The sequence below is a fragment of the Podarcis filfolensis genome, assembly GCF_964270895.1.
Source record: "Podarcis filfolensis genome assembly, chromosome: 7".
Lineage (NCBI taxonomy): Eukaryota > Metazoa > Chordata > Lepidosauria > Squamata > Lacertidae > Podarcis > Podarcis filfolensis.
Window position 1 is genome coordinate 27,199,560 of NC_139603.1, and position 268,257 is coordinate 27,467,816.

The 268,257-nt window shown below is 43.1% G+C and overlaps 6 protein-coding genes and 1 long non-coding RNA gene across 22 annotated transcripts; 3 read left to right on the forward strand and 4 right to left on the reverse strand.

Moving 5' to 3' along the window:
• Window positions 1–54,722: 54,722 nt before the first annotated feature.
• Window positions 54,723–69,002, forward strand: LOC310767275. Its single transcript, XR_014550829.1, has 3 exons — window positions 54,723–54,971; window positions 64,604–64,668; window positions 68,765–69,002. It is a non-coding gene; the product is annotated as an uncharacterized lncRNA (long non-coding RNA).
• An 18,965-nt stretch (window positions 69,003–87,967) lies between these two features.
• On the reverse strand, window positions 87,968–98,760 carry LOC310767119 (uncharacterized protein). Of its 2 annotated transcripts, XM_083624017.1 has the most exons (5): window positions 98,469–98,760; window positions 96,652–96,729; window positions 94,401–94,968; window positions 91,976–92,056; window positions 87,968–91,452 (listed from the first exon to the last, which is right to left on the reverse strand). In XM_083624017.1, exons 2-5 carry the CDS (start codon window positions 96,706–96,708, stop codon window positions 91,007–91,009), a joined length of 1,152 nt encoding a protein of 383 aa, XP_083480143.1. In that variant the 5' UTR covers window positions 96,709–96,729; window positions 98,469–98,760; the 3' UTR covers window positions 87,968–91,006. The 2 variants fall into 2 exon arrangements, with proteins under 2 accessions (XP_083480143.1, XP_083480144.1); XM_083624018.1 differs by lacking the exon at window positions 96,652–96,729 and having other exon boundaries at window positions 98,469–98,733.
• A 1,495-nt stretch (window positions 98,761–100,255) lies between these two features.
• Window positions 100,256–130,170, forward strand: PRP4K (pre-mRNA processing factor kinase PRP4K). Of its 4 annotated transcripts, XM_083623740.1 has the most exons (19): window positions 100,257–100,471; window positions 105,827–107,020; window positions 107,849–108,019; window positions 108,627–108,779; window positions 110,036–110,117; window positions 111,227–111,437; window positions 114,015–114,088; window positions 114,731–114,821; window positions 116,364–116,511; window positions 117,816–117,953; window positions 119,626–119,779; window positions 122,671–122,785; window positions 123,625–123,776; window positions 124,549–124,635; window positions 125,735–125,960; window positions 126,409–126,543; window positions 127,077–127,713; window positions 128,498–128,543; window positions 129,463–130,170. In XM_083623740.1, the coding sequence occupies exons 1-15, from the start codon at window positions 100,356–100,358 to the stop codon at window positions 125,936–125,938; spliced, it is 3,090 nt and encodes a 1,029-aa protein (XP_083479866.1). In that variant the 5' UTR covers window positions 100,257–100,355; the 3' UTR covers window positions 125,939–125,960; window positions 126,409–126,543; window positions 127,077–127,713; window positions 128,498–128,543; window positions 129,463–130,170. The 4 variants fall into 4 exon arrangements, with proteins under 4 accessions (XP_083479863.1, XP_083479866.1, XP_083479864.1 ...); XM_083623738.1 differs by having other exon boundaries at window positions 125,735–126,543; XM_083623739.1 differs by having other exon boundaries at window positions 126,409–127,713.
• A 3,210-nt stretch (window positions 130,171–133,380) lies between these two features.
• On the reverse strand, window positions 133,381–146,635 carry FAM217A (family with sequence similarity 217 member A). Of its 4 annotated transcripts, XM_083623899.1 has the most exons (8): window positions 146,192–146,635; window positions 145,636–145,903; window positions 141,908–142,004; window positions 138,645–138,726; window positions 138,537–138,562; window positions 136,444–136,518; window positions 136,246–136,325; window positions 133,381–134,931 (listed from the first exon to the last, which is right to left on the reverse strand). In XM_083623899.1, the coding sequence occupies exons 1-8, from the start codon at window positions 146,259–146,261 to the stop codon at window positions 133,752–133,754; spliced, it is 1,878 nt and encodes a 625-aa protein (XP_083480025.1). In that variant the 5' UTR covers window positions 146,262–146,635; the 3' UTR covers window positions 133,381–133,751. The 4 variants fall into 4 exon arrangements, with proteins under 4 accessions (XP_083480025.1, XP_083480027.1, XP_083480026.1 ...); XM_083623901.1 differs by lacking the exons at window positions 145,636–145,903; window positions 146,192–146,635 and adding an exon at window positions 144,402–145,610; XM_083623900.1 differs by lacking the exons at window positions 138,537–138,562; window positions 138,645–138,726 and having other exon boundaries at window positions 146,192–146,634.
• Window positions 146,636–154,348: 7,713 nt separating this feature from the next.
• Window positions 154,349–185,164, forward strand: LOC310767144 (testis expressed protein 56-like; the record flags this gene model as incomplete). 3 transcript variants are annotated; one of them, XM_083624084.1, is made up of 4 exons in its annotated part: window positions 154,349–154,714; window positions 160,109–160,292; window positions 165,438–165,491; window positions 185,002–185,164. In XM_083624084.1, exons 1-4 carry the CDS (start codon window positions 154,456–154,458, stop codon window positions 185,147–185,149), a joined length of 645 nt encoding a protein of 214 aa, XP_083480210.1. In that variant the 5' UTR covers window positions 154,349–154,455. The 3 variants fall into 3 exon arrangements, with proteins under 3 accessions (XP_083480210.1, XP_083480211.1, XP_083480209.1); XM_083624085.1 differs by lacking the exon at window positions 185,002–185,164 and adding an exon at window positions 166,788–166,812 and having other exon boundaries at window positions 154,352–154,714; XM_083624083.1 differs by lacking the exons at window positions 165,438–165,491; window positions 185,002–185,164 and adding an exon at window positions 163,989–164,280 and having other exon boundaries at window positions 154,369–154,714.
• On the reverse strand, window positions 163,823–199,208 carry LOC310767099 (enoyl-CoA delta isomerase 2-like). 7 transcript variants are annotated; one of them, XM_083623977.1, is made up of 10 exons: window positions 199,073–199,208; window positions 181,357–181,519; window positions 179,281–179,379; window positions 178,150–178,332; window positions 176,542–176,611; window positions 174,430–174,532; window positions 172,068–172,188; window positions 169,936–170,025; window positions 167,607–167,750; window positions 163,823–164,566 (listed from the first exon to the last, which is right to left on the reverse strand). In XM_083623977.1, the coding sequence occupies exons 2-10, from the start codon at window positions 181,462–181,464 to the stop codon at window positions 164,414–164,416; spliced, it is 1,071 nt and encodes a 356-aa protein (XP_083480103.1). In that variant the 5' UTR covers window positions 181,465–181,519; window positions 199,073–199,208; the 3' UTR covers window positions 163,823–164,413. The 7 variants fall into 7 exon arrangements, with proteins under 7 accessions (XP_083480103.1, XP_083480102.1, XP_083480101.1 ...); XM_083623976.1 differs by having other exon boundaries at window positions 181,357–181,522; window positions 199,073–199,207; XM_083623975.1 differs by having other exon boundaries at window positions 198,942–199,076.
• A 4,265-nt stretch (window positions 199,209–203,473) lies between these two features.
• On the reverse strand, window positions 203,474–237,637 carry LOC310767349 (enoyl-CoA delta isomerase 2-like; the record flags this gene model as incomplete). The annotated part of the gene is given in 11 exon segments (XM_083624216.1): window positions 203,474–204,374; window positions 204,745–205,649; window positions 215,796–215,943; window positions 221,594–221,632; window positions 221,636–221,647; window positions 221,651–221,683; window positions 223,231–223,282; window positions 227,344–227,434; window positions 230,080–230,149; window positions 235,241–235,407; window positions 237,586–237,637. Coding segments are annotated over 10 exon segments (816 nt in total). The 3' UTR covers window positions 203,474–204,374; window positions 204,745–205,497.
• Between the last annotated feature and the right edge of the window lie 30,620 nt (window positions 237,638–268,257).

Consider the following 268,257-nt stretch of genomic DNA (forward strand, 5'->3'; position numbering starts at 1 on the left):
AGAGGCGGTCCTTGAGGTGTTGTGGTCCTGAGCCATTTAAGGATTTATAGGTCAAAACCAGCACTTTGAATTGGCAGAAACTACTGTATTTTTTGTCCCATAGGACGCTCCGTCCCATAGGACGCACCTAGTTTTTTGGGGGGGAAATAAAGGAAAAAAAATTTCCCTTTATTTCCCCCCAAAAAAGCAGGTCGGAGAAACTGAACCAGGTCGAGGAACAGCGGGATGGCGGCGCTGCGCCTCCCTGCTGTCCCCCGAGCTTGTGGGGCTGGCCGATGTCTGCCCAGCGCGAGGGGCGCTCTGATTCAGGGCACCCCGCCCGCCGGGCGGCAGGCTGCTATCCGCAGCATGGGGAGCCCTGCGGGGAACTCCTGCGGGGCTCCCCACGCTGCGGATGTGTTCCCGAAGTGCCGGGCGCCCTGAAAGCAGAGCGCCCGACGCTCCGGGAAGCAGGCTGCTATCCGCAGCCTAGACATCCCTGCGGGACCTCCCACAGGGCTGCCTAGGCTGCGGATAGCTTCCTGAAGCCTGGAGAGCGAGAGGGGTTGGTGCGCACCGACCCCTCTCGCTCTCCAAGCTTCAGCGAAAGCCTGCATTCGCCCCATAGGACGCACCCAGATTTCCCCTTCATTTTTGGAGGGGGAAAAGTGCGTCCTATAGGGCGAAAAATACGGTAATTAGTAGCTAATGCAGTCTGACCAGGATCGGTGTAAAATGCTCAAACCGTTTAGCTCCGGTGAGCAACAAGACCTCTGAATTCTGCACCAGCTGAAGTTTCCGAATGTAGCTGAGCATGTGGCTTAATGAAATGAACACAAACTGCACCATCTTGGCCCATATCAGTTAGGTCAATTGAATACTCCTCTAAATGTCCTTCTAAATTTTCCTCTAAAATGTCTTGGATAGGCCTTGAATTACATTAATGGGTTCACTCATCCTTACCCCTGTTCCTCACTGAGGTACAGCTCCTTGCATGATAGCAGGGGTGCCAACTTGAATACTGTAACGTAATTGAGGCAGCAGGGAAGCCCCGCCCCATATAATTGATCACATGACATGGTGCACACCATTTGAATGACCTTGGCCCCCAGAAGTTGGCTCCTATGCATTACAGAAAACATAGAGAACTTGAGGAGAAACCCACAGGGCTTTCACTAAATATGAAGCTGGCTTGAAGCATCAAAAAATAAAATAAAGACCAGCACCTACCTGCAATTGAAACATGTGAACAGTACAGGTGTGCAGCTCTCAGTACTCAGCAGAGAAGCCTCTACTGCTGTCCGCGGCTGCTGCATGTTCACAGGAGTGCAGCCTTGAGTAGAAATCTGCATGATTTCACAGACAGGCTGAAGAGCGATGATACATTTCCTCCTCCTTGCCTCCCGTTGACCCCCCAAAGACATGATTAATCAAGGGAGTGAAAGCTTCCCCACCTCTGCCTCAGGCAAAGGGGCCTAAGGGAGCTGTCTCATTAAGTGCAGCTGTCTGCCACCCCACCCCACCCCCCTCCGCACATAGTTTCAGATAGAGGCAAAGTAGGAATATTTGTGTTGTGGAAAAAGTGATGTGGGAGGCAATGGCTGCAAAGAGTCACCCTCTCAAGGGAAGGCTGGCTGGATGAGGGCACGGTGAGGACAGTGCTGAAGGAGCAACAGAAAGGTTATATATTGAGAACAGTTATAATACGTCTGAAAAGTGGGAGGAAAAAGAGAAGTGAGACGGTTTCGCCTTGGAAGAGGGTGGGTGGGAAGGAAGTGGTGTGTTTTTGCTGGACGTGAAGCCATACTTAGGCTGTATTCTCACTCCCTGCATTTCCAGAGCTGGTTTTTTAATCTGTGTTCACACTAGGTTATCCAAAATGCATAAGCATCCTGTACAGTGGTACCTCAGGTTAAGTACTTAATTTGTTCCGGAGGTCCGTTCTTAACCTGAAACTGTTCTTAACCTGAAACACCACTTTAGCTAATGGGGCCTCCTGCTGCTGTCACGCCGCTGGAGCACGATTTCTGTTCTTATCCTGAAGCAAAGTTCTTAACCTGAAGCACTATTTCTGGGTTAGTGGAGTCTGTAACCTGAAGCGTATGTAACCTGAAGCGTATGTAACCTGAGGTACCACTGTATGTTGTTATAAAATACTTCTGCATTCAACAAACCTTTGTGCTATCAAAGGGGTTTCCACCTTCTCCTCCCCCCTCCCCCCAATGTGTATGTTGTGCCATTGCCAAATCTGCTCTGGGGGTTTGGGGGGGGGACCCAGAACAGATTTAGAGGGTGCAGCAGGAAGAGGAGGGAGAGAAGTCTCTGTCATGCAAGGAAAAATCCTTGTGCTGGTGGAACCTTAGTCTTGCTGTTACATTGAATACAACCCTCTGTGGTGAAACAATATATTTTGTTGGGTTTCTTGCCTCCACCCTTTTGTCTGAAAGAATGAGGAGTTAAAATTCTCCCAACAAACAAAAAAGCCACCCAATTATAGCGACATCATAGCAGCAATTTACACCCCTCACATTCAAAGGAAGTTTTGCATTTTATTTCAATGGGTGGTGAATTGTGCCCCTTGGTTTTAATTCTAGGTTTGTATAAGCAATCCCTCTGCGCAACCAAATTGTTGCATCTGGATACAATTATATCACTTTTAGCCATAAAACATGCTGCACATCACATCGCCGCTTGGCTTTTTAATGCACTGTGAAGTTACAAAAACACTGGTGTTTCTTTGCAAATTACATAACTCTGAGTAATTATGTCACTACGAAGCAGTTTTCAGACAAACAGAATGAATTTCTGAAGATTGACTGTCGCAAAGCAGATGAGTCAGAAAAAAATCAAATCCCTTTTCACACACTTAAAAAACAAAAGCACTGCAGCTGTTTCTGAATTTATTTGAAGTGCCATGTAATGTTCCAGAATCTAGCAAAGAAAGCCCTCTTGAATCGTGCTTCTAGGAGCAGAAACTCTTTTCTATGGTGCCTCTAAGTCAGTTTGCACTGACTCTGTGCATTGCAAGGAGAGAGCTGTGGACATGTGTGATTGTGGTTTCTGTGTTATACTACACTTGCACAAGCAGTTTCTCTGCAAATGTTGGCCACCACCATTTTGTTGTAAATGACATACATCTGGGTATAAATTCCATGGAATTAATTAGGAATTACCTCTGAATAAGCTTGGATCCAGCTGGATCTCATTGGATCAATTCACGTATGCCAAGTTACCTGCACAGATCACATATTTATTAGAGGGAGGGAACCATGTACACAAAACATCATCACATGAAATGAATTATTCGTGTCTGTTTCACTCTGTGTATACTTGATTATATGCATTCATTGCCCACAACACTTGCCCACGTGGCGTTGCAGAATGGCTAACGGTCTGAGCTGCACAAAGTCCGGCACAAATTCACTGGGTGGGAAATTAGTCTGAAAGGGAGAAAACACCTTGAGGAGTGGGTGTGGATGTGAGAGGGAGAAGAACAGTGTTCTCTTGCTGCTGCTTTCCCGTTTTCATTTATTTCTTCGCTTGAAAACAGATCTCTTGCCATTATAAAGTAGCTAACTGTATAAACAGTTCAGCATGTTTGGACACTCAAATTTAGTTGCTTCGTTGATGTAGAGGTGGCAGCCTCTTTATGAAGACACTGATCCGCCACCATCATGTGTAACTGTGCTCTTAGACAAGCTGCTTTTCCATCCATTCATGCCACTGGAAAAGGAATTTTGGGTTAGAGGTCCAGGCCCTATTCAGCAGAATGAACATGAACCCACCCCAAGGAAGCAGAACTGGCCTGCCAAATTTTGAAATAAGTGCAGTAATACATGTTCCATTCAAAGCAGCGGGGACTGGACTGTTAGGGTGAATGGCCTCACCGCCCCATCGACCTTAGTTGGTCCCCAGCTAGCCTTCCTCTATCTCGCTTCTTATAAGTCCAGAAGGTAGCATTGGCTTTCAGCTTGCTCCTCTTCCTCAGTCTCAGTGTTGCTCTTTTATAAACTCAGTAGGGTGAAGGATGGGGCAAAACTAGAATTAGTTGGCTCTGCCCGTCATTGGCTCTGACTTTATCTACCTTTGACCTCCTTATCTTCTGCCCCACCAACCCTAACGGGCACCAACCATCCCCAGTCCAAACAGTGCAAGGCCATTGCAGCCAAAGTCTAAAGCTATCTAACCACACCACAGATTTCATCAGCCTCATATTCCCCTACTGGTGATAATGCCAGTCTACCATACAGGAATGTTGTAAGGATTGCAGAGATCACGTATATGAAGTTATATTATTTATATCCTGCCCCTCTGGCTGGGTTTCCCCAGCCACTCTGGGCAGCTTCCAACCGAATATTAAAAACACAATACAGCATCAAACATGTTCTTCAAGAGCCAATGTGTTGTAATGGAGTTTCAGACCCGGGTCCTATAGTGAGATCCAATCTGTATCCAGCCAAGAAACTCACTGAGCAATCCACTATTTCTCAACTTACACTATTTCACAGGATTCTTATCATTACCCCAGACTGGGATGACTGTCACCATGAGTGCCCTGGAAGAATCCATCTGTCATAAATAAAATTCATGAAATGTGCTATATAATGTAGTTTTTTTTATTGCTGTCAGGGAAATCAGCATTATGGTGCAACCCTAGTTAAAACCAAGCTATGGTCGGTAGATATAGAAGTAAGCCAAAGTCAACAGCAAATTCAGTTGCCCAAGCTGACATTGGGTCTGTTCAGATGTAATGACAGGCCATAATTATAGAAACATAACCACAGTTAGGTGTTGTGTCCAAATAGGCAAGCCATGAGTTGTGATCAGCTTAGCTACAAGCCAAAATAAGCAACCTTGGTTTGAGGCAGGTTTGCAAGCGATGATTAGTGCTACCTATGGTTTGTGACGACATTCATTCCAACAAACTGAAGTATGTGGCAGAGGCCCACCCACTTCTCAGAGTGGCTTGTGGCAAAGGCTTTCGCACATCCCTGACAGACAAGACTTCTCTTCTGTATGAGTTATTAGCTTTTGGGAATATTCAGTGTATTTCAAGAAGAGGGATTGATGTGACCCTTTGTGGCGTAAGAACAACATAACATGGTTCTTTTTGTTCCAGGGAAGCTTTTGTAATCTCTCTTGTTCCTATACATGGTGGTCCCTCTCGCGCTCTTCAAGGGAGGAAGCAAAACAAAAAGAAGAAAGAACTTTATTTCCGACAAGTTGCTGTGGTAACCCAAAGTGAATGTGCAGTCATAGGTCTCGGCTAGTGTGAATATGTTGATCCTGCTTCTATATAGGGAGACAGCAGAGACTGAAACACCTCATAAGAGGTTAAGTAGAACTAGGTGAGGGGGGGGGAATATTTTCTTAAATGAAAGCTATTTGGACAAAACTAAGGAGTTTAAGTGAGTGTATCAACTCTTAAGCAAATGCCCCGTTAATTTTTGCCCGTAATACTGTTGTGTTAAAGTAAGTAGGATGTCATGAGGCATTTTGCCTCAAAGTAACATGGGTGCCGCTGTGGGTTAAACCACAGAGCCTCGGACTTGCCGATCAGAAGGTCGGCGGTTCGAATCCCCGCGATGGGGTGAGCTCCCGTTGCTCTGTCCCTGCTCCTGCCAACCTAGCAGTTCAAAACACATCAAAGTGCAAGCAGATAAATAGGTACCGCTCCGGCAGGAAGGTAAACGGCATTTCCGTGCGCTGCTCTGGTTCGCCAGAAGCGGCTTAGTCATGCTGGCCACATGACCCGGAAGTTGTATGCCAGCTCCCTCAGCCAATAAAGCAAGATGAGCGCCGCAACCCCAGAGTCGGTCACGACTGGACCTAATGGTCAGGGGTCCCTTTACCTTTACCTTTACCTAACTGTCAGAACATGGCATCCTAGTGACGACTCTACAAGTCTTAGAGCCCCTTACAACTTAGCGTTAGAAAATGTTGAAATAACAGCAAAAACAACAATACCAGAAAAAGGCACACAACTTCTTTTTAAGAGAAACTCAAAAGTATCTTTGACTTAACATCTCCTGAGGCAAATAAGGGCCGAGCTACACATTACACCTCATGTACGAGCATATTTATTGTGTCTGGAGGATTCTTGAGTAGCATCCACTGAGGATAGCATCAGCTGGGGAACAACAGTTCAGGAGTGTTTATCCTTTCCTCACGTACCACAGCCCCAATGAAAAACATTCCACCCAAGCTGCTCTTTGATCTGAATGAGAAGCTGCCATTGACACCATTGACAGCTCCCCTCCTACAGACCAAAGCTTGGTGGGTGATTTCACTGGGACTGAAGTGCAAGGGAAGGATTAGCTGCCCTCCCCACAAAGTCCAGATCACCTCCCACTCCAGGGCTACTTTAAAAAGCCAGACACATTAAATCTGCATATTGAATATAATACGTAAGCCCTGTTCCGTCATGGAAAGAGGGCACTCACATCCTGTGAGCCGACCTGAGACCTGCAGGTATAGGGCGGTATACAAATTTAAACAACAACAACAAGCCACATTCTCACCACTGCATTTTCTGCTGGACCTGCCTCACTCTGTCCACACACTGGGGACTTGTCTGCAGAGAAGAAGCCTTCCAAATGTGTTTGGGCCATCCTCTGTAAGCTATGATTTTCTAAGAACAGTCATACCTTGGATTCCAAAAGCCCTGGAACACAGACGTTTTGGCTCCTGAACACAGCAAACCCGGAAGTGATTGTTCCAGTTTGTGAATGTTCTTTTGGAACTCGAACATCTGACAGGGCTTCAGTGGCTTCTGATTGGCTACAAAACCACTCCCGACCTAAGGAGGGGGGGTGTTGCGGGCTCACGCCCCCGTCTACAATGTTGCGGGGCTGGCTGCAGCCCCGCGGGACTCTGGGATTCCCCGCTCCGATTATTATTCATGACCCACAGCACCAGCCAATCGGCTGGTGGTAGGGGCGGGGTTAACAAAGGGCATTTAAGGTCGGGGCAGCCCTGGCTCGCCCCTTTCTTTCCTTACAGCAGCTGCTTCTTGCAGCCAATCAGAAGCCACGGTTTGGTTTTCGAACATTTTGGAAGTCGAACGGACTTCCTGAACGGATTCCATTTGACTTCCAAGGTACGACTGTATTGTGTAGCAAGCACTAGGGACATGTCTTGGACTGTGACATTGTTACTAACAAGCAACCCCATGCCCCTGATGCTCGCACATTTTGTTTAAGTTACCGTATTTTTCTGTGTATAACATGCCCCCTGTGTATAAGACGCCCCCTCTTTTTTGGGACTCCAAATTGAGAAAATGGGGGGAGATTGCCTGGAGTTGTTGAGCTCTTTTGGGGGGAGATTGCAGGACACCCACAGCCAATCACACACACATCGACAAAGCCACTAATCGTCTTCACGCTCGCCAAAAGCAAGCACCAATCGCCCAACCAATTGCCACAGCAGCCAGTTGCCCAGCAGCCAGCAGACCTTGCCACACCTGCAAAAACACCGCTGACAATCTCCTGCTCATGGCAGCCACCAGTCGCCCGCCCCACCTCTCCACTATCCGTGTACATGACAACCCCTATTTTTTAAATAAAATAACCTTGTCTTATACCCAGAAAAATACGGTAAGTTTTCATTTCTTGTAGTCTTCTCATGTGCTACTGCAGCACTGAAGTGAACATCTCACTATGGTTCTTTTCATCAGTTTAGAAAGCAACACATACACACGACTCTATCCTATCAGGATATTTTGTTTTCCTCAGATGTTTGTTGCACAGACAACACAGTCAGTTTGTTGCACAGACTTGAGTCAGGAAAATGTGCAACTTTCACACTCAAATTAACATAATGCAAAATTTATTTTCGGATGCCTGCTTTTTATTTCTACTGCGTGAGCCTTCAGGTGTCAAGCTTTTTCACACACAGCCACGTTCAAGTAATAGCAAAGATTTTTTTAAAGTAACAAAGCACCCCCTGCAGTTAATAAGGGCATTTATTCACGCTTGCCTGTAAGCCTGGGATATAAAGTTCTTTATGGCATCCTGCATAATTCTAAAACATTATGGCACTTGTACAAGAACTCTCTGCTGAAAATCCACATATCATTAGAAGTTCTTTTTTGTACTTATTACTAAGGCTTTTTGCTATAATTGGGGGGGGGGCGGCAATCAATCTCAGGTGTGCTTCAGCTTAATTGTTTTAATCACCTTAAGCATGCTGGATTGTAACCTTACTCTCTGAACAGACACACCTTGATAATTTTGGCAAATCTCTATAAAATTTCAACTGTGAAGATTACGGGGGTAGCCTCTCCCCCTTAATGCATGCTGCCATGCCCAGGTGCACACTTTTTATAAAAGGAAAAAAAAACAAGAAATCACACATACTCCTTCATACATTTTAATTCTGTTCAAGTGCAAAAGGTATCCTAAGTGTAGACAGTCTGTTTTCCCAGAGTCTATTATAGTGAGTCATTTCACCATTGCCAAAGTTTGACAGACACTTTTACTCCATTTGTCCCTTTCAGGTAGACTTGTTTTCTTCCAATACTTTGCAATTAAAAGAGGGGCTGAGATGGACAAATGATTCACAAAGTACTGGATTTTCTTTTTCTTTTTCTTCTTTTTTAAACAGATTGTCCAAATAGACCCAGCAACAAGGTTTCAGGTTTTGGGAGTAGAAACTTGCCTATACAGTGGTACCTCGGGTTAAGAACTTAATTCGTTCCGGAGGTCCGTTCTTAACCTGAAACTGTTCTTAACCTGAAGCACCACTTTAGCTAATGGGGGCTTCTGCTGCCGCTGCACCGCCGGAGCACGATTTCTGTTCTCATCCTGAAGCAAAGTTCTTAACCCGATGTACTATTTCTGGGTTAGCGGAGTCTGTAACCTGAAGCGTATGTAACCTGATGTACCACTGTAATTTATTTGCTAGCTCAAGCACTCAGTTTTAAAATTGAGAAAGGAAATATTTGTGTGTGTGTGTGTGTGTCTGTCTGTCTGTCTAAGCAGAATCTACCCATCAGGGAATTAGAAACCACTGGTTCTCCAAACTATGGGAACAATTGTTTTGTGCCCAAAACATATCTATCCAATTGTACACACACACAATTTCAGCATAAGTTGTAGAACTTTGTTTTCGGTTTGTTTGTTTGTTTGTTTGTTTGTTTGTTTGTTTGTTTTTAAAGCAAAGATCCCTGGTGAAATGTTTTTGCTCATGACTATATAATTTTGGCTGAAACGTAATGGTACAACCCAGGACAATTTGCAGCAAAACAATGGCATGCCTAGAAGAAAGATAGGTTTTAAAAATTATCGGTGCTCCTGGGCTGCAAAATATTGAATTTCCACCAGGGCATGAATCTTGGAGCTGAAAAATGTCCAAATCCAGTTCTCCGCTCAACCTCCCCGGTGCTTGCCTATTTGTTTATTTCTGCTATTCATTTTGTACCTCTTCTGGTAGAGGGATGTCATTTATATATTCTGGGCAGCGTCGAGAGAGGAAGGGGAAATACATCTGTTTCTCCACAGGTAATTGGAAATATTCATCCATGTTCCATGGACAGGTTTCTTATTAAAAACATTTATATTTTTATATCCATTTCCTAGCTGGTGCCTCTTTTATGCATATGGGAATAGCATTGCTAACCACTCTTGTGGAATCCAGAGACATTGCTCTTAAAATACTAGTGCCTGAGAGCATATATTTGCCATTCAAATATGTTTATAACACCAGCAGCAATTCCTGAAAGTTATGGGTTGGTTCAACTACTGTATTTTTCGCTCTATAAGATGCACCAGACCATAAGACGCACCTAGTTTTGGGAGGAGGAAAACAAGAAAAAAAATTCTGAATCCCAGAAGCCACAACAGCAAAAGGGATCACTGCACAGCAATCCCTCTTGCTGTTCTGGCTTCTGGGATAGCTGCACAGCCTGTATTCGCTCCATAAGACGCACACACATTTTCCCTTACTTTTTAGGAGGGGAAAAGTGTGTCTTATAGAGCAAAAAATACAGTAAGTGGTACTCGGAATAGACCCATTAACAGAAACGAACTCTAATAATAATAATAATAATAATAATAATAATAATAATAATAATACAGCAATAATATAGCAATAATACAGCAATAATAATAATTTATTTATACCACACCCACCTGGCTGGGTTTCCCCAGTCACTCTGGGCAGCTTCCAACAAAATATTAAAAATACATTTAAACAGTCATTAAAAACTTCCCTAAACAGGGCTGCCTTCAGATGTCTTCTAAAAGTCAGATAGTTGTTTATTTCCTTGACATCTGATGGGAGGGAGTTCCATATAATAAGTCAGTGTGTCTACTCTGAGTATGACTTGGTTGGATACAACTCACTCTGGGTGCACTGATTCTACATTTCCCTGCTCAATGAATTCTGGGCAGTGTAGTTCGCCCTTCACAGAGTTACAGTTTGCAGCAAGCTTTAACAAATTGCAGTGCCCAGGATTCTTTGAGAGACTCGGATGAAGCAATTGAAGCGATGATCATCATATTTGCCCATGACAACAAACTGGAAATGGTAGATAATGCCACTGAAGGTGACTGTCAGATGTGTATTTCACTCTGTGTAGATACACCTGTCAGGAGGTGAGAATCACTGTGATGTAGCAGTCACACTAGGACCACAGACAGCCGTGTTCAAATCCCCACCCCGCTGTGAGTCTGGCTGGGTGATTTGGGGCCAGTCACCATCTCAGAGCCTAGCCTACCTTGCAAGGTTGTTGTGAGAGTAAAATGTGGTATGAGAGAGAGAGACCTATGCGTACTCCCATGAGTGAAGGACAGGCTAAACATGAATGAAATAAGTGTGTGTAGTTTTAACTGATGGGAGTGACTGGACTAGGACTGTGCAGGTTGCAGAAACCTGTTTACCCTGAACATTCGAAACCATATCTTAGCATCCAGCAATTGCTGACACTAGCCCTTTTCAGGCATTCATCGTCCTGATGTATAAACAAACCCCACCCCCTTGGACTCATCAGCTTTGCCAAAGCCCCACCCACTCTGACATATCTTCTCTACCCAGTTTGGAGCCCTTCGTAAGTCTGAGGGTGGTGTGCACTTAGAACTTAGGGGTCTAAATCAACGAGAAGAGGCTTCCTGCTTCAGGTCTTCATTCTTAAATTCACAGAGGCCTTACCATATTTTTTGCTCTATAAGACGCACTTTCCCCCTCCTAAAAAGTAAGGGGATGTGTGTGTGCATCTTATGGAGTGAATGAGGCTGCGCAGCTATCGCTGAAGCCAGGAGAGTAAGAGGGATCGGTGCGCACTGATCCCTCTTGCTCTTCTGGCTTCAGCGATAGCAACGCAAAGCCTCTTGAGCACAGCGGGAGCGCTCCTGCCTCTTCGCTCAAGAGACTTTCATTGCTTTCTTGTTCTTGTTTTCCTCCTCTAAAAACTAGGTGCGTCTTATGGTCGGGTGCATCTTATAGAGCAAAAAATACGGTAGTTAGTGAGCTGATCATCCAGTGGAGTGCTGCTCATTGTCCCCCATGTTACAGGGGTCTGATTCATATCCACAAAGAGTCAAGCATTTACTGTGGCCGGTCTCATGCTGCCTGTTCTTCCAGCAGAGATTCAACAGCTATCTTCACTTTTGACCTGCTGGTGTAAGACCTTTCTATGCCAGCAGGCAGAGCCAGGCCACTGATGGGGTGGGATAAAGCACCTGCCTCAGGTGGCAGCAGCGTAAGAGATGGCATTCTGCTCACACCACCACTAGAACAGTCCCTCACCTTGCCATTGAGAGGGAGGCATTCTGGCACGCAACATTGCTGCCCATCTTCCCTGCAGAAAAGATGCACAGCCACACCTTGTGAAATGCCCTGGCTCTTACTGAGTCCAGTGAGAAGAGGGTGTTTTTAATGATGTATTTGTTGCATACATATTGTCGTGTATGCAGCCACCCTAATATTTTATATGATTGTACATAAATACTTCTGTAAATAAAAGAAAGGTGTCACAGCAAAGGACGTGGGGCTTAGCAGCACACCCTGATTTCCCCCTTGCAAGTTTGTTTGCACATGAGGAGGGCAAACAGCCAAATAGGGCTACTCTTTTCATCTTTTCATTTACCCACAATCACAAGTTGGCGCACACAACTAACCTTTGGTGCCACGATTCTGCGCACCATCTGACAACAATACATTTTTGTAGTATTGCTGACCAAAACAGTCACTGATAGTTTTTTTTTAAAAAATCAAGGCCGTGACATAAATGTCTTATACGTACTCTCAGTCCATTCTAACTTGTCTATGCAGTGATAGATTTTCTTGGAATGTGCAGTTTTATCGGAGAATGAATTCTTCATCCTGCCCTCCACAGAATCCTTTCTTCCACTGCATCCCTCTCATTCTTGAACAAAATCTTCCCTGGAATCTGCACTTGCAAGGAAGCTATAGATTCAGGGGCTAGTGGCTGTGAAAGTCCTTTCGGGGAGTTAAAGGATGGTGTGTCTGAATGGGAGCTGAATGCAGAGAAGCAGCTATATTTGCTGTGTTCCTCTACATTCATTCACGTAAAATGGAGAGCCTCAGGCTATCTATTCCTACTATCAGAGTGCGGGAGAAACAGACCCTTGGTGCTTTGCAAGGCAAGACAGTTCACACCATAATTGTGTGTGTGTGTGTGTGTGTGTGTGTGTGTGTGTGTGTGTGTGTATTTGTGGTCTCTTTTCAGTCCTCAGGTTCTTTTTCTGCATAAAAGTAATTTGAAAGACCTCCACCTCTCTTCTGTTTCAGATAATAGAAGAGAATGAGATGCATACAATTTAAAGGTTTATCATAAATGCTCAAGGAAGTGTACATAACGTAAAAAGCCAGGTTGCATCCGAATGAGCGCTGTTCCTCACAGAAATAATGCTATCCTGCTTTAAACCTCGGGGGAGGGGGAAAATAGCAATATTCTGATGGATTTTACTACCAGATGTTTGTGAATCATTGTGAACTGACTTAAGGCTTCTCCCCAAACCAGCTTCACCCTAAATTGATTCTCTGTGTACTTCTGTTTTATTATATCCGTCCCATGATTCCCTTAATTTCAGATATGCAAGTTGGAAGGATTGCTGCTTGTGTGGCCGAAACAGCACTACCCATGCAATAATAATAATAATAATAATAATAATAATAATAATAATAATAATAATAATAATAATTATTTATTATTTATACCCCGCCCATCTGGCTGGGCTTCCCCAGCCACTCTGGGCGGCTTCCAAAAAAATATTAAAATACTGTAATACATCAAACATTAAAAGCTTCCCTAAACAGGGCTGCCTTCAGATGTCTTCTAAAAGTCTGGTAGTTGTTGTTCTCTTTGACATCTGGTGGGAGGGCGTTCCACAGGGAGGGCGCCACTACCAAGAAGGCCCTCTGCCTGGTTCCCTGTAACCTCACTTCTCGCAGCAAGGGAATCGCCAGAAGGCCCTTGGTGCTAGACCTCAGTGTCTGGGTAGAACGATGGGGGTGGAGACGCTCCTTCAGATATACTGGACAGAGGCCGTTTAGGGCTTTAAAGGTCAGCACCAACACTTTGAATTGTGCTCGGAAAGAGAGATATCTGGAAGAAGAAGAAGAAGAAGAAGAAGAAGAAGAAGAAGAAGAAGAAGAAGAAGAGGAGCACAGAAATCTTTACAAAAACTTTATAAATCCTTTCCCCCACCAAAAAAATTAAAAATCCCACTGAAGACTGAGTGTGTGTTATGTCAACAGAATGGTAATTAGCTGTTGAGGGAAAACTCTGGAAAAAAGAGTAGGAAGAGAATGAGATTGCTGATCCCAGATATCTGTATCCAAATACAAAGCTCTTTCTCTCAAGCAATCAAGGCAGCATCAATGGATTCCCCCCCCCCCCACGGACACACACTTTATCTTATTTATATTTTTATTTATATTATTTATATTTATATTTATATTTATATTTATATTTATATTTATATTTATATTTATATTTATATTCCCTTGCAAGGAATCCAGGGTGTCCTATATTTTTGGGGCAGCTCTGCAAAGTAGGTTAGGCTTAGCAGCAGTGACTGAGTAGTCCAAGGTCACTGAGTAAGATTCGTGACGGAGTAGTTTCGCCTTAATTCCTACCTTTTGAGACAGGATTGGAATTCCCTGGATCAAGACCAGTACGTACTCCATCCACTGCCCCACACAGCCTCTGTATGACAAACATTAAAGCCAAGGCTGTGAGGGGGACATACAGAAAACCTAAGATCAAGGGTTTGCTGTCCTTTCGGTGAAGAGAAATAGCCACAATGAAACCCGTCCATCCCCAGGAATGAATGAGTAATATGTGGACCTCCTCTGTTTACCATTTTGAATGCTTCATGTCAAAACAAGCGTAAATGATTGGATGTGTCTGCATAGCATAATTAGGGATGTAAGCAGACTTCCAATGCAGAAACTGGAGCAATAAACAAAGTAATTACAAGAATTATTTCAGTCTAGTTGCAGTATACATCATTACTATAATTACAAAACTTAAACATGAGCCCATCGTACCTTTTGTTGTTCAGCTTGTGCAGAACAAACCTACTCACTGATTTAAAAAGAATTTTTTTTAAAAATGCACCTCACTTTGCCACTTGGGTGGACAAATATTCTCTTACATTTCTTTGGCTATCTAGTTTTGTCAGAACTTTAAGCAAGAGGAGAATTTCAGGCTAGCCTTTGTTCTAAAGGTGTCTGAAAACCTGGAGAGTCTAAATGTTCTATTGCCCATCATTCCAAACCCTTCTGTCCAGACGAACCACTTTTTAAAATAAAGTAAAAAAAAAACTTATTTTCATAAGATTTATAAAAATGTATATGTCACTTGGTTGTTAAAAAAACAACCTCAAAGCAGTTTACAAAGAGAAAGTACCTTGCAATTTTTGCTTCTGGCATGCTTTCAGGTTCAAAACTGTTTTTGGATTGTTTGTGAGACAATATGAGATATGGATGGAGCATAAGAAACATTGCCTAATTGTTTTCCTTCTTTAAGGCAGCTCCTCTGTTATTTATCCCTTTCCTGAATCATGAAGAAAGCAATCTTTTTCCTTCCACTTTCAAGTCCTTTGTAGGTTGTGACTTTGGGTCATCTAAGTCCTGTTGAATTCATTGGGGATTACCACCAGGTAAGTGAGTTGATGATTGTAAACTAAGATGAACTTGGAATAGACCCATGGAAATCAATGGATTAAAGTTCATCTAGTTGTCTTGCCTGACACTGTATCTCTATGCTTGTATCAGCTTTATATATCAAGGCATTATAATTTTAAATACATTCATTCCATTCTTATCATGCAATTTCTTGTCTGTCCACAAACCACTGGTTGAGAGAGAGGATAATGAAATGTCATCAAAGGTCTTGAATTAGGAAGTCTAGCTGTGGGGCTTACTTTCAGGCATGCTTCAGCACCACCACCATGGATGGCCAAAGGTGGTATTGCAGGTGCCAGCTCAGCAGGGGTCAGGTGATACAGTGGAACAATTGGCTTCCTCTTAAACCTATAGATGCTGCAGGTAGCTTCAGTCTTGCCACTCCATCTGAGTTCTCAAACTATCTGTCCATACCCTTGTCTCTGCTTGGGCTGGCCCTGATGAAGATTTTCACACATGAGGCCTTAAATCCACTTTAAGCCTCTCAATTAGATGCATTCATGTGCTCCTAGCTAATGCTGAAGAGAAAAGAGAAGAGAGACATTTGTAATTTGGGAGTATGTACCTTCTGGTCTATGGGACGTGGGTGGTGCTGTGGTCTAAACCACTGAGCCTTTGGGCTTGCCGATCAGAAGGTCGACGGTTCGAATCCCTGCAACGGGGTGAGCTCCCGTTGCTCGGTCCCAGCTCCTGCCAGCCTAGCAGTTCGAAAGCATGCCAAAGTGCAAGTAGATAAATAGGTACCGCTCCAGTGGGAAGGTAAACAGTGTTTCCGTGTGCTGCTCTTGTTTGCCAGAAGTGGCTTACTCATGCTGGCCACATGACCCGGAAGCTGTACACCGGCTCCCTCAGCCAGTAAAGCAAGATGAGCGCTGCAACCCCAGAATCGTCTGTGACTGGACCTAATGGTCATGGGTCCCTTTACCTTTACCTTCTGGTCGATTTATGTTTACATTTGCATTTCAATCTAATTTAGTCAAATATCCTTTTAAGGCTCAGGTAGCTAAGCTCTGAAAATTTCCACATAGATTGAGAGTTCTATATAAACTTAGGTTTGTATCATTCTGCCAGTCTATCTGTCTGTTGATACGTCCATGCACACTGGCGGATAATATGGTGTATTGATTCATGTATTCTCGTGGTGGAATAGGAGATTTTTTTATGGAACACTTATTAGGTTCTTCTGTTCAGAGCAGAACAATACATGATGCCAAATGCAAACTGGTTAAAAATAGCAACTCCATAACTAATCCCGTCTCCTCACTACATTAGATGCCACCCCCATAACATAACATCACAGCACATGTTTCCTCCACCCTCTCTAGCAGCAACCTGTAATGGAGGTGACATGATGACCTCACAGAGCTGAGAAACAAAGCTGTAGACAGGCAGAAGAGAAGGAAGTGGGTGGTGGCCATCTGGGGTGGCAAACCTGTATTTCTGACATCTCTGGTGGTCACACCTTCAGCTATAATAACCACTATTAATCCTAATCTGACTGAGACTGCAGTCCTATGCCCATTTACTTTGGAATAAGGCCAATTAACTGAGTGGGGTTTATATCTGAGTACACATGGTTTGTGACAAACCAGGATATCAAACCATAGTTTGAAGCTGGCCTGCAAGCCACACTTTAAGCCAACTGTGGTTTGCCATTACACCTGAATTAACAAACCACTGACAAAGCAGGGTTATTATGGCCACGGGTCCACCTTCAGAGGGAGATGAGAATGAACTTATTGGACTTTTGAAGCTCAATGCTAGACAGATGAAAAAACAAGAGCAGCCAAGCAGCTCTAAACTATGGTTGACTGTGGTATGTTTGAAAGCTCAAAGCCATGGTGCAGGTTTGCAACTATGGTTAGCACAAACCATGGGCTGGTATGATGCCTGACTCATAAAGTCTGGTTGACATACCTAAATCTTTAACCATCCATGAATGCACATCTGGGAGCTCTTGTCAAGTCCTGGGATGTTCATGAGGAACATTAAATAAACTACACTTTGGTTCCACACTACCATAGACACTCTGTTGCCTCTTTGCAATTCAGAATATCTATAGCTATAGCTGGGACGCGGGTGGCGCTGTGGGTTAAACCACAGAGCCTAGGACTTGCCGATCAGAAGGTCAGCGGTTCGAATACCCGTGACGGGGTGAGCTCCCATTGCTTGGTCCCTGCTCCTGCCAACCTAGCAGTTCGAAAGCACGTCACAGTGCAAGTAGATAAATAGGTACCGCTCCGGCAGAAAGGTAAACGGTGTTTCCATGCGCTGCTCTGGTTCGCCAGAAGCGGCTTAAGTCATGCTGGCCACATGACCCGGAAGCTGTACGCCGGCTCCCTCAGCCAATAAAGTGAGATGAGCGCCACAACCCTAGAGTCGGTCACGACTGGACCTAATGGTCAGGGGTCCCTTTACCTTTACCTATAGCTATAGCTAGGGAAATTGTTTGGAATGATTTTTAAAGGGGTTTTTAAAATCACTGCGGAAACCAATCTGCTCAAGGAGCAGCAAATAAATGTTGCAAAAGAGCACTGGCACAAATGCGTGGCCAAATTCTTCAGGACAGGATGTGCAAGTACAAGAGTAATGGACTACTGCTTCTGAAACCAAAGGTATGAAAGCATTCGCTGGAGAACAAATACTAATCACTTACCATAAGATATGCTCTTTACCAGTCTTCTTATCTTAATAGACTGCTATCATATGTTTATTTTTAATTTGGAACTGGGTAATCAAGAACTCTGTGCAACGAGTCTTTCAATAAAGAGATATGCCCCCTCCCAGCTTAGCTTATAGAAATATTGTGTCACTGCTGTGTCAGATCTAGGTCGTATTGTTTATGTTAAATGAATGCAACAGGATAATCTTGATCAGGCATTTTATTACATTCAGTGCACGCCCAGCAGCATCCAGGAAGGACATTCTCTCTTCGCTAAGTCAGCTGGTTACGTTCTTAGCATTCATTGTTCTGCTTTGAAATAGTGTTTTGATTCAGCCTGTCACTTGCCATTCTAGTTGGATCAGGTGGATTGCCTTTCAGGTATTGTCAAAGGGACCTGCCCATGACATGGTAGTATTACTTTCAGATGTGTCATCTAGGGGGTGGATTGATAAAGTGGACTTCATCAGGTGTGACGGCTCTCAGCTTGGGTTCCTGACTCACGTTTCCATCCATGAAAGTTAAATTTAAAAGCCTGAACCCTAGATTAAGAGTTACCCACAATGGTGGGTGAAGGTTCCTGCTCTGACGGTGAGGTGAACAGAGTTATATTCAAAACTGGATCCACCTGCCACCAAGTTTAAAAATTAAGATGCTCAACACAAGACCATCCTAGCTCAATTCTGCAAAATTTCATTTTGCCTGGCTAGATCTAATAATTTGGGGAGACCTACTGACGCGGGTGGCGCTGTGGGTTAAACCACAGAGCCTAGGACTTGCCGATCAGAAAGTCAGTGGTTCAAATCCCCGTGGCAGGGTGAGCTCCCATTGTTCGGTCCCTGCTCCTGCCAACCTAGCAGTTCGAAAGCACGAAGTGCAAGTAGATAAATAAGTACCGCTCCTGCGGGAAGGTAAACGGCATTTCCGTGTGCTGCTCTGGTTCTCCAGAAGCGGCTTGGTCATGCTGGCCACATGACCCGGAAGCTGTACGCCTGCTCCCTCGGCTAATAAAGCGAGATGAGCGCCGCAACCCCAGAGTCGGCCACGACTGGACCTAATGGTCAGGGGTCCCTTTACCCTTTTATTGCAAGTCTTAACTTGCAGATGTTAGGCAGGAATTCAATATGTGTGGCTCTCCTTGTTAAAGTTCAAAACTGCAAGGAAATCAGCCTGATCGCTAAAAAAACCTTTCAAGTCAAGTTTGACTTCTTGCTTGACCAGTGTTAGGAGATTTGCTCTTTCTTGATACTGTCTACCTTTGCCTTTGGGATGTTATACTTTCCAGGTCTCCAGTGGTGCCATCATTCATAAGAACATAAGAAGAGCCAATGGCCCATCTAGTCCAGCATCCTATTCTCAGACTGGTCAAATGTGGATGAAGACATCCAAGTTGCAGTGGGAGCCGAGTTCAAATGCTGTGGCCTTTGTATGAACTCCTGTCACATGGAAGGCCTGTAACATCACCATCATTATTTACCGGTACATCTGTTAGTCATTTTATTTAAATAAAAAATCTCAAAGTGACTAATAAGATACAAACAGATAAAATAAATGAAAAGCCAACGTTTTTGAAAAATGTACAAGGCAAAATTCTGAAAACACTCATCAAACGACACAATAAGAACACGCCATAGCACATCCTGCTAAAAGATGACTATCACAGCAGAGTCTTCCAATGGCCGAAGTAAATAATACTTGAACCATACTTCATTTGGGTTGAAAAATGAATGTTTGGAATTGCAACCTGCCTCAGGCCAGGAGCTGTTCTTAAGAGAGACCCTGTTTGTATAGCCTGGTGCCTTATTGTGGAGGCCATTCAGATAAAAATGATTTGTGTCATCACAATGACTCAGAAAGAGGGTCGCTACAGCCTTCAAATCAGAGCAGCTGCATGGGTTGGGCAGCCACGACATTGCAGGGCTGTTACATATGCCCAGCACCCTTGCCTGAGTGCCTTCTGACTATGAGCTCAGCAGTCTCCACATTTTCCCAGCACCAATCATGCAGTGACCACAGACTTACAATCTGGCCTCATCTCTAATTAAGACTGGGATAAGATAACCCCATCATTTCTCATAGTGATTGACTGGTTGTGTTAAGACGGCTCATATTTCTTATTTGCGCCAGTCCTTCTCCATCCTATAACACAGCCACTCAGAAGAACAGTGAGGAAGTAGCTGGTAAAAACAAAAGCCTCTTATGCTGTGTTTACAGCTATCCCACAGAGTCATAGATGGAGAAATTGTTTAGCATGAATCACAGGCTTATACACAAGGCACATAAATGAGAACCCCGCAGTTCTGTACAAGAAGCAGAGCTATACGAATAACTCATCTGGCCTTTCGAGAGGGATTGGTTTTCGGTAACATGGCAAAAACAAATTCTCGTTATTATAAAGCCATGTAAAAGAACAGTATTGCTGGGCTACTTAGTGCCTGCATACAGGGGCGACTTTCATCAGGGTTTCTGTGATGAGTCTGTACTGTGATGAGGATATGCACATTATTCTGGGAATGGCACAGAGATGCTGCTGTGGTCCGGAGGCAAACTGGATGTGCCAATTCAAGAGAAGCACAAGAACAAAGGGATAGGCCTGTTGGATGGACCACCTAGCCTGCCATCCTGTTCTCACAGTGGCCAACCAGATGCCCAAAGGAAGGCCAGTAGCAGGATCTGAGCACAACAAGAGCACGCTCTCCTTCCATGTTTTGCAGCAAGTGGTATTCCCTGTAATAGGGAAGTTTTTGATGTTTGGTGTTTATTATGTTTCTGTATGTGCTGGAAGGTACCCAGAGTAGCTGGGGCAACCCAGTCAGATGGGTGGGCTACAAATAAGAAAATAATAATATTAGCACCTATTATTATTATTATTAGGGAGTGGATGGCGCAGTAGTCTAAACCACTGAGTCTCTTGGACTTGCTGTTCAGAAGGTCAGCGGTTCGAATCCCTGTGATGGGGTGAGCTCCTGCTGCTCTTTCACATTTCCTGCCAACCTAGCAATTCGAAAGCACACCAGTGCAAATAGATAAATAGGTACCGCTGTGGAGGGAAGGTAAATGGTGTTTCCGTACGCTCTGGCTTCTGTCACAGTCCTCCATGTGCCAGTAGCGGTTTAGTCATGCTGGCCACATGACCTGGAAAGCTGTTTATGGACAAATACCAGCTCCATTATTATTATTATTATTATTATTATTATTATTATTATTATTCAGAAACACACTGCCTCTGACGGTCCATGGAGGCAGAGCATAATAGTCACCATCACAACCAGTAGCCAAGTTGCTTAGACTGAAGATTCACAAATTAAATTTTTACCCAATGAAAGATTATTGCTATGCTCGCTCCAATTCTCTGAGTGGTGAAGTTTTAGGAGACACAGCATGCACCCTGGGTTGGATTTCCTTCAAATTAGACCACTGAAGACTTCAAGGTGTTTTGTGATATGGCATTTACTTATGAGGTGTACCGAACACTGCTGCTCTGCTCATGCAACAAACTTCCATGCATGTTTCAGAGCATCCTCTTCCTCTACTATCTCTTCCAGGTCACCACATAGCCTCAAAATCAGTTCCAGAGGGTTGGTGGAGGGAAGAGAGGAAATGGAAACTCCCATTTCCATTCACATGGCATGATTAAGTTATTGTGTGAGTGAAAACTACTTTTGCTTGTGCAATGGAACTTCCCCTCTCACTCCGCCAACTGCACTTCCCACCCCCACCCCAAAAAATGACTCTGGGATTGGGGAACAGTGCAGGGGACATGTGAGGAGAGGAAAGGGAAGAGGAACCCTTTTGCATAAAAGGAAGCTATTGCACTCACACAATGACTTGGTTGGATTCAACCCATGCATTCTCTTAAGAACCCTGCGGCTTTGTTGTATGTTGTATGTTTCGCCACCAAAAGAGGTGGAAATGACAGAGCTTTTTCTGTGTAAACACCCAAGTTAAGAAACCCCCTCCCTAGGGAGGTTAGACATGCATTTTGTATGTTATTTTCACAAATATGTTGACATCTATGCATCCTTTTTTTTTTTATAATATTTTTATTTTTCCATATAAACACAATGCAACAAACATAAACATACAAAAACAAAAACAAAACAAAAAACATGTATCATTTCATATCCTAATTTCATATCCTATCTTCCCCGACTTCCTCATGCCTCCCCTTTCTGTATTCCAAATTCTTATCGATTGTTCAGCAAATCTTCCCTTATTTTAATTTAAATTTAGACTATTCTTCCTTATTCTCCTTGTCTTAACCATTACTAATAGTAACCATTTACTTTCCAGTCCAACATCATTCTAACTTTCATTAACTTTGTAATATTTCTTTAAATAGTCCTTGAATTTTTTCCATTCTTCTTGCGCTGCTTCTCTTCCCTGGTTTCGGATTCTGCTCGTCATTTCTGCCAAGCCCATATAGTCTATCACCTTCATCTGCCATTCTTCCAGTGTGGGTAGTTCTTGCGTCTTCCAGTACTTCGCAATGAGTATTCTAGCTGCTGTTGTAGCATACATAAAGAAAGTTATATCCGTCTTTAACACCCCTTGGCCGACAATACCCAAGAGAAAGGCCTCTGGTTTCTTGGGGAAAGTATATTTAAATACCTTTTTAAGTTCATTATAGATCATTTCCCAGAATGCCTTAATCTTCGGGCAAGTCCACCAAAGATGAAAAAATGTACCTTCAGTTTCTTTACATTTCCAACATTTATTGTCAGGCAAATGGTAAATCTTTGCAAGCTTGACTGGGGTTATGTACCACCTATATATCATTTTCATAATGTTTTCTCTTAAGGCATTACATGCCGTAAATTTCATCCCGGTGGTCCACAACTTTTCCCAATCAGCAAACAAAATATTATGACCAATGTCCTGAGCCCATTTAATCATAACCGATTTAACCGTTTCATCTTGTGTATTCCATTTCAGCAGCAAATTGTACATTTTGGACAAATTCTTAGTACTGGGTTCTAACAGTTCTGTCTCCAATTTTGATTTTTCCACCTGGAAGCCAATTTTACTGTCCAGTTTAAACACTTCATTTATTTGATGATAGTGCAACCAGTCTCTCACCTTCCCTTTTAATTTCTCAAAACTCTGCAATCTCAATTTGTCCCCTTCCTTTTCCAAAATTTCCCCGTATCTTGGCCACTTGGACTCCATATTTAACTTTTTAACTGCCTTAGCTTCCATTGGCGACAGCCACCTTGGAGTTTTATTTTCCAGCAAGTCTTTATATCTGACCCAGACATTTAATAGTGCTTTTCTGACAATATGATTTTTGAAACTTTTATGTGCTTTAACCTTGTCATACCACAAATATGCATGCCACCCAAAAATGTTATTAAAACCTTCCAAATCCAAAATGTCTGTGTTTTCAAGAAGTAGCCATTCTTTCAGCCAGCAGAAAGCTGCCGCTTCATAGTAAAGTTTAAAGTCTGGCAGGGCAAACCCCCCTCTTTCCTTTGAATCCGTTAATATCTTAAATTTAATTCTGGGCTTTTTGCCCTGCCAGACAAATTTAGATATGTCTTTTTGCCACCTCTTGAAACAATCCATTTTATCAATTATTTGCAATGCTTGGAACAAAAACAACATTCTTGGCAATACATTCATTTTTATAGCTGCAATACGGCCTAACAAGGAAAGCTTTAAGTTGGACCAAATCTCCAAATCTTTTTTCACTTCTCTCCAAGTTTTTTCATAATTATCTTTAAACAAATTCACATTTTTAGCTGTCATATTTATACCCAAATATTTCACTTTTTTAACCACAGTTAACCCTGTCTCGTTCTGAAACCTTGAATGGAGTAGTTTCAACAAATATGGACAAGGCACAAAGACAGGTAATAACAAAAGATGGAAGACTACCAAAGACTTTTTTTGAAATGACTGACAATATGGACTTGATTGATATTTGGAGAACAAAACACCCATTAGAAAGAGAGGGAACCTTCTTTTCTGAAGCCAAAATGACATGGACAAGGATTGACCAAATCTGGGTGACTAGCAGTATGGCTCCGAACATAAAAAAAGTAGAAATCTGCCCAAAAACTTTCTCCGACCATAATGCTGTAAAGATGGTGATGAGGCAAACAACAACTGGTTCCTTCAGATGGAGAATGAATGACACCTTATTCAGAGATGAGGAGATCTGCAAGAAGGCCCAAAAAACCTTGAAAGACTATTTTGAAATCAACTTAAGGTCTGAAGTAGAAAAAAGAATAGTATGGGACGCAAGCAAAGCCGTGATGAGAGGGTTTTTGATTCAGCAAAATACTTTAAAGAAGAGAAAGCAAAATGAGAAAAAGGAGAGAATTTTGGAAAAGATAAAAGAAGGGGAAAAACAATTAAGATCGAAGCCAAAATCCCAAGAGATTTTAAGAGAAATCAAATTTCATCAAACACAATATATGGAACTGATGAATCAAGAATTAGAGTGGAAAATTAAACAAATGAGACAAAAGACCTTTGAATCTGCTGATAAATGTGGCAAGTTACTGGCTTGGCAAATAAAGAAGAGACAAAAACTCAACACGGTAACAAATATAGAAGTGGAAGGAAAAAACATAAGCAACCCAGCGGAAATTAGGAATTGTTTTCAGAACTACTTTAGACAACTTTACACACAAGGGCCGCAGAAAGAAATGGACATACAACAGTTCCTCGAGGAAAATGGGCTGAAAAAGGTTTCGCAAGAAAGTAAGACAATATTGAACCAGGAGATATCAGCACAAGAAATAGAAGATGCCATTCAAGGCATGACGCTGGGCAAATCCCCCGGACCGGATGGACTGACTTCCAAATATTACAAAGTTTTGAAGGAAGGGTTGATACAACCTCTGAAGGAAGTCTGCAATGAGATTATGGAGGGGAAAAGGGCACCCGATACGTGGAGAGAGGCCTACATTACACTTATACCAAAGACAGAGACTGAAAAGACCCAACTTAAAAACTACCGACCCATCTCGTTATTGAATGTGGATTACAAAATCTTTGCTGACATTTTAGCAAAGAGACTGAAAAGAGTTTTGATGGAGGAGATTCACGGGGACCAAGCGGGCTTTCTCCCAAAAAGGCATTTGTCGAACAATGTAAGGAATATAATTGACATTTTGGAAAAGCTGGAAGTGAACATAAACACTAAAGCTGTTTTGATATTTGTGGATGCCGAGAAAGCCTTTGACAACATTTCTTGGAGTTTTATGTTGAAGAACCTCCGGGGGATGGGGGTAGGCCAAGGGTTTGAGAATGGTATAGGTGCAATATACTCTGAACAGAAAGCCAAACTAATTGTAAATAATGTGGTTACAGAAGAGTTCAAGAATGAAAAAGGGACACGTCAGGGGTGCCCTATCTCCCCATTACTTTTTATATCGGTCCTGGAGGTTTTGCTTAATATGATTAGGAGGGACCAGTTGGTTAAAGGGATTCAGGTCGGAGCTAAACAATATAAACTGAGAGCATTTGCAGATGACTTAGTACTTACATTACAAGAGCCAGAAGCTAGCACGAAAAGAGTTTTGGAAATAATTTAAGAGTTTGGTCAAATGGCAGGATTTAAATTGAATAAGTCTAAGACAAAGGTTTTGGAGAAAAATTTGACACAGATAGACATCTATGCATCCTTTCCCCTAATATATGCATTGTGGTAAACATCGTTTAGTTTGAAAACTGAGTCGCAAAATTCGGCTAAGTACGAATTTTGAATGGTGGCTATGTTTTTGCTCCCATCTGGTTTCAGAAAGTCCAAATTTGATAATTCAGCTTTATTTTTTATTTTATTTTTTCAGTTTGTATTTTTTTTGCTTTATTAACAATCTCTTATATCATATGACACATTTCATATATCATATCTCGTATAACATACACATATATTGTACATCTTCTTGAGTCAACATATATATAATCCGTGTAAGCAAAAACCATATACAATTAGTATTCTGTTTACTTACATAAACTAAACTGATTCGTATTTTTACTATCTTTTGTTGTCTTATCTATTTATTAACATGAGTTAAAGAAAGAAAAAACCAGGAAAAAATAAAAAGGTATAGTTGAACTACCTATCATTTCCTGGTGTACAGCCTTATTCTAGTAATGAATATACCTATCACTATTGAGTTATTCTTTATATTCCTTTGAATACATTCTTTCAACAGTTAGTACCTGTCAGGGAACTGTCATCTGAGACGAAGGAGGTGAAAGGGCTCATGGAGGCTGAGAGAGACCACTCAGCGGAGGAGGGGACCAGCAGGGGGAGAAGTGGAGTTCCAAGGGAAAGTGAGTCGGAGGGAGAGCTCAGAGATACTTCTAGCGAGAACAGTGGGGGGGTTTCAGGACCTCCCGTAGGAACACCCACTCCTCGGCGGAAACTGTCACGCCGAGAGTCCAGAAGACGTGTTTCCGTTAAGGAGCTTTTATGCTGGAAGAAGTTCCGTAAACGCCCACTGTCCGATTCAACGAGCAATTGATGGAGCCACGCTTAAGGAGCTCCATCACAGACAGAGGTTTGGGAACTTAGCCAAACTCTGAGGGATCAGGATTTTACGCACAAGCAGCTCATCATCCCATCACAGCAATCGGACAGTCCCTGAAAGCAGCTTGTGCAGAGAGGCATCATGAGTGACCCAGCCGGAGCCGGAGGAGCAGGAGGAGCTGGAGAAGGTCCAACTCTGGAAGAAAGGTACAGAATGTTGGAACTCCAGCTAGCAATGCAAACGGCGAGGCTAGAAGAAAGGAGGGCGCAGGATGCAGAAAAGGCAAAAGGCGCTACACTAGCAAGAAAGATGCCAGGAATGGTGCAGAAGTTTGGGGGGGACCCCAGGAACTACCAAGCCTTTAGGACAGAGATGCAGTATGCTCTTGAACTGCAGTTTAATGACTTTCCCGATGAGGCATCGCGAGTGGCGTTTGTGATTGGCCATCTCGAAGGAGGGGCGAGAGACTGGGTCAGGCCCCTGATGGCAGGGAATAGTGACATGCTGAAGGACGCGAGGAAGTTTTTTCGCGCCATGGATTTGATGTTTTCCAGCGAGATTGAACAGGGACTGGTACGCAGACAATTGATGGCTTGCAAACAGGGGAGCCGATCGGTTCGTGAGTACTGGACTGAGTTTACAATGTTGATACATAGATTGGGGTGGGACCTATCGGCGGAACCCATTCAAATGCTATTTGAAGAGGGGCTTTCTTCGGCGGTGAAAGACGAACTTTCCCGGGCGCCCAGGGCGGAGTCTATGGACCAGCTGACCAAATCAGCGCTGACCATTGGAGCGCGCCAGGAGGCAAGAGCCTTGGAGAAGCGGGAGGGGAAAGGAGAGCGTTGGAGGGATTTCCGCATTCCAGAGATTCCAGAGCCAAGTTTCCCGCCCGGAGAGCCGATGGAAGTTGGAACAGCGCGCGCGCGCGCAGTTTCAAATCCCAGTGAAGGGAGGAAGAAGGAGGGAAAGAGCGCCAAGAAATGTTACCTCTGCCAGCAGCCAGGTCACTTTGCCAGAGTCTGCCCGCAAAGAAAGGAATGGCAAGGGATGGCGGGGGCTGTTGGGGGAAAGGAGGAGGAAGTCCAGGAGCCAGTAAAAGCCAACGCCTGTCTGCCTCTGTCAGGGCACTGCAGACAGGCCAAGGAGCAGTAAAAGTGCCCACTCCGGAACCTCCAAGACCAGCCCTAGTAATAGAGGTGTTGCTAGAGCTGGCAAACGGATACCCACTAAAGACCAAGGCGCTGTTAGACTCAGGCAGCTCCTGTAATTTTATGAGCAAGGAGTTTGCAGCGGAACACCAGATACAGACACTCCCTTTAAGCAACCCCCTGCAGGTCACCACGATCGATGGGAGGGAGCTGTTGGGGGGAGAAGTTAGCCTACAGACCGTCCCAATGGTTATGAGGGTGGCAAGGCACACCGAAAGGATAGCGTTCAATGTAGCCACCCTGGGAGGGGCGCCAGTCATTTTGGGAATGAGCTGGCTAGCGTTGCATGACCCGCTAGTGGGCTGGCATCAGAGAGTGGTGTCCTTTGGGTCAGGACATTGCCTGGAACACTGCAAAGAGGGAAAGGTGCCAGAAGGGGCAAAAGCCTCCATAGCAGGGACGGAAGTGGCGAACAAAGGGAAGGTGCCCAAACAATACGCTGACCTGAGCAAGGTCTTCAGCGAAAGGGAAGCAGATAAACTACCACCGCATAGAGACTTTGACTGCCAGATTAACCTGGTCCCTGGGGCCCAGCTACCCGTGGGCAAGCTGTACGCCATGTCAGACAGGGAAATGCAGGAGTTGAGGGAGTTTATTGACAAAAACCTGAAGAGAGGTTTCATCAGAGAGTCCAGAGCGGTGGGGGGCAGTCCAGTGTTTTTTGTGGACAAAAAAAACACGGATAAACCGAGATTGGTCGTGGACTACCGGGCCCTGAATGCCGTGTCAGAACCAGTGACTTTCCCCATGCCCAGGATTGATGACATTTTGACCAGGGTGAGGAAGGGAAAGATATTCACGAAACTGGACTTGAGAGGAGCGTACAACCTGATACGAATAAAGAAGGGGGATGAATGGAAGACAACGATGTTCACCCCCCTAGGGGCTTTCGAATATCTCGTTATGCCATTCGGATTGCAATCAGGCTCCGCCTGTTTTCAATCGCTCATGAACCATGTACTGGGACCTTTGCTCTACAAGAATTGCGTGGCATTCCTCGATGACGTGCTGATATATTCGGAGAATGAGGAGCAGCATGTGAAGGATGTCAGGGAAGTGCTGAGCCAGCTGCAAGCAAACCAGTTGTGGGTGAAATTGGAGAAGTGTCAGTTCCACACCAAGGAGGTGGAATTCCTGGGGTACCGCTTATCAGACAAGGGATTAGCCATGGATCCAGGCAAGGTCCAGGCGGTGCTGGAATGGAAGACACCGAAAACCAAAAAAGATGTGCAAAGGTTCTTAGGGTTTGGGAACTTTTACCGTAAATTCATCAAGAACTTTGCCCACTTAACGGCTCCCATCACGGACTGTCTAAGCAGCAAGAAGAAATTCGTTTGGACGGCAGAGGCGGAGCACGCTTTTGAGGAATTGAAAAAGGCATTCGCTTCGGAAGAACAGCTCCTGCATGTGGATTTACAAAAACCCATGAGAGTGGAAACTGATGCCTCAGACCGGGCGGTGGGGGCAGTGCTGCTTCAGCCAGGGAGCAATAAGTCGGAATGGAGACCGTGTGCCTTCTTTTCGCGTAAGCTGAACAAATCCGAGAGGAACTACACGGTATATGACCGAGAACTACTCGCCATTCACGAAGCGTTCCGGAGATGGAGACACTTACTAATTGGCGCACAGCATAAGGTGCAAGTGTGTACGGACCACAAGAATTTGGAGTATTGGAGAACAGCATGAGTGCTCAACCAACGACAAGTGAGATGGGCCCAGGAGTTCTCCAAATTCCATTTTGAAATCTGCTACGTGCCAGGTCCAGAAAACATCAGAGCGGACGCTCTCTCTCGCAAACCTGAATATTTGGAGGGGGAGGGAGCGCCAGAAGAGAGACATATTATCCCAGAGGACCACTGGGTGTGTGGTGCGGCCTGGGTGGGGCAAAGAGAACTGGTAGAGGGGACGGTCAATGATGAGTACGCCCAGGATAAGCTCAGAGGTTTAAGGAGAGAGGGAGAAGACCCCGGAGGTTTTGAAGAAAGAAACGGGGCATTGTATTACAAAGGGGCACTATATATACCCGAAGGGGAATTGAGGGGGAGAGTACTCAAACAGTTGCACGACAATCCCACAGCGGGGCATTTTGGGCAACACAAGACCATGTGGTTGGTGACCAGGGAGTTTTGGTGGCCCAAGGTGAGGGAGGATGTACGGGAGTATGTGAGAAGGTGTGACCAATGCCAGAGAGCCAAAGGAGAAAGGCGGGCACCAGCGGGTTTATTAGAACCGTTACCCACACCAGAACGACCGTGGGAGGCGGTGTCGATAGATTTTATGACTGATCTGCCCAAATCCCAGGGGAAAACCGCCATACTAGTCGTAGTAGACCAGTTAACTAAGATGGGTCACTTTGTAGCTTGCTCACATGCAGTCACGGCGGAAGAGACAGCGAAATTGTTTGTAGAACATATTTTTAGGCTGCATGGCGCCCCCTTGAGGCTGGTGTCCGACAGAGGGAAACAGTTCACGTCCAGATTCTGGAGGAAGCTTATGAGCTTGTTGCACGTAGAGGTCAACTTTTCGACTGCCAGGCACCCTGAGACCAATGGGCAGGCGGAGAGGGCAAACGGTATCCTTCAACAATACCTGAGGTGCTATGTCAATGACAGAGAAAACGATTGGGTCGAAAAGTTGGCACTAGCGGAATTTGCTTACAATAATGCAGAGAATGTGTCCACCGGGATGAGCCCCTTTTTGGCTAATTATGGGTGCCACCCCAGGGCGTTTCCAGGGGAAGGAGGAGAGAGATGGAGTGTTCCGGCCGCGGAACTTTTTGTAGAAGAAATGGAAGCGATCCATCGTCAACTCCAACACAACTTAGAAAGGGCCAAAGAAGAATATAAGAGGCAGGCAGACAAGAGCAGAAGGGAAGGTGAAACAATTAGGGTGGGGAGTCGGGTCTGGCTATCAACCCAAGGGTTGCCGTACAAGGGGGGTTGCAAGAAATTGAGACCCAAAAGATTGGGACCATTTGAGGTCATCCAACAGATCAACCCAGTGGCTTTCAGACTCCGGTTACCGAACCACATGAAACTGCACCCAGTATTCCACAGGTCATTACTGTCACCATACCGGGGGGAAGGTGAAGGGGTATCCACACGGGGGCCAGCCATAGAAGAAAGGGAAAGCCGCAACTATGTGGCGGAAATCATCGACTCCAGGTGGAAGGGGAATCAGGTGGAGTATTTGGTCGCGTGGGAAGGGGAACCGGAGTCAGAAAACACCTGGGTGAAGGCAGAGGAGGTCCATGACGAGGTCTTGATCGAAACGTTCCACCAAAGGTTCCCCAGGAAACCTCAGCCAGTAGCGAGGTTCCGAAGGGAGTACTTTGGCACCACCGACGATGAGGAGGAACTGGAGGGATTCAGGGAATCGGAGTTGGAAGGAGGTACCGACTCAGAGGAGGAGGAGTACTTGGAAACCGGGAACAGCAAAAGGTGGAGGGAAGTGTTCGAAACTTCGGAAGATGAGGGAGGTTCCTTCAGGGGTTTTGCTCCCTCGCCTCCCGCAGAGGAGGGGAGGGAAGGGGGTGAAGGGGGCCCTGGAGGGGAGGTGGATGTCAGGGAACTGTCATCTGAGACGAAGGAGGTGAAAGGGCTCATGGAGGGTGAGAGAGACCACTCAGCGGAGGAGGGGACCAGCAGGGGGAGAAGTGGAGTTCCAAGGGAAAGTGAGTCGGAGGGAGAGCTCAGAGATACTTCTAGCGAGAACAGTGGGGGGGTTTCAGGACCTCCCGTAGGAACACCCACTCCTCGGCGGAAACTGTCACGCCGAGAGTCCAGAAGACGTGTTTCCGTTAAGGAGCTTTTATGCTGGAAGAAGTTCCGTAAACGCCCACTGTCCGATTCAACGAGCGATTGATGGAGCCACGCTTAAGGAGCTCCATCACAGACAGAGGTTTGGGAACTTAGCCAAACTCTGAGGGATCAGGATTTTACGCACAAGCAGCTCATCATCCCATCACAGTACCTTTTTGACTTATTTCTCATATGTTTCACAGAATGGACTGTGGCTACAAGGAAGTGAGAGAACTTGAATTACAAAACAAAATAAGGAAACAACACAGAGAAAAGTGAACACATATTGAGTAATGGCTTGCAGAGCAAAGCAAACAATAATGCTTCTGGCCCTTTTCCTGTTACTGCTTTAACAGCATGAAAAAGTGACTATAAGTGCGATGATCTACCTCCTCAGCTCACTCATGTACTGAGCCATTATTCCATTTAGGAATACTTCTTAGTCATTCACAACATTAATAATCCATTTATTCAAGGTCCATGTTTTTCTATAGAGCTCTTTGTGTCCACTACACTGTTATTTTTCGGCTTTTGCAAATCTTCTACAAAGCGAAAATTAGCTTGTCTTTTAGAGGCAAAAGATTGCTGCAATTGTGTGCATAATTTACTGGATAAATAAGCCAAAAATAATGTGTGTATATATATATATATATATATATATATATATATATATATATATCACAAATGAATCTGCTTCTTCTTATTGTGAACCTAATATAACAGGAATACTATTGCGCTGTTTCAAGTGAAGACAGAACCACCTTTTGGCTTCTGTCTAGTTAAAAGCAAAAGATGCTGTAGTGATGAAATTGTGATTGTGTATAACCACCCTGCTAGCATCATGAACACAAACTGTCATGAATAAAAAGAATGTCTGGAGGAACCCCAGCTCTGTCTGTGTGTTTGCAGGTTTTTCCATGCACAACTTGTAAGCTTTTAAATAAACAGACAGAAATGACATGAGCATGCACAGAATTTGCCTGCCTCACCAATGAGGAACCTCAGATTGTATTTACTAAGGTGATTCCAGGTATCCTTTGTAGTACATCTTATACTACAAAGAGCCTGCTAGCTCAGGCTAAAGGTTCATCGAGTCCACAGTAGCCAACCAAATGCGCACACACAAATTTTCCTCCTTCTCTCCTCCCCATCCGCAAGACTAAATGCAAACACTGTAGTTACGGTATTTTTTGCTCTAGAAGACTCACTTTTTCCCTCCTAAAAAGTAAGGGGAAATGTGTGTGCGTCTTATGGAGCGAATGCAGGCTGCACAGCTATCCCAGAAGCCAGAACAGCAAGAGGGGTTGCTGCTTTTACTGCGTAGTGATCCTTCTTGCTGTTCTGGTTTCTGAGATTCAGAATATTTTTTTTCTTGTTTTCCTCCTCCAAAAACTAGGTGCGTCTTGTGGTCTGGTGCGTCTTATAGAGCAAAAAATACGGTAATTTAAAAATGAGATATTATAGAAAAAGAATCCCACACCATAGAACTCTCTTAACAAATATTAGTAAAAAGCAAACTACTCAAAGTAGCAATCACACCCTTCACCTGACTATGTGCAAAAGAAATGTGCTTTGAGCTGTTTGGAGGTGTGGCTTCAATGAAACATCTCTGAGCATGTTCAAAACATAGCTTTTGGCTTCCAGGTAGGCCTGCTAATGTTAGATTCATTCTAAGATTGCTATCATGACAGCCAGAGGGAGAGAAATTGCCCAACCAGGGCTAAGAGCCTGGAGCTCTATCATCACAAAGTTTTTCTGCCTGGAGACAGTTGGGTGGGACCTTCTAGCCATATAAGAATTTTGGATTGAGATTGGCTGAGTGGCGCAGAGAGATGATTAGCCAGAGAATGGGAGATTGGGAGAAATGTCTCCAGGAGAAGGAGCCTCTCTAAATTCAGAAGGGTGTATTGAAAAGGAAAGAATGTGGTTTTGATATTTTTGGAGGGATTTTTTAAAATAATAATAATAATAATAATAATAATAATAATAATAATAATAATTGCCTGGCATTTCATCTTATATGGCTAAGCCCTGCTTGCCCTAACAGACCAGCTTCCACTTCCCCTAGCTATAATAAAAATGCAAAACAACAACACACGAAAACAAAATAAGGCACCAAAAAAGAAAGAAAAAATAGAGTGTGACAGAAGTTCATTTTTTATTATTTAACAAGTACTTCCTTAGCCTTTTTCAGTGCTAATGCACTAATTATTAAAGAAAATCTGTCTTTTGTGTAAAATCAGAGGTGATACTAAGCATTTGACAAATCTATCTAAGTCAGGCATGGCCAAACGTGGCCCTTCAGCTGTTTTAGGACTACAATTCCCATCATCCCTGACCACTGGTCCTGTTAGCTAGGGATGATGGGAGTTGTAGTCCCAAAACAGCTGGAGGGCCAAGTTTGGCCATGCCTGATCTAAGTTAACAAGAAAAAAAGGAATATGTCTTTTATGAAATCACACCTCTTATTTGTTTAAATTTGCAGCTCTAAGCTGGGGAAGTGTGTCCAATGTGCCTAAATGTGTGTTATGTCCAATATGCAGGAGCTTATTAAATGCCTCAAAATTGGGTTTAAAGTTGAGGCCCCATTTGAACTGAGACCCTATGCCTCCTAGCCCACACCCTGATTGGGTAGAAGGTAGTGTTGTCAATACAATAGCCAGCCGGTACTTGCAACACATGAGCAACAACCACAGCTGTGATTGATATAGTAACTAGGGAAATAGTAGCATTTTCCCAAGCAGAAAAACAAGGCATGTTCATTCCTGGGAAACAGCGCAACATTCCTTCAACTGAAGTTGCAGTCTGGGCTCAGCATAATACACGCACAACAAATGGATAACAAATGGATTTAATGCACCAAACACTGAAAGATGTTTAATTGTAGGTTGTGGGCTGTGCCCACAAGCATATTCAGAATAAAGAGACCCAGGAAGCAGATGATGCATTAATTTCCTAAATCTGGAAAGGCTCTTGAGACAATGAACAAATAAGACATTTGGCTGCAATCCGGCTCTAGTCTTCTCCAAATGATGTCAGTGGGAGTTCAGCCAAATACTTCTAATGGAAGCATGATTGAGCCATTTGACCTCCTTTTTTTTGCAGCTATCCAAATTAAGTGAACTGGGTAATGTAGGAATGTAGAGTAACAAAGTGGATTGCCTTTCTAGTCTTCTGCTGGACAGACATTTCCATGGGACTGTAGCGGGGTTTGTGGATGATGCTGTGTTGACTAGGGGTGGGTTGGTGGAGAGTTTATGGAGTAACTGTATTATGTCCCACACAATTACTACTAGCTGCTATTCTCATGAGTCAAAGTCTTCTAGTGAATCTGGAATTCCTCAGTTGCAAGGAACCTGTAGGCCATTGGCAAAGTTGTGCTGGATGGCGCTGACTGAGGTTATAGCCCCAAAACATCTGGAACACATCACATTGAGGAAGGCTGCCTAGTGTAAAGTTTGGGCCTCAGTGTTCGCATGCTGGGTTTCCGAGAGCAAGGGCATTCAGCAAAAGAAATAGTTGTGTCACTTTTCGTGATGCATGTTTGATGAGTTTCCTTGCACATAAATGCTTTTATCATGTCAGAAATCCATATCGTCCGAAAAGTCTGGTGAATAATGTAGAAACTGTTCCCTTGCTGAGTACCTTCTGCCAGGTTACTTAAAAGGGAAGAAAAGCACTCATTCCCTCTGATTTTATCTTTGATGATTCAAGAACATCAATAGATTCCTAAATTCAGTATGAAGTGGTTACTGCTTTGAGGTTTGGGCTTTTTTTACAATAAAGCAGTATTATTATTATTATTTTGTTAAGTAAAAAACATCATCAAACTCATTCTAGATGGACATTCAAGAGTTCTTTCATTGTGTTTCAACGCAACACTCAGTTTGATCAGTGCCAGACCAATAGGGGAAGATTGATTCATGCCCTCACATATTCACTGAGAGTTTCCTGCATTGCTTCCTTTTTCTTGTCCAGTACATCTTTCCAAGCATTACATAATTTTGTAATTAGCATCATCTTTGAAGCTCTAGGCAACGGCTTGATGTGGAATGTTATACCGATATAAAGGCAGGCATGGCCTTGGGAAGAAGAGTTAGCCAAGTTTAGCTGGCAAGCAACCCTGGCCAGCGCTATATTACCTACCATGTCCAGGAATTCTCTAGCTCCCCTTTTTCCAGTTGGCAGGAATGAGATGCTCTATAAATAAATCCCAGATGAAGGAAGCCTAGAAACGTACAGGATTTCCCACCTTTGTTCACAGATGCAGTTTCACAAGTTTGCCCCAGTTGAACAATGACTTTCAGACTTTCTCCATTCAATGCTTGTTTGTTGAGGAACCCTTAAATGCCTGATGAGGAACTCCTGGGCTGTATCAGACAAAACCATTCCATTCATGCGAGGACTTCCACAACAAACCTTTTCCTTCCTTTTTCTCTCCACAGTGAGACATCTCCCAAATATGCTCCAGAGAGTTGAGGGAAATCACCTTACCAGTAAAGATTTGGAGCCACACAGGTGGATGAGGGAGGGGGACATTCCATTGCAGCAGTGGAAGCAGTGGCGTAGCGTGGGGGGTGCAGGGGGGCCGGCCGCACCGGGCGCAACATCTGGGGTTAGGGCAAATCCATGGGTTAGGGGGCGCAAATCCACGGGTTAGGGGGCGCAAATTACTTGCCTTGCCCCGGGTGCTGACAACCCACGCTACGCCACTGAGTGGAAGTCCTTCATGAATGGGATGTCCTTGTTAGATGCAGCTGTCTCTCTGTTGCAGAAGTATCTAAATCAACTCTAAGGGATCTTTTAGGAGCACAGGAAGCCGATTTATTCTGTCAATTTAATACTATTCTTTCAATTTAGTCCGGTAGTCTCTATTTGGACTGGGTGTTGCCCACGGTCTCAGGCTGAGGTCCTTCATTTCACCTGATCCTCGAGCCTCTTTGATAGAGATGAGCCAAAATTTCTCAGAAGGAATAATTTTGTGAAAATTTATGGCTTTCCTATTGCCTATTTGCTACGCATTCAGACACCTTTTAAGATATGACTAACAATTTCACATGATAGCTCCTGAGATCAAAGAGCCATTTTTTGCCTGTGTTTGGATACAATTGGATGCCGTATTGAATCAAGATGATGGACTGACCCTTTCAAAACTGAACTAATTTGGGGGTTTCTTAAAATATCCCAATCTCCACCAGGTATGTGGCTGCTAGTGTTAAAAAAATAGGAACATATAATAATATAGGGACATAAGAGCCCTGCTGGATCTGAGCAAAGACCCATCTACTCCCGCATCCTGGTCTCACCGCGGCCAATCAGATCCCTAATGGAAAGCCTACAAACAGGACATGAGTGCATTTTTCTTTTCATTTCAGGGGCTTCCCTAGAACATGATTAGGAAGCCATGACTTTCTCAAGTCTATTGGCTTTGAGGCCAAAAAGGGAAACGAACTTGGCTTTCTTCTCTCTCCTATCAAAACTCAGAGGGTCCAATGGCTATTAATTGAGTATTGTTTTAAAAGCTAAAACCTAGCATCTCATAAGGAGGAAGCATATATGACTGGTCTGCCCAATTTATGTTCCCCCAAACTGAAAGAAGTCCAGCAACTATTACTGTGGCCTGCCAGGTGCTTTTAATGGAGGGAATCACACGTCTTCTATTTCTCAAATATTCAACTGCAAACATTCCTGAATCTTTTGCACTGATATGAAGCCTTCCTGCCCACATGAAGCTTAGAAGTAAAGCCTCCAAAAGCCAAGAGATATTCTAGTTCCATAACATCACCCTTTTTTAAGAGCACTTGTTAAAAATTTTTTTTATTCTGCCAGATCTTCAGGCTTTAAGCTGTTGAGATAATGTACGCTGAGCTGGAGCCAGGCTTAGTCATGCTTAGAGTGGACTCCTCAATATAAATGGGTCAAGTTCATACCGATCAGTGCTTGAAGTAAACAAGTTTGGTTTAGCAAAGTTCACTGAACTAGTCCAAAAATCTCTGAATTACAACTGAAAGTAGTTTCCATAATTGCCAGTTGAATTGAACATGAACTAAGTGTTGGAAGTGTCACGTGCAACTCTGCTTGCTCTGTAGGCTCTTATACTTCCAAGCTTCCTAGACTGTCCTTCTTGTGCTGATTTATTTATCTTCCTTCAGTGTTAGACTGAAACTCTTAGGGTTACTGACCTTCCTTCCTCTTTCTTCTCTATGCCTCCCTCATGGAAGGAAACGTTTTTGAGGTTTTCTCCACCTGAGATGCATGAGCAAGCATGCAAGCATCTCCTCCATAGTTAGATAAAACTAGGGATCTTTCCTATCAAATGTTTATGTCCTGTAATAAACATAGCTTTCTGTTTTTCAAAATTCATAGTCTCGGTGTGATTATATTTAAGGTAAAGGGTGCTCCTCCAGCAGGGATTTTGTATTCGGTTCAGCATCTACTGAACGTAGCTATCATTATGTTCAATATAGGGTAGAACATGGAATGATTTCTATCTCATCTTCAAGTTCATTCTCTTACTTGTGGGTTGTTGTCATCGTTTACAGTTTATATTCTTTGCACCTGTCATAATTGTTGGTTAAAATAAACTGAGCAATTCACACCATGTCTGTGTTTGGATGTTGTTTTTTACCTTCTTAAGTACATTTTATACTTAAGCACAACAGTTTGTAACATTCTGAATGCTGAAAACATTTTTGCTTTGGATAATTTGGATGAACTTGAATTGAACCATGAACTGAACCAGAATTATTTCCTTTTGGGTCATGTTAATGAACTAGAGCTTCTTCCTTTTAAAAATGAACTCCCTGAGCTCTGTTTATGAAATGCCACTAATTTCCATGGGTCCATTCTATGTATGTCTAAGTTTGCATTCAACCCATTCATTGTCTGCTACTAATGAAGGGTTGTTTCTGATGTTTTTCAGATTGCCCCTTTCTGGAGAGAGATTATTTGTATGATATTATTTATGTTATCACCTGCCTCAAGATGTTTTATCTATTTATTTTGGTGAAAAATAAATTTAACATATCTAAATGAACAGACAAATATAAATGCAGGCATAGCATGAACTATTGCTTGCAAATCCTGACAAGTCCTCTGTACCTTCTACCTATGATATACTGCCCTTTACAGAGGACAGGATATATTTCAACTCCCCTTCCCTGCCGTATTAGACATTTACGCTCTACTGGGGGGGGTCTACAAAAATCACAGGGTACCCCACTGCACTGCTAGAACAAAATGAAACTATTAATAGTCAGAAAGAAAACAGTAAATATAAAAATGAATGCAATTTGGGTGGGAGGGAATTAACTATCGTGCAAATTGTCCCTAATATTTAGACAACTGAATTCTGGACCATCCACCACACAGTTGCTTGGCTATTTTAATGTTAATTAATGTGTTGAACCGGGAGGGATTTTTCCTCCCTGGCACTGCTAATTAAAAGTAGCAGTGCACTTGCGGGGACATTGGTAATTGGCTCTGTGCAGCAACTTTATATTCTGTTCACGATTAAAACCGATCTCTTGCCGCAACCGTTTTCAGCTTCACAAAATGTATTTGCTCAGTTATCAGGAAGGAAGTTGGGAATATAAGTTTCGTTTCTCTCCCACCCCACACATTCCATCTCCAGCATTATATAGGTAACCACCTCCATAGGTGTGAGGTACTTTTGTATCCAGTCACAGGAAATCAAATACTGTAACCCTTAATGTTAAATCAAGATATGGTTATTTTGGGTGGTGGAGCAGCTTGTGTCAAATGTATCTCCTTTGATTTCAGTAGGCATTTTTTTTATTTCCATTGCCACAATTAGCATTAGCTTCCAAACTGGAAACAGAATAGTTATTGCTATGCAAAATGAAAATGCAGGTCACTAATTTGCATAATTTTGTAAGCTCTGCTTCTGTTCAGTGCAGTGGTTCAGTTAAGTTCAGTTTTAGACTTTGGACTTAATAGAGTTACCTCGATGCAGGGAAAGAAGGGTGTTCTTTAGATAGTATTGTGAATTATCAGCCTCATAGCCGGTAATTGCTTGGAACATTCTCAGAAATAAAAGAAACAGTGCTGTTTGGTAATCAGTGCAGATTTGAAAGGTTTGGTCTGCCATCTTGATTCAAAATGACACCCGGCTGTACCCAAACATAGACAAAAAGCGGCTCCTTGATCTCAGGAACCATCATGGAAAATTTAGTTACAGTATCTTAAGATAGCAAAGAAACAAGCAACCTTCCAAAATATATAGTTGATTACTTCACTTAACTTTGAAATGCGACTACAGAGTATACTCATTTGGTTTCTGCAATGGATTCTAAAAGCACCGTTGGGAAAAATGGATGACCGAACTCAATGTTATGTTATCCGAGTTAGACTGAATAAAATGAGTGGTTTACAACCAAGTTTTACCTCGAGTAGACCTGTAGAAATTAACAGCTACATTAATTTCATTGGATCTACTGTAAAACTTAGTTGAATTCCACCTAATATATCTAAGAATTAGCTGCACATGCTGGAAGCCCCTAATGCCAATATATTTTGGGTAATTTAGGCCTGCCCCATTATCACAACTTTTTGGGAATTAGTAGTGATAAAATACAGAAGTCTTGTGGGTTACAACTCCCAAGAGATCCAGGCAAGATATTGATGGCTTACCCTGAAGTTATTGTCATGAAGGAAGACCTAGACATGACAGTTTACCTCTTGACCTCTCAACTGCACCAAGAATAGTGATCTGTAAAAACTAGAAAAATCAAACACCACCCTCTATTGACTCCTGGCTATCTAAATTTTGGGAGCTGATATTTGTGGTTAAATTGGCAAATTTGATAAGTGCCAGAGAAAGCAAACAACAAGGCAACAACTTAATTGATAACAATGCCTGAAATTATTGAAATATCAAAGTGCAAGATCTAATAAATCAATATTCAATACTGTGCGTGAATAAAACAATAAGACTAGGGGACATACAGAGCTTATTGGTGACTGGGAGCAGCTGGTGAGACCACATAACATCAGTCCTGAAAAACCTACATGGGCTCCCAGTATGTTTCTGAGCACAATTCAAAGTGTTAGTGCTGACCTTTAAAGCCCTAACGGCCTCGGTCCATTATACCTGAAGGAGCATCCCCACCCCCATCATTCAGCCCAGACACTGAGGTCCAGCTCCGAGGGCCTTCTGGTGGTTCCCTCACTACAAGAAGTGAGGTTACAAGGAACCAGGCAGAGGGCCTTCTCGGTACAGTGGTACCTCGGGTTAATTACTTAATTCGTTCCGGAGGTCCGTTCTTAACCTGAAACTGTTCTTAACTTGAAGCACCACTTTAGCTAATGGGGCCTTCTGCTGCCGCCGCGCCGCCGCTGCACTATTTCTGTTCTCATCCTGAAGCAAGGTTCTTAACCTGAAGCACTATTTCTGGGTTAGCAGAGTCTGTAACCTGAAGTATATGTAACCTGAAGCGTATGTAACCTGAGGTACCACTGTAGTGGCGCCTGCCCTGTGGAATGCCCTCCCATCCGATGTCAAGGAAATAAACAACTATCTGACGTTTAGAAGACATCTGAAGGCAGCCCTGTTTAGGGAAGTTTTTAATGTTTGATGTTTTATTGTGTTTTTAGTATTCTGCTGGGAGCCTCCCAGAATGGCTGGGGGAACTCAGCCAGCTGGGCAGGGTATAAATAATAAATTATTGTTGTTATTATTATTATTAACATGTATTAGAATGCTATATATTTGAACTATAAAGGAGTGTGTGTGTGTGTGTGTGTGAGAGAGAGAGAGAGAGAGAGAGAGAGAAATTTAACACACCAGAATTACCATATTTTTTGCTCTATAAGACTCACTTTTCCCCTCCTAAAAAGTAAGGGGAAATGTGTGTGCGTCTTATGGAGCGAATGCAGGCTGCACAGCTATCCCAGAAGCCAGAACAGCAAGAGGGATCGCTGCTTTCACTGCGCAGCGATCCCTCTTGCTGTTCTGGCTTCTGAGATTCAGAATTTTTTTCTTCTTGTTTTCCTGCTCCAAAAACTAGGTGCGTCTTGTGGTCTGGTGCGTCTTATAGAGCGAAAAATACGGTATATCATATTCCCCAAGCAATGGATTAATTTTATTTTAAAAATGTATTTGCAAATATTGAATTGTGGGGAAATGAAATAAAAAGATAAGAAAAAGAAAGAAAACATAAGAAACAAAGAGAAAAGATAAATGAAGTAAAAAGATTATGGGCATCGTTCAGTTAGGAGACCTAGAAAGAGGAGGAAGGGAGGCTGCAGTGGATAATAATCAGCCAGCGATGGCCAAAGTACACCTAGTGTTCCACATACACACAGGAGAGAGCAAGCAGAAAGGCACAGAGCCATGTGCCGTCATCATAATAGGAGCAAAGTGCTGTGGAAACAACAGCAATCCATTTCAGGTCAAGAAAATGACAAGGCACTGTACTAATGGAACAAAACGAAATGTAAAGAACAGTACAAGACAGTCACTGAAAATACTGGTGTCCCAGAAATATGTAGGGCTGCTAGCCATAAGATAATGACTAGCAATGGGGCAGAGTTCTGTCGGCATGGCGACTGCCGTGTGCAGCACATTACTCATCTCAGCGCCACACTGGAAAGTGTAACATATGGCGCTCTCTCTCCTCCCCTTTTCCCTGCAAGTTGAATGTCTAGCCTCCATTTACTGGCATGTCACTCATATTAATTGGATCTCTTCGATGGCCTCTGTGCTGCCATATCCCCTCTGGCAATGCTGGGCCACAGAGCTCTGCTCATCACCACAAAAAGCCAGAGGAGGCTACTTTGCAGGATGCAGTGTCTTCGCCTCTTGCAATGCACAGAGGGGGAGGAAGCTGCAAAACAGGCGGCTTCTTCAAGAATCCAGGCTTTGGTTTAAGGGTCAGGCTCTGTACTGGATATTTCTTTCCTAGGAAGAGTGGCTTTTGGAAAGCCGTGTTTTGAACCAAATAGTCTTAAGTCCTCCTGGGCTAAATTAACCCCGCAGTTCTCAAGATATATCTAACCTTGGTGCAGGCGAATTGGCGCTCCAGATCCAGTTGTCAGCTCTTGAGAGTTTCACGCTAAGAAAATTGGTCCTTGAAATACAATTAGGAAAGGTTGGTTCTGCAAAAGTATTTGAATGTTGCCAGGTAACAGAACATTTAGTCAACAAGTTTTGCCATGCAGACAGGTTTCTATAAGCACCATCAAACACTGAAAGTGTGCATTTAGCTTCAAATAGGCATTGTTGGGGTTATTTTGTAACTGAAAAGTTTGGGATTTTAAAAACTTGCCTCCTTTCCAACATGGTTTATAATCCTGATACACTGTGGGCAGTTTCTTAAGCTTCTTTCAAGCTACCAGCAAATATATCCACTGCAAATGGTTTTCGGCTCCTCCTTATGAAACATCAGAGATGTCTTGGAGATAGCATGCAAGCGCGAGAGAGATCATCTTTGGTAGATGATTGGGAAAGTATTCCCTCACTGTGGCTATTTTGACCGATTTGGGTTTGTGTTCAGTAAATAATGTCTGAAACATCATTTTTTTCATATTGTCACCCCAAAGTTTTCTTTAAACAGCTTGTTGTTGTAGGCAATCAAGACTCAATGTTACAGTGGTACCTCGGGTTAAGAACTTAATTCATTCTGGAGGTCCGTTCTTAACCTGAAACTGTTCTCAACCTGAAGCACCACTTTAGCTAATGGGGCCTCCCGCTGCTGCTGTGCCGCCGGAGCACAATTTCTGTTCTCATCCTGAAGCAAAGTTCTTAACCTGAAGCACTATTTCTGGGTTAGCGGAGTCTGTAACCTGAAGCGTCTGTAACCTGAAGCGTATGTAACCCAAGGTACCACTGTATTTACAACAATGAGCAACTTAGATTTGTGCTTAACACTTAATTTTATTTAGAGGGTTTCCAACCTGCTCTTCACTAAAATAATCCCAGAGTGAAGTACAATAAAGAACATTTAAACATCAGCAACTATCAGACAAGGACCTAGCAGTATTCTTGCATTTATAAATTCAGGTGATCAATGGCTAAGCCTATCTGAGGTAGAACTGCATTCTGAACTGGATTGCCTGGTGCTCAAGATTTGTTATATTGTGAATAATGATGAGGAGGATGATCATTTATTTTACATATTTATATAACACACAGAGTGCTTCATAATCCTTTGTAATTTTTGTTTGTGCTGCAACTCATGGCTCTTTGCCCAGGCTTGGCTGTTGCAAATGGACACTTCAAAAGCAATTAAGCCACTCTTTGTCCAAAGCCCCTTTGGAATGTACTACAACCACAACCACCTGCAGAACAAGAGGAGGCCAAAGTATCTTCCTCAGTCTGGAAAGACTATGTGAAAGGGGCACTTAAAAAGCAAACATTTTCAATTTTGAGAGCTGCTATGAAATCTGGTTCTGCAAGTGTCGTTGCCTCTGCATCCCCCGAATGCCCACTCAGCCTGGACATTGGTAAATAGATTATTGCAAAGGCAACACAAATCTCTAGCCTCTCCTCCAAATTAAACTGCCCCCCCCAAATTCCACCCTAAACTTCCCTTTAACTGAGAAAAAATAAGCATGAGAGTACTGGTTAAAATTTAGATGCAAGGGCCTGTTCACCACTGCCATTCAGCTCCTAATGTGGCCTTCAGTCTAAAAAAGGTTCCCCACTCCTGACGTAATGGACTCTTCTTTGTAGGACACAAGGCCATCCTATTACATCTGCAGTGATATGGATTTAGCAGGGTGCTCAGTAATAAGAAATGTTCACTCCCCAACATTTATTGAGGGCAAAGGCAGTATCAGAGAAGAAGTAGAAAAGGAAGAAGACTAAGACGACTGAAATATACTCAGAGCCACAAAGTGATTTCATGCTCTTTATTCAGCTCATAGTGGTGAGGAGGAATGAATGAAAGTCCCCTCAAAGTATCTGCTTTATATACATTATTTACACAATGGGCTGCACATGATTGGCTAATTCCAGAATTCTACTGTAAGCCAATCAGGTTGTGGATTCACTTCTATCTGGAGCATGATTGGGTGGTTCCTGCCAAACAATCATACTGCTGCATTGTTCTAGGACCAATCAGACTGCTGCATTCTGAATCCTATTGTTCTAGGACCAATCAGACTGCTGCCTTTTGGATCCTATTGTTCTAGGACCAATCAGACTGCTGCAGTTTGGATCCTATTCAACTCAGTACATAACAAAGACTATGGACTCAGCTAAAGGTAAAGGTACCCCTGACCATTAGGTCCAGTCGCGGCCGACTCTGGGGTTGTGGCGCTTCAGGATGAGAACAGAGCAGCAGCAGTGGGAGGCCCCATTCGCTAAAGTGGTGCTTCAGGTTAAGAACAGTTTCAGGTTAAGAACAGACCTCCAGAACGAATTAAGTTCATAACCCGAGGTACCACTGTATATATATTTAAAATCCTTTTAATAGCAGCCATATACTGGCTTCTCTCTTGGCAAGATGGGAAGCAGAAAAAGAAACAGGCCAGCATTCATTCCAAGATTTTTGTTTTGCTTTGTTGTGAGTGCGCTTCGCTCCCACCTACTTCCAAATATTTATGGAACAAGCTGTGGGTCACATGATTGCGCTGGAATGATTCCAGAGAAGGAACGGGAGAAGGAGTGCTTGTTTAAGGCAGTAATTACATCATCACTTTGGCATCTGGTCCCAGGCCTGGAAAGAATGCAGGGTTCTCTGATGTGAAGCAGCGGGGAGATAAAACAGAAACCACATCATACATGACGATGTTCTTACATGGAGAAAATGGGTGAGGGTGGGAAGGATAGTACCACATATGTGGAAAGACATGCAGGTACCCACTTTTGTAATGATTATTGGTTCGGGAGCTGCACTTTGCAATGTGTGGTGGTTAGCATACTTAAGAAATGTCATGTGTGAAGTGATAATGAGAGGGTGTTTCTGCATCGCCTCGCTGTAGTTCTGGGCTTCTATGATTTAACCATAATAACTACTCTTGTGGCATAGGAGATGATGCATGCTAAAAGTGCAGCCAAGAAGAAAACTTCTTCCAAATGGAAAATGATGATAAAGAGATGGTTAAAGAGGAGATAGGTGGAATCTACACACAGATGTAAAATGCTGTCAAAATGCTTTTTCAAAAAACGTTTTGAAAAGTACATTGAATTTGACATAGCTCACTGTCGCCACCTAGCATCACATTTGTATATAGCACTTTACAACACATTTAAAACATTTTATTTGCCACTGTGTGTGTAGCTGAGTCCATGGGGATGAGGGTGGCGCTGTGGGTTAAACCACAGAGCCAAGGACTTGCCGATCAGAAGGTCGGCGGTTCGAATCCCCATGACAGGGTGAGCTCCCGTTGCTCAGTCCCTGCTCCTGCCAACCTAGGAGTTCAAAAGCACGTCAAAGTGCAGGTAAATAAATAGGTACCGCAGGAAGGTAAATGGCGTTTCCGTGCACTGCTCTGGTTCGCCAGAAGCGGCTTAGTCATGCTGGCCACATGACCCGGAAGCTGTATGCCGGCTCCCTTGGCCAATAAAGCGAGATGAGCCCCGCAACCCCAGAGTCGGCCACAACTGGACTTAATGGTCAGGGTCCCTTTATCTTTTTATGTATTGATGTATACAAGTCTCTATCATCATTTTATTTATTTTTCTCTTCCTTGCATTCTTTCCTTTTTATATATTGTTCTCTATTAGTTTTGTTCTAGACCTGTTTGCTTCTTATTGTGTAATATGCTGAAAACCTTTAATAAAATCGATTTTAAAAGAAGACGTTGTCCTTTGAGGTCTTATGATATTCTCACTTGAAGCTAAAAAGTTGCTAAGAATTGCATATACGTAGTTGCGTATTTCAAGGGAGGCATTTGGACATTTGATTATGTTCAGCATTAACTGTTCGAAAATGCCCAAGACTGGACTCTGCACCTCTGCTTTGCACTATCTAAAGGAATCCATGACATCATCAATGTTGGATCGCTATTAAGAAACATTCCCTTGCAGGGTGCAGTGGGGGGAGCCTGCTGTGTTTGCTTTTGATAGCTCAGTCTGTTTTGCAGATGTCGAGTATGCATGGGGTCTGGTTCATCATTAACACCCCAACCAACCAAGCCACACACATGGATTCAAAAATTAAATCTCCATTTTCTCACAGCAGAGAAAATCATGGCGAAGAAGGGAGGATGCCCTGTTAATTGGCTATTTGTTCATCAAACTGTGGCATTGCAACAACCCACAGCCAAGGCCTGTACTATGACCGCAGCATTCTAAATGCAGCACATCTGTGGCAACAGCACAATATTGTGTAATTAGGGCATGACTCACAGGAATGCTAAAGGTGCCCGGTTTCCTGGCTCTGTGCTCATGATCTTGTGACATCGGTGTGACAAGGATCAATCCTTTTACTCATTAGGAAAAACAACAACACTGAAGCCACAAAGTACGTATTTCTAGGAGTGTGTGAGTATGACCCAAGATTCGCCTTTGTCCTGGCTCTCAGTTGTTCAAGAACAAGAAATCAAAGGACTCTTTCCAAAGGCTTTAATGTTTAGATTTGGTGCAACACATATGCACATTGCTGGCAATACACATAGTTAACCCAAGCCACAGATACACAAAGGCAGGCGATGTACTTACTCAAAGCTTAAGTGTTGACCCAGCACTGATGTTCAGTCTTGATGTCACGTGACATCACGTCGGGCCCATCAATCCTCTGGAGAAGGTGGTGCCTCTGCCCTTGCTATCCTATATAAAGGAATAGGATGGGCTCAACTCAGTGCAGCAAACTGTTCTGTTCCTTATTTTTCTTCATTCATCTATTATTAAATATGTATACCACCCTTCATCTGTCAATCTCAGGGCAGTTCACAACATAAAAAATACAAGAGAAAAAACACAAAATGCAGAACAAAAACCAGAACAAAAAAAGTGCAATAATTTCTCTCCCACCACCCCCTCCCACAATATATTTATAAGGGTATTGGATGTTAAACAGCCCAAGGCCTGGTTGAAGAAGAACATTTTCGCCTCACCCCTATGGCATAGGTAAAAGGAAAAGGACCCCTGGATGGTTAAGTCCAGTCAAAGGTGACTATGGGGTTGTGGCGTTCATCTCGCTTTCAGGCAGAGGGAGCCAGCGTTTGTCCACAGACAGCTTTCCGGATCATGTGGCCAGCATGACTAAACCACTACTGGAACATGGAAACTGTGACAGAAGCCAGAGCACATAGAAACACCATTTACCTTCCCGCCGCAGCGGTATCTATTTATCTACTTGCACTGGCATGCTTTTGAACTGCTAGGTTGACAGGAGCTGGAACAGAGCAGCAGGAGCTTACTCCGTCACGGGGATCTGAACTGCCGACCTTCTGGTCTGCAAGCCCAAGAGACTCAGTGGTTTAGACCACAATGCCACAGGCATATAATGAAGGCGCCAGACAAACCTCCGTGGAGAGAGCATTCCACAAACGGGGAGTGACTGCAGAGAAGGCCCATTCTCATGTTGCTGTCCTCCGGACCTCTCGTGGAGGAGGAGCACAAAGATGGGTTACTAGAGCCAGCAACATAGAAACCAACTCCTTGGGGCTGAGGTCCCTTCACACACCTCCAATAAAATATTTGACAAGGCTGGCCCACCCCAAAGTTGCTGGGTGCATGTGTGATTGATTATGTTGGGTGGGGCTTACCTGTCCCCCCCATATTTTATTCAAGTTGGCACCCCAGCAAGCAACCTAGGACCTTGCCTTGAAGGTGGGAACTGCTCCATCTTTTCACACCTCCTTTGGAGCCTTCAGGACCCAGGTGATGGAGGGAGTCTCTTTTCCCTCTCTGGAGAGGCAGGGCTCAACCCAGCATTTGATGACTCCAGGGTGGGTAGTACGAGAGGCACCTCAGTGTCAGAGGTAGGCTCTGAGAGCTGTGGAGAGGAAAGTGCAGCTGAAGAGGGAGATGCCAGGAGGTGAGGTGAGAGACCTCAAGTCTGGCAGAGACCTTCCCATCCCTCTGGAACCCTCCCCCGGGCCCCTTGAATTGTTTTGGGCCTTGAGGCAACTCGTACAGGATGACACTGTTAGATTATTTTGTTATCTACAGGGAAAGATTAAGAATGCACATACTGCTGTTCATGTATATATTGTGCATTTTGAGAGCTTTTGAACAAGCTCTGCATAACTCACTCTGCATTCAAGACAGGAAGTTCCAGCTGACTCGTGCTTTTCCAAACTGCTAAAAACATTAGTTGAGGTCAACCACAAGCTTTTTCGCTTGAACTGAGAGAACACTGGAGTGTGACACACTCAGGAGTGCTGTAACTATCTATATGTGTTATCCACCAGTCAGTATAGATGGGTTTCAGATTAACCTCACATACATTTAAGGAATAGGTGAGGATGTGGATGTTCTGCCCTTGCTGCCAATCGGCCCAGCACCAACACAAACACACACTATCTCCACATCTGGCGAGTATAAGAGGAGGGAAGTACATGAATAGTATCTCATGCAAGAGAGTATCCCAATCGTCTCACAGCTGACAATTTCACCAAGCCCTTACCAAGAGAACCTTCAAGTCAAGTTGGGGCTTGTGCATGCCATTGTAAGATTTGCCTGAGAAGGGATTTGCGGGATAAATCAGCCTCATATAACCAACATGCTTAGCTTTAATTAGTGCATGTAAGGGTTAAGACCATAGAGTAAGATGTCCTGCCAAGCTTAGCTAGGTCACACACCCTCACTTTGGGAGGAAGTAGTCCCTTCCAGTTCCACAGTTCTATGATCTATGACTTTGAAGAGTTTAAGAAATAAGGTAATCAGTCATGCTAAAAACAACAGCAATGGTTTTATAGTCTATTTGGTTTTTGTGGTCCTCAGAAAATGCAGGTTTCTTCAGGAAAGCATGAACATTTCAACCATATATTCATTTTACTGGTACGGGCATATTATAAGCCAAATCTGCAAAGTACTCAATCTTGCCATGACAACATGCAAGGGAATTTGGCAAGAGATGAATCCTTGGAAAGGATGAATTAAAAACTACTTCTAACACTTGAAAGAGAAGATTATCATTAAATGTTGCTCTAGGTTTGCCTTGTATAAAAACATTTTGGAAAATCAGCAGCCTGCTTCTGAGAGGTAGTGTTTAGCCGCAGGCTATTCCTGAAGTCATAGGTTGAAACACCAACAGGAGCAGTTATCTTTGTTCTTCTGAAATAAACAGGAGCTCATAAAATTTTGGTAGGCAGCTTGCTTTAGTAATATGATGTTTTCCAAAGCTGAGCCAATGTCTGGGGGCTACTGTGTTCTCACCACCATGGAAATTCCACATGGAAAAGCACTCCACATGGTGGCTGCTGCAGTGTGGTGAGGTGATGACTGTGAAGACTATTATTCCACCTTTCCTCCATGGAGCTCAAGGTAATGCGCAAGATTCCTTTCCTCCCATTTTATCCTCACAACATCCCTGTGAGGTAGGTTAAGCTAAGAGGCAGCAGCTGCCCCGAGATCACCCAGTAAGCTTTGTGGCTGAGTAGGGAGTTGAATACTGGCCCAAAACACGGACCACTCCACCATGCCATCTCTCTAGAATTATGTGCAGGAGATCCCCATGGCCAATGTTCAGGGATGATGAGAACTGTAGACCAACAACATCTGGAGGGTCACATGTTCCCCACCCTTGCAATAAGGCTTTGGTAACCTAGAGGAATAGGGATGCGGGTAGCGCTGTGGTCTAAACCACTGAGCCTAGAGCTTCCCAATTAGAAGGTCGGCGGTTTGAAACCCTGCGACGGGGTGAGCTCCCGTTGCTCGGTCCCAGCTCCTGCCAACCTAGCAGTTTGAAAGCACGCCAAAAGTGCAAGTAGATAAATAGGTACCTCTTCGGCGGGAAAGTAAATGGCGTTTCCGTGCGCTGCTCTGGTTCGCCAGAAGCGGCTTAGTCATGCTGGCCACATGACCTGGAAAAACTGTCTGCAGACAAACGTCGGCTCCCTCGGCCAGTAAAGCGAGATGAGCGCTGCAACCCCAGAGTCGTTCGCGACTTAACTGTCAGGGGTCCTTTTCCTTTACCTTTAACCTAGAGGAGTAATCAGATATTTCTACAACTCCCTGTATGCTGAGCAAATACTAGTTTTACTGGAGAGGGCAAATTTTGTGGAAGTGGTGGTGAGTGACAGGCCAGGTCCTCATCACTGCTGTCCACAGTAGATTGTTGGCAAGTCCTAATCAATGTCACACAGTGACCACTCCCGCTATTCAACCTTCTCGACTATTGTTTGGTGGCCATTGAGGATACTTCTCAAGTGGGGAAGGGAGATTTGGTGTGAGGGACACCAGTTGCTTCTCTCTATAGCGGAAGAACAGTGTGACAAAACACTGTGAGATGCTGTGTTTGTGGCATCAGAGCAATGAAGGACTTGCCTCAATCTTTGTTTGATGGTCTCATCTGTATAATGACATAAGGAGACAACTACCGTACCCTGTAATGGTGAGTGAGAGCAGTTCATTGGTCTATCTGTAAATGCTTTAAAATAAAATGCTTCTCCCAGCCACAGAAATCAGGTATCTTTGGGAATATAAATATGACACTATTCTTTGTGTTGCTCTAGCCGAAGTCTGACAAGAATTTATAAACAAGAACATGGTTTGCTGCCAGCATGATATAATATTGCCAGGTCTTTTGAGGGGCTTTGCTGTCTTTTATTTATTTTTTATTTTTCCATGTTGGAAGCTCTGATGGATTTTTAGAATTGCAATGACTGTTTGGCTTCAGACAATTAATATTGATTGGCTGCACCAGCATGATTTATCTGTAAGCACCTCAAAGTCTCGCAGTAAGCAGATTTTCTTCCCCTTTGATTTAGATCCCTTAATTGCAAAGTTGCTGTCACCCCTACTTGAGATGTGGCAAATCCACAGGTTCTGCCATTGCTATCTCTGAAGCTTTCAGTGCTGTGTACCTGTCAAATTCCTGCCGGTGAAAGAAGGAACCAAAGGCTCTGAGCAACACAGCTTTCCTAACAAATATCTATCATTTTTAGAAGATCGGGTTCCAATTCTGGGAGAAACCATAAGTGCAGCCAATGTGGTCCAAGAAATAAAAATGAGGCTTTCTTTTTTTATCTGGTGTTAACTACCTTGGAATACAGTGGTACCTCTGGTTAAGAACTTAATTCGTTCCGGAGGTCCGTTCTTAACCTGAAACTGTTCTTAACCTGAGGTTTCACTTTAGCTAATGGGGCCTCCCACTGCTGCCATGCAGCCGCACAATTTCTGTTCTCATCCTGAGGTAAAGTTCTTAACCTGAGGTACTACTTCCGGGTTAGCAGAGTCTGTAACCTGAAGCATCTGAGGTTACCACTGTAAACTGAATGGGGAAAGGTATACTGCAGTGGTGTCCAAACTTTTTTCAAAGAGGGCCAGATTTGATGAAGTGAAGGGCCGTGAGGGCCTACCAAAGGGCCAACCAAAGTTGTGGACCTTTTTTAGGATTGAAGTTATTGGCCTTTTTTTAGGATTTTACCCCAAAGTTGTTGACCTTCTTTTAGGATTGAAGTTGTTGAGGTTTTCTTAAAATTTTACCCCTGGAAATAAACTGCCACAGGGGGCCAAATTAAACCGACCAGCGGACCAGAATAGGCCCCCAAAACGGACTTTTGACATTGCTAGTATACTGGAATAACACAACCATTGGAAACATGCTGTGCAGATATTTTCCTGCTCTGATCACCATCTCCCTCTTGGCCATCTCATCAGTGTACACAATAGTACCATGATTTAGTCCTTTACATTGTGTGCACAAAGGGAGACAAAACACACACAGCAGATGCGCAGCTGAGATCTGTGCACCACGATATTCCCCATCCCCTCCTGTTGTTCTGCTGAAGCATACAAGCCCGACTTCTGCTGGCAAGCCTAAAAGGGTACAGCTTGTTTTATAGAGTGAGAGGTTTGTGTTGGTCAACCTGGTCTTTTGTGTTTTGCAAAGCCATGGCAAAAGCTGCTTGGGCTGAAGACAGATGTTCTTTGTTTTGTGACAGATGTATCCTTCCTTTGTCCACACTTAATTTTATTCCCCTCACCACCCCCCACACTTGCAGAACTGTGATGGCATCCTGTATTGAGGAAGAGGAGCCTGACATCTGCTGTAGCAACAAAGAAGACATCACCAAAGATTTAAAGGAGCTCAAATTAGGAGCAGCCGCACTGTTATGGAACTGTATCCAGGAATCACCTACAGGGCTATGTTGGTGGTGGTTGTAGTAATAATGGGGTGGTATTCAACTAAGTAGACCCATTGAAATAAAGGCACCTAACTTAGTAATGTTCATTCATTTCAGACAGTCTACTCTGAGTAAAACCTAGGGTACGTACACATTACTGTTTACTCTGGCTTCATTGCATATTCATCCCTGTTCTTTAAATCTATGTAGACAATAGCAGAAATTCTGTTTGATGCCTGTAATAATTGCCGAAAGAGTAAAATGTTACCAAAAATGGTGGGGTGAGGCGCTATCAAAACAGATGAAAATCTGAAATCCCAACGGGTTTCAAACCCACCAGGAGATATGAAGACCAGTGGAGGAAGAAAATTAGTCACCTCAAAACTCAGGTTTCCATGGCAAGTAGTCTGATCAGGTTATTATAGATGTGCTTGACGTATTAAGAACATTTTAATGCAGTTATCTGGTAGCAAAAAAATGAAAATTTGTCTCCTCGCCACACTCTTTGCCTGCTGATTCAAGGAAATATTTTATTCTGCTAAAAAAAGTGCAAAAATGTTTGGTGTTCTAATGGAGGAGAAAGGATGTTGCACAGCAACCTAAAGCTCCTGGAGTAAAAAGCCATTTAAAATAAATGTAATCACAGAGGCAATAAAAAGGTAAATCAGATACTTTTAAGGGGGGAGGGTTATATGTGAATGTGTGGAAGAAAGTTCCAACAGTGACTTCTTTATATGAAAGGCACCTTCCAGAGGCTGTGGTTGTAAATGAGGGAGTGGTGAGTGGGAGGGTTTGTTTTAACCCTTGCTTTGGTAGACATTTCCTGCTGAAATTTGCCTCTTTCCATCTTTCAGGGTTCCAGGTGCATTTTTATCCTTGCAAACATGTGCTTGAACCTTCGCAGGAGGCACCGGGGCAGGGAATACTGTGGGAGTTTTTTAATCAAAGGCAAAGGATTAAGCACCTCCTCCCCTTCTTTCTTTTACAACACCCCTCCATCAGGATTGCTCCCTCCCCCGACTACTTTTCATTTTAAAGCTGCCATTTGGGCCTCCTTCTTTGCCTCTTATGGAAGAGATCACTCCCACTAATCAACAATGCGCCAATCACCGCATGGTAGTAAACAGTAAGGGAGTGGCAATGTGCCTGTGGCTGAACTCTTCAGAGGTGAGCATGGGTACAGACACCATACATACCTTCATAGATGTGTTGAACTGGAATTCAGGTGCAAAAAAGGTAAAGGACCTCTGACAGTCCAGTTGCAGACGACTCTGGGGTTGCGGCGCTCATCTCACTTTGCAGGCCGAGGAAGCCAACTGTCCGCAGACAGTTTTTCCGGGTCATGTGGCCAGCATGACTAAGCTGCTTCTGGTGAAACCAGAGCAGCGCATGGAAACGCCGTTTACCTTCCCGCCGGAGCAGTACCTATTTATCTACTTGCACTTTTTTGCATGCTTTTGAACTGCTAGGTTGGCAGGAGCTGGGACCGAGCAACGGGAGCTCACCCCGTTGCAGGGATTCAAACTGCTGACCTTCTGATCGACAAGCCCAAGGGTCTCAGTGGTTTAGACCACAGCGCCACCCGCATGTAATATCAAAGCAAACTTCTTTACTTGCAGTCAATGCACCAGGGTAACACTTTGGGGTATGTGTAATAACACAAGGGACTTGCAGTTAGAGAGAAATTCAATTCACTTCTCATTTGCACTTGAATTTACCTAATTTGCACATTCCAAAATTGTACAAGAACCAAAACACACAGCCATAGTTCGAAATTTGCACTTCTCTGAATTTTGCGGTGCAGTTCTCCAGCCCAGTAGCGTTCACAAAACTGCATATACCAGTGCAAAGTGTGCATTAAAATGCATTTATTTGGGAAAAATAGCAAACACAAATTCATCATATGAGGGAGACTTGTTTTGGGAAAATATGTATATTAGGCAAAATCACATGCAAAAATGTGTATATCGGGAGAATATGGATGAATTTTCACAGGGTCTTTAAAAAAATGAAAACTGATATAGAAATGTTGAGAACTGAATTTAAGAATGGGGGGAAATGAGAAATTGCATATCCCTCCTTGCAACCCACCTGTGTGGATAGTGTCATAATATGGTTTAGTCACATGGTGGCGCTAGACTTAGCTGGAGTCAGGAGTTTGTTTGGCTGTTCTCACTGGAAAGAGACAATAACGTTCTTGCATAGGTTTCTGATTGGTGTGCTTCCTTAGTCTTCCATGGAACCGCCATTTGAGAGTGGAAGGAAGACACTTCTGTAACATTCTGATGCAGAACTCTCTCTTGTTTTTCCAGCTTACCTCAACCTATTTACAGCTGATGTCAACACATGCACGGGATATGGTTCTCTGCCACAGCCAGAAGCATAGCAGGAAATTAAACATCAAAGATTCCACTTCAAAGCTTCACAAGTTGGGTGGATCAGTTCTTCCTTGGCAGGTTTGACATGAGCTCTGAGGGTAAGTTTATGAAATCACCTCCAGGAATAAAGCTTTCCAATTGTTTTGACTTGCAAACAAAACCTGTTCTAAAAAAGCAGGCTTCTTCAATAGAAGGCCTTAAAGTGAAAAAGATGGGATCTGGATTCATGCAACAGAAGCGTGTATACATGTCACATGGCTACAGGGATGCAGTTTATTGCCTACTGAAGGACCACCTTTCCCCATATAAACCACTCTGGATTCTGCATGCATCATCTGAGACCCTTTTGTGTGTGCCTCCTCCATATGAGGTCCAGAGGATGGCAACATGAGAATGGACGTTTTCTGTAGTTCCCCATATGGGGCATGCTCTCCCCAGGGAGGCTTGCCTGGCAACTTCCTTAAATATCTTTAGGCACCAGGTGAAAAGTTCCTCTTCAACCAGGCCTTTGGCTGATTAATATTCTACAGCCTTTTAAATGTGTCTGTGGGACGGGTGTGTGTGTTGCTTTTTTGCTTCATTTATTGTCATGTTTTATTTTACTCTGTAAATCTTATGATTACCCTGAGATCTTATGATGAAGGTTGGTATATAAATCTAATTAACAACAACAACAATACTTCCTCCCTGTCTCCAACTATTGATCTAAACCTGTTCACAAAGCCGCCACATCTGCACTGCCGCTGACACAAATATATTTTTAGTTGTGGGCACCATTTTGACTGTATCATTTTGTGTTTGTTAAGATTGTGACAGTTTTAGTACATATACACTTTGACAAAGCTCTGTGGAGTACTGTATTCCGAGAGGATACAGTGGTACCTCGGGTTAAGAACTTAATTCGTTCTGGAGGTCCGTTCTTAACCTGAAACTGTTCTTAACCTGAGGTACCACTTTAGCTAATGGGGCCTCCTGCTGCCACTGCATGATTTCTGTTCTCATCCTGAGGTAAAGTTCTTAACCCAAGGTACTATTTCTGGGTTAGCGGAGTCTGTAACCTGAAGCGTCTGTGACCTGAAGCATCTGTAACTTGAGGTACCACTGTATTCTGTATGCAGTTGTTTTATCTTTGTTTTAAATAATTTAAACACACACACACACAATGTACATGCATAGGTTCTATCTTCACTAGAATGCAGAGTTCAGATCATGCAGAGGAACCTAATGTGTGCATAGCTTTTTATGGAGAAACATAGGAAGATGACTTTTGATCCCAGGTCAGGCTACTTGGTAGCTGCCCCTTGGGGTATATGTGTGCTTTCTGAGTGCAAAGACATTCACAATCACCCACCCTGGGAAGCATAAAATCTGAAATGGTTACCACTTGACCACTTGATTTTGCTGATTGTATAAACTATTCCTAAGCTTTTTTCACATTCTGCCTGCACAGTGCAGTCTCATAGGTATGGCAGCAATCAAGTAGGCTCTTTGACTGTGTACATTAAACACAAGGACAACTTTTGAGCAAGAAACGAGAAAAGAAACAAGCCTGCTTCTGTAGTCAATCTATGTAAACAACTCATGGGGAATAAAGATAGAACTGAAAGTAGATCTTTGTTCCATTGAGAATGTCTACAGCTGTGCATTCCAAGCCAGGGCTGCTCTCGGTAGTCACAGTTAGCTCATCGCACAAATTAAAGCACCACTGCTTATTTGCCCTGTGGTGCTATGGCGACACCATCTGTTGAGCCACAGCAATGGCCTGAAGTGTTGTGTGTGCTTTTGATTGTGTGGCAAAAATGGGATTTGTGATTTTGCGGAAGATGGGGAGAGATGGTACACATCTGCACTCCACTGGGACTAATTAATGGGTGCAATTAACATACATATTTTTTTTGAATATAATTAACAAAGGAGGGGGTGCCTGGAAAGCCCCAGAACTGTAGGGAATGGGATCGAAAGGGGAAGGTTAGTTCTTTCTCTCCCTGCTAAGGTGCTCAGAAATACTGGTGGACAACAAAAGAGGTTTAAAGACACTCTCAAGGCAAATCTTTAAAAATGCAGTATGAGCACAGATAATTGGGAAACACTGGACTGTGAGTGCTCCAACTGGAGAATAGTCTTTACCAAAGATACCAATGACTTTAAAGGAACACAAACTCGGGACGAAAGGGAGAAATGAGCTAAGAGGAAGGCACATTTGGTAGATCCTCACCCAGAAACCTATGTCCCCACTGAGGAAGGATGTGTGGATCCGGAATTGGCCTCCACATTCACTTATGGACACACCATTAAGTCCGTGTCCATGGAAGACAATCTTACTTGGCTATGAGTGATTGCCAAAGAAGAAGAAGAAGAAGAAGAAGAAGAAGAAGAAGAAGAAGAAGAAGAAGAGAAGAAGAGGAAGAAGAAGAAGCAGAAGCTCAGAAATATCTTCATTCTAAAGGGACTATTTGTAATTTAAGCCTCCATGGGCACCAATGGGAGCTTCCCTTGACATGCAAATAGCAATGATGAAAAGCCTGGGAGACAAAGCATGAAACATCCTGTTTTCTCACACACCTCAATCCCTAGGCTGCTTTGACTTCTTCACATCTGCTGCTTACGTAACAAACAAACAAACAAAATGTACACATGTTTTAGCCTTGCATCTAGGTAAAGGTAAAGGGACCCCTGACCATTAGGTCCAGTCGTGTCCGACTCTGGGGTTGCGGCGCTCATCACGCTTTATTGGCCGAGGGAGCCGGCATACAGCTTCTGGGTCATGTGGCCAGCATGACTAAGCCGCTTCTGGCGAACCAGAGCAGCACACGGAAATGCCATTTACCTTCCCGCTGGAGGGTACCTATTTATCTACTTGCACTTTGACGTGCTTTTGAACTGCTAGGTTGGCAGGAGCAGGGACCAAGCAACGGGAGCTCACCCCGTCGCAGGGATTCGAACCACCGACCTTCTGATCGGCAAGTCCTAGGCTCTGTGGTTTAACCCACAGCGCCACCCACACCCCAGCCTTGCATCTAGCTTGGCTCTTAAGGCAAAGTCACACACGCATTTGGCCGCTTGGAGGCCAGCCTGTGCTAAGCAGGTGATGTGCATCCACTGCCACCTGTAGGATTGAACTTTTGAGCATAGGGTGGAGATTCTAGAGAAATTGCACTTTCCCACATGTGCTGAAAGTGAATTGCTTGGGACCTGCACACAACAGCGTCCATAAATTGATGACAATACAAGATGCAGGCTTCCCAATTTCCCTGTGGCTACATTGTTTCTGATGGCCACATAGCTGGACTTTTTGTGTGAAATGGGAAGTGACAATAAAGCAATACGTGCACATGGGTGATTTTTGTGAGTGAGTGTTGCAGCTGTGAAGTGCAGGTTTAAACTATAAATGGACTAAGTGCATACTTAAATTGAATATCATAACATGTATGTACCTTACATATATTTATTTATGGAAGATGTAAATATAACCAAGTTTTAATGTGCTTGGAGCAATTGGCATTGTGCTAACTCTGCTCAAGACAGTAACAATCTCTCTTCCAAACCTCTCTCTACAACATTTACAGCCAAACTCTAAACCAGAACGACAAAAAGCCTCAAACACACTTGGAATATTAAAGCTGTTCTAGTTGGCAGAGAGGGTTGCCAGATCAGAAGGATACCAGAATCAGAGATTTCAGGGTCCAAACCTGAGACCCGGTAGGGAGACTGGTGAGAAGGATGGGCACTCATTGCCATATAACCTTCCCACAAACAAATCTGAACAAATGCTCAATAAAGGTTTGTAAGCTTTGTTCAAGAAAATCAGGATGCAAGCTCAATAAAATAGGTGGTTGGTGGAGAAATTGTTCCCAGATCTGACTTGCTAATTCCTGCTTTGGGGGAGACTCTGTTTCGCACTCTTAGTTTGAATCAATAAGGGTAAGGCAGGAATTCAAAACTCAACTGCATTCTTAACAACACCTGAACTGTTTTTCATCACACCCCAGATGGAAATCTCACTTGGTATAGGGTTATTTTCCAGACAATGGTTCTGCTATCTTTGGTCATCACCTTCCACAGAATGAGTTCCTTATCTTGCCAGGTCAGATTTCTGTTTCCTAGATTACTGCAAAAGGAAGTGGCTTTTTTTCTCTGAGGAATTCTCTCACAAAGTGAGCTTCACCTCCCAGTAGTGACCTGGGGCTGTTGAGGGACCTTTGTAAGGCACAGGAAAAGGAGTTGGCATTTATAACACACAGCTGGGAAGTTGCCAGCAGAAGGGAGGTTAAAAAGGGGCTATGCTATGAGCCAGCGGCATGTTTGTACACTATGAAATCATTGCCGTACCAAATGGTATCTTGCTGGATCGAACACAGTGGAGCCACGCTATGATTTCAAGGACAATATGATTTCATGAACATTGTTTGTCTTTGGAAGTCCCAGTACTTAACACGATGGCATGCCACCAAAACATCCCATCCTCTATATAGCATTATACCATCTCAGTATATGATGGGAGTTTTGCAGGAAATGCCGCTCGTGTGGCCATTGATAATACTTCCAATGCAATCCAGGGGCCATAAATCTTGTCATTTTGGCTTCATTTTATCCCTTGCTTAAAATACCTTCTTTAAAAGTCCTTTTGCATTCAATATGTTGATTTGTGAATGTCTCGTTCAATCATCCCTCTAATTATACCACAGACGTTTCCACAACAACATCAGTTCTTGTTGCACGTCTCATTTATGAGACAGGTGAAGCTTGGTGTCTGACCTTCGCTAGTGTCTACCCACATTATATGAGCTTGATGTAAGCTATTAAAGATAAGATAGCATTGCCTTTTGTGAAATCACATATGCTATCAACAAATGTGACTTACTGAAAGATCAGTAAATGTCTTACTTAACTGCTTGGTAATAAGCTTGGAAAGATAAATGAGGGGGTGGAGATCACTCAATTTCAGAATCTGGAGCTCGGCTGAGTCATTTTGATCCCTCAATTTTCTTCTTTTTACATGTCTGGCTTTTTAAAATAGCTTAAATATCAAGAACACATAGTATAACTTTTAATTCCCCATAGACCTCAAATAATGCAGTGACTCTGAACCAAATAATTCCAGTAGCTCTGAACCATTATTATAATGGTATTTGAAGATCTCTTTGGATTCAGCCTTGGTGTAATGTTGAAACTTCATCAATTTTCCTTATGCTCAAATATGAATATTGCCCAAAAAATAGTACCCAGGTTTATTTTGGGCCATAAAGCTAGTTTGAGAACTGTATTTGAGATCACAGCCATTTTCACTTCAAGAAGTTAAGCAGCAGCCAAATACATTTTACTGTGTGAATCAAAAATCAAAATAGTGCACCCACCCAGACCCCATTCTTCAAACAGAAGTTGACTTGACTGGCAGCAGTTGAATTGTACTTCAGCACTGACAGCAAGACAGCACACACACCCCACTGCATCTGGGGTAAGGAGACTAGCTTAGGGGGTCATGGACTGGCTGGATGCAGAGGAGTGATAGAAAGCAACAGCTGGGGAACCCCCAAGGGAAGTAGGCTCAGAGCCAGGGAATTGGTGGTGGGAAAACAATGAGTGGTCTGAGGAAGAAGAGGAAGAAGTTTGGGAGGAGGAGGTGTCAGAAGCTGCAGGGTTCAGTGAACAGGAAGGAGGCCAAGAGACAGAGATGAGTCAGGTGAAGAAGCCAGGATATCTCCCCCTCCTGCCATGACCAGCTGGTGTCCCAGACCAGGAAAGGTATGAAGAGGGAGGAGCAATGGCAGGCATGGCGATAGAGTCTCAGATTGCTTGGGAAGCATCAGAAGGAGGAGGAGACTTAGGAAACTGGGAAGGTGGAAGCCTTAAGTTCCCACAACTGCCTCATAGGGGCAAGATCTACTGGAGCAAGTTGCTCACTAGGCCTGGCCTCCTGAGCAGACCTGACCTTGTTTCCTTGAATAAAGAGTTAACTTCACTGATACTGTGTGATTTATTACTGACCTGCTCCTGACAATAGGGGGTGTTATATAGTGCACAGAGCTCTGTCCCTAGAAGCAATCAGATCCCAAACATGGGACTGAGGTCACCTGTATTCCTCACTTCTCTTGTCCTACAACAACTTGATAGGAAATGACAAGCCAAGATTCTGTTCTCATTTACAATTCCAGTCTTCAGCTTTGTCATCCAGACTTAGTTGCACAGATGCCATATTTGACCAGATGCAAAAATATGTGTACACCAAATACACTGTGGTTTGTTGTGCAGAAGAGAGACTATAAAAACAAAGAATGCTTATGATGATGTAAAGCTACTGTATACCTAATTAATTAGAAATCCTACGGCTGGCGTATCAAATTAACGGAAGCAGCAAGACAGAACATGCTTCATAATAATGCATGCTATTCCATTTATTACCAGCATTTCTGCAGTAATAAGTAGGCAATCATTCATCATGTCATTTCCCATTAGGGCCAGGCATGTACGTGCTAAGAGCATCCAGGTCATGTTTATGCCAGTTTAACATGAAATGGAACAAAATGCATCACTCATATAATTGTCTAATAACTTAAGACTTTTGTTGCGAACCGTTACACAGCTAGGCTCCTGAAAAAACATCGTATTCAACTGGGTTTACCTTGTACAAATATGTGCAGGATCACAGTCTCTGTGTCCAGATTCAAGAGCATTACATTCACTACACAAATAAGAAACAGTATTGCTCTTAAATGTATTGTCTTCTAAGTGCTTTCAGCCTGAAGCCCAGATTTTAGGTATAAAAAATCTGTAAAAGAACTACAGTCAATTCTCAGTTGTCGAACGTAATCCGTTTCGGAATCCTGTTCAGTTTCTGAAATGTTCGACAACCGAGGTGCGGCTTCCGATGGCCCCAGGAATCTCCCTAACCCCCGCTACCCCCGCCATCTTGAGGGCTTGTGGTTGAAGTAGTTCCTAATCCTCAATAAGCTCATAGTTGAAACCTCCATGGACCCATTGAAATCACTTGAATCACATTTAGCAGCTGAATAACTAAAGCATGTATGTGTCTTGTCTCATTTATACTACCATGGAACAAAGGAAGCCTCATATTCTTATATTCTTTTGAATTCCAAACGATTCAATCTTCTAATAATAAACATAGATTTCTGTCTCTCTCACTATATTGCCTCTGGATTTCAACCTACATTTTAATATTTGATGCTACACGCGACTGGTAACTGGGTTTTGTTTTTTCATGTCAGGCAGAAGTGCAAATATTAGTTACTGAGGTTTAATTTCATGCCTGCTTGGAACAGTGGCAACACTAACTATCAGTTTTGTGTTGTTTTGTTATATATTATCAAAGGAACTATGGGACGCGGGTGGCGCTGTGGGTAAAACCTCAGTGCCTAGGACTTGCCGATCGTATGGTCGGCGGTTCGAATCCCCGCGGCGGGGTGAGCTCCCGTCTTTCGGTCCCAGCTCCTGCCCACCTAGCAGTTCGAAAGCACCCCTAAGTGCAAGTAGATAAATAAGTACCGCTTTATAGCGGGAAGGAAAACGGCGTTTCCGTGTGCTGCGCTGGTGCAGGCTCACCAGAGCAGCTTCGTCATGCTGGCCATGTGACCCGGAAGTGTCTGTGGACAGCGCTGGCTCCCGGCCTCTTAAGTGAGATGGGCGCACAACCCTAGAGTTGGACACGACTGGCCCATACGGGCAGGGGTACCTTTACCTTTATCAAAGGAACTGGCTGAGAATGAATCATAGAAACAGAATTGTAGAGTTTGGAAGGAACCTCAAGGGTTTTCTAGTCCAACCTCCTGCAATGCAGAAATCTCGACTAGACTGTCCATGACAGATGACCATCCAACCTCTGCTTAAAAACCTCCAAGGAAGAAAAGTCCACAACCTCCCAAGGGAATCCATTCCACCATCAAACAGCTCTTACTGTCAGAAAGTTCTCCCTTATGTTTAGTTGGAATCTCCTTTCTTCCATGTGACAGCCCTAAAGATATTTGAAGATAGCTATCATATCTCCTCTCAGTCTCCTCTTTACCAGGCTAAACATACCCAACTCCCTCAGCCGTTCCTCATAAGGCTTGGTTTCCAGACCCTTGATAATTTTAGTTGCCCTCCTGGCTTCCCAACCAGGGGATCTTAGCATTTCAACAACAACGACAAATCTGCTATGTAAAATGTAAAACAGGTTTGCAGTGTGCGAGTGATGGAAGTCGTAGTCCAAAACTTCTAAAGGGCACCAGGCTGACGAAAGTCGCAAGAGTATATTTCCTGCACCATTAATGAAGCTATCAAGGAGATGGCTAGTGAACATGTACAGATTGCCTTTCATTACCACCCTGCTCTTAACAAATTAAGCCCCCAGTCTTTTAGCTCTGCCTTCTATTATTTCTACATCTCACAGTGAGATAACTGATTTGAGTAGAAAGACTGAACCATCAGCTAAAAACAGCCAAAGCTCTATACATTAGCAGTCTTCAAGATGTAAACAAACCCTTTAATTAGCAGACACATGGGTTGTTAGGGTGCCCTCAAGAACAGCTAGATTGTCTCAGCAGCCTCTTCGTCCCTTCTGCCTTTGCTCTCGGCTTGGGGCTACTCTTCTGGCTGGCTGGTTCCTTTTCATAGGCTTGAAATAATGGTTTGAAGTAAAAATGGAATGAGCAGAGATGTTCTGAGCAGAAAGGGAGGGGGGAGTGAAGCTCTACTGCATGCAGAAATAAATGGCAGCTCCATGCTTCCTTGCTTGGTGCTGACTCCCATGGAATCCCACAATGCATAGCATTGCATTGGGCTTAACCGTGAAGCTTGGCAGGTAATCTTCTGCAGTCAGTCACACTTTACCTCACAGAGATATTGTTTTGAGGGTGAAACAAAAAAAGCAACCCCTTTGGATTCTGGGCTGTCGCTTTTCTTTGTGGGGTTGCAAGTATATCCTCACAGGCATAAAGCTTTGTTTGTTTCCTTCGATGAATGCTGAGCTGTGGTGGAACTGTGACATCAACACAATACCATTGGCTGTAAGCCCCAATTCAAGTGTTAAGGAGGCCGAAGACTAAGAAACTGTACAGCTCATCTTCCTCTCCACACCAAAGTGAAAAATAAAAGCCTCTCCCCATTGAAATAGAGGCTACAGTGGTACCTTGGGTTACAAACGCTTCAGGTTACATACACTTCAGGTTACAGACTCCGCTAACACAGAAATATTACCTCAGGTTAAGAACTTTGCTTCAGGATGAGAACAGAAATCGTGCTCCAGTGGCGCGGCGGCAGCGGGAGGCCCCATTAGCTAAAGTGGTGCTTCAGGTTAAGAACAGTTTCAGGTTAAGAACAGACCTCCAGAACGAATTAAGTTCTTAACCCGAGGTACCACTATATTTGCAAACTGCCACCTCGGCAGACTTTTTCTTGTCCCCTCCTGCCCCACCCCCACCAACTACTTTCCAATCCAGCTGCGGTGAGCGGGTGGGGAGCAGCCTGGGAATTTGGTTTGGCTTCACATTAGACTGCCTGAACATTATATATGGGCTTGATTTGTATGCATTAGATAGCTCTATAGAAACTGTACTTTGACATAATGCTTTCCAGATGACTCACCGTCTCATTTTTTGAAGGGCTGTGTAGCTTAGCATTTCTGTCCAGTTCGGATTAAATCCAGAGCTTCCTTGAAATTCTTCTCTTCTACTATGTTCTCTGTACATTCTCTGTACATTTGCAACAAAACAATAACGTGATGTGCTTTCAAATGCAGCCTGTGATAAACTATGAGAATGCTTCTCCAGAGGGCAGGAAGAGGAAAGCATGAATGAAGCTACAGTGAGAACCCTCAAAGATGTTCCCGCACCATTGTCAACTTGTGTTTTAGTTCTTCTTTATTCATATAGGACTCGGGTGGCACTGTGGGTTAAACCACAGAACCTAGGACTTGCTGATCAGAAGGTGGGCGGTTCGAATCCCCGCGATGGGCTGAGCTTCCGTTGCTCGGTCCCTGCTTCTGCCAACCTAGGAGTTCAAAAGCACGTCCAAGTGCAAGTAGATAAATAGGTACCGCTCTGGCGGGAAGGTAAACAGAGCTTCCGTGCACTGCTCTGGTTCACCAGAAGCGGCTTAGTCATGCTGGCCACATGACCCGGAAGATGTACGCCGGCTCCCTCGGCCAATAAAGCGAGATGAGCACCGCAACCCCAGAGTTGGCCACGACTGGACCTAATGGTCAGGGGTCCCTTTACCTTTTTATTAATATCAAGCAAAAACCAAAATGCTTATTTGTTAATAAACATTAGCAAATTGAACATGGTACACAACCGAGGTCTCTAGAACAATAGACACAATTTCTCTTTTTTCTGCTAGGTCTACAAGCGACATGCCAATAAATGAGAAACACTCCCCCAGTCATTGACAAACAGGAATATTTGTCAAAGAGATAGGAATAAAACCGATGCTACTGAAACAATTCATATCAAAACGCCTCCCAATTTGTCACAATTTGATCAGGCATAGGCAAACTCGGCCCTCCAGATGTTTTGGGGACTATAACTCCCATCATCCCTAGCTAACAGGACCAGTGGTCAGGGATGATGGGAGCTGTAGTCCCAAAACATCTGGAGGGTCGAGTTTGCCTATGCCTGGTGCAGATGGCTGCTTAGTGAAGGCTTCTCAAGATGTATAATTTAAAAAGGAGTCGCAAATCATATAAAATGAATCTGGGGTCTCCAGACCCTCACATAGTTTCAGTTGGTGTTTTATCTTCCCTAATATGGCAATATTCCAGAGGGACTGATATCATACTCAAGTGTCAAGTTCTGCACACTTTCCCAGTGATGTGGTGAGGCAGACTACTGAGATGTTTAGTAAGATACCCATGTTGTCCTCCTCATCAAAGATATTTGAAAACATTGATTGTGGCCTCAATGATGCATTTTCTTGCAGCATATTTCATACTTCTGGGTGTAAATTTGCCCAGAAATGAGCAATGAAGTTGCACTCCCACCAGAGGTGGATGTAAGTGCCTCTTCTGCACCCACAACCCCTCCAGCATGTTAGGCCAACCTTCTCAAACATGTTATATGACTGTACAGGCATACAATACCATCTGTGCATACTATTCAAGGAATTATCCTCAGTATATGCTGAAAGTGATCTAAACGCTCTCGAGTTCCAGACGCTGCTTCTGTGATTTGCTTGTATATCTAATCCAGGGGTAGGCAACCTAAGGCCTGGGGGCCGGATGTGGCCCAATCGCCTTCTCAATCTGACCCGCAGACGGTCCGGGAATCAGCATGTTTTTACATGAATAGAATGTGTCCTTTTATTTAAAATGCATCTCTGGGTTATTTGTGGGGTCTGCCTGGTGTTTTTACATGCGTAGAAGGTGTACTTTTATTTAAAATGCATCCCTGGGTTATTTGTGGGGCACAGGAATTCATTCATGGTTTTTTTTCAAAATATAGTCCAGCCCACCACATGGTCTGAGGGATGGTGGACTGGCCCACAGCTGAAAAAGGTTGCTGACCCCTGTTCTAATCTAATACTTCCTACTTCCCAGATTGCTGTAAGAATAGTTGCAGGGTCCATGGATGCATCAATTAAAATTGTATAAATTGCAACTTAGCATCCCCTCTCCTCGCAGCTGATGGAATCTGTGGGTGGGGGTCCCCGAACCTTACGATGAATCAGTAGGTTGCAGATGCCCACTTTCTGCTCCTTTGTGGCTCTCTGTTTGTTGCACAACAGAAGATCCTGGCAGAAGTGGTGTTTTTGTTCTCTCTCTTAAGGGAGTACATATTGCAATAAACTCTCTCTCTCTCTCTTTCTTTCACACACACACACACACACACACACACACAATATTGACACTTTTGGAGCAGAACAAGGCTAAACGTTCCAGGGACATTCCAAGTTATTGCTGAGAATTCTAGGTTTACTGCTCAGATAGTCAGTGTGTCCCTCCCAATAGCTCCCGGTTGGGAATGCAGGCCAGCTTTGAAGCTCTTCTAAAGCAGTATTCCAGAGGGGAAGGAAAGTGTAAATGATTGATGCTGCTAGCCTAGGAAACAAGGGGAACGGGGCTTATTAATGCTCTTTTATGATAGCAACAAACCTCTTGCTCCAAAGCAGTTCCAGTACTGGTCAAATCCACACTGAAAGCACTCTCACAACACTTTAACTGTCATGGCTTTCCCCAAAGAACCGTGGGAGCTGTAGTTTTTTAAGAGTGCTGGGACCTCAGTGAGGGATCTCCCAACAGCTCTGAGCACCTGCAACAAGCTACAATTCCCAAGATTCTTGGAAGGGGGAAGTCACGGCTGTTAAAATGTTATGAAAGTGCTTTACATTTCATGCAACAAGTCCTTCTTCTTAAACCTTGAATAATAATAATAATAATAATAATAATTATTATTATTATTATTATTATTATTATTATTATTATTATTATTATGCCACCCATCTAACTGAGTTGTGCCAGCCACTCTGAGTGACTTCCAACAAATTAAAGCATCAAACACAGTAAAACATCAAACATTAAAAACTTCCCTATATGTTATGTACTGAAGTTCTCACCCTGGGCCAGCAGGGGGATACTGTAGATAGTTATGCAAATGAAGGATCGAAAGTGACGTTCAGTGATTGGATACTTTTAGAAAGTTGTTACAGTAACGTTGTACTGGAGCTCTATATAAGCAGGCTGACTGAACTCTTCAGTTCAGTTCTGTTCTGGCCTGTGAATAAACAAGAGCTGTTTGAAGAATCGCTGTGTCGTCTGATATGTTCACCCACAACTTAACACTATATATATTGCCAGAATTGCTTCTTAGCAGTTTACAGGAATAAAATCAATTGCAACACATACACACACACTAGAACAATTCCATCAAAATATCACAACATCCGTAATTAAAATGTGCAACAATGCAAGCCCATTAAGATGGAACAACAGTTAAAACACCAATTAAAAGCACAGTAGTCCAGTTCTCTTTTGCATCTGGCAACCCCCGACATCATTCCAATGGTTCTTATTAGGGTAGGGCTTTAGGGCAGAACTCCAGAACCCCGAAATGAGTAAGGAGGAGAGGACGTTAGCAGGCCTGACTGACCACATTTTGAACTACATGAAGTAATATACATTACCATCTGAAGTGGGGGGCGGGAGGTGGTAGTGTCATCATAAAACTATTAAGCCCAGAATCTAAGATTACTGCATTTCACCTCTGCCTCCCTCCCCATCTCCCACCCCAAGTTGTTCTTGGGGATGCACTGCTAATCTGATTTCTGTCGGGCGCTAAATCATGCTGAATTGTTGGGCTTTTCAAAACTATGGTTGAAATAGCAGAGCTTATTAAAGGGAAGCCCAGAGGAAGAATGACGAAACGACTGCATGTCAGGGCTTGGACATGTTTTTCAGCAACGGGTTCTCAAAAATGACTGGTTCTGGTTTTGGTTATTAGTCCCTCTGAGCAGAAACCATTACAAATGCCTTGAAGTCTGTCAAAATAAAAGTCCTTCTTGGGTGAGTGGGTGGGGGACATTTTTGATGCAGAAGTACCTCTTACTTTGGTTTTCTGAGTCTCTTCCATTCATCCTCTCGGTTTTTCTAAGTTAAGATTTCTGCATAATCACAAGCTGAGGATGTCATGCAGCTACCCCTCACATTTTTCTTCCTGGTTTTCCTGAGGGCTACTTTCAGTTTCCAGATGAATGGTTACTTTGCCTCCTTTTCTAACTAATGGCTTTTTAAATAAAAGCTCTAAGAGATCCACTTTGGCTCTCAGTGTTGCGGTGCTCAAAACTAGCCTCCCCTAGCCTTCTACCTCAATCCCTATCGTTTGTTTGGCTGTGTTGGAAATCGCTCAGCTTCTTGCATACTTTTGCAACGCTTTGCATTTGTTTACATGCTTATTTATTTGTTTGACAGGAATGGTGCTTCCAGATAGTTGCCATTTTTGAGGGGATGCCAGTCATGTACCAGAAAATTCAGGTTGCACAGGTAGTGTCTTGCACAACAAATCCTCTTCCCTAAAGGAGCAGACTTTTTGCAAGAAGGAAAGTGACAGGAAAATGCACTTGAAAGTGTGGGATAGCACTTGCTTTGCCACGGAAAGGAAACTGTGAGAATGATCAGGAACATACCAGAGAGGAAATCCTATTGAACTCAGTGGGACTTTGTTCTGAGTAAAAATGCTTGGGATTATAGTATAAGGCTGCAAGTCTTTACCCAGTTACATGGAAGTAAGCTCCATTGAATACAGTGGGACTTATTTCTGAGTAGACAGTGAAAGGCTCCATTTACAATAAAGGAATCAACACTCTGCTTGTTTCCTTTAAAAATTGCTGGCTGCTGAAGCATTGCAATTAAAGAATTTAGTCTTTGGTGACATTTTCCTTCAAAATTGTAGGATGAGAAGAAGAGGAGGAGGAGGAGGAGGAGGAGGAGGAGTTTGGATTTGATATTCCGCTTTATCACTACCCTAAGGAGTCTCAAAGCGGCTAACAATCTCCTTTTCCCTTCCTCCCCCATAACAAACACTCTGTGAGGTGAGTGAGGCTGAGAGACTTCAAAGAAATGTGACTAGCCCAAGGTCACCCAGCAGCTGCATGTGGAGGAGCAGGGAAGCGAACCCGGTTCACCAGATTATGAGTCCACCACTCTTAACCACTACACCAAACTGGATGGGCTTTGTATACCAGCTTCACCATTTCCTCAGTTTGGTGCAGGAATTTTATTTTCACTATGAACAGAACTTGGCTTTTGCACCTACACAAAAACACACCACTTTTAATTGTTTTCTGAAATGTGGAGGGGAGGAAAAAGGAAAACGGAGACATTCCGGGATTAAATAAAAAACCGGGACGGCTTCTGTCATTGCAGGACTGTTCCTGGAAAATAGGGACACTTGGAGGGTATGCGATTTTTCTGTATGTAAAATAAAAATAATAAAAAAATCAACAAAAACATTCAAAATTGAATAAAAAATTAAACTTCCACAGTAAACCTTTCAAGTGTGGACTAACTGTAGCCTCGTTGCCTCACTCAGGAGCAGGAGAGTGGTTGGCGATATTGTAGGATGCTATTTGCAATCCAGCCCAGAAGCACTGCCCATTCTCTTTTTCTTATTATTCATGTTATAGTGATAGATCTAGGCCTGTTCAGAGGTGAGTGCGCATCATCTAGTCCCCCAAGCGATTGCATGTCATCTCATTCCCACAAAGGTAGCCCTTTGGAAAGAGAAGGGAGCTGTCTTCAGTGCCTCCCTATCCCTTCCTGCCACCATTATTTTGAAGAAAGAGAAACAACAGGAGAGATGGAAGCGACAAAGTTTCCTCGCGACTGCAGCAGTGAGTCTGGAGAAGCCTGATTTACAGAGACAGCCTTTGTCAGCTGCATCAGACTTTTGAGGACTCGCTGGGGAGAGGAGGGTGGGTTTGCATGTGTGAAACAGACAGAAGATCAAACACCACAAAAAGTGCCTAGATTCAGACATTGCTGCCTCTGGCAGCACAACTCGGGACCAGGTTACCTAAGGGATCGCCTCGCTCCATATATCCCTAAGCAAGGTGGGGCTCTGCTAAGATGTCTGTATGTTTAGAGAGTGGGCTTTTGGTGCTGCAGCTCCAGCCTTCTGGAATGAGTTACCAAATGAAATTAGACACGTGCTAAGCTAAGCTTCCTGGGCTTTAGAATTCAGCGATCTACCTGACCAAACAATGGTCAGCTATAATGTCACAATACAGTGGTACCTCGGTTTTGGAATGTAATCCGTTCTGGAAGACCATTCGAGTTCTGAAACCCAAAAATTCAAAACAGAAGCCTCGAAATGGAAGCCTCAATATGGAAAACTCAAAACGTGGCATGTTTGACTTCCAAAATGTGTTCAAAAACCGAAGCATTTATTTCCAGGTTTTTGGTGTTCAAAAACTAAAACGTTCATCAACGGAGACATTTGAAAACCAAGGTACCACTGTATCTTCTAAATAAGGGTTGTTGTAGAAAATCCTGTTGTGAAAGAATACTGTTGTGTAGCATGATTGGTCATGTTCTATCTAATAAAAGCTAAACAGAATGAGCTCCTTCTAAAGGTATGGTAACTGAATTTCTATTAGCAGCCTTAAAACGTAGTATTGCCTTTTTTTTTTACTTTTTTAAGAAAAAGCTTTTTCCTTATTTTTGGAGCTTACCATTGGTTAGCTTCACCAGTGTCCCACAAAAATGTTGCTTGTCCGGTTGCGGGATTTATAGTCATCCTGAGTATCTCTGGATTGTTGTCTGCCAGAGAAAACAATTTATTGGCAAATTCATTCCGCTTCAATAAGAAGACTTCACAAAATATTTCTCTCTCTCACTTCCCTAGTGTGGCTGTTCTTTCTTTCTATTTTTTAAGGTATGCTTTGGTCAAGATGCCCGACTCTTTTTATTTAAAGAAATGAATTCAATAATTCATACTGAGGCTTTTCTGTAAAAGTGGTGGCTGAGAGTTGTGAAGAGGGAATTAAATTTAATGCCCACTATTTCACCTGCCTTTGCCGGGAGGAGGAATGAGCAGCAATGAAGAACTTCACACTTTTTGCTGACATTGGGAAACAAGTGAGGACCTGCTAGTCTAGGTTATCTGAGCACCTCTTGAAAGGTGACACACATGATGAGTTGGAGGATGGATGGCGGCTAACAGATTGAGATTGAATCCTGACAAGACAGAAGTACTGTTTTGCGGGGACAAGGGATGGACTCCCTGGTCCAGAATGGGGTAACTGTGCCTCTGAAGGACCAGGTGCGCAGCCTGGGAGTCATTTTGGACTCACAGCTGTACATGGAGGTCAGGTCAATTCTGTGTCCAGAGCAGCTGTCTACCAGCTCCATCTAGTACACAGGCTGAGACCCTACCTGCCTGTGGACTGTCTCACCAGAGTGGTTCATGTTCTGGTTATCTCCCGCTTGGACTACTGCAATGCGCTCTACGTGGGGCTACCTTTGAAGGTGACCTGGAAACTACAACTAATCCAGAATGCGGCCGCTAGACTAGTGACTGGGAGCAGCCACCAAGACCACATAACACTGGTCCTGAAAGACCTACATTGGCTCCCAGTACATTTCCAAGCACAATTCAAAGTGTTGGTGCTCACCTTGAAAGCCCTCGGCCCAATATACCTGAAGAAGCGTCTCCACCCCCATTGTTCTGCCCGGACACTGAAGTCCAGCGTCAAGGGCCTTTTGGCAGTTCCCTGACTGCAAAAAGTGAAGTTACAGGGAACTAGGCAGAGGGCCTTCTCGGTAGTAGCACCCACCCCGTGGAACACCCTCCCATCAGATGTCAAAGAAATAAACAACTATCTGACTTTTAGAAGACATCTGAAGACAGCCCTGTTTAAGGAAGCTTTTAATATTTGATAAATTATTGAATTTTAATATTTTGCTGGAAGCCCCCCAGAGTGGCTGGGAAAACCCAGCCAGATGGACGAGGTAAAATAATTATGATTGCGATTAGTGAATCAAAGAGGCGAGGAGTTCCATCACACAGGATATGACACTTGGGGAGTAGAGAGACATAACAGAGGATTCCTTTCCCTCTGTTGTGCAACGTCACTCAGGATCTGTTGCCGCATGATGTGGTGACCACTGCAAAACATTTCCATTTGCTCAGATTATGTTATGGTCCAGATCTAACAATAGCTAAGAACACTTCCAGAACCAGCTGTGGTCCTGCAAAGAATAGCCTTTTTCTTCTTTTCTATGTGCATTTCCAGGAAAAGACAGCATTGCCGCTGCTTCAAGCATGCCACGCAGCACAGACTGAAATCTTTGGCATCTCACTCTGGCTTCCACTGTGAGTCTCTCTCTGCCTCAGACGCTCCCTCAGCCGAAAGCCAGCTGCTTATTAACTCTTGGATCAGAGCTGAATAGCACTGCCTGTGGACAGGGTCTCCCCTATCGCAAAACATTTCAAGTTCACCAAGGAGATCTGGTTCCTTTGCAAACAACAGATACTGGACTTCCTTTTTTTCTGATGTGTGCAAAGTTTCCCTGGCTAGAATGGGGGTCTTTGCATCATGCAATTCATCTGCCTGCAATCGGATGCAGTATAGTCCCAGGAGTTTTGAACCATGTGAATCTTCTGTGGTGTTCTTAGGGGACAGACCTTTCACACACACAAATAAAATCACCAAATGCAGCATTCTGCTTTAGGAAGTCTTGCTGCTGTTCTTAATAATGATGAGTTTAACCCTTATCCTCTGAATGCATGTACAATGTGAATTTGCATGTACAATGTGTCCTGAAGCATTTAGCACTTAATGTACAAAGCAGACTTATTTATAAAAGTTAGGTAAAAGTAAAGGGACCCCTGACCATTAGGTCCAGTCGTGACCGACTCTGGGGTTGCGGCGCTCATCTTGCTTTATTGGCCGAGGAAGCCGGCGTACAGCTTCCAGGTCATGTGGCCAGCATGACTAAGCCGCTTCTGGCGAAACAGAGCAGTGCACGGAAATGCTGTTTATCTTCCCGCCGGAGTGGTACCTATTCATCTACTTACACTTTGACGTGCTTTCGAACTGCTAGGTTGGCAGGAGCAGGGACCGAGCAACGGGAGCTCACCCCGTTGCGGGGATTTGAACCGCCAACCTTTTGATTGGCAAGTCCTAGGCTCTGTGGTTTAACCCACAGCGCCACCCGCGTCCCTGTATAAAAGTTACATAAGTACTAATACACTTTACATAATTGGTTTTAGCCATAAAAATACACAATTGTCTTGAAGGTATTGATCACCCCAAGAGAAATAAGCTTATTTTTTCAGCTTGTGGAAACAACTGTAGTGAATGTCTGTGTAGATATAAACGCGCACACATTTTTAAAAATCAAGAGCTCTCAGAAGCCATTTAAGGAAAGAGGAACACAGATATTTATAAAGGAAAATATTGAACTTTTTAATAAAAATAAATAAATCTGTGTTGCCCTGGTTGTAAAGTATAGAATCCAAATGCTGACCCACTGTTAAAGTTTTGATATCAAAACAGGAATGTTTTAGGTCATTGACGTTCAATGCTCTCTTTCAAACCTTTAAAAAAAATTAAAAAATGACCAGAGACTCTGTAAGGTGAACTAATAAACAAAAATGAGCTCCCTCCTGCTTTGAGTAGGCAGGGTGATTAGTTTAATTTAGGGGTTTTCAACCAGTGTGCCGTGGCACCCTAGGGTGCCTTGAATGATGGTCAGGGGTGCCACAAGCAACACTGGCCTCTGTCCCTCTTTCTTTCTTTCTTTCTTTCTTTCTTTCTTTCTTTCTTTCTTTCTCTCTCTCTTTCTCTCTTTCTCTCTTTCTCTCTTTCTCTCTTTCTCTCTTTCTCTCTCTCTTTCTCTCTTTCTCTCTTTCTCTCTTTCTCTCCTTCCTCTGATGCCCTCTCACATCCCTTTCCCCTGTTTTATATAATGTGTCCTTTATAGCCAGACCCTTTGGGGGGGAATTAAGTCCTACTCTAAGAGTTAAAAAAGAATGCAGTTCATTGCAATTTCATAAAAGTACAATTCTTTATTTAGCAGGCATTTGGGGAAAGTGCATTCCAGTCGTCTTGCCAGGGCTGGCAAAACAGTCACAATCCAAACTCGTGTGATGAAAAGAAAAAGTTGTCAAATGAGGCCTTATTTTAGCTGCATGTCAAAACACTAAGGCTGAGTGTAGCTTTTGGTCTGTCCTTTGCCTGTATACAAATATAGATATAATGCTAAGTTATCATGTCATCATTCAACATGGCATAGCATTTCCCCAGCCTGGTTTATATCACCTATAACATTAAGAACTGCCAGTCTACTCCTTAAGCTGGAAGCCACTGAAAGACAGGCTGCCACATATCCGATGAGTCAGCAGCCGAAGGATGAGAACAAATCCATTCCTACTGTGGGCAAGAGCTCTCGCTAAGATCTGGTTGGCTCAGTATACCAACACTTATATTTGCTTCCCCATCCCTGGTATCCAAGCTCTACCCAAACTCTACAAAAGGTAAAGGGACCCCTGACCATTAGGTCCGGTCGTGACCGACTCTGGGGTTGCGGCGCTCATCTCGCTTTATTGGCCGAGGGAGCTGGCGTACAGCTTCCGGGTCATGTATCCAGCATGACTCAGCCGCTTCTGGCGAACCAGAGCAGCGCACGGAAACACTGTTTACCTTCCCGCCGGAGCGGTAGCTATTTATCTACTTGCACTTTAACGTGCTTTCAAACTGCTAGGTTGGCAGGAGCAGGGACTGAGCAATGGTGGCCACCCGCGCCACCCGCGTCCAAACTCTAGACAAATGTAAAAGAAAGCAGGGACAGCATGGTCCACTCTGTCCTATGGGCCATGATGACTAGCTTCAGGATGCCATCCACAAAATGCTGAGCTGACAGCTACCATGAATTTAACGGATGCTTCACAACTATTCGTGCAGTAAAATGATCATAGAGAAGAGATGCCCCCCCCAAAAGTCTGCAAGACATAGGAGATGAACAAAAGGCAACACAATCTTCTTCATCTCTTGCAGCAGCCCAGAAGCTGTGGTTTCTTAAGGGCGGCGAGAATTGTTTGGAGATTCCTATTCCACTCACAGAGCTATAATTTTCAGAGTGGTTTAACAGTCAAAACATTTTCCCATAGAACTTTGGGGATTGTCACTCTGTGAGGGGAATAAGGGCTGGAGGGTATAGTAGGATGTCCTATTTTCATCAGAGAAATGTTGGAGGGTATGGAATAGGATGTCCCTATTTTCATTGAAGAAATGTTGGAGGGTATGGAATATGATGTCCTTATTTTCATCAGAGAAACGTTGGAGGGTATGGAATAGGATGTCTCTATTTTCATCGGAGAAATGTTGGAGGATATGGAATAGGATGTCCCTGTTTAATTGGATAAATGTTGGAGGGGAAATCTCTATTTTCATTGGAGAAATGTTGGAGGGTATGGACTAGGATGTCCTTATTTTCATCAGAGAAACGTTGGAGGGTATGGAATAGGACATCTCTATTTTCATCGGAGAAATGTTGGAGGGTGTGTTATTCATCTTCCATGGTTTTAATTATGATGATAATATTATCTTCTCCCCTTCTTGCTGATAGGTTTTGCATTTGCTGTAAAGCAGTTTGTTCGTTTTAAAAACACACACACACACACAAAATGTGGTATAAAATGTTTAATAAATCAATCAAACAAATGGGATGAGAATGGAAAATATAGGGACTAGTTTTATATTGAACATCCAATCCACAAGTGAATGGTGTTTATTTTTAGATTTCATAAGCCACAGGAAATATATGCTTGAGAAAGGTCCACTGAGCAAATGCATCCCAATTGCGTGTGTGTGCCTGTAGTCCTGTTGCTTCAGGCTTTTCTGGATAGCTTGGCTCTTGGGAGCGCTCTGCAGATCTAATTCAACTGCAGTGAAAAGCGCTTTGAGCCACAATCCTCCATGTTCTTACTTGGAGGTAATTCCATTGAAAGGAGGACATAATTTCAAGATCACATGTATAGGGAATCTACTTCCTCACTCTCCCATCCTCCCCACTTTCATCTAAGAGACATACAATAGAAGTAAACTACGTATGTATCTACACTTAAATAGATAAGTTAAGCTTGCATAAGTAGAAATGTACTATTTGGTAAGTTTGCCAGGAATAGCGTGTATTTCAAATATATTGCATAATAGGGCTTCCCAACCTTTCTAATCCAGTTTGTAATTTTGAGAAAGTGCTGTGGGCAGCAGTCACAAAATGGCTGCCATGGGGGCATGATGCAATGCATAATGGCCACTGCATCAAATACAAATACCTTTATTGGCATTACGAGTTAAAACATTTCAAAACACTAGGATAAATTTTAAAGGGACAAGAGTGAGGCTGTCGAGGATCAATCGATTATTCTGCTTCTCCCTGTCTATTCCCTAGAGGGATGATTCATTAAGAACCCTTTCGGGTAAGATGGAGATTAAAAAGGAAGCCATTGGAGCACAGGATCACAACTTGCATTGGTAGACCCCCATATCGGATCCTCAGTTAGAGTTGTCATGTTCCCTCCAGTGAAAATCCAGGCAAAGTTGTTGACCTATCTTCCCCCCCCCCCCAACAACGTCTGGAGGGCTACAGGTCACTGGTCAGCGCTGGGTATGACTCTTATTGGTTATTGGTTTTTACCCAATACTTACTGGTATTTATTGTTTAGGACGGATTGCTTTCTTGTTAGCTGTTAGTATGGCTTGTATACTCCCCACTGTCTGAAATTTTGTAAGTATATTCTCTCTATAAAGGAATACAAGCTATATTACATTTCTTGATGTTCACCATTTTGGTATTCTCTTTTTATGATTCAGTATATAAATTTGAACAAACAAATGTGTTGTGTTACATGTGTTTAAAAATATAAGCAACTGCAGACTTTTCCCCTCAAGCAATCTGAGGCTGTGCCTACGTGTCTGTCTCTGCTCCTCCCGTTTCACGCCTCTTCTGGTTCTGGGAGACCAAGGAGGAGGGGAGCTTGTTGCAGTAGGAGAGGGAGACACCTGTGTCTCTTCTGCAGCCTGCCTCCACTCTGCCTCTGAGTTGGGGCTTCTCTCTGCCACAGACTCTCCCTGCTCACTAAACCTTGTTGCCTCTTCAATTTCCGACACCTCCTCCTCCCAGTCTCCTCCCTCTTCTCTCTCTGACCACTCATCGTCATTCCACCACCACTCCCCAGGCTCTGAGTCTTCTTCCCTTGTGGGTTCACCAGCTGGTGAATTCCCACCATTCCTCTTTGTCCAACCAGTCCCTGACACTGAGATATGAAAAGGAAGCCAGCTTTTCTCAGTCCTGTCCTCAGCTGAATGCTCTCTAAGCATCTCTGCGTGGATCTAAACTTATGTGCTTTGTAATGACTCACGGCACTTACACCACAAAAGGAACAAAAGAGTGGCAACGCCTTCCTGATGTGAGGTGCTGGAGAATACAGTAAGTAATGTGAAAGCTTTGCCAATGACATTACCGGCTGCCCAGCCAACATAAGCAATTAAGGCAAAGGATAAAACAAAACTGCATCTAGCCAACATTGCCGATTGAAAGAATGAAGGAGCATGACCATAAACCCAGCTTATCATGACATGCAGAAAAGCACATATCGAAATAGAGAATGAGAGAGAGAGAAATGCAAAAATATGGGCTTTTATATATACAGTGGTACCTCAGATTAAGTACTTAATTCGTTCTGGAAGTCCGTACTTAACCTGAAACTGTTCTTAACCTGAAGCACCACTTTAGCTAATGGGGCCTCCTGCTGCTGCTGCTGTGCCACTGGAGCACGATTTCTGTTCTCATCCTGAAGCAAAGTTCTTAACCCAAGGTAATATTTCTGGGTTAGAGGAGTCTGTAACCTGAAGCGTATGTAACCTGAAGCATATGTAACCCGAGGTACCACTGTATTTTTTTTTTGATACAGTCGTACCTTGAATCCCGAACGCCTTGCAAGACGAACATTTTGGCTCCCAAACACCACAAACCCAGAAGTGATTTTTCTGGTTTGCGAATGTTCTTTGGAACTCGAACATCCATCGCGGCTTCCGATTGGCTGCAGGAGCTTCCTGCAGCCAATCAGAAGCTGCGCCTTGGTTCCAGAATATTTTGGAAGTTGAAGAGACTTCTGGAACGGATTCCGTTCGACTTCCGAGGTACGACTGTTCATAGATGAGATGAATACAAAACTCTATGCATGCTCTGCTTGTTATATTTTGGTTAAGTACAAAATATTGACCAGTCTTCCCCTCTTTTTTTTATCAGTATGTCCCGTCTATCTACACCAAACTGCATATCTGTATCACAGAGCATCTCCCTATCTCCACTTACCTGGGAGTAAGTCCCACTGAACTTATTTACCATACAGTGGTACCTCTGGTTACATACTTAATTTGTTCAAGAGGTCTGTTCTTAACCTGAAACTGTTCTTAACCTGAAGCACCACTTTAGCTAATGGGGCCTCCTGCTGCCGCCGCGCCGCCAGAACACAATTTCTGTTCTCATCCTGAAGCAAAGTTCTTAACCCAAGGTACTATTTCTGGGTTAGCGGAGTCTGTAACCTGAAGCGTCTGTAACCCGAGGTTCCACTGTATTTCTAAATAGATGCACATGTATAGTAGGATAGTGCGGTGGAGTGCCTAGACCGCCCTGAGCTATCCTAAATATCTTAAAAACAAAAAACAGCAACTTAACTTTAATAATAATAACAATAATAAAGATGAATTATCCGAAGCAGATAATTGCACAAGCAATTCTGGGTGCAATGCAGTCAATCCACACAATTTGCCTCTAAGCTATAATTTTCAGGGCTCCCCATGTCGTTTCCGTGGTTTCATGTGATGGATGCTAATTAGCTCCCCCACTGTGTCACCATCTCTGTATCACAGCACTGATAACATATGTTTAGGAGGGTGATTAATATAGACGGCGTATTCACCTCATTTTACTTCTACTATTGTTTTCTTTCTAGCTTTAAACATTGCTAGGATTGTGGGTTGGGGTTTTTTTTAAGTATTGAATGTGTGCCTCATAGAACTCACAATGCCAAGATAGACACAAAGACTGTTTGTGTGGAAAGTCAAGGAATCTAACTCAGTTTTATTTATTTTTTATTTTTGGCAGGAAGGGAGGTCTTGCGATAACCATGGCGACGTAACTTCCATGTACACAAATGCTTCTGGCAAACAAAAAAGAGTCTAAGAGCATTAGGAAGAAGAGGGAAGTTGAACCTGCAGTGAGGAATTGAACTTTAATGTGACAGGCACAAAATGAAGACAGTAATCCTTTCCAAAAAAACCAGGGTAGAAATAGGAAATAAACGAAAGCTTTCTACACAGTGTGCAGAACGTACTTTAAATACAGTGTGCTTTATCCCAAGCAGCCATCTTCTATTTTCTCTGTGTGAGGAGGAGGGGAAGTTTGCCAGTTCACATTTTAAGCCCCCTAAATGTGATATAATGGGATGGGGTAGGAAGCTATTTTTATGTACTGAAGTTCTCACCCTGGGCCAGCAGGGGGATACCGTAGATAGTTTTCACTCAGGTCCACATATGCAAATAAGGAATTGAAAGTGATGTTCAGTGATTGGATAGTTACAGAAAGTTGCTACTGTTGCTTTGTAGTTGAGCTCTATATAAGCAGGTTGGCTGAACCCTTCAGTTCAGTTCTGGCCTGTGAATAAACAAGAGCTGTTTGAAGAATCGCTGTGTCGTCTGATATGTTCACCCACAACTTAACAGCTATACTTCAGGGGTGAGGAAGTGGTGGCCCTCCGAATGCTGTTGGACTACAACTCCCATCATCCATTGCCATTGACTAGGCTGGCTTGTGCTGTTGGGATCTGGAATCCATCAACATCCAGAGGACCACTAGCTCCCCATGTTTGCCATCCTTGATACCTAAGGGGAGCTCATGCCCATGGTGTCCTCTCAAAATCTGAAATGTGGCCACCAGCCACCAAAACGTTGACAACCCCTTCTCTAGTAATCTAAAAAAAAAAGCAAAGGATAACTAAACTGTGTAGAACAAGGCGGTCCAACACACGGCCTGAGGGCCACGTGAGGCCTTCAATGCCTTTTGTGGTGGCCCTCAGCAATAATTGACGCCCCCACCACAGCCCTCATGCTGCCTTCCGGGTAAGTCAGGTGCTGTGTTTTGAGTCCTTCTTCCTTCTTCCCAAAGCCCAAGTAGTGGTTTTCCAGCTTTGGGAAGAAGGTGGGAGCTCTAGAACCCTGACAAAACTTTGTGCTTCTTTCTCAGGGGTGCCAACTTGAATAAAATATTGGGGGGGGCAAGTAAGTCCTGCCCCGCATAACCGATCACATAATGCGGTGTACGCACACCATTTTAATGGCAATGGTCACCAACTTTGGGTAGGGGGGCAGTTCAGTCCCCTCAAATATTTTATGGGGGGGCTGAAGCCCCTTCATTACCTAGGAGTTGGCTCCTATGTTCCTTCTCAAAGCCCAGTGCCTTGTTTATCAGCTTTGGGAAGGCAGCATGAAGGCTGGGCGGGGGGGGGGGGGGAGAAGTGCGTCAAATTTTGGCCTCACTCCCCCACCCCCACCGCCATATGCATGCAACCTGTGGGTTCCATGTCAAAGTACTCTTGCAGCCCACTTGGTATGAAAAGTTGGACCACCCCAGTGTAGAATATTTGGAAACTGGAATATAACAATGATTTCATTAAGATCGGGAACTGGAGTAAGAAAAACAATGGATTTAACTTGCAGCAGACTTGAAAGACAACAAGACAAGCTGTGTGATGTTGAACAGTTTAATGCACCTCAATATATAACATAAAATCACAGAATCATAGAACTGAAGTCAGAAGGGACCCTGAGGATCATCTAGTCCAAAGAAGGAATCTGACCTATCCATTCTTCTGTGTTGCTTTATCGTGTCCTCCCTAAAAGAGGGCACGTGTTGCGTTGAGACCTAGAGACTGACCTCCTGTGTTGTGGGTGGGTTTGATTGGTATGCCACAACACCCGATTGGTAGGTCCCTCAATGTTGGGTTCAATCTGACCAATGGGGCAGAGTCCAAACGGATCGAGGGACCTATTTATACCCATGCACATGACCCAGAGCTTCCTCTTTCGACTCGAGCATTCGGAACACCTGCCCACCTCACCCTAATGTTAGGGCTTTGTGTGATTGACCTTGCTATCCTGTCGTGTGTGGTCTGCCGTTGGGACAGGGGCACGGTAGGAATTTCCTCACTTGGCTGATTGGCTGTTGCCATTTGGGTTTCGCCTGACGTGTAGCAAATCGTCACAACTTGTAAGGTTGTGGATAGGCACTGGTTCAGGTGATAGGGATGGGGGAGCGGTCTCGCCATCCCTATGTGAAGGGTATTCCGTTAAAGGAATCCAGGGACTCAACTGGTTTGGTCAACCCGAGAGGGGGTTGTGTCTGTACCTGAGTCCAGGGGGGCATTTGGGTGGTGAACAGAGTCTGTACCTGGCTTTTCACTTTCCTAGATGTTCACCCTTCGCTGCCCTATGCTGGTGCCCTGGGTCAGCACTGCCTGCAAGAGTGCAGGGAGCTAGTCGAACCAGAGCCTATGCAACCACTCACCTTCTGTAATCAATAAATTCTGCCAAAAACCAAAACTAAAATTTGAGTCATTTGTGAATTTATTTAGGGGGGAGGTCTCTGGGTTTGAACACACAAATCAGTAACAAACCTTTCTTTCTACAAACAGGGTGGGGGTCAGGTTGTTCCTGTGTGGTGTAGCCAGTGTGGTGTAGTGGTTAAGAGCGGTAGACTTGTAATCTGGGGAACCGGGTTCGCATCTCCACTCCTCCACATGCAGCTGCTGGGTGACCCTGGGCTAGTCACACTTCTTTGAAGTCTCTCAGCCCCACTCACCTCACAGAGTGTTTGTTGTGGGGGAGGAAGGGAAAGGAGAATGTTAGCCGCTTTGAGACTCCTTTGGGTAGTCATAAAGTGGGATATCAAATCCAAACTCCTCTTCCTCCTCCTCCACCTCTTCTTCTTCTTCTTCAGGCAACTCGGGATGCATGGTTCTCCCCTCTCCCATTTTCATCTCACAACAGCCCTGTGAGGTAGGCTAGGGCAAAAGACAGACATTTTGCCAAGGTCACCCAGTTAGCTCCATGGCCGATGCGAACCTGGGTCTCTCTCATTTATCTCCAGCACACTAACTACTATAATGCACTGCTGTAGATTAACAAATAAAAATAATGGATTCTCGGAGCCGCAGGGGTTTTTAGGGAAGAATACTTACAATGCTGGAAAGAATGCTTAGAGCCGGAAAGAATTGCCGGGAGGAGAAACTGTAGATGATGGCTTCCACAATACCTTTTGCAACTCCTTCAGCAACGCAAGCACAGTAAATGAGCACTTGTTCGCTGAACAGAAAGGAGACCTTGTCACTGCTCTGACTACTGCAATTGCAATCAAAAGTCTACTTTGTGTAGTTAAGGAAATACCAGCTTTGGACGGATGTGTCAAGGAGCCAAGTTTGCTTTACCGCTGAGGGCACCCCATGAAGAAATTTTAGCAGCAAAGTCTAGTATGGTGTGACAGCGGCTCTCGGTGCACGTGCAGAAAACTCCAATCCGCCTACTCAGGCCTCCCTCGTAGCTCAGCCAACCTTGAAACTTGCCTTGGCAGTCTTTAGATCAGAGATCATTACAGCAAGCCCACATCTTTTGCTGGGGTTAGGTGCTGGGAATCTTGCTTGAATCACGTACAGTGGTGCCTCAGGTTAAGTACTTAATTCGTTCCGGAGGTCCGTACTTAACCTGAAACTGTTCTTAACCTGAAGCACCACTTTAGCTAATGGGGCCTCCTCCTGCCGCTGTGCCGCCAGAGCCCAATTTCTGTTCTCATCCTGAAGCAAAGTTCTTAACGTGAAGCACTATTTCTGGGTTAGCGGAGTCTGTAACCTGAAGCGTATGTAACTTGAAGCGTATGTAACCTGAGGTACCACTGTACAGTCAAAACACATTGGGTTCAATGGTGGGTGGGATTGCCAAAGTCATTTTCCCTGGAAACCCTCCCCCTTTTCTCCCCCTTTTCATTTTTTTATTTTTTAAAATTGCCACACGTGTAAAGCTGGATGCACACAAGTTAAACGCACGTAATAGCTCCCACAGAACGAGGCCTTCTGATTCTTAGCTAGACAGTTCCTGTATTGGAGCGTATTATTTAAGAGTGCAGAATAACTGTTTTCCAAATCTCTGCAGCACCAGAAGAGGCTTTAAACTGATTAAAAGAGCTCTCTTAAAAACACTTGAGTAACCTGATGTGTTTAACATGTGCTGAAAATTATGTAGCAACCAGGCATCTTCTTTTATTGCTAGAGGAATCTGGATTAAGAGAGTCCTTGAAAACTACTGGAAGTAGGGACTCTTGTGTGAGTTTCCTTCCTAGTTGCAGGAATACTAATTGAGGTGAAGCTATTGAGGACAGGAAGGGGGGGTTGGGTCCTATATCTCCCTACAGGCCAATGTGTTTTCAATGTCTTCAGTGGGACAGTAATTCAGTTATTTGGAAAGCAGAGATCATTTAGCCTGCACCAGAACAGGTGATAATACTGTACTGTTAGGTGAGGAAAAGGTAATCTCTTGGGCCAAGTGAGGATTTTAGCTTTAATGGTGAGACATTCCCCCCACCTCCCTTATAGCTCTGAGATAGCTACACAAAATTTCAGGGCAAATATCACTGATTTTTCCTGATTACCGCTGCAATATCCAGTTTAAATTGAGTTCTTCTGTAATATGTTTGATGTAAGAGATTATTCCACATAAACTCCTGCAGTTTCTCATGATAGTTGAAGTAATAATAAGTGGTGGTCCCAGACATTTGTGGCCTCCAGGAAAAATACTGAAGTTCTTTAGGACTAAGGATAAGTTTATTTTGGATGTAGATGCTAGTGCTCAGCTTGATTGCTTCCCTCCAAATTGTAAAGATTATGTAAAATTTGTGTTTGTTGCGTCTTACACAGCATTTGTTTTGAACATGACACATAGAAAACTGTCAGGGAACTGACATCGGAGCCAGAGGTGGAGGCAAGGCTCCCAAGCGATGCTGGAGAAGGGCCCAGCAGGGAGAGAGGGAGCTCATCGGCTGGGGAAGGAAATCAGCGTAACACCAGGGATAAAGGGGGGCAGATGGGGGAATCGGCGAGGGGGCTCCAGGACTCCTCGCCGGAGACCAGCGGGGAGAGCACGGGTCCTCCGCTACCCACACCCACCCTGCGCAGAAGACTTCCGCGCAGGGAGAGTAGGCGTAGACTTGGCGTCAAAGAACTTCTTTGCTGGAAGAAGTTCAAGAAACGCCCACTGACGGATTCTGCTAGCGACTGAAACAGCCACAAAGTGAAGGGCTGTCCAGCCAGAAAAAGGTTTAACCAGGCAACCTAGCCAGGAGTGGCAGCAACTTACACACGAGCAACCCCATATAACCATTGCAAAAACTATGCAAACGTTCTTCATTTTGATCTCATTACATCACTCTAAAGTAATCATCATCTTTGCAAGGGAAGGACTGGAGCTCCATGGCAGATCACACAAAGAAGACCCCAAATTTAATCCCCAGCATCTCTAAGCAGAGCTGGGGGGGGGGACCTCTAGGAAAACCTGAACGGTTGCTGCCAGTTTGTGTAGGCAGCTAGACCATGGGTAGGCAAACTAAGGTCCGCGGGCCGGATCAGGCCCAATTGCCTTCTGGATCCAGCCTGCGGACGGTCTGGGAATCACTGCATGGATCGCCAGCGTGCGTGCTTTTCCCCTCTGCCTCCCTCTCCCTCACACAACAGCGGTGGCGCCTCGTCCCTCCCTCCTTCTGGCTTCTCCCTGCCCTGCCTAGAGGTGGAAGGGGGCTGGGCTTTGTTGGTGCCAGCAGCAGCGCTCGAGCTGCCGCCATTTTAAGCAGCCCCTGTCTGGAGCCCTTTCGCACGCCGCTCATCGTCCCTCCGCCACTGCCGCTGCCAGCCCCTGCTGCTCGCAAGACACAGGTAAGCAGCCACCGGGGCTCATGGTGCTCTTGCATCATTTGTTTTTTCAAAATATAGTCCGGCCCCCCACAAGGTCTGAGGGACAGTGGACCGGCCCCGTGCTGAAAAAGTTTGCTGACCCCTGAGCTAGACAGACCATCAGCCAGATTTAGTATAAGGTAGCTCTTTGTGTTCATAATTGAAGTGATAAGTAATGGGGCCCTTTATATGTCCAGCTGTCCTTTGTCAACAACAAATTGTTGCTGTTTTTGTGTTGAATATATGCTATATGGTAATTTATGGACCTAATAGATATCTAAAGCCATTTGCACATAACAAAATATGCATTTTATCAAAGTAATTGATATAGAAATGAGCATACCAGTGATATTTTAGGGAGCAGGCGGGGAGCCTACACAACACAAAACACTGTTGCTATATGTAGGTTTTATTTTATTTGTTTTTTATCTTATATTTTGGAAATGTACATCCAGTTGTTGTTTTTCTTTAAAAAAAATTTGGGGAGCCGCAAGAGAGTGGGGCCCTAAACTATAGCTTGCTTATTTTATATGTAAATCCAGTACTGGGAAGAGGATTAAATAAAGATGAGAGAGGCACTTGCCCTTTGCTGCCCCCTTCTGGAATACGAGGAGAGTGGAAATCCATGAATGTTACCAAAAATTCTTCCAGACTTTAGAGCGGAGGTTTTCAACCTTTTTGAGTCCATGGCTCCCTTGACCAACTACCTTCTCTCTGCGGCACCTCTGTGGGGCTCAGGAGCCCAGTTATGTTACCCCTTGCCTGCCAAGCTGGCAGCCACTCACCCTTTTTTGAACACCCTTGTGGAGTGTTCCCTCAGCCTCCTCTCCTTGAGGAAGCCAGAGATGCGAGAGGGAATAAAAGAAGGGAGGGAAGGAAATAGGAACAGAGGCCACTGTTGCTCACGGCACTCCTGACCATCATTCAAGGCACCCCAGGGTGCCATGGCACACTGGTTGAAAACCTCTGCTTCAGAGAATTACATGCCATTCTGATTTTTTTGTTTGTGGGTCCTTAAAAGCAGCAAAGCACGATCAAAACTGTGTTGGAGTTATCTGAGCGTAAGCATGAAATGTTTCCTTTGCAGAACCTTGAATCTCAAGCTGCTGCTTTGAGGCTAGCGATGGGGCTAAAATGGTTAAGGAAACTGCAAAATAATGTTGACAAGGCGGCTTGAGCAGATATTCCTTCTTTCCTTCTGGAACCTCAGAGGTGCTCAGATGCACTCCCATGCAGTTTTTCATCCACAAAGCTTTTCATCCAGGGGTTGGGCAAAGTGTAACCTTCGACCTTTCGGGCTAGTGGCAAGGGAGGGGGGAAATGGGGGAACAGACTGGAGAGTTAGCAATAGATGGTAGTGGCACAGAAGAGGGGAGGTGACAGAGTGCTCTGCCTATTTTTGCCTCTGGCCCAGCGCACTACTAGCTTGCAGGGACACACACAGAGAGACACCCCCCACCCCCCAAAATGCACCCCACAACAGAACCCCACTTCTGCACTAAGCTAATACTCGCTGCTTAAGTGTCCCAACTGCCTCTGTTTTCTGGTACCTGTCCCTGGTAAATCACACGCCCTTTGGAACACTGGTTAACATGTTGGGTTTAATCAGGCCACAACTTAACGAGTTTCCATGAATTTAGCTACACAGAGGGGAGATGAACCTAGAGGGTCTGACCCCAAGTGTGAGATGACTGACTAACAGGAAAACATATAAACATATAAACAACCTGAAAGCAAATCAGGATGAGTTGTCCTGTCTCTGCAAATGAATGGGGATAAATGCTCGGCGAAGATGGGATATCATCTAACCTTGAAACCTTTGTGCCTTCCCTTCCACCACTACACTTAACTCCCCAGTGCAAATAGTAAATATGACTGAATGTTTCTGAATTGTGTTAACCACCTGAGGTAATAATAATAATAATAATTCATACCCCACCCATCTGACTGGGTTTCCCCAGCCACACTGGGCAGCTCCCAACAGAATATTAAAAACATGATAAAACATCAAACATTAAAAACTTCCCTAAACAGGGCTGCCTTCAGATTTCTTCTAAAAGTCAGATAGCTGTTTATTTCCTTGACATTTGACAGGCGCCACTACCAAGAAGGCCCTCTGCCTGGTTCCCTGCAACCTCACTTCTCGCAGTGAGGGAACTGCCAGAAGGCCCTCAGAGCTGGACCTCAGTGTCCGGGCTGAATGGTGTGGGTGGAGATGCTCCTTCAGGTATACTGGGCCAAGGCCATTTAGGGCTTTACAGGTCAGCACCAACACTTTGAACTGTGCTCGCAAGCATACTGGTCAGGTATGAGACAACAGATTAGTGTCGCTCCGTTTGGCCTCCTCTGGGCAGAGTTCTGTACCCAAGCAGACCCATCACACCAGTGTGGTTGTAGATCCCCTGTGTGCCCCCAACAGCTCTTCAGGCTGTGCTTCCTTCCTTTCTAGCTGCTTGCACCTAAGTTGGGTTGTCTTCCCCACCATTATCCCTCCCTTGATTCGCCTTGCATCCCTTGCCTGAAGCAGGTCAGAGTACTTAACCCTACTTAAACCACATCCAATGCGCATGCAGCCTGCTGAGAACACATCATGCAGAAAGAGAGAGGGAGGCAAATTTGATTTGAAACAAAGTTTTTATGAAGCAGGGTTTATAATACAAGCAAGCAAAGACGTTTGCCATTACAAAAGAAAGCTAAAATACCATTCTATCCTAGGATATCCCTTGTATTTCTCGACGCAACCCTTGCCTGCCATCTTGCTGAAACAAGGGACCTGGCACACCTGTCAAATCCATGGTAAGCACAATTCTCATCATTTGCTTTTTCGTAGACAAAAATAATTTGCTCCCCATTCTCCAAAGGTCTGTGGCATGGCCTCTCCACAACTGCTTAAGCCCACTAATTCATCTGTTAATTCTATCCAACAAGTCAAAACTGGCAACCACTCTCAACTGAGTTGCCACTTTCAAGAAGTTATAGGTATTGCGTGCCTTTATGTATCTGCTGTACTTTCGGCCCACCAGATGTTGCTGAACTACAACTCCCATCAGCCCTAGCAATCATGGACAAAGGCCAGGGACCGTGGGAGTTGGAAGTTCAGAAACATCTGGAGGGCCAAAGTTTCCCCACACCTGCTATCGGGCTTAAGCAGCCCCAAACAGGGCAAAAGTCAGTCCTGCAGGATATCTCCGCTGCCCCATGTGATCCAATAATATTCCCTAGCACAAAGCTTTCCAAACTGTGTGTCGTGACACGTTAGTGTGTTGGCTGCAGTGTGTAGGTGTGTCGCACGAATTCTCCCTGTTCTCTTCCCAGGGTTAGTTTAACCTCTGGTTTGCTAGTAAAACTGAATTACTGTGTCGCGAAATGATGCGCGTCTAAAAAGTATGCCACCAACATGAAAATCTTTGGAAAGCTCTGCCCTAGCACATACCCAATAATCTTCGGTGTCCGCAAATGGCGGCAGAGATGAACAGTGGTGAGGAAGTTATCTTCCGGTAAAAACTGCCCATTGTTTTATTTTTTCTCACTGAAAGATCCCTGGAAGTAAGTTTTGAAGCCACTCATGCACTGTGGCTTCCATGTTCCAACTGTAGTATTTCCTATAGATCCTGAAGATCATTACTTTGGGTATCTATAAGCCTTCTCTGTATGCCACTAAGCCATGCACCTTTGTCTTACATGGTTACTTCCTGCAGCGATTATAGAGCGGCAGGCATGCTCATGCGATGCGCTGAGTGTCAGCAACCAAGAAGGGAGTTGCGCCAATCCCCGTTTATTGCTGCTAGTCCAACAAGCCGGTCGAACTGGCACAGGTTACAAAAACAAAAACGGGGAGGGGGATTAAGAGAGCCACCCCCACTCTCACTAGATGGTACATCTCCTGTGATATACTTTGCTCCCTTACTTTCTTTGCAGTGCTACCACCGAGCACAGATGTTGTGCAGAAGCAACCAAACGGAACTCTCGCTTCCCTTCTTCTGATCACATCACCCTTCCCTTACACTGTTGTACTGAATCCCTCTTATCTCGACAACCAACACTTAGCTTTTAGTTATTACACCACGGGATTTTTTCAGCCGGAAAGTCTCCCACCTCTCAGGTGGGCACCATTGGCATTATAAGAGAAGAAGAGAGACATTCATGGTGAGTTCCGGCACCTAGAAAAATAGACCTGCGTTTAACACTCTCCACCTCCAATTCCCATGTGTCTTGTTTTTATCCTCATTCACCTATGCAAGCTCATCTGAAATCAGCCTGCATGGCATCTTCCGTGTCCTGCTGTTCTCCAGGTCGAATGCACGCCTCGCCCTACCTTCTGCTGATGAAGTCCTTTCACCTTCCACCTTCTCAGCCCCGTTTTTAAATCATCTGTAACTTCTCCTTGCAACACCCATCTCACCTACCCAACACAAACATCGAGGGCTAGGTCTGCACCATGGTTTTCAAAGCCTGTATCTACCAGTGACATCAAGACATGCCTCACCTCCCCACACCACAGATGGACCACGGAGGCCAGACCATAGCTGTGCAGCGGATGTCATGCTTTCAGCCAGGAAGGGAAATGTTCTGACTTCTATGTATTACAAAAGCGATGATTTAGGAGGAAGGGGGATGAAATGGATGTTTTTTCTTCCCACTTCCTATTAAGCAGAAAAGGACCAAGCCTTAGCCATGGGATGTTGATGCACGGAAGTGTCCAAAACCCTATGTTTAAGGACTGCATTACTGTTCTGGTCTATACTTCAACTAGCTTATGGTTAGCATTAAATAAACGTTTGATATTAATTTATATTATGTCCCCACCCTACATGATACACAATTTCATGTATTATGTCCATAGTATATGCCCATCCTCTTTATCCTGTTTGCATAGAAGAAAGCTGGACCCACCTATCAAAAGAGGACAAAGAAACCAAGTAGCACAAGAGGGAAGCACAGAATTGTAGAATTGGAAGGGATCCTGAGGGTCATCAAGTCCAAGCCTCTGCAATGCAAGAATCTCAACACATGGTCCCCCATCCGATTTGAAACCATAACGGACCCTGCTTAGCTTTGCAAATGTGCTAGCAAGCTTTATTGTTGCACCACTGGAAGAACTACTGTTGAGCTCACCCCAACCATTGCATGTTTATGCCTCCTCCCAGACGATAACAGGGTGTTTTTAATTAAAACAGGGGGCAAAGAGTTTAAAACTTAAATGATGTTTCAGGGAATACAAAATTTTAAAAAAGGGAGATGTGGAGGGGGTGGTGGCATTGGCCATCAACACAATTAGGCGAGGACCCATTAAGTTTTTTAGCACCTAAGTGTCTAACCCACAGGGCCAATAAGGAACCAGATAATTAATCTTGGTGTCTTTGGAACGTATGCTACAAAACAGTCTTCTGGAGCATCTAAATCCAAACACTTAAGAGTACAACGCTACGCATAACTACTCTAAGTCCCATTGAGTTCAAGGGGGCTCGTTTTCAGGAGAATGGGTACACGACTGAGGCTTCAGTAGCATATATTATGCCTCATTGTTTATGTCCTATTCTAGCATTAGAAACTCCAGTCGTTAATACAAATGCCTTTGGGTGTAGGCTCTCAATATATTGTTCCAGTAGCACCCAGCAACTTTAACTAGGAAACCCTCTTCCTCAGTAGTACAGTTAAGGGCTGTACTTCTGTGGTCTCCGCCTGTGGTTCACCCGGGGCACCAGTGTCCTCCTGGGGACACCCGAACGGGAGGGGGGAGAAATGGCGGAGCGTGGCCGAGGGTGCCACGAGGGTGCAGGGGACACCGGCGTCTGCTCGACAGACTGCATCTGCACCAGCGATTCCAGCAGTTCTGTCTGGCGATGCATGATGGCAATGATTTGCGCCGTGTCGGCCCGGTCCCTCTCTCGGTCCTGAAGGTCTGCGGTGGCATACCGGTTTAAGGAAGACAGGATTCTGTCAGTTGCGGTCTGTACCCTCCGGTCTGCTATTCGTGACAATTCCATGACCAAGTCGTTCCTGGTTTTTCTTTGGCGCTTTCGGACTCTGGTCAGCCGCCCTTCGGAAGACAGAGTCGGGCAGTTGGGCAGCAGAGCCGACGAAGGGGCCACCGTTGCATCTGGAGATAGACAGGCACACACAAACACACACACACACACACACACACAAAGCCATATATTAAAAAGGAGAGTGCACATTGCAATGTGATACAAAAGGACTCTGGGTAGGTTAAATACCGTACTAACAAAATGAGTTCAGTGATGTATTTACCCATTCTCCACCCCGCAGTTATGTTTTATTAAGTTTCAACATTTTTAACGGATACAATCAAAACACAATTTCATCTTTTCTCTTATTTTTCCATGTTGTTGTTTCTCCCCTTCTGCTGTACCTGATCTTCTATTAAATCATAACCACAATATTATAATCTAATTACCTCTGTTGCTAATAGCTCAAATCTTGCAAGTTCATCATACTATAATATTTCTTTAAATTGTCTGAAAAAGGCATCCATTCTTATGTAAAACACTCATAATTAGATTGTCTTAATTTTGCCAGTTCTGCATAGTCTATTATCTTACTTATCCATTTTTTATCTCGTCATCTTTTTTTATCTCGTCATGTTATCATTTCATATTTACCCATTCTTGAACCTTTGGTTGATGAGCTGCCAGGATTACTGAGGAACATAGAGGAGAGGGATGGAGCCGGATGATCAGCTTCTAGCAGGAACGAAAAAAGATGTGTGAATTAATGTTTTATACATATGAAGAGGCCTGCTGAGTCGGGCTAGGGCTGGGCAATATCTGGTTTTCAATATTGTGATATATCACCAGCTAAACATCGCAATATACCTATACAGTGGTACCTTGGTTTTCAAACGTAATCCGTTCCAGAAGACTGTTCGAGTTCCGAAACGTTCGAAAACCAAAAACTCAAAACAGAAGCCTCAAAACAGAAAACTCAATACGGAAGCCACGTTTCATGTTTGATTTCCGAGGCGTGTTCAAAAACTGAAGCATTTACTTCCGGGTTTATGGCATTAGAAAACCGAAATGTTCGTCAACAGAGATGTTCGAAAACCGAGGTACCACTGTATATCACAATGCCTGAAATCAGGATGGAGCTATGTAGAGCCATTGGCTGGCTTCACAGTTTTCCCCACATTGTGATTTTTGCATAGTACAGTGGTACCGACTCTGCTAACCCAGAAATAGTGCTTCAGGTTAAGAACTTTGCTTCAGGATGAGAACAGAAATCGGGCTCCTGCGGCACGGCGGCAGCAGGAGGCCCCATTAGCTAAAGTGGTACTTCAGGTTAAGAAGAGTTTCAGGTTAAGTACGGACCTCTGGAACGAATTAAGTACTTAACCCGAGGTACCACTGTACACCCACCCACATCATAATTCGCAATATATTGCCAGGTCAAAAATGATGAAACCAATATCATGATATGGACTTCAAACTGGTTTTGGATGGTATTATCAATATATCGCCCAGTCCTAGATCAGACCAAAGACCCATCTGGTCCAGCATTTTGTTCTCATATTAGACAACCAAATACCTATGAGAAGCTTAGAATAGCATAAGTACACAAGCACTGTCCTGAACTAGAAGCAGCAGCATACTCCCAGGGAATGGCCTGAAGGAACAGGCCACATAATAAGTGTTGGAAATGTAAAGAGACTGAAGGTACATTCTTTCACCTTTGGTGGACATGCCCAAGGATCAAGGCTTTCTGGGAAATGATCTATAATGAAATGAAAAAAGTATTTAAATATACCTTCCTGAAGAAACCAGAGGCCTTTCTCCTGGGCATGATCGGCCAATTGGTGTTAAAGAAGGACAGAACATTTTTTATGTATGCAACAACAGCAGCAAGAATACTCATTGCAAAGTATTGGAAGACAGAAGATCTACCCACCGTGGAAGAATGGCAGATGAAGGTTATAGACTATATGGGACTGGCAGAAATGACCGGCAGAATCCAAGACCAGGGAAAAGAGACGGCGGAAGAAGATTGGAAGAAATTTAAGGACTATCTTAGGAAACATTGTAAAATTATTGAAGGTTAGAACGATGTTGATTCAGAAATTAAGTGGTTATAAGCTGTAATGATTATGTGATCAAGAAAAGAAAGGTTAAAAATTATACAGAAATTAGGGGAAGGATTTGCTGAATTGAATTAATTAGAGATTGGAATACAGAAAGGAGAGGTATGAGGAGGTCGGGAAAGTAAGTTTTATGAATATAAGGGATTGAAATTATACTTGTTGTTGTATGTGTTTTGTATGTTTTGTATGTATTTTTACTGTTTTTGTTTTTGTTTTTTATTTTATATAAACTTTTAAAACCTTAATAAATATTTTATATAAAAAAAAAGGAACAGGCCACATAAGAACGGCCTAATATTCAGAAGCATTGCTGCCTCCAACTTTGGAGGTGGACCACAGACATCATGGCTTGGAGCCATAGATGGCCCACTCCTCCACCCCATTGCTGAAACCAAGCTTGTCTGTTCTGTGCTTGGATGAGAGACCATTTGAGCACCACCTGCCCCTTGGGTTCCATGAAGACAGGACGTAAATGTAAGAAAACATAATAAAGAAACACAGCCACAGCGCAGGCAGACCAATGCACAGACTCTCACAAGATGCAACATCTGAAGGCAACATCTCTTCAGGGAAGTTTTTAAGGCTTGATGTTTTACAGTGGTACCTCAGGTTACATACGCTTCAGGTTACACACTCTGCTAACCCAGAAATAGTGCTTCAGGTTAAGAACTTTGCTTCAGGATGAGAACAGAAATTGGGCTCTGGCGGCACGGCGGCAGCAGGAGGCCCTATTAGCTAAAGTGGTGCCTCAGGTTAAGAACAGTTTCAGGTTAAGAACGACCTCCGGAACGAATTAAGTACTTAACCTGAGGTACCACTGTACTGAGTTTTTATTATTTTGTTGGGAGCCGCCCAGAGTGGCTGGGGCAACCCAGTCAGCCTGGGCGACGTACAAAGAATAAAATTATTATCATTACTACAATTTTCTCCCGGGCACAAAGCAGAGATCTTACTTGCTACCGGCCAAGACATGCTTGCAGGCTTCGCGGAGACCGCCCTCGTCATGTAGAACATGGGACTGGGCGTGGCGGAGTCGGAGATCTCCACAGCGATCTGCGTGCATGGGGAAAACTGATCCGGACTCTCGCTATAGTCCTCAGGCACCACGGGCGCAGCTCCTTCCGCCAGGGGACAAGGGGAATTGGTATCCCCTGATGACTCCTCCGGCAGAGCAGCGTGTGGTAGCCTCCTTGGGGGCTGGAAGCCAGAATCGCCGGCCAATATCCTATCGAGCTGCTCATAGAAAGGGCACGTCATGCGCCCGCCCAGCGAGGAGGGGTTGTCCTTGGCCTTTTTGTAATCCCTACGCATTGTTTTAGTCTTGGTCCGGCACTCTTGGGCAGTGCGCTCGTGTCCCCTCTTGGCCATCTCGCTTGCAATGACTTGGAAGGTGTCCATATTTCTGTAGCTGCTCTGGAGCAGCTTCTGGATCTTCTGCTCTCCCCATATATCCAGGAGGTCAATGACCTCGGTGTAGGCCCAGTTGTTTCCACGGCGGCTCATTGTGTTGAAACTAACAACCTATAAAATAATAATAATAATAATAATAATAATAATAATAATAATAATAATAATTTATTTATATCCCGCCCTCCCCAGCCGAAGCCGGGCTCAGGGCGGCTAACAACAATAAAACAGTATAACATTCTAAAATCATTTCATTATAAAATTAATTCAAATCAGATTAATGGCAACAATTGGGCTAGAGTTCTGTGAACATTGCCAAAGGAGGGAGTCCGTCTGCGCCCTGACCAAAGGCCTGGTGGAACAGCTCTGTCTTGCAGGCCCTGCGGAAAGATGTCAAGTCCCTCAGGGCCCTAGTCTCTTGTGACAGAGTGTTCCACCAGATCGGAGCCACAGCCGAAAAAGCCCTGGCTCTGGTTGAGGCCAGCCTAACCTCTCTGTGGCCTGGGACCTTCAAGATGTTTTTGTTTGAAGACTGTAAGTTCCTCTGTGGGACATACCGGGAGAGGTGGTCCCGTAGGTACGAGGGTCCTAGGCCGTATAGGGCTTTAAAGGTTAAAACCAGCACCTTGAACCTGATCCTGTATTCCACCGGGAGCCAGTGCAGCTGGTATAGCACCGGGTGAATGTGAATGTAAATTTACAGAGGGGGGGAAATGGCAGACTGGGTGACGTTGAGTCTCAAGGGGATGCAAGTCACTCCCCCCCCCAAAAAAAACATGCACTCTACCACTGAACTATCCTTCTCACTTGCAGCCAAACTACCATATTCAGTAGTCAAATGGGAATGTTACCCATCCCTTGCTAGTAAAGCATGGTATGCAATACCACAGAGAATTGTAGAGTTGCAAGAGACCATGAGGATCATCAACTCCCTGCAACGCCGGAATATGCAGCAATTGGCATTACAGTGGTACCTCAGGTTACAGACGCTTCAGGTTACAAACTCTTCAGGTTCCAGACTCCGCTAACCCAGAAATATTACCTCAGGTTAGGAACTTTGCTTCAGGATGAGAACAGAAATCGTGCAGCAGCGGCACGGCGGCAGCAGGAGGCCCCATTAGCTAAAGTGGTGCTTCAGGTAAGAACAGTTTCAGGTTAAGAACAGACCTCCAGAACGAATTAAGTTCTTAACCCAAGGTACCACTATATCAGCACCATGCTCTAACCAACTGAGCTATCCACCCCTCTAGAGTAGTGGGGTACTTCCACCCCCCAATCCTTAGTCGATAATATGTCAAAAGCCATTTTTATGCTTTACATTAAATTATTGCTCTTATTATTGCTATTTCTATTCTTAAAATAAATTTGTATGCCGCCCCTTACCCATAGGTCTCAGGGTGGTTCACAACACAACGTTATAATATAAAAGTACAAAATACACAATTAAAACAATTAGCAATGCTAATGTATGCAAACTAATAAAAAGTACATTCCCCAACCAAAGCCCCTAAACAATCTCCAACTCCACAAATACAAAAATCCAAATTAACATATTACATCTTAAAACAATTTAAAACACACACACCCCGATTAAAACCCCGTCCCCCCATTAAATAAACTTACACTGAATTATCCATTACTCTACTGCAGTTTGCAAATTGTGGGTTAAATTTTTTATAGAAAATACAGTATGTTTGAAAGAATATGATGAATGTGTATGATGTTAATAACGTGTCAAGTTAAAATATGAATGGTGAGGAAAGACCCAACGCATTCAAAAATTGAAAGTCTACTTACAAACTGTCTTTCGGTCTTATTAGTTATTGGGTTGTTGTTGTTTTGTTTTTCAATCATTGGTGAATTTGCTCCGGACTCCTGGGAGTTCAAAACAAGCAGATCAATGATCAAAACAGTGGTCAGTACAAAGAAACATGAAAAGAAATTCTACTTTTATTAGAACAGAAGAACAGCCCAATGGGATCAGACCAACAGCTCATCTACTCCAGCCCTCTGTTTTCACAGGGACCATCCACATACCCATGGGAAGCCCACAAGCTGGACGTGAGCACGACAGCGATATTTTGTCCTGCAGTTTCCAGCAACTACAATTCAGAAGCATAATACCTCTGACCATGGAGGCAGAATATAGCCACTGTAGCAAGTAGTCATATTTTATTTTTATTCTGGGTCATTTTTCTTTCCTCCCTCCAACACAACCCTCATCCAAAACCGGTTCGAAGCCCATATTGCGATATCGGTTTCATAATTTTTGACCTGGCAATGTATCACAAGTCATGGTGTGTGTGTGTGTGCACGCGCGCGTGCTATGCAAAAAATAACAATTTGGGGAAAACCGTGAAGCCAGCCAATGCCTCTGCATAGCTCCATCCTGATTTCAAACGCTGTGATACACAGATATATCACGATGTTGCAAAACCGGATATCGCCCATCCCTCCTTGACTTACAAGTCCAAATGTTCCTATGGAGTTAAATTCCAAACAGGATTTCAAAGTTTGGTGCTTAAAGATGCGTTTGTTTAGTCCTGCAGCCCAAGGGTAGTGTGTTCACACAACACACTGTTAAAACAAGGCAGCGGTGGCCATCGACTGGGATGGTTTCAAAAGGTGGTTAAACAAATTCATGGAGGACAAGGCTTTCATTAGCGACCGACCACAATGGCATGTCTCTGAATAGTAGTTGCTGGTGAGCCCAACTGGGGAACAGGTTTTTGCGCTCATGCTGTGATTTGGGCTTTCCAATGGAAGCTGGTTGGCTCCCAGGAGCAATTCCCTGGCCTCCCATCATTGCCATCACTGTGGCTTACCAAGAGGGAGAGAGGCAAGGGAGGGAGGATGTTGGTGTAAGTTGACTTCACTGGGCTGCCTAGGCAGTGCTGGCCTCCCTGCCACTTTGCCACTCAGTGTACATAGCAGTGACACCAATTGTGAGAGGCCATGCAAGAACTGACACCCATGGCCTGCTCCCCTTGGCTACTGGGCAAATAGAGGACACTTGACTAGATGGGCCTTTGGTCTGATCCAGCAAAGCTCTTCCTGTATTAACTGCCTTTTCCTGCAATTTATTGCTTGAAAAATGAGTATTTCCTGTAACGGAAGCGCTAACTTCGGGAAAGACATTAAGCTCAATATAGCACTGGTCTTAAGTGAATGCTCACAAACAAACCCAGCAAAACCACAGCTACAATTACGCTGCATCTTTAACTCCAAACATCAAGTTAACACAAACCTGCACAGGGAGGGACACGGGGATCTCGTACTATTTAGGCCAACCATTTTTTTGCAACGCTTCTGAAAAGCGGTTGGAAAATGCAGAACACATCGAAGATGCTGCACTCATTTAACGTAATACGGATCGGGACTGGGGGAGCAAATCATAGAGTGAAATAAAGCGAGGTAAATATGCATCGACTCCTCTTTACTAGGGGCAGAAGCAACGATTTGAAAACCGAAGAGGGAAGTATGCGCAAAGTACGAGGCTTAACGCGCGCGCAAACTGTATTACGGAGCGGCTCTGCTTTTGTCTTCCAGGAAGAAGCCCAGCAAATCCCCTCCTCCAGTTTTCATGCTCAGGGTCGGCCATCAAAGAAATATACCTTTGTTACCCATGGGTAAAAGTTTTGCGCAGATCCATCAGCGAGAACTTCGGGTCCTTGCGCCCCTGCGAAATCATCCGCCGCCGCCACGCGACAGAAAACCTTGCGCACGCAAGCTTAGGCGAGGGGAGACAGGCTGGACCTCCCCCTCTGCTCCCCTCCGCAGGGGAGCTAAACCAGGATGGCTTCCCTTGGTCCCGATCTGCTTCCGCTCCTCCAAGCCCTTCCCTGCTTGTCTCACCAACTTCCCAAGCCAAGGCTGCCTTGCGGATACCCAAGACCCCTCCTACCAAAAGCGCTAAGGGAGCATGTGCAAATGGCCTCGGAGCAGGACTGCGGGATGGTTTCCTTCATCCCTGTTACACTTGAAAGCTACTACACCTTTCCACTTTTCTTTTCTTTTGCAATAGTTTTTATTGTAAAAAGTTATCACATTACCAAATACATAACCATATGTAGGGATTTCTTTTGTTCAACTGATGGAATATATACCGAAATGGCAAAACTGTCCGGAAAGCTCAGGAACCAAGAAGACAACAACTTCAAGAAAGAATGGGGGAGAAATTTACAATTTATTTAGGAGACCACTGTAAGCAGGTGAAAACATTAGCAGGATTTTAGTAACACTTGTAATGTAACGATTACAACAGATAACATGGAAAGATGTAAAATATGGATTAGGTAATAATAATACGCAGGTGAAAATGTTGACAATGGGAACTATGGTGGGAGGTCGAAGGATTCAAAGAAGCGCCTTTCCACTTTTCGAGTCGGTCTTTTTATGGCTTGAGACCCGGGCACCCGAGAGATTTATTATCTCCATTCGCACTTTACGATTTTATTCCGAGGGGTACCAAGTAGCAGCGCTACCCCCTAGAGAATTGCCCAGACACCTGCACCCTAATGCCGTTTTGGCACCAGGCAATTTTTCCAGCTCTCTTAATCTGTTCTGGTTTAAACTCATTTTTATCAAGATTTTTCACACCGCTTTTAATGTTTTATTACATATCATAAATTCATTTTAATTCTTTGTTGCAGGGTGCCTTGAGAACACGCTTATAGGATGGCATATATATATTGGAAATAAGTGTGCATCTTGCAACGTTCAAGGTTTCCTTGGTCCCGTGCGGGGACTTCATCACATGAGATAACAGCATAGGATCGGGCCCTAATGACCGCATCCCTCTCTGTCCACCCAGAAGTAGTCGTCAACTCATCTGTACTCAGAGTAGATTTACTGAAGTTGATGGCTAACACTGAAATTCAGGGACCTATGCCACTCAGGCGCACACATTTCAAAAAAAATCTATTCTAAATAAGCTAAATGCAATCGATGATAACCTACTCTCAAGTAACTGGCTTAAGGAGCGCAGTCTTCGTTTGCACCCCTGCCTTTTCTCCAGCATCCCTGGGAAGGCCTATATGCATCAACAAATCAAGGGTGTGCTACTCCTGCGCCCGGCGGCTGACTTTTTAGAGACGCTCCCTAAAAGCAGAACATTCCATTCTTCCTCTCCCATCCGCCCACGCTCAGCCTCGAGAACCATAGAAACGGGAAAGAGTTACACCCCTCACTTTCTGTTCCCATTTGGATGCCGCCATATGCGGGGCTGTCCAGCGGAACTGGAAGCCGCTTCGCCCTCCGATAACGCTGCGCTTGGCCGCTTCGCGCATAAGCTACAGGCAAATGGGAACCGGAAGTATGGAGCTACATCTCCCGTGAGCAAAACTCCCTGCTCGTAACAAGCTGCTGGAGGAAGTTACGTTACCAACTTCCGGGCGCGTGACGTTCACCTCATTTCCGGTTTCTGCCGAAGCGACCAGCGAGGTGTGCGGAGTTTTTTTATTATTATTACTATTTCGGCTCGGCTTACGCTGCCGGCACGCATGCGCGACGTCTCAATCGCTTCAGCTTTCGGCGGCGGCGGCGGTGGAAGTCGAGGAGTTCGGAAGTTCAAAATGGCGGCGGCGACGATAGTGGAGTCGGGGCTGCGGGGGCGCGGGTAAGAAGATGAAGAAGAACCATTAGATATAGATATATCTATATCTAATATTAAAGCACGCGGTTTAGTTCCGGTAGCTGTGAGGGAGAAAGTCGGATGGGCGAGGGGAGGGAAGGGGGGAGGGAGAACGCGCTGTTGAGCCGTTATAACGGTCGCGAGGAGGCCCGGGCCTGGCGTCTGAGGCCGGAGCGGGACGAGCTTCTTCGGAGCCCGCCCTTAACCTCGAGCGGGGAGGCACGAAGCCGGCTTTTCCCTCGCCGCCACCCGGCCCTTTCCCAGCGCCTGCTCGGGCCCCGAAGGGCCTACCTTTGGGTCTCGCCGGAGTTGCCGCCCCCACCCGGAAGGGAGTCCCAGCGCCGGACCCTCAAGGCTCAGCCGCCGCGCGAGCTTTCCTTCCCTGCGGGAGGAACCCCCGAAAGGTTTGCTGGAAATTAAATGCCGTTAAGCCTCTCCTGCGGCGGGGGAGAGGGCGGTTGGCAAGTAGCCTCTCGCCTTGCGCTTTCTTTGTTTAAAAAGAAAGATCGTGCGCAAAGGCGAAAGCCGCACCAATTTTTTATTTTAAAAAAGGTAGTTTTCGGGATTTTTTTCTTTTCTCCGCACAAGTTAACGTGCGAGAGTGGGGGGCGGGGAAGATTCCTGCTCATGCTTATTTTGAGAGTTAACTCTGTTCCATTTTGGACTTATCGACGTGGCTGGGGAAATGTCTGACGAGCCTGGGCAAAGTTACTAGCCCTAGTGGGATTGTTGTTGTTGGATTGATGGATTGAATTTGTATGCTGCCCTCCACCCAAAGATATCAGGGTGGTTGCTCATAGACATGCTGCGCTGTTTTTCCTTTGCCATCGGTGCTGCCAAGTACTTCACTAACAGATTTCTTTGGTATTTTACTGGTTTTTAATTTCCACATCACTGACTTTGTTTCTCCAGCGTGCTTCATCTCAAATAGAGGTCTACCCATTTCTTCTGATGAAATCTGAGTGATACGATTGCTTATAAATAAAGTTGTGGCATAGTCTAAATGCCATATGGGTCTATCACACATGCACACTTGGCTTTTTGTGCCTTAGTAACTCCTTACAGGCAAATAAGTGCTAGTGTTTAATTTATAAACCACATGACGTTTACATTGTATTTGTTAAAGCTGCTCCCACTCCAGTGACATTTCTGGATTAACAGCTGTTACAATGCTTGTAGTCTAAAGCTATGGTCAGGAGCCAAGCCAGTTAAAATCAAAAGACTGGTATAAAAATGAATTATTTAAATTATTTTAAAGACGTATTTGTATTTCTGTAATAAAGAACCTTGCACCCCATATTTCATGAGGATGGAATTGCCAGAGTTATGAAAGATTACAATGTATTGTCCTGTTTATGTAATTTTAGGGACATAACAGTATAGATAGTCACATACCAAAGTACAAACTAAAGTAAGAACTCTGGTGGGATATCGGCTTGATCATGCATTTTTTACATAGGTGTGCATGTAGAAATCAGCCTTTACCAAAGCTCTGCCACCTAACTTATTTAGTCTAGCATTTATCAGATGTCTTTGGGGGAAATCTGATGGGCATTTTGTGCTCATCAATTTCAGAGTAAATGTAATCAAACTTGCAGGGACTAATTGATTAGTGAACATGAATAGGATCAGTATGCAAGAAATTTGGGCAATAAGCTCATGTTGTGAGCTGTTGAAAGCACAATTTCTGGCTGTTCACCAGAATACACTTTTTTTTACAGCTATGGTATCCATGGGTTATTAGATTAGTAACTTCCTTTTTATGAGGCAATCCCTAAACAAATCATAAAAGGTACCCCTGCCCGTACGGGCCAGTCTTGACAGACTCTAGGGTTGTGCGCTCATCTCACTCTATAGGCCGGGAGCCAGCGCTGTCCGCAGACACTTCTGGGTCACGTGGCCAGCATGACAAGCTGCATCTGGCGAGCCAGCGCAGCACACGGAACGCCGTTTACCTTCCCGCTGGTAAGCGGTCCCTATTTATCTACTTGCACCCGGGGGTGCTTTCGAACTGCTAGGTTGGCAGGCGCTGGGACCGAACGACGGGAGCGCACCCCGCCGTGGGGATTCGAACCGCCGACCATGCGATCGGCAAGTCCAAGGCGCTGAGGTTTAACCCACAGCGCCACCCGCGTCTCAAATCATACACACACAATAAACTTGTAAAATCATACACACACAATAAACTTGTAAAATCAAATCATACACACACAATAAACTTGTAAAACTCAATTTCCAATCAAGGGTGACTTGCTGGTTAGGTATTAGTTGTAAACATTTTGTGGTTGGATGACCCATGCAGAATTTGAAAACTGTAGTTCCACTTATTAAGCTAACAGGGCAATCCAGATCTGTGCATTTAGATGGGATGGTGTCTGCTGACTTCCAGCAGGAAAGTCCCACCGTCAGGGTGTGCCCACCCAAACAGTGGACTGGTGGAGAGTACTGTCAGTGGCACCCAGCAGCCCACTTCCTCCCTCCAGCAAATGGGACTGGCACAGGATCTGCTGGATCCAGTGTGGACACTGCTGCCATCGCATGATAGAACAGGCTCAATCTGGGCCTCTTTGCTGTGTCAGCTTGGCAGCTAATGCAGTAAAGGGGCATGTTACCCTCTCCCCACTGTTTCTGCTTCAACCAGAACAAGCACTGGGGCGGCTCCTAATCAGTGCAATTTTTGCTAGTTTTCACTACAACTTTCATGCGTCAGAGCTTGCTTCATGCTGCAGATGATTTGGTAAAAATCAACACCAGTTACAGGATGAAACACAAATTCTTTGAGAAGGTTTTAATAAAACTTGTTTTTCTTGCTAGAACTTGTTTTCTTTTTCTTCACTGTTTTCGCAATTGATAAGCATATGGACAAGGTCAGATTGCCCGTTTATGTCAGCAGTCCATGGGAAGGGGACTCTTTATTCACTGTCTACAACTTCAGTTAGGTTGAGGGCATAAATATACCGTATTGAAAGGTAGAGTAGTGAAGATGGTGATGTATTCAACTACCTTTATGCCACAGCACTATGCTGGCTTTCCTCCCAGTTGTCTAAAAATCACTGAAGTAATAGAAGTCGCTAGACTGTTTTCCAAAGTGATCGACACACAATTATTTCCTACATCTTAAAATAAGAAAACTAACAAGGGGAAGACAATACTCTAATTTTCATTTTGTTTAAATACCCTTATTGGCCATAAGGCGCATAATAATTGCACAATCCATAAGTTCACAGAGATATTTTCATCTTTTGTTCCTCGTGAATGGTATGTGGGCAACAGATTCCTGGATCTATGCTTGGTAGCATGCTCAGGGATATTACATTCATGACAGTGTGTTTTACTCACAGTTCTGGCTTTATATTTTGGAGACAATGGATTATATCCAACTAGTCATACTCAGAGTAGACCCACTGAAGTCAGCGGACTTAAGATACTCAAATTAGTTATGACTGGCGTTGGCGATAACCCCACACATATCTCATTTTGTGTTGTGTTCTAAGCAGAGTCAATATGCTAATTTGATTTGTAAAATTCTGAAGCAATTTAGTCTGATACCTAGTTCAACAGCCTTTTTGGATCAATGGCCACATTTCAAATTTTGAGAGAGTGCTGTGGGCGCAGGTCACAAAATGTCTGCCATAGAGAGGGCATAGCATAATGCAACATGGCTGCTGGGAGGGCATGGCACAACACAAAATTAGAGAACAGTTATTGCAGCTCCCCCACCCCAAGAACTTCACTCCTACCATGGGAAATCAGCTATGTCCTGCTGGTCTTGATTGTGGAGTTACAGCTGTTAAAAGGCACAAGAATCCTGCTTTCACCCATTCCAACTGTAAATCAAAGCCTAGGTTGTCATCTTGTACCCGCTTATCTGGGAGTAAACCCCATTAGAAACAAAGAGACGTAGTTTTGAATAGACTTTTACCATTGTACAGTCAGTTAACGTTACAGGAGAATCTTGGTGCCTAGTCTTTATCCTCTGAACACAAGAAGACATGTCTCCCCCTCTTTTGCAAATTTTTAACATTTGCCTTTGGAAGGGAGGGAGAATTCTGTAACACACACCCATACTTATACAGTAGTATTTGCAGGAAATAACTCCCAGATCTCATACAAACCTACCACAGGCAAGATACATCCTGGTTGTGAGACAGAAAGGAAGGGTAAATGACATCTTCCAGGGACAAGAAAAAAATAAAGCGGGAAAATGCATGGAAGGGGAAGGGAAAGCAGGTGCTCTTTAAGACCCCAGGGATTCCTGTAGCCTGGTGTCCAAACAACTACTTAGCAATCATAGGCACACCTCTAATTTTACTCGTTGGCTAAAAACACTTAACAGGTAGAAGCAGCTAGGCTAGCTCATTTAGCAGAAATTGCCTATAAGGGCACCTGTGCATTTTTCTTCCTAGGAGGGCTAGAGATTTGCTTTTTAAAAAATGAAATTGAGCCTGGGGCCCATGCCAGGTGTGCCAATGAAGGCTGTCATGGGCACTGGGTTGGCAAACCATGGTATAATATTTATACACTGGTATTTGAGCATCTTATGTATGAACAGTATGTATGAATTTTAGTGATGCTTGTTATTTAATTATATTTCTTATATTCTTAATTTCATCTAAACTCTTAAGTCTAATCCTTAGTTGTGCAATTGAACATGTTTTGTGCTTGGTCCCTTATGCTCTATTTGTTTGAATAAAAATATTATCTTGATTGATTCATCATAAGTTAGCTTATCAGGAACCATAGAAGAATAGCTATAATAAATGGTCTGTAGCTTATTTTTCTAGTTATTGGGGGGGGGGGAGTCCTTTCTTTAGCAAGGATGATGAACATGGCTGTTTAAACTAATTGTGCCCGAAAGTAAATCTGAAAATAAATGGGGCAATAATGGATCAATGTATAAAAATATACTTTGACTGCCATCTAATTCACAAGTAGAAGTAAAAAATGAACCTGCCTAGGTAGTGTTTTTGCCATTTTATTTTCCTGCACTAGTGTATTTGTGCTGTGTTGTTATTGGGTAATTACAGTTTACTTGTAGGAGGGATCCTTGCTGGTTACCGGCACAGACATACTTCTGATATATTTTGCTTGAATGCAGATTAAGAGTTCTCTAAACAGTTATGGGGCAAATTTCTTGCTCTCTTGTCTGCCTAGCTGCCCCCCTAAATTCTCCCCCTCCAAAGACTTTCCTAAGGATTGGGAGACTGCCCTATGTTGGGTAAGCTGTGCCACAGGACTGAGAGGGAAAGGAAAGATCTCAGAAAATTTGGTCAGATCTCTGGCTGCCAACCATAATATTTCATTTGATCTCTGATTTATTCTATTTAAACATATTTACAGAATTGATGATGCTGATATTTCTGAGAGAAGTGCAAATGAAGAAAATGGGGATATTTCAGAAGGAGAGCAACCACAAATTAAACACAGCCGGCATAAAAAAAAGAAGCACAAACACCGAGGTAAACATAAGAAACATAAACATTCTTCAGAAGAAGATAAAGACAAAAAACATAAACATAGGCACAAACATAAGAAACATAAACGAAAGGAGATTACTGATGCCTCTGACAGAGAAGATGGTCCAGCAAAAAGAACTAAAATTGATTTCTTAGCTCCTTTAGAAGACTTAGAGAAACAAAGAGCATTGCTTAAAGCTGAACTTGAAAATGAGCTAATGGAAGGAAAAGTTCAGTCTGGGATGGGATTAATATTGCAAGGTTATGAGTCAGGTTCTGAAGAGGAGGGAGAAATCAATGATAAGGTGAGAAATGGGACTAGATCTGCAACTAAGTCATCAAACGTTAAAGGGAAACCAGAGATTGTAGACAATAAAACAAGTTCAAAGAAACGGAGTAAGAGCAGATCAAAAGAACGGACTCGGCACAGATCTGATAAAAAGAAAAGCAAGTCAGGAGTTGATGGAATAAAAGAGAAAGCAACAAGAAGTAAATCAAAAGAGAGGAGAAAATCAAAAAGCCCCTCTAAAAAAATAAAGTCTCAAGACCAAGTAGGAAAGTCAAAGTCTCCAACTCTTAGAAGGCGCTCTCAGGAGAAAAATAGGAAGTCAAAGTCTCCAGAAGATAAGACTAAAGCAGAGGATAAGATGAAGTCTAGAGATCATAAAAAATCTCCAGCTGTTAATGAAACTAAAAACAGAGATCGTGGCAAAAAATCAAAATCTCCAGTAGAACAAAGAAGCAAATCCAAAGATAGACGATCAAGGTCTAAAGATCGAAAATCCAGGAGATTGGAAGCTGAAAAAGAGAAGAAGCCCACCAAATCTCCTTCTAAAGATGCATCATCAGGGAAAGAAAACAGGTCTCCTGGTAGAAGACCTGGCCGCAGCCCTAAAGGAAGAAGTTTGTCCCCGAAACTACGAGATAAGCCAAGACGCAGCAGATCACCTCTCCTTAATGATCGCAGATCTAAGCAGAGTAAATCGCCCTCTCGAAATCTGTCTCCTAGGAGAGCAAAGAGTAGATCTGTAGAAAGAAAAAGAAGAGAATCAGAAAGGAGGCGTTTTTCTTCTCCAAGGTAATTTTAATGAAGAAAATTAAGAATCAAGTGGTTTTAATTTTTTTAAAATGTGCCCACCTGTCCATCCCCTAACACATGAGAGGTGCTGAACTGGTGAAACCGAGATGCCAATTTGCAAAGGAAGAAATGGGAGAACACTATAAGTGAGCTCCCGATTCTTCCTTTCCAGCTGTGGCAAATAAACTTGAATGACCTGGTGCCATATGATGTCACATATCTGACAAGTAGGTGGTTCTGCCCACCAGTCAAAGTGGTCCATAGAGGGTGGGCCAATTCTGGGTCTACTCAGCCAGCTGGATCCAATTTCCCCTGGTATGTGTTATAGAAATTTGTGGAAGACCTTTGATTTATTTAACAAAATATCAAAAATAATAGCATAGTAACTTTTGCGGTTTTAAGTGTTTAATAATAAAACAGTATGCTGAGCTAGACTTGTCAGTCACCACTGATATTGTTTCTTTGGAAGTGGAAACATCAAAGCAGACAACACTTTGTAACTTGGAAGAGGTATTTTTCAAGCTACAAATAACTAGCATAGGTATGCTTGGAAAGGCAGACTGTTGCAGGCAATAAAAGCATCACATGAGGATTTGGTGTGAATATGAAACTTGATTTGCTAGCATTTCAGCAGTTTTGCTATAGTATGTCTATATATGCTTTAATTATAGGGGACCTTTTATGTCATTCTTGCTTATATATATTTCTACTCAGTTCAGTCTATGAAATGCTATAAAGACAACTTTACAGTGAGTTTAAAAATGGTTTTTTAAAGGGAATCAGGCCTATTTTTGTATATATTTTTACAATATTTCTTCTAACTTCAAGAACACGAACTAGGGATGATATCCTTTCTAGACGTGAGCGATCAAAAGATGTCAGCCCACCTAGGTGGTCCCCATCCAGAAGAAGATCCAGGTCTCCTATTCGACGAAGATCTCGCTCAGTTCTTCGACGTAGCCGATCTCCAAGAAGGAGGAGTAGATCTCCTCGGAGAAGGTATATATTCTACTATACTGTAAAAATAAGTAGAAATTAATTTTGTACATTAACTGAGAATAGTTCTTTTTTAAAAAAATGCCCTACCACCACCATTATGGGTTGTTATCAACAAAGTTGTTCTGTTAGCACAAGGACTTATGCCTGCTCAATAGTACTTCCTCTGCTTGGGAGAGGTAAGGGAACCCCCAGAACATATTTGAGTGGGGGCTCGAGGGAAGAGGAAGTCTGATTGCAGAGGCAGAAGTCCTTGCACTAATGGGGCAACTCTGCAGGACATAGCCCTATACATTTTGCCAATTCCCTAACACTCCTATGCTTCATCTAGGAACATGCTACTCAAATTGTGGCCACCTTGCTCCCTCTGCCGACCAGAGAGGAAACCAGTGCTGACCTAACTTTGAATTCCAAACCAACATGCATAGTTTATTAATATCTAAACATGAGAGGAAGTGAAGAACAAACCTTGCCTCATCCTAAGTAATTTTATTTTTTTTTTGCTTTTGAATGGAACAGATTAGAACCTTAAAATGCTTCAAGCATGTATATAAATATAAGAGATACTTTGTCACATTGATTCTTTTTTCTTTTAATTCCACATTTTCAGGGATAGGGGTCGACGGAGTCGATCTCGCCTTAGGAGGAGATCTAGGTCACGGGGTGGCCATAGGCGGAGGAGCAGGAGCAAAATAGAAGACAAATTTAAAGGAAGCCTTTCTGAAGGGATGAAGGTTGAGCAAGAATCCTCATCAGATGAAAAGTAGGAACTGAATTTTAATGTTTCATATTGTGATCTTCTACCAGATTTTTCTGTGTGTAGATAGATGAAATGTCTTCTTTTTCTTAAATCAGAAGTATTTTCAACATGGAGGGCAATCTTGAATATTAATAGTGAGTTCAATGCTGTAGCTAGCTGATCGTCTACCTAATGTGCCACATTCTTCTTGTTATTTTAACTTATTGGCTAAATGCTGACCCATGCCTGGTGAACTTGTTACTGTCGTTCTGTTCAGTTTGACAGGGCTCCATTGCCAGATGTTAGGATACCTTGGGAATGATTGCCAGTTGATTAATATTTGATCTCATATTGACTGAGGCTCTGCTACAGGAACCTTTAGTTATAAGCAATCAGGTTTGTAGGTTATATCCAACAGTGCTACCCAGTTGATAATAAGGCCCATTTTCAGCAACTTCTCTCCCCATAGTTCCTTACAGTCTCCCTAAATCTGCACTAGAGCATTTTAGAGTGTTGCCGGGGGGGTTGCAGTGGTGATGGGAAATGAGCCAAAAAAATGTTTCCCTCCCTGTTCTGCTGATGGAGGCCTTGCCAAGTCACACTGTTGGATAGGATCCAATACAAATATGTATTCCTAGTCTCAACCATATAGTTTGTATTTGTTTTTGGCCAGACGATACTTGGGCACAGTGAAGTAAAAATGCACATAATTAATCTCCATGAAAATGAAGATGTAAAAATAAGTATATGTGAATATACGCCTGTCATTATACTTACTTGCCATCCATAATTATAATAAAGGCAAATAGATTGGTTAATCTGTAGCTCATATATGAAAAGGGACTGGTACAATGTTTATGCAATAATCTCAATAGTCAAAATTCCCCAATATCTTAATATTTACGTACATTTATTCTAGGACTGTTAGTACCAATCAGTAGCACCAAATGCAGTCACGTACACTACAAGGAGAACATAAATACAACAGAGAGCAACGTTGGTCAAATTAAAAATACAACCATTAACCATAATAACCCCTCCATAGTGTATTAAATTAGTTTGAATGAATTACAACAGCTAATATCTAATATTTATAAAGCTTATAAATAATGGTCAATTATAATAAAACTTTGGGGTTTTTCCTGTCAGTCTGTAATGTGAAGTTATTTAAATTAACATTTTAGGATCCAAGTTTTTGAGTATTGTTTTCAAGGTATTTGAGTATAAATTCTTGCATCAATAAGTGGCCTGAAGGATATGTCAATCATCATTTTTAATAGCCTTGAAGATTTTGACGTTGAAGAAGAAGATGAGGAAGCTTTGATAGAGCAGAGAAGGTTACAGAGGCAAGCAATTGTTCAGGTATGTGAGAGTGCTGTACTACCACCCCTCCAAACCAGACTGTAATTTTGTGAAAGCTGATCATCCATACTGTTTCCATAGAGTGTGGTCAGGCATTCAAGTAGCCATAGTTACAAGGACTATCCATTCAGCTTTCTGTTATAATTAGCTGCCACAAATTCCCTCATGTCTAGGTACTGCAAAGGGAAAAGAGTGCATTGAACAAAGAGTGCACACAATAAATGCCAAGTCATCACATTCTGCAGCATGCTAAGTGGCATGCTCCAACTGGTGTGTGTGGTAGCACCCTAGTAACCCTGGGCAAACACCCACAGACATATCTATTATGTTTCCTTGGGGTTAGAAATGAAGAGTTGGATCCAGTGTTGCCTTAGTAGATCTGTCTGCCCAAGAAAGCCTTTCCTGCTCTCTTCAAGGACCTTTAGGGAAAAAATCTGAGAGCAAATAATAATATAACTGTGGAGTTGGAAGGGACCACGGGGGTCATCTAGTCCAACCCCCTGCAATGCAGGAATCTTTTGCCAAACATGAGACTTGAACTTATGACCCCGAGATTAAGAGTCTCATTCTCTACCAACTGCGCTATCCATAATGCAGTAGAGGTCTGCAATAAAATGAAGTGTGTGGGAAAGGCCTCTCTTTCAAGTGAACAACTGCTTCCACGGTGCTGGAATAAAGCAAAAATATTTCTTTGGTTTAAAAAGGTAAAGGGACCCCTGACCATTAGGTCCAGTCGTGGCCGACTGGGGTTGTGGCGCTCATCTCGCTTTACTGGCCAAGGGAGCCGGCGTACAGCTTCCAGGTCATGTGGCCAGCATGACTAAGCCACTTCTGGCAAACCAGAGCAGTGCACGGAAATGCCGTTTACCTTCCCGCAGGAGCGGTACCTATTTATCTACTTGCACTTTGACATGCTTTTGAACTTCTAGGTTGGCAGGAGCAGGGACTAAGCAACGGGGGCTCACCCCGTCGCGGGGATTCGAACTGCCGACCTTCTGATCGACAAGTCCTAGGCTCTGTGGTTTAACCCACAGCGCTACCTGTGTTTATATCACCACAAAATGTACATTTTTTCAGTGGCTTAAGTAATGGAAGATTTCTTTTTACAGAAATACAAGTACCTAACTGAAGATAGCAACATGTCTATGCCATCTGAACCAAGCAGTCCTCAGAGCAGCACTCGCAGTCGCTCAAACTCACCTGATGACATTCTAGAGCGGGTAGCTGCTGATGTTAAAGAGTATGAACGGGAAAATGTGGACACTTTTGAAGCCTCGGTGAAGGCTAAGCACAACCTCATGGCTGTTGAGCAAAATAATGGTAAGAATCAAATTCCTGTGAAATGTGTTCTGAAAGAAGATCTGCAACAGCTAAAATCAAAAGAGAGATACATTTGACATGGCAGCCATGAGTAAGAGACTGTCTCATTAATTTTAGAATATCATGAAATATTGTACAAGTTTGCTCACTTGTAGAAAGCTAAGTTAAATTATGCCTGGGGTCGCTTCCGGACTTGGTATGCTGAGTCACCAGAAAACAAGGACATGCCTCTCACTTTATCAGGCTGACTGAACACACAGTCAAAATTCAGAAACGTTTTTGTGCAGTTCTCAGCGCAATGTAATATGGCTTTCTTACACATACCCAGATCCCAATAAAATGTAAGTGGTTGGACCCAGACTTAGACATGCTTAGAGTAAAAGGTAAAGGTACCCCTGACAGTTAGGTCCAGTCGCGGACGACTCTGGGGTTGCGGTGCTCATCTTGCTCTATAGGCCGAGGGAGCCAGCACTTGTCCACAGACAGCTTCTTGGTCATGTGGCCAGCATGACTAAACCGCTTCTGGTGAACCAGAGCAGCGGAAGGAAATGCCATTTACCTTCCTGCCAGAGCGGTACCTATTTATCTACTTGCACTTCATGCTTTCAAACTGCTAGGTTGGCAGGAGCAGGGACCGAGCAATGGGAGCTCACCCCATCAGAGGGATTCGAACCGCCAACCTTCTGATCAGCAAGCCCAAGAGGCTCAGTGGTTTAGACCACAGCGCCACCCATCAAAATGGATAGGACTTTAGTTAGAAGTCATGAAACTGGATCCAACGCAGGGTTTTTGAGATTGCACAATTGTGGGTGGGATTACAGTGGTGCCTCGCAAGACGAAATTAATTCGTTCCGCAAGTTTTTTCTTCTTGCGAGTTTTTCGTCTTGCGAAGCACGGTTTCCCATAGGAATGCATTGAAAATCAATTAATGCGTTCCTATGGAGACCGCTTGACAGGCTGGCGGTGCGGAGAAGGGCTTTTCTCCCCACCGCAAGCCTTCAGGACAGGTACGGGAACAGAGGGGAAGGCGCGCAGCGCTTCTCTGTTCCCGGGGCTTGCGGTGGGAGGAGGGTTTTTCCTCCCCACCGCCAACATTCAGAACAGCATTCTGAATGTTGGCGGTGGGAAGGAAAACCCTCCTCCCACCGCAAGTCTTCAGGACAGCCATCCGAAGGCTGGCGCGGAGAGAAGGTCTCTCCGCCCCACCGCCAGCCTTCGGAGGAGCCTTCCGAAGGCTGCCGGAGGAAGGAGGTCTCTCCGCCCCACCGCCAGCCTTCGGAACAGCCTTCCAAAGGCTGGCGGCGGGAGGAGGTCTCTCCGCCCCACCGCCAGCCTTCGGAGCAGCCTTCCGAAGGCTGCCGGTGGGGCGGAGAGACCTCCTCCCGCCGCCAGCCTTCGGAGCAGCCTTCCGAAGGCTGCCGGTGGGGCGGAGAGACCTCCTCCCGCCGCCAGCCTTCGGAGCAGCCTTCCGAAGGCTGCCGGTGGGGCGGAGAGACCTCCTCCCGCCGCCAGCCTTCGGAGCAGCCTTCTGAAAGCTGCCGGCGGGAGGAGGTCTCTCCGCCCCACCGCCAGCCTTCGGAGGAGGTCCAAGGACAGTGGGGAAGACGCGCTGCGCTTCCCCGCTGTCCTGGAGATTTCCCTATGGGCTTTCGTCTTGCGAAGGAAGCCCATAGGGAAATTCGTCTTGCGAAGCGCATCGAAAAACGGAAAACCCTTTCGTCTAGCGGGTTTTTCGTCTTGCGAGGCGTTCGTCTTGCGGGGCACCACTGTACTGTGACTAGACTACTGACTGGAACGGGGAAAGAACCCTATCTTGTCAATATTGGTGGCTTGGCAACTAGATACTTTAAGGGACCACCTTCTTCTGCAACACCCCGCACCCCCGGTGTATTACGATCTGCTTTAGGTCCTTCTCTGGGTCCTGCTGCCATCAGAGATGAGGCAGGTGGTGATCAGAGACAGAACTTCCTTGTGGTGACACCCTAACTTTGGAAATCTGAAAGTTTATCTGCTGCTAAGTTTTATGTCTTTGTATTACCCAGGTGAAAACCTTATTCCAGATCTTTAGATACATAGAGTTTTACTCTGCTTTTTGCTTGCACTGTAAGTTGTGTAGTTGGGATTGTTTTAATTTAAGGCGGTTGATGATGAACCAAATGAGGTGGGTAGTATCCCTCTTCACGTGACAGAGGCAGGAGAGCAAAGAACCCTCAATTTTAGACAGCTCCCTGTTTACACAGGGGTTATGTTCCGAGGCACCGCACACATTGGTAAAATCGTGTATAATTGAAACCTATTGAGAAAGCCTGCAAATACCCTGCCCCACCCCTGTTCTGCCATTTTAGTGATATTTCAGTGACATCTTTACAATGTTTCCAGGTCATTTCTGCACGTATACCCCGTCACACACACATTAAACACACATAAATGAAGGGCTGCCTGTATTTTAATTGTGTTGCACGTTGCTCTTCAGTCCAGAAGATTCTGAGAGCAGGACATTAATGGAATGATCTGTAGAAATGTTAAGGCTATCTTGTATTCTTTCTCATTGCTTTCATGAATGTGAATTCTTTTAAGGTTCGTCTCAGAAGAAAATTACAGCTCCTGACATGTTCACAGAATCAGATGATATGTTTGCTGCATATTTTGATGTAGGTAATTTTTGTATAAATGCTTTTTGAAGTGCTGCTCTGTTTTGGTAAAGAACATATATAAAAACTTCTAAAAGACCACTGGATTAATTCCCAGGTTTTTTATCCAATGGTGTCTGTGAGCAAGCAGAATGGACTTCCATCTCCGCTACAGAAGTTCATCTTCCTTTCCTCCCCGCTGCAGCCCACTATGTACCTAGAGGTTAATACCCCCAAAGCAGATTTAAGAGGAGGGAGAGGAAGGGAACTCTCACTGTGTGAATAAAGGTCTCCTCATTCAGTGTTGGGTTTCGCCCTGAATCATTTAAACCATTAACTCTAGAAAGTGATTATTTGACCATTTTCATTGTTGCAGTTGCATTAGGGATAGTACCAGAATTACTCAGCAGAATTCAAATAGCCCAAATAGTAAGATAAACACTCATCAGCTTTAATGAGAGATGCCTAGCATTGATGTTTTGTATGTTCTTTGAAGTACAGAGTGTCTTTGCCCTTTGATATTGGGCCTTCTAAAGACTTTTTGTGAGCTGTCTAGGAAACTATGTAATTGGGCAACCAGTAAATAGATAAATTAAAACAGTTCTTGTAGTTTCATAGGCGTTTCATGAAGGAAAAAGCTAAATGAGATTTACTTTATTTTAGAGTGCACGCCTTAGGGCTGCTGGCATTGGAAAAGACTTCAAAGAAAACCCCAATCTCAGGGATAACTGGACAGATGCAGAGGGGTATTATCGTAAGTATGATTGGTACATCTCATATATATTATCATCTGAGCACAACTGCAGATTAAAGGAATCCTGTTTAAAGGCCAGCAGAATGACATTTTAATGTTGCCGGGCTATCTCCCACATTTAGAACATCAAAGAAAACGTGTGAGTGAATATATATATATATATGTGTGTGTCCACAACTCTAGCTTACATTTTCCCAGTTTTTCTCTGGAAGCATCAACATTCGCCATTCAATGGAAACCAGAATAATGGCTCGGAAAATAAGTTCCAGCTTTATTTGCCAAACTGGACTCAGAATGCAAACGCTTCACTGAATCTCCTTCAGGAATATTGCATAAACAACTACAAAAAATCCACAGGAAAATGGGTTCTCTTTTAGTTTTCTCATGTGGGAAAACAAGTTAATATTGTTCAAAATCCCCGAAAATAAATGTCTTGGTACTTGATTTGGGTGAGGCATAGAGAACTTGAGAAGTTGGAACTAATTGGCCAGAAAGCTGGCTTTACTCTGGTGCCAATAGGCACCCTAGCTTGATTTTCACCAGTCACCCCATTTGCATTGCTTGGGGGAAAAGAGGACACATTTGTGTAAAAAGTGTGAACCTTCCAGCTCCTCCCTGCTGTGACAAGGAATTGCTGGCAGTGGTTCACACAGAAGATGGAGACCATTCACACTCTTACTTTTATGTATTTAAAATGCTGTTTGGGTATTTTGCACAAATGTTCTTTAAAGAGCATAAGAAATGCCCTGCTGGATTGAACCGAAGACCCACAAACTTCAGCATCCTGTTCTCACATTGACTGGCCAGATGGCTAATGGGAAACCCACAAGCAGAATTTTAGTGCAACAGCGTTCTCCCCACTTGTGATTTCCTGCAGCTGGTATGCAGTGGCACATTGCTCTTAGACAATTGAGTTCGAACAGGCATGTTGTGGTTTTCAAATTTGCCTGTACATAGTATCTTCCATTGTTCTCCTTTAAAGAGTTACCTTGCTAAATCCTCATGTTCTTTAAACTCTCATGGTACTTCAGGGATTCTGTGTTGACTGCTCATTGAAAATCTCAAAATGGGGTGCATGGTTCTTTGGATCATAAATTGTAACGTGGGTATTTTGGGAGGAAATACTTTGTATCCTTCCTCTTTTCCCAAACATGACATCATTAAACTGAGTGGGAAGAAGTCAGGGAGTAGCATTATGTATTCATAGAAAACCTATTTAGGTGTTACTCTGGTTCTAACTGACTTGAGATCAGGAGTGAGTCTGGGGCTCCACCATCCCTTCACTGTAGAAGGTAAGAAGCAAGCTAGTTATCAACATGTTCTGTCTTATCCAGTTGTGAGGATTTCTCATTCAAACACAATATTTGCATTTCTATCCAGAACAAAGACAGAGGAGTTATGTTAAAGCAGGCAGTGACCCTTAATGGAAATTGCTATTATGGCTACACCCTATATGCATTTCTGTACAGGTAAATCCTCCTTGATTGATTGATAGATTGGCACTGAAAATGCATTTAACAGCATCTTTTTTCTTTTCCTTAGGCGTTAACATAGGTGAAGTTCTAGATAAACGCTACAATGTATATGGGTACACTGGCCAAGGAGTTTTCAGTAATGTGGTGCGGGCCAGAGATATGGCAAGAGCAAACCAAGAAGTGGCTGTCAAAATCATTAGGAACAATGAGCTTATGTAAGTAAAAAATTTTTACATCTCAAGATAAAATGAACTAAAACAGTAGTGGCCCTACAAGTTTTGCAAAGATGCATGAGCAGCAACTCAAGATTTGCACAATATTCAGGAAGACTGTTATGTAGCATGTTTTGTAAATATATAGAATCCTGTTATTTGTAAACTACTAACCTGTAGCTGCTGGTTTCAGTAGTTGAGTGACTAACTGTAAAGAGTTGGTGTTCATCTGCTGGAAGACGGTTTATTAATCTAGTGAAGCCTTCTGTCTGCAGAACAGAAATAGAGGTGATACTTGACAGTCTCCCTCCACTCCTTTCTCCAGCCCCCATGCCACCTCCTCTGTTCTTCGAAAACTACTCCAACCCTCTGGAGCAGATTTGAAGAGACATTTAAGCTGTCCCACTGAATTAACCATAACATTTTGATGTCTGTAAAATTCAAGTGCTGTGTATTTCCCCACCATACCTGTACGTTTGTATGATACCTGAAGAAGCCTCATGGGGACTTCCTAATTCTGAAAGAGTTGGGTAGATGAACAAACTGACCCTTGGAAGCAGAAATGATGCCAGACTCTGATGCATACCAGAGCAACCGTGCTTCCGGTTTTCTGTTACATACTCACTTTCTGGGCTATCAACCGGAGCGCTTGCTTTAAGTTCCATCCTATTCCCTTTCTAGGACTGTGTTCTTCAACATTGGGTCCCCAGATGTTGGACTACAACTCCCATCATCCTTGGCCATTGCCTAAGGTGGCCTGGGGGATGGGTGTTGTAGTCCAACAACGTCTGGGGACCTAGATTGAAGAACAATATTTTAGGGCAGGCATAGGCAAACTCGGCCCCCCAGATGTTTTTTTGGCCTACAACTCCCATGATCCCTAGCTAACAGGACCAGTGGTCAGGAATGATGGGAACTGTAGTCCCAAAACATCTGAAGGGCCGAGTTTGCTTATGCCTGTTCTAGGGATTATAATAGCCTGTATTACCTCCTCCTTCCCTAAAGTTCCCATAACAGGATGCTCTCTATCTTCTTGCCTAATCTTTGCAAGCTTCAGATTTGCATGCATTCAGTCACAGTTGCAAACCAGAGGTTTCTCATATCAGATAAGGTCCTTCTGCTCTTATCCTTATGGCTGCTTTGTCTGCCTAGTCTCCAGAGAGCATTATACGTCTTCTGGTAGTGACCACCCCTAAGTTCAGATTACATTGATCCTTGTAATATTGTTACTGTTACTTCTTTATATATTTCTGCATTTTAAATGGTGTTTGTGTGATGTATATTATAATAAATGGATTTATTTTCAGGCAAAAAACTGGTTTAAAAGAATTGGAATTCTTGAAAAAACTCAATGATGCAGATCCTGATGACAAGTTCCATTGCCTGCGATTGTTCCGGCATTTTTATCACAAGCAGCACCTTTGTTTAGTATTTGAACCACTCAGGTAAGGTTTAAAATAATGCTGTTTAGACTGTTTATCTTATTGCCCTGTTCATCTCTTTAAACTAAACCTTGTTTGAAAGTTTCAGAAGTAGTTCTTCCTCAGCATATAACAGGGTATTCTGGAATAAGATATTTGAAAAAGAAATAAGCAGAATGACCTGACACGTCAAGTTGCGATTCGTTCCATCAGAGACAGTGACTATTAAAGCAGAATAGTGTCAAGAGGAGGAGGTTCCAAAACTATAGAATTATCCTGGCATTAAAATTAGAAAGCCACAGAACAATATTTGTGTCGCCCCAGCTTCTTCTGGGGAGGAAAAAACTTAAACACGTAGCAGAGTTCCCAAAAAATAGACCAGAGGCAATTTATCCAGCAGAGCTTGACTTGCTACTGAAGGCAAATGAGCATAATGGTCACAAATCCAATTCATTCAGGATTGGCACAGTCCATAAAAATCCAGTTGCAGCACTTACAAGAAAATTTAAAAGTATAATAAGACTATAAACCTTAACACTATAGCATGCAGAAACAGAACAAAGAGACAAAAAGAGAAAGTGAGTAACCCAGGCTCCTCCTGGCCTGACTATAATAGTCAGCATGACCTTGACAGAAAGAATAACAGAACCTGTTTAAATTTGCTATATTCAGCTTCCCAGAAGGTATAACCCAAACAACAGAAACCTTTCAAATAGAGAAGCTGCTTGAAACTTCTTGCGCTAAGAAGCAGAACAGGAAAGATCTCTACACATCAGATCAATACTTTCTGTACTAAAAAATGCAAACTGACAATTTATTAATTGAAACATAAGCTAAAAAATTGTTTATACACACACGGATTAATTTTAATTCCATGTGTACATGGAATTAGGAGAGTTAAAAGTAGTGGCAGTGTTTTCTGATGGAAAACGTTAGCGATCTTTTAATTCCGGAGCCAAAACAGAAGCATTCTTTTCATGTAGGGTGGGTCATTTCTGTTCTGGAAATCAAGGTTCTGTCCTGTTACTTCATGTGTGTGTTAGAAAATCAATCTCTGAAGGTGCTAAGAAATAGCTCTATTCAGTTATAAATACATGTAAGTTTTCTCAGTTATTTGCAACTAAATCATTGCATGCCTGGAACAACTTCCACGAGTGCAGTGGAGCACACACACACACACACTTTCCCTTCCTCACAACCCCCAAATCTGCTCTGAAGAGTTGGGGATCCCTGCAGAGCAGATCTGGGGGTGTGCAAGGGGAGAGGAAGGAGAAGTTGGAATTTCCACTGCACACGTTTGAGTTGTTCCATGTGCACAATGATTTATATAGACACAACTCGCAATCTGCCGCCTGATGTTCAGCTAATAGATTTTCTAACAAATGCTGTCGCTAAGTACAGTACACCCTTTTCGGTGGTCCATTACAAGTAAGTTATGGGCTGAAATGGTGGGGTATAAAAAACCTTTCAAGATTTATATTGTTATCTGTGATACATTTATATGATACGGTGTTATAAAAATAGTTTTACAAATAATAAATAAAGTTAATGTTGTTTAAACAATGTTATTACAGATTGACTTCTATAAACTTCCTGTACGTTGAATTACTATGTATTACTATTTTTAATGTGTTTGACATTATGTTTCTTCCACCTTCTACTATCCCCATCTGTTGTGTGTCTCTTTTCAATTTAGTATGAACTTACGAGAGGTGCTGAAGAAGTATGGAAAAGATGTTGGCCTCCATATAAAGGCAGTGCGATCATATAGTCAGCAGCTGTTCCTAGCATTAAAACTTCTTAAAAGATGCAACATCTTGCATGCTGATATCAAACCAGACAATATTTTAGTAAGTAATATTTTGTTACAACCCTGCAGATAGTTTTGGGAAAAGAAAATACAATACCCTGTTTACATTGTGTCAATTTCTATGAGATTTAATTCATATTCTCTCTCCCTCCCTCTCTCTCTCTCTCTCTCTCTCTCTCTCTCTCTCTCTCTCTCTCTCTCATGGATTTTATGCTGAAAAATATCAGTGGCTGGTTGATTTCTCCCCAACTGCCTGATCATGGCTACCTTCCCTGGTGTCCCACAAGTCCTCCCCAAAGGGGAAGAAGCAATTTCTATGAATAAGATCCAACCCAACTTAGTACAGTGGTGCCTCGCAAGACGAAATTAATTCATTCCGCAAGTTTTTTCTTCTTGCGAGTTTTTCGTCTTGCGAAGCACGGTTTCCCATAGGAATGCATTGAAAATCAATTAATGCTTTCCTATGGAGACCGCCTTCAGACCAGGTCTGGGGACAGAATGCTGTTCTGAATGTTGGCGGTGGGGAGGAAAACCTTCCTCCCACCACCTTCTCCTCTGTTCCCGGACCTGTCCTGAAGGCTTGCGGTGGGAGGAGGGCTTTCCTCCCCACCGCCAACATTCAGAATGCTGCGCGCCTTCTCCTCTGTTCCCGGACGTCCCACCGCAAGCCTTCAGGACAGGTCCGGGAACAGAGGAGAAGGCGTGCTGCGCTTCCCCGCTGTACCCGGAGATTTCTCTATGGGCTTTCGTCTTGCGAAGCAAGCCCATAGGGAAATTCGTCTTGCAAAGCCGCTAAAAAATCGGAAAACCCTTTCGTCTTGCGGGTTTTTCGTTTAGCGAGGCATTCGTCTTGCAGGGCACCACTGTATAGTAATATAACAAATAAGAGCAAATTTAATCAAGCTTGCATTCCAAACTAAAGATGTGCCGTAGCTTAGGATTGGTCTTGATGGCAAACCATCCCTGTGGAGTGACCCTCCGTAGGTCAGTTGTCACATACAGAGCTCTCTCACTGTATGGATTGCTCCCATTACACAGAGAGATTCCTTGCTGCTGCCGCAACCACTCTCTCAAACAGCCTTCACATTACTTGTAGAGTGGCTGGGAAAACCTGGCCAAATGGGCGGGGCATAAATAATAATAATATTATTGTTGTTATTGTAGGAGCAGTCTACTTGTCATTTTAAGTTTCAGTAGTTTACTGGCAACATTTGAATTCTAATATTTGGTCAGTGCTAATTGTAATATGCTAGCTAGCATTTTAATGTATAATTTGGAATTATTCTCATAACCTACTTGTGCACCTACATGATAAATTAGCATTCCGCAGAAAATGCATCACTAGCATAACTGCCTTTGTATCAGTAGGCACACTTAACTCCAACCCCCTGACAGTTCCAGCAGTTTTTTTTGCATAAGAAGGAACAGTTTAGTCATGTATACAGTTACAAGGATGCATGGAATAAGTACAGTAACCCACTCTGTGCAAACATTGTACCGAACAGTTTTTGAAAATATTTGGGTATGGGCTGCTGGGAAGTTAGCTATATAGAATCTTTATTGGAATGGATTGCTGTTGACAACCACAAAACATAGATTGGATGCTGGGCAAAATAATTCAAGTGTGAACTCTGTCTTTGAGGTGAAGTACCGTATTTTTCGCACCATAGGGCGCACCGGACCATAGGGCGCACCTAGTTTTGGGAGGCGGAAAACAAGAAAAAATTATTCTGAACCTCAGAAGCCAGAACAGCAAGAGGGATCTGGCTTCTGGGATACCGTGTGGCTGTTCTGGCTTCTGGGGTAACGGCGCCAAGCCTCTTCAGGGCAGCGGGATGAAGGCTCACCCTGCTCAAAGAGGCTGCGCAGGGCTAAAGCAGAAGCCAGGACACACACGTCGCTGAAGGGGCACTGCGCCTTCTCTCTCTGCGCAGCGCCCCTCCTTCACAGGAGAGGCGCTGCGCAGAGAGGGAGAAGGGGCAGCGCCCTTCAGCGAAGCTGGAGAAGGAACAGAAGAAGACCCTTCTGTTCCTCCTTGGGCTTCGCTGGACAGGCGCGTCGCTGCGAAGCGGGAGGAGGAACAGAAGGAGACCCTTCTGTTCCTCCTCCGGCTTCGCTGGACAGGCGCGTTGCTCAAGGGGCGCTGCGCCTTCTCTCTCTCTCTGCGCAGCGCCTCTCCTTCACAGGAGAGGCACTGCGCAGAGAGGGAGAAGGTGCAGCGCCCTTCAGCAAAGCTGGAGAAGGAACAGAAGGAGACCCTTCTGTTCCTCCGGCTTCGCTGGACAAGGAACAGAAGGAGACCCTTCTGTTCCTCCTCCGGCTTCCAGGACAGGTGCGTCGCGGCGAAGCCAAGGAGCCTGCATTTGCTCCGTAGGACGCACACACATTTCCCCTTCATTTTTGGAGGGGAAAAAGTGTGTCCTATAGAGCGAAAAATACGGTACAAATTCATTTCAGATGTTTCTTCTTCATGACTACCAGGTGAATAAATTCCAGTTTTTCTCAACAGATGTCAGTATTAACTTCAGAGTAAATTCCTTTTAAAATATGGCTTCTCTAGAAGTTACACATTCTTTCAGACAGTTGGTTTTTTTAAAAGATATTTTTTAAAAGATGACAAGAACTAAATAAAACTTCTGGATCAGACTATGGGGCTATTTAGTCACGGCATCCTATTGCTTACAACGGCCCCATCAGATGCTGGCAGGAAGCCCATAGCAGAGCATGAAGTCACAGCACTTTCCATTGGTTCCCAGCACACAGTGTTCAGATTCACCTTGCTTTTGAACTCTATCCTGCTTTTAAACAAAATCAGTATTAATACGTGCTAAATACATATGCTGAACTTCTTAAAGGTTGGTGGTTAGTTTGCACAATCAGTGTCATTTGCTACTTTCTCCATTAAGTACAATTCTTGTTGCTTTTTTTAAGGTGAACGAATCTAAAACTATTCTAAAACTTTGCGATTTTGGGTCGGCTTCACATGTTGCGGATAATGACATCACACCGTATCTTGTCAGCCGATTTTATCGTGCTCCTGAAATTAGTAAGTTAATCTACTCTGAGATATTCTTGCTTATATTCGAATTCTGCAGTTAATGTTGATTTTAACTTGCACATTTATAAAGAAGGACCGCAAAAATTGAATTTTATACATGGCAAAATTTCTTGATGCGGTCTTAGATTTTAATAGTTATCAATCAACCAACTAGCATGGGTGTATGGCAGGCTACTGTGAGAAGGAGAACAAACTCCATCTAAAGTTTCCTTGGCTTTTGGTTTATCAAGTTCCCCCTTACTGGGTCCCCTCCTCCCTCCTTCACCAATGTCTTTTGCCACTCCTCCTTTTTCAAGGTTCCCTAGTTGCTTCTTCCCCATTTTCCGTTCACTTGGTTGCTACTATCTCCCCATCTCCTTGCCTAAGCCACTTTGTTCTTTGTTCCTTCCACACTCTTGCCTCTGACATTCTTTTCCCTCTGCATAACAGATGATCAGACTGGGAACGGAAGCTTCTGTAGTATATTGTACTGTATTATCTACTGCTACACCATAAAATCTCTGTTCTACAAACTTTTTCACCCACCTTTTCACCCAATCTCTTTTCACCTCTCACCTGACACTCTTGATCTGAAAGAAATTAAGGCTGGTGTGGAGCATCACTGATGGATGAATTTTGAAGTTTAGAAAAGGATATGATGGCAATGCTGTTTTAATAGTATACCCATTTTTACGAGCTGAGTGGCACGGGAGAAATACCATAGATACTGCAACTCATTTATTCTGTTCTTTTTGTGGCTGGCTGATCCTAGAAAAGTGAGTGACCTTTACTTGAGTGTGTCATTTTGTACGATTAATGGTTTTAATTTTACAACTGTTCTCCTTCAGTTATAGGCAAAATCTATGACTACGGTATAGATATGTGGTCTGTAGGCTGTACATTATATGAACTTTACACAGGAAAAATATTGTTTCCTGGGAAAACCAACAATCATATGTTGAAACTTGCTATGGACCTCAAAGGAAAGATGCCAAACAAGGTAAAGAAATAAATTGCTTTCAAAGATGAATAACATTCTAGAATTTTCCCTGATCTTGTAGGACTCTTGTAACATCCCAACTTGTTCACCCTGCCCCTAAACTATGGTTTACAGCCTGCGGATATTCTTTCTGAAAGGGGCCAATATGCTATTAAAACTTAATTCTAGTGGAACTTCCCAGTAACTAGAGTCTGTGGGTGGAACTCACCATTGCATGAGAGGACTCCTGCTTGCAGAACAGCTTTTCGCCTTTCTTTCCTCCCCGCTGCAGCTCCCTTTATGCCACCCTCTAGAGAAGACTTTGAGGATATGCAGAGGGCTGCAGGTGGGAAGAGAGGAAGATGTAGTCTTCTTGTGTGAGCACAAATGCATTCCACTCACACGCTGAGAGTATGGGATACAACAGTCTATCGTTGATGCAAATGAAAAAGACATCTCATTTTTTATTGTAGATTTTTCTCTCTCTCTGCAGTGATCTGAAGAAATAGAACGTAATGACCCTTGATGTTTTCTGGAAGTAACGTGAGGCTTTTGATGTAGGCTTGTCTTAGTTTTCTGGAGTTAAATGTGTAGAGGCCTATTTTAAGATGCTACCTTTTTATCAGTTGAACATTTCATACGCCCTAAGCTTCTGAGATCAGTGTAAAATAAAGTGCACTTTATTTTTCAGTTTGCCTACATGGTTGAAATAAGCCTTTCTCTTTGAGATTATTGCTTTCATGTTTTATACTTGTGGACTTTTTAAGACTTTCAATTTGCTATCTATTTTCAGATGATCCGAAAAGGAGTCTTCAAAGATCAACACTTCGATCAAAATCTCAACTTTATGTACATAGAGGTAGATAAAGTAACAGAAAGGGTAAGTCTGAACTACACTAAGTAAAATGCGATGTTCTGTTTGGAAATTTCTCATGCCTTTTTTGTAGGTTTAAATTAGAATTTGGTGAATATGGTTGTTATATAAATTTTGCAACTTTTTGTATGAAGGGCTTGTTTTAAAACTTATTGACATACACCAAGCTTGGGAGAGATCAGTAACCATATACAGCATATTCTTCAAATTGTCAGCAAACCTGTTAGCATAGAGAACCACATGAACAAATACATGAAGATTTTATACAATAGCAGCTGGATTGGTTCAGTGGAATATCCAAACTATTCACTACTTGCAGATTTGCAGTGAAGGTTGAAATACTTTCATCCTTATTTAGTTTAGAGAAAACAGTCCACGCAGTACGGAATACACAGAAAGCTCCTATTTGGAGGGTACCTTCCCTTTATTTCCCCAAGGTGAACCCCAATTTTCTAGTCTAAAAGATCTACCTTGTTAAGGTAAGATGGGGGACAACTGTCGTGATTGCAGTGTAACATTGATGTTAAATGGTGAACTGTTGAGTCTGTGCACTGAGTAGCTTTGCTTTCAGCCTCAGTTCTGCAGCGTTGATTTGGCACGAGAGGGGCTTAAGTTAGTGGTGGTCGAGGAAGGTAGGGAGTAGGGAAAGAGAAGCTCAAGTAAGTGCAGCAAATGATGGATGCTCACCCATTTACAGTGCTGTTCACAGGCATAGCTAAGAGGTGTAGCTCTCCTCACCTTGGCTGTGATCACACGGAATAGAGATTGGATGCTGTGAAGGACTTCAGAGAAAAGATTTTCACAGTGCAGTAATAATCAGCTTTTAGCTGGGTGGGAAGGCGGCTGAACTAGGGTGCATGCAAAGATGTTTACTTAGAATCCGATTAAAGTTACTAGTCCTTTCTCCATGAAAATGCTAGCACTTTTCACCTAGCATGATCCAGCCTTCTGCAGTTCGTAAAATAAGAAACTCCATTTAGCTGTTGAATGTAATATGCCCCATTTAAAATAACAAAGTACCACCATAAATTGGAATGTCCATATACTATTTTATGGCTTTATTGTTGCCTCAGATATTAAGTGCTGGATGCCCTTATCTTTGTAGGAAAAAGTAACTGTCATGAGCACCATTAATCCAACAAAGGACCTGCTGGCAGATTTAATTGGGTGCCAACGCCTCCCTGAAGATCAGCGCAAAAAGGTTCACCAGCTGAAGGACTTGTTGGATCAGATCCTCATGTTAGACCCAGCTAAACGGATTAGTATCAACCAGGCTCTACAGCATGCCTTCATCCAGGAGAAAATTTAAATCCAGCGAAGATGTTCAAAGGGTTTGACTAGTTAATATACAAAGACTGATGCAATTTCACAGCAATTTATAAATGTACATATAGCATATAAATAATTACCCTGCAAAGTTGAGGAAGAATGATATATTTGAATTAACACCAAGGCGGATATTTCTTTTAGAAATGTTAGAGTAACTCTGTTTGTCTCTCACGTGAAGATTTTTTCACTGTAGAACTGTTTTATTGCCAAGACTGCACAGAAATACAATGCTAGCGTATATGGCTGCAGTTCCCAAACATATATATATAATATATATATATATATAAACACACATATGCTCCCTCTCTCTCACCCTAACTAAATGCAACAAAGCATCTCTTAAAATATCAGTAAGACTGGGTGGTTGATTTTGGTTTTTAGCAGATTTGGCTTCATTTTGGTCTCTGAAAAATGGCCAGCATAAATGCTGTTTATATTGCGTTTTCCTAGGTGTGTGCGTGCAGGCCACAGCAGCATGCCCTTGGTGTAGTCAGTGCCGAAGGGGGTCTATTCCTTCTTGAGCCTGCCCGCAGGGATGGTCTCCTCTTTTAAAGCAGGTTGCGTACAACTTTCAGTACACTGAAGGTAAGCTAAACCATCAACATCACTGACGTTTAAGATGTTAATTGTACTGGAGCAACTGGCAAATGAGGGTCAATAGCTTTGTAGCAGAATTCCCTGCATGTTTTTATAAATGATCTTGTTTTTTTGTTTTCTGGCATTACAACTGTGGCATAATTCCAACTTCTGTTTGATCATCACATTCAAAGAAAGAAAAAATTGGGGAGTGTGCACTTGATGGAGAGAGCGCCTTCAGTGTACTGTTTATTACTTTCACTTTTAAAAAATCAACTTGCTATATATATAGACTTTATACATTTTGTTAAATGCAGTTCACTATGGCATAGAGCCAATACTTAAGAGAAGTTTTCATTTCCTAACGACAAATGCGGAGCTCCAATTCCAAAAGTCCTTATTTCATGGCCAGATAGAGAACACCATAATAAAGATTTTTTAGCTACTTGTATGTCATTTGAAAGTGTACTGCTTTATGCTAAAGGTGTTTTTCATTTGTTCATTGTTTTCATTATTTGTGATCATGTTGTCTTTCAATACAGGCATAAACCTTCCACTCTTGAACAAAGCAGCTGCTTTTTAAAAGCGGTAATTGCTTCTTTACCTTTTATTTCTTTTGTAAATGAAGCTTTCTTTAAGAAATGTGACTTTAAAGTGTTGTCTCTTGCATAAAACAGTTGACATTCACTTATTGTAAAGTGAAGATTGTTCTGCTGCATGTAAAGTGGACCATGCAGATTTCTGTATGTTTTCAGTATGCATCATTAGATAATAAAGTCTTTTGTGAACAAGGCATTGGTAGCCATTTTTAAAAGATTTTGTCTCCAGTGTTGCCGACTCAGGTAATCGCATCAGAGGAATCTTTCGTTTTTGATAGTCCGTTAATTAAAGCAGTTAATAAAAGATGTGGCCCATTGAAAGAGAGATTAGATTCTTAATTATCCACATTTCAGTTTAGATACTACCCCCTGCACCCTACAGATACTATCTACTTTCATTGTAAATTTATTCCTGTAGGTTGTTGGATTCGAATCAGGTTTTAACTAATGTTTGTGCTGTTTTTCTTACTTTTCCTTTTTGATGGTGCTGAGAGAGACAAGGAAAGCAAGTCACAGGCCACTCAACGCCTACTCCAGGGGGTCTGGTTTGCTGAGACACCAACTTCACCTTCCTAACAAGGTTATTTCTGACAGCATGTGTAGATAAACATTTAGCAACAACTTAAACAATAGCTCCTTGTTCAACATGAAGGTACCAAACTCAGTGGATTAACGTTTACCAATCCTATTCTTGCATTAAAAAACCGATCCACGTATTATCTTATTTGTATGTATTTCATGTATGTTGCACAGGTGTACAAAAACACCCCAAATCATGAAATTCTGTAAATAGGATTTTTGAAAATCCATTTAGGCAGATAATTGCATCCAGTTGTGCGCATTTAGTACAATCAGTCACGCTGCTTGCCAAAGGGGTGATCTATCCCCCCCCCTCCCCATGTTAAAATAGCACACTGCATAGGAGGCAAGTGATGATGTTAACCTGCCTGTATTGACCCTATACCCTTTTTCTTCTCCAGTTAAAGTTACTTTAAAAGTAGCAAATCTGTTTCTCTGTCAGCTTACTTAAAATACTTCTTGTTTGTGCAGGAGACAGAATGCAGCTTTCACTCTCACTGAAATGAAGAAGTAGATTACTTGATAGTTATTTGCACGGAGCAGTGTAGCGCACACTGCTTTCGCGACACCTCCAGGCTATCTTGCACGCCAGGTGGCATTCTGACCCAGATTGTCGTAAAATTCTATTGCCTCCACCATTGTTCCTTGCCCCCCGTTTACAAGTAATGAAAAGAGTTGGTCATGTCAACTCCTGTAGCAGCTACCACCAACCTTATGGCAACAGGATTTGTAAACAGTTCCTAAGAAAAACAAAGTTGCTTGTTTACTTGTTCTTTGTGTTATAGGTGCCGCTCACATGAAGATGATGGAAACCAGAAGACATGAACAAAGGTTTCTGTTCTATAAAAGATACGAAAAACATTCATTTAGTTATGTCTAGTTTTTTTTTTCCTGTTCACAGCACTGAGATATATATAGACTTCATTTACACTTTTGCCATTCTGGCAGTTCTTAGCATAGTTGTGGTGTTTTTATGTAAAATGTGTCTGTTTCATCTTTTGGGTGATGTGATTTTGTTGTGATAAACGAGATAGGCATGGTTAAATAAACATTTTATTATAATACTATAGGCAAGAGTCAAGCACATTTGATGGTAAATTTTATTTATTACATTTTTATTCCACCCTTCCTGCCAAAGGAGCCCTAGTGATAAGCTCACGGACATACTATTTTAATTTTTGCAAGCAGGTATCAGCATACTGCAACATTCATTTATCCCAGGGCATGCATTATATATGCTTTGGCTGCAAAATATCAGTCTTCCTTTGGATGTCTCAAAGTGCTAAGAAGAGGTCAGACCTTTTGCAGAGGATGGCTGTGTGGGTGTATACCTGAAGAGCCAGCAGAGATTCTGGAGTTGTAGGCCAGTTTTTTTTATAACTCAGTTCACATTGTAGTGGGAGATCATAGGACTTAGCTTTGCTTCTCTCAGCAATTCAGTTTAGACTTTTAAGTGGAGTGGCTTTCTGACGGATACTAGACTAAGCTTAAAAAACAAACAGACCGAAAAATGAGGATATACTTAAGCCACAGGTCAGTCAAGTAAGAATTAAATATACTGCTTTTTACAGTATATTTACTGTATCAATTGCATCAGTTTGGAAATGTATTTTAAGAATTTCTTCTAGTTCTATTTATCCTTGTGCTGCAGTGTAGGTTGCTATGACACACAAAGTTATTTTGAAATGACTTTGATATATCTGATACTGATTTCTGCCTTTGCTAACCATGTGTTTCCCTTCCTGTGTAGGGTAAGTGGCAGAAAATTTCTGAGAAACATTTGCATGGATTGAAGTTTGCTCAGGAGGCAGATCAGACTATGAAAATACAGAAGGCTGATATCTTTGTGAGATTGACAAACAGTAATGAACTTGTGCATCAAAAAGTGAAGCAGTGGTTTAAGATAACTATTTTTACCATTCATTTTTGACGTTTGATGAATAACAAGCTTATTAAAGTTTTTGTGTGTTTGCTTATGCCGAGTTCTATTGAATATTAAATAACAGTGCAATGGCGCGTTCCTACGATGTGCATCTAACCATGTAGAAGACAGGTGGGGAACCTGTGGTCTTCCAGATTTGGACTCTCAACTCCCATAAGCTCCAACCAGCATGTTGAGTGGTCAGGATGATGGGAGTTATAGTGCCAGCAACATCTGAAGGACCACAGGTTCCCCAAGCCCAATCTAAGAAAACTCCATGATCCCTGGGCATTGTCAGATTTTTAGATGCATTCATTTCAGTTCAGATTGTGAATAAGCACAGCTTGATCTCTGTGATAATGTGTTTTATCACAAACTAACATTGATGAACATGGTTAACCTAGACGTTATTCTTTCACTTCTCCTTTTCTTTATTGTAACTTGTCAATATTTTGCTGCCATTAAGTAATTCCATCTTGTGAATGCATTTGACACATTAATTTGAAATTACTAATAAAATGAAAACTATCTAAGCTACGGTTCTGAGGGTTGTTGTTTTCTTTACAATCAAGCAGTGTTAAAATTTACGGGCTTTTATCCAGTATTGTGTAAGTACACACAGATGGATATTTTCCTTCCCATTTCTCCCCTAAACCCCCCCAAAGGCTTTCCAGGAGGTCAGGGGTGGGGTGGGGGCTCAAAATCAGGAAGAGGAATCTTGTGCCAGTATGCTATTTTATTTCCTCCCCCCTTTCTATTGCACCTTCATTCAACAGCCCACAATGTTCAGTAGATGCTACCTGACATGGCAAGCTTTTTGGCAGGTACAGGAAAATAGATAGATAGATGGGGGGGGGGAGGTGGAAGAGAAATATCCATTGGGTGATCATGCCTCATGTTCGCACAATAGATACAACCCAGTCAGTTTACATGAAAGGAGAGCACACGTTATAATAATAATAATAATAATAATTAAAAAAAAAAACAAACAACGTTACTGTTTAGAAGGGTTTAGAGAAAATGCTATCTTAAGAACACAACAGTATTGCAAGTTTATCTAAATATACAAAAAAAATAAACCTCTTCAGAGACTGAATTAATAAAAAATGGTTCAAAACTCCCACATTTTCTCCCTAAACCTACTTGTGTATGTGCCAATTGATGATAACACTTAATGCATCTGATAATGGTCTCTCTAGTCCTCAGAAGCCTGTATCACAATAAATCTGTTAAGTTTTTAAAGTGCTAAAAGTCTTGTATTTGAGTGAACATCACACTTCTGGTATTCTTCAATAGAAACATACTATAAGTAGAGGATGAAATAATAACTGCTTTAAAGTTTTTTTCAAACTCGTGTAGTCAGTTTTATATTTAGAGCAACAGCAGCATATGATTGCTTTGTTTTCTGCTTGCCTGTGATTCACTCTCCTAAAAGATGAATGAAACGAACATGCTTTGTATTCAGTATTTGTATTTCTCTTACATGTGATTATGTTTTGCTAAATAAATATCATCCACTACTTGAAGCATACTATGTTGTTCCTTCTCATTTTTAAGCTAAAGTAAGGGTTCCCTTTATTTAATCCTACTCATCTGGTTTGAATTCATTTGCTTGGGAAAGAGTGGATTTGCATGTTCCATTTTAACATGCTTCCCCATGCCCAAATACGAAACCAGAGAATGTCTCGGTTTTAAATGCAACTGCAAGTAATCAGACTGAAATTTAAATATTTCATTATTTTGTACTTGATGAAAATGTGGTTGAATAACTTCAAATATAGCATCACTTTCTTTTACACCAGGAGTGGTGGAGCCTGTGGCTTTTTATATTTTGGACTTCAGCTGCCTGAAGTCCAAAATCAGCTCCTGCCAGCACGCTCAATGGTTGGGAACAATGGGAAGTTGTAATCCAACAACCGTGGGAGAGCTACAGGTTTCCCTGGCTGTAGGTTGCAGTATGTATACTTGTACTAATGAAAGTATTAGCAACCTCTCAGGTCGCATGGGGCTAGTGGGTAGATGACAGGAGACTGGTTTTAGCCTCTCTGAATCTGGCTTGCTTGGTCCAGGAAATTATTTTTGTACGAAAGAGCTTTCAATCACTATAAGCCCAAGCTGCAGCCTGAAGTGGTACAACTGAGGGACAAGTTTACATCTCGCTGGCCACTGAAGAAATGAACCTATGCCTTTTTCATCATAGTGGGACATGGGAGTCTAAAATGAGATCCCACCGCCACTCCTTATATCAAGGACATTGGGAGTCTGTGCTCAGCAGAAAGTCCCATGTAAGTAGGAGCACATCATATACTCCACTCATTTCAATTGCGGTAATGAAACATGCCCCAGGAAATCTTCAGGTAGATTAGATTTTAATAGCTTTCATTTTGAAGCTTTTTTTTTTTTAAGCACTGTTCTGTAATTCAAAGCAACTGATAAAGGGTGCCAAGGGTCTTTTTGTGGCCTTCAGTACTGAGCAACTTTGATTTCTCCAAAATGTACTGTCGGTAATGCAAATTGACCATAGAAGATGTTTGTTGCTCAACACTGGTATAGCTCTGCACTTGAGAGTCTTATATCAAGACTATAAGCCTCATCCATCCTGCATTCTGAACTGAGCCCTTGGTACTGAGACCCTTGTTGGTAGACAGCATAGGCTATTGCATGAACGGATGTCCACAGCCAAATATTTGAGCAATCGCCTGGTGGTGGTGGTGGTTGATGGAAGTGCTTGCCATGTGTGGTTTGCACCAGAAATCAACCCTCAAGAGCAGCTTTTGAGGGAAGGGGGGCTGTAGTGGGGAAGGGGGAGAAATCTAGCAAACACCATTGCACAAGCAGAGTTCCACTTTTACCTTGTTTTGATCCAACTCGAAATCTATTTTCCACCCAAAAAGTCACAATCTAGTAAACAATAATTCCATACTGTGTTTCTGTCACCACAACCACCTTTTGAAAGTCAGGATTTAAAAAGCAGTTTGAACAATTTATAACACAGTGGATTTACCTAGAATAACCTATATGCAGAGCATGCCGACCACAGTGGAGAAGCATCTCTGGCAGAGGAACTGCCATGTCCAAAGCCTGTTGACTTAACACCAGTCAAGGCAAAAGCTGAGGAAGGACGTTTCCCCCATCCTAAACACCAGTGCTCCCCCCACCCCACCCCCTTCAATTTCCCTCTCATTGGAATAATTTTCCTCCTAGTTTGGAAGTATTTCAAGGTAACTTGGGAGCCTGCAGATCGAAGGCCTCCCTCAACCTGCACCAGGACACCCCTTTTGTGCTCCCTTGTGTTGTAGACACATTGACAGCAGAGGGGGATTCTGTGGTCAAAATCAATGGGTCTCCAGTGATGGATCTCCCACTCTGGATCTCCCTCTGCAGGCAAAGGGGAAGAGCTGCTCTGTTCTATCATCAACTAGGAGCCCACAGGACTACCTGTTAAATGTCTAAATTATACTGTTGCAAAAAAATAATAATCTGCAGTGGTTTCCTTTCCATTCTGGCAAATTTCCAAATACGAATTTATTACAAGTACACAAAAAATCCAGACCAGATATCTAGGTCTTTTAATCAAGTATGATATTATGTCTCCAACCAGTAAACCAGATGGCATTAGGATGATTTCAGATGGCTATAACCAAATTATGATGATTTCCCCTTAATATCTGATCAGAAGTGTATTGCCTCTGAGCATGGAAGTTACGGTTTTAGCTTATCAATATAAAACTAGAGTAATCATCTGAAGCCAATTATCAATGCATGTTTAATTCCTCATTTATCTTTTACAGTTTAGAATCACACCAATAGCACAAGGACTGCACTTTATTTGCCTATTCAATTTAAACTTTTTTATATAAAAAAACCATCTTAACATTAATTTTTTAAAAAGATAAAGAATACTGTGATTACAATTATTACTATATGATAGAAAGGTAGGAATCCTTTTTTGCTATCAGTTTCTTTTAAAATCTTACGTGAAAATGTTATCCCGGAAAAAATAAAATCTGATATTTTCATATAACACAGATTAAAAACTGGATACAGCTTTCCAAATCACCATTGCTCATTCCTTTTGCTCAAATACTAATGAATGCCTGATGACTTAGTTCAACAGATCATTGCTGGTCAGCAGGCGAGCATTTTTCTTTTGATATAACAGGTATGGATTTTAGTTTACTCGTTAACGCTCCATTTTTTCTACAAGGTTTTCGTTTTGTCCTTGGCTGCTTCCATTTTGAACTTTCGCTGTCAGGTAAGGAGTAAGCTACAGCTGCACTGGGTAAAAGCAACTTTGTTGAAGTTGTTTTGACAGCGGATCGAATTTTTGGTGAGCTTGCAGAGCAGGACAGAGCTCTCCGTGCGGGTACGTTTCTTGAGTCTAAGATTACTGGAGCTTTGGCGCACTTGTTGCACCTACTGCACGATGCTCGGCAGGGCTTTGTGGACGGCCGTGCAGGGGACGATGCTCCAGAATTCCACTTACTATGACAGCGCTGGCAAGTGCATTTTGGCATGTCCAATTCTTGCATGCAGCAGCCAAAATGGTGAAGATCTCCCTCAAAACCTGCCTGAGGACATGAACTATCGGATTGCTTCAGTTGCTTAAACTGGTGTGCATCTTTTGAAAAACTGGTGCGGTTGTTAACCGCCATAGTGGGAGAAACAGTCTCTCTTGTCCTTTCTTTTAATATCGTCAAGTGTTGTAACTTCTCCATTTCCACAAGACGAGAAATCAGCTTGCAAAGTGATTCCTCGAGAGGTGGATTAAAGGATGATTTCCATTCATCAAATTTTGATGCGGACATTTTCTGTAAATCCCAGGTATTGTAAGGCGGGGGAAGAAAATCAGGGTATGAAAATGTATCACTCTCAGATGAAGAGGAAACCTCTTCCTTGACTTCTATAGGATCCGGTTTTAGGTTAACATTCACGTTTTTTAAATATTTCAGCAACTCCTTATTTCTTTTCTCATTTTCAGATATCTCTTTTTCTATTGAAGGCTTGTCCTCTACACTGCCATTTCCTCTTTTCAAACTCGATCTGATTACAGAAAGCATGTCATCACTACTACCATCTGTAGCAGGATAAGCAGTAGAAGCAATAGCTTCGTTTTTAAAAAAATCCCCATCTCCATTTCTATTGCAGTTCTCCAAAGCTGCTTTCTGGGTTTCAAGATAAGAAACTGTGTGGCATCTCTTTATAAAAGACTGTACCAGAGGATTATTAGTGTGGATGAAGTTTATAGGAACATCACTGGAGCTAGACGGCATTTCCCCCAAACGTCTATGGAAGTCTCTGTGGGGAAAAAGAAAGAATATGGAATGGTATCACATTACCTCTCTAGTGGACAATTTATAGAGCCAATAGCATCACTCATCCTGGATAGAGAAATAAATATATTTGAAGCCAAAGTGCCTTGATATGCACCCTGAAGCAGGCCTTTAATGTTTTCAGCAAATTAACACTCAAAAGCAGACAGACCAAACGAAGGCTCTAGACAAACAATAAGGTACTGCAAGCAGCCCATAACTGTTCTATGCAGTTCCTTGCGAATGGAAGCCGTAGAAGCTACTAGCATAGGATACTTTAAAAAGAGATGAGATAAATCCACAGAGGATTAGTCTATCAATGTCTGTTACCACAGGGGAAATGAAGCCAAATTTTAACTTTTAAGCACCATTTGGGAACAAATTAGGTTTTAGTGCTCCCATTGTTTTTCCCCCAAATAATTTTTATTGGTTTTCATGTAAATACAAGAATGACATATAACCACAGTAGCTTGTCCGGTGGTACATTAAGTTTCATATGCAGTCCACAAGCAATATGCTCCCATTGTATTTTTCAAAAGACGGTGGTGGAGGTCTTCAATTTGGATTAGGGCTCTGTGGGGTAGAGGGAGTGTCTAACCCTCTGCCTCCATTCTGCAGCAAGGCCCCCAATAATAAGCATATGGTATTGCAGCTGATACCTATTTTTAAACTTACTGAACGTGTGGTCTTTTTCTATGCTAAAGGAAGAGGGAAGTTTTGGAACTCACAATGGCATTTTAAAGGTCTAACAGCCTGTATTTCCATGCTTTGCTTTGCTGCATGTTTTGTGATTTTAAATCTCTTCTTGGTGTTCTCTCACCCCAGAGTTCTTGCCCCAAACCTAGATTCTGGCATCCAGGTAATTCTCCTTTTATACCTACTTTTTCCTTGAACCAACAAATACTTTACTATCCTACAGATAGTAACTCAAGTCCTTTATATATGGGAAACACAGATGGGCAGGGTATTATTATTATTATTATTATTCTGCAAATCAGGGTCACTGGCTCTGCTTTCTATGCCAGTATTTAAGGTTTTTTAAAGAAACAAGTCACACATTCCAGGAAAGGGAAGCAGGAAAAGCATTTTCTTCATGCACAGAACAGCAGCATCAAGACACCATACAACAGGAGACAAATCAAAGTAACAAAGAACTGCAACAGAGGAGTTCTGGTGGACAGACACCCCAAAGCTGTTGACAATTCATTTTGATAAATGAAGAAGTGGCTATCTGCTTATGTTGGCCTGTTCTGTTCAGTTTTGTATAAAAGGCTAAGAATCTAAGAATACGTTTCTTTACCTGCTCACTGCCTTGTTGCCTTGATTATGTATATAGCTCCAGGAATGATACGGTGCTTGTCTGCAGCTATTTGGGCTGAGCTGAAATAAGCAGAACATTTAAAAACAAAATGCTATTGGTATGCAATTCAGAACAAACACTGGAAATTCAAAAGTAAGTAAACTGGATTGTTAAAACATTTTGGCAAACTAATACTACCTGTGATGTCCTAGTATTTGTATTTTTGGACAAGCTAAGAGCGGCCAGCTGTTCCATTGCAGCATTATAATGGTCCTGTAAAAGAGCAGAGCCACTTCAATATTTGTAAGGCAGAACATCATTTCTAAAGTATCATGCTTCATGTTTTAATCCTAAAACTAACCTCAGACCCACCTGTTGGACTGTAGAAATCCTAAAGAGGTTTACTGAAGGATTTGTGTGTGATTCTAGAACTGACTAAGACAAGCTGGCTTGGTAGACTTGAGGCACATACGGCCAGAAAGGAGCCATGTACGAGCAGCAAAGAGGAAGGACAGATATCAAGCTATGTTGCTACTGTATACTGCCATGTCCGTCTAATCTTTTACCTCTATTTATGCTACAAATTCAGATAATCTGAAATGTTTTCAACCACCTGAGGCCTTGGATAGACCTTGCTAGAGTCTGAGCCAAATGATCACTTCTAAAATGAAATAAAGCTTAAAGCAATCAGTTGTCCAGGTGTCTCAAAGACGCAGAGCTAATAACTATCAACACTTGCACCAACAGGGGTTTGGTGTTTTGTTTTTAAATGACTGTTAGCAGCATATATGTTTGAATGTTTGCTTTAATTGATTATCTGTGCATACTGAAATTATACAGCTGCCCATCAATAAATATTCCCTGGGTAGCTTCCAAAGAAACAAGCAAAATAATGGTAATAATACAATATACCATTATTAAAATCAACAAGAATCAATAAAAGATGGGGAAATAATTGCAAGAGAGAAGGTATGAAACAGTCTAGATTTAAAACACAATTAAAAGGCTCAGATTAAAATAAAATAGTCAACAACTAGCAATAAAAATATGAAAGCAACACAGTCATGGTTGACTTGCTGAATCATCCTTAGCAACCAGTGAATGCAGTTATTTCATCTTTATACACTACAGCAGAATTCTTCAATCTTGGGTTCCTGCACATTGTTGGACTACAGCTCCCATCAAACCCAAGCAATTTAGCTAATAGTCAGGGATAATGGGAATTGTAATCCAACATCTGTGGACCCAAGCTTGAAGAAGGGTGCACTATATGATTGTATTTCTTATGAACATCATGAGACAGTCATTGCAACAGCGCAATCTACCAGTGAAAAATCCTGAGATCATAACTGCACTGCATTCAAAAAGCTGCCGTATGTATTGTGGTTTTTGCTATATTAAAAGTGCAGCATGAAAACTGGAGAAACAAGGGACAAAGTCGTGTGGGGTTTGGCACAACCGCCGTTGCTGAAATCGCTTGTTGGCTTTTGTTGCTTGTGTGAACAGCTCCAATTCCGCGTTTGCAGTGTGGAGTAGAAGAATGGGCTAGAATTCCATTGTGGCTGTGTTGCTGTGTGTGCTGAAACAACATCATGGGAGAGGTGTCTCCAGCTATCCCATCTCCTGCCTTTGGAAGCCTTGGAAGAAGATGCTGCAGGAGACGGACTGTGAAAAATGTTATGTCTAGTACCAAGGTGAAACTGTCAAGCTCCCTTGTTATTTTTGCTATGGTCAGGAAGTGAAATGTTGTTAATGGAATGCTGCTATAGATATTGCATGAAAATGTTGGTTTTTTTGCTGTTATATCTGCTTGCCTTTTAAAATTATTTTATTATGAAATTGTTCTCTGTGATTGTTGATTTCTGAGATGTTTACCTGTTTTCTTTGTTGAAAGATGCTTCAAGCATGATTTTTTTTAAAATGGCAGCATAAAAAAAATGATGATGATGATGATGATCAACATCCCTGCCATGTTCTCCAAATAGAAGCAGCCTTAGATAAACACGTGAAGTGCAGCATTACTGTATATCTGCCAAGGTATTCACACAACTTCACTAACGATGCAATCCTATGTACAATGTCAAGTAGAAAGTCCCAAAATAAATAGGCACTGATTGAGCTATATGGCAGCTAAAACCTCAATTTTGTTTGTGAAGGAATTGGAAAAATCCTTCAAGGACTCACACCTGAATAATGCATACAAAACTTCCTTTGAAATAAGAATCATGACAAGAAAGCATAGGCTTCTTTAAAAATTATTCTTAAAGGATTGATGTTTATTTTGTTCTTACCTTATAAAACGCACCTGTAAGAACACCTGTAAAACACCAAGAGTTGAGTTTTGCTTACAAAAGTTGTTTTATAATTTCTCAGCTTATAGAATATTTGCACTTGCTCACCTTCTCTAGCAATCTTCTCATCTGATGAATGAAATTTCTTTTCAGCAGAAAAATCAGATTCCAAATTACAGAAGTGTGGTTTCTGTAATGACATTTATCTTATGTTTCACTAACTGCATATATGAAGAAAGTGAAATATATGTTGCATATCAATCTGTGGATGCAAGGCATCCTGAATTCTAGATAGTGCTAGAATTTAATTAAGGCTGGGATGTTAGAACCGGGGAAATAGCCAGACTCATGTGTATTTAAGGTAGACCCAAGTGTGTATTAGGGTGTAGTTTAGGAGGTGGGGTGGACCCACTGATAAGCCTGTAATTAGCATACGTGAGAGCTAATTCAGTCAGACAGATGTTTTAAATTGTGACCCCACTTGAATCCTAGGAATTGACATGAGTTAGGTGCCAATGAAGTCAGACAAGCTTCCTTGAGATCATAGCCTGGGAGTGGGGGGAACAAACAATTATGAAGCATCAAAGGGGCTAAGTGTGAAAAGCACATATTGGCTTCCTCCCTACCTCAGGGGATAAAAGCCAAGGTTTAGAGCAGTGGGTTAATAATAATAATAATAATAATAATAATAATTTTTTATTTATACCCCGCCCAACTGGCTGGGCTTCCCCAGCCACTGTGGGCGGCTTCCAAAAAAATATTAAAATACTGTAATACATATTAAAAGCTTCCCTAAACAGGGCTGCCTTCAGATGTCTTCTAAAAGTCTGGTGGTAGTTGTTCTCTTTGACATCTGGTGGGAGGGCATTCCACAGGGGTGCCACTACCGAGAAGGCCCTCTGCCTGGTTCCCCGTAACTTGGCTTCTCTCAGTGAAGGAACCGCCAGAAGGCCCTCGGTGCTGGACCTCAGTGTCCGGGTAGAACAATGGGGGTGGAGACGCTCCTTCAGATATACTGGACCGAGGCCGTTTAGGGCTTTAAAGGTTAGAGTTTAGAATGGAAGTTAGGAGATAAGCAGTGGGCTGGACAGAGAGTAAAAAAAAAAGCAGGATACTGATGTCTGTTTTGAATCTAATGCTATGACTATGGGAGAAGCCAGAAGTTATTGGATTATAATGCTGGAGATCTCTCCATGGTAGACTTAGGTCGCATATATGTGTAAATAAACCATGTATCATAAAGACACTACAGTCTCCGCTACACCCCATTTTCCCAAGGAAACACAGACCCTGGTGAGTAAAGCATGCCTGGAAGTTTGCACCGCTCATGGAGATTGGGGTGCTCTGTAACTCTATCACAGTTCAAACTTATGTTTTAAATAGAGTGGGAACTGATCGAGAATTGTAGGTAGGATAAAACAAAAAAATCCGTACATTCAAACAACAGTAATAAACATTTGTTACTGTATCTGTTGTTAAAGTGAAATCATATACAGGTTTACACTGATGAAAGCCCCAGTAAGGCTTTTTTTTATGTAGGCTTGCAGAACAGGCAAACAAAATCCTGCTCCTTCTGCTTAAGATATGCATGGATGAACCTAACTGGGTTTTATTACCCGGTAAACTTCAACAAAGTAACACAATGCTGTAAGAATTCTAAGGTCCCAAATACAAAATAAACGTTCATAAATGTACAAGGCAAACACATACGCAAGTATATAAGCCAAGTGTCTGAAATAGTACAGGAGAGCAGTCCTGAAACCACTTTGACTCTCCCAAATTGACCTCAAATATTTCTCTGCAAGGAGGAAGGAAATGGCAAAGCGATCCAAAAGCCGTTCAAAACAATGCAACCATAAACATTGGGGGGAGTGTTACAACAATACACTGTACAGGCAGCCCCGCTTTACATGGGCGTAACGTTCCATGGCACCACACGCGTTGGTGAAATTGTGTATAAATGAAGCCCATTGAAAAAGCCTGCAAACACCCCATTCCGCCCTTTTAGTGGCGTTTCACTGGTGTCTTTATGACATTTCCGGGTCACTTCCGGGTTTGGTGCAATGCACATATACATGGTCAAGCACGTTTTGAACGCACATATACGAGGGGCTGCCTGTATATCATTGGTTTTCACAAAACTCATGATCTAAAGGGCTATGTGTGAGGTTCTGTAAGCACACTGGGATTTTCAATTTTTATGCCCTCGAAACCCAATTATTACAGCCAAAACAACAAGCTGGAAAAGGAAAGCTGATTTTGTCACTCCCCCACTAAGATCAGAACGGAGGTCAAGACTGACCGCAAGGTTTCCAGTCGTGAGATTCAGAGAATTGTAAGGGGGGTGCAGGCTTCTAGAACCTCTTTTCTGGGTGACATCATTTGGATAAAATTGGTATTGCGGGGGCTTGTGGATTTCACTTCACCACCACTATAATTTGTCCACTGCATAAATCTGTCTACGCAGGAAATGTTGTGGGGAAAGGAAAATACCTACTCTCATGCTCAAGAGGCTAGCCTTACACATGCTCAAGAGGCTAGCCTTACAATACACATGTCTAGCTTTGTATCTGGGCTTATCTCTGTAAGCTGGGTGTTCCAAGAAGGACTGGCATGGAATGAGATACCTTGCATATTGCCACCAGGAAGTGTAGCTGCACAGCACCACGCATCTTTTCCACATTTAGAAGACTCGATGTAAGAATGTTGTAATATTCACACACACCCCTTCCCCACACCATCTAATAATTCTTTACGAAAGAACAAATATGTCAAAGCCAGCATATATTCCACTCCAAGAGGTGAGGATGGGGAGCTCTGAGAGCTTTCCACATGTCTGCAGCCACTTTGAACCAACAAGCAAATACATTCATCAAAATTCTAATTATTCTTACAAATGAAAAAAAAAGGTTAGTCAGACTTTCTAATTATCAGTTCTGCATCTTTGAGACACCTGAGACTTGTAATCTGGGCCTCGTTTATTTGGCTCTTGGTTTGGTTTGACTGTTTAGAACCCTTTTTACCATCAGTGCAAGATTCATTTATTTTTTTAAGTTAAGTCTCAAGCTGCCATTCTGAGTTTTTGACCAAGCACAAAAATACTTACAGGACAGCATTTTGTTAGTTACTTCCCATTTTTTTGTTAACTTGTGCATATCCTTGGAACCTATCAAAAGACAGGCTTTTGTTGTTTTTATTCCACATTTGTATGGCTTTTCCTTGTAAATGAACTGAACTACTCACCTTAAATATAGAGATAAGAATGTATTATATTATTAATGTGACAAATTCATACCTACTTGGTCACAAGACTGGATGTGCAGAAGAAACATAGTTTTAAAGCTGTCTCTGTGACTAAAAGTTTAGTGTACCTGGCGAGAGAAGGTGCTGTTCCCATAAATGCCAGGTATAAAGTCTTCTTTTCCCACTAAGCTAGCAGACTTGTTGCTCTTGCTTCCCCTGACCAACCTAGATGCAGATTAGGAATGAAACAAAAAGATAAAGAAATCAAGATGGGCTAGGTAGAAAAGAGGATCTCCCTAATGACAAAGCATGGTGACAAAAGGCACAACCAAGTCATATTCTGTGCTAGGGTTAGGATTGCCAAAGTCAAAATAAAAAAGATCACCATGGAGTTACAGTGTCATGGAAAGAAGAAACATCTATACCCATGCTTGTGGTATAGTTGTGAACTGTCCACCAGGAAACAAGCTAATATTCATCTGGGTAGGCTTATGGGTATAAGAAAACTGGGAATGGCAGAAGGATATACTACAAAGGAGCAGTCAGTGACAGATGACAGAGTAAGGAGGGGTGAAAGGTCATATAGGATCCTGCTTTCTCCCCCCACCCCATGCTCTTAGAGTAAGGTTTGTTCCAACTCCAGCTAACACAGTAACAGGTGAAAGTCATTACTTCTTTTCTTTTTTAACAAATCAAAGTGCTGTGATTCAGGACAGCAGAGGAGAGAGCCCTTCTCCAACAGATTACATTGGTGTGTTGTTGTTTTTTTAAAAAAAATAGGAGCATTCCTTTGGGGAGAGGCAAGGTCTGGCTCACAGTGTTTGCTAATAAAAAAGAAAAGTAAAACATGGGCTGAGCAGTGACTCTCATGGGGCACTGAATGCACACATTTAGGAACTGAAATTAATAAAGCAATAAAATTAAATTAAAATTAGCATTTATTTAACAAAGCCAAAGCATATTGACAGAGCAGGATGACTTTTGCTGTGACTCCTAGCAGTTTCATAGGCACTATCCAATAGGTGACACATGCACAATGACAACCCCATTGTCTGAGGGACTAGAAAAAACAATATTCTTTTATTTGGAAAGAGGTGCTTTAATCTTATGACATCAACGCAAATAGGTTGTCTAGAAGAACCTAGATCCGGAGTAATTTGATATGAAGAGCAGAAGGAAAGAGACATGAAGTGTACAATAGGAATAAAAATCAGAAGAAGCAGAAGTGTTAGGCAAAGAGATGCTGTATATGAGCGGTGGAAAAAGGGACTGAGGCTGTGTACTCATTACTGGCTTAAAGTGCAGCTAAATTGATTTTTTCTCGATTCAGATTAAAGCTGGTTTGAGAGGGAATGTATCAGAATGCAGTACTTCACAAGAAACAATAGGATATATATGCTGGCTAACACTTGTGCGTACACCACTTCCCAAAACTGCATTGGGAGTACATTGGTTGCAGAATAAACTGGGGTGTATACATTGCCTTAATCAGGAAAAGAAGAAGCGTGAAGCCCTAGAGTGCCGTGGAAACAACAGGGGCTCATTAATTTGCAGGTATTACGTAGGCTGGGAAAAGAATGAAAGGGGAAATGAGAAATGAAGAAGTGCTAAACAGCAATGCACATTGCCATTCGTAATGCTTTGGCTGCACCTTGCTATTTGTTACCCATGCAGCCGCGTTTCTAACAATGCGGAAAGTGGGAGGAAGGCAATTTTGCATCAGACATGCACCCTAATCAATGCACTTTTCTTTCCTTTCTTTCCATCACTTGATCCCTTTGCATCAAATGTATGTTCCCCACGTCTCCTGTCACATTTATACACATGGCAGGGAGATGGGATTAGCCACAGTTCCCACCGTGGGCGAGAACAAAATGAAAACCAAGTGACCTGGGAAATGCCAAACTGGTTTTAACCCTCACTTGAGGGCGGGAGAAACGTCCAGAGGTGGGGTTTTTTGAACCCCATTCCAATCTGGAGGGGGAATGCAGACCTTTTCCAAGCATCCCTATTTTCCAGGGACAGTCCCAGATTTACAGAAGCCATCCCCATTTCTGATTTGAGCCGGGAATGTCCCACTTTTCCTTTGGATGTCCCTATTTTCATCGGAGAAATATTGGAGGGTATAGAATAGGACATCCCTATTTTCACTGGAGAAACGTTGGAGGGTATGATGCCCCAATTTTCATTGGAGAAATGTTGGAGGGAATGTCTCTATTTTCACTGGAGAAATGTTGGAGGGTATGGAATAAGACTTCCCTATTTTCATTGTAGAAATGCTGGAGGGTATGGAATAGGATGTCCCTGTTTTCATTGGAGAAATATTAAGAGGGTATGGAATAGGACGTCCCTATTTTTATTGGAGAAATGTTGGAGGGGACATTTCTATTTTCATGGGAGAAATATTGGAGGGTATAGAAATGGAGCTGAGAAAAGCTGGCTCCCTTGCCCTCCTGCAGGACCTACTGGCTGAGGGAGAAGAAGGAGAGGAGAGCAAGACAGGCGAGCGTTTTAAGCGCGAACGTGAGGCCGCAGCATCTCCCCTCGGGGAGGCAAGTGGCGCGCCGCTTCCTTGGCGTCGGGGCCTTCCCGTCCCCGCCATCCTTTTGGTCCCCCCCATACCCAGGCAAGCCCCCGAAACTCCCGCTCGTCTCCGAGGCAGCAGCAGCAGGAGAAGAAGCGGGCTCTCCCCCACCAGCCTCCATAGGGTGGTGCATGGCCTCGAAGCCAGGCAAGGCCTTCGCGCTCCTCCTTCGGGCCCCGGCGCGCGTTACAGGAAAGCAGTCGCCATGGGAACGGGCCGGGGGGGGGGTCCTTCCTCCTCAGGCGCGAGGCGGCGCCTTCCTGGCCCTATTCCGGGCAGCGGCCAACCTCACGCCGCCTCATATCCAGCGTTGCATTTTTTTTGGTGGGAGGGGGGTCTCCTTCAGCCCCCCGAGTTATCCTCTCCTGCCCCTCCTTCTCTGCACCGGCCCCTTTTGCATTTCGGGCATCTCGGCGTCGCCACCCTTCGCGTTTGTTTGGACTGCAGTTTCTGCAAACTCAACCGCGGGGATGCAAGGGCATCCAGAAGAACCAGGCTGCATTCCCTGCCTCTCCGCCTCGCTTTCCCACGCTTTCTATGTGCGCGCAGGCCGCAGTTATTTGCAAAGGGAAATGGTCGTTTCCTTCAGCCTAAATTGTCAGAGGAAAGCATCTTTCCCCGGGGGGGGGCGGGGGTGGAAAAATCTACATCGGGTAAGGCGGGATGGTTGCATTCGTGTTGTGTGTTTTTTAAAGCAGCTTTTGCCCGCCTTCTGTTTTACATTAGCAGTTGCTTGCCTGCATGCAGAAGAGGGCACGCGCTTGAGTCGGCAAGAAGTTAGGACCGAGCGACTTGGCGGCTGCAAACCCGCACTCGGATCCCATGCAAAAGTTTGATAGCGGTCTAGCAAATGCAAATGCAGTTGATGCAAATGCAGATGAGGCTGAGGTGCATGGAAAGAGATGGGTGTGTTTGATGCAAATACAGTTGAGGCCCAGGTGCATGGAAGGAGATGAACACTTTCTCTTGACCCCGAGGGATAAATAGCAGCAGATTGTGGGGAGGCGTTAACAGAACTAAGTGATACTGAGGTCAGTAGGGGCTTACTTCCAGGTTAGTTTACGTAGGATTGGAGTCGGAAAGAAAACTGGAAGAGCCAGTCAAAAGATTTACTGCAGCAGGCGCAGCTTAGCCTTAAGCATGGCCAAAACAAGTGTTGTTGCTGTTTTGTTTCCTTTGTTCAATTCAGGAAATAATGCCACAGAAACACTCTACCATATTTTAGTTCTAAAGACCCACACATTAAAGCCTTTTCAGTATATGGGAACTTACATGATAGTATTACCAGAACAGTGCAGATCCTCTTCAATATGAGCTTTACTGTATTGTTTTCTCCGAGAATAAAAACCTGGGTTAAAAACATGTGGCGCGGGTAGTCCGCATTCTATGTTTCTTCTTTGTACACAGCTGAAAACCTTTTCATTGGAGTTCCACTTAATTTTATTACAAGCGGAGTTGCCACTTGGTGAAGGGAATGCAACGTTTGTTTTTGGTAGATAAAGCGTTTGTTGCTTTAATGTCATAGCTAGAACAGCAGTGACTAGGAAAACAGCATTCAAAAACAAAATTATATTTTGAAGTCAGTTTAGCTAGTTATCCTTATGTTTAACTATAGGAAATACTGTCATTAAAAACCCTACGATATGCATGCTCATTTCATACCACATTGTGGTTCATAATTGTAGCGAAGTGTAAAAACGTTCACTTAAAAACAATTCTTTTCTCATAGCTTAGAAATCAGAAGAAGCCAAAGCCGAGACTGTGGAAATATGATAAAACTGAGCATTGCTAGAAAAACTACTTTGCTGTCTCAATTCTGTGAACTCACGGTTTTGATCTAAGTACTTCTCTAAGAGCCCTTTGACAGAGCTTAGCGTTTCGGAATTTTCATGTGTCATCAATTGCAGGGCATTGTGACTCGCACTCAAGCTACATCTTGTTCAGCGTTCTGTTATTCTTTCCTTTCCCCTAACCCATTTCCTTCCAACCCATTTCCCCTTGCAAATTAAAAAAGCAGGCCAAGGAGGATGATCTGAACTGGAAGATAACCATGAGGGTCACATGGCCAGTATGCTGATGTCACAATATTATCACATATCAGATTTGGCTATATGAAGATGTCATGAAACCAATTCAGAGAGAGAAGAATGCTTTCTGTTCTCATCCTGGATGGCTGAACACACTTGCTCCCATCTTCAGCTGCTTCTGCGCTAAATGACATGATGGAACAACTTTTTGGAACTGTTGAAAGCTTTGGTGAAAAGCATTCCCACTTTAGGCTAAACCAGCCTAGTCCTGTGGCAGTTTATGTATTGGTGTCAAATCCTAAAAAAAGCTCAACAACTTTGGTGTAAAATCATAAAAAGGTCGACCCTCATGCATGTTCACTTCATCAAATCTGGCCCTCTTTGAAAAATGTTTGGGCACCCTGGTAAACGTTGCCCAGTATTCCACCAAGCAAAGGCTTGTTTGTATGTTTCATCATCTCCAGGGCTCAAGGGAACTAAAGCAACTTGCAGATGTAATCTTAGAGCCTCTGTCTATGTTCTTTGATAATTCTTGTAGAAAAGGTGAGGTCCCTGTGGACTGGAGGCAAGCAAATGTCCCCATCTTCAAAAGGGAGCGGGGAGAAGACTCGGGTACCTATCAACAAGTCAGCTTGACATTGATACCAGGAAAGGTCCTAGAACAGGTAATTAAACAGTTTGTAAGCACTTACAAAATGATTCTGTGATTACCAAGACCCAGCACTGGTTTCTCAGAAACAGGTCGTGCCAGGTGAATCTCATTTCTTTTTTTGATAGAGTTATAAGCTTGGTGGACCAGGGAAACACTAGGAATGTAGTGTATATTGATTTCAGTAAGGCTTTTGACAAAGTCCCCCATGATATTATTACAGAGAAACTTGTAAAATGTGGGCTCGATGAGGTTACTCTTAAGTGGATTTGTGCGTGGTTGACGGACCAAACCCAAAGAGTGTTTACGAATGGTTCTTCATCATCCTGGGAAACGGCGACAAATGGAATGCCACAGGGTTCTGTCCTGGACCCGTTTTTGTTCGACATCTTTATAAACAACTTGGGTGAAGGAATTGATGCCCATCAGATTTGCAGATGATACCAGAAATTTGCAAAAAATAAGTTTCACTCTGTAAAATGAGACGCCCTATCAAACCAACAGCTTCAAGTTACAAGCAAGGAGATTCCAATTAGACATCAGAAAAAACTTTCTGAATGTAAGATCTGTTCAACAGTGAAACAGACTCCTATGAGAGGTGGCAGACTCTCCTTCCTTGGAGGTTTTCAAGCAGAGGTTGGAAGGCTATGTGTCATGGTTGCTTTAGAGTTGAACTAGATGACCCCCAGGTCCCTTTCAACTCTACAATTCTATGATCTTTAATGAATAGAACCTCCCCACAACGACTTCAATATATAAATGAGGCACCATAGATAATATAGATAATACAGTGGTACCTCGGGTTATAGACGCTTCAGGTTACAGACTCCGCTAACCCAGAAATAGTACCTCAGGTTAAGAACTTTGCTTCAGGATGAGAACAAATTGCACGGTGGCAGCGCGGCAGCAGCTGGAGGCCCCATTAGCTAAAGTGGTACCTCAGCTTAAGAAGAGTTTCAGGTTAAGAACGAACCTCCGGAATGAATTAAGTTCTTAACCCAAGATACCATTATACACTGGACTGAGAGCTTTCACACCTCGCATTAATTCAGGTCACAGTGATCTTCAAGGGAGTCGGTTTTCACATTCACCTGCCAGTTACCTAGTGCTTAATAACCAAGTGGTACAGATGATTTCACCATGGTAATGGTCCTAAGTGGCTATATTCCTGAAAATGATTGTGTTCTACATTGCTTTATGGTGTCCCTGAATGAATAGAACATGGTTGGGTATTACCGTATTTTTTGCACCATAACACTCACTTTTTTCCTCCTAAAAAGTAAGGGGAAATGTCTGTGCATGTTATGGAGGGAATGCCTACGGGTGGCATGCCTACGGATTTCCCTCCTCTAAAAACTACATGCGTGTTATGGTCGGGTGCGTGTTATAGAGCGAAAAATACGGTAATTACAGCAAGCCTCTTTCATATTGGGCTGTTAACATTTTTACTGATCCTACTTCTGCATCTTTAAAAGCAGAAAAGAAGTAGGTGAAGCTCATCACTTCCCATCTTTGTGGCTGGAAAAGCGTTGCCGATTAAACTTTTATGTGCCAGTCTGCAGTTAAATGCACAGGAGCAGAGCCAGTAAAAAGCTGCCAAGTTTAGTTTCTTAAGATCAGAAAAACAAACTTATCCAGGAGATGTATATGCCATATAACCAGTAATATATTTTTAGTGTGATCTAGCATTTCCCCAATCCCCAGTCCCCTTCAATACTCCCGTTAGGCAAAAACATACATGTACAATGTAGGATTGATTTCAGTATTCCCTCTACTCATAAAGCCCATTTATTTCTCTTGCAGCAACTTCTCATAAACTGATGTCAGGATTAGGCTTAAATATATTTATGCAATGGGAGTTACTTGCAAGCAGCCGTGCTATAATCAGTTCTTTGGATGTGAAACAGCATCTACATGTTTCAAAATTATAATAATCCCTAGATTGTTAAAAACTACTTTGTACTTGGATTTTTGAGCTACTTCTACACACAAAAAAGAAGATTGGATGACCTGGAATTGTTCCAAGTAATAAAGGTAATGATTTAAAATGTTAGAGTGTTTTATGAACTGTTAATGGATTTGACCCAAGATATTATACTTTCTGTTACTATTATAGCGATCAGTCCTAATATTACTCATGAAATAAAAGTTACATATGAAAGCCCCATTTTCACATACTTAAAGCTTTGCTCTACTTTATTTTTCCACTGAGGCTGTCCTTCACGATTAATAATCCAAAAAGGATTATGATTTTCCCATTGAAGAAAACCATTGTCTTATACTAGTTTATAAAAGGAAGGAAAAGGAATGTTTGCCCCAGTTTTCAAATTATCTATGTCCTGCAAGTTTTCTATTTTAAGTAAGGAAGTGACACAGGCATCATGTATTGTCACCCATTGCTCTGTTAATCACTCCATTTCCAACTTTCTCACAGAAAAAGATGTGCCTCATCAAACAGACCTTCCTATGAGTGCATTGGACAGAAGTCTGGCTATTTATTGTCTCACCTTCATCTCCATTATCAGATTTCTTTGTGTATAAGTAACCTGCTGGATTTGTGCTATCGCAAAGCCACGTCCATTTAGCTAGACCTACTACTACTTATTTTATATAATACTGAAGCTAAACTTGGTCAGTTCTCCAGGTTCTATCTGAGCTTAAGGTTTCTCCCCAGCTTTCTTTGAGGGGAACGCACATTCACACGGCATCCATTTGTGGGCCAATATAAACCAAAGATTGCAGTTGAAGACAAGGAAGTGTGTATGTATGAATGAGAAACAAATGAAGGCAAGTATTTCTTTCGTTTGTTAATCACCCAACACAGGAGAGTTTCTAGATAAGTTTACAACTGACTGGCTGACCCCTGTGAAATTCCGTGTTGGAACAACCTCCCCCAAGCACCATCTTCCATAGGTGACCATTCAAGCAGGAACAGAAGTACTGAAAAGCAGTGCCTCCAACTCACCCTCTCACCTCCCAAAATGTGGTAGCTGGTGGCATTGAAAGCTGCCGAGTGATTAAGGAGAATCAACAGAAACACAGCATTCCCCCCCCCCCGATGTACAAAGCATCCAAAGCTATTTCTGTGTCCAATCAGTGCCTCAACCCCAAATGTAATGGGTCCAGTATATCAGTTTCATCCAAAAGTGCCTTGGTCACCAGCTACTCAAGGCCATTGCCCATGAAGGAGATATTTGCTACTACTAATTGTTAAGACCTTCTGGGTTAGGGGTAGGTTTCTTTGGGAGTGGTGTTACCACCTCTTGTAAAAGAATTAACCACTAACCAGTAGTCCCTCCTTCCCTGCCAGCTCTTATGAGCCAAAAAGGACTTGGGTCCTTTTCTTCTTCTTTGGCGATCACTCGTAGCCGAGTAAGATTGTCTTCCATAAACACAGTTTTGACAGCGAGTCCCTAAGTGACTGTGGAGGCCGATTCTGGATCCACACATCTTTCCATAGTGGGGACATAGGTTTCCAGATGAGAGTTGATCGTGGTGAGGGTTTGCCAAATATGCCTTCCTCTTAGCACGTTTCTCCCTTTCGTCCTGAGTTCAAGCGTCTTCAAAGTCCATGATATCTTTGGTAAAGGCTGTTCTCCAGTTGGAGCGTTCGCAGGCCAGTGTTTCCCAGTTGTTGGTGTTTATACAGTGGTACCTCAGGTTAAGTACTTAATTCGTTCCAGAGGTCCGTACTTAACCTGAAACTGTTCTTATCCTGAAGCACCACTTTAGCTAATGGGGCCTCCCGCTGCCGCCTTGCCACCAGAGCACAATTTCTGTTCTCATCCTGAAGCAAAGTTCTTAACCTGAAGCACTATTTCTGGGTTAGTGGAGTCTGTAACCTGAAGTGTATGTAACCTGAAGTGTATGTATCCCGAGGTACCACTGTACTACATTTTTAAAGATTTGCCTTGAGAGAGTCTTTAAACCTCTTTTGTTGACCACCAGCATTACACTTTCCATTTTTAAGTTCAAAATAGAGTAGTTGCTTTGGAAGACGATAATCAGGTATGACAATAATAATAATAATGATAATAATAATAATAATGGTAATCAGGTACAACATGACTAGTCCAACGAAGCTGATGTTGAAGAATCATTACTTTGACACTGGTGGTTGCACAGACCTGTCCATATCTTTCAGCCGCATCAGCTGAAACCCATTCAACAAAACTGGATAAGACTGCACTCCGGACACCCAATTTGATTTGTTAAGTTACAGTCATAAGACCAACTGAAAGTGTCTAAAGTGCTAGGTGCCCCGTTGATAAACAGCACTTTTAAATACTTTGGAGTATATGTTACTAGGAACACTAACAAATTGTTTATAACCAACTATGGCCAAGTGTGGGCAAATGGTTTGAAAGACCTGTCATGTTGGAACTGCTTGATTTTCTTCTCCCTGTCTGATAGAATTGCCCTGACAAAAATGATAGTTGCGCCTAAGCAAACCTAACCTTTTAAAAGTTCTTCCCACAGAAATTCCTACCAGTATTTCAAATTCTGGCAAGCTAGACTGGAAACTTTTGTATTTTCCTGTAGAAGGTCATAGACCTCCAAGGTTCTAAGGTATAGAAAACTGAAGGATGGAGATTGGGGAATTCGCTTATTGAAATTATTCTATGAAGATTACCAACTTTGGCATCTGCTATCCTGTATTAATCACTCAAGAGACAGACAATGGGTACAGACAGTGCATTCTTTATTGCAACAATCCAACCCACAACGCAGTCAATTAATCAAAAAAGAAATTGACAGTAGTTTAAAAGTGCAGGACAATACACCAAAAACAATTTTGAAGGCCAGGAAGCATAGAAAGGAAACCTTAATGTTGAGTAATCTCCCTGTTATTCCTGATATATGAACATCACAGTTCTATTCAAAGAACATACCATAACAATAAAAGAAAACCATTTGGACAAGCCTCAAGACTTTTATATAAATGCTAAACCAATTCCCAGGGATGCTGACTGGACTGATGTGGTAGCAAAAGTCAGCAAATTTATCTGACAAAAGCATATTCTTCAACAAGGCACTAGGGATTTCACACCATTTGAAAACGTATGTCTCAATCTAGGTGAACAAGAGAAGGGGTTAACATCTACTTTGCGCAGTCTGTTAGATAAACTGGACACAGGATTTTAAAATACCTTTAAACGGTTGTGGGAATTAGATTGGAAGCCAGCTGGGTATCTCAGATGAATGTTTGGTTCCTATGTGGGGTAAATTGCCTTACAAAACCACTTTGGCTAAAAGAAATGCTTTTGAAAATAATACAAAAATGGCACCTAACACTGGTGAAAATTGCAAGAATGGGTAAGTCTCACCTGCCGGGGGTGAGGCAGGGAAGGTGCAGGATTTAATAGCTCATGGGTGGCGCTGTGGGTTAAACCACAGAGCCTAGGGCTTGACGATCAGAAGGTCGACAGTTCGAATCCCCGCAATGGGGTGAGCTCCCATTGCTCGGTCCCTGCTCCTGCCCACCTAGCAGTTCGAAAACACACAGTGCAAGTAGATAAATAGGTACCGCTCCGGCAGGAAGGTAAACGGCGTTTCCGTGCGCTGCTCTGGTTCGCCAGAAGTGGCTTAGTCATGCTGACCACATGGCCCGGAAGCTGTACGCCGGCTCCCTCGGCCAATAAAGCGAGATGAGCACCGCAACCCCAGAGTCGGCCACGACTGGACCTAATGATCAGGGGTCCCTTTACCTTTTAACACATATGGAATGGGATTGCAATAGGGTGGCAAGATTTTGGACAGAAGTGTTTCAGGATGTTGCTAAAATTCTGGGAAAGCCTGTAAACGCACGCACCCCCCTCCCGAAACAGCTTTGCTAAGTATATTTGATGGAGATAATCAATATTTATTGCATGAACACTTAACTGGCTATTTACTGACAGCATTGGGGATAGTGGCTGCTAGAGATTGGAAGAATGCCATGAGTTCATTTCATCCCTTCTCAAACTAGCTTCTTTACTTCATGCCTTTCATATTAGGTGAATTGTTGTGAGGGGTGGCTATGTTTTGGTTGGGTTTATTGTGAATTCTTGTCTTTCTGTTTATATATGTAAAATTTAATAATAATTTTAAAAAGCATGCGGGGGGGGGGGGGGAAGGACCAGGACAGTGAAAGACAAAAGTGAAATGAAATGAAATATGGCAAGAATATTGGCCCAGAAAACGTGACAGAAGAAAGATCACATTTAAAGTTTATGACCAAAGCTGTCCCAACACAGCCATGCTTCTAGAACAGGAGTAGGGGATCCATCTATTGGCAGATGCACACCATACATTTAAAGCATATTCACTGCACATTTAAACCGCATGACTCGCCACCCCAAATCCTGGGAACCGTAGTTCTCCATTTCGGAACCACAATTCCCAGCGCCCTTAACAAATTATAGTTCTCAGGATTCTTTGGGATGTGCTTTAAATGTGCGTTGAATGTTAAGGCGTGGTTCTGCCACCGCTTAGAGATTTCCTTATAACCAACCATTATATAAATTTTGTTTAACAACAACTGTTCTGTCTAGCTAAAGCAAAATTTGGCTGGCAGCGATTATGGGGTGGGGGGAATGGTAGCTGGTTTTGACCTATAAATCCATAAACGGCTCAGGACTGCAATACCTCAAGGAGCGCCTCTTTCCATATGAACCTACCCGGTCCCTGAGATCATCTTCTGAGGCCCTCCTTCATGTGTCTCCTCCTCGAGAGGTCCGGAGGGTGGCAACATGAGAACAGGCCTTCTCTGCAGTGGCTCCCCTTCTGTAGAATGCTCTCCCCAGGGAAGTTCGCTTGGTGCCTTCATTATACACCTTTAGGCACCAGGCAAAAACGTTCCTTTTTAACCAGGCCTTTGGTTAATTTGATTGACATCCTATGCCCTTTTAAAATGTGAGGGGTTTTTTTGGGGGGGGGAGTGTTATAGGGTTGTTGTTGTTTTTATTTTGATTATGTATTTTGTGGTTATATACCATATTTTTCCGTCTATAAGACGCCCCCAAGAAAACACCCCTCAGCACTACCTGTGTATAAGACAAGCCCCAATTTTAAACCTAATCTTTTGATAAAAAAACAACAAGTCTTATACACGGAAAAATACGGTAGTTTTTATTTTATTCTGTGAACGGCCCTGAGACCTGTGGGTATAGGACGGTATATATATTTAATAATAATAATAATAATAATAATAATAATAGCTACATTGAGCATGTTCCTACAATATAGTTTCTTCCACCCAACTCCTCCCCGTCCTTCTGTTTGTGATGTCACATTGCTCTTGTGATGTCTGGAATTCATAGCAAGGGCTGGAAAAAGCCTCTGGCACAGAAAGAGAAACAAACATGTTTGCTGTGCTCCACTGGGTGGTAGCTACATTCCTAACAAACCTTTTTGAACAAGAAAAGAGGAATAAATATGCCTGTGAAGACCTCTCTTCCGAACTTGCCACCACTCCCCACAAACCCCACAAAGAGAATCTTCGGTTCAGGCACCAGGTGGGTGACAAGATCTAATCTGAACTTGCCACCACTGGTCATTTATCAGAAATTAAGCAGCTGCGATAAGGAGGAAGACATATGTCAGGTGTTCCAAAAGCTTTCCGCACTTTGTGGCAACTTGCAAGACCCTCTGAGAGAGCTTCTTCTTCAGTGTGCTTATGAAGACCAGGAAAAAAGTACGTGCAGACTATATTTGGCATCACTGGAAATAAGAGTTGCTGGTCCTAATGTCTGCACGCCAGGCTGTTTTTAAGGGAAAAGGTTAAGGAGTGGGTTTAAAGAAGAGGAATATGAAAATATTTACTGAAATGAAAACTTGGAGATATATAACTGTCAGTATTACTAAAATGGGAACAGAGATTGACAGTGTTTAAATAGCCTTTGGACAGGAAAGGTACAGCTGTGCTGGTAGGAAGCTTAGAACTAAACAATATTTATTACCTAAATACGAGACCTTTAGGTTGAAGGGGATGCATGCCACAGGCAAATATTATTAAACCACATTTCCACATATTAATATAGCAATTATGTGGCTGGTTCAGAAAATGAACGCCTAGAGTCACAATTTCTTAGTGCCTACAGCCTGAAACGGTGTGTCTGCTCTTTCACAAGGCAGAGGATAATGAAGGCCAGAAATGGCTTTAATACTACTTTGCAGAAGATTAAAGAAGTGTCTGAAGTGGGATAAAAAAAGGATTGTATTTCAATAAAATTAATCCTCCCTAGATAAAGAAAACTTCGACACTGTCCATCTGGAAAAAATCAATTCATTATTTTGGGAGACAGGCATGTTTAATTTGCTGGAGATTTTAAGAGGTAAAATACAGAAGGGGGGGGATGAAAAGAAATTGAAAACGAAATCTCACATATTTCTGGACAGAAAAACAAATAGCAAGAAGCATTCAAGCTGTGCAGCTTTGATTTAAACAATGTTCATGGTAGCTTGATATGATAATTCCTTCCCAATTATGATATTTGTTAAGTTAAAAGATATATTGCCTTCCCATCCCTCCCCAATATAAAATATGCACCACCTCTAAAAGTACTATCACATCATTAGAAGCATTTTGCTACCCTAAGACAATGGTCTCGTCTATTTTTGCTTCTAATCCTATATACACTTCCCTGGGAGTAAGTGCCACTGAAATCAATAAGGCTTATTTTTGGGTAAATTTCCATAAGAGTCAACTGTAAGTCATTTTACCCAATAACAGTGCTAGATGCTTCTTTCACATTTATAATAGGTGGTCTTTAAAATTTAAAGCAGTTTCCGCCACGGCGAAGGTGGAGACCCACTGAAATCACAGGCGGGAGAAGCTTGTGAACCTGGGATTCGGCTGGCACCTTTTGCGCCTCCCCTACTTGCGGGGAAACCCTGATTTGGGGATCCAGAGCGAAGTGGGGTGAGCGGCGTGGTGCTTCAAATTGACTGCTTCTTTCACGGAGTGAAGCCGCATCGCTGTTGCCGGAGAGCGCTGACTTTTTCCTGTGGACAATTTGGCTTTAAACAACTACCCGTGAGTAGAACGGAAAATTGGATCTTTAAATTTATTAATTTGGCATCGAAACGGGAAGGTTTTAAACAGGAAGTCCACCTTCCTCTTTTGTAAATAGATTGAAGCAAAGACGTCGCAAGTTAAAGCCTTGGAAAGTCTTTTGTAAAGGATTAAATCTCCATCGGTTAAAACTATTAAACCCCCCTTGGAAGCAGGAGAAGAGGGGGGAAATTTTGGACCTAGCGAGCCTGCAGGAGAGAGTGAAAAATCAAATTACCACTGCTCTGAACCTGGAAACAGGCTGCCAGTAAGATTGACATCTTGGGAGAGTTCATTGACTGTGAACAGAAATAATGTTGACAGATGGCTAAATAAGAGAAATATATTGTTTCCATTGTCCCCTTCTGCGTTTAAAAAGGAGGAAAAGTAACTGAAAATTGAAACTAACTTTATAGTTTAAATTGTGTTTGAAAGGATTGATACAAGTGGAGACTGTTTCCCTCTAGAGGGAGCTTTTGAAACTGCTACAAGAGTGGAGCTGGGGTTTTTCCAGCTGCAAGATAAGAACTGTGAGAATCAGAGATTGACCTTGGATCTTAAGAATGTCGACAGAAGGAGCCCTAGTGACTGTATTATGTAAGATAAGCTATTCGTTGGAACAGCTCCACAAGAAGACGGATGTTATGAATACTAAACTTGAGAACTTGGGACAAAAAGTGATTAATTTGGGACAAAAAGTGATCACCAATACAGAAACTGTTCAGGATTTGACACAGGAACCTACTTTGACATGACAAACTGGGGAGAAGACGAAGGAGAAAGTTGTTGTTGTTGAACCTAAAGTAATACAAGTGGGAGCCCCGCCTTACAGAGGCAAATCGAGGACTATAAGTGGAGGCCTTTTATGAATGAATATAGAAAAGTCAGAATTTGAAGATTGGAGCCCTGCTTGGACTGGAGAAGGAAGGTTGGATAGACTCTTTCATGCAGGGATTTGCTGACCTTTGGGTTCTGAATCTAGGTCAGGAGGTGATTGGAGTTGTGGAGGCCTTTGGATTTGGAGGAGCTTTGAAACATGATTTGAGATATTGTATGGACTTTGGTTCTAGCTGTGGAGAGTTGGCTGGCCTGTCGAGAGGGAATGGGGGCATGGTTGGGTCGGGGCCCCCCCGAGACCTGCTCTTCAGCATCAAAGAATATGAAGAAAAACTGCAGAAGGGACTTGGAAAAGATTTAAGAGCCTCGGACAGAAGATCTCCAGGTTGATGAACTATATGGAATGGACGGAAATGACTGGCAGAATCCGAGACCAGGGAGAAGAGATGGTGGAAGAAGATTGGGAAAGTTTAAAGTTTATATATAGAAATAATGTAAAATTAATGAGTGTTAGAAAATTGTTGGAATGAAACTTTATGGCTTTAGCAGAAATGTTATAAGGAGTTAAGTATAAATAAGTACTTTAGTATTAATGGAAAATAAGGCTAAAAATATGTTAAGATATTCATAATGATAAAAATAGAGAAAGATGGAAAGGAATTGCTGAAACAAGTAACAGAAGTGGAATACAAAAAGGGAGGTGAGAGGAGGTCGATGAAATAAGGGAATGAAAGATAGAGTAATGGAATGGTATGGTATATGTTTTTAAATTATTGTTGTTTTGTTTTGTTTTGTTTAGTGTGTTAAGGTTGTGTTTTGTATTGTTTATATATTGTATTGTATTGTTTCTTCTTTTTTTCCTTTGTTCTTTTCTGCTCTATTTTGTCTTTTTCTCTTACTTTTTTCTTCTTTTTTCTTTTTTTGTAAGTCTTAAAAGTAATAAAGATTATTTAAAAAATAAAAATAAAATTTAAAGCAGTTTAAAAATACAAAACCATACAATTTAATGACAACTTACAATGAAACAGAATTTCACTGCAAAGCAGTGAGCCTGCACAAACCTACTGCCACAGTTCAGTGCAGTTGTGCAATGGAAGACAAAAGAACTCCATGAATGAGGTGGAAAACAGTTCCATTTGAATTCATCATCTGCTTTGTGGGCCATAAGGAAGGGTCAAATGCAGGCTATCAACTATAGCGTCCAAGTCAGTACAGATCCAATCAATTTTGCAAGCATAAAAAGGTAAAGGTACCCCTGCCCGTACGGGCCAGTCTTGACAGACTCTAGGGTTGTGCGCTCATCTCACTCTAGAGGCCAGGAGCCAGCACTCTCCGCAGACACTGCCAGGTCACATGGCCAGCGTGACAAGCTGCATCTGGCGAGCCAGCGCAGCACACGGAAACGCCGTTTACCTTCCCGCTGGTAAGCGGTCCCTATTTATCTACTTGCACCCGGGGGTGCTTTCGAACTGCTAGGTTGGCAGGCGCTGGGACCGAACGACGGGAGCGCACCCCGCCGCGGGGATTCGAACCGCCGACCATGCGATCGGCAAGTCCTAGGCGCTGAGGATTTACCCACAGCGCCACCCGCGTCCCTTAGTTTGCAAGCATAGTGCTGAGCAAATTGTTCACAGTGGGCAGTTGAGTAGTCTAAATCAGGCTTCCACAACATTGGCCCTCCAGATGTTTTGAGACTACAATTCCCATCATCCCTCACCACTGGTCCTGCTAGCTAGGGATCATGGGAGTTGTAGGCCAAAAACATCTGGAGGGCCAAGGTTGAGGAAGCCTGATCTAAATTCTCCTAATGTGGGCCAAAGTGTAAAAGACTCCTGACCACTTGAAACAGCTCCGCTGGACAGCTCCTTACTTATGCAATGGATGCAGAGAAAGAAGATGTTTTCACTGCCTACACTGCCATGGAATGGGTATTCAAAGAGACTCTGGCCTGTATTCGGCCGGACTCCTTCTAAGTTTTCCACCAACATCACTTTAGTTGTTGTCTCATGTGTTTCATTGTCATCAGTTCCCCACAGAACCAGGAACCACTTCATGAGAGGGGATGCTCAGGAGAGATAGTGTCCATAGTCACAGTCAGGCATAGCCAAACGTGGCCCTCCAGATGTTTTTAGAACTACAATTCCCATCACCCCTGACCACTGGTCCTGTTAGCTAGGGATGATGGGAGTTGTAGTCCCAAAACATCTGAAGGGCCAAGTTTGGCCATGCCTGGCCACAGTCATTTCTCCATTCCGGAGAGCCACTAGGGCTTCAACAGAATCACCTCCCGATGGCAACAGGAAACTCCCCATGAGCAATCAGGAAGCCATCTGGATCCCTCAGTCTCCTGGAGTGGATCATCTTAATCGGTCCCCCACCACTGCAGAGGCTCTGAGTTCTAGCAAGGTAGTGTGATCTGACCATGACAAAAGAACTATAGAAAGTTCCTCCACTCGTAAGACCACCACTGTCCAAGCCAGTGAGGAAAACCAAGTCCAGAGTGTGCCCTGCAGCATGGGTAGGGTCAAAAATTACTTGGGACAGACCCATGGTTGTCATGGCTGACATGAAATTCTGAGCCACTCCTGACAAGGGAGCCCCAGCATGAATGTTAAAGTCCTCCAGCACAGACCTGTGGATAACCGGGGAGTGCCAGGAACATGATGCTCCTGAAGAAATATCTGATTATGGAACGGCTGGCTAGTGCACTGTTGCAACTAATGACAAAGATGGTTGTGCCCGAGTATTTTGGGAGCTAGCCCTATATCCAGTCTGATCTGTAGGAAGCCAAGGATGTATGGGAGACCTTCTTCTGCCTGCACTATAGTTGGAAGGCCACCTCTGTCATTTGATAAATCTTGCATGGGGACAATCTATGGGAAGCCAAAATGATCAAAATGAACTTCTGCAAAGAGGTCCTTCTATTCAATGTCTACATCCACTGTTGCCAGTCAGGAGCTGGATGGAAGATAAACTGCTGGACCAGAAGATCAACCTCTGATATCTCCCAACACCATGTAATCTGCTGGAAGGTCTGGGGGTTCAGAGACCATTCTCCTTGATCAGATGAAGTTAGTTGCTGTTAAAGGTACAGCAGCAGAAGTAAAATAAAATAAAATAAAAATGCAACAAACCCCATTCTAATACTGTATACTTAAAGCAATAAACCATTCTTGTTTTCCACCCCTCCCTCTTCAGGTTACAAGGTCTCCTACTTTGACACGTTCGAAACAGCTAGCGACCTACTGCAAGGAGCATACTGTTCACCAGAGCCAGATCACATGCCCCTAACAAAAAGATTTCTTTCCAACAAGATTGCCAAGGAACATAAAGCATTTGGGGTGTACAGACATGATGCTCCACTGGCAACCATAATTGCAAGGTAGGATATTATACAAAAGTGTTTCTTTTTTCTTTTTGAATGCATCTATTGTATAACTTCTTTTTTGTTTAGGGATACTTGTATGCTCTACTTTCTTTTTGTGGGGGAAATGTTCCCCACCCCAAATCTCTAATAATATAGGTGCACACTCAGTTTCTAGCTAGAAAGCCCATCACATTGCATAAACAGAAAGGTTTCCCTGCCACCAGATCTCCTGATGCCGAGACTGCAATGGAAAAGTGACTGTATCACCACTGCCCGCTTCCTCCTTGGAACAGAACAATGAAGTTATTCCAGGATTATTTTGCTATATGGACACAGTTCATTCTCATTTTGCTTCTTCTCCAGTGACCAAAGGCTATGTTGATACTGGGTTTATAAACACATAACATCTATCAGTATACCAAGAGGTGTTTATGGCTTTAACTGCCTGGAAGACATACGCAACAAGGCGATGGAGTTCCGATTTTTTAATGGCTGGGACATAAAGACAAGGAATTTCTCCAAGCATTTGCATGTCAGTAGGATCACACCTGAAAATGAACACTGTTGCACTAATGCAATGGAAAGCACAAACCCTTTTTAAAAAAGACGAGACTGCTGATCAGCTATTTAGCAAGGAAAGAGTAAGGGAGTCAAATCTAGCCCCATTCCCTTCTTGACCAGCTTCTCTATCTGCAACCTGTTCTCCAGCTAGAAATAAGTAAGAAAAATAAGCTAGGGTTTGTGGTGTGTGGTGCCACAATCATAAACTAGGGTTTGTGGCAGATGGTGTCACATGCTCCAGTGCCATGCCTGAAGGACAGGCCCATAGCAGTAGTTGCCCTGATCCGTTTTTCTCTTGACGTTGCCTCCGGCATATGTGTCACTGAGGGCAAGGGGGGTTGGATTCCTCTGCCGTATGGTGGTTGCCCTGGGAGGAGAAGGAACAGCCAGCGGAATTCCAAATCTCTTGTACAACTTCAGCCTCTCTCTCCTCCTGCTCTCCCAGGCAATTTAACAACTAATAAAGGGTAAAGGGACCCCTGACCATTAGGTCCAGTCGTGGCCGACTCTGGGGTTGCGGCGCTCATCTCGCTTTATTGGCCGAGGGAGCCAGCATACAGCTTCTGGGTCATGTGCCCAGCATGACTAAGCCGCTTCTGGCGAACCAGAGCAGCGCACGGAAACGCTGTTTACCTTCCCGCCGGAGCGGTACCTATTTATCTACTTGCACTTCGTGCTTTCGAACTGCTAGGTGGGCAGGAGCAGGGACCGTGCAACGGGAGCTCACTCTGTTGCGGGGATTCAAACTGCCGACCTTCTGATCGGCAAGCCCAAGGCTCAGTGGTTTAACCCACAGCGCCACCCACGTCCCTTTAACAACTAGTAGCATTGTCCAAACAAGAGAGGGCTTCCAGCCCTTGAGTGTGTCCCAAAACCAATGCGACCCATAAATCCAATTGAGCAGCTTATTCTAAGGAGCACATGCAATAGGGAAAGGAGAAGAAATCGCATGCGTGCAGATCAAAAGGTATTGCACTAGGCAACACATAACAGAACACACCTAACTCTCAATAGTTGCCTCGGGCACTGGCAGCTAGTGGCATCATCGCCAGATGAGGGGCTCAAGAGGGACAACTGTTACAGGGACCCTATTGATATTTAAGGCCTCTTGTGCCCAGGTGGCTTTGAGTGACAGGTTGCTAAATCCAGCCAATCCGATGATGGCCATGTATTTCAGGGAAGGAATGGGAAATTGAGAGATGAAGTTGTGGTCCAAGTGCTTCATCAGCAACCTTTCCCTCTGTGTGTGCTTTGGGATGTTGGCAGGATCAACATGACCTCTCTTACTGAGCCCACAGACAAAAAAATGCCAGAGATTCTTCTTCACTGATACCACTATCTGTTTTGTTCATTTAAAGAAAGCGACAGAGACAGAGAGAAGCACTTACTTATTTTTCTTCTTTTCACATTACAAACCCATTCATTTTTTTGCCCCATATTGGTCTTGTTACTGGTTCTGCTCCTACTAGCACCTTAAACTCACAGAAATTTGACAAGCAGAGCATTTCCAGTTATGAAAATATTTAGGAAAAGTTTCACCTTGTCTCTACACCAGAAAAAGCTTTACTGTACTTGTTCACAAATAAATATATTTGTGTATCAAGCTGCTGTAAAAGGCACATGAACAGGGTCAGTAAAAACTTGACAATCTGCCACAATAATCCTTTCTTACAGAAAAAATGTGTTTTATCCATTGTTTTCACACCACCTTTCAAAGAATCAGGGGAGAATGCTATTAGCATATTTTCCTCTGCTTCCTCCCAACCAAGAAATAAGAATCAGGAACTCAGCTTATTCTGGCTTGCTTCTAATATTTGGGTTATTTCTGTAGTAGATGCTCTTGTTCCTGAAGGGAACTTACTGTCTCTTATGTTCTTCTGCTATAAATTTAGGATTTGGCCCAGTCACAGGGTATGAAAAACTTATACATTCAGCCACTGAAGGTACTTGTCTGGCAGATAGTTAAAATGCCTTTTGATAAAACTCTGAAAAGTATCTCTACCTGTGAAAATTTGAGACTCCAAAATAGTTAAAACAAATGGCCAGGAAAAAATCAGGTCACACTTTCTTATGCAATGTTCTCTCTGGAGCAGAACACCGTGTGCAATTTATACTTGTCAAAACACTGAAAGTTGTGGAACAAAATAATATCCCAACTACCACACTCTAGGGTATTTTTTTTCTCGTTACACAAAAGAACAATTGGTCTCAACTGAAGTGTAGTTTTACGAGTGGGGCGTTGTATCCAATGGAATGGCTAACAGCACATGTGGATCTAAGCATCTGTTCTAAGCCAAGGGGTGGGGGGGGAAGCCTGCTACACTAAGAGATGTGGGTAAACTCCCATCAGCCCCAGGCAGAATAGCAAATGTCAGGGATTATTGGAGCTGTAGTCCAGCAACATCTGGAGCACCACAGGTTCTCCCATCCCAGTTCTAAGCCAATCTAATTGTGCCTTCCACTTGTATCAGGGATTCCCAAACTTGGGTCTCCAGCTGTTTCTGGACTACAACTCCCATCATCCCTAGCTAACAGGACCAGTGGTCAGGGATGATGGGAACTGTTGTCCAAAAACTGCTGGAGAAACGCTGACTTGGATTATTCTCTGTTGTGTCATATGCAGTATGGCAGGTCTGGGAGCAGAAAAATGGTTTTGCTTATCCCTATGCTAGGTCCCCCCCCCCAACTGCAAACTAAAAGCCAATCTTCATCATCTTGGCCCTAATATCTGCTGAGCAAGTTACAACTCCTGCAATGTATACCAGGAGTGTTTACCAAATGAAACTCTTCACCTAAACCTTTTCCCTCTTCCTCTTCTCCTCCGTCTCCCCCCCACACACACACACACTTACACACACACATTTCCCATTGGCTTTCGTTGTTTAAAACAACCAAAGCCTTATTTTCCCAGCTTTTTAGTGAGAGATGTTTCTATTTGTCCTGGAATTAAATTTAAAGACCAAAGATGGGACACAAATGCCTGCTGCGGTTTGCAAAAGGACTGTATTAACCCACGACACTGAGCGAGTGTCACATAACATAGCAAAACGCAGAGAACTGTTATAAAGTTCCAAAGTATTTGTAAGTAAATGTTTTAATTCAAATTTTTCGCTAACACAAATGCTACGTTATCTCCCCGCTTCGCAATAGATGGACACCAAATAGCATGTCGGCCCACTATGACAGACAATCAGTTATTCAAGAGCTTAAAAAGTTTGGGGACATTGAATCAGTGACCCCTTTCGGAAGACAAACAGTCATCGTCGTATTCAAAGAAATCCGCTCCGCATGCAAAGCAGTGAGCGCTTTCCCACCTGAGTGCCCAGAGGGAGGAATACGATGTTTCTGGCACCACAAATTCATGTCCAAATACAAAAGACGGAAATTCCAAAAGATGAGAAGCTTTACAACGTTAGGAGCGAAGGTGCCACCTGCACGTTAAACAGATCACGCTCGTCCCTGTTAAGGCACAACGTGGATATGTATTCAAAGGATTCGTTGAATGAAATTTAGTCTTCTGGTAAGAGGAACGGAACTATTCTACAGACATTTCTTTCTGCGCAGTTGGCAAGAGATCAGAGCTTGGACTTCTGAAAAAAGCTCATTATGGCGTTCATGCACTCATCGGACAGCCATCTTCCTTTGAGACATTCACACTCTTGGGAGTTAACTTCATGGAGCTTCTCCTTTTCCATGCTTCGCATCAACTGCTTGGAGACTGCCAAACTCTGGAGAGAGAAATAAATACATAAAAAATCCATCGTTAAGTGTGGAATGTGCAATTCCAAGTGACATTTCTATAAGGTGTAAAATCCCAAATCTAGCTGGTAATACAAATTTGGGGGTTGGGGGTTAGGATGGGTGCAGGGTACAATGGATTAGTGTGAAGGGGGCTCTTATATTTCTCTCTACCCAACAGCAGCTTTCCCTTAAAGAAGCTAGTGTATACAGTGGTACCTCGGGTTACATACGCTTCAGGTTACAGACTCCGCTAACCCAGAAATATTACCTCGGGTTAAGAACTTTGCTTCAGGATGAGAACAGAAATCGTGCTCTGGCGGCGCGGCGGCAGCAGGAGACCCCATTAGCTAAAGTGGTGCTTTAGGTTAAGAACAGTTTCAGGTTAAGAACAGACCTCCGAAACGAATTAAGTTCTTAACCCGAGGTACCACTGTAAAAAGGGTTGATTGCTTCCCTCCCAGTGCCTCTAAGTTAAGGTCACCCAGCAAACCTGTGTTAGGATCACATCTTTGCTGAGGTTCTAACCTAAGGCTGCAGGCATAATGTAGCAAAAAGGTTGCATGTGAGAATGGAAATGGTTTATTGAATATTTACACATAAACTGTAAACAGATAAGAACATTAGCAGGATTATTGTAATAACCTGCTGTTCAATAAGAGTATATATTTAAATTAGATGAATAAATGAGCAAACTAAGTTAATCTGGATATGCAGAAGGTATTAAAAATAAATTTAAGGAACCGCAGAAATGATTGTAAAATTAGTGAAATGTATAAACCTGAAAAGTATAATTAAAAAAAAGCAGATTATAGTGCAGCACGAAAAAACGGCACAGGAAATTCTCTTCTGTTTAAACAGGACCAAGACTACTGCCACGAGTGTCTTTGTTAGCATATACAAGATGAAAAGCAGGTAAGGTTGATAATGCTGGTCTCGCCATGCTTTTCTGCTTGTAATAATTTCCAGAGCAGTACTGGAAATTTTGCACAGTACAGAAAGCTCACCAGAGTTAAACTGCCAAACGGCATTTAGTGTCAATGGTATACTTAGTAAGAAACCAATACCCTGAATCTACAAACAGATGGAAGAAGAACTTCATAGATGGTACTATTAGTTGGAGTCAAACAGATTTGTCAGTGTCTGATGGTTTCTGGATTGGTTGGAGACAGAGAAATATGCAAACCAGGATAATGTCCAAAATCAGCACTTACATCAATACTTGTTAAAACTGACTCTGCTATAAATGGGCCATTTTGAAGTTGCTGTTACTGTATATATTTTTCTTCTAGAACTCCCAAAGCAGAGAGAAAATAATATGGCTTAAAGGATTTTTTTAAAAAAAGGAAAGTGGGAAATAAGACACGTTCAGGCTATTTTTTCCTGATCCGATTCTTTTATTCTGAGCACGTAATCCCCAGATGAACTAAGCACATGCATTTCACATTGAAGTGCAATATTGTGTAATTCGTACTTTCACATTTTGAGAGGATTTTAACCATATGAATTAGAAAACTAAATCAATAAGGCTATAAAAATTGCCCTCTGTGACAAGAGAAAGATGTTAATGACCACTAAAGTTTCTTAAGTCATGTAGCCAATCAATAGATCATAGAAAAGCAGGTGAAACTGACAGATGAAAGCCAGAGTTTAATAATTACTGTTGTATCTCCGCTGCCTGACAGAAGGCCCACAAAAAAAAACTCACAAAGGATTTGAAAAGGTCAAAGATAGACATGTGTTTGAAAGAACAGCCCCCATCCACCCCCAAAAAATTATCAATGAAAGGCCAAAAGAGAAAGAAAACAACAAACACAAAGCCAAACAGTCAAAACAGCCATGTGAATATAATTTTTTTATATCACTGTAAAACATTAGCAGGCTTTTAGAGATGTTTCAGGATTTTATGGGCAGGTTTTCTCAGAATATACGTTTTTTGTCAAATTTTAAATATGATTATTAATTATTATATTTTAATATTTAGGTCAAAGTTCAAGTGTTAGCTGAAATCCTTTTTTCCTTCTTACTCCCTTAATATGAGTAGATTTATGTTGTTTTTCCCCTGAATAAATATTTCTTTGGAGCAACATAAATCTTTTGCCACATGCATAGCCTTGAGGAGGTCAAGGTCACATTACACTGCAAGTTATTTATAACTTAGTTATTAAAGGATTTATAGCCCACCTTTCATTATTATTTCCTACATTTCAGGACAGAGTAATGTTGGATCTATGAAAGTACTATGTGGTAGGTTGGAAAACAACCTGAATTAAGTATCAAAGCTGTACATCGGCTGGCCTCAAAAAAACTCTTTTGTGCATTTCCAACAGCTGTTTTGCAGATACATGTAAATAAAAAGGCAGAGCAGGGGCAACAGCAGAAAAGCCATTATTTGCTCAGTCTCAATTTCCCTGTTTAAAACAGAAACAATACTAACCTCCAAGCATGATTTGCTCACTACCATGAGCTTAAGAATAGTTTATCTACAAGCAGGACCTGCAACAAAATGTTACAGTGTGGAACGGTTTCCTGTTCAGTCCTCCAACCAGCCATGCTTATTTCAGGATATTCCATTCAAATTCCTCCTTCCCGGATGCCCATCCTTGCTGCAAATAGCCACTCAGCATTCTGAAACTGCTGATGTTTTGGGGTTCCTCCCTTAGGGCTTTTCCCTAAAGCTTTTGTTTCTAATTCCTGCAAATGTTGGGGTTCACCCAAGCACACACCCCATTACCATCCTCTTGTGCACAGATAGCGACATGTTAGCTACACAAGAACTGGCACCTGGAGAACGGAAATCGCTAGTGGAATTATGCAGGCAATACGGCCAGGCGCCAGAAGCAAGCTACGTTGGCATCCATGCAGCCAAAACCATCACGCTAAGAGATGCACAATGGAACTACTTTGGAGCCAAAGGTTCTGGGAATCGTAGCCCTCCTGTGGTTGTGGCATGTGTTAGAAGGAAGATGAGCAAACCCGTAGGTTTACAGCCTGGAAAATAAGCGTTTTAATTTTTTAAAAAAAACTAACATTTTTGGGAAGGCTTGCGTAAGCTTTCAGCCGTGCCCACACTTCCTTCTGGAAAACCTGGTCAGGGAAAACCTCTGTGACAAGCCCTTGCGAACAGGCTTCCGCTGCGGTCAGTTTCTTGTTGAAAAGCAGCATCTCAGTGGCCTGAAAGAAAGGAAAACAAGAAAACGATTACTTGGGCAAAATGCTAGTGGCAAACAGAAGCAATAAATAAAACTGTCAGTCCCAGCTTGTTCTTTCGCTGCTGTCTGTTAACCTTTGTGCTTTGTTAAACACACGGAGGGGGGACAATAGCGCACTGGTAGAGTACATGCAGGGGGACGCGGGTGGCGCTGTGGGTTAAACCACAGAGCCTAGGACTTGCTGATCAGAAGGTCAGCAGTTCGAATCCCTGCAATAGGGTGAGCTCCTGTCGCTCTGTCCCTGCTCCTGCCAACCTAACAGTTCAAAAGCACGTCAAAGTGCAAGTTGATAAATAGGGATCGCTCTGGTGGGAAGGTAAACGGCATTTCTGTGCGCTGCTCTGGTTCGCCAGAAGCGGTTTAGTCATGCTGGCCACATGACCCGGAAGCTGTATGCCAGCTCCCTCAGTCAATAAAGCGAGATGAGCGCCGCAATCCCAGAGTCGGCCACGACTGGACCTAATGGTCAGGGGTCCCTTTACCTTTACCTTTAGAGTACATGCATTGGATCCCTAGCTCAGTCCCTGCCACCTCCAGTAATACAGTCAAACCTCGACTGTTGAATGTAAACCATTCCAGAAGCCCATTCGGCTTCCAAAATGTTTGACAACCGAGGCGTGGCTTCCGATTGGTTGCCGGAGCTTCCTGCACTCAAGCAGAAGCCGTGTCGGATGTTTGGCTTGCGAAAAACATCCGAAAACAGGAGCGTTTACTTCCAGGTTTTTGGCATTCAGGAGCTGAAACGTTCCTAAACGGAGGCGTTCGGGTGATGGGAATAACACATCCTGAAAGGGAAAAAGCTCACCTGAGACTCTCCAGTCAGCTGCTGCCAGTCAATTCTGGGCTAGCATGATCAATGGTCTGTCTGGCACTACTATTATTTTTCATAGAATCATGGAAGGGACCCCAAAGCTCATCTAATCCAACCCTCTGCAGTGCAGGAATCTTATCTAAAGCATCCATGACAGATGGCCATCCAATCTCTGCTTAAAAACCTCCAAGGATAGAGAGTCCCCAACCTGCTGAGGGAGACCGTCGAAAAGCTCCTTTTCAGCTGCTCCAGGAGCAGCTGTGAGTGAAGGAATTGGCTGGGGAGCAACTTGCAAAAAGCATTATTAAAACTAGAGTTAAACAAATCATGGAAAGGCCACAGGGGGGTATGCAATGCCCCTGTCACCTCTATTCCTTTTTTAAAAAAATTATTAACAATTTCAACATAACAAATTATCAAAACAAATCATCATTATTTTCCCTTTTTTCCCCTCCCACCTCCCCAACAAACCCTCCCTCCCTCCCCCGCAAGACTTCCCTCAGCTCCTCTCTCTGATTTCTCAACTCATATTGTTCTCTGCATATTGTAAAATTGTATACATCCTTATATTATCTATCCAATATATTAACCCTCAATAAATGTGTGTATGTTTATTCAAAACCTGCCCAGGAGTCCAGTTCATTTTGTTGTCTTTTTAAATAATTTGTAAAAAGTTCCCATTCTTCTTTAAAGTCACAGTTGTCCTTATCTCGCAATTTGCATGTCAGTTTCGCCAGTTCTGCATACAGTGGTACCTCGGGTTACATACGCTTCAGGTTACAGACTCAGCTAACCCAGAAATAGTACCTCAGGTTAAGAACTTTGCCTCAGGATGAGAATGGAAATCGTGCTCTGGTGGCGCAGCAGCAGCGGGAGGCCCCATTCGCTAAAGTGGTGCTTCAGGTTAAGAACAGTTTCAGGTTAAGAACGGACCTCCGGAACGAATTAAGTACTTAACCCGAGGTACCACTGTGGTTCATCAATTTCTCTTGCCACTGTTCTTTTGTTGGGGTTTCCTCATTCTTCCATCCTTGTGCTATCAAGACTCTTGCCGCTGTTGTGGCATACATACATAAGTTCTGTATTTTCCTTGGCAGGTCTTGTCCTCCGGTCACCTCTATTCCTAACCTTCGTGTGTTCAGTGGGAAGGGGTGCAGGAGGCTCACAAGTGTGCTCTGCCCCAGAGATGAGGCTGGTGGCGACAGCGTGTGTGGCTTTCCAGCCCCCGCGCAAGTTGTTTAACTCCTTGAATAGGGCTCAGTGGCTACCTGAGCGAAGCGCAGAAGGCACTTCTCTCAAAACAACCCTCAAAAAGACAAAAATGTATCTCTCTTACCTTGGATGCGCCCATAATTTTTGGAAACGTGTATGAGGAACATCCTTCCGGACTCTGGCCCAGCTTGCTAAAGGGGGTGTGAAATGTCGCCTGTGAAGGAAAAAGACTCTTGCTTTAGAATGCTGTCACTTTCAAATAGCATACAATATCTAGCTGTCCTTTTAAATCCTGAATTAGAATAACAGAATTGCAGAGTTGGAAGAGGTCCTGAGGGTCATCTAGTCCAACCCCCAGCAATGCAGGAATTTCAAGTAAAGCATCCATGACAGATGGCCATGCGTCCTCTGCTTAAACATCTCCAAGGAAGGAGAGTCCACAACCTCCTATGGGAGTCCATTCCACTGTCAAACAGTTCTTACTGTAGAAAGTTCTTGTTGATGTTTAGTCGGAATCTCCTTTCTTGTAACTTGAAGCCATTGGTTCAGGTCCTAGCCTCCAGAGCAGGAGAAAGCAAGCTTGCTCCCTCTTCCATGTGACAGCCCTTGAGATATTTGATGATGGCTATCATATGAGAGGAGTCTCAGCCTCCTATTTTCCAGGCTAAACATACTCAACTCCCTCATCAAGCTCTGGCTTCCAGACCCTTGGTCATCTTGGTTGCCCTCCTCTGCACACATTCCAGCTTGTCAACATCCCTTTTAAATTGCATGAGGGTTGCTATACGCGGTTAGATAATAATATGTGCAGCCCTAGCTACAAAAGTCAACTTTTCCATGGTTTGCATGCTATGCAGAAGGAACAATGGAGCCTGCCTTCTGAGACACAATTGATCGGCGACCCAATTACAGCTGTCATCCAGAATGAGACCACAAGTGGCTTTGGACATGTGCTTGACACGCTGAAGTTCACAGTTCTTTGTATAAATGACAGGGGACAGACACAGTCAGTGACAATACATGTTTTGGACCTGAATCATTCACGGTAATGATGTTTATAAATTCTTACTTGTACAGAAAGCATTGTATGCTCTCAAACATAACGGAACAGAGAAAAGAATGAGAGAGGGAGATATAATAATAATAATAGTAATAATAATAATAATAATAATAATAATAATAATAATAATAATACACCTCAACCATCTGGCTGGGTTTCCCCAGCCGCTCTGGGCAGCTCCCACCAGAATATTAAAAACACAATAAAACACCAAAGATAAAAAATTTCCCTAAACAGGGCTGCCTTCAGATGTCTTCTAAAAGTCAGATAGTTGTTTATTTCCTTGACATCTGAAGGGAGGGTGTTCCACAGAGCGGGCGCCACTACCGAGAAGGCCCTCTGCCTGATTCCCTGTAACCTTGCAGGGAGGGAACCGCCAGAAGGCCCTTGGAGCTGGACCTCAGTGTCTGGGCAGAATGATGGGGAGACGCTCCTTCAGGTATACTTGGGCCGAGTCCGTTTAGGGCTTTCAAGGTCAGCACCAACACTTTGAATTGTGCTCGGAAACATACTGGGAGCCAATGTAGGTCTTTCAGGACCGGTGTTATATGGTCTCAGCGGCCACTCCCAGTCACCAGTCCAGCTGCCGCATTCTGGATTAGTCGTAGTTTCCAGGTCACCTTCAAAGGTAGCCCCACATAGAATGAATTTGCAGTAGACCAAGCAGGAGATAACTAGACAGAGAGTATATCAGTGCAGAAGCACTATAATTCTGCATTTCTAATAGGACCAACGTAGGAAAACATTGCACACCACATTTTCTACCCGCAGCTCATGTCCCATCTAAAACTGAGATGCCAGGAGAAAATAAGGGCAAAGAGAACCAGGGAAGCTTTGCTCTCTCTGCCAAATTCCAGCTTAGCTACTGACGTTCAGATGAACTCACGGAGGGCAGCAAGTTCTGGAAGCCTCTTTCAGGCAGTATTTCTAAATGGTCACAGCTCATACCAACAGGCAGGAAAGCTGAGCCAACACATTTTTTTACTGATGTAAAGGTGAAAGAATCTTTGTATTTCCCTTTTTTATACTGAGTCATACATTTTATGATGCTGTCAGCTGTCTCAAGTCTCCATTTGGAAGGAAACTCAGTGCACAAACTGAATAAATAATTTTTCACTCTAAATAACTTCAATTTCTATGAGAGCCCAATACTGGATTGGGAGTGGGGGGGTCAGACATTCATGCAGAAAACTTACCCTGTCAGTAGCATACACCACGTCAAACAGCCCAAGGAGAGTTACAGCAATACCCACAGCTGGCCCATTCACCACAGCAATTAATGGCTTAGGAAAATCAATGAAATGGTCGACAAAGTCTCTGGAAAGAGAAAGGAACAGAATAGAATGACTATATAGTGGAATGGGGGGCTCGGGTGGTGCTGTCGGTTAAACCACAGAGCCTAGGACCTGCCGATCAGAAGGTCAGCAGTTCGAATCCCCGTGACGGGGTGAGTTCCCATTGCTCAGTCCCTGCTCCTGCCAACCTAGCAGTTTGAAAGCACGTCAAAGTGCAAGTAGATAAATAGGTACCGCTCCGGTGGGAGGGTAAATGGCGTTTCCGTGCACTGCTCTGATTCGCCAGAAGCGGCTTAGTCATGCTGGCCACATGACCAGCTGTACGCCGGCTCCCTCGGCCAATAAAGCGAGATGAGCGCCACAACCCCAGAGTCGGCCAGGACTGGACCTAATGGTCAGGGGTCCCTTTACCTTTATATAGTGGAACAGTCTTCCACACAGTGTCAGCAATTTCCCCACATCACAACACACATGCCAGCTATTGCCCAACGATACATCTCAGCCATTTTGTGTTTTACTTGCAGCCTAAAGGCAAAACTACTTCTCCTCCCAATTATTGATTTTCATCATGCTGCGATCCCTCACAGCGAATGACGATAATGATGCACCCACTTTCCAGACCCTCCCTAAAGGACCCCAGGAAAGGAGGTTTAATTTCTTCAGGGTTTTTTCCTTTGTTTGACATCATTATTTCCAAGTACAGCAGACACATTGGGCTGTAAAACTGTGAAAAGGTGGTGTGTTAATTGGCACATAAATGAAAGCAGATAATGTCAGTCTCTGGAACTTGAAAGATTCCACAGCATAATGAAGATGCTACTGGTGGTTTGTTTTTGGGTTTTTTTTAAGATAGAGAAGTGGGAAGTATTGTACCCTCTCGGTCAGTGCAAAGCTGGCATCTGTGAACTCAAAACTGACTGCACAAGAGCAATTAAATACTTTAATGGGAGGTTTGCATTCTCCTATACTGCAGCTTTAATGAATGCCAGAGGTTCACAATGCTTTCAGGGTGCTTCTACATATTGGGGTCAATCCCTGATAACAGGGCAAACAGGAAGTACTTCATATAAGAGATACTTCTTGATGTAGGGGGTTCTGCTTGGTTTTAGCTGGCAATCTGAGTCAAAACCTTCCAGAGTTATGCTGATCTTTTAAAGGTCTGTACAGGATGGGTGTGTTTCTCTCAAGTGACAGCAAACAGAGTTTTCATATCCGTTCCAGAGCCCCGTTCGCAACCTGAGCAGAACCCAACCTGCGCCTGCGGGTCACAATTTGCCGCTTCTGCGCATGCGTGTGACGTCATTTTGAGCATCTGCGCATGCGCCGAAACCCGGAAGTAACCCGTTCTATTACTTCTGGGTCGCCGCGGGACGTATCCTGAAAGAACGTAACCTGAACCGAACGTAACAAGAGGTATGACAGTACTAGCCCTGCAAACTAATTGAGGAAGCATCCTTCCATCCATTCACAGCAAGGAAATGGGCCCTCATCAACTAGTTGTAACAAAAGCCTTCAACATAATTTGCTCAGTCTCCCCTACAGAAAGAAGGCATAATTTAGGATCCAGCACTATACCCTGTCACCTGTGATGGTGCTAATCTCTGTGACCAGCTTCCCCAAAATGCAAGATTTGGGAGGCTCTATAGAAACAAAATTCAAGAACACCATCCATGATATTAGCTGAATTCTATAGGATCCTTTGTTTAATTTAGTTGTTCCACTTGAAATTGCCAACTAGTCTTAAAATTTATGTATTTTATTAAATCTATATATTATACATGCATTAATTTTCAAATTGGATATGGAAATAATCATAGGTAAGTAATACAGGGTCAGGATGTTTATAAATGTTTTTACACAGATGTATCAAGTCCTTCTCAACTGCATTGTTATTCATAATCTGTAAGACAAAAACCTTCCACTTGTTAACTTACAAAGGGATTAGATACAAACTCTCCCATAACTTGCGTTTTCTTGGGCTGCACAATTTCTATTCCACACAAAATACACACATCAGTTGAGCTCCTGTGAAAAAAGCCACTGCCTCTAATGCCGAGAATTTATCAAAAGGTGCAATCCTTTGCACGCTTACTTAGGGGCAACCCCACTGAACTCAAGAGGGATTTGCTTCTAAGTAAACAAGATCAGGCTACACATTTCAGTTTTCTCTTTTTTCAAAATGTGTTAAAATGCGGTATCCCTCTCCCACCACACATTCTGCATGTCTGGTATGCATTTCAACACAATGCAAAACAAGTCGTACTTGAGCATTTCTGCAGAATTCTTTGCCATCTCCTCTAATCCATTTGCTGGGAGGTTAGTAAAGTTGTTCAGGTCATTTCCACTACAGTAGTAATCTCCATTACCTGTAAATTAGCACATACATCAGGACTTCTGAGCTGGTGAAATAAACACAAATGGAAAATAGCCAGACGATGTTTACGAATGAACATTCTCTATTTAAGTATTTAGCTTGTTATGGGCACAATAAAACGTAGGATTTTTTTATGCCTCTCTGATTTCAAATGGAAGATAGTGAACGCATGTTTAACTACTCCAGGAAAGTCAATAGAACATTAAAATTCCATCTTCGGCTGAATTGAGCTCTCAGTTACTTCAAACTGGCTCAAAAGCTTAACAAGTATTTAACCAATTAAGAACCTTCCAGTTGCAGTGTTTCTACTTGATTATAGGGTCTGTGAAAATAATGGGGCTTCTGCCCCCTTGGAGGCTTCTGCTGGTAAATGGAGCGGAGCACATTTTCCCAAATTCCCCTCCCCTCCCTTCAGAAAAACTGCTCTGGGGAGCTGGGGAGGGGACACTGGGACCTGTAAGGGGAAGGGGAAATTGATGGTAATCACCTCACTCCCCTTCTGCTGGATCAGAGCTGGGTGTTTTTAGAATTCCCTCCTTGACAACGCTATCATCTGTAGAGCAAATGTGGTTTTATACAGGTACAGAAGAAAGAAAAATCAAATGATGATAGTGCAAGTGTGTGGGCTACTAGAGAGGAGAACCCGGCTGCTTTGCTTCTCCTTGGTGGTTTTGCTGCAGAGTCTCGCTGAGCCCCAAACTCTCTCCAGACTAACAACCTGCAACCAAGTTTAGCCCTATCGTTTCAAAGAATCATAGACTCGAAGGGTTGGAAGGGACCCTGAGGATCATCTAGTCCAAACCCCTGCAGTACAGGGCTATGCAGCTGTCCCAAACGGGGATTGAACCTGCAACCTTGCTGTTATCAGCACCACGCTCTAACCAACTGAGCTATCCAGGCTGCAGTTCAGGGTTTGTCTGGAGGAGCTAATCTTGAGCCTGGGTTCCAAGGACACATGAAGCGAAACCACGGCTTAGCCCAACAGCCACCGAGGAGAAAATTCACCAGGATTTCCTCTCTGGGAGCACACACACTTCAATCAAGCCATATGAAAACCATATCCCCCATCTCAGACATTAATACATCGAAAAGGTCACGAGAATATTGTTGAATGGTCACTTTAAAATGTGAAGGTTCATTATTGTTTCACAAGTTATGTATGTCTTTAAGGGCCAGGGCAAGTAACGAGACCCAGTCTTACAGCTGTGAAACATAGCAGGTGCTGCTAGGTTGTGTTAATTAAGCTGTGTCAGCAATTGGATGTAGTATATAAAGAGCAGCACCTAGCTCTCTCATTACCCTGGGGGATGGGTTATGCTTGTTGATATATTTAGTGTAAAAGGAGTTTTTGTTTTTGTTATTAAAACCTTGTTAAAGTTATTTTTGAGTTCCTTGTATTGTGTGGTCTCCCCAGCAAGCTTTCTGCAATGCAACTAAACTGCAAATAGCCAACAAAGACACGATTTGGGAGGATAGAAACTGGTGTGTGTGTGTGTTTTGCCACATACATTTGGATGAGTTGGGCAAGGGGACCTGAACCGCTTGCTTGTCCTTCCTGCTACTGGGGATTCACTGCTTTGTCTCATTCCTTCTGGGACACTTTGTCACCTTCAGATTTGCACCAGTTTCATGGTGTTCTCTGTCGGCACAGCGCACAAGGAAAAGGACCAGGCAGAGGGCCTTCTCGGTAGTGGCGCCCGCCCTGTGGAACGCCCTTCCATCAGATGTCAAGGAAATAAACAGCTATCTGACTTTTAGAAGGAATCTGAAGGCAGCCCTGTTTAGGGAAGTTTTTTTATGTTTGATGTTTTATCGTGTTTTTAATATTCTGTTGGGAGCTGCCCAGAGTGGCTGGGGAAACCCAGTCAGATGGGCGGGGTATAAATAAATTGTTTTATTATTATAATTATAATTATTATTATTATTATTATTATTATTATTTGCATACTGGGATTTTGAAAGAAAAACAAACTTGATGGAGAATACAGCGAAGGGTAGTACCTGTGAAAACCGTAATTACAGAGTCATCCTTTGCTGCTTCCTCAAGTGCTTCAACAAGTTCATCGTACATCTGCACAGAATGAGAAAGGAAGAACAAGTACCATTTGATGTTACGGGAAGTTTGAGAAATTTGGGGGTAGCTAGCTGGATCTAAGACCAGCCTTTCTCAAGATGATTTAGGCTCCAGCTCCCATCAGCTCCAGCAAGCATGCCCAACGGTCAGGGATGGAAATTGCAGTTAAAAACATTTGGGTGGAGCACCGGGTTTGGGAAGGTTGCCTAAGATTCTACTACATCAGCATAGTCTCGGCTTAATCCAGAGCCTGGACAATACAAGAACTCCCTTTTTTCTCTCATCTTGCAAAAAGAATTGCCCTGGGCATGCAGAGTATTTATAAGTAATAAGAATGGGAAGCCCCTAAGCAGGCAGCCCACTGGATTGTGCTCTTTTTTGTTTTAATCCTGCAAATATATACATGCTTAACATTTTGCTTATATGAAAGGAAGGACCAAGAGATGTGAGCTTGTGGATGAGCAGAGAAGCCATCCAAATGTTTTAAATGCATTTCCCTACCACCATCAGCCAGTGATTTGCATAGAGGTGAGCAAACACACAGTTTATTTTACCCTAAAGGTTAAGGTAAAGGGACTCCTGACCATTAGGTCCAGTCATGACCGACTCTGGGGTTGCGGCGCTCATCTCGCTTTATTGGCCAAGGGAGCCGGTGTACAGTTTCCGGGTCATGTGGCCAGCATGACTAAGCCGCTTCTGGCAAACCAGAGCAGCGCACGGAAACTCCGTTTACCTTCCCGCCGGAGCAGTACCTATTTATCTACTTGCACTTTGACGTGCTTTCGAACTGCTAGGTTGGCAGGAGCAGGGACCGAGCAATAGGAGCTCACCCCGTCGCGGGGATTCGAACCGCCGACCTTCTGATCGGCAAGTCCTAGGCTCTGTGGTTTAACCCACAGCACCACCCGCGTTCCATTTATTTTACCCTAGTATTGCAACTACATTGCAAAATTCAGAGGATGGCTGTGTTTCCGTTCTTGTATCATTTTAGAAATTAGGGAGGTTTGCCTCTAATGTGCCAAAAATAAATTTCTCCCCCATCCCTACCTCCCATATTCCAGCTACTGCCCTTCCCATGGACATTAATTTTGAGGCTTACTGAAGACCCTTTATTTTAGAGAAGCCTTCTCAAGAGGATTGCACATTATTAACGTATACAAACTGCAAAAGTCAATTTGTACGTTGTTTCATTATATTCTGAGGCTTTAAATTCTTATATACTGCCTTAACATGTTCTAAGTATAAAGTAATAATGATTTTTTATATATAATTATAAAGTAATTTATATATATATATATATATATATATATATATGAGAAAGATTACAGAGAGCACCCAGAAAGAAAAAAGTGAGAGCAAAACGTGGAGGGAAGAAAACATAAAATTGATAGTGCAGCAGGTAGTACAAGGGAAGGTAATCTGTCCTCTACTTTTCAGTTCTTAAAAGTTCTGCTGCATCTTTCTCTTTTTTTAAATTTCCATCTCACTTTCTTTGTTAGCCAATGATTTGTGACCTGTACGATGAACCAGCTTACCTTTTTACTGATAGCATTTTTCACCTTGGGGCGGTTTAACACAATCTTTGTGATGTTGTCTTTAGTAGAAACCTCTAGTGTTTCATAGGCAGCCTTGCTGCCAGGAGGAGTCGCTTCAACCTGAGAAGATTCTGCAGACACCAAACTGGATACAAGTTCAATGTATTTCTGTCTTGCGCTGTCCTGGAACGAGAAGCCCACTCCAAGTATAATAAAACAGGTGACGGATTACATATAGCTAGGGTCCAGATACAAAATCGTGAATACAGTGCAAATAGCACCAAGGTAAAGGATTCTAGCTTCAAAGTATTTTTTTTAATGAGATACTTAGTTTCATTTCACTTTTAATTTTTGTACCGCCTTTCTTTATTGCTAAACACAAGGCAGTCTACAAGCAACAAAATATACAATGAGGAACACGCACCTTATAATAATACAGAAAGTCATAATAAAACATAACTTTAAAATATAACAACTTATATCAAGTTAAACATTCAAAAATCTATTAGAACATAATAGCACACAATAAAATTAACTCTCAAAACATCAGCAAATAATAATTACCGGATTTTTCGCTCTATAGGACGCACCCGACCATAGGACGCACCTTGTTTTAGAGGGGGAGAACAAGAGGAAAAAAATCTCCCCCTCTCTGCCCAGCGCCCCTTCAGCGAAGCGGCAGGAGGCGCTGCGCAGAGAGGGGGAGAAATTTTTTTCTTGTTCTTCCCCTCTAAAACAAGGTGCCGTTCAAGGTGCGTTCAGTCGCCTTTAGGCGGCTACCTTGGAAGCCTGGAGACGCTTCACCAGCATGCTCTCCACAGGGAAGGTGCAGGCAAGAAGCAGCACCCCACAGGATTGAACCCTCCTGCTTTCAGATGAGAGGGAGGTAGGAAGGAGACACAGGATCTCATTCTTCTCCCACGAAAATCCCTAATGAAACATTAGCCCCACCCAAAACGGATTCTGCCCGGGATGTTCCCTGGAGTGGGGGAGGTGGGTGGACAGTGCACGACCCTATTTGATATATATTATGTGAACTGCCCTGGGAAGAACTTTTGTTTTTGAAAGATGGTTTACAAATGAAACAAAGGCCGAATAAAATAAATTTGCCCTTCGTAGCATACTACTCACCTGTGGCAAATTGCCAAGTGATTGCCATGCATCCCATTTGGCCTTTTTGACAAAGTCTAGCATTCCTGGTTTGGGAGCTTTGCAGGGGCCCTCAGTAGCCTATGTGAATAGGAAAGAAAGAAAATCTAAGCATTCAAGTAAGTTTACGCTGATTAGCCAAGTAAAAGAATAGAATCACCCACATGGATTCAATGGGTTGGCTCACTCATAATGCTAAATCTAGCCAGACTGAGCATAAGCAAAATGTTGGACTGATGTGCTCCCTTACTCCCATGCAGCCAGGCCAATGATTCTAGCAGTTTCATTTCATTTTTAATAAATCTCAACTTACTGTTGCATACCAACCAGGGGATCCTGGTTCAAAACAATTTTTGATATGTTTTACAGGCTAGCTTCATAACCGATGGTTTGAAGCTGGCTTGTTATGAAACTTTCCAGAGTTTGTTGCTCCCTGGTTTGAATCTAAGATTAAGCAAGGGAATATTTTAAAGTGAAACTGAGCTCTCCCAATGTCCTTTTCTTAGCCACGCAGGAGAAGCAGAAGGGAGAGGGCATGTGAACTTGATGCTTTATTTGGGCTTGGACAGGCCCACACAGTACCACACTATAGTTTAGTGCTACACGCAAATGTGGTCATTATACACTCTGCTAATCAATACTTGAATAGCAAGTATGTTTCAAAATTATTATGAAAAGCAGTCTTCATTTTAAGATGTCCAGGGTGGATAAAAATCAATTATTATTTTTATTTTAAAAATCAGATTTTTTATTTAAATGGATTTTTTTGCCTTACATTGGATTTTTAAAATAAAATGCTTTTGGAGGGAAAATGTTTCTAAAGATAGTTTTCTATTTAAGTTACATTATAGTCCAAAGGCTATTCATCAGGAAATAAGGATTTGTTTTAAGTTTCTCATGTGTGCTAAAACTCAGTCTAAGGTTTTTTTTAAAAAAAGTGTTTAACCACATTAGGTAACAAACATGCATACATGTGCTATAATGTTATTATTTTAGTTAAACAAATTGTTTAAATTGTTACTAATGATTATTTTTTCTTCCAATAAAGTACAGCAGAAAAGCTGTCCAAATATAACCAGCTAACTGATTAAACTTCACAATAATTTCATAATTATCTGTCTATGTATTTCTAATAGTATAACCAAATCAGTAATTACTGATATAACTGCAAAAACTACTCAGAAAATTTATTATTCCAAAATAATAATGAAACCTTCATCTGGTTTTAAATATTAAGATTATATTAGCAAGAAGTCTTTCTGTAAAAAAATATATGATTTAAATCAAGTCTTACTGACTAGTGATTTAAATTGTGATTTAAATCAATTTGATTTAAATCAAATACACCCTATACTAAACATTCTGATGACATCAACAAAAGACATGCAACAAATTCTGGAGTCTTAATTCCACTTGATACACCCACTACTGCAATAAGATTTCTCTGCTCTTCCATGCAGTTTGGAGCACAGCCTCATCAAAGCCTCTTAAAAGTCACCTGAAATATATGCAGGTCTCGCAGTCCTTTGGAAGGCCAAAATGGATATAGTTGTGACTTCCACAGGGAGTTCATAGGGAAAGTACAAGAAAGGGCTCTCTCCCTGGCTGTTGAATTACTCTGCCTCATAACATGAGGTAAGCAGAGAAGGACCAGATCCAAAGATGTCAACAGGGGTTCATGGTAAGAATTCCAGAGACTTCTCCCCCATAACTAAATATATACAACTAACACATTAATATACTATCATTTCCAACATCTGTGGGACTTTTCCTGTGCGAGGAAGCAGCACCAAATGAATGAGTTGTCTTGTTACATATGCTTGTAGAGTCCAGAGGTGGAAACGAGGTTTAAGAAAAACTCAAGAGCAACTAGGAAAAGCTTGCTTCAGCTTGATAAACTAGTAGTTTTTAAAAGAAAAGCACACTTTGTGCAATGGACTGTGCATTTTTAAGCAACCCCTCGGTTGAAACTGCAGACTGGCTTATCCAAACTGTTCCAACAATCATTTCTCCAGTGCATCTATATTCATTTTACAGACTGAAAACGGACAAAGCTACCTGTTTAAACAATGCATAAATATTCAGTTTGACTTGGTTGCCAGGATCCGTCTTCAAAAGCTTCAGCTGCTCTCTGGCCTTTTCAAAGTCTTCCTGGCTAAACTTCATGGTAGATTTAGTAGTGTGTAATTGTAGCACAGGGAAATGAAGGCCATACACTGGACTGCTGGGGGTGGAGGGAGAGAGAAAGGAAATAAAATCAATTCAGTTCTTGCATTCAAATCTTCAGTGCATCGTAAAATCAACACTTAAGTTACTTACTCGTCAAGTGTTCAAAAGCCTTCAAATACAAGACCAGTTAATAAGTACAAAAAAAGCTGCATGGAAAATCATGGCGAAACCTGCGGTCCAATTAACCTTTGGACAAGATTACCTGTATGTAAGCCAATCTTCTGTGTAAACATTAACTCATGGATTTTGTTGGGACGCTAGCAAAAAGGAGCAAAACGTATATGAAAGGGATGTCGTTCAAGTAGGAATTCCATACAGACCCCTCCAAAAAATAAGAAGTCCAGCTGGAGTTTCTGTTTTGCTTTCAGGCCAGTGAATGAAAACGAGAGAGAAGACAAGGGTTCTTCTTCCTCCTACCCTGCCCCACTCACATTTCACACACAAGGAATCTGTGGCCTCCAAGAATTCCCACTATCCATGACCACTGGTCCACGCTGGTTGGGGTTGATGGGAGTTGGAATTTGACATCATCTAGAGCTCTAGGGGTTCCCAATCCTTGACTCGTGTGCCTAGGTTGCTTCTGCGCTGAGCCCTGTCTCGTCAGCAAATTGCAATGGTGTATTTGCTCGTAATTTGGATTAAAACACTGACTGAATCAGGTGAGGGAAGCAGGGGAGACACCATTGCTTTAAGTATTTCTGTTCAGCATTTGGCCTTCTAAATACTACAGCAAGAACACCAAGAATCTCTGTCTCATCAAAATTTTCCCAAAATGAATGCATGGAGAATGTCAGAACTATAGAGGTGCATCGATTAGCAGCAAGTGAAACCTTAAAAAAAAACCCAACCCCACGTTCTAAAAATTGTATTCTTGGCAAGATTAAAAGCATTCCCCTTTTCAACTATATCACAGACACGTGTTCTTTATTATCCTGGCTCTCGGGCCACTTCATTATAATTCTGGGCAGTTAGCCTTATTTACCTCATTAGGCACTCTTGTAATGGCTTTAAAATAATTCGGTTTATCTCCATATAACACAACAAGCTTCTATTTGGCAGTTAATCCCTAATTAATAAATAAAGACATCCTTGGTTTTTAGAAGGCACTTCTACCAGGGACCTAACAGCAGGATGATGACCTCTCCCTGAAGAGAACATTTAACACACAAAAAACCCGCTATCCCCATTCCCCAAGGGGGATATAGTCTTATCAAGAGACTATTGACCTTCCACGATGCCAGGCAGAATCAAAGCAATTTTCTAAAAGGCTACTAAAGGCCTTAATCCAATACAAAGAGCTTTAAAAAAAAACTGCACAGCAGGAGTGATGGCTTAGCTGGGGAAACTGCTGGGAAATTGCAAGAGAGTGTAATTATGTGCATGATAGCGAGTCCCTGCTTACAGAATTTATCACTGACATAGCCCAAGATCCTATACAGCTAGTCATTAAAAAGAAAAAAAGCACTACAAAGGCAAACCTATGCATGGTCACTCAATTTTCAACCAGGCTTACTCCCTGGTAAATGTGTTTTAAGATTGCAGCCTATGCTCTGCAGCAAAGCTGGCTGTTCTCTTAAGCAACTGTGCCAAGTCACACAGGGCAATGTTGAGCAGGTTAAAGGGGACTTTCCAAAAAGTTTTGCACAAGATAGTCAAGCATGGTCTAGCGCAGGAATATCCAAAGTCCGTTTCGGGGGCCTAATTCGGCCCCTGTGGCAGTTTATTTCCTGGGGTAAAATCCTTTAGAAACCTCAATAACTTCAATCCTAAAAAAATCTCAACAACCTCAATCCTAAACAAAGCTCAACAACTTTGGGGTAAAATCATAAAAAATGTCAAAAACCTCAATCCTAAAAAAAGGTCATCAACTTTGGTCGGCCCTCATGGCCCTTCACTTCATCAAATCTGGCCCTCTTTGAAAAAAGTTTGGACACCACTGGTCTAGCGAGGAACAAACTTTCCAAGCTTCCCATGCTGAATCATACAACAGTTTTTGTGAGAGGTGGCTTGAATGGGGTGTAATGGCGGGACATCTCATGGAAGTCTACTCAATATGGAACCAGAGGAGAACTCCAGTGTATAGTTAGCAGAGTAAAATCTTAAAACACGCTGCAGGATTCCCAAAAAATAGACCAGAGGCAATTACCTCGAGCAGAGCTTTACTGAAGGCAAATGAGCATAATGGTCACAAATCCAACACATTCAGGACTGGCACTGTCCATAAGAAATCCAGTTGCAGCAGACTTAACTTAAACTTACAATAGCTTATAATAAAACCTTATTTTATTAGGGTATCCCTTTCCCACCTACACAGCTATGATATGCCCACCAATGTAGACGGAACATCATGGGATGTAAACGTAAACAAATCACTATTACCCGCTGCCCATGAAGTGTGGAAAAATCAATCACAATTCTGCACAGAGCTTACAGCGGAAAAATTATTGGGTAATGCTAGCTGGAAGTGATCCAATCAGGAAAGTTATACTACAAAATCTAAAGGAGTATCGTGGTATGATGGTATGTGCAATGAACAAAACAGGATGCAGCCAGCTATGCTCCCTTTACCCACAATCTCTCTCCAGCAGATGGCTGGAACTAGTGGAGCAGTGTGAAGAGATGTCCTCTGCTCCTGGAAGGAGATGATCTAAGTTCATGCAAGGAGAGCAGAAAGGTCCATAGGTACCTTCACAGAACCTTCTCAAAGCTCTTCCAACAGGGACAGTGAGTTCAGATTACAGCTTTCTGTGCGCCACCCCAAAGTATCAGCTAGGCAACTGGTCCAAGCGGGGGAGATACAAGGCATGTACATATCTTTCTTCCCAAAAAGTGCATTCTTCCATTCTCTCCCGAGGCAGACGGATGACAACCAACAACCCTTCTTCATCTTGCAGGAAATCCTTATGAGACAAAAGTGGGTGTTGCATTGCAATGGACTTGTTGCCTTACAAAGACAGGAAATACCCATCTCTGCACCTAATTTCATTGTGCATGATCAATATTTCAAGCAACAGTTAGAGTTTCCCACTTCTTTTGAAGCTGGTGTTCATGAATGCAAACATATGTAGGAGTGTGAAGAAAAATAAACAAGTGAAAGGTTTGTGTGACCATTCCCTTGGCGTACTTGGCTGAAAAGCATAATTTCAGCAGATCATCTTTTTCAGGAAAGGAAACACTTCTTGTTCTTCTTTTTCCAGGATAAATTCACAGCTAGATCTCATGGTTCATAATCCTATTACGGATAATCCTATCAAATGAATAGCATGCCCGCTAGACAATCTTGTCAATATATTCTGAAGCAGAAAAGCAGATTCTCTTTTATCCTTTTAATGATCTTTCCTCAGGCCTGAGTTCCACAGTGTCAAGCTTTTGTTAGGGAAGGCTTTTATATTAAAAAGATAATACTTTAATAATCAATTAGTTGGTATACTGTCATCTTGTTTTGGCTATTTCTCTCTCTCTCTCTGCAATTAGGAAGCATAGAAATAACGAGTTCTGGCACGTACCTTCTCTTCAGCAGCAGTCCTGCCTTAGGAGAAGAAAAAAGGCAAAGTACAAGATTTCTTATATTTGCTTCCAGAACCTTGGACGCCATCTCCCCTCTCCCCGCATCCTCTTCTAATTACCTTTCTCGTCCACTACATCTGTCTAAACTATTTTAATTTAAGAGGATGCAATGACTACAAAGAGTCTGAGGAATAATTAGTATTTAGTGAGAGTAAGAATGAGAAAGCATAAACCTTTAATCACCCCTAGCTGAAGCCAACTGGTAAATTAAAACAAGGAAAGGCATTTCAGATCCAGGTTCTTTTTTTAACTTCCGAAATCGTTGAAGTTACTTATTTATTACATTTGTATCCCATCTTTGTGAGAACTGGACCATAAAGAAGGCTGATCGCCGAAGAATTGATGCTTTTGAATTATGGTGCTGGAGGAGACTCTTGAGAGTCCCATGGACTGCAAGAAGATCAAATCTATCCATTCTTAAGGAAATCAGCCCTGAGTGCTCACTGGAAGGACAGATCCTGAAGCTGAGGCTCCAGTACTTTGGCCACCTCATGAGAAGAGAAGACTCCCTGGAAAAGACCCTGATGTTGGGAAAGATGGAGGGCACAAGGAGAAGGGGAAGACAGAGGACGAGATGGTTGGACAGTGTTCTTGAAGCTACTAACATGAGTTTGACCAAACTGCGGGAGGCAGTGGAAGACAGGAGTGCCTGGTGTGCTCTGGTCCATGGGGTCACGAAGAGTCAGACACGACTAAACGACTAAACAACAACAACATCCCAACTTTCCTCCTAAAGAACTCAAGGCAGCATATATGGTTCTCCCACTCTCAATATTATCTTAGCAACAACCTTGTGAGGTAGACAGTAAGAACTGTTCAACAGTCTCAAGAGATGGTGGCCTCTCCAGAGGGTTTTAAGCAGCAGATGGCCATCTGTCATGGACGCTTTAGCCAAGATTGCTGCACTGCAGGGGGTTGGACTAGATGACCCCCAGGTCCCTTCCAACTCTACAATTCTAGTATTCTAGGGTTAGGCTGACTGTTGATGACTGGCCCAAGGTCACTCAGTGAATTTCATGCCCATTGGGCATTTGAACTGTGGTCTCTGATGCCTGGCATTCTAGGCACTTCACCACACAGGCTTGAAAATTACAAATTAATTTGCCAACTTCTTATTTTTTTAAAAATACGGTCTCTTTGAAGGGTACAGGAGCCGCCACCAGGACACGAAGGGTTTGTAAAGAACTTGGCAATCTGGGAGTGGAGCCAGGACAGAACTTGGAAGTTTCCTGGTTTTTCACATCCCAAGTACAGTGGTACCTCAAGTTACATAGGCTTCAGGTTACATATGCTTCAGGTTACAGACTCCGCTAACCCAGAAATAGTGCTTCAGGTTAAGAACTTTGCTTCAGGATGAGAACAGAAATCGTGCTCCGGCGGCACGGCGGCGACAGGAGGCCCCATTAGCTAAAGTGGTGCTTCAGGTTAAGAACAGTTTCAGGTTAAGAATGGACCTCCGGAACGAATTAAGTACTTAACCTGAGGTACCACTGTATTGGTTACCTGACAAGACGTGGTTTTATTGTTCTGACTTAGTAAGATAACGGCTGACTGACAACCTTCACTGCGAAGTATGCTAGGAACTGGACAAATAACCCTCCTGCCACAGACACCGTTAACTAAAATGGAGTTAAATAGCTCTTGAATGTAGCCTTGTGTGCATTCTGTGACATTCCCCAGAATCACCTACAGAGACAAAAAGTTCTGAGGCAGAAATGTTCTCGTGCAAAGGGCTCCCTGAGGACAGCAAGTTTGAAAATCATTAGCATAGAAACTACATGGCGTAAGAGTAAATGGTGGTTGTGAACCCTGCATTTTCAAGTGAGGTACATAAGTTTCACTCTTACGGCCCCAAATATTGACAAAACAGATGCTTAGTGCTCTTGAAAGAGCAATTTTGGATTCCCATTGAAAACAAACGGCTCAATTCCCCCAACAAATCTAATCCTTAAGAAACTCTTTCAGCTCTAACAAATGAAGCAGTAAAGACCCCATTTACCTGCTAGTTCTAGTATAACACTACATGGTCCATTAGTTTCCCCCCTAGCAATTGTATTCTCGGATCACCCACTGCTACCGTCTTCAAGATGAGCTCTCGTAAAACTGCCGTCTTCAAGTCACAAGACCCGAAGCAGGCTAACTCAGTTCAATAGAACCATTTGTGAGTTATTTCCTTGAAGACTATACAGCTCCCTGTTTATAGAATAGATCCAAAGTCCCTGAAAGGCACTCAAAACCATTGATTCGCAGTAGGGGTTTGTTTTTTAATAAAAGTTTTTTTTTTTACAATCAAGAGCATGATCGTTCTCAAATCCATTTTAAAAGCAGGTTTCTTCTGCACTCTCCATTAACCCAGGATGGGTGTGGGTGGAGATTTACACGTACTTTCTTCTGTCCCATTCCAAAAGCATGGGAAGGATTTTCAAATTGCAAGGTGGTTTGAGTTCCCCAATCTTACAAATAAGGCAATTTTAAAAATAAAACCTTGTAGAACCAAAGGAACAGGATGTCCACACAGCAGCTCAGAAGGCATTCTTGTACATTTTCACATCTAAAAATCATCACAACTTATGCCAATTACATATTCTACATTTTCCTTCACATCCTTAGGTTTGTAACTTCCATGCAGATAGAAACTTAAAATTGTCATTTCAGGGTCATGGCAGAAAATGGTAACATCCTTTACCTTGTTTCTCAAATACATCTAAATGCCTACTTAAGTTGTTAGATCTTACTAAGACTGCAATTCTACTCACCAGGGTGGGGAAACCTGGGACCCTCCAGATGTTGTCGGACTTTAAAACCCATCAGCCCCAGGCAGCGTTGCCAATGGTTCTTTATTTTATTTTGCAACTATTATATGCCACTTAAAAAACCCCACCATGATGGATGATGTAGTTCAACAACATCTGGAAGGCCCATCCCTGCTATTGTTACCCGAGTGTAAGGATGGAGGTATCTGCCAATTAAGTCTCTCATTCTCATTTTTCCAATCATAAATTAAGCCCACTAATTCGGAATTAAATAACAATTTTCATGAAAAATTGTCAGCATTTAATGCAGGTTTCTCTGTGTACGTAGTCACAAATTGTTGACGGTGGCTCCAGGAGATAAAAAGGGAAGAGGACCCAAAAGGACAGACTCTGAGACATGCACAGACCAACCAACTGAGAGAGGAAGAGGCAAAACAGAAGCAGCACAGCTGTTCATCAGACCCTAGAAAGGGACGGGGAGAACAAGCAAGCAGAGACCTACAGACCTGCACTGAACTCAATTCGACCTCCTGCCTTTTAAATCATTAATCTTCAACCCTGATTGCAGTTTGGGCACTGGAGACTGAATTTAGCTTACTTACAAGTGTATGTCAATCTTCTGCAGAGCTCCTTCACCTTTGTACTAAAGAAGGAATTTCAGCAGGTTTAGCTTGCCGTGCAAGGCTAATGAAATCTGTACCTGATGCAATCACCTCTACAGTGGTACCTCGGGTTAAGAACTTAATTCGTTCTGGAGGTCCATTCTTAACCTGAAACTGTTCTTAACCTGAAGCATCACTTTAGCTTTGAGTTTGACCAAACTGCGGGAGGCAGTGGAAGACAGGAGTGCCTGGCGTGCTCTGGTCCACGGGGTCACAAAGAGTCGGACACGACTAAACAACAACAACAATTCTCTGTCGCACGAGCACCTCAAACAAACTGAGCGCATTGTCACTAGGGTGGCCAGGTGCCCCTGTCACGCAAGTTACACCTGCTGAAATTCCCTCTTCTACATAACTTTTGCATCTGGCTGCTCTCAAAATTCGACTATGAACCTGTATGCGGTCTTATGGGCAGATCCTAATCCTTGCAGCATCACCAATGATGTTCAAAAGACAGAACTTTTTAATTGTTACACAAAAGTATGAAGTAACTATGAAATTACCCTGTAGTGGAATTCTAAGGAGATGTGACTACTACAAACATTTAGGATCTGGGTAGTAGTCTACAGTCCTGAATATTCTCCCATGGAATAAATGACCACCCAAAACCCAGCATTAGAGAGCTCATGAATCATGCAGTACATCTTCTTTGCAAAAAAATCGTTCTTAAAGCATTCCTTCACTTTGCAAAAGATGTTGCATGCCACTTTATCTGTATTCACACTGAGCTCTTAGTGCTACATTTAGCACTGGAAACGTTGTTCCTCCTAGATGGATTGCATGTGCCACATTCTAAATGAGCACTAAACTCATTAGTTCAACCTTCAAGCAGTTCAGTGCAACACGGCTACTACGGTCCCTACAGCAGAACCTTCCAATTAGCTCAGTCAGGGAGGGCAGATATTCATGATTAGATCAATGGGTTTGTGTCTCTCATTGCCATTTTAGAAGGCTAGACAACAGCTTTCGCAATTCTCTACAGTTAGGAAGGTAGGCAGGAGGGGATAGTTACTGGGAACAGGAAAGTATGCGGGAACACCACATACTAGTTAATTTTAGCTCACATTTAAATTTGGAATGGCTTAAGGCCAAACTATCTGTTATATGCAATGGTAGCCTGATGGCTCTTCATTAACAGGAGAAGCTGCCTCAGGAGGAGGTGATTCGAACCAAAGAAGTAACAGGCAAAGGATTCTCTGAAAGTGGCCTTTCCAGTCAAAGGCGTACCTAGGGTTCCTTGCGCCCCCTTGGCGCAAGGAGCTGTATCTGCGCCTCCCCCAGGGGAAAAAATGCTATTCTCCAGTGGGCAGGGGCCAACGCTCCCCACTGTGTGTGCACAAAATCTATAGTTGCTTAAGGGCCAAGGGAAATGCACTCTGCACATGCCCAGAGACTCTGCTACAGTTTTGCATCTCCCAGAGTGCAGACCAGGCACTGAAAACAGTTGAGCCCTGGCCCAAATTCACACTTGCTGCCCCAATTCTCACGTCCCTCATTGTCCGTCAGATCCCTCTTCTTCTCACTCTCTCACAACCAGGCTCCCGCTCCCCGTCTTTGCGTGCCACTGAGCGTACCTGGAAGAGGGGCAAGATGGAGCCATCTGAAGCCACACGCTTCACCCCAAGTCTCCTGAACCAGGGGAGTTCAGACACCTCGCTTCTCCTCCAGGCCGTCCTTCCTCACCTGTCCTGCGGGCCAACCCAGCTGGTGGTTTGGGTGGCGTGGTCGATGTAGACTTTGCCACTGTAGTCGTTAGGTTCCTCCCAGCCCTTGGGCAAGGGCAGCTCCTGCCTGGGCATCTTGCCCACCGCTGGTGGCTGCAGCTGGCAGACAGGTGGGCCAAGCCTGGCAGCGGCCCCATGCGAAAAGCTCAGCAACCCCCCAGCCCAGCCGCTGGCCTGGCAGGCTTGGGCCAGAACACAGGCCTGGCCAAGACAGCTTTCCTTTTATACCTTCTGGGCTTGACGAGGCATGTGACCCTCTCCTGTCCTGAGCCTACTCCACCTGAGGAATGACGCACCTCCTCCCGGAGCTAGCGGGCCCCACCTGGGCTGTGGGTCCTTGCCCGTCTTCCTTCAGAGAACTGACAGCTGTAAGTTCAGGATCCCTGAAAGCGGTTGAAAGATCTCACTCACAAGTGTTGGTGCTGACCTTTAAAGCCCTAAACGGCCTCGGTCCTGTATACCTGAAGGAGCATCTCCACCCCCATTGTTCAGCCCGGACACTGAGATCCAGCGCCGAGGGCCTTCTGGTGGTTCCATCATTGTGAGAAGTGAGGTTACAGGGAACCAGACAGAGGGCCTTCTCGGTAGTGGTACTCGCCCTGTGGAACGCCCTCCCTTTAATTGTGAAGGAAATAAGTAGCTATCTTATCTTTAAAAGACATCTGAAGGCAGCCCTGTTTAGGGAAGTTTTTAATATTTAATGCTGTACAGTGGTACCTCGGGTTACATTCGCTTCAGGTTACATACGCTTCAGGTTACAGACTCCGCTAACCCAGAAATATTACCTCAGGTTAAGAAATTTGCTTCAGGAACAGAACAGAAATCGTGCTCTGGCGGCGCAGCGGCGGTAGCAGGAGGCCCCATTAGCTAAAATGGTGCTTCAAGTTAAGAACAGTTTCAGGTTAAGAACGGACCTCCGGAACGAAGTAAGTACGTAACCAGAGGTACCACTGTACTGTTTTTAACATTTGATTGGAAGCCGCTCAGAGTGGCTGGGGAAACTCAGCCAGATGGGCAAAGTATAAATAAATAATAATAATAATAATAATAATTATTATTATTATTATTATTATCTTATGAGATAATTTTGCTCTCCTTGACATCTTGCAAGACTTTGATGAGATCTTGCAGGAAATCAGCACCTACTTCACGTCACATCAGTGCAGGACGGGGGCTCAACAGCTTTGGCTGCCCCCACCTAACAAAACTCCTGGCTACACCCATGTCTGCCTCTGACCACTCATCGTCATCCCACCATCAGTCCCCTGGCTCTGAGCCTTCTTCTCCTGGGGGATTCCCCAGCTGGTGCCTCCCGCCATCCCTCTGCATCTAGCCACTCCATGACACTAGGCTACCACAGCCATGGCATCTGACCAAGTCTGGAAGGAGAGGGAGAGAGTGGATTCACATGCCCTGGCCAGTGCCTGCATCCTGCGGCTACAGCCATTTGGACTGGGGAAGAGCCTGGCCATCTACTTGCACACATGTGCACACACGCCCTCCACCACCACAGGAAAGCCTTGTAACTGGCCCAGAGGTGCCAAGCAGAGGTGCAACTTTTGCTCACTTACCCTGGGCCTGCACTCTTGCTGGGGGCCAGCTTGACGAACCCCTAAGTATGCCCCTGTTCCCAGTTTAAAGACGAGGGAGGTGGTTATCAGGCTACTGCTCCACGCACCTGTGTAGACTGAAGATTTCCCCCAACCTTCCTTTTACTGTTTGCACTGATACATGTTTGTGAACATGTGACATTAAACGTGCAGTAAATGTGTCAGCTTAAGCAGCTTTTACAGCGGTAGTGCACAAACAGGTTCTTGCTCAATGCCAGCCTCAAGTTCTTGGCAGGGAGAAATGGGTAATTCCAAGGCTGTGTGCTCCATGACCTCAAGTCTATAATTTTTCTTCTTTTCCCTCTTTGTTAAAGCTTAAAAATAAATTATATGCTAAAAACCTGTTTGTGCATTGTGATTTGGAACACTGAACCCTACAATTACTTATTTTTCTGAAACATCTGTAGGTCTCCTTGCCGTAATTAAGCCCTGAATTCGTAGCTTAAAATAACTTTGAAATTAGTTAAAAGACTACAATCACGGAAAATGCATGATGTTACTACAAGGAATCTGTGACTTGGTTTCTAGAAGAAATTGAGGCACTAGAGGGTGATAGGTCAAAGGCTCGGGTTGCCTTAGAAATATGATGCAACCTGTCCAGTTACTAAGATCTACAGAAGAGGCTCTTTTGAGAATGCCGCCACCTGCAGAGGGCTGTTCTCTCCTGTCACTCCAACTGTGAAATAGCGCAGTGGTTCTCAAAGGGTGTGGCGTGCCACACTGGTGTGGCAAGGGAGAATGGCAATTGTGGCGGGAAGATTCAAGGACAATCAAATAAACATTTAAACCAGCTCTTTCTGGACTACAATTCCCATCATCCCTGGCCACTGGTCCTGCTAGGGATGGGAGTTGTAGTCCAAAAACAGCTGGAGACCCAAGGTTGGGAAGCCCTGATTTAAACATTTCAGTGTAGTATAGAATAGTATGGGTTTTTTATTTGTTTGTTTATTTTGCAGATTATTATGGTTGATATTTTTACAAAATGAGAGCAAGAGTCACGTCATCGACCCAACACGCCTCCCTTCCATCTGTAATGGCCATGAGAAGATTGGAAGATTTCACTTCCATTTAAGATCAACAACAGTTTAGCGTGTCATCTGAACACTAAACTGTGTTTAATCTTAACAATGATTAGTGAAAGCTGGTAGTGGATGGTGTGGAGGTGCTTACTAGGAGGGAAGAGGCAGTGGGAAAGGTGGCATGGTGAAAACACAAAGGCAATGGATTGGCTCCAGTGGTGCATTTTCAATGTGCTCACCTTACCGCAGGCTTCCTCAACCTCGGCCCTCCAGATGTTTTGAGACTACAATTCCCATCATCCCTGACTACTGGTCCTGCTAGGGATGGGAGTTGTAGTCCAAAAACAGGTAGGGAAACCCTGATTTAAACATTTCAGTGTAGTATAGAATAGTATAGTATAATTTGTTTATTTATATTTTGCAGAATATGGATAGACATCTTTACAAAATGAGAGCAATAGCATCAAGTGATACGGAGGACAATCCTAGTTGTGATCCAAAATCACCACTCGAACAGAGTGCTGGAGAATAGCATTGGCTATTCTTCTATAGTTCTCCATGGGATTTTCAACTTCAACTAATATGAAAGATCAGAAAAGAGAAATAATTATCTGTGTTGATGAGGAGTTGAGAGTTCGTCTCAAATTAGACATAATATGAGATTACCCGGCAAAAGCAAGCTCACACCTCTCATTGAGTTTGTATACATATTTAAGGTAATTAATGCGAGAGGCTTGTTTGTAATTAAATTTTGGGAGGAATTCATGCTTTTATGTAGCTGCATTATTTTATACTTTCTGGATGTCTCATGATATTATAAAGGAATTGTGTTCTGTGTTATAAATCAAGCACTGCCGGAAGTTGCTTCTTTTTCCCACCAATGTATTTGTCATCAATTAAAAAAAACAGTGTGGCACGAGCAAATTTTTATTCTGAAAGTGCGGCCCAGAGAAAAAGGTTTGAGAACCACTGCATCTATCTCTGCTTTTAGAAAATGTGCCAAGTCACATATTTTCATTTGGCCGTTAAAATTTCCTAATGGTGTTGCTTGTTTAATGTTTTTTTTTATTATGCTTTACTGTTGATTTTAATGTGTTTATGCTGTTTTGTTTTTGATTTGTTGTACACTGCCTTGGTGGGTTACAAAAACACAGTGTAAACCCATTAACAACAAATGATAAAGAAATAGTAGCAGCCCAACACATACCGCTTAATAGTCCTGAAAATGTGTTATATTTAACGCAGACTGAACTGGTGCTAAATTTACATCTGCAGCATCCTTCCCTCTTACATGTTCATACTATCCCATATTACTTTACCACATTCAACAATCTGAACTGCTTACTTGAATCTGATTTTGATTTTTGATTATTATTTTTTGCGCAGTAAAGAAGTCAATCAGAAGTTGAAGTGGGTTTTGCAGGGGAATCATCATTTCCTGACAAGATTCAGCTGCTCATGAATGATTCACCTCTCTTTCATCTCGGAGTAACTAATCACATAAACAGCAGGGTTCTCTGTACTACTTGCTGGGTGAAGTTTACAGCTATGGAAAACAACACAGCAAGTCGTGAAAAACTCAAGCTAATCATGAAAGAAAGTGGGTGTAGCTGAAGCATCCTAAAATTCCTTATTTGCATTGATAAAATAACAATATATTACAATAAGAAATGCTGGAATTACAGCGCCAGAAAAGTGTTGGTCCACCCATGGAAATCAGTTAATACCCTAATGTAGGCTCATCTCCACTGGCTCACATTCCAACAAATGTTCAAGCTACACATGGATGTTCCACTACTAAGGTTAGGGAAGCACATACCATTTAATCCCAGGCTAATCTATTACAGACTCACACTTCTGCTCAGCTGCCATGCAGGTTACTTTTTGAAAAATTAACAGTGGAGTTGTGTTTTTTACCTGCAACACCCACCCCCAAATATCATACCCTGTTGCAGATAGTTTTCTTCAAAGTCAAGTTCCTATATGCAAGTCAATGATGACATGTGAATTTCCAAGATTTTGGAGAATGTCCTGCTCTATTCTTAGGAGTAATGGGTGCTCCTCTGAAACATTACTTGCTATCCCATTCACTTACCAGCTTGCTTGTTGTTGTTGTTTATTAATTAATTAATTCTTATTTATTAATAGCCTTCCAAATATATACCTCAAGGTATATATAACATAATAAAACATCTAAAAAACAGTTACACGGAAACAGAATATGAAATTTAAAAACAATACAAAATGGACACCCATAGACTTATTCAACCAAATTATAATTAGTAGGGTGTGTGTTGTGGGTTTTTTTTTTGCAGTTGCTCTTGCAAAAACCTCTGAGCAATTAGGTAAACCACTTGACAATTGCACATTAAAAACATGGTAAATATATTTTCACTCCATCAGGCTTTTGCCTGCAGCGGTTGCTTTTACTCGTGATCTCTGCAGTTGTTGTTTTTAAAAGGATTTCATGTTGCATATTTGAACTGTTTTATTCTTTGTATTATAATATTTTGTGTGTGATGTTAAATTGATTTAAGCATCAGAAAAAGGAGAGGGCAGACATATTCATTTAAATAGAAATAAAAATAACTATGTGTTGTGCTAAAGTCCTGCAGGAGTTTTTCATTGGCAATGATATCCCATCCACACACCTGACAGCATCAGGTATGGACATAACCATACTGTGATGCTGCCATTCAACTCTTTTTAAATAGGACTAAATAGGACCACTGTCATACAGGAAGCAACAGACATTCTCCAAAGGCTATTTTTAAAAACTGAGGAACATAAAATGAAAATAGTAAGGACATATGGGATAAGGGAGTTGCACTTCACACCACTACTTACATTACAAATAATACTTAATAGGAAGCTATCAAACACACACAGTAAGCCCTGTAGCATTGAGGGGAAGATATCAAGCTGTACATAGCAGTTCCTCAAATTAAAACTTGCTAGGCGAAACGTTTTGCACAGGAGCCAAATCAGAGGCATTCACTTTTTGTAATCGCTGACAACACCTGTAGAATTTTTAATCTGCAAAGTATCCCAGCAACCATCAGACTTCTGAAATTTGATCACTAGGTCGCCCTGACCTGGGCAGGATGCTCAGCAAGCACACAAATCCCATCTCAGCAATTCACAAGAAACCCTGCAAAGTGGAGAGGCCCCTCATGTCGTATAGGGATTTGAAACAAACAGAAGCAGAACAACTCCCCAATTGCTTCTGCTTGCTCTATGGCTCCCAACTTAACACCCGGGAGTTACTTAATGGGGGTGAACCACACTCTGCACTTATTACGTAAGAACATAAGAATAACCTGCTTGATGAGGAAGAGCCGGAGTTATGGGTGTGTGTGTGGCAATTTTTGTTTGGCTTCAGATGAAGCCTCCAGAGGGGCGCCATTGAAGCTCTTAGCCTGTGCGTGTGTCCATAAATGTGCATGGGGTGGGTGGGTGCCAAACTGGGTCTTTGACCAGGGTGAAATAAAGCCTGGTTTTGCCCCTGGATGAGGCCAGCAGCCCATCTAGTCCAGCATTCTGTTCTCACAGCGGCCAACAGGATACCTGTGGGAAACCAGGGAGCACAGCATGAGCAAGAGCACACTGCTGCCTCCAACGCTCCAGGGCATCTGAGGAAATTACCGTATTTTTCGTCCCATAGGACGCTCCGTCCCATAGGACGCACCTAGTTTTTTGGGGGGGAAATAAAGGGGGGAAAATTTTCCTTTATTTCCCCCCCAAAACCAGGTTGGGGAACAGCAGGATGGCGGTGCTGCGCCTCCCTGCTGTCCCCCGAGCTCGTGGGGCTGGCCGATGTCTGCCCGGCGCACTCTGCTTCAGGGTGCCCTGCGCGCCGGGCGGCAGGCTGCTATCCGCAGTGTGGGGAGCCCTGCGGGAACTCCCGCAGGGCTCCCCACGCCGCGGATGTCTGCCCGGCGCGCTGGGCACCCGGAAGCAGAGTGCCCCGCGCGCCGGGCAGACATCCGCAGCGTGGGGAGCCCTGCAGGAACTCCCGCGGGCTCCCCAGGCTTGCTGATAGCTTCCTGAAGCCTGGAGAGCGAGAGGGGTCGGTGCGCACCGACCCCTCTTGCTCTCCAAGCTTCAGCGAAAGCTTGTATTTGCCCCACAGGACGCACACAGATTTCTCCTTCATTTTTGGAGGGGAAAAAGTGCGTCCTATAGGGTGAAAAATACGGTATAATGGACCCAGTAACTTTTTTAAAAAGGAGGGTGCAAGGCAGTTGTGGGCAGTGGGCCCCACTGAGGCCCTACCCATTGCCTCCCCCAGATGCTATGTGTCGCAGGGAGCCCCTCCCCCATCTGGGCTTAAAGCAGGTATTCCACTCTTATAAAACAACTGTCTCCCTGCTTATTTAATTTATATGCAGAATTCATCATGGGAAAGGCTGGGCTGGATGAATCCCAAGCCGGAATTAAGATTGCTGGAAGAAACATCAACAACCTCAGATATGAAGATGACACAACTTTGATGGCAGAAAGTGAGGAGGAATTAAAGAACCTCTAATGAGGGTGAATGAGGAGAGCGCAAAATATGGTTTGAAGCTCAAGATAAAAAAAAAAACTAAGGCCATGGCCACTGGGCTCATCACCTCCTGGCAAATAGAAGGGGAAGAAATGGAGGCAGTGAGAGATTTTACTTTCTTGGGCTCCATGATCACTGCAGATGGTGACAGAAGTCATGAAATTAAAAGACGCCTGCTTCTTGGGAGAAAAGTGATGACAAACCTAGACAGCATCTTAAAAAGCAGAGACATCACCTTGCCAACAAAGGTCCATATAGTTAAAGCGATGGTTTTCCCAGTAGTGATGTATGGAAGTGAGAGCTGGACCGTAAAGAAGGCTGATCGCCGAAGAATTGATGCTTTTGAATTGTGGTGATGAAAGGAGACTCTTGAGAGTCCCATGGACTGCAAGAAGCTCAAACCTATCCATTCTTAAGGAAATCAGCCCTGAGTGCTCACTGGAAGGACAGATCCTGAAGCTGAGGCTCCAATACTTTGGCCACCTCATAAGAAGAGAAGACTCCCTGGAAAAGACCCTGATGTTGGGAAAGATTGAGGGCACAAGGAGAAGGGGACGACAGAGGATGAGATGGTTGGATGGTGTTCTCGAAACTACCAACATGAGTTTGACCAAACTGCGGGAGGCAGTGGAAGACAGGAGTGCCTGGCATGCTCTGGTCCATGGGGTCACGAAGAGTCGGACACAACTAAACAACAAGCAGAGTATATGTTTAAAGTACAGTAGATGAATAAATGAGCAAATTAAATTAATTTTGATATGCAGAAGATATTAAAAATTTAAGGAGCCGCAGAATGAGGGGGAAGGAAGTCAAGTTTTTGAAATGTTAAAATGATTGTAAAATCAGTGCCAAGTATTAACCTGAAAAGCATTAATAATAATAATAATAATAACAATAAAGCAGGTCTTCCACACCACAGGATGTCCCTTATTTCTAGACACACTTGATTCCTGGCATCGCCATGCTTTGGCAGACTTTTTGTTGCATTTCCTTGCGTGCACGAGGTTCTAGGTTCAATCCCCGGCCTCTCCAGCGGACAGCTGCAATGGAGACCCTAGTCTGAATAATAATAATAATAATAATAATAATAATAATAATAATAATAATAAAGCAGGTCGTCCACACCACATGTTGTCCCTTATTTCTAGCTGCGAGGGAGACCCTAGTCTGAATTATTATTATTATTATTATTATTATTATTATTATTATTATTATTACTTCTACCCCGTCCATTCCAGCCATTCTGGGCGGCTTCCAGCGCGCATATAAACATCAGAAAACGTCTGGAGAGCCTCTGCCAGCCAGTGCAGGCAACACGGAGCTAGATGAGGGCCTACTAGGGCAGCTCTCCCTCCGCCCAGCTTGGCCAGCAGGTTGGCGGGATGTCGCAAGGACTCGCAACAAGGGCACGCCTGTGAAAACGCGGCCAGGCGGCGTTTCACCGGGTTGGCCTGGCAGGGAAGGAAGAGTCGGAAACCCAACCAGACACACTCGCGCCCCTCCGCCCCACCGCCCGGGACAAGCCGCTCTCACCTAACCCCGCGGAGCGGGCGGCGAGGGCGAAGCAGCAGGCCCCGCGTCAGGCGCTGGAGGGCGGCAGCGCCGCTGAGCATCGCTCGGGATGAAAAAGTGCCGGGGAGGAGAGGAAGCGAGAGAGCTCCTACCTTGCCCAATGAGAGAGCGCAGAGGGAACTGGTTCTCCCACCCCCCCACCCCACTTCAGGGAGGCTCGCTCGGCCCACGAAGCAGGCCGGGCCGGGCCGGGCCGAGGCGGGGAGGAGGAGCCGCCGCCGCGCAGAGGATCATCCAGGGAGGAGCCGCGCAGGGGGAAGGCGGGCGGAGGAGGCCTGGCCGCGCGGTGGCGCGACTTTCCCCGGAGAGGAGGAAGCGTCGAGGGTTGCAAGGGGAAATGCTGCCAGACCACGCTGGTTTATTAGAAACAAATAAGCAAACAAACAAAAACAAAGTAGTGGGGCAAGTTTCCCACAGGTTCTGTAGCCGGGCTGGTTTTATTTATTATTACATTATTACTATTATTACATTCAGTGGCGTAGCGTGGGTTGTCAGCACCCGGGGCAAGGCAAGTAATTTGCGCCCCCTAACCCGTGGATTTGCGCCCCCTAACCCTAACCCCCAGATGTTGCGCCCGGTGCGGCCGGTCCCCCCTGCACCCCCCACGCTACGCCACTGATTACATTTATATATCCCAAACAGTGCCGGATTTACGTATAAGCTAAATAAGCTATAGCTTAGGGCCCCACTCTCTTGGGGGCCCCCAAAAAATTTTAAGGGCAAAACACTGGATGTACATTTCCAAAATATATGATAAGTCCAACAATTTATTTGATAAAATAAGTATTTTGTTATGTGCAAATGGCTTTAGATACCTATTGGGTCCATAAATTACCATATGGTATATATTGAACACCAAAAACAGCGACAATTTGTTGTTGACAAAGGACAGCTGGACATATAAAGGGCCTCATCAAACCTAACCCTAACCTAAATCCGGCCATGATCCCAAACAGTCATAGGAGGAGCCAACTCCATTCCTTCACCCTCCTCCCCAGTAAAATATTTCAGGGGCGCTTGCCACCCCCTCACCCCCCCCAAAAAAGGCTGCTGGGCATCATCATTCAAATAGTGAGTGTGTGCCACATCATGTGGCCGATTATACAGGGCAGGACTTGCCTGCCCCCCAATAATAATAATGTACTTTTTTTCTTGGGGGACGCAGGAGTACACATACCCCTAAACATTTTGTGAATCTAAGTTTGGCCTCATCGAGGGGCAGTATTTCAATATGAGTAGGAAAATGAGAGTACCCCTAAACATTTTTTTTAGGAAAAAAAAGCACTGATAATAATAGGTAAAAGGTAAAGGACCCTTGGACGGTGAAGTCCAGTCAAAGGCGACTATGGGGTTGCGGCGCTCATCTCGCTTTTCAGGCCGAGGGAGCTGGCGTTTGTCCACAGACAGCTTTCCGGGTCATGTGGCCAGCATGACTAAACCGCTTCTGGTGAAACGGAACACTATAACGGAAACCAGAGAGCACACAAACGCTGTTTAAATCATAATAATTCTACACTCCCATTTGGCTGGGTTTCCCCAGTCACTCCTGGAGGCTTACAGCACATTAAAAAATCGTAAAACATTAGACATTAAAAATTTCCCCATACAGGGTTGCCTTCAGATGTCTTCTCAAAGTCAGGTAGTTGTTTACAGTGGTACCTCGGGTTACATACGCTTCAGGTTACATACGCTTCAGGTTACAGACTCTGCTAACCCAGAAATAGTACCTCAGGTTAAGAACTTTGCTTCAGGATGAGAACAGAAATCGTGCGGCAGCAGCTGGAGGCCTCATTAGCTAAAGTGGTACCTCAGGTTAAGAACGGTTTCAGGTTAAGAACAGACCTCCAGAAACGAATTAAGTTCTTAACCCGAGGTACCACTGTATTTCGTTGACATCTGATAGGAGGGTGTTCTGCAGGGCAGGGAATTTGTTGTGAAAAGTTCCAAAATCCATATTGGAGAAAGGCTGCAGTTCATTTGTAGAGCATCGGCTTTACCTGCAGATGGTCCCAGTTTCAGTCCTCAGCATCTGCTGGTAGGGCTGGGAAAGGACCTTGTCTGAAACCTTGGAGAGCTGCTGCCAGTCAGTGTACTGTAGACAATGCTGAGCACGATGGACCTGACTCAGATGGTCTGACTCAGTAACTAAGGCGGCGTCCTATGTTTGTGTCTACCTCCCCCCCCACAAGAATGTCATTGTACTTATCAAAACTACACCCCCATCAAAAAGCTGGAAAGAAGCACTGAAGGACATCTACATCTGTGGAGTTTGCACTGTTTCGTTCTTCCACTGGACGCTCCAAGCTTAGACCACTGGGCTTTAACATGTCATTCTTTTGTGTTTCTGTACAAATAATTGAGAAACATTGACCATTTTTGGAACCTAAGTTATGCCGCCTGTCTTTTCTTGCTGACCGTTGAAGAGTTTTGTAAGCAAACCATTTTTAACTTAACAAATATGTGGTCTATTTCTATGCTAAGGGAAGAGTGGGGAACTTTAGAAGCAATGTAGAAAAGCAAGTTTTAAAGGTCTAACATGCAGCAAAGTAAAACATGTTTTGTGATTTTAAATCTCTGCTTAAGGTACTCTCTCCAAAGAGTACTTGTCCCACACTTGGATCTATTCTAGGGGCACCCATGGAATTGTCCTTTTCTTTTATCTAGCATTTTATTATTTAACTAAATTACAAAATAGGTTAAGCCGGGGGTCAGCAACCTTTTTCAGCCCTGGGCCGGTCCACCGTCCCTCAGACCATGTGGGGGGGGACTATATTTTTTTGGGGGGGGGATGAATGAATTCCTATGCCCCACAAATAACCCAGAGATGCATTTTAAATAAAAGCACACATTCTACTCATGTAAAAACACGCTGTGGGCCGGATTGAGAAGGCGATTGGGCCACATCCGGCCCCCGGGCCTTAGGTTGCCTGCCCCTGGGTTAAGCCGACACTAATGGCTTCCATTCCGTCAGTGAGGGGAAATTCAGTGCTATTCTCAAAGCAGTAGGGTTTTTTTTTTAAGGAAAACGTACACCTGACCTTAGGCAGCTCAGCCTCTGCTTCAACACAAAAGTAAGGCAGTAAAAATCCCTCCCCAGCCGCTGTCCATCAGAATAATACTTTCTATATGCAACAGCTAGCTAGTTGCATAGTATTCATAGAGCGGTCCTTGGTGTGCTTCTTAAACAGCTAACTTGCCCCTCCTTTGGTTTTCCCTTTTGAATATCTGAATCAGAATTCTATAGCTACATTTCTTAAGCTGGCCTGTATGATTTGTTCTTCTGAGCTTTTAGAATTATGTGCTCCATATCTCTCCACTTCCCATAGAGATAACAAGTTTTTTTTAAAAAAAGAGCATTGCCTTCTTCGCAATTGAAATAGCCTCTCAGGAACAATGATAAATATTTGATGGGTCAGAGTAAACACTACAGGTGCTTTTGTGCTGCATAGAAGTGTAATAATCAATGTTTTTCACCCTCAGATGGAAGAGTTCAAACAGTTAGTTTACTCTCCTGTCTAAAAATATAGGAATGACCTACTTATTAACAACAACAGAGGTGGGGAGGGGGAGCTCTGTATCCCTAGAGGAAAAAACAGCACTTTACATAGATTAAAATCCTAGCCTCACTTGCTTGAATTGCCTGCATGTTGAGAGTAGCACTTCATATGTACTACAACTGCAAAGTGCATTTTCTGTTATTTCTCCAGAAACAGCATATTGCAGAATTCAAAGACACCATCAGATTTCATGTCTAGAATTTTACTTGCCAGTTGTGCATTTACCAATGGCATTGGGTCTTTTATCCTGTTTTATTTCTTTATTTAATTTGTATCCCACTTTCAGCTTTGAACAGATGGCTCCTTAAAAAGAGAACATCACCTCTTTCCCTTAGCATGTAGAACTAGCTTATTAAGGGTGCAATTGTAAATGTACTTTCTAGGGAAGAAACCCCACTGAACACTGGGGGATAAGGGTGCTTGCACTTTTAGTATGGAATACCTGTGCTACTTTTTGGAGCATATCCACACAATGTTGTCATCCAGTTGTGCCTTCCTCTGTTTTCCATCTTTTATACACTGCAAAAACCACATAATTTTCATTTGTGGAGTGCAGGTGATCACACCAGGCGTCAGGGCTGTTGTGAGTTGTAGTTCATCAATGGACTACAATATTCATCATTAAAAGAAAAAAAAACCAAATACACTTTTATGCTGTGCTGCATCTACACACCTTCAAAAACTGGTGGGTTCTACCCCAGTCTCAATGAAAGTCTTTGGTCTTCCCCATCCCATTGCTCCACCTCTCTCTTGCCTCCCAGGACCTGCTCAGGTACCAAAATTCTTTTTGTTTCAGGAGCTACCGATCCTATTTAGTCACCCCAGTTTACGGTGTTGAAAAATCTGTAGCCACATTTACCTGATTTGCCTTGCTCCAAAGTTAAGAAAGGTAAACAATTCATTTGGGGGTTATGGTTTCTGGCACAGATTAGTAAGTTCATTGAACTCAGTGGATTTATTTATGAGTAGGCATGCATTCAATTTAAGGGGTACAGTTTAAAACTAAACTATAGGGAGCCAGGTAACTGGAATTAGCTGGATCAAGTGCTGAAGATGTGGTTGAGTTCTCCCCCCCTCCTTTGTTTGTGATTTTTGTTCTTTCATTTTTGGCAAACTCTCTTGATATCTCCACAAATTTCAGGGTGGTAAGAGAAAGGAATCTAAAACATACGTCGCAAAAATTCAGTGCAACTCTGATGTTAAGCACACTGCAAAGGGCAGAATTTCACAGGAAAACAGTAGCATGACCTCTGTCCTACGGGATGTTTGAAAATATAAAATCACATTAATTGAGCCTTTATAAAACGTTGAGTTGCACAGAAATTTCTCCCACGGCATAGGCTTTGTAATAAAGTAACTTCATTCTGTTGCTAGAGTGCAAACAAGGAAAATCTCTTTGGGGGAGGAAACCATGGAATGAGAGTGTTTTAAACGTATGATGTGCTTGCACTGCGATTCTGTGGATGTATGAAAAGGAAAACACACACCCTTTGTTAAGATCTTCCTTTAGACTTGTCATTTATTTTGTTCTTCCACAAAATGGTTGCCTACATATTTATTTATTACAAAGCTTCAATAGTCTAAAAAGAATAAGTCAGTGGTATACTGTTCACTTTACAATTGCATCCTAAGGAGCACAGCAAGAATAGTTGGGTTTTCACAATGGGGAGTCATTGCACACATTCAAAGTACATTTTCATTATTCTGCATGATGTTGCTTTCCCAGTACTTTTGTTTTTTGTTGTTGTTTTTTACAGGAAATGATTACCAGTGAACACTGACAAGATCATGCTTATATACTCACTAACAAGGCAGTCCCATCCTTGAATTATGCTAGCTGGACAAGGATAAAAAGGTAAAGGTAAAGGGACCCCTGACCATTAGGTCCAGTCGTGGCCGACTCTGGGGTTGCGGCGCTCATCTCGCTTTATTGGCCAAGGGAGTCAGCGTACAACTTCCAGGTCATGTGTCCAGCATGACTAAGCCACTTCTGGCGAACCAGAGCAGCACACGAAAACGCCGTTTACCTTCCCACCAGAGTGGTACCTATTTATCTACTTGCACTTTGACGTTCTTTTGAACTGCTAGGTTGGCAGGAGCAGGGACCGAACAACGGGAGCTCACCCCGTCGCGGGGATTCGAACCACCAGCCTTCTGATCGGCAAGTCCTAGGCTCTGTGGTTTAACCCACAGCGCCACCTGCATACCCGGACAAGGATAAGACTGTCATTAATTTTCCTTCACTGGTGCATCTCCAAATTACCCCATCATAGTGATGAATTGAGGCCATTGTTACTTTATGTCAGGCATCAATACAAATGTGTGCATTTGCAGGCAATTGTGTACACATACAGAGGCATACATAGAGATTGGTGAAACAGACCCCCCCACCCAGGGCACAAAAATCACATCAGACTATGGGGTGTATGTCATATATTGTGTGGCAATGAAGCAACAACGTCGTGGCGAGATCGAACGCAGGCAGCTCCTTGCCAAGGGCACAAGGGACCCTGGGTATGCCTCTGTACACATATGTACATTTAGCATACCCAGAAACAGAAATATTCTGATCGTAAAGCAGCCAAGCAACAAGCCAGCAAGGAGCTGATGCAGTATGGCAATCAATTTTAAGCCTGACATGCATGAACTCAGTGTAGCTAATGCATAATATATACACTGACAGGCTGTATTCATGAGGAATAGCACTTGCCTCTTACAGGGATTCAGCATTGCAGAAGGATCTTGATTGGCACTAGGGGACCAGGGACCAGCCCATCCAAGCAATGAGGCTGCTTGGAGGAGAACTGCATCACCAGGTCATTCTGTCACATGCATTACTCCATACGATACATCACCCGTTACTTAGCGCTGGTGTAAGAGAGACTAAAAATACATACAGAACATAAACGCAAAGGCAAATTCCACGGGGGCAATAAAAATCCTTTCCCCCACGGTCAATATTATAATTTTGACTTCTTCTGGAAGAAGCTTGTTACGGCATTCATGCACTCGTCTGAAAAGCATTTTTCCACAAGCTGGTCACACTCTCGTGAATTGACTGCACGCAGTTTTTCCTTTTCCACACTTCTCATTAATTGCTTGGAGAGGGCCAGTGGCATAGCGTGGGGGGTGCAGGGGGGGCCGGCCACACCGGGCACAACATCTGGGGGTTAGGGTTAGGGGGCGCAAATCCACGGGTTAGGGGGCGCAAATTACTTGCCTTGCCCCGGGTGCTGACAACCCACGCTACGCCACTGGAGAGGGCTAGAGACTGGGGTGGGGATGAAATAGGGGGAAAAAATTAGTCGCTCAAAATGAAGGATGTCTTATTGGTATCTGCACATTTGGGGGCTCTCGTCACATAAGGGCAAACAACCCACTATAAATCCAACTGGGATATTACCCCAAGCAAGCCCTGTTGGAAGAGATGGAACCAGTACAAGATGCTGGTCACACCCAATACAACAATTCTCCCCCCACTTGAAAATTGCTGAGGAGTCTCTGTGCACAACTTAATCAAAACAAACTTGTTCTTCTAATTAAGTCGTATTTTAGTTTTTTAAAAAAAATAAATATCTTTGGGATTGACACCTAATCAAAACCAGTGCCATATCATGGAACCTTGGGTCAAGGTCTTGTTAACCTGTTCAGTAATCCAGTCCTGGTCAAAGTGGCCTCAATCCCCCTCATTAGAATAAAAACAAATCAAGTGCAAAGTACAGCTGTTCTCAACTCTTCTGCAACCTTTCCACGTGCCAGTTGCAGCTCCTCCAAGTTTCCCTATTTACCAGGGACAGTCCTGGATTTACAGAAGCCATCCCGGTTTCTGATTTGATCCTGGAATGCTCTGCTTTTCCTTTGGACGTCCCTTTTTATTGGAGAATTGGGAAGTTTTTCAATGTTTAATGTTTTATTATGTTTTTATATACATTTGAAAATGCCCAGAGTGGTTGGGGGGGGGGCAACTGAGTCAGATGGGTGAGGTAGAAATAGTGAAATTATTATTATTATTATTATTATAGAATAGGATATTCCTATTTTTATTGGAGAAATGTTGGAGGGTATGCCATTGGGTGCCAACTTGAATAAAATATGGGGGTAAGCCCCGCCCCACATAATCAATCACATGATGCAGCGCCCATACACCATTTGAATGACAATGCCTATCAACTTGGAGGGGTGCCCCCTCAAATATTTTATTGGGGGGCAAAGATCCCTCAGCCCCTAGAAGTTGGCTTCTATTATGCCAGTTGTGTGGAGCTCATGGGTCCACAGTTTGAACGCTTCTGCTGCAGGAGGTAGCATCAAAATCAAGAATCTTGTGGAACCTTAAAGAAAAATGCGCCACTGAGATAACATTTCCATCTACCAGAAAATTCCTGCTATTGATCTAAAACCTGCAGTTCTTCAGCAAAGAAAGGCTCCAGTGTGAAATTGCTGAACTAGAATTTATTGGCAAGTTTTCATCTTATTTGTCGAGAGAGACCAAGGCTTTCTCTTCCACCACAGGTGTTAATTAACATGGCAATACTAGGAAGATATTTTTTTGCTGTTCTTCCTAATTGCTGCTCTGGTGCAATTATCGTTGCGCTTATCTTATAAGCTGCGGCACAGAATTACCACAGACTGTGAGGCCTGTTCAGGTCACAAGGTTACACAAGTCACAAAAAACGTGAGCAGGGATAGGTGTGCTAGCTGTGCGTCCGAAGCACAGGATTTGCTTCCACTCATGGAGGTGTTACGAAAAGGAGCAATGCTGGCTGAGTGCTCCAGATGGCTGGAAAGCCAAACAGGATGTTGATGCTTTGGGACTGTACCGTGGGAACAAGGGACAGTCTATTCTGTGCACTGAGCACCGGATGTTAGCTCAGTGTGTCACATGACCCTGTACTGGAAGTACATGGGAGGAGTTATTCTCTCTCTGCTGTTGATGTAAAGAGAGTGCAGACACGTTTTCTCTGTACTGCTGGAAAGACAGAAATAAAGGCATGTAAATACATTTCTGTCTGTCTCTCTCCCCTCCCTGGGGATGGGGGAGGAAAGGTGTGTTCTTCTCACGAAAGGAGGAGGATCGCCGGGATCTCGCCTTGTCTTGCCGGGAGTCGCTGACGGGGGAGGTCAACAAGGAATCCAAGCCGGGCACCTGGAGAGTGGCCAATTCCTCTGATTGAGGCTTGATTCCGACAAATGGTAGCAGACGCCGGTGGTTATCTGATCCATGGGAATCAGCATGAGAGGTGGGAGGTTGATGGATCGTGTGCCATCCTCTGCACCAAGGAAAGAAGATAACGTCTGCATTGCAGCCAGAAGCTGAACAGACGGCTGGACACCGAGAGGGGGTGTTTTCCAAGCAACGGAGCCCCAAAAAAGTATGCTGAATATCGGGCTAAAAGTGTGAATGCAGATTGATCATTCTCTGGTTCACAGGAGCTGCGTTTGGAAAAACAGCTCTGAGAGCAAAGGCTTGCATACCAGGGATTCTTGTGGTAAGATAAGATTTCCTGCCTGAAAGAAAGGTATGCACAGTTGCTAGGCAACGACAGTCAGTACAGTGGAAAGTTACTGACACGTGGGGCTGGCTCAGTGAGAGCCTGGGAACTCAAAAGTTGTTTTGACTTTGAGACAGCTTGCAGATTGCCTGCCTGAGAAAGGCAGTAAACAGCTCAAAAGAGACTTTTGGATTTAATTGGCTCGAGAGTGAGAGCTGAGACTTGGATTCAAAATGGATGCCAAGAAGGGGGGAGGCTTGCCTTACCCGCCTCCCCTGACTAATGACAATTATTCATCTTGGTCTGTAAAGATGAAGGCCCTGCTGCAGAATCAGAGGATTTTTGGGTTGATTGAGAACCCCATCCCTCAAGCACCAACGCGAGGTTGGGAATCACAGAATGTGAAGGCCAGGACGGCCATAATTCTGTGTGTCTTGGATGATCAACTTGTGCATATTCAGGATTTGGAATACGCGCAAGAGATTTGGGAGACGCTGCGTAGAACACATCAGAGGGATGCTGGTTCTTCAGCGTTGCTGTATTTTGAGAAGCTGACCAATCTGAGGCTTGCGCCTGATGGAGATGTTCAAGCGCACCTGACGGAAATGAAATATCTGCACCAACAGATGGTGGAACGCAATTTCCGTCTACAGGAGGAAGTGTTCTGCTTCATGATGATAAACAGCTTAAATCGGACTTACAAAACCGTTGCCAGTCAGCTTGGTTCCCTTCCGGCGCAAGATTTGACCGCGGAGAGGGTGTCTGCCGTTGTTTTGAATGAACACGACAGGCTTGCTGCACTGGAGGTGAAGGACAGGGGGAGGGAGGAACGGAGTTCTAACTCCTCCACTGATGTTGCTACTGGAGAGACTGCTGTAGCTTTGAACGTTGTCCGATGTTACAATTGTGGACAGGCTGGGCATCTTCAGCGGAACTGCAAGAAGCCACGCCAGCCTAAAGAAGCTAAGGGCCGCTCAGCAAAGCCTGAGGCAGCAGGCAAAGGTCATACCAAGTCTTTGGTGAAACCTGCAAAGGCTTTGATGGCGAAAGGAACCACGCCAGATGTTGGACACACTTTTATAATCGATACGGGCTGTTCTGTTCATATGTCCCCACACAAAGCGCTCTTTTCAACGTTTAAGAAGCAAAGCTTCGCTGTGAAACTAGCCAACGGTCAGGAGCTTGAGGCGACCGGGATTGGAACTGTGTATCTTAAGAGTCTGAACCTGACTATACACAATGTTTACTTGGTTCCTGAATTGAAGTTCAATCTGCTGAGTGTTTCGCAGATTGCAAAGAAAGGACTGAAACTGTCCTATGATGATAAGAGCTGCAAGATCTTCAAAGATGGAGAGTTGTATCTTTCTGCCAGAGAGAAAGATGGACTGTATTTGTTGACTTTTGAGCAAAGTGATTACATGGAATGTAATTCTGAGTCTAACTTGATTTCTCTTGCAGGTGTGACCAAAACAAGCGCCAAGAAGATGGCCAGGGTCGACAGAGCGTTTCAGCGGGTGTATGCTGATGTGATTGGTCCTCTAGAACCATCTAGAGGCAAAGCAAGATTTTATCTTGTGTGTGTGGATCATTTCTCTAACTTTGTCTGGATTTATGTGTTACAGAAGCCACAGGAAGCCTTGGAAAGGTTTCAGGAGTTTTGTGACAAGGTTAAAAATATGCATGATGCTAACATTGATTGTCTTTTGACAGATGAAAAGCAGATTTTTCTTTTACAGGATTTTCAGGAGTTCCTGCAGAAGAAAGGGATAAGACACAAGGTTGCTGTTTCAGCGGAAGCGTGGAACAGGGGTGTCTGTGCACGGGTGAACAAAGAATTGCAAAAAGAGATGAATGCGCAATTGCTTAGTTCACATCTGCCACATGAGTTCTGGGCGGAGTCCCTAATGTCGTTTTGTTATGCATGGGTGAGAAAGGTTTCGGAAGAGTTGGGAAGTTCTCCTTTTGAGAAACTGTTCCATAGAAAACCTTCTGTTGCCCATTTCAAGGTTTTTGGGTCTCATGTGAGGACAGAAGCTCCAGGTGGAGTAAAGAATGCCAGAGGCATTTTTGTGGGATATGAAAAGGGTCTCTACAGAGTAATTTTGTCTGAATCTGGTCAGGTGATTCTCACAAAATTTCTAGAGAGTGCTCCTGAACAGGAGAGAGTGATAGTACACACATTTCCCACAGAGGACAATTCAGATGATGATGGTGATTTTACAGATTACAGTGGTACTGAGAGCGACAGTGATAGCTCAGAGAGCTCAGTTGTCACAGTCATTGAGAGGAAATCTCACACAATGGATAGAGCTTCACAGGTGAAGGATGAACCACTGTTTACTATTGGAACTGGTTCTCCTAAGAGTCCTGAGACAGAACCAGTGAGCAGAGAGGATCAGCACCTTTTGCAGAGGTCTGAGAGAGTTACAAAGGGTGAACCACCCAAAAGGTACTCAGAAGAGTTTGCTAACTTAGCTGTTGCATGTGTTGCTGTTGTACACAACCGAGGACAGGTTGGAGCTGTGTCTAAGTCAGAGACAAAGACACAACAGAGAGTTGCTAGCCAAGGTAATGCAAATGCACTCATTCCTTGGAGCCAGACAACCAGAGAGGTACACTGGGGAAACCAGTGGCAGGTAGTTCCAAGGGTGGAACTGAAACAACAGGGGAGTGTTATGTGTATAACAACTGTTTGTTTTCTTCTCTGGATCACGCTTTGCTTGCCGCAACACGCATTGATTCTTTTGGGGGAGGATGTTACGAAAAGGAGCAATGCTGGCTGAGTGCTCCAGATGGCTGGAAAGCCAAACAGGATGTTGATGCTTTGGGACTGTACCGTGGGAACAAGGGACAGTCTATTCTGTGCACTGAGCACCGGATGTTAGCTCAGTGTGTCACATGACCCTGTACTGGAAGTACATGGGAGGAGTTATTCTCTCTCTGCTGTTGATGTAAAGAGAGTGCAGACATGTTTTCTCTGTACTGCTGGAAAGACAGAAATAAATGCATGTAAATACATTTCTGTCTGTCTCTCTCCCCTCCCTGGGGATGGGGGAGGAAAGGTGTGTTCTTCTCACGAAAGGAGGAGGATCGCCGGGATCTCGCCTTGTCTTGCCGGGAGTCGCTGACGGGGGAGGTCAACAAGGAATCCAAGCCGGGCACCTGGAGAGTGGCCAATTCCTCTGATTGAGGCTTGATTCCGACATATGTGATGTAGAGCCCTGGTGTTCCAGGGTCCTTTATTACATGGGGGAACTACTATGGGGTTTTTAAATGCAGTCAAACCAACAATTCATGTTTCATCAGAAGGCGCTGAGGCTCACAGTCTTCCCATAAACTTGCTAGAGAGAGCTCTGTGATAACAACCCACCCCCCTTGTGCCCTAACAGGAAGAGGGTATGGCCATATATATATATATATATATACATACATACACACACACACACACACACACACACACACATACACATACATACACACACACACACACACACTGTGTGTATATATATATGGAGAGAGAGTATATATATATATAGTATACATAGAGAGAAAGTATATATATATATATATATATATATATATATATATATATATATATACACATATATATATATATACATATATATATACACACACACACACACACACAGTATATGTGTATATATATACACACAGTATGTGTATATATATATATATACACACTCTCTCTCTCTCTCTCTCTCTATATATATATATATAAATATTGTGTGTTTGTGTGTATATATAGATGATAGATAGATAGATAGATAGATAGATAGATAGATAGAGATAGATAGATAGATAGATAGATAGATAGATAGATAGATAGATGATAGATAGATGATAGATAGATAGATACACAGTATATATATATATATCCTTCTTCCTGCCAGGGCACTCTTTCCACTTTTCTCCACCATTTTCACCACTGTGAAAACACCTGCATTTTTAAGCTACACTTATGTCTTAGTAACTGAATTACTGTTCTAAGTCTGCCCGAACAAAGCTGCTGTTATCAGTTACTCAACAAGAAGCATACGGAGTGAGCAAATGTTATTTTTACCTTTTACAAGACTGTTTTGTGTGTGAGGAGGGGCAAAAGGGGGCAACGCCATGAAAATCCAGTCTGCCTTAAAGCATCCTGGATTACTTATCAACTAAAAAGGCTAAAACTATCCTATCTAAGCTTCCCTTTTAAGTTGCAAAGGGATGGCACTGTGCTGAACTCACAAACATGAGGAAGGTAGGATGATGTCTAACAAATATATCATCTCCTAGCATCTAATCACATCCCAGCAACTACGAGGGCAGGGGCCTCCTTGCTTCAGACATGCTACACATTTTGGTTAAGCATACTGGATGTAGTGTTCTATTATTATTTTTTTAGGTGACAGTGGTATCATTCAACATGTTCAGGGTGGCTACACTCCCCACCCCCAGGGGACAGATTGATCCTTGGCCAGTCATCCGTGGGCTACTTGTCAGCTGTGGATATGGCCTAAAGTGAGTGTGGTCATTCACACTCTCACATTCACATGCAAACACTAGTAATGTCTGGCAGAGCAGGGCGGACCAATGTTGCTCAGCTGGCTTCCCAACACAGAGGTTGCTGCCAGTAACTGAGAGGGACGAGGTGGCAGGGAGGTCCGCACAGCACAGGCACAGCAGTGGAGCCAATCCAAGGCCCCTGCTGCTGCCCTGGCACTGCGACAGCCTCCCCACTTCCCCACTCCTCTCGGTTACTGGCAGTGACCTCTATGTTGGGAAGCCAGTTGAGCAAAGCCACTCTAGCCCACTGGCTACTACTGGTATGCACTAGAACAGCACTCTATTGCTACTTCCCCAAAGCCCTGATTTGAATGTGTTGATAAATACATTTTCAAGGCAAAGCAGATTGTAAATTGTGAAGGGAAAGGGACAACGTGAGAATGGTGTTGCTTGTATGTGCAGCACCTCAATAAGGTGCCTGAATCTGAAGCACTGAATGCCTGCTGTCAAGTAGTGTGAACGTGCCCTAAAATTCAAATCGGGGCTTTTGCAAAGCAGCAGTAAGATGTTTCAGGGATTATCACCATGTTGGTCCCTGGCTTTCAGAGAACCACAGTGGGTAATTGAGCTTTTAATTAGGTTTAAGATGCTTTTTGTTATAGAAGGATTGTGAGTTTTACAGAGCCACTAATCTGACAGAGAGCTCTGACTTAACAAATGAAGATAAGCGAGGAATGAACAGACATAATTCAGGCCCGCTGTGTGGGGCTGCTTTTGAACATTTTCAGAGGCCACAGAACACAGTGGCTTGTTTTTCGAGGGTCTCATTTGCTGGAGCACAAACTCGAGAGTCTTCTTGGCAAAATTCACACTGCTGGGAAGAGCTTTGCACAGCAGAGGAGGACATAGGGCTGTGTGAGCTTTGTGCATGCACTGGGCACTGAGCCAAGAGGACACTGTCTCAAAGGCGCCAGCCTTTGGGAAGGAGGCCTGAGCCTCTGATAGGGTCCTCGGGTCCTCCCTCCTTCCCAAAGCCTAGTGAAATATACTTGGAGTCGAGTGTGGATTTCATGCTCTTTATTCAGCTCATTGTAGTGAGGAATGAAAGTTTCCCCAAAATATCTGCTTTATATACATTATTTACACAATGGGCCGCACGTGATTGGCTAATTCTGGGATTCTCCTGTAGGCCAATCAGGTTGCGGATTCACTTCCACCTGAAGCTGGATATGGTGGCTCCTGTACACCAATCATACTGCTGCATTGTTCTAGGACCAATCAGACTGCTGCATTCTGAATCCTATTGTTCTAGGACCAATCAGACTGCTGCATTCTGAATCCTATTGTTCTAGGACCAATCAGCCTGCTGCATTCTGAATCCTATTGTTCTAGGACCAATCAGCCTGCTGCATTCTGGACCCTATTGTTCTAGGACCAATCAGCCTGCTGCATTCTGAATCCTATTGTTCTAGGACCAATCAGACTGCTGCCTTTTGGCTCCTATTCAACTCAGTACATAACACCTAGTTAGTGCTTTTCCAACTTTGGGAAGGAGCAGGGAGGGCTCTGGTTTTGGGAAGGCAGTGTGAGGAGCGGGAGTGAGAGTGCCAAATTTTGGGCTCAACACAGGGTGCCATAGGACCAAAATCCACCACTGCAAACAGCCATGTTCCATTGCAGTCCCATCTCCCAAGAGCGCCTTATTCACAAACTGGACTATATAACAAGTTAGACGATCAAGAACAGGTATTTTGGCAACCAAAGTGAAATATTATAATGGTTCACACACACACCCAACTCAACAACAACATATGAGCTCCTGGGCTTAGTGTCTTTAAATTAAGGTTACCCAGACATCCCTGGGGACAGTCCCCGGATGTACAAACCAGTCCCCATACAAAATCCATTGAAGTTGAAAAGTGCCCCCGGATTCATTGAAAAAAATCTGGTAACCTTACTTTAAATGTGACTTCTGTGGTGCCTCAGTGGGCTTTCTTTAAAGGCGGCTCCCATATCCACAGCCACTTCAGGTTGCCCCCTTTCCCCTGCTCTTTTCAGTGAGCCCTGGCTGTGGCTCCTTTTCTACTTAGGGTATTTTCACACAGAAGACTTAAAACAGACTCCTAAGGGGAATCAAAAGCCTTTGATGGCTGCAATGTTCATTAGCATTACAAATGCTTCCTGTCTGCCGATTCTTAATCAGGAATGCCTAGCTACAGGTTATAGTAAATGCATAGCATGCATCATCAGTGGATTTTGAAAAACTAATATGGAGCATGGGGTGGATTTTTGCCAATGAACGGAGAGAAGAGGTTTAACTCTCCACTCTTCAGCTGCAAACCCTCCCCCAGTGTGGCAATTCCCCTTGGCCAGGGAACTCCCAATGACACCAGAGCGCTCTATACTAGAATACAGGTTTACATGCTATTTTCAAAAATATGTGCATTTCCCTGCACTTGCATACTCATTTTTGTACACGATTATTTTGGTAGAGAATTTCACCATAATTCCAGAGAGGTGTGAATTTTGGGGTATAGTCTCAGAAAGTACAAATTAAGTAGGTTTGCATGAGATTGAGGACCAAGCCAAATTCCTCCCCTATTGCCTACACAAAGGAACATAAGAAGCTGCCAACCTGAACCAGAGCATTGGCCTTTCCAGTACAGTATTGGCTCTGACCGGCAGAGGCTCTGTGGGGTTTCAGGCAAAAGACTTTCCCTGGTGTACCGTTAAATTTCAAGGACTGAACCTGGGACTTTCCGCATGCAAACCCTGTGCTTTACGCACTGAGCTATAGTTCTGCCCCTTTTCTTATGACCAGGAGAAGAGCATCTACTAAAATCCTGCTGTCAAAGAAAGTTCTTTTTCAGCAGCTGCTTCTGCCGCAAAAATACTCCCAAGGGTTGCCTAGAGAGTGTGCCTTCATAGTTAGGGATGACTGGGATGCAGCCTGATTTTTGCAGGATACAAAGAAAGAAAATATTGTCATTTGAGATCACACATGAAAATTGATGTGTGAACGGTTCTTTTTTTTTATGCTCTGTCTCATTAGTGAGCCTATGTAATGACATCTTTTTTATGCATTCTAACAAACATTTGTTGGCATTTTGACTGGTATTTGGTTCAGTATTTTAATATGATTAAGGAGGAACTCCTAAATACACGTATTAGGAAGTAAGCTCTCTTCAGCACAATGAGATTTACTCCTGAGTAAACATGTATAAGGTTGCGCTGCTATGAATAGTGTGTGCTGTAGTTATTACGAACATTTCTAGGAAGATTAGCATATGCTTTCAGCCTTGTCCAAACTTCTTGCTGAAAAGTACTGTCAGCAAAAACTTCTGTCACGAGTCCTTGGGTTCGTGTTTCATTGGCAGTGATCCTCTTGTTAAAAAGGAGCATCTCATTTGCCTAAGTGAAAGAAAACAATAATGAAGATTCAATAGCTAAGAAGTGGTGCTTGCTCCATTTATCCATCTTATAGGCCTATGTAATTTTGCCAATATGCAAATGTTTTGATGTGCATGTAGCTACTGTGGTACGATATAATTAGCAAGAAATGGGAAAGCATCCTGTAATACAAGTGCCATATCAATGATGAAAAACGCACAAAGCTTTAATCTAACAGTGAACTGACTTGTCTCGCAGAATCTGGATTGGAGTGTTAAACCAGTTATCTCACAAGTGAGGCTCTTGCCGACTCCTGAAGAACAGAAAAAATAAATGATCTTGGAGTAGGTTGTACAAAGAAGATGGAGGTCTCCTGCCAGTTCTTGGCTGCTGGAGAGACAGAGAGAGATAAAAGAAGCCGCTCTGCCTAAATGCTATTCAGATGGTGCAAAGTTCCGTTATATCTATGGCGAGACCTTCAGCCAGTTATGTTTTAAGAGTGTGGACTCTGTGAATACAAGTGGCATCATTAAATCTGGCATTCTCAGGATAGCCAGAGTTGCTGAGTCAGACTTTATAACAATGCCACCCACCTGTGTGCTGAGATGCAAAAGGTGTTTTATGTGATATGATGTGATGTGATGTTTTATGTTATGTTTCCTGGTGTGGACAGAGCATAGTGGAATGTACTTATAAAAAAGACGCAGTATTCCCTAATTGTGTGGTAGGTTCATTACAATTCTGCTTGCAGCTTTCAACAGAACAACAATGCTTCGGTGGCACTAAAAGCCAACCATCTGGAAGCAGCCCAGATGTAGAAACCTAGAATACGCCTTACTGCAGTATTCGCCATACTATTCTGTACCATGTTCTTGTGACATTCTTTTCTTATTCTAATTTTTATTAATTGTTCCGAGGGGGAAAACAATAACAATGCTGTAATTTGATGGCTTTGGAAAACTAAGGGACGTGTTGCCACGGCAAGCAGATGTCCATGTTTCTTATCCCGAGAAACTCTGAAGACCTGAGACGGGTTGAGCAAAAGGGACTCTGGATCAGCCCATGAAGAGGAGGAAGGCCGCTGGGTACACTTCCCCTGGGCTTAGAGGGTTAAACTGGCTGCGGGACCCTGCCAGGGACTGGCTGCTTTTCTTGTTTGAGTTTATAACTTTATTCTAACAAGACTCATGCCCTGAGCCCCAGACAAGCTTTGCATGGTTGCTAATCTAAAGATTTGGATTCTTCAATAAAACAACTACACACTCTTCTCAGTCTACCAAGATCAGAACCTATTCCTGAAGGACCCTGAATATTAAGACCCAACCACACGTGCTCAGCATATTTTTGCTTATGTACACAGTGTTAAACGTGCCAGTGTGTGAATGCAGCTGGTACCCAAAATTCTAAAACATTATAATTATTTTGCATGAGTATATTAGTTTTCTGGGGCTGATCCCTGGTATCTCCAGGTAGGGTCAAGAAAGAATCCTGTCTGAAATGGTGGAGAACTGATGGCAGTACAGTGCCAACCAGGCTTTGCCAGCTTCTGCTGGCCGGGGTTGATGGAAGTTGTAACCCAAAATACCTGGAAGGAATCAGCTTGGCTGGACTTCAGCCAGAGGGCCACATGTCTTTCTGGGAAACTCTCTGTGGGCCTCCAAGGTGAGCCCTAAGTGGGCAAAGCAACAGATGTGAGTTTCACCTTTATATGGTAGGCTATTTTCTAGACAAACGCATTCCTATCTATCCAGAGAAGCAAGGGATCAGGGATACCTTCCTGGCAGGCAAAATAATTGGAGTGTGAAGCAAAGTAGGCAAAATAATTGGAGTGTGAAGCAAAGTAGGCTGGGGAGAGGTCCGAGGGCCAGATGGAGAATTTGGAGGTCCTCATTTGTCCCCCTGCTCTCCAGGCCTTAGATTCTCCACCCCAGGTAAAGTCAGGCCTGAGCTACACAAATCCAGTGGTTCAATTTGGTATGAGACAGTTACCCATCTTCCTCTTGGGTTTATGTATGTAGCTGTGTTTCAACACTTACGGTAAATGTTAAGTACTGTTCTGGCTCTCACACCTCAAAACCACATTGTTGAGTAGGAGAAAGTGCAGGCAAAGGCAACTTAAATAATCAAGGGAAAACGTGAAGCACCTTCTCTAAGAAGAGAAAAGTTAGTACTTGGGGCTTTTTTTTGTTTAAGGCAACAATTACGAAGGGAAGAGTGGGAGATGCGATAAATGATTGTGAAATTACGACCGGGGAAGAGGAATAAATTATTCTCTGCTCAGACTCTAGAAGCCAAACACTGAAGCTGACTAGCAGTAATTTTCGGATAAACAAAAGGAAATGCTTCTTCATGTGAGGCGTAATTAACTTGTAAGATCCACTGCCACGATGAGGTGCTTGACATTAACTCGGATAGCTTTTTAAAGAGTTAGACAAATTAATGGAGGGCAGGGTCCTTGACAGCTCTTAGCCGTGGACACTAAAATGAGAGCATCCATTCCGAGAGACATACCTGCCCTCTTCAGACATTGGATTGCATATGTTTAGAACCGCAGGAAGGAAGGCGGAGGTATGAACTTGCTGGCTATGCCTCATTGCCCTCTAAACGTTAGACAGCAGAGAAGAGAGTCTCCTGGAGTGTGGATCTTCCAGGGTTCCACTTTGTGGAGGGAGGTTCCACATGGGGTAAAAGGGGGGGGATCACACTCCCTAAATCACACTCCCTGAACCAACACACAAACTGAAATGTCGATACAGTGGTACCTTGGTTCTCAAATGCCTTGGTACTCAAACAGCTTGGAACCCAAACACTGCAAACCTGGAAGTAAGTGTTCCAGTTTGTGAACTTTTTTCGGAAGCCGAACATGCTCCGTTTTGAGTGTTACACTTCCGTGGCACTTCTGTTTCGAGTGCCACACTTCTGGTTTGAGTGTTACACTGAGGTCTGTCTGTTTTTGCTGTTTATTTTGCATTTTAGTTTTTGCGGCTCTTCTTTTTTGTTTTTGTGACTGTGTGGAACCCAGTTCAGCTACTGATTGATTGTGTGACTGCAGCACACTGTCTATTGCTTTCATTTTATGGATCAATGATCTTGTTAGACAGTAAAATCCATGTTAAATTGCTGTTTTAGGGGTTGTTTTTAAAAGTCTGGAATTGATTAATCCATTTTGCATTACTTTCTATGGGAAAGTGCACCTTATTTTTGAAACGCTTTGGTTTTGGAACGGACTTCCGGAACAGATTAAGTTTGAGAACCAAGGTACCACTGTATTGCTCAAAACACACACTTCTACAAATGTTGCAGCACAATTCTCCAGCCAAACAATGCATCCAAAACCACATCTTAGGGGGAAAGTGCACATAAAAACATGTTTATTTGTGAAAATAACTTGCAAAAATGAAATAACTTTTGCAATACTTTTGCAACACCTGCAAAAATGCACACTTTTAAAAATGGCTAAACTAATGCAGAAAGGTGGCAAACTGAAGTTAAAGCTGGAAAAATGAGATGCCGAGAGAAACTAAAACTGCCAGATCCACTTCAGACAGTCAGGAGACACTACTAGTGTACTTATCCCCATTGCTCTTCCTAGTATGTTATTTAACGTGCAATCTGACTGCTGGGAGAGAGCTGGTGGACCTTTAATTATGCGTCTCTCCATCACGCTCCCTTTGTGAGCTTCCTCTGGCTATCATAGGAAGCTAGCTTAATACTGAGTAAGACAATTATCAGTCTTTCTAGCTTTGAATTGTCTACCTTGACTTGGATCTCCAAGGTTTCAGGCAAAGATGTGGAGTTGGTGGGGTTTGAACCTTTGCATACAAGGCAAATGCTCTACAACTGAACCATGGTCCTTCTCTGTTCTGATTCAAAAATCCTTTCTTATGGATTCCTACATTCTCATGTGGCCTACTGCATGGGCACTCAGTTTGGACCAAGCACTCATCTTCTTGCCCTTGCCAGAGCATGCAAATAAAAGGGAGCTCGTGAGCCTCTGAATCATGAATCTGATCTTTCCCAAGTCACAAGCTGTGGGGATTGTTATATGAACCTCAGAGAATTCAATCTGGCAGGCTTGAAAAAGAATAATCAAGATGATGAAAGGGAAACATACTGTTAGGGACAGAGTTCAAATATTTTGCATTGCCAAGCTGAGAGGAGGCTTTCAATTACTTTTCACACATATAATTAGATGTCTTTAATATAGAATTCCCCGTTCCATGCTGCTACTGCAAAATGTGCAAGGAATGTAGAAAATAACCTTAAAATCTGCCGTATAAAAATAGAGCAGTTTTTAGTATGATTTACAGACATAAATATTTAAATTACAGCTAAGTGAGATGGCTGAAATCGAGATTTCTGCCATTGAAGATAGTCTAGGAAGAATAATGTTAACACTTCATAGTTACCCATTGTGACAGCAGAATGCAGACAGGGCAATCCTATGCATGTGCCAGTGAGTTCAAGGAGACTTACTCTCAGGTAAGTGTATGTTGAGCTGCAATCCTTTGCATACTTACCTGAGAGCAAGGATACACAAATCTTTCAATTTTGGTTTTCTCAATTTCTCCTTTTTCCAGTCTTAAATTCAGTTCTCTACATTTCTAGAGCAATCTGCAAATTTTAGTTAAAATAATCCTCATGAAAATTATCAGCATTTTAGTGCAAATATCTCACAATAAACACATTTTTGCATGCAATTCCAATTAATATACACATTTTCACAAGCATTTCCTCCTAAACAATACATTTTGGTAAGATATTCTCACTAATATATGCATTTATATGCACGCTTCACATTAGTATATGGATTTCTGTACACATTACTCAGCTGGAGAACTGCATTGCAAAATTCAGAGAAGTACAAGTATGGCTGTGTCTTGGTTCAGATTTTGTTTTGGAAAATATGAATGAGGTAAGTTCACCTTTAAATGTGAACTGAATTGAATTTCTCCTCCATCCCTACCTGGGAGTAAGGCTTCATCAATACAGCAGCATTTTCCTCTGAGGAAATACACATAGGATCACAATGCAAGGCCCAAACTATACACCAGGGTGGAGAACTATATACACCAGGTCTGGACTACAACTCCCATCGTCTCTGACCATTGACCCTGCTGGCAGGGATTGATGGGAGTTGGAGTCCCAACAGCTTCTGGAAGGCCAGCCCTACTATATCTTGATGATGGCACATTGTGCCTTTAGAAGCAAGGCTGCCCCAATTACATATCAAAGTGGGTTGAGGTGTCCCAGTTAAGAGGTGCATGGGTGAGAGTGTTGAAGCATCTCCCCATCTGCCATGAACTTTTCTCCATTTGGACTCACTTCCAGTACCAGAGATTAGTTGAGGGGAAAGCAACATTGGGAGATATGGGGTGGTAAATTGTGAGGAGGTAAACCTTCCTCTTAGGGAAGTTGCTCAATTGTTTTGGGTGCATTTTTCTGGTGTATACTCAACTGCAAACCAAACTAGCACTGTGGCTACATTTTGTCAAAGGATTTTAGTGTCATAGTGTCTAAGTTGTTCTAAGTCTCAAAACCTATTCCTGATCGACCACAGGAACAAAATGAAATTAATCTTAACGATGAAATGCGGAGAAGGGGGAAGAGGTATAACAACTGGTTGGTACTGGGGTGTGTGTCCCCCCCAGCAATGGGTTAAGCTACTTACCTTTATGGGGCCCATTATCTTAGGAAAGGTGTAAGTTGATCAGCCTTCTGGAGTCTATCCAAGTAGGCTAAAAGGGGTCTGAAACACCACCTGCATTGACATTGAAATAGATATGTATATATAAGAGCAAAAACCAGAGAGTGTTTGAGAAAGCTTCAAACAGCTAAGATCTTTAAGACGTACACTTAATTTATCTACTCTTTTAATTGTATCAGACAAGTTTCAACCATTTAAACCATATTGTACCCCCACCTTGGGATCAGATGATGAAGGATGAGCTAAAAAGACTCTTAATAAATAAACAAATGTGCCCCATTGAACCGAGTGGGGTTCATTTCTTGCTTAGGGTGCACAGGATTTTCCGTAGACTCCTTCCTTAGATTCCTTCCTATTGCAAAGGAGTCAGGAACAATGCAAAGGAACAGCCAGTTGGTTCCAAGAGGAAGTGAGAACGCCACCTATTATTTTGAGCCACTCCTACTTACTGGCCATAAAACCACATTCCCATCCACAGTGACCCACATCGTATATGTGAGAGAGGCTACAGTTCAGTGGCAGCGTATATACTTTTCATGCATAAGGTCTCAACCTCTGACTTCTCCAATTGAAAATGATATTGGGTAGCATGGAGGGGCGAGGTCTTTGCTTGAGTCCCTGGGAAGTAGTCAACAGTGGGAGACGATAACACTGGACCGGATGCACCAGTGGTATAACTCAGGATGAGGCAGCTAGATATGTTGACGTAACTATGAGACTGCACTGGCTACCAATTAGTTTCCAGGCCCAATTCAAAGTGCTGGCTTTGACCTATAAAGCCTTAAACAGCTCAGGACCTCAATACCTCAAGGAGCGCCTCTTCCCATATGAACCTACCTGGCCCCTGAAAACATCACCCTCCTTTGTGTGTCTTCTCCTCAAGAGGTCCAGAGGGTGGCAACACAAGAACGGGCCTTCTCTGCAGTGGCTCCCTGTCTGTGGAATGCTCTCCCCAGGGAAATTCACCTGGCACCTTCCTTTTAACCAGACCTTTGGTTGATCTGATTGACACCCAACACCCTTTTAGAATGTGGCTTTTGGGGGGGCGGTATTGGGTTATTGCTTTAGGTTTGACTATTTTACGTTGTGGTCTTGTTGTGAACTGCCCTGAGTCCTCTGGGCATAGGGGGGTGTATAAGTTGAAATAATAACAACAACAACAACAACAACAACAACAACAACAACAACAACAACAACAACACAGCTGTACAGGACATCTGAAGGGGCCCACGTCTTGCCCAAGCCTATTTCCCCCCTCTCCAAATATTAGCTTCAAAATCCATGGATGATAGATCTGTAGCTCTGTGAGGGACCACATGTTCTGTATGCAAAAGGTCCCAGGTGTGTGTGTGTGATGGGGCAACTTTTATTGATGTCAAAGCTGTCTTTCTAATAATGCACCATAGACCCTCTGCTCTTTTCCAAGCTGCTGGATGTTAAAAATGAACATAATCACCAGAAGACATGGGATGTTATTACCAACCTTCCATCATGTTAATTTTTTTTAAAGGTATCCTTCGGTTACTAATATGAGCAGAAAACAGCAAGTAAGTAGGTCAGCTGGCCATGACGGAGGGCTACTCTAGCATGCAGGGTGGAACAGTTGCGGCAGTTTTAAAGTGCTTTATCTCGCCGTCTCCAGTGATGCTGCTTCTACAGGGGAGAAGGGGAATAAGGCATTCAGAAATATTGCTTGGCTGAAGCAGTTCCTCCAGGCAGTTTCAGATCATTACTGCTGCTTCCCTGAACCAACCTGAAAAGACTTTTTGCTCTCCCTGTTGTCAATTCATTATACTCCTCACGTAAGACTTCTCATATTAGTTGCTTTACCCACATTGCTGTATTAACTCCTTGGCCGCAATCTGGAGATAAGAGTCGGTGTGGTGTAGAGTCAGACGAAGACCAGAGACTAGGACACAGGCTTGGATTCCCTATTTTGCGACCAGGTGACCTTGGGCCAGTCATCATCTCTCAGCCCAACCTACCTCACAGGGCTGTTGTAAGGACAGGGAGGGAGCGGAGAGCCTGTCAGTTTGCATTTCTTAGTGCAGAAAGTATCAATCTGATGTGTAGAGATCTTTCCTATTCTAATTAATTCAAGAGGGTTCTGGAAGCTTCTCTGTGTGAAAGAAACAAGCAGAAAGTTCCTGATGTTTAGGTTATTCCTTCAGAGAAGCTGAGTACAGGTGGTTTAAACTGGTTCTGTTGTCTCTTCTTTCAAGGTCATAAAAGTAAGGTCAAAAGGAGCCTAGGTTTCACTTTCTCATTCTATCTCTTTTCCTTCTGGTGTGGTGTTCTGTACATACATAGGGGTGTAGGAATTTATTCATCCCCCCCCCAAAATATAGTCCAGCCTGGCACAAGGTCTGAGGGACAGTGGCCCGGCGCCCTGCTGAAAAAGTGAGCTGATCCCTGACTTATGGGAATAGCTTTCAGCATGGTACAAACATCTAAAACGCTCAGAGTGCAGCCACTAAGAAAGCTGTTGCGTGTTCCTGCCTTCTCTCCCTAGCTTGCTCCCAATAAAGCTGGCTCACTGAGAGCAAAACACGCAGTTAGTAAATGAATGTAAATGACCCAGTCACAGTTTCATATCAAGTTCACCTGGGACCCAGCTATACTTATCAATTATATTGTTATAACTGCGTTACAAGCATGCGACACCAGATGGCGCTATAGAGCAGTGATCCGTCGCCAACTGGCTTTTCCATTAAGAACTTTTATGATGTGTTTTTGTACAGCGTTTTTTTAAATCTGTAGAGATCTAGCCCTGATCTGGAAAACCAAAAAAAGATCAAAGAGATTCACCGAACATGCAAAGAAGCAGTAGGTGGGGAAGCAGGTTTCCTCTTCCTCCCTTTCCTCCCTTCCCTTTCCTCCATGGCTCACTTATGAGTCAATTCAAATTGTGAAATTATAGTTGACAAAGCCTGGACTTTTAGCGATGAGGAAAGCACTGGGAAAATGCCCTGAGAAGTGTGAGCTAACACTTGCTTTGATGCAACATCACTTGGTATGTTATGTACTGAAGTTCTCACCCTGGGCCAGCAGGGGGATACTGTAGATAGTTTTCACTCAGGTCCACATATGCAAAAAAGGGATTGAAAGTGACGTTCAGTGATTGGATAGTTACAGAAAATGGTTACTATTGCGTTCTAGTGGAGCTCTATATAAGAGGCTGGCTGAACCCTTCAGTTCAGTTCTGTTCTGGCCTGTGAATAAACAAGAGCTGTTTGAAGAATCGCTGTGTCGTCTGATATGTTCACCCACAACTTAACATGGTACTTATGCCAGGCAGGTATATTTGAGATGGCTGTTGCACATGAGCGGAGGAGCACTCATGCACAGATTAGTGCTTCATGAATAGGAGTTCGGAGATGTGGAGGAGGTTGCAGTGGGGAGGAAACCCAAAAGGTTGTTGGGTAATACATCCCCGCCCCCGTCTCTGATGTGCACACATTGTGACCCTAATTGCACTTTAAATTGCTGATGTGTACACACACTTATATGCAATGCCCTCAGGAGTACTAGGAACATGCTGCAGTGAGTTGGCAGATCGTCTAGATCAGGGGTAGGCAACCTAAGGCCCGGGCGCTGGATCCGGCCCAATCGCCTTCTAAATCTGGCCTGCTCGGTCCTGAAATCAGCATGTTTTTACATGAGTAGAATGTGCCCTTTTATTTAAAACGCATCTCTGGGTTATTTGTGGGGCATAGGAATTCGTTCATTCCCCCCCCCCCAAAAAAAATAGTCCGACCCACCACATGGTCTGAGGGACAGTGGACTGGCCCACGGCTGAAAAATGGGGTTGCTGACCCCTGGTCTAGATGTTGCAACACGGTTTCAGGGAGGGGGAAAAATACCCCCCCCAATCCATTCTCTGATTCTCCAAATAAAGTACTGATTTCTGACTTGGGGGAACAGAGAGTGACGGTGGGGGAAAGTATACAAAGGCCACTACTCAGGCATCACATTAAAACTCATCACAGATGGACCCAGATTGTTTTGACAACTTATGCTGTTCTTTGCCCTGAAAGTTCTTTGCAGGTTTTTTCAGCATTTGTCCCCAGGAAGCAATAAAGCATCTCGTGGTTCTTAAAGAGAATAATCTATACAGATGCCTGAAAGGAAACACTAGGCTCACTGTCTGAACCCAAAGTGTAATCACTCAGCCTTGTACCACACAGAAACGGGTCCTTTAAGGGCTATGATTATTGACTGCACTTTCCCAAAACAATGGAGCAGTATGAAATGGGGATTTCTTGCCTTCTATAAATTCTAGCAAATGCATTTTAATGTCCCCACAGCCACTTTTCCCCATTCCCTTGGGATACTGCTTTATTCATTCATAATTTATAACAGGGAGGATAAGGGCATCTCAATCAGGCCAGCTGTCATAAATTAAAACTTGCTTTTTACTCTTTCAATATGCCATAGATAGACTCTTGCCATTATTTGTGTATGGCGTGAGAAAAACAGGTCTCTTGTAAGTCGCAGTCCTTCATTGCACAGAAAAATAAAATGCAATGTACACAGGAGCCACAAACATATCTGAAAATGGATCTTGCACTGAAAGTTTCTCGCATGTCAGTTTACTGTTGAACTGCACCAGCACATGATTTTTGTCTCAGATCGTAATTTCATTAACCAAAATATCAAAATCAATTCCACGCCAGTGGGTCTGATCCAAGTCTCTCTTAATGGCAGATTCCTTTACATGGAGAAGGGATGGACAAAGCTAAGCCCCAAAACCTGAAGCTTCAGGACTCAGCTGAATAAAGACAAGGTGCCCTTTGAGCGTGTGCAAAGTGTACACCTCTCACCACCATATAACCACAACCTTACCCCCACCCCTGCTGCAAAATGCATACTTGGATGAAGGCTTCCCAGGTCAAACAGCCCAAACTCTGTCAGTTATGATTCACTGGGCCAAAGATTTTGGGTATAATATACAGCTGAGCGATTGGGTAAAATTATGGAAAGAATGTTTAAAATTTACTGCATGCAATGCCCTAAAAGAAAATGTGATGAAAATGATGTGTAGATGGTATATTACACCTGTTAAGTTAGCGAAAATGTATAAATTCAGCAATAAATGTTGGAAATGTAAAGAAAATGATCCGATGCACGCAGCAAAAGAGCCGAGTCAGTGCTGCGTGACTTGATTTTATAACTTTTGGTCCATCCCCCTAAATGGCAACACCAAAATTTGCCCAGTAACCCAACCGCCCAATCACTGCGGATGGTCATCCATACTAACCCACCCAGCAACAGAAGGGTGGCCTGTCAGACCCCACCATAACATGTGTTCTCTATGAAGGAGAACACGCTTTCTAAAATCCACAGGGCACATGAGACCATTTGCTTTTACTGCTCAGTTGCTGTTTGGACATGCTCAGTCTCTCCTATATTGAACCCTGCTCCTTTAAACATGCCTACATTTCATTGGATCCCAGGATGGGGCACCCACCAGCCCTTCCATTCTGAACAGCAGAGAGGTGCAAAGATGATGATGTAGTTGTGTTTCTGCCCCCCTTAATGGGGGGCTCTCAAGGGTTAGGGTTAAGTGACTCCCAAGGAGCTCTCTAGATTTGCAGTCGCAGTCCAGAGCTCTTTCGACACCAGTGTGGATAACAGTATATGTAGTAAACATGTGGGTAATAGTCTGAATCAAGCATTTAATGATGAGAACATATTTAAAAGCTCATGGTTACTTCAGCTGTTCTCCACTATTTTTCTGAATATCTTGCAAGTTTTCGGCAAAATTATTAAGATCATTCCCACTACAGTAGTAATCGCCGCATCCTACAAAGATCCAAAAGTAACATTTAAACTGTATGCAGTGGGCTGATTTATCAGGGTGGTAAACATAATAGAAATAACAAAGGCACGAACAAAAACAAAACAAAACAAAAAACATTGCTGAGGTTGCAATCCAAATCTAACTAACCAGGAACCTTTTTTATTATATGACTAGATGACCCTCGTGGTTCCGTCCAACTCTATGATTCTATATCTTAGAAAGAGAGGCTACAAGGTGCAATGCAACTTCATTGTACAGTGGTACGAGTTAAAAACTTAATTTGTTCTGGAGGTCCGTTCTTAACCTGAAACTGTTCTTAACCTGAGGTACCACTTTAGCTAATGGGGCCTCCTGCTGCTGCCGCTGCGCCATCACCGCGCGATTTCTGGTCTCATCCTGAAGCAAAGTTCTTAACCCGAGGTACTATTTCTGGGTTAGCGGAGTCTGTAACCTGAAGCGTCTATAACCTGAAGCGTCTGTAATCCGAGGTACCACTGTATAGTAAGCCCGCAACTTATGTGAAGGTTCAGTTCCCGGGAACTTTGTACAAACACAAAAAAACGTGTAACGCCAGGAAGTCCCTTTAAACAATCTGTAAGAAAACCACAACCCAAAACACAACAGCACGCCGCAGCTCAGAGCACCTCTCCCTCACTGTCAGAATACCTCTGCTTGCTCTTTATGTGCTAGCTAGGCCCTGTGTCACTCTCTGACAACACACAAACTCTGTCTCAGGGTGAGTGCAATGACTGAAGGGATTGTCAGCTGTTGTTTCCTCCTCGCTTGCCTCCTTCTGACAATTTTTCTACCAAGTATTTTTATTCCCGTTCCCCCCATGTTCTTCCAATCTATTTATATCTTCTTCGATCGCCTGGGTAAGGTTGGGATCACATAAGAAAAGTGAGTGTAAGTTGCAGGCTTGCTGTTCTACTGGGCACAATATAGAGAAAATATTAATAAGATATACACCCAGTTCAACATCAGAAAGAAGTGACTAGATGTGTGGCCTGAGCAAAACAATATGTTACAAATGAAATTTGTCCTTTGGTTTCCAATGGCAATTGTTTATCATTTATTCTTGATTTTATTTATATTAACATTTTAAAATGATGATTGCAATAGCTTTGTATCCTTGTATTAACTGCATTCTAGATTTCAAATAAATATATTTTGGAGCAAACGAATGTTCAGGTCCAACTTTTACATCAAGGCACATCTGCTAGTCTACATGTGTTACTTAGAAGCCCATTTCATGCTATTCAATGAGTGTTATTCCCAAGTAGGGAAAGGGGGGGGCAGAATTGCATTTAAAGGCTAACCTACCTGATTTGCACTTTCTGAAATAATACGAGAACCTTTTCTGAATTTTGCAATGCTGTTTGCCATCCAATTGCTTAGTACAAATGCACATGTTTGCATTTTTATGTTGTGAACTGCTCTGAGATCTAGAGTCAATGGGATATTTAATGGAAATGCTCTCTATGTGGCTCTACTCTTGAGGTTGACCCAGATGCTGTAGCTAGTGCGACGTGTGGTGGCTCGACTGCTCACAGAATGTTGCCATCCTATTACACCACTGCTGAAATATCTGCAATGGCTGCCAATTAGCTATCGGTAACAACACCAGTACACTCAAAATGCTGGTCCCTATACAGCTTGGGACCAGGATACCTAAAAGATTGTCTCATTTCCTATATACCTCATCAATCACTGTGTTCTACAAGAGAGGGCATGCTGCAGATAAAATCGTATCAGGAGGGTCATTCCTCACAATGTTGTAAATGAGCCTTCACTGTGGTGGCCCCTAATTCTTTGGAACTCCATCTCATTACACAGCAAACAGGTACCAACTTTATTATCTTTTCAAGTCCTGTTAAAGCATTCCGCTTTCAGTAAGTCTTCCAAGAGGAGATTTCTATTCCAGTCAGTATCTGAATTTATTTGAAATTGTTTTATGTAAGTGTAGTATTTAGATTGCTGGACTAGGACCTGGGAGATCAGAGTTTAAATCTCCACTGGGTGACCTTGGGCCAGTCACTCACTCCCAGCCTAACCTACCTCACAGGGTTATTGTGAGGATAAATTGGAGGGGAGGAGATACAAGTATGCGATCTTGAGCTCCTTGGAGCAAAGGCTGAATATAAATGTAATTTTAAAAATGGTTTTAACTGTTCTTGTATGTGCAATATGTTTTGTATATGATTTTTATTCAGAAATGAATTCTTATCATCATCATCACCATCATTATTCCCTTGTAAACTGTTGTGTGAGGGTAATATACCTTTTAAGGTTGGAAATACATGTCAATAAATAACAGGAAATGGAAGTATTGCCCCTCTTCCACAAAGAAATCGCAATGTCTTGGGAGCTTTTAGCATGCGATACTTACAGGCGTTTCTCCACCGCCATAATAATTGGAAACACATTCTTTGTCAAGCCCAATATTTTACAGAAATTCTGTATTTCTTCCTCCCTCGGTGGATAAATTTCAGGCTCTGTGGACCAATTGAAGCTCAAAAGTTTTCTAGAGGAAGAGGAACCTTTTGTTCTGCCAGACAGATTCTTTCTAACAATTTCCACCCACAGGAGAGAAGGTTTGGCCGCTGCTTTATTAACACCAATCTCAGAACTTCCACGATAAAAATACCTGTTATTACAGTCAGTGTGGAATCATCCTTGGCAGCTTCTTCAAGTGCTCGCATAATTTCACCATACATCTGTGGGAAAAGAGAAGGGGGGAGGAGGAAACTGAGAGTACGGGGAAGACAGCATTTCACTCACGCTATCTAAATATTGTAGAGATAACATGGCAAACCAACTATCAAATCCTGAAGAATCTCTACCGGGACTATTTTACTCCTCTGTTCTCTGTTTTGTGCCTACAGCACGCAGATAAGTTGATTTTGGTTTAATTATTATGAGTTGGCCCCAAAGAATGTAAGCGTGGTATTCATCTAGGTTTCAGTCAGAGCAGAGCCACGAAATGAACATGCAGCAATTGGAGGAAACCACACATAAAGATATGCAGGTTAAGCATACATGTGGTCTAAACCACTGAGCCTCTTGGGCTTGCCGATCAGAAGGTCGGCGGTTCAAATCCCCACGATGGGTTGAGCTCCCATTGCTCTGTTCCAGCTTCTGCCAACCTAGCAGTTCAAAAGCATGCCAGTGCAAGTAGATAAATAGGTACCGCTGCAGGAGGAAGGTAAACAGCGTTTCCGTGCGCTCTGGTTTCCATCACGGTGTTCTGTTGCGCAAGAAGCAGTTTAGTCATGCTGGCCACATGACCCAGAAAGCTCTCTGTGGGCAAACGCCAGCTCCCTTGGCCTAAAAAGCTAAATGAGCGCCGCAACCCTACCGTCGCCTTTGACTGGACTTAACCATCCAGGGGTCCTATACCTTTTTACCTTATCCTTGAAGAAAAGAGATGCTATTGCTGGAATATGTGAGGGAAGGCTCCAGACCACTGCCCTGTGTGCTTTGTGCCAGGTGGCAGGCAATTTCTCACAATGATAGAGTACCTGACATAGTGTTGCTCTGGAGAATGGTAGGAAATTAAAATGGTGGTTGACAGCCACCCGTATCAGGTCTTCAGGGGCATTGTGGGAAATTTAAAACGTTCGCTCATAGCCACCCACCAACTGCTGCCGCCGCCAGGTAAATCCATCCCCACTGATGTAGGTAAAAGTAAAGGGTAAAGGGACCCCTGACCATTAGGTCCAGTCGCGGACGACTCTGGGGTTGTGGTGCTCATCTCGCTTTATTGGCCAAGGGAGCCAGCGTACAGTTTCCGGGTCATGTGGCCAGCATGACTAAGCTACTTCTGGCGAACCAGAGCAGCGCACGAAAATGCCGTTTACCTTCCTGCCGAAGTGGTACCTCTTCATCTACTTGCACTTTGACGTGCTTTCGAACTGCTAGGTTGGCAGGAGCTGGGACCAAGCAACAGGAGCTCACCCCGTCGCGGGGATTCGAACTGCCAACCTTCTGATCGGCAAGTCCTAAGCTCTGTGGTTTAACCCACAGCGCCACCCGCGTCCCTACTGATGTAGGAGGGGCCCCATAAATCGAACCTATCAAAAGAAGGGGCCTTACAGCTACCACTTATGGATTTTTACAGTAGCTGCAGTTATAAACTTCCATGGGGTTAAGACTTCAATCATTTCCATGCTTCATAAGCCAGTCCTTTTGGAATATGGAGCATGACTGAAACACTCTTGACTTGAAGCAGAATAGACTAAATGTGCTAAGAGAGCACAGTTTCAGCGGGTAATTTGCTCATTTTGGGGACTGCTTCTTAGCCAACAAATGAAAACAAGGGCAAGCCTGGAAGCTTGGCATTCCTTTCCTTAATCATTTGTGAATCTGAGCCAACCATGAATTATTACAGAGAGAATCACGAGAGGCCCACTCCTTTAAACATAATTTTAGGAGCCTGGGACGGTACATAAATCACCACTACAACCAATAATTTAGCATAATAAGGCCATTTTAGTTGACATGGAATACACATCAGATTCCAGTTGATGCAGAGTCATCAGAACGTTGGCTGGCAGTGAAGAAAAAAAAGAATTATGTAAAGAATTTATATGAAACTGCTTCGATCTCTAACAAACTCCAACTGCCCAAACATGTGTACCAAAGGACAGTGGCATGACCCATTTGAAGCCCATATATTTGAAATGAAGGACAGGATTTCCTGCATTACAATCTCTGGAATGACTGCATTGAAATTAGCCTATGATCCATCTATTTTACAGGTTATTACTGCCCTTAGTCAGACCCTGTGCAGCCAGTTTTGAAATTAATGTGCCCTTAAGTGCCATTAGAAATGGGTAACTGCCAGCTTGTGTAATACTTATATAAGTGCACTAAGATTTACACACAAGGACTTCTTACAGTCTCTGCAGGAATGGGGTCCCTGAAAGTGGAAGCAACCAGCCTTTTCACAAAAGAATTGTGATACTGTTAAGTTGTGGGTGAACATATCAGACGACACAGCGATTCTTCAAACAGCTCTTCTTTATTCAGATGCCAGAACAGAACTGAACTGAAGAGCTCAGTCAGCCTGCTTATATAGAGCTCCAGAACAAAGTAACTGTTGCAACTTTCTAAAACTATCCAATCACTGAACGTCACTTTCGATCCTACAGTATTCCCTTGCTGGCCCAGGGTGAGAACTTCAGTACATAACAGATACAGTCTTAAATCAGAAGTCAGGGAGGCCATTTTTCTCTGGATCATTGGTTTTCTTCCAGTGACAAAGCTATCCTCTGATTTCTCTTGGTTCGTATGCTTTCTCAGTTCTATAAATGTATTTCCTTTTACCGATGAAGGAGCGCAGCAGTTCTTACTCAGCCCTTTTCACTGAAAAAAATATTTCCCCATTTCCTATTTCTGTATTTCTATCAATGATTCACCTCCTGTGGTCTCTGTTGAGTTGAATATTTTGTGAATCAGTCTTACCCCCAGTAATGTAGACTGACGACTGACCTGCTGGATTTTGGTTTCCACTGATTGTTTTGATATTCCTGTTTGTTTTCCTTGCTTTCTTTCCCCTGAAAATTTCAACAAAGACAATTTTGAAGCAAAACATTTTGCCTTTGATTTGGATTGTGGAGCCTTCTCTGATCCTGCTAGCTCTCCAGTTTGCCGTAGGCAATTTATATAAGAGCAAATGCAATCACAGTAATCCTGATTGGTCAATAATAAGCAAGTGATTAGCTCTCACGTATTCTGGCATGTGAATCAGAAGTGAAATAAAATGAGTCAAAGAGATATTCTCACTGGCTCATACTGATTTAGGGGGGTGAGTTATGCATTGACAAGAAAGAGAGAGAGAGCACAGATTTGCGTAAGATGTGCATATGCTATTTTATATGTATAGTTGCATATTTAAGGGCCCTCCAGATGTCATTTTATGGTACAATCATGGCTATTTTCACTCATGATGGAATCAGGGCTGTTATGTGCCTTTAGGTGCCAAGCGGAAACATTCCTCTTCAACCAGGCATATAAAATAGTTTCCATTTACAGGTTACTGATTTATAAGCAAATTGGTTACCCCCCAAAATCATTCTCCTGTCATTTGGCTTCCATGGTGGAATCTACACACATATTTTAAAATGTGAAAATGCTTTAAAAAAACAAAAACATTTTGATAAATTACATTGAATTTTGCATAGCTCGCTGTTGCCATCTAGTGTCACATTTGTATATCACACTTTACAACACATTTAAAACGTTTTATTTGCAGCTGTGTAGCTGAGTCCCATGTAACACCAGTACTATACAACAGTGCCAATAACCTGAGCCACTCCAATCACAGGGATACTTCCTTACACCACAAAACTATACTTCCCTTGGGACACACACATTGGTGCAGGACAGCTCCTTCCTGCTAAACTGCTGCCCTCCAGCTGCTTAGAACTGCATCGGCTGGCTATCTGTTCCGGCCAGCACTGTGCTGGCTCAGACTGTTGGGAATTGTAGTCCAAAACAGCTAGCGGGCACCATGTTGGTGAAGGCTGGTGCAGAATGCAACTGTGCAGTGATCCAATGTGATCAACATATTCATGGAATGAAATAGATTCTCCAATGGACAGATATCGCTCTTATGTGATTGTAATTGTGGGGCACCGGAATCGTTGCATCACATAATTCTTGACTGTGCTTTTCACTCATCGGCCAGGAGCAAGTTTCTTGCTCAATATCTAAAGGGAATTGCCGATGATACGAATGAAGCCAAACTGAGATATCTATTAAATGATGATGACCCCCTAAGATCACTCATGGTTGCCAGATTCTTGATCAGCGTCCTATCCCTAAAGAAGAGAAACGGACTCCTGTGCGGCTCGGATAATCCCTTTAAACTATGATCTATGTTTTAGGTTGTAATTAGGTGATATCACCATTGATGTCTTCTACTAATTTATGAGCAGAGGGCGATGTTTATGTTACAAATTTATTGTAATGTATGATGTTGGTCTTTTGTTTTGTTTTGCTTTGGTTCTTGTCTGTTGTTTGTAAGTTTTGGCGGTTTTTAAATTTGGAAGTTTAAGTACATTATGTTGGTATGGGAAACTGTCGTGTGATGGGCCAATGGCCGTAATAAAGATCAATGCAATACAATAATATTCATGGAAGTTGGGGAACAATCTGTCAAGTAGCCAAAAAGAACTACTACATTTTTTGGCTATTGAGTTACTGCACTAACCTAAACTGGACCTGCATTATGTGCTCAGAGCTTAAAATGCAGAGCTAGCCTACAACAACCTGCAATGGTTGTTCAGGGACACTTGGCTAAATCATCCAGGGTCTAAATAACAAAAGTTTACTTAGTCATTTATCTTGACATGAAACGGCGATAAACCAAGACCCGTGTCATTTCCCCAGGAGTATTTTCCTTAGGTCTCAGTTGGCTTCAGCCTTTAATTAACCCCTTGATCATATAAAAAATCAGAGGCTGAAACCCTAGAGAATTCTTGTTTCATGATAATAGCTCGTATTATGATGCCTGGAGAGATGCAATTTGCAAGAAAAGGGCCCAAAACAACATTTGCTTTGAAGAACATTTTGATTAAAGGGCCATGAAGTATATCACATCTCGGGGGAGAACATTATCTTCTAGATAAGGGATGCGTTGAGTCTTTATTGACCGCATTTTGTCTGCCTTGGCTAATTTAAACCAGAACAAATAGCCTGTTGTTAATTTCAAATTCTGGAAGGCACACAGTGTTACCACCATTTGACACATAATGTAAATACCACTGGAGCCTGTCATTTAGAAGCTATCTTCGTGTACTCACCACAAGGTTGATAGCATTCACAAAGATTATCTTTGTGATCTTGTCCTCTGTAGTGACCAGAAGGGTTTCGTATTTGCCTTTACTTTGAGCAGAAGATGCCTTTTCCTTACTGGGAGAGTCACAAGTGGCCAGGCTCAACTGAGAATCCACATACGGCCAGCTCCGACCTGTAGTCAGCAAAACATGATCTGATTCAAAAGCTCAATAATACAAAGCAGAATTACCTCCTACAGACACATGGCTGCGTTACATCTATATTCCACTTTTCTCTCTTCAAGAAGGGACACAAAAAAAAATGGAAAGTAATTATTTACTAGCAGATTTTAGCCCCGTTCATGTGTGTAGGGCATTTACATGTATCAACAGAAGGGAGGCTGCACCTCTAGCGCCACCCTTGAAATTGGGTCTCTCAGCTGCCACTGCCCTGACTTTGATGTATTGAGAACCGAGATCTGAAAGGGGAACTACTCAACTGAGCCACTGTTGACACACACTGTTCCCTTTTCCAGCCTCCCTGCTCAATATTCAAAGGTGAGATGAAGTGAAATGAAGGCGGGAAATGGCGCGATGGCATGGGCAAATCTGTCAATTTCAGTTTCTCTTGGTTTTGCATTTTTGCAATCTTAAATACATCTCTCCACATTTCCACATCCATCTGCCATTTCTAAAGAAAGTCCTCATGGCAATTCTGTGGGATAACCAGACTAATGGAGCCAGCATGCTTGAGTTTAATTAATGCATGAAAGGGTTAAAACCATAGAGTAAGCTTTCAAATAAATAATATAGAATGAGGCGATGATATTTAAAACATAATGGATATAGAATGTGCATACAATATATGCACAAGCTCTACTACCTCTTTTTGTCTGATGAATGTTAGGGGCCATAAACAGTGATTTAAAAACAGTGCATCTCTACTGGATTATGTTTACCTGCAAAGAAACCAGAAACGGCTACCTTTTTTTGCCGAAACAGGCTAAAGTATCCTAGAGATTCAAGCAAATATATATAGTTGGCTATATTTAAACTGAGGTATAAAAGTGACGTATCTATTTTTAGTTATTTTAAATATTTCTATGTTGCTTTTTATGTAGGGGAAGAACCATATCCGGGTAGCTTGACACTCCTTCCTAAAAGCGTGTTGCATATTTTATCATTTACAAAGTCAAAATGGGGTCTTCCCAGGGACTGCAGATAGGTTATTCAGAAACGACAAGATCGTCATCCACTTTGAAGAACACACATATACAGGCAGCCCCATTGCACTGCTCAAGGAAAAAATGGCTGCATGTTGCAACAAAGTTAGCTATTATCAGTGTTTACCTCGGCGCTCATCAAAGGCATAATTCCCAGCCGGTTAAGAACATTGCCATCCATTTGCAAAGCTAAGCATCGTCCGGTTTGGTTTAAAATTGGATAGGGGACCTTGGGGTCCCTTCCAACTCTATTATTATTATATTAAGGTTTGATAAAATTGGTTCAACTCCATGGTCATAATAACAAGTATTAAAAACTTTTGTACAGTAAATCATGCTAGAACGTGCTAGGCCGGAATTACACATTTCCAGTGCAATTTACAATCAACTGCCAAAAGACCACTGAACCACCTAAGGGAATCTTTTTTCTTTTTCTTTCTAATTTGGCCAACGAGATAAAATTATATGGGAATTTGGTGTCAATCACTCATGAGTCGTTTTGCAATGTCTGTGGATTGGGGGTAAACATGAGTGGCGGACCTGTATCTTTATACTCGCATAGGCATATACTTTGTTTGTAAATACTGTTGATGTTATGTACTGAAGTTCTCACCCTGGCCCAGCAGGGGGATACTGTAGATAGTTTTCACTCAGGTCCACATATGCAAATAAGGGATTGAAAGTGACGTTCAGTGATTGGATAGTTACAGAAAATGGTTACTGTTGCGTTCTAGTGGAGCTCTATATAAGCAGGCTGGCTGAACCCTTCAGTTCAGTTCTGTTCTGGCCTGTGAATAAACAAGAGCTGTTTGAAGAATCGCTGTGTCGTCTGATATGTTCACCCACAACATAACAGTTGATATCTTGACTGCTGCCCTGCAAGGGATGAGATCATAAATCTCCCACATTGGTTGTATGGAGAAACAGCCGTAGGGTAGTAAGAGGTTATAGGTTCCTAGGCACAGTAGTTTTCACCTTCAAAGTACTATACGATAATTAACTCATCAGTCCCCTCACCTCCACAACTCCCCAATGTAGAAGGTAACTCTAAAATAGTCAGATTCATTTTTGACTTCTTTAATACAGCCGCTTAGGAAAAAGACGTCAAGTTCTTTTCTCCTTTAATTTTCCGGATCTCACCTACCTTACTTCGTGATTTGTTGCACCGTAGCAGCTTAGCTTTTGTTTCCAAGTCCTCCATCTTGTTTTCAGCTTTTGCAAAGCCTTCCCTGAATGACCAAACTGGAGATTCCTGTTTCTAGCATGTGCGCCTCAACCTGCAGTGCTCCATCCAAACATGCATTGTTCAAAAGTGTTATTGGTCATATCCAGACTGTACATTTAAAACATTTTCAGAGTCACAGCTTCCCCCAAAGCATCCTGGGACCTTTAGTCTGTTGAGGGTGCTGAGAATTGTAGCTCTGTCAGGGGTCTCCTAACAACCTCACTCCCACAGTCTTCATCAGATCAAGTCCCTGGAATAGCGTAGTGCTGGTCTGCATTAAAAAAAATAATATTTATATTTATATTTACATACCTTGGTAGTGGCACCCGCCCTGTGGAACACCCTCCCATCAGATGTTAAGGAAATTAACAACTATCTGACTTTTAGAAGGCATCTGAAGGCAGCCCTGTATAGGGAAGTTTTTTCATGTCTGATGTTTTACAATTTTTATATGTGCTGTAAGCCGCCCAGAGTGACTGGGGAAACCCAGCCAGATGGGTGGCATATAAGTAAGAATAAGAATAAGAATTATTCTTATTTGGTCTTGTGGTTGACATAACTTGGCCCAAGCTTTTGATTGATCCCAAGTCTTCACATGCCCCAAGTCCCAACAGGGGTTGATCAAGTCTGTTTACCACATGAATCATGTCTTTGGTTTATTTCCTCTTACTCGGCAAAACCTCCCTGCAATCGCTAGGACTTTTCTGGAAGATCACCTCAGATTTTTCATCAAGTTCCCTGGGAAGAGGGATAGACTGTTAAAATAATCTGGAAATTGTAGATCTGTAAGGAGAATAGTAAAAAAATAAATAGTAAGTGCAAGTAGATATATAGGTACCGCTCCAGCGGGAAGGTAAACGGCGTTTCAGTGCGCTGCTCTGGTTCACCAGAAGCAGCTTGGTAATGCTGGCCACATGACCCGGAAGCTGTACGCCGGCTCCCATGGCCAATAAAGCGAGATGAGCACCGCAACCCCAGATGGTCAGGGGTCCCTTTACCTTTAAGGAGAATAGGGATCCTCTAACAATTGTCAGCACCCTTAACAATCAACAATTCCCAGGATCCTTTGTGGGAAGCCAGGAATGTTTAAAGTGGTATAAAACTCCTTTAAATGTACAGTGCAGATGGGGCCTTAGGTTCTAAGCACACACTCAGCCCAGGAATTGGTTTTCTGTACTGAAGTGTGCTCACAATTGCTATACTGGAAAATCTATTCTAGGTTTTCTTTGAGCAACCTATTTTTGTGTGTGAGAGTGGTGGTGTGCTTTTTGCTGTTGTTAAATCTTTGCGGGGAGGTAAAAAAGTTTTTTTATTTTATATTCTTTATTAAAAGATTTTTAAAATACACAACTACAAGTGCGCAGAGTAAGGTGAGACACAAATAAGAAGAAAAAAAAGAAAAGAAGTCATACCCACGTAGAAAACAAACAGAACACCAACAAAAAATTGAATACATTACCAAAAAAAAGTAAAAAAAAAAGCTACTGTAGTTAACCAGACCTTAATCTAATATGGTATTAATAAAAATGAATTCCAAATATCAGTGACTTTGTCCATGGCAAATCTACGTTTGTATGCAACTTCTTCACGGGTAGTGAGTTTGGACATTGTTTCAATCCAATCGTTGAAGGAAGTTGCTTCTTGGTTATTATTAAATTTAGCTTCTGTCTATTCTAGTTTTATGGTAAATTTATTCAGTGTTTATCAGTGTCTTGGTTTTCAGGTCAGTGAATGCATCCCTCTAGTTGACTCTAATCTTTTTATCGCCACTGGGAATTGGTGGGGATTCTAAACTGGCCAATCTTTAATATCCACTGGTTTTAAGCATAGTCATGCTGGCCACATGACCCAGAAAAATTGTCTGCGGACAAACACCAGCTCCCTCGGCCTGTAAAGCGAGATGAGTGCCGCAACCCCAGAGTCGTCCGTGACTGGACTTAACTGTCAGGGGTCCCTTTACTTTTACCTTTAAGTGTGGGATTTGATGCTGACAAGGGACCAAGATTTAATAAATCATTCAGCACCTAGCACCCACTTACTCTACAAACACAAAGCAGACAGATTTTCTACTCTGTAGGAACAAAGGCCTGTCATAGATCATAGAGATATGTGGGAACTGTTTTGACAGCTGTAGGATTAATTTCCATTTAAACTCTAATGTGTGTTGCGAGGTGGTGGGGAGGTGCGTAGATTAAAATTAGGTATTTGGTGGAAGACCACTTCTGATTAATGTCTTTCTGCATTGGGGAAAATATTATCAGTGGATCTGAACCTAATGCAAACAAGGTCCATCTGGAAGGATTTTCTTTTGATAAGATTATGAGAAATGTAATTTCAGCTGGAATTTATTCCCCTCACGGACATGCATCTCAGTTAGTATGCCTCCTGACTGAATGTCTACCAATGGCTCATTATTGATCAGTTATTGCTACTTCTCCAAACAGCAGATTAGTTTCCCACATCTATAAAATAATATCATGTATAGTGCAATCCTGAGAAGTAAGACCACAGAGTTCAATAGGTCTTACTCTCAGGTAAGAATGACAGCCAATGCTCTTTTTGTGTTTTCTTCAAGTCTCTCCTGAGGTTCAAGAAACTTTATATTTTCTTTTCTATATTATTCTTTTCTTTTGATATATTGCCTTTTGTTACCTTTCTATAAAGGAGTTTGGATTTTACTGATTAAATATGTTAAAAACCTCTAATAAAATTCTATATATAAGAAAGGGAAAATATTTTTATTTTCCCCTATTATTTTACCAGTGTGGCAACCTGGAGTTGATATATTTATTTTATCTGTTTATTTCACAAAATTTATGTGCTGCTTCATTGTTGTTGTTGTTTTTTAAAAAACAAACTGAGGCATCTGATCAAGACCTGTATTTTAAAATGAGCTTAAAGATATATTAAAGACGACTCTACACGTGGACATCACCAGATGGGCAGCATCGAAATCAGATTGATTATATTCTCTGCAGCCAAAGATGGAGAAGCTCAATACAGTCAGCAAAAACAAGACCTGGAGCTGACTGTGGCTCGGATCATCAGCTTCTTATAGCAAAATTCAAGCTTAAACTGAAGAAAGTAGGAAAAACCACTGGGCCGGTAAGATACAATCTAAATCAAATCCCTTATGAATACACAGTGGAAGTGAGGAACAGGTTTAAGGATTTAGATTTGCTAGACAGAGTGCCTGAAGAACTATAGATGGAGGCTCGCAACATTATACAGGAGGCAGCAACGAAAACCATCCCAATGAAAAGGAAATGCAAGAAAGCAAAGTGGCTGTCCAATGAGGCCTTACAAATAGCGGGGGAGAGAAGGCAAGCAAAATGCGAGGGAGATAGAGAAAGATACAGGAAATTGAATGCAGATTTCCAAAAAATAGCAAGGAGAGATAAGAAGGCCTTCTTAAACGAGCAATGCAAAGAAATAGAGGAAAACGGACTTCCGGAGGCGGCGCGACCGGTAATGGCTGCCTTCTCCGAGTAAGGAGAAGGGAGCTCCGCTGTAAACGGGTCGTCCGCTACGGCGAAGCGGAGACCCATTCAGGAAAACCACAGGTGGCAGAAGCCTGTGGTCTCGGGACCCGGCGGGCGCCAGAAGCAGCCCCCAAAACGCTGAAGGGACCCCGTAAGGGGCTCCGGATCGCGGAGGGGGTAGCGGCGCTGTGGGTCGTTGCGCAAACAGCGAAGTGAAGCCGCGTTGCTGTTGCCGGTCAGCGCTGTCCTTTCTTCCTGCAACTTTTCTGAACTTTGGAAACTACAACCCGTGAGTAAATTTGGACATTGAAAACTTTCTGAAACTTTTGTCAACTTTCTGAAACTTTTTGAGAACTTTATGAAACTTTTAAAACTTTTTTAAAAAGTTGAAATCTGGCTGAAAACGGAGTGAGGATAAGCAGGAAGCCCATCTCCCGCTATACTGAACTTTAAGCAAAGAGCAGGAGGAGTGGAGACAAAAAGTTATGTGTTAACTAAATGCTGGCACCCTGTTAAAGCAGTTTTCTGAGTGAAAGACTTTGAGCTATTGACTTTTGCTGGTCATATTCGGGGTGCATTGATATCCTTCTTCTGTGGCACCAGTGGATTATAAAATAAATAAGAATCTCTGGTGCTGGAGCTGCCTGGATGAGCACCAGTTTGCAACTTTGGATACATTGAATTCAGGTTTTGAAACATTCTGAGTTGGAACTGGAAACTTTGAAACTGTTGCAGTCAAGGCACTGTAAGAAACACTGTTTTGCTTTAAGTTTTACTCTGCTAAAAATTATATATGGATGGTGACAACTGGAAATTGCAGAGTTTAGAAAAGATGAGAGACAAAGTGCGAGACTGGTTACACTATGCTCAGATTAAAGAAGTGTTTAAAAATGACAAAAAGCTAGGATTCCAAGTGGAAAAGTCAAAGTTAGAAACTGAACTGTTAGAACCTAAGACTAAGGTACTTTCAAGAATGTATAACTTGCTGCTGAAATGGAACACACATGACGAAATGGTAAAATCAACAATGATAAAATGGGCGCAGGATATTGGGTATAATATTATGTTTGAAGATTGGGAAAGGTTGTGGACCTCTGGGCTGAACTTCACTGCATGTAATGCGTTGAAGGAAAATGTGATGAAAATGATGTATAGATGGTACATGACCCCTGTTAAACTGGCTAAAATATACCATTCGTCTGATAGCAAATGTTGGAAATGTAAGGAAAATGAAGGAACATTTTTTCACCTCTGGTGGACCTGCCCTAGAGTGAAGGCCTTTTGGGAGAAGATATATAATGAATTAAAAAAGGTGTTTAAATACACCTTTACTAAGAAATCAGAGGCCTTTCTCCTGGGTATTGTCGGCCAGAGTGTGTTAAAAAAGGACAGAACATTCTTTTTGTACGCAACAACAGCAGCAAGAATATTAATTGCCAAGAATTGGAAAACTCAGGAGCTACCCACTGTGGAAGAATGGCAGATGCAACTGATGGACTATATGCAATTAGCCGAGATGACCGGCAGAATTCGAGACCAGGGAGAAGAAAGGATGGAAGAAGACTGGAGGAAATTTAAGATTTATTTACAAAAATATTGTAATTTGGCTGAGTGCTGAATTGGATGCCAGTGCAGATAATTGTCTACCATTAAATTAGATTTAAGGCTGAATTATATGTCAAACCAAATTAAGATTATTAATTAAGATGAGTTAAATGATAATTTGTTTGAAATTAATTTAATAATGATGTAAGTGTATGCGGGAGGTGTGGGGGAGTCCCATGTAACAATTGAGAGATGTTAAATGGACAATGATAAGTGGTGCTTATCTAATATATGCTTTATTTGAAAACTTCAATAAATATATTATAAAAAAAAAAAAAGAAATAGAGGAAAACAACAGAATGGGAAGAACCAGAGATCTGTTCAAGAAAATTGGAGATATGAAAGGAACATTTCGTTCAAAGATTGCCATAATAAAGGACAAAAGTGGTAAGGACCTAACAGAAGTAGAAGACATCAAGAAGAGGTGGCAAGAATACACAGAGGAATTATACCAGAAAGAAATGGATGCCTCGTATACCCCAGGTAGTGTGGTTGCTGACCTTGAGCCAGACATCCTGGAGAGTGAAGTCAAATGGGCCTTAGAAAGCACTGCAAATAACAAGGCCAGTGGAAGTGATGGTATTCCAGCTGAACTATTTAAAATTTTAAAAGATGATGCTGTTAAGGTGCTACACTCAATATGCCAGCAAGTTTGGAAAACTCAGCAGTGGCCAGAGGATTGGAGAAGATCAGTCTACATCCCAATCCCAAAGAAGGGCAGTGCCAAAGAATGCTCCAACTACCGCACAATTGCACTCATTTCACACGCTAGCAAGGTTATGCTTAAAATTCTACAAGGAAGGCTCAAGCAGTATGTGGACCGAGAACTCCCAGAAGTGCAAGCTGGATTTAGAAGAGGCAGAGGAACCAGAGACCAAATTGCAAACATGCGCTGGATTATGGAGAAAGCCAGAGAGTTCCAGAAAGACATCTACTTCTGCTTCATTGACTATGCAAAAGCCTTTGACTGTGTCGACCACAGCAAACTATGGCAAGTTCTTAAAGAAATGGGAGTGCCTGATCACCTCATCTGTCTCCTGAGAAATCTCTATGTGGGACAAGAAGCTACAGTTAGAACTGGATATGGAACAACTGATTGGTTCAAAATTGGGAAAGGAGTACGACAAGGCTGTATATTGTCTCCCTGGTTATTTAACTTATATGCAGAATTCATCATGCGAAAGGCTGGGCTGGATGAATCCCTAGCCGGAATTAAGATTGCTGGAAGAAATATCAACAACCTCAGATATGCAGATGACACAACCTTGATGGCAGAAAGTGAGGAGGAATTAAAGAACCTTTTATTGAGGGTAAAAGAGGAGAGCGCAAAATATGGTCTGAAGCTCAACATCAAAAAAACGAAGATCATGGCCACTGGTCCCATCACCTCCTGGCAAATAGAAGGAGAAGAAATGGAGGCAGTGAGAGATTTTACTTTATTGGGCTCCATGATCACTGCAGATGGTGACAGCAGCCACGAAATTAAGAGACGCCTGCTTCTTGGGAGGAAAGCAATGACCAACCTAGACAGCATCTTAAAAAGTAGAGACATCACCTTGCCAACAAAGGTCCGTATAGTAAAAGCTATGGTTTTCCCAGTAGTGATGTATGGAAGTGAGAGCTGGACCATAAAGAAGGCTGATCGTCGAAGAATTGATGCTTTTGAATTATGGTGCTGGAGGAGACTCTTAAGAGTCCCATGGACTGCAAGAAGATCAAACCTATCCATTCTTAAGGAAATCAGCCCTGAGGGCTCACTGGAAGGACAGATCGTGAAGCTGAGGCTCCAATTCTTTGGCCACCTCATGAGAAGAGAAGACTCCCTGGAAAAGACCCTGATGTTGGGAAAGATGGAGGGCACAAGGAGAAGGGGACGACAGAGGACGAGATGGTTGGATAGTGTCTTCGAAGCTACAAACATGAGTCTGACTAAACTGCGGGAGGCAGTGGAAGACAGAAGTGCCTGGCGTGCTCTGGTCCATGGGGTCACGAAGAGTCGGACACGACTAAACGACTAAACAACAACAAAGATATATATTTGCAAATGTTTGTATGTTTCACGCCAGGCAGAAAAGCAGCTGGCTAAGTACTTTGGCAGTTGTTTATCCTCCTGAACAGGGCCCCCCTGATTTATAGCAGGAGACAAATTTCTCAAAGTTGTAAAAGGGAATTACAGGCTGGGAGCAAAGGCTATACTGACCCTACATATTACAGAGTACAATCAAGCTGCAAAAACACTAATTAAGAGTTGGTAAATAGTAAGATTTATTGTTTAACAGAAAATAATACCATGTGCCTCCCATCAGACTCTAGCCATATTTTCCTAAGGTTAAAGGGCAAGAGCTAATGGGGAAAGCAGCTGGCTGGGAAAGGAGGGTGTAAACTGAAGAGGTTTTTTTTAAAAGCTGTTTTCTACTGAGTTCCTTTTTTACTTCTAAAAAGCTATCTATGTTCTATCTACTTCTAAAAAGCTATCTATGTTAATGTATGAGATTTGTTGGCTTAAATGTAATTATGCAAAGGATTTAGAAAGTAAGAAATGTTAGATTCTTATGTTAGATTCTTATTTCATTGATGGTGTGTGAGAATGTGAACCCAAGATCTCTGTTTAGACAGAATTTAATACCATGAGCCATCTGTATTAGCCATTTGTTTTGGAATGGAGGGGGGAAAGGGGCAAAAGGTGATCTGGTAATTAAGGTGCCTTGTCAAGGCAAATGTAAGATATATGGTTACTTGTCTGCCATTTATGGATAGAAGGAAATATAGCTCTTTGTCTCCCATAAAAGGTAATAGGAAATGGGTGTATCTTTTATGATTGGTTCTAGCAAACAGCCAATAGGAATTTCAACCAGACTGATTGGACAGAGGCAGCCAAAGGAGGAGCAAGGGGGCTGGGCTGAGGAAATATAAGTGCTGACCATCAGGGCTGGAGTGGGCAGAGCTTTGGTAACCATATACCACTGTGCCTATCACTTATTTGTCTGACAAATAAATTATTATTTTAATTTCTCTATTGCTGCGTTGAATATTTCATTCCAGCTAAGCGTTAACCACAAGCAGGGTGCTACAAAACCTCTCAAAGTGGTTTACAAAAACATAAAACAATAAAATCAAGGAAAAAGTACAACCATACTTTAAAACGCACAAAAGTTAAAATACTAAAACATTGAAATTACCTCAACTTTCTAAGCAGTATTAAATTTTCCTCAGAGTTCACCATTTACATAGGTATATATACCTGATATTCAGGATAAACTTCATGCATCTCATTAAATCAGTGGTGGCCAAACTTGGCCCTCCAGCTGTTTTTGGACTACAACTCCCATCATCCTTAGCTAACAGGACCAGTGGCCAGGGATGATGGGAATTGTAGTCCCAAAACAGCTGGAGGGCCCAGTTTGGCCACCACTGCATTAAACGACTGTATTCCACCAAAACTTATGACACAATACATTTATTAAGCTTTAAGGTGCCACAAAAGTATACATTTACACAGTGCTTTTTTCTGGGGGGGGGGCGCAGGGGGACGCATACCCCTAAACATTTTGTGAATCTTTGTACTTTTGTCCATTTACTGTATTTATTTTTCCCGATTTGAACTATAAAATGGTGATTTTCTGGAGTCAAAACGAGAGCACCCCTAAACATTTTTTAAAAGAAAAAAAGGCACTGTATTTACAGCACCTTTGAAAAACATTTTTCCCCCCTCATAGAATCCAGGGAGCTGTAGTTTTCCTCTCACACACTTAAAATTCCCAGCAACCCTGAACAAACTACAGTGCCCATAATTCTTTGAGGGGAGGTGTTTTGAACGTGCTTCAAAATTACAGTGTGTGTGTACCCAGCCCTAGAGTTTGCCTTCTAAGATAATTGTGAGTTTGATTTTTTTTTAAAAAAGTTCTCCAACTCAGATTACTTCTAAAATGAAAGAGTCTGGACTTGCCAAATTTACCACTTCAAAGCTATGAGAAATCAGGAATGATGTGAGGAATCAGCTATGAGAGATCAAGAAAGGGTAAAACCGAAACAAAACTGGCATGGGACATTTGCATTTGACAAACAGCCCAGTCAAGTGAGGTCCAGACCAAAGGAAAGTTGGGTAATTGCTTTAAAATCCATTTTTTTCCAGAATGGTTGATGAAACAAAAGTACAGCATGCAGAATTCTACCAGTTTGCTTTTATGGGTGCAGGCTTGATTTATAGATGATTTAATAGATCAAAAATGAATCAAGGAAGGGCTTTTCCATCAGAGTATAAAAACAATACCATTCATCTCCTTGCTGATGATCATAAGTAGCTTTCAAAAGGGCCCTGCTATCATCATTCATTGCCTCATAGGATACTTTTTTATATTTAATTCATGAAATTCATTCATTGCAGGTAAAGGAACCTTTTGATATATGAGGTACCTGTATTTTAAAATTGACAACATTGCTTTAAAAAAATTCAGAACTATATTTTATCCATTCAAGGGTTTATGTGGCTTCAATTTCTCATAAACAGACCAATAACGCAAGACCGTTTAAAACAGTCCTGTTTACCCAGGCATTTGATGACTGAAATATAGTTCCTGGCAATCCTAAATCATTGGCTGGGAGGATGTGATTGTTTCTAACTGTTTTTAGATGTTTTGCCATGGTAATGTTATTGATGGGACACAGGTGGCGCTGTGGGTTAAACCACAGAGCCTAGGACTTGCCGATCAGAAGGTCGGCGGTTCGAATCCCCGCGACAGGGTGAGCTCCCATTGCTCGGTCCCTGCTCCTGCCAACCTAGCAGTTCGAAAGCACGTCAAAGTGCAAGTAGATAAATAGGTACCGCTCCGGCGGGAAGGTAAACAGCGTTTCCATGCACTGCTCTGGTTCACCAGAAGCGGCTTAGTCATGCTGGCCACATGACCCGGAAGCTGTACGCCGGCTCCCTCGGCCAATAAAGTGAGATGAGCGCCGCAACCCCAGAGTCGGTCACGACTGGACCTAATGGTCAGGGGTCCCTTTACCTTTATAATGTTATTGATGCGTTTGCTTCACTGTGTTCCTTTTGGAAGAAAAGTGGGACATGAAATGAAAATAATAATAATAATAATAATAATAATAATAATAATAATATCAAATTATTTCAGGAGATGAACTAACCATGAGATGAACTAACCATGTGCTTTCATTTGCTTGACTTTGTTTACTTCTTTCCACATCTGCAAGGGTTGGGAGTAGCAGAGGGACTTTTTCTGGACGGCTGGAAGCTGGAAGCCACATCCATCTTCGAAGAGGGTTGACAAAGCTGTGTCAAGCAGAAGCAGCTTGCCATCTTGGGGTTGAAACCCATGCTTTTTTCCCCGTTTAAAAATGTTTAGGGGTGCTCTCATTTTGACTCAAGAAAACCACCATTTTATCATTTGAATCGGGGGAAATAAATACTGTAAATGGACAAGAGTACAAAGCACATGCATTGCCTCATATTACACAGCGGACAGCTCACAGAAACTTCCACATTGGCATGAGGTTGTGTGCACTAACATCTTCCCAACCCCTCTGCTTGCTGTTGGTGTCCGCCATCATCTGAAGCCACCATTGGAGGTGGGAACAACAAAACTGACCAATCACTGTGCTAGGTTCCAACTCCTACTTCACACATTAAAGGCCCGCTTCCGACTGAGACTCAGGAAACACTGTGACAGAAAATGAGGCCGCCATCGGGGGTAGCAATGGAACTGACGATTCACTGTGCTAGAGAAGAAACTGATTTTTTAAAAAATTAGTTTCTTCTCCAGTTAGATTTACAAAATGTTTAGGGGTATGCGTACCCCCTGCGTCTACCCAGGAGAAAAAAGCACTCGGTGAAACCACTATGCTGGTTTTCCTCAGCAGGTGGGTCAACTCCCATCATCCCTGATCATTGGCTGGGAGTTGAAGTCCAAAAATACTTGGGGACGCAATGTTGGAGAAAACCGCTCTAGATGAACTCCAAGCTTCTCTTGAACTCTACGATTTTGTTGTTCGATTTGGTTTAGTCTGTGACATTCACAGCATTTTTTAAATTTATTTTTTTTTACATACATGAGGAGGTGGTTATTTGTTATTCAAGTTATATCATTTACAGGGCAATCCTATGAATGTTTACCACTGTGTTCAGTCAGGGCTTACTTCCTCATAAATGTGCTTAGTTAGGGTTGCGGCCCTAATTAATTTCTAAAATTGCTCTGTTCCTATTTTGTGCCTTAGCTATCAACAGCATACATGACGAGAGCAAAGTCACTATGGTCATTTTCAAAAATTATATCAACAGACCTCTGATGGCTTGATATTGCTTGTTCCACATATATCCAAAGACTCTGTTTACCTCAGAAATCTATTATTGGGTTTGTTGGTTACATTTCTGGGTTTCTCAGGAGAGGAGATCCATTCCACCACAGGGCAAAGGCAGTTGTTTAAAAAAGATGGTATTCTCCTGGGTCCTGATCTCTCACATGCATTTTGTATGTTGCAAATGGTTAACTAAATCCGTTTTGATTTTGCTATGTGAGTCTATGCCAGGGACAGGATTATGCACTGAACATCCCATGCAATATGGTGAATTTGGTTCTCTGTCCCAAATCAGGTGCCTCGGTGCTTCCAGACCAGCTGTTTGCAAAAGCACCCCAAGATGCTGTGATATTGCTGGTGATAATGACCTCATTTTTGATGTATCATAAAGATTTAGATTCAGAACAGGAATTAATAGAGATTTAATTTGACAGCATCCTGAAATTGCCCATTAAAAGTGCTGTTATGCTCAGCCTATTCCTGTCTAATTGTTCTTTGCAACTAAAAATCAGAGCTCATACATCTTCATTAATTATTTTTTTCTAAACGCTTACCTCACTATTCCATCAACTTATTTTTGTCATAGATCAATAGGTACTCACTTCCTGAACATTTAATTGTCATCTGTAGCATGTGTGAGAGTATTCACATATCCTGAATGTATTAATATCCTGTGGATCTTCTTCACAACAGCAGTTGCTTGTTCTGTTCATTGAGCATTTTAGTCAGGTCCTCCATTTTGAATACTGAGTCTATTTCATCTGGCTTCCATCCCCTCACATTCCTGCACTGCACTGGCTTTGGCGGCTGAGTCGCTTACCCAAGACTTATTGTAAAACCAGTTGTAAAACCCTCCCAGTTTGCATGATATATCACTTTTAGTGCCATTACAGTGGTACCTCGGGTTAAGAACATAATTCGTTCTGGAGGTCCGTTCTTGACCTGAAACTGTTCTTAACCTGAGGTACCACATTAGCTAATGGGGCCTCCTGCTGCTGCTGCGCTGCCGTCGTGCCATTTCTGTTCTCATCCTGAAGCAAAGTTCTTAACCCGAAGTACTATTTCTGGGTTAGCGGATTCTGTAACCTGAAGTGTATGTAACCCGAGGTACCACTGTATAAGCAGAAGTTTGGAAATAAGTTTGCCATTTTGTTGTTCAACTGCATATCGCCTTTCTCCCTCTTTTCACCACATCCTTTGTAGATCAATGTCTGTGGCTAGCACTTCAATATTTTTAAATTCTCAAAATCTGACATCAGAAAGGGCAGTCTTCAGAAACCAGCAGAAGAACCTTAAAGTGTTCATTCTTGAGCTAACGAACTTCAAGCGTCTGAATGACAACTTATCAAGAACTTCAATTCTATCACTTGTGGCCCAAATCAAGACAATGGCTTCATCTCCTTACATGTGTTAATTAGTTGATCTACACTAAGACATAATTTTTACATTTTGCAATTCATCTCTTTCTGACATCACTGCTATACAATTGCCCCACGGCCACGAATATAAATAATACACCCTGCATCCAATGAAGTGAATGCTGGACTGCCTTTCTTATTCTTTTAATGATTATCATTTTTGTTGGTTTTGAATTATTTGGATATAATTCATTCCTTGATGCTCTGTTTGTATTTATTTGCATAGCAGCATAAGTCACTATCTGAGGTTATTCTACAGGTCAGCAGAGCAGATTCACTGAGTAGTTTAACATCTTACATGGTCTTCAGCTTGCTTTCTTTCAGTTGAGGAGGGTTGCGATTTCAAGGAGCACACCGGGAAAGAAAATGTAAAAATTAGACACTGCTAAAAAAAAGAAAACCCTTAATTTTAATTATTTGCTTTAATTTTAAATATTATTATGACATATAATTGTGAATTAATTCCAAACATTATATGCATCAATAACATTCTCATATATGATATGCAAGTGTTTTTTTAAAACAACAACAACAAATGAATCAAGCGTTACCATTTGACAAAGTTACCATACAAGAAAGAATCTTTGTGTTTTCCAGGTGGCTCCACGTCTGAAATGGATTATAAAACAGGTACCTTATCTACAACCCTCCAAAAGCAGACTTTCACATCCCAACTTGCTTGGCTTAGCATGAGTGTGCAGCCTCCTGGCTACTTTGCTCGTCTTCTGGCCCTGCTACTGTGGGCTAAGCCATGGTTTGGCTCACTGTGTCATCCGCACTTGGACTTGCGGCTTGTCTCTTCTAGATAACTCACAAGTCATACAACAAACCTTGACTAGAGCTTGCGATTCTTCTGGAACAAGTCAAAACACAAGCCTGGATTTGGACAACAGTCCAAGCCAAACCGTGGTTTAGCTCACAGCAGAGCAGCAGTAGCAGGACTAGGGGCAGAACAATGTGGTTAGAATCTCCTCTCTGGGAGCTCACACACTCATGCTAAGCCATGGTTTATGTGAACTGAGTCACCGTCTGTTATAAGAACACTCCTTTCTAAACGGTTACTGAAAATTTCTTCTGCCCCTAGATCAAAATAATGGCTAGAAAACTTATTTCCTTCTGGATGTAATGATCAGCTAGGTGAGATGCGTTCTCCTGTTGCTATTCATTTTTAACAGAGAATGAAAATTTATTAGACTATTTTTAGAAGAGTGCATTTACATTTTAATTGAGAACTTGCAATAGAATTTCACTGCTTTACAAAATGAGAAGTGGTACCAGATATCTAATGGTGAAATTCATTGAGACTTACCCTTGCATTCCAGTGACAATAATCGTACCCTAATTGAGTTGCCACTGCTAGTCACAATAACATTTTTCTCACTATGGCAAACAGTATAGTGTTTCATAAAGGAAATGCTGTTGATTACATACAGTGGGTAGATATTTCTTTCCCCTCCTTGGGAGGAAAAATCCTGTTTAAAACAGAGTATATCAATCCCTCCCTGACTGGAATGCCCCATCTGCCAGTCTGTGTCTGGTTGGTTCATGAAATATATTTATACATTTATGCTATATCATATATGAATAGAGTGGGGGACCGATTGCTGTCCAGATGTTGCTGGACTACAGCTCCCATCATTCCTGACCACTGTTCACTGTTGAAGCAGGGAATTGGAGAGACCCCAAATCTGGTGTCTGCATTAACAGAGTGCTCTTACCTGGAAGGAGGGAAATGCTTGAAAGGCATGAAAATAGGCACTTCTCTCCCCCTTCCCATTAGTCCTCATCTAGTTTCCTTCCCCCCCCCCACTTTAGACCTTCTCCTGTGAAGAGGGAGAGGTGGGTAGCTCAGAAGAACCACAGAAGAAGTCCCCTCACTTTAGACCTTTACCTATGAAAAGGAGGGAGGCAGCAGAAGAGCCCAGGCAGGCTGCAAAGGACATCCCATGTCTGTGGCCAAGCAAACTGCAGTATGATGATGCACTTACACTTTTATTATATAGTAAGAAAGTGCAGTTCCCATTCAACCGCCCCACTAAGAAAATGAGCAGGAAAAATTGGTCATGACATACTTAAGCACCCTCCAAATTAAGGGTCAAAAGTCTAGGTGAGTAAAAATGTTTCCCCTGGTTCCCAGAAACAGAAAATGCATGCATTGTTGGGGAGAGAGTTCAACTTGAAGAAGAACTCAGCAAAAATTGCTGACCTTATTCTTCATAGAAAAATAAGGTACCTGGAGATGTATCCTTTTCGAGAAGGGATATGATTTTGTTGTTGTTTAGTTGTTTAGTCGTGTCCGACTCTTTGTGACCCCATAGACCAGAGCACGCCAGGCACTCCTGTCTTCCACTGCCTCCTGCAGTTTGGTCAAACTCATGCTGGTAGCTTCGAGAACACTGTCCAACCATCTCGTCCTCTGTCGTCCCCTTCTCCTTGTGCTATCCATCTTTCCCAACATCAGGGTCTTTTCCAGGGAGTCTTCTCTTCTCGTGAGGTGGCCAAAGTATTGGAGCCTCAGCTTCACGATCTGTCCTTCCAGTGAGCACTCAGGGTTGATTTCCTTAAGAATGGATAGGGTTGATCTTCTTGCAGTCCATGGGACTCTCAAGAGTCTCCTCCAACGCCATAATTCAAAAGCATCAATTCTTCGGCGATCGGCCTTCTTTATGGTCCAGCTCTCACTTCCATACATCACTACTGGGAAAACCATAGCTTTAACTATACGGACCTTTGTTGGCAAGGTGATGTCTCTGCTTATAGAGGCATTTAAAAATAAAACGTGCATGGCGTAGAGAAAGTAGACAGGGATACGTTCTTCTCGCTCTCGTAATATTAGAACTCGGGGACATCCAATGTTGTGGAATGTTGAAAAATTCAGGATAGACCTAAATAAGTACTTTCCCGCACAGCACATAGCTGAAGCATGGAACTCACACTCACAAGAGGTGGTTGACAGCCACCACCATGGGTGGGTTAAAAGGAGGATTAGACAAATTCATGGATGAGAAGGCTATCAGAGGCTGCAAGGTTCTACCGGCACGCTCAGATGCGGTATGCCTCTGAATGCCAGTTGCTGTGAATTACAGATGGGCAGCGCAAAGTCACGCTCAGGTTTTGCTTCCTATAGTTACCTGGTGGTTCTTGCTAAGACCAGATGGGCATTTGGCTTGATCCAGCAAGGTGCTTCTTAGGCTTTTGTGAGAGCCCTGGAGAGGAAAGACTCCTGTTCCTGGCTAGCAGCAGCACAGCTTGGTTTTCCAATTTTTTCCTGGGACAAAACACTGGCTGCTTTGCATGTGGAATATGGCAGGCACTGCCCATCACCTTAGTGTAGAAAAGAGCCCTGAAAACATCCTCTCCTCCCCTCCCCTCCCTACCTACATGCCCACTCCAGTTTTGTAATTCACTGGTGACTTTCGGTAGAGTGCTCCGTTGTCAGCTCTGTTGCTAAAGAGAAGTACGGACCTGAATGAAATGAAGTGAAGCTTTATAGCCGACAAAGATAACAGATGGCTCTTGAAATGGAGACAGACTGGAATGTGGCTTGTCTGTCTGGTTGGGAACTTCGGGATGGCCTTATTAGCTGCGCTGGTTCAAGCTGCTTCTTGCAGCTCACCTCCCAGAATGGCTGTTTTGGAATCTCTGGTTTCGATTTGGCTACCGTTATGCAGCCCAGTAGCATTTCTCCACGATGACAAAAACATTTGCAAACTGTTGCAAAGGGGCTATATCTAGCTCTGGAAATGACTGCTTTTGGAAGAATCATCCCGTTTGACAACAGATATACGGAGGACGTGACACGCTTTTGTGGGCCGTAACACTTCTTGCTGGCTTTGTCTCTTGCAGACATCATTTACAAGCTGTTATGTACAACCTTAATTGCACCCAGACCCCAGGAGGCAATCCTCTCTCACATTCATTCTGTGCATTAGCTTGCAGAGCAGCACAAGTCAGTAGCAAATAGATATTAAATGAGGCTTGCACATGAATTGATCTTTGCAAATAGGCATCCCATTACAAAAGCAAATAATCAGAAGTCAAACAAAACTGAACCAGCCCCTTGTGGGAGCCCAGCGAGAGAGAAACTGCTGAGTGCTTGCCTGCCTTTTGTACACTGTACAAAAGTTTTGCAAAGACAAGTTCTGCGTTTAAATTGTTTCCCCTCCGGATGGGATCGCTCCCAACTGCTTTCTACAATTCAAACCCACAATGTGAATTAGTTATCTCATGGTTTGGCAGAACAGCCTTTTGTCTCATTGCTTATTGTCTCTGAATTTCTCCAGCATTGTTAACTTTCCATATTAATTATTGTCATTCTGCCAAAAATCTATTTATTGTTTCAATGTTCTTCTTAACTGCTCTGCCTGCCTAGACTTTCCTGTTGCCATTGGCTGCTTCCAGTGATGTCACAGTAGCCAACATGGCGCCCTCCAGCTGTTTTGGACTACCATTCCCATCAGACTCAGCCAACACAGTCTGTGGTCAGGAACGATGGGGTTATAGTCCTAAATATTTAGAGAGAGCCATGTTGGCCACCCCGTAGTAGGTTTTTGCAAAGATGACCTTTCTAGTAATAACTGTTTGGTATTTTTCCAATGATTATTCTGTCTTTTTATGGTATTTTGCACTTGTAATGTTTGTTCTACAGTGCCCTGATCTTTTTTTTTATGAGAGGCAGTGTATAAACAGGTTTATAAATTAAATAATTGACTTAACTGCTCAGGCATCACAGCTGGTCTGAGCAGACTTGTTTTGACATCCAAGTGAGTGCTAAGAAGGACTGTGATGTCAGAGGCCCCTGTGACATCACAGATCATCCAATAGCTCTCAGACCAGGAAAGTTGTATTCAAAGGTTCGCAAACAACTTTTGCTAAATTAAATTGTCAGTGTTTGGTGGGCTTCTGACGGCCAGCCTATTGTTACAAATCAGTTCAGCGGTTTTGGATTCTTTCAACACAGACAAATAAGACAGGCAACATTGCTGCTGACTGTATGTGATTAATAAGAGCTCCTTCCACAAGGTTGATTGTGTCAACTTAAACTGCATCATAAATAGATACTCCTGGGAAACATCCATTTGAACAATCCATAACAACTTTGCCTGTCATTCTGGTTGACTCCATCAAAAACATACAAATTAGCCAGAATTTCCTGCACTGCAGAAGCATATTGAGTGCAGATGGAGTTTTCCATTAAACTTGATGGCTTTTTTTATTTTTAAAAAAGGAAAATACACTGTTATGTTCATACTTCTGAGGAAGGGAGCTTATGTTTGAAGCAGCTTGTTGATATTGATGTGATAGACAAGCCAGTCTTCATGTGTCATATTAATCACATAATTATAACGACGGAGGTCTGTTTCGTTTGCAATAATTGGAATAAAGATTTAGGGGGTGACTGATTTGAAGATGGTATAAATGTCTTTTTTATTTATTAAGAATGTCCAACCTTGTATGTAATTTCTTAATTATGACTTGGCCTTGGTTTAATTATGGATTCAATTAAAAAAACCCACCTTGATATTATATATATATATATATATATACACACACACATACAAAAAAAATTTGACTGGGGGATTTGAAAGAAAAACTAAGATAATTCCAAATGCTGCATTAAAAAGTACACGTGCTACTAAAAATTATCGACATGCATTAATATTTGTTCATAAAGTTAATCAGCATGTAAAGAGGAACGAAGGAGACTAAGCAGAACAGGAGGAGAACTGCCTTCTACTGAGCTCATTCACAGGGCCATCTTAAGCATATGCGGCGCCGGGGTGCAAAGATCCACCCGGCGCCCCTAGGTTGCCCAGAGTTGTCAACCTTTTTTGGGGGGGGACCCCAAAGTTGTTGGCTTTTTTAAAAAGGAAATAGTTGTTTACTTTTAGAACAGTTGTGGGACACAGGGACTCACAGCGCCAACCAAAAGGAGTGCCAGCGCCCCACCGCACAGGGGTGTACGAAGGGGGGTGCGGGTTCCATGCTGGGGGGGACAAAATGTCGGGCAGCATGCACAGTCGCCGCGCTGTCTGCCCGCTGCCTCCCACCCCACCCCCCAGTGTGGCAGATAATTGTTTTGGCTGCGCGGGCAGCACCCGGAGCGCCGTGCAACATTGTGGGCACTGTGTGACACATCCTGTTGCATGCGCCAAGCTGCGGGTTCCGTTGCTGGCTTTTCTGCTGTCAGCGCATGCTCCCAGCGCCGTCCAACGTGGGATGCCAGTGCAGAACATTGGGGAATGCAAGCGGCATCGGAGGTAACATCTCCAGACAGGATCTGTGTGCTCCTATTTGTTGGGTTTTGTTGCTGCCTTCGGTGCAGTCGGTGCGCGGCGGATCCCACCACAACGTTACACGGCGCTCTGGGCACGGCGCCAAAACAGTTAGCTGTCATGCATCTGGGGCAAGAGCCAACAGCCGAGCAGAGCAGAGCCTGTTGGAGCGCTGCAGGCTCTTCTGCTGCTGCTGCTGCTTGGGGCGAGTTCGGGGACGAGCGTTGGAGTCCAGGGAAGAGTTGCTTGCAGCGGAAGAGCCACTCCGACGGGCTCTGCTCGGTGCTATTAACAGTAAACCTTGTTGGTTAATTGATTTAATTCCCGCCCCCCAAGAGTTAAATGAGATTCAGGTGAGGGTCATAAGCCTTGTCAATCCCAGCAGATATATAACAGGAAGACCCGACCTTCCCAGGCCGAAATGGCGCTAAAACGTGGTTACAAAGCACGGATCCACATGGATTCTCAGGATTTTTGCATCGGGTCACCCCAAATTCACCATCAGATCACATAGCATGTCAATGGCTACAGCCTGCACCAAAAAATCATGCATCCATTGTTTCGTGGGGCCGCAATGGTGCAAAAATGTGGTTACAAAGCACAGATCCACATGGATCCTTAGGATTTTTGCACTGGGTCACCCCAAGTTCACCGTCAAATCACGTATCATGTCTGTGGCCACAGCATGAACCACAAAAATCATGCATCCACTGTTTCATTCAGAATATTTTTTTGTTTTTTCCCTCCTCTAAAAATTAGGTGGGTCTTATGGTCAGGTGCGTCTTATGAAGCAAAAAATACGGCATGTTAATATGTTAGTTATCTATGGTGCTTTTGCTAGATTTTCTATGGCACAGGGCAGCTGTCTACCAGCTCCATCTGGTATGCCAGCTGAGACCCTACCTGTCCACAGACTGTCTCACCAGAGTGGTACACGCTCTGGTTATCTCCCTCTTGGGCTACTGCAATGTGCTTTGTGTGGGACTACCTTTGAAGGTGACCCAGAAACTACAACTAATCCAGAATGTGACAGCTAGACTGGTGACTGGGAGTGGCTTCCTGGACCATATAACACCAGTCCTAAAGGATCTTTACTGGTTCCCAGTACATTTCCAAGCACAATTCAAAGTGTTGGTGCTGATCTTTAAATCTCTAAATGGCCTCAGCCCACTATACCTAAAGGAGCATCTCCATCCCCATCATTCAGCCCGGACACTGAGATCCTCCTCCAAGGGTCTTCTGGCGGTTCCTTCACTGCAAGAAGTAAAGTTACGGGGAACCAGGCAGAGGGCCTTCTCAGTAGTGGTGCCCTCCCTATGGAATGCCCTCCCATCAGATCTCAAGGAGATAAAGAATTATAATACTTTTAGAAGACATCCATAGGCAGCCCTGTATCAGGAAGTTTTTAATGTTTTATGTTTTATTATGTTTTTATATTTTGTTGGATGCCGCCCAGAGTGGCTGGGGAAATCCAGGCAGATGGGCAGAGTATTATTATTATTATTATTATTATTATTATTATTATTATTTGCATAACGACCATTTTATAATAATGGATGGTGTTCTACTAAATCAAATCAAATACCTTTATTGGCATCACAGTAAAAATCACTGGGATAATTAAAAGGACAAGGGTGAAGCTGTCGAAGGTCATAAGGTCACACTGTGATCGTGTGCACTTATATATTCTGCTTCATCCTGTCTGTTCCCTGAAGGGATGGTGTGTTAAGTATCCTTCCGGGTAAAATTGTGGCTAAAAAGAAAGCTACTGGAGCAGTGTAGCTTTGTCCTGATCTGCCAGGAGAAACCTTGTTTGGCTTCTTCTTGGAGTTATAGGCCAAAGGTCCAACCTTTTGCTCAGCATCAATTGGCAAGGACTGCTTTGTAAAGAGCAATTTAAGAGAATGTGGTCCATTGAATCAGGTACTCCTTAGTTGCAGGCACACAAACGAGCTTGATATGGAGTATGTGTGAATTTGCCTTTGGTCACTGAAGAAGGGAAAGCATTTAATCTTGCGAGCATAAAGGCTCTTCAATGGGAGGGGAGTAGTAGATCCTTTAGATATTTGGCACAGGTTCCATAGGGTGTTGTGATACCTAAGGCCTCCGGAGAACAAGATCTCGGAGTATGAGGTCACAAGTGCTGTGTTTTGTGGTCGTAGAGCCGCTGCTTCATTATTAGGAATATGTAACCTTCGCCACATGCTTCAAGGCTCTCGAGAGCAATGGTTCTACTAAGTCCTACTCAGAGTAGACCCAACCAATGTTTGTCATATCCATTAACATCAGTGGGTCTTCTCTAACCAGGAATAAAAAGGTAAAGGGACCCCTGACCATTAGGTCCAGTCGTGACTGACTCTGGGGTTGTGGCGCTCATCTTGCTTTATTGGCCGAGGGAGCCGGCATACAGCTTCCGGGTCATGTGGCCAGCAGGACTAAGCCGCTTCTGGCGAACCAGAGCAGCGCACAGAAACGCCGTTTACCTTCCCGCTGGAGCGGTACCTATGTATCTACTTGCACCTTGACGTGTTTTCAAACTGCTAGGTAGGCAGGAGCAGGGACCGAGCAACGGGAGCTCACCCTGTTGCGGGGATTCGAACTGCCGACCTTCTGATCGGCAAGTCCTAGGCTCTGTGGTTTAACCCACAACGCCACCCATGTCCCTTCTAACCAGGAATACCAGTCAGTATAATATTATATTTACATATTTCGTAGATAATCTTCCTAAATTTTTGTTAAAGTCTTAGAGTACAAACCTAGTATTTGTGACATTCCACCTGAGGGTCTTTAGGATTTTACCTCCCATCCTTAGTTGAACAAACATAGGATACCCACTCACCCCATGCATAATTTGAGTATAGGACTGCTCTATCCATTCCCCTAATTTCTGGATAAGGTTTATCTGCTTCATTAATTATCAACAGATCTTGCACCAAGAGAGAATGGAGCTATATTTTGATGAATACAAAGAAGCTTTCTCCATCCTCCATTTATCTTGATAATCTTCATTGCTGTGTAAACATTAATGCACATTATCATGATTCATGGTGAGGCAACTTTCAGCTAAATGCTGGCGCCAAAGCATTCCACCTATTGTTAGAGACTTCATTAGCAGTAGACAAATGCAAATGCTAACTGCCGAAGATCCTAATATAAAAATACAAATACTACAGGGTCAATTGTTTCTTGGTTGCCGAATGTCTGTGTATCTGAGGAGAGGGGAGCATAATAGTGAGGATTACATCCAACCACTATGATCAATATTTGGGGGAGCGCCATAGCTCAGTGGGGACATGGGTGGCGCTGTGGGTTAAACCACAGAGCCTAGGACTTGCTGATCAGAAGGTCGGTGGTTTGAATCCCCGCGACAGGGTGAGCTCCCGTTGTTCGGTCCCTGCTCCTGCAGTTCAAAAGCACGTCAAAAGTTGTTGTTGTTGTTGTTTAGTCGTTTAGTCGTGTCCGACTCTTCGTGACCCCATGGACCAGAGCACGCCAGGCACTCCTATCTTCCACTGCCTCCCGCAGTTTGGTCAGACTCATGTTTGTAGCTTCGAGAGCACTGTCCAACCATCTTGTCCTCTTTCGTCCCCTTCTTCTTGTGCCCTCAATCTTTCCCAACATCAGGGTCTTTTCCAGTACGTCAAAAGTACAAGTAGATAAATGGGTACCGCTCCGGCGGGAAGGTAAACGGCGTTTCCATGCGCTTCTCTGGTTCACCAGAAGCGGCTTAGTCATGCTGGCCACATGACCCGGAAGTTGTACGCCAGCTCCCTCGGCCAATAAAGCAAGATGAGCGCCGCAACCCCAGAGTTGGCCACAACTGGACCTGATGATCAGGGGTCCCTTTACCTTTACATAGCTCAGTGATGGATCATCAGATTTCAGACCCTCCAAGTGTCCCTATTTTCCAGGGACAGTCCCAGATTTACAGAAGCCGTCCAGGTTTTTTATTTGATCCCAGAATGTCCTGCTTTTCCTTAGGATGTCCCTATTTTCACTGGAGAAATGTTGACGGGCATGGAATTATTTGACTCACAAGCTGTCTGCAGGTAATCCTGTATAGGGAATTTTAAAAAAAATGGGTTTTTGTGTTTTTATATATACTGGAAGCTGCCCAGAGTGGCTGGGGCAATCCAGTAAGATGTGTGGGGTATAATTAGTAAAATTATCATTATTGAATGGGACGTACCTATTTTCACTGGAGAAATGTTGGAGGGTATGCGATTTGCATGCAAAAGGTCTTAGGCTCAATCCCCAGGTCGGCTGGGAATTGGCCAAAACCCCGGAGAGCCACTTTCTGTCAGTCCGTACAATTCTGACCAAGGTAGACCAACAATCTAACTCAGTTTAAGTCAGTTTCCTATCTTCCTATGAAAGTTTTCCTGAACTTCCGCCCTGTATATGCAGGGTTTTTCAATCCTTGGAAAAACCAGATTGGGGGAGCGGGGGGAAGAAAGAACATTTAAAATGGGTAAAGTCTTGGACAACAATGCGACGGAAGTCCACATTTTGTTCCAGTGTGAACAAGTCCTAGACTGAAAGGCTTATTACAGAAGTGAAATAGCAATAAGCTCCCTCTATTGGCAAAAGTCCACTCTGCCGAATTCTCTCTCTGGTGAAGATAAAATTCTAGAATATTCACACAATGAATATTTGTCAACTAAGCAAATGTGTTCTACAATTGTGAAATAAATATTAGTGATTTTAACAAGTTTCGGTTTATTTATTTAATTCAGATTCTCTTCTCCACAACTCCATCAGACAAAAGAGCTTTATAGAATTCTGCATGTAACAATGACATCATTCTCTTCTGTGGGCTTACAAATGGTCATATGTGCACAAGAAGAAGAAGAAGAGTTTGGATTTGATATCCTGCTTTATCACTACCCAAAAAAGTCTCAAAGCGGCTCACATTCTCCTTTCCCTTCCTCCCCCAGAACAAACACTCTGTGAGGTGAGTGAGGCTGAGAGACTTCAAAGAAGTGTGACTGGCCCAAGGTCACCCAGCAGCTGCATGTGGAGGAGCGGGGAATCGAACCCGGTTCACCAGATTACAAGTCTACCGCTCCTAACCACTACACCACAATGCTACTATAGAGATGCTTTCCCTTATCCCAATGCACTACAAGATTGTTTCAAAGGACCATGGTTTATGCCAGGGGTCAGCAACCTTTTCCAGCTGTGGGCCAGTCCACCGTCCCTCAGACCATGTGGTGGGCTGGACTATATGAACGAATTCCTATGCCCCACAAATAACCCAGAGATGCATTTTAAATAAAAGGACACATTCTACTCATGTAAAAACACCAGGCAGGCCCCACAATTAACCCAGAGATGCATTTTAAATAAAAGGGCACGTTTTACTCATGTAAAAACACACTGATTCCCAGACCGTCCGCGGGCTGGACTGAGAAGGCAAATGGGCCGCATCTGGCCCCCGGGCCTTAGGTTGCCTACCCCTGGTTTATGCAAAACTCTGGAAAAATGGGATGAGAAACATCCACCCACTCAACCCATAGAGAACCTTCAAGCAGTTTTGATGGAATCTTCCATTATTTGGCGCAAATAAAAGCAATTTTCTTGTAAGCTTTGTTGCATCTGGTAGGGCTACAAGAACCTACAGGGAATCCTTTCCCACTTAGCAATAACACTTGCTGGAGCTGAGCAGCTGGCAGAAACATTTTGTTGTGGAAGTGAATTTGGTGCCCCTGCGTCCCAGAAAAGGGACCCAGAAAAGGGCAATGCAGAAAAGTGGCATTGGTTGTTCGCTGAATGTTACAAGATTGGAAATCTGGAAAGCGCCAAGATGCAGATAGGGCAGAGATGTCTGAGGAGTGAAGAAACGACTTGGAGTACCCAAGGCATTCAGTCCACCTAATTATAAAGAATAATGCTGACGGTGACATAATCACCATCATTGTTTATTAAATTCTTATACCACCCTTCATCCAGGGAAGGCTTCATTCACGAAAGGCTAGAGTGTTAAGTTGTGGGTGAACATATCAGACGACACAGTGATTCTTCAAGCAGCTCTTGTTTATTCACAGGCTAGGACAGAACTGAACTGAAGGGTTCAGCCAGCCTGCTTATATAGAGCTCCACTACAACGCAACTGTAACAACTTTCTGTAACTATCCAATCACTGAATGTCACTTTCAATCCCTTATTTGCATATGTAGACCTGAGTGAAAACTATCTACAGTATCCCCCTGCTGGCCCAGGGTGAGAACTTCAGTACATAACATAGAGAATGCAAACAATTTATGGTTTTAGATTCAGGTAGGTAGGCGTGTGGTCACAAAGTGTCGGACACGACTAAACGACTAAACAACAACAAGGTAGCCATGTTGGTCTGACACAGTCGAAATACAGTGATACCTTGGGTTAAGAATTTAATTTGTTCTGGAGGTCCGTTCTTAACCTGAAACTGTTCTTATCCTGATGTACCACTTTAGCTAATGGGGCCTCCCGCTGCCACCGCACCGCCACCGCATGATTTCTGTTCTTATCCTGAAGCAAAGTTCTTAACCCGAGGTACTATTTCAGGGTTAGCGGAGTCTGTAACCTGAAATGTCTGTAACCTGAAGCATCTGTAACCCAAGGTACCACTGTAAATAAAAAAATTGTCCAGTAGCACCTTAGTGCTTGGTGTGCATGGTATCTGAAGAAGTGTGCATGCACACGAAAGCTTATACCCAGAACAAACTTAGTTGGTCTCTAAGGTGCTACTGGACAATTTATTTATTTATTTATTTATTTGAATTTATGGTTTATCTTTCATAGTATCTTTGTATAAGGGAAGTTATATAACAGCAAGAACTGGGATGCCATCTTCCCAGATGCCATCTTCCTGGTTTTTTCTTGTGAGGGAACAGCAGCCATTTTATTGTTGTTTTTATAATTTTTTCCATTGGGTTTTTGATAATTTGATACATATCTAACGTAACCATGTCAAACGTTAAAACACAAGGTTCTTTTGAACCTTCGGACCTCCTTCCCTCCCTCCATGGGTTCCATGTTTAAGATTAAAGAACCATTTTGGGTGCCATGATCTTGCGTTATTTCACAGCGCAATTTCCCCCTGAAAAAGTGCTTTTTTCAGTCATGGTGCCAAAAAATGTGTGTTTTGGGGCACCAGGCAAGATAGTGGCCCTGAAAAACCGCTTTCTCCGGGGTGGCGGTGGGGGAGAGAATCGTGGCACAAACTCGCGCAAGATCATAGCACCCAAAATGACCACCGTTCTCTCGCAAGAAAAAATTGGATGTCCCAGTTTTTCTGGGACACTTGTGGGATATGCAAGGGCATCGTGAGGAATTTTAAATGGTGGGTTGTAGCTACTGTCATCAAGAAATCCTGCTGCAGGACCCCCTAGCAAGGCACATTGCCAACAGCTCAGAGAAACCTAGGGACCACCTACATCAACTTTGCTGTACTGCTCAAAACTGAGATTGTTTCTTTAAAGTGAAGAGAAGGTTGGAAGATGTGACCACAGCATTTAGTTTTTACATCTCAGTATATTCTTTAAAAGGCTGTGGCTTCAGATAAAAGCACAGTTGAAATAGTGACAGTACAGATTTCTCACGGGATTCAGTGACAAAATGAGCATCTCTAAAAATTAATGGAACAAACTAAGCAAAATGACAGTTACTAAAACCTGTACTGAGGTTAATTTAAACCACGCTGTGAGACCACAGAAGTTAATTTTTAGATTAATGGGAAGCTCAATGGCTGAATTCATTTTAAGAGTTAAGGATTTTCTTAGGCACCTCCATTGCCCCCAGAGTGTGGTGGATGCGTAGAAAACAGTGAAGACTTACAGTTAAATAGATCAGCTGTTGAGTTAGACAATTAGAGGAAGGAAAGAGCAGTTGATAGACTGTAAGTGCTCGATGCAAGCTTGAAGGCATTTGGAAAAAACTTTTCATCACAGCTTTATCCCAGTGGAGTCACAGAGCAGAAATTCTCTAATTTCCCTCCAGTCACAATGCATAGGGCGGGTTCCTTTATAATATCGCAAATCAGTCACTGCTGGCTTTGTTAATTTGGCCCTTTTTTGGTCTGACAAGCAAATGACTTGAGCTTCTCTTGAATTTCAAAACTAGGGTTACCGCTGATGAAAAGTGTAATCTACGCTGTTGTCACCCACTTTGCAGGAGAATACATAGTCACAGAAGAGTGGAGGGTGTCTTATTTATGTATATTTACATCCTGACTCATCTCAAAGGGAGCAAGGCAGAGGGCCTTCTCAGTAGTGGCACCCGCCCTGTGGAACACCCTCCCATCAGATGTTAAGGAAATAAACAACAATCTGACTTTTAGAAGACATCTGAAGGCAACCCTGTTTAGGGAAGTTTTTAATGTTTGATGCTTTATCATGTTTTTAATATTCTGTTGGGAGCCGCCCAGAGTGGCTTTGAAAACCCAGCCAGATGGGCGGGGTATAAATAATGTATTATTATTATCATCATCATCATCATCATCATCATCATCAAAGGCTCAAGGTGGGAAATAAAGGGGAAATGTGTGAATCAGAACAAGATGCCCTATCCATGCCACCTGAAAGCCCAGGCCCAATGGTAGGTCTTACTCATGGCTTCCGAACAGTACTTGGAATTTGGCAAGTCTGCAGGGGGTTAAAATGTTGTTTTTTGGTTGTGTGCATGCACAACACTTGACAATAATTTCTCTCCTTATGCAGTTATTGACTGATCTTTACGAATGAATGGTACTATTGAGAAGATGGCAACAGTCGGTGGCGAAGGAAGGTGGGTGTGGTCTGCCCTGGGTATCATCACTGACAGGTGTGTGTGAGACAAAATGAGTTGTTGTTTTTTTTAAAAAAAATTGGGCTCACGAAACTTTTTAGGAGTGACGTGGTGGCTTAGGCACCAGCAGGTTCCGCCCTGCCTGAAACGGAAGCGTGGGACTTGCGTCTGCCTACTGCCTCTTCCTCAGCCGCCCTATAGCTGAGGGGGAGGTGGCGGAGAGGCTCCAAGCGTCCAAGAGGCTCACCCCACCCCCATGGGCAGCTCCCCCATCCCCCACAGGTGGTTCGTCCAGCCCCCAGCTTCAGGACACGCCCCCACACCAGGTACCTGAGCAGCTAGCTATGCCACTGGCTACGGTGGATCTCAAAATCACAGCGGCACACCTTTCAGAAGTAATCATAAGAGAACATTTTGTCTTCTCTTGCCTTGGTAAACTGAATGCGCCAATGGCTGCAATGAGGTGTATAGGCCCCATCGTGGTGTAGTGGTTAGGGGTTGTGACTACAATTGGGGAGGAACAGGTTCAAACCCCTACTGAGCCACTGGGGCTTTTCCTTGGGCACTTTGGTGCATGTTTGCCCACGCATGAGAGCCATAGCTGTCAACTTACAGATTTGAAAATAAGGGACCAGCAGCCTCAGAAATAAGGGATCAGCAGCCAAAATAAGGGATTTTGGGGGCACAGGTATGTTCAACTTCTGAACCCCTCCGAGCCAAAGGTAGAAAGCCCAGCCAGCAGCAAACGAAGCCTCAAGCGGTGGTTCCCACAGCGCAGCAACCCGGCAAAGGGGATGCAGCAAGGAAAACCACCGTCACCTCTCCGCTGGGAAGTGCTGAGCAAAGGCGAGTCCCCAGGCAACGCGGCTGATTTGATCGGCACAAGGCACGCAAGCTCCACCCCCCAGTCATTCTTAGACTCCTTATTGGGTGAGCAACGCAGCCAAGCAACACAGTTGGAGACTTCCTCCTCCCTGGCCGGCAGGGAGGGAGGTACAGGAGCTGCTTCCTTTGAAACTCGGGAAATTTAAAGGACATCATCAATAAGGGACAGCAGCGGGACATGGCGCTTGGATAAGGGACTTTCCCGCCAAATAGGGGACGGTTGACAGCTATGATGAGAGCACTCAAGTGAATTCTATGATCTCATTCACACTAGAGGGTGCTGCTTAATGAGATATATTTGCACTGTGTGTTGTTGCCTCCTGCCCTCAATTAGTGCATCCTCAGCCTCCCAGAGTTCAAAAAACCTAAGGTCCACTGTGGGCATGTGCTTACGTATTTGTTTAACTCTGCACACAGCCATTTAAATAAGAAAGAGATAGGTGTGTTGCTGCTGCTGCTGCTGTTGCTAAATATATATATAACAAAACATCAAATATAAATGCTAATATCAGTTATCGTAAAATATTACAAACATAAGAACAATGACCCATACAAAAAATATAGATGGAAATCAATTTTTAAAATGTCAACTCAGAAGTAAGTAACACCCCACTCTGATTTTAGGAGAATGTCAATTTTTGTCCCAGGATTGAGATACATTTTTTTCCTGATACACCAGACTTGCAAAAAGAAAAGAAAGGAAAAGCAGTTTTTTAAAAAAAAATAGCTGATCTCCACAGCTGCTGTTTACCTGCAAATCCACATGTATGAATTTTCAGCTTCTGGAGAGAGAGAGAGAGAGAGAGAGAGAGAGAGAGAGAGAGAGCTGGATCACGCCTGGTGCTTTTTTGGAAGCAGCCCTAATCAATATGGTCGGTTTGTAATGATATCTTTAAATTTACCATCCTTTTGTGTGTGGTTTATCTACAACTGATGTAAGCTCAATTGATGCCAAGCGCACTGAGATATTTATGTTCCCTAACACTTGTAAATTGACTCATTCATCAGATGTCTGGCTAACATTCAAATCCCACTCCATTCGTCATGTTCTACTGTGGCGCAGCAGAGAAAGAATACTCAAAACACCACCAGTGTGTCCATTTATTTGGATATCCAATTATTTAAAAAGCAATATCATACAGAGCCTCTTATTTGTCACAGCTAGATAAGCTGAAGCTTTGTTTCTCATCCCAGAGGTTCAACGGAGTGTGGCCCTGTGTCAGAGGAGAGGGAGGGAGACAAAAACCAAATACTTGGTGTTATGTATTCAGTGGCCTGTGTTTGCCTGAGCTTGAGTCTGGACTAAGGATTCTGAGCCACTGTGTTCTGATTCAATATGTGGTATCCAGTCACAGAACATTTCAGGATTTGGGCCTCTGCCATTGGCCCTTAAACTCTGAGTTATGATTTGCAGCTTGGAAGTTTAGACAGCCAATCATGTTGGGAGTGGGAGTGGCCCAAGCCTTCAGAAATGTATATAAGCAGTTGCTATGCCCCTGATTCCCAGTTCTGTTAGTTCAGTAAAGGTTCTTGCTGTTATCACTGTGTCTTGCCTCGTGGGAACCCACCTACATTTCACTTGGGACTAGTTTTCCCTCCCGCTCAAATTGGCCATTCAGTAATCTGAAGTAGCTTTGCTCACACCAACTTGCAGGAGTGGTTTGGTGAGATATTTTTTGATGTAGTAGTGATAGGCAAAAAAGAAGGAGGTGAGATAGCTTACCAAGGAATACATTCCTTGAAATAATCAAGACCTAGAATTTCTCCGGGTGAGACCATTTCTTCTCTATGAAAACTATATATATATATATATATATATATATATATATATATAGGCAAGAGAGTAAGATGTGGACGAA

Bases quoted from the DNA above. Each gene is read 5' to 3' on its own strand.
- LOC310767119 (XM_083624017.1), bottom strand. From the start codon at position 96,708: ATGATTGAAAAACAAAACAACAACAACCCAATAACTAATAAGACCGAA. The intron at 94,969-96,651 runs GTAAGTAGACTT...ATTATTTTATAG, and splicing joins ATAAGACCGAAAGACAGTTT to GTTGTTAGTTTCAACACAAT. The intron at 91,453-91,975 runs GTAAATATGAAA...GTCTATCTCCAG, and splicing joins AACCAAAGGTTCAAGAATGG to ATGCAACGGTGGCCCCTTCG.
- PRP4K (XM_083623737.1), top strand. From the start codon at position 100,356: ATGCGCGACGTCTCAATCGCTTCAGCTTTCGGCGGCGGCGGCGGTGGA. The intron at 108,020-108,626 runs GTATATATTCTA...CCACATTTTCAG, and splicing joins AGTAGATCTCCTCGGAGAAG to GGATAGGGGTCGACGGAGTC. The intron at 124,636-125,734 runs GTAAGTCTGAAC...TTATCTTTGTAG, and splicing joins TAGATAAAGTAACAGAAAGG to GAAAAAGTAACTGTCATGAG.
- FAM217A (XM_083623899.1), bottom strand. From the start codon at position 146,261: ATGACACATGAAAATTCCGAAACGCTAAGCTCTGTCAAAGGGCTCTTA. The intron at 136,326-136,443 runs GTAGTATTAGTT...TGCTTATTTCAG, and splicing joins CAAATACTAGGACATCACAG to CTCAGCCCAAATAGCTGCAG. The intron at 134,932-136,245 runs GTAAAGAAACGT...TTTTCCCCACAG, and splicing joins GGCAACAAGGCAGTGAGCAG to AGACTTCCATAGACGTTTGG.
- LOC310767099 (XM_083623972.1), bottom strand. From the start codon at position 196,268: ATGGCGCCCCTCTGGAGGCTTCATCTGAAGCCAAACAAAAATTGCCAC. The intron at 170,026-172,067 runs GTAAGTTTTCTG...TTTCCTTCACAG, and splicing joins TGGTGTATGCTACTGACAGG to GCGACATTTCACACCCCCTT. The intron at 167,751-169,935 runs GTAAGAGAGATA...CCTTTCTTTCAG, and splicing joins AAATTATGGGCGCATCCAAG to GCCACTGAGATGCTGCTTTT.